The sequence below is a fragment of the Serinus canaria genome, chromosome 6, assembly GCF_022539315.1.
Source record: "Serinus canaria isolate serCan28SL12 chromosome 6, serCan2020, whole genome shotgun sequence".
NCBI classification, from domain to species: Eukaryota; Metazoa; Chordata; class Aves; order Passeriformes; family Fringillidae; genus Serinus; species Serinus canaria.
In genome coordinates, this window is record NC_066320.1 from 22,587,006 (window position 1) to 22,827,105 (window position 240,100).

General features: G+C 45.6%; 7 protein-coding genes across 23 annotated transcripts; 5 read left to right on the plus strand and 2 right to left on the minus strand.

Annotated features, from left to right (window-relative positions):
• Window positions 1-3,415: 3,415 nt before the first annotated feature.
• ARL3 (ADP ribosylation factor like GTPase 3) lies at window positions 3,416-33,818 on the minus strand. The gene is made up of 6 exons (XM_050976219.1): window positions 33,695-33,818; window positions 23,484-23,627; window positions 22,253-22,369; window positions 18,114-18,164; window positions 15,974-16,159; window positions 3,416-7,471 (listed from the first exon to the last, which is right to left on the minus strand). Exons 1-6 carry the CDS (start codon window positions 33,695-33,697, stop codon window positions 7,424-7,426), a joined length of 549 nt encoding a protein of 182 aa, XP_050832176.1. The 5' UTR covers window positions 33,698-33,818; the 3' UTR covers window positions 3,416-7,423.
• Window positions 33,819-33,821: 3 nt separating this feature from the next.
• SFXN2 (sideroflexin 2) lies at window positions 33,822-41,000 on the plus strand. Of its 9 annotated transcripts, none has more exons than XM_030240920.2 (12): window positions 33,822-33,942; window positions 35,023-35,249; window positions 35,538-35,708; window positions 36,596-36,694; window positions 36,843-36,918; window positions 36,996-37,081; window positions 37,763-37,823; window positions 37,895-37,961; window positions 38,495-38,544; window positions 38,838-38,887; window positions 39,128-39,175; window positions 39,564-41,000. In XM_030240920.2, exons 2-12 carry the CDS (start codon window positions 35,089-35,091, stop codon window positions 39,661-39,663), a joined length of 969 nt encoding a protein of 322 aa, XP_030096780.1. In that variant the 5' UTR covers window positions 33,822-33,942; window positions 35,023-35,088; the 3' UTR covers window positions 39,664-41,000. The 9 variants fall into 9 exon arrangements, with proteins under 9 accessions (XP_030096780.1, XP_030096783.1, XP_018766197.1 ...); XM_030240923.2 differs by having other exon boundaries at window positions 33,878-33,942; window positions 35,083-35,249; XM_018910652.3 differs by lacking the exon at window positions 33,822-33,942 and adding an exon at window positions 33,943-34,062.
• A 3,078-nt stretch (window positions 41,001-44,078) lies between these two features.
• WBP1L (WW domain binding protein 1 like) lies at window positions 44,079-103,256 on the plus strand. 8 transcript variants are annotated; one of them, XM_030241362.2, is made up of 5 exons: window positions 44,089-44,217; window positions 51,056-51,171; window positions 88,533-88,635; window positions 99,372-99,533; window positions 100,927-103,256. In XM_030241362.2, the coding sequence occupies exons 2-5, from the start codon at window positions 51,145-51,147 to the stop codon at window positions 101,664-101,666; spliced, it is 1,032 nt and encodes a 343-aa protein (XP_030097222.1). In that variant the 5' UTR covers window positions 44,089-44,217; window positions 51,056-51,144; the 3' UTR covers window positions 101,667-103,256. The 8 variants fall into 8 exon arrangements, with proteins under 8 accessions (XP_018766193.1, XP_030097222.1, XP_050832190.1 ...); XM_050976233.1 differs by lacking the exon at window positions 51,056-51,171 and adding an exon at window positions 76,288-76,393 and having other exon boundaries at window positions 44,109-44,217; XM_018910650.3 differs by lacking the exons at window positions 44,089-44,217; window positions 51,056-51,171 and adding exons at window positions 78,527-78,789; window positions 80,585-80,823.
• Window positions 103,257-107,811: 4,555 nt separating this feature from the next.
• Window positions 107,812-112,032, minus strand: LOC103813852 (steroid 17-alpha-hydroxylase/17,20 lyase). Its single transcript, XM_030241251.2, has 8 exons — window positions 111,035-112,032; window positions 110,409-110,547; window positions 109,703-109,932; window positions 109,377-109,463; window positions 109,078-109,287; window positions 108,667-108,836; window positions 108,492-108,595; window positions 107,812-108,254 (listed from the first exon to the last, which is right to left on the minus strand). The coding sequence occupies exons 1-8, from the start codon at window positions 111,356-111,358 to the stop codon at window positions 107,986-107,988; spliced, it is 1,533 nt and encodes a 510-aa protein (XP_030097111.1). The 5' UTR covers window positions 111,359-112,032; the 3' UTR covers window positions 107,812-107,985.
• A 99-nt stretch (window positions 112,033-112,131) lies between these two features.
• BORCS7 (BLOC-1 related complex subunit 7) lies at window positions 112,132-115,364 on the plus strand. 2 transcript variants are annotated; one of them, XM_009087221.4, is made up of 5 exons: window positions 112,135-112,318; window positions 112,696-112,758; window positions 113,199-113,242; window positions 113,660-113,680; window positions 114,140-115,364. In XM_009087221.4, the coding sequence occupies exons 1-5, from the start codon at window positions 112,178-112,180 to the stop codon at window positions 114,189-114,191; spliced, it is 321 nt and encodes a 106-aa protein (XP_009085469.1). In that variant the 5' UTR covers window positions 112,135-112,177; the 3' UTR covers window positions 114,192-115,364. The 2 variants fall into 2 exon arrangements, with proteins under 2 accessions (XP_050832372.1, XP_009085469.1); XM_050976415.1 differs by lacking the exon at window positions 113,199-113,242 and having other exon boundaries at window positions 112,132-112,318; window positions 112,696-112,814.
• A 364-nt stretch (window positions 115,365-115,728) lies between these two features.
• On the plus strand, window positions 115,729-120,068 carry AS3MT (arsenite methyltransferase). Its single transcript, XM_018910644.3, has 11 exons — window positions 115,729-115,972; window positions 116,311-116,351; window positions 116,859-116,986; window positions 117,093-117,243; window positions 117,317-117,453; window positions 117,714-117,783; window positions 118,015-118,096; window positions 118,183-118,314; window positions 118,410-118,552; window positions 118,925-119,059; window positions 119,863-120,068. Exons 1-11 carry the CDS (start codon window positions 115,756-115,758, stop codon window positions 119,959-119,961), a joined length of 1,335 nt encoding a protein of 444 aa, XP_018766189.1. The 5' UTR covers window positions 115,729-115,755; the 3' UTR covers window positions 119,962-120,068.
• Window positions 120,069-123,123: 3,055 nt separating this feature from the next.
• Window positions 123,124-237,969, plus strand: CNNM2 (cyclin and CBS domain divalent metal cation transport mediator 2). Its single transcript, XM_009087216.4, has 8 exons — window positions 123,124-124,711; window positions 210,665-210,808; window positions 216,119-216,256; window positions 218,358-218,527; window positions 221,358-221,451; window positions 223,887-223,952; window positions 227,590-227,774; window positions 229,978-237,969. The coding sequence occupies exons 1-8, from the start codon at window positions 123,139-123,141 to the stop codon at window positions 230,185-230,187; spliced, it is 2,580 nt and encodes an 859-aa protein (XP_009085464.3). The 5' UTR covers window positions 123,124-123,138; the 3' UTR covers window positions 230,188-237,969.
• Window positions 237,970-240,100: the final 2,131 nt, after the last annotated feature.

Consider the following 240,100-nt stretch of genomic DNA (forward strand, 5'->3'; position numbering starts at 1 on the left):
GCCGCTTTTCCTTGCCAGGATGTTGTGGCTTTGAGGCCCTTCTTTGGGGCACCCTGTGTGGACAGGGAGGGCTGTAGGGACACGGGAGGCTCCCTTGCAGCCCAGAAAGTTCGTGTTAAGCAGTGAGCAGAGGCTGGGGGTCACTGGAGACTGCACTTCAAAGGTGTCCATCACCCATCAGATGCTGCACTGCCATCACTGGAGTTTTGACATTCCTGCCAGCTCTGGCAACATCTCCCCCTCTGGTCTTACAGCTAAGACACTCCTGGGACCCCAAGGGGCATCACCACCATGATTTGCAAGATTTTGGGATGGTGGAGCAGTTTCCAGCTGGCAGGAAGAGGCTCAGGGCTGAGAAGGGGACAGCCAGGCAAAGGATGGGGACACCAGCACAAGCCTCAAGGTCGAGGTTGCATGGCCTGGATGGTGGGCCAGGTGGCAGAGCCATGTCCTGTGGGCACAGGGTTGTGGCATCAGAGGAGCTGGATCGGGATGGACCAGCCAGCAGGCGCTGCAGGCCGGGGCCATGCTGGGCCCCCCCGGCGCGTGGCGGCTGGCGGGGCCGGGGCGGCGCGTGGGTGCGGGGCGCTGCCGGCTGCCGGAGCTGCCATTGTTTGCCTTCAATCAAGATGTTTCAGGCAGAATCAAAAGCACCAACTGGGGAAATCATCATCACAAAAAATCTTGCGCCTGCAAAATAGGTCAAGTAAGACTCCAAAGAGAGAGAGCGTCTGATCTGCATTGCAAGGAAGAATAGCAACAGCTGTGATCTCCAGTATATATGGATGGGCTGGGGGGGGATAAATATATATATCCATGCATATGTATAACCGCTTACAGCTGTTGGGCCGTATGTTCATTAGGGCCAACTGTTTTGGAGGCAGAGGGATCAGCGCTAATCGGGAAAGGGAGTTTATCATCACATTCAGAGGCAAAAGTGTCAGGAGCAACTGCAGCCCCCCCGCCCTGCAGCCCACACCAGCTGTGCCACGCTGAATGCACCCAATTCAGGGCCCCTCCCAACCCCCCGGGCTGTGAGAGCTGCAGCTCCTGCCCCAGCTCCAAAAGCAGCCGCCAGCCAGGCCCAGCTCTCGGCCCAGTCCCAGACCCAAGCACTGTCCCCAGGTGCAGAGAGGCTGCCACGCCCATCTCCCCATACCCCAGAGCAGCTCTCCATGCCCCTGCCACTATCACAGCCCCTCAGAGTAAGGCCTCTTCGCTTATCCCTTCCTGGCTTTAGCCTCACAGGTGCCAGCTATAAAAATGCACCCAAAATACATATAAATCCTCCTGTCTGACATCAGGGAGGGTGATGGAGCCAGGGCAGGACAGCTGGCTCAGCCACCCCAAGACGCTGGGCTTTGTCTTTGTCAGTTGGGACCCAGCTGTCTCAGGCTGGGGACAGTGCAGTGTCCCAGCCCACAATGATGCTCTCGGCAGGGTAGACTCGCTGTCCCCAAGAGTGTCCCCCTTGGCACCCCAAGCTCCTGCCAGACAGAGAAGCATTAAAGCATGCAGGCTGTGGATCCCATTGGTAGCACAAATGTTGCAAAGCCAGGCAGCAAGGACAACTTCTATTTAAAAATATCTCTCATCCAGGTGATTTACTTGCAGGGCATTCCTGCCAGCTCAGACTAGGGGCCTAACCCACCTGCCAGTTCCCCTTCCTCGGGGGGTTATTTACCTGGGGCTGCGTTTGGCTGGCTGACTGTGCTGCCCAGAAGGCTGCAGCTCAGAGGCAGGAGGTCATGGGATGTTGCAAGCAGAGAGGATCCTTTCAACCCTTCCTCTTCTGAATGTGATTTTTTTTTTTTTCCTTTTCCCATTAAAAATGATACAGATACTCATCTCGGTCAGACAGCTACATAGGAAATGCAGAGGAGGCACCCCCCCACCCCGTGCTGTTTCTAGCAAGCCTTTGACAGCATCCCCCAGCACGGGCACAGCCTGATCACAGCTTTAGAAGTTTTGCTTCCAATCAGTGCTGGGAAGGGAAATAAGTGAACAGATTGCAATAAAAAATCCAACAAGCCCAAATTCAGCCAACTGAGCCCGAAGCTGCCATTTCGGCAGAAGCCAATCACGAGGCTGCGGTGAGAGCTTGTTTCCACTTAAACAAAACAAAATAAAATGAAAAAAGCTTCAGCCAGCGCCTGGGTGGGTGCCCAGCTGGGTGGGCTGGAGCACGGCCGTGGCCATCAGTCCAGCTGCCCCGCTCCAACGCGTCCCAGCAGAGCACGGCCGGGCTGGGGAATGCCAACGCGGCGAGAACACGGAGGCTGAAATATCCGGCTCTGCGGCCACAGACCACTTCTCTGCTCTGATAAAGGCAGGCGTCTGGGGGTGCGAGGCCATAAACAGGGAAATACTGGCCAAAGAGGAACAAAAATCTCAGTGTTTTTTTCTCCTGCAGGCTGCAGATTATTATTTTCTTTTTTTTCTCCTCCCCACACCCAATCCGCTCGGTTCCTTGTCCTTTCGGGAGCACTAAATTCATCATGTGGATGTAAAGCGGGGCTTGTGCAGGGAAGGGACCCGCGGCTCGCTCCAGCAGACGCACGCAAGGTCACATGCAGCCTCCCCATAAATTACCACATCCCACCGTAAACAGCAGCAGGAGAGGGGAAGCGCAGCCGATTCGGGGGCCGGGGGCCGCAGGGGCCGATACATAACGTTGTGACAAGTCAAACAACTCTCAGGGTGTTCACTTGCCAGAGAAATATTTTTCACATCCAATCCATTAGGCAAACAAGATGAAAAAGTATTTCCTACTTTGCTGAAAAAATACCAGGACTGAGTATAAAGCGTGCCTTAAAAAAATGAGAAAAGAAGTGTGACCATCTATAATGTTTTTTTTCCAGTGGCTCTGACAGCCTTCCAGGCATCCTGACTGTGACTGTGCAGGGAGGGACCTGATACTTTAAAGAGTTCTAACAGTTTCTTGCTTTTTGGCCCATCTGGGTGTTGCAGGAACAGTAATGAGTCAGATTAGCGGGAAAGCAATAGATTTGCTTCCCTCCCTCCTAACCCCCTTCCAAACCCATTTCACTGAACCAAACCTAAATAGTTTGCTGCTTTTCTTTTTCCCCTTCCCTTTTCCTGCCAGGTCAGTAGAGAACGTGTTTCATGACATGTTTTTTTTAACCTACAGCATGATTTTTGAACTAAGAAGATCCTCCCAGAGTTTCCCTTTCTCTCTGGCTGACTTCTCTGATAGTTTTGGAATACTGAAAATCCAAAGGAAAAAGGCTTCTTCAACAGTTTTGATCACTTCTAGTACCAGCAACCACTTCTGGTGGGGTGACAGGAGCAATGGAAGAGCAGCCTTGCGACCTGACTGGAAGCTCTTTGGGAAGAGACAATCCTGGCAGAAGATGAACCTGCTGAAGAAAAAAGGATCACCCCCAAACACCAGTTGTCTACTAAATTTTAATTTATTTCCTTTTTTTTTTTTGTTGACAAAGACATCTAAATTATACACTGAGTAACAACATGACCAGATATTGCAAATATCCCTTTCTGGTGAAATACAAAAAGGGAACATAAAAGAAAGAGCTTGCGTGAACCTGGCCGGCCCAGGGAATGCAACAGCCGCCATCTTTTGCTTTTGGAGAAGAGTGACCATGTTGGAGTGGGCTGGTCTCATCCCAGTACACTTTATAAAAAGAGTCTGGTGACCAGATATAGTTTTGACAGAGAGAGAAGTCATTAATGTGCAAGAAACATCATAGGTAGTGGGAAAATGGGAGAAGGTTGCAAGAGGCTTTGGCAAGCATTCTCCAAGGGCAGGAGAGACATTCTCCAGCGAAGCTGCAGTGGAGGACACGGCCACAGCTGGGGGAGGACGTGAGTCCCCACACCCCACTCACGGTCAGAGCAGGGGCTTGGACTCAGGTTTTCTGACATGGCCTTGGAGAATTTCACTTCTCCCGCACCTCTCCCCTCCAGAGAATGAATGGGGCAGGAGCAGGAGAGGCTTCTTTCATCTATCGCAAAGGTAGAACCAGATTTAATGATGTGAAAGTGAAGCACGGGAAGGGAATTAACCCCTGTGACAATCATCCCGAGGTCTGCCTGTCACTTGGAGCCTTTAACTCATGGCTGGGCTTCTTCCTTCCACAGGGGCTCTGGCTCAGCCGTGAGTCACCACGGCGGGGTGGGGTTTAACGGGCTGTGTAACGCGGGAGGTCAGGAAACAGGAACACAACGGTCCCTCCTGGCTAAAAAATCCAGGAATTGATGCGACGTGTGGCAGAGCTCCACCCATACCAATGAGCCGCTTGGTTCCCCCAGCATCACTTTAAAGGAGAGCGAAGCTGACAGCGCTGGAAGGACGGAGCCCTGCGTGTGCCATAAACCAGGGAGGGGCTGAAGGGCTGGCAGAGGGGCAGCGGCTGCACTGGTGGGGGGCAGGCGTTTCTGGCTGGCACCGGACAGTTGTCCAGGTGGTTTTCAAGCCAGGTGCTGAACAGGGCAGAGAGCCCTGCAGAGGCCATAGCAGATATAAATACATTCAGATAAGGAGTAACAAGTGAACAGAACCTCAAATTCTTATACATTTTCACCAGGTTGCACAGAAAAACGTTTACAATACAATGAACATTTACAGCCATCTTGTAGGATGATATATTTAAGACATGGTCATTTTAACCCCCCACCTCCATCCTCCCAGCACAGCTCACTCTATCACAGTCTTCCTCTCTTACCACCTGGCATGGGAAAACCAAATTAACTACTGGGTTACAAGGGACACTCTGGCAGGTACAGATGCAAGCAACCAATACGTGTGGCTACGAGTAAACATAATGAATGAGCCAGCAAATTTTTGTGGATCCTGAGTTCAATAAGGCAATTTTTCCTTCCCAGCTAAAGTGATAGAAAAATTACTACATATTTATTTTACACACATTTCCAAGTTTAACCAACAGGAGACTTTAAAAAACCACATTACCCTCCTGGATTCTTTTCAGCCCCAGGAAGCCAACTGTGGCACTGGTGGGGTGTCACAGACTAAGTCTGCCACTGCTAAAAGAGTAGGGAGCAGAAAAGCACCAACTCAAGTCCCATGCAAGTGTGAAAGATCAATGCCTGAGCTCCAAAAGGTGCTCTGCCCTGCCCTGCCTGGACCAGAGGAGCAATACCTGAGTATTTCTCTCTGCATCTGGTAAGCAACATGGGCAAATCCAAAGCTTGGGGACTATCTGTCACAAAGCTCTGCCACTCAGCCAGCACAAGCCTGCCCACAGGAAAGGGCTGTAATTCTTTACATTGCTCGCATCAGGCAAATGCATTATTTGCAAGGAAAAGGTGATCCTGGGATGAATTTCTCCTCCTTGGACTGACCCAGGAACATGCCATACTCAAATTTGCAGCGTTCCTGATAAGCCTGCGCAGCTGGGGAGTTACCGAGCAAGCTGCATTTAAATGAACATCTCATCTTATGACTCCTTACTCAATCCATGCAAAGCCGGAGCTGTGTCACTTTGTCATTAGCGATTGCTTAACAGCTCACTTGAGCCCGCTCTTCCCCCCCACCCCGCTCCCCAGTCGTCTGGTTTTTAAAGCAAGGCTCTGCTACTCCAGCATGCGTGTCCTGCCTCCCTGCTGGAGACAGATGCACTAGGACGGTGCTGACTCACGGACACAGGCAGATTAAAGTTGGATTGCTAAAGCAGTTGCTGTCCCAGCTGTCCCAGTGCCCCCAGCCACAGCAAAGACAGCTGAACTACACAGAGATCATCCCTAAACTGCTACTGTACATCCTGATGTATGGGGGGACCCGGAATGAGCCCCAGATGATTTTATTATGCCAAGCTGTAACACACAGACAGCCAGGGGCTGCTTCACGTACAGTGCAGATGTTTGTGCCGTGAGGTGGAGATGTCCAGGGGAAGGGAGGAAAAAAGAGCTGAGAGCTCCAGGGGTGTCAGCCGCCTGCCTGGGTCCATGAGTCAACTCGCTGACGCGTGGTAAAGCCACATGCTTTAGTACATGCAGCTTTCCCATCCTGCGCCACCGTCCGTCTCCAGGAGGTGGAAGGGGTAATGCAGTCCCAAGTCATTCTCTGGCCTTTTGCAGGCAGGCAGCAAACAAAGCTGGCAAGCAGGGCAGTGGGATTATTTTACCATCTGTGCATTAAGAACTGGCCCAGGAGTCACCAAGCTCGCTTCATGCAGGACATGGCTACTTTGGCGTGCTAATCGCTCCCGCTCCCTTGTCAGTCTGGGGCTAGATTTGAATTGGGGAGGAGGAGGTGGAAATCACATTCTCTTTCCTATTTCAGCAACTGTGTCCTTTTAAAGAGAAGCTGGCCCAGGGAAGAATGAATGCTCGTTTTACAGAGCACTTCCCATCTGCCGTTCACCAGGATCCTCACCCTCCACCCGGGCAATCCACAGCCAGCACCAGGCTGGGGGACCTCAGGCATTGGACAGCCAGCCTGCTGTGGGGCAGTCCCCCAGGTCTCTGGAAGAGCCAGGCAAGGCATGCTGAGGTGGTGAGGTAGGAGAATACATTTTGCACATTTCAAAGAAGGAAACCTGGGACCTGATATCTCATTCTAGAAAGTAATCATGGACTTAATTGCATTTTCCTGCAGAGTTGCCTTAACATCAAGGGAAAATCAACAGGGATTGTTCAACATCAAGACTAATCTCACATATGGAACTTATTGAACAGAGGAACAACATTTTTGCTGGCTCAAGGTGAAATGCTGGGCTAAATTCTCCTTCAGCTGTGAGAAAAGCCCTAGGCACGCTCATCCTGCATTATTCCAACTGTAAAGAGCTTCATTTATACACATATAACCCTTCTCTCCCTTCTACAGCGGTGTCACAATGCAACAGTGCCTCGTTATCATCAAACTCCTCTTTTATGGCTAAAGGAATATGTGGAATATTCCATGGCTAAAGGAATATGTTACACAAATGACTCCTTAGCAGCTTTATTTTAAGAAACTACCCACAATTGGTAACACAACTGCATTTTATCTGTCACTGAGGGGAAGCTGTGACTGATGCCCAAGCGTGTCCTCAGCAACCGCGCCTATTAGGGCAGCTCCTATGCATCTAAGCCACTACAGTAACTCACCACTCCCTCTGCTCCACACTGAATCAGTCTTGCTTCTCCTTACAAACTTGCTTGCTAATCAGACATTTAATACTACTTATGCATAGGGAGGAAATATGTAATTCCTTTATTGGGATAAAAAAAAATATACTAAAGAGCAGGTCAAGTTCCAAATCCAGCAGTAGGTTTAAACCAATGTTGCTCCCTTTTTTTCTCTCGTTTTTTTTTTTTTTTCTTTTAACAGCTGTAGCTGTGCACAGATGGAAAAACATTTGGTCAGAAAGCGGCAAATTAGTGTTTTCAGGCTAGAATTCTGCTCCCACCGCTCCTCCATTTCCATGCAGCTCAGAACGCTTTACTTCTTCTTAGTACTGACATTTTTGCACACCCAGTTCATGCCGTCCTTCAGACAGAGAAAGGTAACGTTAGTCAAGCGACAGGAGGAGGAATCCCCCAAGCCCACCCCACCACCATTCTGCAAGCATCATGTTCTGCCTCCTCACTGATCCCCTGCCTGCCCTTCTGTCCCCAAAACCACTGTGGGTTAAAAAAATAAGTGCTTCCTTGCTTGGTAGATGTTGTCACACAGAGGTTATTAAATCTTTCATCTGACCATAAAAAAGTAGCATCATCTCATCACATCACTATGTGTAGGTCCTACAAGGAAGGATCACTTTGCAGTCAAGGTATGCCAGTGGTAGATGACAGCCCAGTTCCAGGTTCAACTACAGATGATTTGTGTAATCTTGGGCAAGTCATCTCATCTTTGAGACTGTATTTTAGGATACTGTTTGTTATACAGTCACCCCCCTGTTAAGAAAACAGGTCTAATTCTCTGTTCATCTGCAAGCCTTGAAATCCAGATCCATGAAAGTCACTGCAATAACCAGACCTGGACCCTGCTCCCTGTTCCTCAGGGCCCCCACAGAAAATGGGCCCTCAGGGATCCCACAGGGGTTCAGTGAGAAGCTATGTGGTTATGTTTTAAGAGGCTGATATACTCCTTAAGGTCTCTCTGTAAAAATGTGTGGGTGACCTCTCTGGCCAGTGCAAGCAGGATGGCAACACTTGTGCTGTGAATACCCGATTTGTGAGCTTATTGCTGAGATCCCAGAATGGGATATGCTATTGAAAGCCAAAGCTTCATCTGCTTCTGTCACTTATCCATTAGGAGACGTGCACAATGGAGTGCAAGATGCACAGTCTCCTCATATTTGTGTCCCATCAAATCCCTTACCTCTGTCCTGTCTACAAGGTATCTCTGTGGATAGGGAGGTAGAAGGCAAAAGGCAGGGTTTGGGGATGAGAGAGGAGCAGCACATCTCTGTGTTTGGAAGTCAGGCAAATATCATCTAAGAGTTCAGAGTGGACGGATTTCACTGTATTATGTTCAGTGGTCATTTTTGTATCATTACCACAACAACCTTAGTTGGACCCTAAGAAAGGTCAGAGCTTTTTGGCAAACGTCACTGGTAGCCCCACGGTAGCAGTGTTGCTGATTCCTATTCCCTTGTTCCCAGACTGCCAAAAGGCTGCCAAGGACCTCAGCTTCTCCAAGGACAGGTAGCCCAAGGCAGAGTAGAGCAGGCCCTTCGGGTGAGTTGACACTCACTGCTGTGCCTCTATGTTGTCCCTCAGCCACAAAGGTGGTGGTCATGTCAGAGGGGAGCTAAAGAGTTAAGAGAGAAGAGAGGGAGTCCTCAGGGCTTAATCAGAAGCAGAGAGGTTCTCACTTGAAAATACCAATTCACCTTGATAACTGCGCTATGTGACACTTCTTATCTGAAGGGGAGCAGCAACTTTTGAAATCAGCCCTTGTTGCTGTGTTAAATAAAGAATAAGTGAGCCCAGTTTGTGCTGGGGTGCACATGAGGCCCTACACTAATAACACTTCTAACTCTAACCTTGGGGAGGGTTAGTGTCTCCAGTTTCATTTATTTATCTCCCCAGCAGAGATCAGTGTATAACAAATTGTCTGAAATCCTCTGAGCAAATGGGAAAAGATGAGAGGTAGATTCATTTTAAGGCCCGGTAGCTTTGTGTCTTCCCCTTTCAATAACACTGATAACCTAGGTGTAAAACATGTAATGCCTTAAGCAATCAATAGCATGGTTTAAAGCTTATCACTTTAGAGAGAGAGAGGGAGCGAGTGATTCCTAGCATGAGGAATGACAGGGCTTAACAATGGGGCTGGAAGGAGAGGTGTCAAGCCTTTGACTTGATTGTGTGCTTTAGAAATCTGCATGATTGCCTGCAAAGACTAAAAATAAATAAATAACTAAAAATGCTCCCACAATGATTTCAGCTTCCCCTGCCTTGGAAGCAATAATCACATTTGCACACATCATGGCATACAAGGCAAGCAGAGCTCCTCATTCATTTTGAATGTAGGTTTATTTGCTGAACCAGAACAGCTGAGACAGCTTAAGGTAATAAATATCAGCTGACACCCTCTGCTATTCAGCGCAGTAATCCCAGAAACAATACATCACTGCAAAACAACAAACACGCATCCTATCTTCTACCTAATCTAACCACAACCTGAATTCACAGTGATTAAAACACTGCCTGCTGCCATTGGGGAGCTGGGCAAGGAGAAAGGCAGACCATTGCAGCACCAGCGCAGCGAGGGTCATAAAGCAGAGTTTATGATGGGATTTACCATGGCTGGAAGCCTGGCTGCATGAAGCATTTAACGAGGGCAAGAGAATGACATAGCAAAATGCAAGAGGAAAGGTGAACTCCAAACACGCTCGAAATACGTAAGTAGGTCATCAAACTTTTAAAGCAGGAATAGATTTTAAAGACTCTTCTGGCATGAGTTAATTGACAGGAAAAAATCACATTTAATTGTAAATATCCCCCTGCCTGACAGTGATAAAGGGAAAATTAACATGTTCAGCTGTATCAGAAAGGTGAATGTGAGATGCCTTCCTCAGCTACATCTGCAGCTTCTGGTGCAACTTTTTTTTTGAGGGGGGTTGTTGTTCTGCAGTGTCCCTAGATGCTTTGGAGAATACCAAATGCAATGGAAAGCAAAAAAACCTAAAAGGTACATTTGCAGTTTTTCTACCTATGGCGTGAAGCAGGATGGAGCATTGGTAAGATAAAGAAATCCAGGGAAGCTGCTACAAACACAAAGAGCTGCTACAGGAAAGGCACATGGGAAGGAGGAAACAGTGCTTGAAAGAATCAAGTCCTCAAGGAGTCAACTGTTGTCATTCTTTGTCCCTGCACACTCTGTCCCTATATCTGCATGTTTAAAAGATGGTTCTGTGAAGGAAGTATAATCCCTACAGTAACATTTAGATCTTGATAGATGTCCTTGTGCTCCTTTGTTGAGACACAGAAACATTGGCAGGTACTCTGAGGACTGAGGCGGATACAATATTAGTATTCCAGCCTCAAGTCAACCCTGGGAAAACTTAGTCAGGGAAAGATTTCAGATCTTTCAGCTTTGCCTCTCTTAGCTCCTTAACAAGCAGCTAGTAAACTTTACCAAAGCAAAGAGAGAGAACCCCAGGGAAGAGGATAACGCTCCTTGCAGAGAAATGCTGCTCACACAACCCCGCCTTGCTGCAGTCCCATCTGCTATTGTGCCAAGGGAGTTGTACTCCAACGCCCTTTGGGAAAGTACTGGTAGAGCCTTTCCTGGGAGAAATAAAAAGTCCTGTTTAAGATTAGCCCACTGCTTGCTTATTCTCTGCATTATCAGCTTTGCGGCTATGGGAGTGAAGTAATCTGACTTCAAACACAGCGAACGAGTCCTTTCCACCCCATAAAAAGCTTCGTGATTTCTGCTCCCCTGCAAGCCCGGGATCAGGCAAGGCCACAAACTTGTGACCCCTAATGTGACCTTAAGGACAGAAAAGCTTAATCCTTTCATGTAATCCTCTATCTGCCATAACAAATTGGGTCAGGCAAGTGCAAAATTCTCAATCTCTAGCATTTTTGGTATGCGTTATTTTAACTGTCACTTTCTTCTCCCTCTGCACAGCCAGGACTGTGCCTTCATTATCTGTCATTTCCTTGCACCTCTAGTGATCATACAGGCTGGCTCTTACAGGCTCCTGCCAGTACATTATCCAGTGGGTTTTGCCTGGGTGAAAGCCTATTTTCTTGTCCTCTGAGACCTTGTATCCCTGTAGACTCCCTCCTTACCCTACTTAAAAATCAGAAGACACTGCCCTGTAATCTGGAAACATGGCTGCTTTTCCTCAGCATGCACAGGCTCTGCCTGCCCCAGGAGAGCTGCAGTCATCAAAACTGCATCATATTTACAAATAGCTCCAGAACCTTGTTAAGATGTGGGAGATCCCCATCCAGCCTTTCCTGGCTAAGACTAAACCTAAGCTCTGCAGATACCACACTGCTATGTGGTATCCACCAGGGATGGTCCTGCTCTGAATCTTGATCTTATGAAAGTGTTGAATTGCAGCACAGACATAACTTAGGTCTTGGGCTTCATTCTCAACTAGGTTGAAACAGCCAGGGAAGAGACAGAGGCTCAGCCTTTCCCACAATCCTTTGGGCCAGATGGACTCTCGCATAAATTGGAAAAGTTTAGTGGCTACTCTCAGTTTCACTGGCTTTTAATGGTCTCCAGAGGGTCATTATGTTTGGGAGACTCTGGACACAATATGCTGCATCATCATTCTGGAGGACAGTTCCTCAGGGCAGGCTGAACTCCTGCTGCCTTGATTGGAGAATCTTGCTTCAGACAAGAAACAAGCTGCAGAGCACACATCGGTCCCAAGCCTTGAGTCATATTTAATATCACACTCTGGCTCCTAAATAACACCTCAGCAAGAGAGGAGGCAGCAAAACAGAGGGGACCTGTTTGCTTTCACTCCATCCCTGGCTGGCCAGGGTGGAATGTACACAGCTTTTGCACACCAAGGGCTACAATTTGAGATCTGATCACAAACACCCCACGAGAGCCTGCATGGCACCAGAGAGTCACTGTAAGGCAATAGTTCCCTTATGTTCCTCTGCTGTCGTCAGTAATCACCTCCCTCACTTGCTGAGGTCTCAATGTAGGCGGGTCAGTACCCTGTTCCAGAAGCAGAGCCCAGATGGTTGTGGCAAGGAGAAAAGACTTTCCTGCTTTTTAACTGGGGCTGAGAATAAGATCAGATCCAAGCAGACATTTTGCTTGAAAAAGCCTCGATGGCACCATGAAGTCTGATTAATAGGACAAGTGCTGCCCACAGTTACAGTCAGGAGGTAATGAAGTCTTCAGCTGGCATAACAGGGGCTGCCAGCTGGCATCCAGAGACACTACATTGAGTTTCCAGTTAACCCAGTCACCTCTCTTCTGAGCCTTCTCAGGACACTGCTAGGCCCCTTTTCCAGAGTCCCTAATGGTTAATTTTAAAAGAGAAGATGACTATATGGATTCCCCCCTTAATTAACAGTTTTATTAAATAACCCATTTCAAATAATAGTTAAAATCTCTAAATTTATATCATTCTATTAACCATAATCTAATCTCATTAACCTTGAAATCCCCAGTCTTAACTACCCAGTTCTATACACGATGGTGCTAGCTGCTAAACTAATTAAATGACCTTCAAACTATTTCTCCTTCATGTAGCAGCATTATTTATCTTTGCCCATTGCTCTTCTTTCAAGCTATCATAAACATCATCCCATATGAACTCTGTTCCTGCATGTGCTCAGCATAAGATATGCCACCACTCTTCCTTGCAAGATCTGTCAGTAATGTCTCCAATTCTACTCCAGCTAATCCATTCCATCACCTGCGATGGTTGGTGTGCTCATTCCTTGGCTTTCATTCTGAACACCTGATGCTTCCCCAACTCCATTTATTTTGCTGCCACTCATTGTCATTTCTCAACTAAGTCCTTAAAGTCTCAACTAAGTCCTTAAATCTCAGGTCACCTTAAAGGTGACCTGAGATTTAACCATACATGGAGAGCTCCTGTTCTGATCCCTGGTACCTGTGGCCCTGGTGTACCACAATCCTCAAAAACATCTCTCCTAATCTCACTCTTTAAACAAGTTCTTTGATTCTCCTAAAGTCTGACCTCTCCTTAACGTCCCAAGACTGAAGACACCATTTTTTCCTAGGCTGATCTGGGTTTAGTTTAAAAGCCATCTCCCCAAACATTTTGTTCCATTTGCAAGGAAAAAGAGTGCTTGACATTCCTGCTGTCTGATTTGACAGAGCTGAAGTTATGGCTGAAGAGAAATATAGGGGATCTTCTTCTATAAGCTATAGAGAGTTTGCGACTTTCCTGACTTTTCTGCAATAATCACGTATGGAATAAGTTGCAGTATTTAGGGCAATGAAACTGATTACAACAAAGTGGGATGTTATCTGGCCTGCATCTAAACTAATTTGTCTAGATAAGCACGATGAACAAAATACATAGGCCCGCAAATACTTTTATTTAGTTCTGTCTTCTACTTTCTGGAAGTGAATGCAGAAGCAGATTTCATTTCCCTGGCAGAGGGTATTAGGCTGAGTATTTTGCCCTACTGGATGATTAGGGATGTGCTGTGCTTCAGGGAGGAGGCATAGTAAGAAGGTGCTGTCAGTGTGTAGCCCACTCCAGAGAGCCCACAAATCTGCCTGAGAAGGAAGCACATTTCAAAGCTCAAGAACAGAAAGTGACACTTTGTATCATTTACTTCTTCCACATCCAACACACATCTCTAAATTTCATCTGTCTCTTTAGTGCCCCTTTGCAGCTGGAGAGCTCCCTTGGACTTCCATAACCTAGAGAAGGGCCTGAAGGGGGCATGAAGGTGACCTATGTTTGCCTGAAACCCTGTCAACTGCAGCCTTGTTTTCCTGGTCAGATTTCTTTGGACTGGAAATTGCAGAGCAGAGATTAGAGTCGAAGCCCTTTACAACACTGGCTACAACATAGCTGAATTTGTAGCTTAGCTAACTACAGGCCCTGTAGAGAACACCATCCACTACACTCAGGTCTAAAAATTAGGTTGAGAATTTAAAATCAGAACTGCTGTACTGGGTCAGAACAATGGTTCCTCCAGGCCAGCATCCTCTTTCTGGATGCCAGGGGAAAGACCATGTAGGAACAGGATCTGCCTTACTCTGTTCTTCGCTCCTACTTCATGGCCCAAGCTGTTCCTCAGTCAAAAGCTGCCTCCAGATCTTACTGGTCAGTGATTGCCAGCAGATCCCTTCTTCAGAAATTCATTCAAGTATTTTTCTGATATCTTTGGTCTCCCCAACATCCTGTGCCAATAAGATCTAGAATTTAATTAAGCCACTTGCAAAGAAGCACTTATTTTCATTTCTTTTAAACCATTTTCTGATTATTTCATTAGGAACGCTCTTCCTCTAGCAATGTAAAAATAGCATACAGTCTGACATTTTTATACCTTATTTTATAAATCCTGAAGATGTTCCCATTCTCTGTCCTCTCTCTTACAAACTGCTAGTCCTAATTTATTTATTATCCCTGTATACAGATGCCACTTTGTGCTGCTGATCATTTCTGACAGGATCCTCAAATTTTTCCTAATTCTAAGCAGATATTCGGACTGTATTTTTTTCTGATTAGGCCAGTTAAGAGCCTAGAAGAGGTTACCTAGAGAGGATATGGAATTTACATGCTTAGAGATACTTCTAACTTGACTGGACAAGACTCTCAGCAACCTCCTCTAAACTCACAGCTATCCCTGCTTTAAACATGAAGTTGGTCTGAAGATCTTCTGAAGACCCTTCTACCTAATTTTTTGTTGGACTTTACGATTCTAGTATTACTACTAAAACATTTTTAAATATGACAGAGACAGAAATTGAGGTCATGTTCAGGGTATGGGCTCACAATGACTTTAACCTGCTAGAAAAGATGTTTTTTCTTTGCTTTCTTGTAATTGTCCAGTGTTTGAACTTTCCTCTCTGGCCTTTGATGAGCTCTGTTCCCAAGGATCTGCTTCTGAGTAATGGCAGCTAATTTTGAGTCCATCGTCATATAATTGGGATGGTTGTTTCTCATGTCTATTATTTTGCACTTGTCAACACTGAATTTCATCTGCCATTTTACTGCCCACTCAGCATGGAGAGCTGCTTCTGTGTCTCTTCATACTCAACTTGAGATTTGACTATCCTGAACTGCTCTGTAGCATCTGCAAATAAGGTTTTACTGAAGCTGCAGTGAAGATAAATGTCTTCACCATTCTGTTTCTTTAAATATCAGTGAAAGGAGTACTCAGATTTTGAGCTCTGCAAATACCTCATTAATTCAGGAAAACCTAAGAGTGAAATAAACAAACCTAGGTCCCATTTACATTACAAAGAGCTACTATACTGCAGGAACTGACTACAGCACAGAAGCCCAAGACACAACTACTACAGTTCAGCACAAGGACACAGTGCAAGCCCCTGGGTGTGTTTCTGCTGCCCCACATGCTGACATTAGAAGTGGTTGTTGCTCCATGTGCAACTCTTGCATTCCTCTGGATCAGAAAAATTGATCAGTTTTTCTCCCTGGTGCCTGGGTTTAGTAAAATGTCAAATGACATCAGTAGCAAAGGTAAATCAGATTTCTGGAGTGCACACTCGTACCAGTCAAAGGGTTAATAGTAAAAGACAATTTGTTTTGTGAGAATGATTAACCTGACAGCAGTCTCTTTAAAAGAAATCAATGTCTTCATCTGGGCCAGCTAAGGGCTCCTGGGTGGGGAGGAAACTGCTCTCCCCTTTACCAGGGATGAAGAGAGCCCAAGGGCCCCCAGCTCTCCCTTCCCTTTGCACAGGACCTAAGACACGCGTCCCCCGCATTCTGCACTGCAAGGCTTTGGCTGTGCTGACCCTCATCGGTGAGGCTGGTCCAGCCCCACCCTGCAGAACAACAATCTCTTGCAGATGGCCTGCTGGCACAGCAAGCCTTCTGCAGAGCCTCACCTGTACTCCCTCTCCCGAAAGAGCTGAACAAGACTGGATCTGCCAGACTCTGTCCCGGATTGTGTGCAGGTTCAGTCCCTCGGCAATCTCCGAAGCAGGGGCAGCCGTCAGCAAATCCTGCTTGTTAGCGAATATGAGCACGGGGACTCCACTAAGCTTTTCTTCATCCAAAAGCTCAGCCAGCTCCTGTATCATTTACAAGGGAGTGGGGTGGGGGAAAGATGGTGAGAGGGAAGGGAAGAAAACCTTCAACCACCAATGCTTGCCTCTAATTAGAAATATATTTAGGGCAAATGCTAGAAGAGTGTGTTCCAGTGAAACCTAGATCTTATTATAAGAGAGCAAAAATGTATACAATCATCTCTGCCCAAGGTTCAAAAGCTATTTCTTCCAATTACAGGTTAGAAAAATCTTAATTTTGGTCTGAAATTAGCAGTTGCCTTAAAGGCTACAACTCTGTGTTTTACCAGTCTCTGATCCCAGGAGACCAAAACTGATGAAACAGCAAAAAACAACATGTAAATTGGCAGTATGAGGAATCTATCCTAAGTTATTGCCTAACTGACCTGATTTGTACCTGAGCAACCATTGACACTGGCCCTCATATCTTTGCTAATCATGAGTTTCAAGGGGTTGTTGGAAGTCTTAATCACTGCAATTTAAATAGGAGAGGACTTCCCCATCACCACCACCCTGCCCACCCCCCCCCAAATGGAAATCTCTCTCCCATAGGAAAGTGCTGATACTTTTGAAGGCATTGGTTAGCTAGATGAGCCTCAATAGCTGATTTTTGGCTCCATAGATGGCATCTTAAAAAAAGGATTTGTTCATTCAAAACTGGTTGACTCAAAAATATTTTTTTAATAGCTCAAATCAGAATCTGCAGTGGATCAATGGTAGCAGAAATACTTCATGTCTACGTTGTGCAATGGTCTCATGTGAAACCAGCACTCAGTCTCAAGTCACTTCCCTATGGGAACATATGACAAACTCAGCAGAACATGAACCTGTAGGGACTGCTGGCACTGCAGACAGATGAGTATAGGAGATTTTTGTGGCTTCCTTATTTAGCTGGAAAGGTCTCATGCTCTCAGATAACGTTCTAACATCTTTTATCCACTGAATAGAAACTTCTGGATTAAACAAGTGCAGTCGAGGAGATGCTAAACTGCAGTGGAAATACAACTCCGTCCCCCCCAAGAGCAATGTTTGGTTTGGAAGCCAGGATGAGAGGATGGAGTTATAAACAGAACTGGCAGGGAAATTTTCAACAATTTAGGTCTTTCATCTGACACGGCTGATTTATTGAAACCAAAAGTGTTTGCGGAAATATGAGGAGGGGTTTAGGTTGGTTCCGCCTGACTCAGGCAAGCGATCTAAGCTGCTGCTTCCTTTCCATCTCTTTTGCCCAATGAATATTTAATTACTGATATAAAATGAAATAGCTCCAGCAGGGGAAAGATTCCCCCACCCCTAGAACAACCAACAGTTCTGCTGTTGGGGTGTGCCCATGAGACTTGAGAGGCAAAAAATCAAGTTATCTCCTTCAAATCAGACAGAACAGAAGGCTTTAATCTACATCTCCCATTTCTGTGGGGGAGATTGCTAGCTATTTTGGGACACCGTCACTTTCAGAATTTTACACAATGAAGTTTAAAAGTCCTATGTTTGTTCCAACCTAAAACAAAAAATGTTACAAAACATCAGAACTTTGTAAAATGGAAATCTTATTTTCTGGCCAGTATTAGTTAGATAGTTCTTAGCTTTTTTACAATTACATCCAAAAGACAATCAAGTCAATATGATTTCCATTTCGGCTTCGTAAATAAGAAAATAGGATTCCTCAGGGTCTTGGTTTGGCAAGGTTTAAAGGACTTAGAGAAGTTTGTGCTTTCAGTATTAGGCTCCATTTGTTATTATTGTATAACTTTAATGAATACTGTTCTATTTAAACAGAATTAGGCTACCTATTTTCCTTGTTTCACATCTACCAAAATAATCTGTATTGATGTTGAAAGGCAAGTCTCTTGAAATGCAAATTTCCTTCATAAACAACAAAATCTTCTTCCTAACTTTTGTGAGCAAGGGGCACTCAGAAGCACTGAGTTACTTCAAAGGAAGCTGGGCTTAAGTAACTTACCTGACCTGTTTCTTCAAACCTCTTCCTATCTGCACTGTCAATGACATAGATCTGTAAAAAGAAATGACAGGAAAAGTTACTCTTCCCAGAAGACACTCTTCCACAGCAGCACGTGCTTAAGTGAGTTGAACCTAATAATTACACTTTTGGGCACAAAGATCCTTGCTATTATTTGCAGCAAATGTTGACAAAACTTCATGAAGTTCTGAAAGGAGAGGAACGGAACCACCTCTTTTAATGCCGGGGGAGTGGACAACCATGTGGGTAGAATCAGAAAGGAGCTGGCAGCAGTACTGGAGATGCTGTCACCATCATCATAGCATATATTACCTGAAGAGATCAGGAGACTGCTGGCATTGTTTCAAACTTATTGTTACAAGCTGAAGCTGAGCATAGGAGGGCAAAACCTGGGGAGACAGACATGGCCTTTCACCCCAGCAAAGTGTACAAATGCTGGCCTGGTGTGACTGTGCCGTGCTTCTCTCTAGCATCACCTCCTCAATAAGCCACCAAGGCACACAATGGCACTCTGGGGACACATGAATGTGCTGGGGACATTGAGTTTGTCTCCATCAGGCAATCCTACTGTAGCCTCTTGGAAAGGGTGGTTGGGTATGAGGGCTGGATTCAGCCTGCAAGACTCCATCTAAAAAAGTGGGGAACCTCAGTACAATATGCAGGCAAGAATAGACTGGTATCCCTTTTTCATTGCTTGATATGTGAAGGTTTTTGAAGAAGGATGCTGGGATAGCAGACAGGGAAGGGACTGGTGACAAACACTGAGCATTTTGCTTCCAGTTGCTGCCATTCCCTATAAGTAGTGATTGAAGCTGCTAGCATGTCATCTGCATGCTCTTTGGTGGCTTACAGGGAGCAAGTGTCAGCCTGCTTTTCAGGGAATAGATGAGCACAGCACCCTGCCATCAAGATAAATGGCATCCTTGCAGGCTGTCTCAGCATAAGACTCCATGCTTCTAAGATAATTTCGATCAAATAGTAGGAGGAGGGAAGATCTCTAGCAGCAATATCTATTAAACTTAGGCACTCTCTTAATGAGCAGCATTTGAGTTGTTTGAAATGGGACAAAACACGCAGCAGGAAAATCTGTATGCGAAGCTTGAGGAGGTAACCCAGCAACCTCCCAGCTGCTCTGCAGATCACTTGGGGGCTGATGTGCACTGACAGAGGCTGGGGGACACGCAGCAGGGCTGGACGCAGCTGAGTGGGGACGCGTCAGCAGAGCACGCACCCGCTGCCACGTGATGGGGACCAGCCCGTGGGCATGACACACGGGCCTCTCCCTGCAATGTGATCCCAAGCACGTGCACCAATACTGGATCAGCTACACACATCCTCCCCGCCCCTACCAAGCATCCACCCCTGTGCATCCCATTTAGGATAGGAAACACAGAGCAAAAGAAGGAAGAAGCTGCAGGGCTGGCAGTTGTGTTCTGGGGTGAGACTGGATCTGTCCTCCCTCGGGACATATCTGGGGAAGTCCACAACACATGAATGCAGTGGTCGAGTGCTGCTTCTGAACTGAAAGGCGGCACCTTCTATATTACAGTGCTTCTCTAACTGGGAAGAAATGGCTCTGGGTCCCATCCAACCAGGCTTTCTCTGGCACCGCTCATTCCTCACTAGGGAGCTGTTTTGCAAGATGAGAACTAGATACAACAGTGCTTGGGGCAAAAGCCACAAAAGCACAGCACAGAGAAAGCAAAGTATGTGCCGAGTGCCTACTTCCAAACCAGCAAGCACTGTGCCAAATAGCTGCAGGTGCCTGTCTGAATATGCAATCAGCCAGATATCCACACCTTATTTGCCTGCGTTAAGCTTCCAAATATCACAGGTGTGTGATGCAAGACCAAGCTCTCATTCAAAGGCACCTGCATGGATTTGAATTTGTAATTACTTCCTGCTTTTTAATACTCTTTAGAGGGTCTTTTCTGTTTTATGCAACGCAGTTTAGGGGAAGAGAGAAGCAGGGGGTCCTGGGAACTGTAGTGTATCTCATGTCCAACCTCTTTTTATGGCCAAGGCCACACAAGAGCCTGTTTTTGCCTGTGGCGCTTGGTAACATAGTTTACCAATTGGAACACCGTGTTGGAGAATGGAGATTTGAGAAAGAAATTCCTGTAAAGCTGGGTACCTCCTTTGAGAAACAAGCCAAAACACAACCTGGAATAAATGGGTTGGGCAGAAATCGCAAGTGGTGGGACTAGATGAAGAAATAGCATGAGGAATAAATTGGCTCAATTTATAAATGCACAATCTGCACCAGGTTTGTCAGAGGGTAAAAATACTGGCTAAAACAGGGGTAAGGACTGGCAGAAGACAGAGCTAGCCATCAGCATACACGTGATCCCTGTTTTGGTGTGTATGGAAATAGCAAAGCACTGCCCCAACATGCCAACATCTCCCAGTTTGGGACTGGGTGTTAGCATGAAGTGCAGCTAGGGGAACTGAAGTCCATTGGTGCATCAGCTATTTCTCTGAATTCACACTGCTGCTTCCCCCAGACTGATTCTGTTTCTACCCACCCATTTTCTTAGTCATATGAAAAGAAGGTTTTTTTTCTGTACATTGCTTTAACTGGGCTGAGAGAGGGGCAGGGAAAACAACTGTTTTCATCTCCTTCAGTCTTCAAATTCATCTTTATTTCTGCACCTCCCGTGCAGCACACACTAGGAAGGGTGGAAGCCCACAGGCCAGTGTAGTTTATTGTCTTTGCCAGCAGTCTTCCAGATATTATTTTGTGGTTGCACAGCCTCTGCATTCTGAGCACCTGCCACAGCAGGCAGAGATCCCAACGCTGCTGCTTTGCAGGGCTGACCTTGATCTGCACACTTACTGCCTCCCCACCACCCATAGCGCTAGAGCCTGGGCTCAGTGGGCACAGTCACCTCACAGCCACACCATCTTTGTCAACAGCCACAGAGGAGCACAGTGTGTGTCCTGCTCACTTCTCAAACCCAGATCATACCCCATGAAAAATCTCACAGTTCCTCTTTGCAAAAGCAATCAACTGCGTTTATGCAGTGGTGGCTGTCCTTGAACTTTAGATTCCAAATTAAGGCTCAAAAACGAAGATTGGCAAAAGAGAGTATCAAGGGTTTATTAGTCATATTTAAATAACAGTTTCTTTTGGACAATGTTTTCTAAGCCTGCAGGCACAGCCAGACCTTTCAGCAACTGGACACGAGCCTTGGTGAACAGAGTCCTATTCCTAGTTGCACTGATCCTTCCTTGCAAGTGCACTGAACTCCTGACACATTACTAAGTATGTGTGTGACAGGAGGGAGGAATGGTGTAGTTCTGAGAGCGCTTCCTACTTTCCCATGGGAGCCCACAGACCTTTGTTTTCCTCTGTTCCCACAGGCAATAGTGCTTGGGGCAGAGAGAGGCCTCCAGCCCCCAGTCTGCCTTCATCCTGGCATATGTGGCTGCATGCTAGAGGTGATCTTTGAAACTAGCCAAGACAGCACCTGGAGGGTCCCAGGGCAATGTGCTCTGGCATGGAAAAACAAAGGTCCTGCACTGTAAATGTAATTGTGGTCATCTGTAGCTAATTGTAAGGTAATTACAGCTAAGTTGTTGAAACCATTAAAAGACAGTCTTACGATTAAAGGAGAAAAAGAAAAGACAAGGGGTCTCTCTGTGTCCCTCACTCAGAAGCTTTCCTATCTGATGCCAGACAGAGCATTTAATTCTTAGGCCTCAGTTTCCCCACCTATAAAACAAGGGCACCACACCGACCAACCTCTACACATGATGCCTAAGTCACTAATGCCCATGACAGGCTTCAGAGTCTCCAGTGAAAGGAGCTATAGATGGGCAAAGTACACGTTATTAATGTTCTTTCATTTGAAAGAGGCTGAGATGAGAGGAAAGGAACTGGCTATAAACAGCACCATCCTGTGAAAGTAAAAACATGCAACTGAATGATTTCTACAAACATAACTGTATTTTTCTTACTGCACTCAACCAATCTTGCCATTTAGCTCAGAATAACTCCTGTTACAATGGCAATGGTGTTGCTGAGGGCTGGGACATTACATTACTTGTTTCTGAATTTCTGGCTGAGTCCTTGGAAAGCCATTGCATGAACACAGCATTCAGCTGTAGCCAATACTCACAAGGATATCAGTGTTTTCAAAATAGTTCCTCCAGTATGGTCTGATCTTCCTCTGTCCGCCTATGTCCCATACGTTCAGTTTGAAGCCTTGTGACTGTACACTTTTGATGTTGAAGCCCTGGAAAGAGCAGAAACAAAGCCACATAGACCATAAACCTGAATGGCTGGAGCATATTCGTAGCCAGACATTAACACCTTATATATCCCATGCCTGCAATGTGCATTGAGATGGGCTGGGCAGCCACAAAGATGGATCAGCTGTGGGACAGGCACCAGCAAAAGCAGCTGCTAAACCATCAGTTTTTCAGTGTTCTTGGGTCAAGGGTTGGTGCTGTCATGCCTATGGAGACATATGATGCAGTTAGTGCCCTGAGAGAGCTCAGCAGGGTGGGTGCAGGAAGAGGTGGGAGAGCTGCAGATAAGGAGAAAACAAGGGCACTGTGAGAAGCAAGACTGAGCTTGTGAAAGCTGAGTAGACAGTCACAACTAATATGAAGCCAGAGGTCTCATCTCAATTCGACACGACACAGCTAATGCTGGGCTTAAAAGAGCAACAGCTGCACGTCTGAAGGGTCCATTTCATCAATTAGAGCACCAACTGAAAGTGCATTCAAGTAGAAAAACAGGATGTGGTGTGGGCTGGCAACGCGCTGCCACACCACCCAGGGGACCAAGGCTTGGAATTAGGGTGCCAGGGCTGGGAGCTTTGGGAGGCAGCTACAGGGTGGGGGGAAGCATCTCCCATAGCTCTCTAGCAACCTCCTCTGGAGCAATGCTGCAGTGCCTCTGATGGGAACCATCCCTCTCCTCCAACCCCAAAGCTCAACAAAAGGGCATGAGAGACATTAGAGAGGAGCACCGGTATATGAAGAACCCTTGGAGCTAGTTGGGTGAGAGATGTAAACAGACAAGGGTTCTTCCAGTGCTGCAGAATCCACTCTACATGTCTGCTGTTGGCAAGGACAACAGGAACAAAGTCTCATCCATGCAATCGTAGCATGACTCAAAAGCCTTTTGCAGAACTCCACAGCACTCATCCACTTTTGCACTACCTGACCAATGTGGTCTGAAGCTCTCTGGCTCCTTCAGGAAGCCTCCTCTTAGGCAGAAAAGACACAAACTTAATGGTGCACCAGGCTCCAGTTGCTCCCCCTTTCAGAATCATGAGCACTTTGTATAACGTGGCAGGTGGAACAACAGTAACTCCCTCAAGATGGATAGGCCTTCCTTACCTGTGTTGGGGTGATGTGGCTGATGTCCTCTGATGCCAGCTGTTTCAGGAGTGTGGTCTTGCCTGCATTATCCAGTCCCAAGAGGAGGATTCTCACCTCCTGGTCTGGGGTGCTTTTTAGTTTCCGCAAGATTGACAGTAAACCCTAAATGCACAAGAGAGACCATAGCTGTTATTTCCCCACCCCAACTCTCGTCCCCCACAATGTTATACCCTCCTCCCTTGAAATGGATTCTGTCTGGTGGTGGGTCCCAAGACACCCTGAATACCTTTCTGCACTCCCTATATTCCCATTTCATTTCCTACTCCTCCCTTTGCCCCTATTTTCTTCCATCTCAGAATACCAGCAAGGTCTCAGCACAAATGTCATGCAGTAGGGTGCCCTGCTGGCTGCACTGCTCTTGTCACACAGTTGTTTGGCATTCCCTGTGCCAGGGAGACAGTGCCTATGAATACCCTGTGCAGAAGCTTGCAGACCACGTCCTTGCAAGCTCTTCATTACCTTTATCAGAGGGAAAACCCCATTAATTTCATCTGCCTCCTAGGTAACTGCAGGTTATGATGTACCTGACATTAGTTCTTATAGGAGCTAACCTGGTCATCTCAAACCCTATTTATCTGTCTAAAACATGCTGAACCCATGGGGCATGTGCAGTTCTGATTCTCAGGATGTAGCACTTAACAAGTACCTCAGATTACCACACATCCTCACTAAGAAAAGCACAGTGGATTCCAGTCATTACCCAGGCTCAGCTCTCTGAGCTGACAGTATCACTCAGGATTAGGAAACAGAATATGCAGGTCAGCTCATTTACAAACATGCACCTTTATAGCAGCACACCCAAGCTTTTGTCAGTGCCACAAGTCAGAGACCAGCACCTCTCTAAAATGGCTGGAAAAATATTCTGGATCCTGGCATGTAACCAAGAGATGCGAATCACTCCACTTCCACCTGCCTCTCACTGCCCAGCCCACCCCAAAGGAGGGGGACAGTTGCAGCTAAGGGCACAGGAGCAGGCTGTGACACCAGGAATGCCTCGGTGTCTTTGGCACGCTGCCACACTACTCTGCAGCCCCTGCATGTCAGGGACTCTTCCTCAGAGCCCAAGAAGCACATACCACAGTGAGACCCTGCCTGTGGACACAGGTACTCTTGCTACTAATTTGCCTGAGAAAATCCAGGCAACACCTACAGCCCCTTCTGAAGCCCTCAGCATTCCTATTCCATCTCTCCCAGACAATTCTCTTGTTGAAGCCCACTAAAACCAAGAGCCAGGAAAAAAGTTCAAATATCAGCAGAAACCAGAGCCCATGGGGCCCACATCTCAGGCCTTCTTGTTCTCCCAATAGCAAAATGGAGATAATACTTCTTGTTGAACTGCAAGGGTGTAATCAGTTAAATGTCTTGAAGTGCTTTGTTGCTATGAGGAACTAAACCCTCTAAATATTCCTGCTGAGAGCCAAGGACTATTTGAGCCTTGAAGGTTGCTCCCGATCCCCTCCAGACCGTGGCAATCAGAAACTTGTCCTCGGGATAAAGAGCTGCACGTTGCAGTACAACTGTCACCACTGCAACGCATCCCCTGTCTCCAGCAGTGTCCTTCTGCCCACTCCCAACCGCAGCCATTCTGCAAATGCTGCTTCTGACTGCTCACCTCCCTGCTCCCAGGTGGGAGTGCTTTGGGAAGGACTCGGCACTACAGGTCGTGATGCTAAAGCTTTTAGTAACGCTCAGATTCAAATGCATGTGACATCTGATCCACCCCTGCAAGCATTTTCAATTTCAGAGTAATTTAATGGGTTTCTGTTAAATTACCAGCTACAGCTCAAAAAACGTGTGTGATGTGTAAGAAACACATCTCTAAGGGAGGAGAGAAGGAACTTAGTAAAACTGGGTTTGAAAGGTATGTGTAGAAAGCTGCAGGAAAAAAAAGCACTCTGGAAAGCTGAGGTTCAGAAATTCAGAGCTTGTGCAAGCAATACCAAAACTGCAATCTTACTGCCCAATAAGCAGGCTCAAGGTATCACCTATTTTGTAGGTGACAGGCAGGTAAAAAACTGGGAATCCAGGCCCTGCTCAAGAGCTGAGAATTAGAAATGGGCTCTGCTTGGTAGAGAGTGCTATGCCTGCTCAGTACAGGCACCAGCACAGGCACAGTAAATCCCCAAAACAGCTTGTAGTTGAAGTGTACAGGCCTGTAACACCACGTGCAGGGCCCTGAGGGCCAGATGCTCACAGCTGGCTCTCACCCACGGGCCCATGGCTAATGAATTTGAAGGGCTGTGTTCAGTACAGCCAGTCACTGCAAGCCCTGCCAGCCCAACAGCTCATCTCCCTGGCCACAGTGCCCAACCCATATTCTGCCCTGATGATGGCTTGCACTTCCACACGTCTGAGGAAAGAGAAAAGGAACAGCAGCAAAAATACCTCTAGTGGTTACTTGTTTATATGCATGTCCTAAGTGCCCTTGACATCATTAAAAAGCACAAGTTTTAACTGCATGACTAGCAACACATTTTCTTTTCACCTGCCGTCAAATTTACAGTTGTGTTTGTTGGCTTGTAAATCTGTGGATTTCAGCTCAGTGTGGACAGACTCCACAGTAGCAGGAACTCTAAAATTCACACATTCTCCTTCCTTTCTAGGGAAACACTGAATTTCCCATTCTTATGGGCCTGACCCAAAGCCAATGTACATCAGCCAAAGCACTACTGCCGACTTTGGAGAGCTCTGAATCAGGCCCTATTATTTTAGTTTATTGCTCACAGTTAAAAAAAGAAGCTGTTGAAATGCTAATCCTATTCACAGCTCCACTTGCTAAGAGCAGAGCAGTGTATCCCAGAGCAGATCAGGATTAGGTGCCTTTATATTTCAGAATTCAACTCCAAAATACTGAGCGCAAGGAAATGTATTACAAAGTACTGCTTATCTACCACGGAGCAATTCTCAAGGGTTGGGAAGAGGAACAGTTGTAAATGTTAATAGAGCTTCTCCCATTGTAGATGGATGCTATTTCTGGGCTAGTATGACAGCCTATGAGAAAACGATCAGCATCGTTCCATATTCTACTCAAGTGACACTGCTGCATGGCTGATCACAGGATTATCAGGGGTAGCCAATAGAAGAGAAGATATATATAGAAATAAAAGTATTCTCCAAGGTATAAAGTAAGCTGATTTAAAAGGCTGGAAGACAAGCAAGCCAACATAGAGAAGCAGACTTTATTTCAGTAGCTGCCAGCATGGTCTGTATATACAACTTAAATCAAGGGCCAAATAATAGTATTGGTTCCTGTGACTGTTACTGTTTTGTAAATAGTATTTAAAATGTGAATCCAGCATTCTCCCTGTAGTTAGCAAAGATTTAAAACTGAAGAAAGCCATGTCCAGATGCATTTCTCTTTTTTATCTTTTTAATTTTCTTTAATTGATCTTGCGAGCACACTGGCTAGAAAGACAGAAGGCATTTCCTGACAGCTTAGTAGACTGGAAAAAATAACTCAGCAGAATACCCTGCTGCATGCCACCACGATGTGGGACAAGCAGCCCCTGTTGCACACACACTGATGGACAAGCACTCCTCTGCTGGCAAACACAATGCTGAAACTAATGGGCTGAGGAGAGTCAGAAAGCAATGCCTTGTTATTGATGGGAGCTGTCAGGTAGAAAGCCATGAAATGGGAAGATCTGGCGCAAAGAAGATGCACAGAAACAACAGAGGAGGAGCAGATTTTTGAAGCAGGGGAGGTAAGAAATGTCTCATGCTGGGACTTAGCCAGTAGTGAGAAGGGAAGATTCCCAGGATGCTGCATAGCAGCCAGGCCAGTGGCACTTGCTCACTGGAGTGTCCAGGGTGAGAAGCAGAACAAGTCTTGAGCAGGCCAGAGTAGATGTGAGCTGGCTGAGGAGCCAAAGAGACACCTCACAGGAGTGTAAGGGCAGCGTGTCAGCTGCACAAAACTAAGCAGATTGCGGCATCTGTAACAGAGAAGGGAACTGCAGATGCTGCTCAGATAATGAACAGCACAGCATGGCAGCGTGTGCAGCCTTTGGAGAAGGGCAGCCAGACAGAGCAACTCAAGGCTGGGCACAGTCAGCCAGCATGTGCTTCTTGGTCACCTCTGGGTTAAGCAAACTATGTCTGATATCAGATTGGCTTGTTTAAAAACATCTTTGTCCTTGGTGGAGAGGGTTTTCTTTACAAGCACCGTGAGGAGACAGACTGATGGGGTCAGCAATGAGGAGACTGTATTTTCCAGACAGTGAGCGGGGACATACAATAAAGAAAAAGAGACTCCTGACAATTGCTATGAAATCAGAGTGGGGCATTAAATTCGAAGATGCAACTAAATGGGTAAGAGCCCTCATAAACACATTGAGCATGAAAGCAAAGCTAACCATCTTATTAACATCCTTCAGAAAACAGGGATGTGTGGTTTTATGAAAGTATATCATTGCTAGGTTTAAAATACCCATCAAATTATCAAAGGACTTTCAATTATAGCTGCATGCAGTAATCCTATTCTCTCTCTCAAAAAAAAATCCTACATATATAAAAATACAGTGATATTTATAGTCCTAGCTAAGGGTTTTGTGGGTTTATTCATGCTGTATATGGGTCTCTTGAACTAGTTGATGCATGTAACTACATCCTGTACCACAGAAGCCACTGAAAGGAAGATTCACTTTACAGGCCAAAACAAAAATTGGTTTGGGACAAACAGAGCATTGAGATAATCGGTTTAAATATCGTATCAGATTGGCAATATAAAGCCATAATGGAAAGAAAAATTCTCCCTTTTACTGAGGGCTGGATACACAGGGCATGGATAAAAAGAGTGGCCCACAAACTGCTGCAAAGCATGGTTGATTCTTATTAGGAAAGAGAAGTAAATGTATTCTGTTTAACTTTATTAGCCAAAAGGCTCATATAATGAATTTAAAATAAAGCCACCCTCAGTCACCACCAATTGCTTATCCACTAGAGGTGGACATTTAGGTAGAATCAATTCACTTCACCAAGATGCAATAGAGCCACAAAGCTCAGCAGGTCAGCCTGCCATTATGATCACATCTTCCCCATCTCTACACCCCTACAGAGATGCCCCCTTCCCCACTACTGCAACCACAAGTCACTATCCTCAAGACTCATCTCAGCCAAGCACATTTGCCATCAAGATGACAACTCCTGACTCCCCACAGCTCCCCAGCACTGCTGAGGTCTATTCTCAAACTTCTGTGACTTTCCTACAAGCGTGGGAGAAACTTCACAAAATATCCATAAAACCAGCCCATGATTCTTCTGCTAATTCCTTCTCTGCCACACCTACAATCCTTGATGAGGCTTAGGCAGCAAATGTGTCAAGTTCAAACCTGTCTTGGATTCTACTTATTTGTATCAGTTGGTTATCTCTCACCCCAGACAGACCATGTATTTCCATGGCATGGGAGCACCTTGGTGCTCTGTCAGCACTGCACCTAGCACAGCTTTGGGCACCAATTTATTTATTTACTTTCTATTAAGCAATATGGTAGCAGTTCACCAATTTTAAAGTGTAAGTTAAAGACAGAGGGTACACGTGATGATTTCAGAAAGTCACACAGGAGAAGCTGACACAGGGAAGGACGAGGGGCTTAGCTGAGCCAAATATCTTGCCTTGCACAGTGGATATATGAGGCTACATTTGTCATCCAGGGTGCAATCCTGCACACAGAGCTGGAGGAGGGGAGTCCTTCCTGACAACTGCACTGATTAGCTGGTGCCCTGAAGAATGACGTCTGATTACCTTTATCTTCGGCTGCAGAGCTGCAAATGTCACTAATGGTCATAAAATCATCCAGTCTCTTTCAAAATACAACCGAAGTAAATTAATCTATTGAGCACAGTTTATTCAATACTTCTTACTCTGGCAAAACTCCCAAAAAATCATTTGCTTACTGCATGTCTCCACCATATGGTGTCATTCAATGCAGACTTTCTTTCCTGCATTGAAATCCAAAATTTAATGGAGTCAAGTCACCTACAGAGTTTTTCCAGCTCAAACCTACTAATGTAGTTTTCTGTCAAAGAGGTCACACAGCAGTTTCCAGTTTGATACATAAACCAATACCAGCATGAATCCTCTTTTCATAATTAAAATCAAACTCCTCTGGTTTCAGCAGGTTTGAAAGAAGTATTTTGCCCTGTGCAGAGAAGAGCCAATGCCCAGCACTGGACAATGTCAGCAGTCTCTCTCTGGTTTCAGAACTTCAAAGTCTTGGCCAGTGACGGTATACTCTCCTATCTGCAGGTGATTTCTCATATCAGCCTCTCAGCAATCAGTAAAATAAACCAAAAAACATGACATTGAACTGTACTGAAAACTAAAGTAGCGAGACATTTATAATACTTGAAAGCATTTTCAATAGGGCCATTTTAAAGAGAGCCTTACTGCCGAGGAACAAAAGCCAAAATAAAGAATTTCTAAGTATGAGGTACACCTAGAGCAGGCAAGACATAGATGTTGGTTTTCCAAGAAACATGAGCTCAAGATCAGAATAAAGATGCCTGACTATGCATTAAGCTATGCTGTTTTTTTACCCTCTTCACCAGATGTGCCTTATGTCAGCTACGCACTCTGTGACTCAGTTTCCTCAGCTATAAAACAGGGCCACACTTTGACAAATCTGGTTTTGACACAATGATGTCATCTTCAATCAATGGTTTTAGAAAAACACTGGCCATCCTCTGGCCCCAGCATCTATCAATAATATACCACGTCTCTTGGTAAAGATTGTTATTACAGTGACAATGGGAAGCATTACTGTGACGAGGAAGCCACAAGCTCTGCTTTACACAGCATTTCCCAAACTTTGGAAAGCAGCATATCCTTTCATGTAGCAGCCTCCCTTCGCCCTTGCCATGCGCCCACTGCAGATGCTGCTTAACGGTGCCAAAGACTTTCAGCTCTACACATCTCTCATGCTTTGCAGTTTTATGGCTCATCCTTCCCTCCATGCTCCAACTATGACCTTCCACCACCCCTGCCCCACAGCTGTGAGAAATCCTAGTATGCTGTGCAGAAGAAGGCACTGCCCCTCTGTACTTATTCACTTGGATGAACACTGAAATAATTTAAACCTCAGCATTAACCCTTTTATCACTGGTTATTGGAGCAAGCAGTTGTTGAGGGGAGTTTTAGTGCTTCCCAGTGTCATCAGGGCATGGCAGGAACATGCTCACAGGCAGCTATCACGGCTTAGATGACAAGCAGCAAATTGTTACATCAAGCTATCTGGATGATTTCTGACTGCTGACCCATACCCCCAGGCTGCCATAGCTGCTTTGGATGTATTTGCTGCTGTTTCAAAGTTTCTACCACAAATGATTATTCTGTTTTAATGAAAGTTGAGAATCTAGAGAGAGAGTGCATTGCTCTCCAGTCCTCTGTCCAGTCTACCCAGCCCATCAGGCACCCCGAAGTGCCACCCACCCTGCCTGAGAGGTTATTAATTCAAAAAACAACAACTCCAAGAAGTGGAAAATAGACAAAGAGGCAGTAAAACGTTGTATCAAATAACATGAACACTGGCGAACACCCAGTCACCCTCTCTGCACACAAAGCACCTGGATAAGAGCAGCCAGATCCCAGACTACACCAGCTTATCAGGACATCATAAGGCAGAAGAGCAGATCTGGCAGCTGCAAGCCAAATGTGTCCCACAAAGCACTGCACTGCTGGAGGCAGCTGCCCTCATCTTTACAGCAGATGTCCATCCTGTGATGGCTTTGGTGCCTGGTGTGACATTCCCCATCACCAATTCATCTGAAATAGAGCAGATCCCACAGGCTTTATCTCAATCTTCTTCTCTGTGACCCAGCAGGTAGGGATGCAGCCAGAATTAACCCAGTGAAGATGAGAAGCTGCCATTGGTGTTCTTGCTTATACCTCCTCCCATGCATGAATCCCTCTACTTGCATGAATCCAACTTATGTCCAGAGGGCTCCTGGACAAAACAAGGCTTTATCCTTGGGAAAGCTCCTTCCCCATTGCTATTGCCTTCTGCTTGTGCTCTCTCTTCATGCAGTACCCTCATGAGTGGCTCTACATCCATGGCAGCTCTCTGTCACCATCCCTCACCATAGTTCCAACTCCTCCTTCTGGTCCTCACTGCACTTTGCCAGCATCCCACTTGTCCCACCCCAACTACTTTGGCATCTAAACCCAAATTGTTTTCAACACCTGGATGACCCTAGTCCATCATCCAACCTCAATTTAGACTGCACTACACCCTCACCATCTCACCAGTCTCCCAGCATTGCCCTCCACCCAAAACACCCAGTTTTTCCTTTCAATCCCTGCTACTACCTCTCAAACAATTTACTTCTCTCTTCCAACACTTCTTTTCTCCCTGGGATCTTTCTTTCTCTCATCAACATCAAAATTCCACTTCCAGTCTTTCCCACAGTTTATTCTTATTTCTTCTTTTGAACCCAGACTGTCCCTCATCTTGCCAGCCCATGGCAGAAAACCCCAGAGCACACAACAGCAGACTGTTCTAGCCAGCCAAACACTGACTGGGTTTCCCCACTGACTCACCAGACTGTTCATCCCACCCAACTGGCAGTTTTCTTTCAGCCCCTGAGCACTCTGTCCTGGACATCTCTGGACACCTAACCCTTTCATCCAGTCTCTCTCTGCCATGATTGGTACACAGTCCCTTCTCAGGCTGTGTATCAAAAATTAGCCCTTCCACCTCAGCAAGTTCTCTTCTAGCTCTCTCAGTTTCTATAGACAGGATCCAAGTCCCACGGTGGCCTCTTCCCACCTTGGCTGGGTTGTCCAGTGCACCTTTAGAGTCACAGCTGCTCCTAGACTCTTCACAGGCAATCTTTGAGCACTGCCTTCCTTGCCCGGCTCTTCCATTGCTCCTTCCCTCCTCAGGCCACTGCCATCCTGGTCCCCAGCCCTCCCAAGCACCCACCCCTCCATCGCACCTTTCACACCTTGACTGAATCAACTCCAGGCATGCTGATTCCATCCCAACAAAGACCCCCCCATAGCATCCTTGAGCCTCCCAGCCCCTGTCTAGACCTGATTCACAGAATCACAAAATCAATTAGATTGGAAAAGACCTCTGAGATCACCAAGTCCAACCTATGACCGAACACTTACATGTCAACTAGAGCGTGGCACCAAGTGCCATGTACAATCTCTCCAATCTTTCCCTAAACACCTCCAGGGATGGTGACTACACCAACTCCCTGGCCAGTCCTTTGCAATGTCCAATCACTCTTTATGTGAAGAAATTCTTCCTAATGTCCAGTCTGAGCCTCCCCTAGCACAGCTTGAGGCTATTTCCTCCTGTCCTGTCACTTGGGTCACTTCTAGCAAGGAGAATAGGCTGATCCTCACCTGTCTACAACCTCCTTTCATGTAGCTAGAGAGTGATAAGGTCACCCCTGAGTTTCCTCCTCTTCAGACTATGCAATCCCAGCTCCTTCAGCCATTCCTCACAGGACTTGTGCTTCAGGCCCTTCACGAGTTCTGCTGCCTTTTTTAGGACTCAACCGCATTTTTTGTGTCCCCCATAACATCTGTGTTCTCATTCCTTTGTATGGGCACATGAACCTGCCCAGCCCCAGGCCCCCATGCCTGACTGGACGCTCCCGGAGGGCACTCAGACCCCAGGCCAGCCAGACTCCCTGGGTGGGTGTCACACAGTCACAGGATGGGTCAGGCTGCAAGGGACCACAGTCGGTCATCTGCTCCAACATCCAGCCCAGGCAGGGTCATCCTTGAGCACATGGCACAGGATCGTGTCCAGATGGTTCTGGAATATCTCCAGAGGGAGACTCCACAAGCGTTCTGAGCAATCTGTTCCAGTGTGTGGTCACCCGCACGGCAAAGTTCTTTCTCATATTCAGGTGGAATTTCCTGTGCATCAATTTCTGCCCGTTGCCTTTTATCCTACTGCCCGACAGCACCAAGCAGAGCCTGGCTGGGTCCCCCTGGTTCCACTGCCTTGCCACCCCTTCCCATGGCCCAAGGCCTGCCCGTGCCTGCCACGAGCCCGGCCGGGCCCGACAGACCCTCCGGCCCCCATCACCCCAAGCTCCGCGGGGTGAATCATCCGCGGCTTCAGGCGCCCCCGGCCGCGCTGGCCCCGTCCCTCAGCCCGCCCCGCCGGCCCCGGCCCCGGCCCCGGCCCCGCTCCCCCCGCCCCGCTCACCATCCTCGGCGCGGCCCGGGGTTACCATGGGCAACTGCGTCACACCCACCCCTCGCGCCGACGTGCCCGCGCCGGGGGAGGGGCCAGCGATGGGCCCGCCCACGAGCGGTGCATGCGTACTAGGGCGGCCCTGCCGGGGGAGGTGGGCGCGGCCGCTCGGAGCTCTATGATTGGCTGAGGGCGGCCACGCGTCGGAGCGCGGGGGCGAGTGAGCGACTCGTGGGCGGGAGCGGGGCCCGGGAGCGCAGGTGGGGACACGTGGGGACGCGACGGGGCTGGGCTGGGCTGGGGCTGGGGCGTGCCGGGCTGCGCCGAGCCGCGCCGAGCCGTGCCGAGCCGACATTAGCCGTGACCGAGCCGCGCTGGAGGTGTGTCGGGGCTGTGCCATGCCGGGCCGAGTCTGGGGTGTGCCGAGCCGAGCTGTGCTGTGCCTTACAGAGAAGGGCAAGGAAACTGGTGAAGGGCCTGGAGCTCAAGTCTTAAGAGGAGTGGCTGAGGGAGCTGGGAGCGGTTAACCTGGAGAAAAGGCTCAGGGAGAGCCTTATCGCTGTCTACAACTACCTTTGTAGCTAGGTGGGAGTGGGTCCCTTCTCCCAGCCAGTCAGTGACAGGACTAGCGGATATAGTCTGAAGCTGTGCTAGGGGAGGTTCAGGTTGGACATTAGTAAGTGTTTCTTTACAGAAGGGTGGTTAGATACAGGAAAGGACTGCCGAGGGACATGGTGGAGTCACAGTCCGTCGGAGGTGTCAAAGGAAAGACTGAACATGGCACTTGGCTAGGGTTAAGCACTAGGTTAGCCATGCTGTATTTGACGTGGTGGTGTTTGGTCATAGGTTGATCTCAGAAGTATTTTCCTGCGTAATTCATTCTGTGATTCTCTGCTGTGAACCGTGGGCATGTGGTGCAACACCCCAGGGAGCATGCAGGGCCATGCCATGGCAGTGCAGAGCAGCATTAGAGGTCTGTGCAGGATGGTGCCATAGGGGGCACAGCACAGTGTAGGGGTGCTGTGCTCGGCACACTCGGGGGCTGCAGAGTAGTGCCCCTGTAGGAGCACCTGCAGGGCAGCCTTGTGGAAGGTTGAGCTGGGTCCTACAGTGCTGTGCAGCACCATGCCACCCCAAGGAGGGGGTGTGGGGTGGAGCACAAGTGGGGCGACCCCAGTCAAGCAGGGTGATGTGTGAAGGAGCGGCCTGACTGCAGTGTTCTGCTGACAGCAGGAGTGCAGGGGCCTCCTGGGCTCAGGGCTGCTGAAAGTCCAATTGTCCTGTTAAATATAAACCTGCCATGGCTCTCACCCAGCTGACTGCTTCTGTGGCCGTGGCAGGTGTGCACTCAGTGAGCAAGCAAGGCCGGATCCTACTGAGTGGCCTTTTCCCCTGACCAGACCAAGATGGCCACAGTTTCCCTTAGCTTCAACATCGACTCCCCACGCTGGGACCAGAGCACCTTTGTGGGGCGCCTGAAGCACTTCCTCAACATCACCGACCCTCGGACAGTGCTGGTGCCTGAGGAGGAGCTGGACCAGGCCAAGGCCCTGGTGGAGAGCTGCAGGTGAGGGGCAGGGGTACGAATGGGGCAGGTGCTGTCCCAGTGTTCATGGCCATCCCAACCACTGTGCAGTGTTGAAGGGGATGGAGGCAGTCATTCTCAGGCAGGTATGCTGTGATGTAACATCTGTAGGAGGTAGTTTTGAGGGGGTTTCCCAGGCTTCTCCCAGGAGCCTCAAGCTGTGACATGCATCCTTCTCTGCCTTTCATGTGGTGCCCAGAGCTCTGTGCCTCGGCAGTGCTGGGTGCTGGTGGGTCTGTGCAGCTTTCCCTGATGGGCTTGGGTTTGCAGGGCCGGGCTGGTGCCGCCAGGAAGCAGCCAGGAGCAGCTGCTCTATGCCAAGAAGCTGTACGACTCGGCCTTCCACCCTGACAGCGGTGAGAAGATGAACTTCATTGGCAGGATGTCCTTCCAGGTGCCGGGGGGCATGGCCATCACTGGCTGCATGCTCCAGTTCTATCGGTGAGCTCCTGGTACACCAGGTTGGGGACACAACCCTGAGAGCCCCCAGCCCCTCTCGAGGTCTCTGAAGGCCAGAGCACGGCCAGCCTGCCTCCTATGGGGTTGGGTGCTGCCCAGGGCATGCCCCTGGCTGCTGTGCTTGCCTCTGTCCTGTGGTCAAACCTAATGTCTCTGGGCTCTGTCCCCAGCACCCAACCTGGTAGAAGCATCACAGATCCCCGTGGCATGGCTGAGAATGGTCTCAGCTCACCCTGAGCTCAGCTGAACTCTTCCCATAGCCCCTGTAATGATTATTACAACCACATCCTGCTTGGCTGCTGTCTTGGTCTGTAGCTCATAGCAGTCTTTGGAACTGAGTACCATATGTGCCCCTAGGCCAGGCTGCTTCAGCATCCCCAGCCCCTGCTGACAGCTCCCTGCATTTCCCTTCTCCACCCCCTGCATTCCAAAGCGTGCTCCCTGTGTCCCTTCCTGCCCCACATCAGTGTCCCTAAGACACCAGTAGAAACCCAGGCACCCTCATTCCCCAGAGCCACTTCTGTCCCCATGTGTCCCCTCCTTGCTGCTTGCTTTGACAAAGGCTTATCTCAGTCCGGCAGAGGATGGCTGCCACCCTGCTGAGAGCTGTGTCTCCCACCCCTGCCCAAGTGCCTTGCAGGACTGGGCCCTCCCTTCCTATGCTCCCCAGGGCAACCAGAACTCCTGGGATCATTTCCCAGCTCTGCCACTGGCTTGTCACTTTGCCACAGTTCCTCAGTTTCCCTTTGGAGACACCATGATGAGTGGCTTACAGGCATCTTGGCTGTCTCCCTGCCAAGCCTGGCCACAGGCAGAGGCCAGGTGTCCCTGACAGCCCTTGGGTGCTCTCCCATCCCTTCCCTCCACAGGACAGTGCCTGCAGTGGTTTTCTGGCAGTGGGTGAACCAGTCCTTCAATGCCTTTGTCAACTACACCAACCGCAACGCTGCCTCCCCCATCTCTCTGAGGTGAGCAGGCCCCACAGGATGGAGTGTGCCTATTTGATGCACCCCTGGATGCCCTGTAAAGACCCTCTATGCCATGTCTAGGGCACAAAGGAACAGGGCTGAGTCAGAGTTGGTGATTCTGTTGTCTCCCTTTGAAATCGCTGTCCAGGCAAATCGGGGTGGCTTATGTCACGGCCACCAGTGCAGCCCTGGCCACTGCAGTGGGACTCAACTTCTACACCAAGGTATGCCAGGCTAGGGCCAGGTGGGGCAGCTGGGCACATCCTGCTTTCCCATGCTGATGCCAACCTGTTTCTCACAGCGAGCCCCCCCTTTGCTGGCCCGCTGGGTCCCCTTTGCAGCTGTGGCTGCTGCCAACTGTGTCAATATCCCCATGATGCGGCAACAGTAAGTGTCACATGTGGCTGGGGCGCTTGAGGAACCCAGCTCCCCCCAAAGGCAAGCTGGTGGCAGCCAGGCTTTTGGGCTGCCTGGCCTCCCTGCCTTGGGTTCCCCTCCTGGGAGCTGGAGAGAGGTGAACTGGAGTCTGTGCATTAGCAGTGCTGTGTCTTTGGTGGAGGGTGCTGGGTGGGATAGCTCAGCCTCCACCTAGAGCAGGAGGGGGATTTTTGGCTGAGGATAGCTGCTCTGGAATCTGTGCTGGAAGATCCCTCTAGCCCAAATATCTCCTGCATGGCTATGGGAGAACCCTAGTCCATGATTATCCTGATACTGAGACACCCCAGTTAGGGTCCTTGTGGTGACCTGTGTCTGCTGCTCAGGGTTCCCCACAAGTCACGGCACAAGGAGCTCGGGTACTGTGAAAGGGACTGTGCCCCGGCTCAGCTGTGTATCCAGGCAGTGTCTGTCCCTAGCACGGCCAGGTCCTGCTCGCAGCTGTGCCCTGAAGATGGCAGCATCGGCTGGGCTGGGGACCGTGGTGCCCCAGGGTGCTGGAGCCCCGTGCCCTAGGGGCATCTGGGTCTGCTGTGTATAGAGGACTCCCCTGGCACCCCCTCACCCCGTTGCTGTGTCCTTATGCTTTCCCGGCCATCCCATCCTCCACTCACGACTGCCTGTCCCCTTCAGGGAGATCATCAACGGGATCACAGTGACAGATGAGAACAACAACGAGCTCGGCCGCTCCAGGGTGAGTCTGGGGATGGGGATGCGGGTTGGGGCACGGCGCTGCCGGGGCTCACCTGCTGGTTCTGCTTGCAGAGGGCAGCAGTGAAGGGCATCGCGCAGGTTGTGCTCTCCAGGATCACCATGGCAGCACCGGGCATGAGTGAGTGCGGGGCACGGGGCTGTGCAGCTGAACTGGGGACTCTCCAGAACCTACCACCGTGCCCTCCCCTGCTTCAGTTTCCCTCACAAAAAAGAGGGAGGGTGGCCCTGCATCCCAGATGGCATTTGCTCTCCTCATCCAGCCATTCCCATCAGAGGTCCCCCAGCCCCCGCCATGCCAAACCACAGCCTGGAAGACAGGGGGCATTTTGGCCCCATAAGGATGCTCTCATGCTCTCTGGCCCTAGCCCCTCACCGTGCAGCTCAGCACCCCCTCTGCTCGTGAGACCCTTGACATGCTGCAAGCCCAGAAGGAGGGACAGGAGCATGAGGAGCACAGACCATGCTGCCCGAGTGATGGGTGTGTGGGGGTCTCGTGTCAGGTCCTTGCTGTCCGCAAACACCCAGTAGCTCCCAGCATAACTAGCTGCTTCCATGGCCTCCAGGTGGATGGTCTTGCTGGGTCAGCCCTGCAGGCTGGCTAGCAGGATAGCTGTTCTCGCATCTGGGCTGACCTTTGCTCTCTGTGCCTAGTTATTTTGCCCGTCATCATGGAGCGGCTGGAGAAATTCACCTTCATGCAGGTGAGTGCATGTTTCTCCTGCCAGGGTTTTGTGGTGCTCCAGCACATATCTGCTGCTGATATGCTGGGGATCAAATGGGGATTTGCAGAGCCTGGCTTGCTTTGCTCCCTACTTCAGTCATTGATACACCAATGGCCTCTCAGGTGACATGGGGAGGCTGTGGGAGGGTGGCAGGGTTTGGTGCACACCAGAGGTGTTGGGCATTCAGTCCTATCATGGGGAGAAGTCTGCCCACCCTGTGAGTGGGTCTTGTGGTGAGGGCCAGGGACTCAGTCCTGGCTCTTCTCTTGCAGCGGATCCGGGTTCTTCACGCGCCTCTGCAGGTGCTGCTCTGCGGGGGCTTGTAAGTATCTCACTGCTCAATCACCTGTGAGTGCCTGGAGTATGGCTCCAAAGAGATGCTTGAAAAAATACTTCTTTCCCAGAAGAAATTGCAAAGCTGCTTACCTTTCAGCTTGGACTTTCCCCAGTTATTTGGAGTCTAGGGGTGTAAGCAGCACTTCTTGGGCTGAAATCCCTATGGCTGGAGGGCAAACAGGCTGGGATCCCCAAGACTAATGCTCTGCTTTCCTCTGTCCCACAGCCTCCTGTTCATGGTGCCAGCAGCCTGTGCTCTCTTCCCCCAGCGATGGTATTTCTTCCACTGCTTCCCCCTCCTGCATAGGATCTCAGGAGCCTTCCTCCTTCCCTAGTTCCTCTCTGCCCATGCCAGGAGAAGCAGGATGGGCACCCACCCTTCAACTCAATGCAGTGCCTGCCTGCACACACTGGTGCCCAGGGCAGTAGGAGAACACATGCCTCCCCTGCTCTGTGAGCTGTGCTGGGAGCAGCAGGACACCCAGCTCCACGGGCAGCTCTCTGCCTTCCAGCACTGGGAGGGAGGGGTGGTGGGTCTTGCCATGAGCCTGCAAGATCCCAGGGACTGCAGAGGCCTCAAATGGCAATGGGAAGGGAGGGTGGTTTGACTGGTGGTTGGGGAGGAGGATCGTGGCTCTCAGTGTGTATCTCCCGCTCCACAGCTCCCTTGCACTGGCTGACCTTGAGGTGGAGCTGCGTGACAGTATCATGGCCAAGCACGGGGACAAAGTGCCATACGTCTATTTTAACAAAGGACTGTGAATGGAGACTACCTCAGGAGCCATCACACCCCTCTGTCCTCCTGCCACTACCATTTCCACATCCCCTGAGCAGGGTCAGAGGCACAGTCCAGCCCAGATCTGCGCTCCCACCCAGCACCTTCTATGCAGCCTTCTTCCACTGCAGAATCAGGATCTGACTCTGTGTCCAGCTTGCAGCACTTTGGCTTGTCCTGACCCATGCCCATCTGCTGCATGGCATGGACATGGGTCCATGATGTCTCAGCCTTCCCATGTCCCTCTTGCCCTGAGGGATGCCTGCGCTTCCTGTGCCTTCCTTCGGCCCAGCCTGTCTGGGCCTCAGTGGGTTTGGCCCCATGAGGCATGAGGCTCTCTCCCTTGGCTCAGAGCACAGTTCTACCTCTAAAAGCAGATATCCTGCCATTGTACCAGCAACCAAACCACATTCCTGCCTTAAACCACCACAGTAGCCTCTTCCCAAGAGATGGATCATGTCTTGGCAGGTGTGAAGGGACCTGTTCTCTCTGCACCATGAGAGTGACCATCCCAAAGTCCAGAGACCAATGCTTGGACTATACATTCCTTGCTCTCAGGTTCTATTCACTCTGTGTTTGCCACAAGCCATGAAAGGAATAGCTAATTGTTTGTAGCCCTTAATTTTTTTCATTCCTCTGAGCACTGTCACCCTTGTCCTACATCTCTGGTCCCCACAGTGAAACTACAAAACTGCAGCTTTAGAGAACAATTGTGTCTGTGCCCCCTTTGACATGGGGAAGAAGATACACAAATCATGGAATTGTTAGGGTTGGAAGGACCTCTGGAGGGCCTTCTATTCCAGCTCCCCTGCTGAGGCAGGGTTATTAAAGCAGGTCACACAGGAATTTATCCTGGTGAGTTTTGAGTATTTCCAGAGAGGGAAACTCCACAACCTGCCTGGGCAGCCTGTTCCAGTGCTTTGCTATCCTCAATGTAAAGAATTTCTTCCTCGTGTTGAGGTGGAACTTCTTGTGGTTTAGTTTATGGCCATTGTTCCTTGTCCTGTTGCTGGGCACCACTGAAAAGAGCCTGGCACCATGCCCTTGACACCTGCCTTTGAGATATTTATATGCACAGATGAGATCCCTCTCAGTCTTCTCTTTTTCCAGATTGACCAGACCTGACTCTCACCTTCTCTCCTCATAAGAGATGGTCCAAATCCCTCATCATCTTTGTGGCTCTCCACTGAACAGTCTATAATAGCTTCTCTCTTTCTTGTCACAGAGCTGTCAAGGCATTCACTCAGGCTCTGAATTCACTCAGTGCTGCTGCACTGCAGACAGCAGAGAAAGGTTGAAAAATAAATGTGATTTTTAAAAACCAGCTGTGGGTTGTGCTTCTGGCTGATCTCTGTTTCTGGTTCTCTGGGCTGGGCTGGTATGTGTGTCTCATGCTTGCCTTGGAAGGGAAAAGTGTGGGCTTTGTGACTGACCAAGCATCAGGGTGAGGGTGAGCAAAGGGGCCAGGAGGAGGAAGAGTGTAAGGCATAGCATGAGCTCTGAAACCTTTGGGCATTCAATGGCAGCCTTCCCCAAGAGGTTCTTGGGGCTGCAAAATCCCATGGCAAGTGACAAAGGTGATTGTGCTGTGCTCACAGTGACAGTCCTCCACTTCTGGGCCCTGGGAGGATAACACTGGGAGACCCTTCCTACACCCATGGGTGCTGTTTATCTTCATGGCCAGGCAGAGTTTCATGATGCTATCTTGGGTCTGCCATGAGGCCTGTCCCACCCCAAAGGACAGCAGCTTGAGTGTGCTGCAGCCCAGTTTGGGGGAGAAAGGAGCCCAAGTCCCGGAGTAAAGCCCCTGCTTTGAGAGTCCCATGGCCCAGTGGATGATCCATGCTCCTCCCTCCAGTCAGGGATTTGTGTTACATCTGTAGGGCAGCAGCACTCTCACATCAGCCACATGCCTGAGTAGAGACACATTACCCATTCTCCTCCTTCAGAGAGAGCAGCCAAATGCAAAAGGTACTTCTCTAAGTGCCAAGCTGTATCCACAGCAGGTTGGCTTCTGCCAAAGCTGCAACAGGCAAAGGATAATGTCTCCAACCACATGTAGCTACTCCTAGAAAGCTGTAAAAGAGCTCTGAAATAATTAACAGCAGAGCAGAAAGTAGGAAAACATGTTCAAACTTGTATATCTGTTTCCTGGGCATTATTAGATCTCTTGTTAAAGCACAATTAAAGTAATAGATAAGCACATGAAATGAAACAGATGTCACTCTTGCTGGGAGTGGAGAGGAGCCACAAGGAGACTGCCCTCTGCTTTTCTTAAGCTCCTTAGCTCACGCTGCTCTTGTCCTACACCCAAAACAGCCATGAGGGCTTTCAGAAAAGTACCTGTAGCAGTCTTTTGGGTCCAAGGTGCCTCTGGCATGCTTGGGAGCATGGCGATGTTTGTAAAATGATGTGCTGTAGCACCCAAAACCTGCCTTTTCCCTGTTCTTGCTGTTCACCCCTCCTGCCTTGGCAGTTTGGAGGGGTCCAGGCAGAGCAGGGAGCTCTTTGGGCAGTGATTCTGGGGCAACAGCCACACAAAGCCAAACTTGAGACCATGGCAGCAAAGCCTCAGCTGTTTGGCCACTCCTTTTTTCCTGCCCTCAGCCATTCTAGAGGGGCAGTGGAGCACAGAGACCCCCTGAAGTGCTATTGCCATCTCGCATCAGGTCTTTCCCTGCCCTGGGGAGTGGGATGTGGTGCAGTTTACTGCTTATGGACAGAGTAAGAGGTTTGCTCTGGGCTTATAGAATTGGCAAGCCATGCTCAAGACAGAGCTTCCTTCCCGCCTCCCTGAGCTTACAGCACTGGATTCCCTCTTCAGATCAACATGGATTTATGCCAGCTGACAGTTCAGCTCAGCAGGGTTTCTAGGTTTCTAGGTTATATCTGGAATCTTCCCCCGAGGATTCAAGTCATCTCAACAGCTCACATCACTCTGGACATGGCCACTGCAGCCAGTGTCTGCCAGCTCTCCGCAAAACCACAGTAAGTCTGCAGCCTGCCTTGGTCACACTGGGGAGCAGAGGAGTTGCTGACAAGCTGTGGCCAGTCTGGCCTTCATTTCCCATTGCAACAGGAAGGAAACCTCATTGCAAAGAGTCAGTCACAAATCCCTGCTTGGGAAGAGCAGCAAGTGTTAATTGCTTTCCAACAATGAGTCACACCTGATCTGGGCTTGTCCTGTGCTCCCGTGAACTTCATGCCTTCTCCCTGCTGTGCCTCTAATTTCAGGGCTAGCAGGGTACAGGAATAAAGCTCCTTCAATAACTGCGTGTGGCGGAAATGTCAGTATTCCAGCGTGTTTACGACCTCACTTCAAATGGCCACCACACCAAAGATGTCAGGTTGGTCTGCAGCAGAGCCTGAGCAGGGGCTGGGAGGCTGCTGGGCTCCCTCAAGCGCTGGCAATCCCAGCAGGAAGGGACAGTCTTCAGCCCCGAGGGCCGCTGGAGGCCGGGATCTGGCTGCCACAGGAAGAAGAGCGAGCATGGTGAAGATGTGACGGGTGAACCCTTGCCGGCCCACACTAGCAGCAGGCGAGAGAGCTGATCTGGATAGAAAAAAACCAGGGCAGGCGATAAGTTGCTAAACCAATTATTTTTTCTGGCCTTTCTTAACTTGTTATGTGAGTATCTGATGAACCTCATCATGGCAATCCAGCATGGAGGCTGTCTGGTATGCTGGGAGCAGCAGTGCAGAAACCCTCTGACACTGCCCAGGAGCAAGGGCTGTCTCTGCCGAGCTGTGAATCACTGCCAGGTGCTCAAGGTGCCCCCACTCCGGCTGGGAGTGTGCACGATCACTGTGTGGGGACACGCTGGGACACAGCTGCAGGGGGAGATCCCCTTCTCCATGCTGCTTATATCTGCCAGTGGTGCTGGCACCAACAGATTGCTACCCACCGGACGCCCTGAGCCCAGTGACATGCCGCTGATGCCATCCCAGCGCCCTCTCCGTGCCGCCCTTCCGGGCTGCCCCAGGTCCGGCCGGGCTGCTGGGGTTTGGGACAATGTGAGCGCACTGGGGAGGAGGCTGAGCACGGCTCATGCTGAGCAGGAGTGACCAGCTGAATGGAGGATGAGTGCCTGGCGGCCACAGGGAAGCTGTCGGTCTGTCTGTGCGTGCGCGTGTGTCTGTGTGTGCGCTTGTGTGTGCGCGCACAGACCCTGCGCCCCTCTCCAGACAGTTCCGCCACTCACAACATGGCGGCCCGAGTACGCCCTCAGGCTCCCTCCTCGCTGTGCCACACTCAAGATGGCAGCGCCCTGCACGCAGACCCCGCCCCTCCCGGTTTTGCCATAAGCGACATCGCGCTGAATCAATGGCAAGCGGAAAGCTGCGCCGGCCACCCAATAGAGGAGTGCCGAGGGCGGGTCCGGGCGCGGGGTGCCCCTGGGCTCCCGTCCCGGGCCGCAGTCGGGCCGGGGAGGCGGGAGCGGGGGGTGGGGGGCATGGCGAGGAGGCTCCGCGCCGCCATGGCCCTGCTGCTGCTCCAGGCCCTGCCCGAGGGGCTGCCCGCCGGCGCGGAGCCCGCCCAGGTAGGGGGGAGCCGCTCGGGGGGTCTGGGGTCGCGCCGTGCCGTGCCGGGGGGCTGCGTCCCGGGGAAAAGGGGCGGCTGTGAGTGCGGGGGGCTGCGCCGGCCCTTGGGGCAGGGGCACCGGCGGGGCTGGCCGGGTGTGCCAGGTGGAAGAGGCTTTTGGGGGCCCGCCTAAGGTTTGGGGAGCCCCATGACTTGAGTGAAGCTGGGGGGGATGCAGAGCCCCGGCTTTGGGGGTTCCTGTGTACCGTAGGGATTGAGAGGTGGTGTAGGGATCCAGGCACGGGTGGCAATGCCGCTTGCAGGGGCATTGTGCGGCAGAGTGGCTGCAGGACGAAGTAGAAAGGTGTTTGACTGGACACCAAGGGAAAGGTGGCTGGAGGGGAGGAGGGCAGGAGGCTGGAGCTGGCAGGTGCACGGGGCTTTGCGGATGGAGGTGCAGTTATATTTTAGAGGTGGTGACAGGGAGCAAGGTGACCTGTGAGGGGACAGGGCTGGAGGAGGTTTGGAGTGAGCTGGGGGGTGGCAATGGGGCAGAAGACATGGGTCAGCAGGAAAGTGGGACTTGTGTGGTGCTGCCCAGGACAGGTGAGCTGGTCTTCCTGTGGCAGGAACAGTGGAGAAGGAGCTTTGGCACACAGCTGTCGGCAGCGGGAAGGAAGAGGGAGCTGTTACAGCTGGGATGAGGGGAACCAGGCCTTGTCTTTGTAGGCTCTGACCACCCGGTAACTACTTTTGTCATGCCTGGGAAGGGTTTTAATGAAGTTGGCTCCCTCTTTTTCATCTCTTTACTCTGTCTCCTGACTATGCTACAATATGTACAGTTCACATCTCCAGTGGTGGTCTTCAGTCCAGCAGTGTACACACCTGTAACTTCTCCCACCTTGACGTGTATGTTTAGTGATGCTCAGTGAGGACAGCACTCTGCCAAGCAATCTGTGCATGACCTGGATCTTATGGTTCATGGAGTCATTATGCCTTTTTCACCTTGTGGAAAGCATGGATGGAATATGATGACTTCTGGTTTGATATGGTGTCTTCTGTATAAAGTACAAATTGCAGTTTGCATTTGTTGAAGGTCAGAGATATTGAGATGCTGATCTGTGACTGTGGGTCACAGGTGTCATGTGGTGCGTTGTGCTTAATGTCAAAAGGATGCAGATGGATGTGTCCTTCTGGAAGGTGTCCACTAAAACACTTCCCAATATTTCTGCAGGAGGAGGAGGCGAGGAGTTTGTCTACAATTACAGATGTTATGCCTCTTTGAATTCTGTTCTTTTCAATGTGTTGAGAGCACCAAATATACTTTAAAAGCTGTGTAATTCGCTGTTCCTAGAGCCATTCCAAATTCCCTTCAGCCACACTGAGGCTAAGGCTTGGCTGTTCCTGCCCTAGGTATCCAGATGCAGGATTGTGTTGAACTGTATGTTTTTCACATTGTCTCAACTGCCTTTAATAGACGGAAGTCCTGGTGCTTCCTCCGTTTCACCTGCAGGCTGAGGTACATAAACTAAACGTAAACAAGCACATCTCAGAACCGTTTTGCTGTCTGGTTGTTGTGGTACCCAGCTGTGAGCAGTGGTCAGGTGGTAGGATTATCTGTATGGTATCTGTGAATCTCTACTACCCTATACATGCTAATAAAAATGTCATACCTGCTTTGAAGAATGTGCAAGATGCTCCCTGCCTCAGACAGTTTATACATTAGTCAAACAAATAGGAAGTAGAAAAGGAAGACAGAAAAAAGGAGGAAGGCATGGAAGCAATTGTACATCTGGATTGCATGTGGAATAGTGGCATTTGTGACTTGTGGATATACTCTCTAGTCAGTACACCAGAAATAATCCTGAAATAATATGTCTTGAGTGGTACAATACATGAGAGTGGGGGAGAACAGGTTGGGCTGCCTACGTTTTCTTTAAGAGCACTTGGATAGGGATGCATCTTTTACTCATTTCTTTTCCATAGTCTGTCTATATAAAACTCTCACAGCTTTTTTTAGATCTTAAATGTATACTCTGTCTGTCAAAAGGCTGGAATTATCTCACTGCACGCTAGAGATTGACAGCTGCCCACTCAAAAACCAGCGTGGTAATGTAGGATCTTGAGAAATGAGCATGTAACAAAACTTCATCTGCTTTGGTGTTGCCTTAGAGCCTGATTTCATCAGAGTGAGCCAGTGAGTTCACAGAGAAGACCTGCAGTGGGGCAGTGCTGGACTTGGAAGATCTCTGCACCAAAGGTTCCTGTGTTTCTTCCTGAAACCCAGACAGCATTTGTCTCTTGTCCTCTCCAGAGTGCTGTTGCCCTTGCTGCCTCTGGTGACTGCTGCCTACTTCCATATACCTTACAGACATTTCTATGTCCTTATTGCTTCTGCTGTCAGGGAGAGCTTCTTGCTCAGGGTCTGTGTCCCCTTGCCTGGAAGAACTGTACCACAGACCTGGTGGTCTAAGGCTGGGCTGCAAGAAATGTGTCCTTTAAATAATTCAGGAGGTGGAGCTGTACTGCCTAGCACTGAACAAACATTCAGGAGAACACACTGTGCTCTGCAGGAGTGTCTGATTTTTCAGGTTAAAATAAGTCCAGACTGCCCAGGATCGTCAAAGACCTTTCTTTTAACTAAAGTGGATCACAGAGAAAATGATGGGCTGTTATATTATCTTCTATCCCAAATCCAGGTTTATCTGTCTCCATGACTATTCATTGCAGATTCACTTGTAATCAGAGCACGAAACTTAGTTAACTCGAGTGGAAGCATTTATTAGTAGATTACAGGCTGAAGTATTCCAATTATGTTGTAATAAAATCAGGATAAACATCACAGGAGGAAGAAATCTAGCTGTGTTCAGTAGCAGCTGTAGAAGTGGAGTCTTACCAGCACACCTTAGCTATGTGCTTCTTCTCAGTTTGTGGCAGAAGGAAATAAGGAATTAATATATTTCATAATGAAATTGATAAAGTTTGTAATGAAAAACTTCAAACATTAACCTTTTTTTATCGTAGTTTGTCTCTACAGGGCAGAATAAAGGTTATTTGACCGTCTCAACAATCTGTCTGCTTTCCATGCCTGCAACTTAATGATCACATAGTTTTCTCAACTGTTGTTGTCTTTAAAAACAAGAGATTTAAGTGAATGTTAACTATGTGACAAGTCTGTGGAATCTGTCTTTCTCTAATAAGGTGGTTTTGAGCCAAAATCTGGCAGAAGCATGTTCATAGAGACTGATTTAATCCCAAATTAAAGAATTTGCTTGAAGTATTGCGACTTGAGGCATGATTCATCATATGTGACAAAGAGGACAGATCCTTGCTTTAAGGAGCAACTCGGCAGGACTGTCACTGTGGCTAACACCCCTGTAACACAGAGTTTCTGTGACCACAGCTCTGACTGCACCAATGTAGCATTACCATGCTTCATCCAAGGCTTTGACTGGATTCACACCCTTTCAGAGCATCACTTCCGGTAGTCTGTGAACTGAACAGCAAAGTTACAATTCTCATGTAACAGGCTCCTCATCTGTAAGTTTAAAACAATGTTTTTGATTAAGGTAAAGATAATTAGTTACAATTGCACTTCTTTGTCTCCTGAAATGCATCAGGTTCCTTCAGGGGGAGAGCTGCTTGTGTAACCATGGGATGTATTTTGTCTGCCATATCTTTGTCTGAGACTCTTGGTTTTTTGGCTTGCTAATATCCACAATTTTGGCAGGAGGCAGCAGAGATCAAAGTACGTGATGCACTTGCTTAGAACAGGAACCTTTAAATAACTGCAGGCTGGGTTAAGGACTGCTCTTTCTGGGATGATTATACTACTGTGAACTCTGGTGTCTCATCTGTATAGCAAGCTTTCCTGCTGATTAAATTTTGTTTGTGAGTTGCACTCATAATTATGCAAAATGCTTTAAGACTTTCAACTTGCATCTCTGCAGCTGGGCAGCAGATGGAAAGTCAGGTCTGAAAATGCCCAGTGAATCCTGGAGAGGACAGTGGCAGATTTCTTCATAGAAGTCAGGCATCTCTGTGACTGGGACCTGTCATTGTCTTTCTGAGAGTTTCCCTGCCACCCTGCAAATATCAGTTAAGAAAAATATAGCTAGCACCTGTTTAAGGATGAACTTGGGCAACTGTTGCAGAGTTTTGTGTGAGAAGGGAACTTGGAAGGTTTCATCTGCCAGAGTTGTTTTGCTATGGTTGGGGATTTTTCCATCCTCCCAGCCTGTTGGGCCAGGTCAGCCACATCTGGCTAGTGGGAGTGTCCAGTACTGAGTGTCCTTGAGCAGTGGCCCTGCTGTATGAGGTGCTGCTCTGCTCTGAGGTCCTGTCTAAAGTGGTGATCTGCCATTGGCAGAGAGGCAGAGGATGGATGTGCTCAGTGTTTGGCCACATTTCAACAGCAGTTATTCAGACCTGGCTAAAACACCCACTGAACCCTCACTTTCATTCCCAGAAATGCTGCTTCTCTAAGCATCTTCCACAGCTGCTTTTCTGCTGGCAAAAATGGAAATTCTGCTCTTTTATATGGCTCTGTCAGCCTGTATTAATGTGGTGTTATGTTGATGTTCGCCTTTGTCTTTCTGTGGCATTTGAGGGGCACTAATGTTGGTAATAGTTTGTGTTTCTTTATGATCCCCCATATGGCCATCCTCTGAGGTAATGGGCAATATATTTAATAAATGCAAACTGCCCACCTTTTCTTTTTGCCTTTTTTTCCTCCCAATGTGACATAAAGGGGGGATTGGCAGGATTGAACAGACTTTTGCTTGTGGCAAAAAGCTATTGTTGGGCTAATGATCCTGTGGCCTACTTCTCCATGCAGTGCTGTCTCTGATGTGCCCTGTGGTTGTGGCTGTGCCTATGCAAAGGTCTCCTTGTCAGGCATGTCCAGCAGTTTCAGAATGCTGAGCTGCACGTGGCCTTTTGTTCTGTCTCCTGACAACATGTACTTGGTATCAGGTTTGGGGGTATTCCTCTGGTCTGAGCTGCCCTGCTTTACAGGGTAAGCATTTGCCCTTTCTGGATAGCTGCATAGGAATCCTCTGAGCTTATTAATGCATATAACCAATGACTTTATGTCTCTTACACAGTCTTTTCTTGCATTTGTTTCAGAATGAAACAATTGAATCCACAACAAGCAGGCAAGCTGTGCTGCTGTTTTTGCAATGTAGGGAAAAGGAGTCAGCATGTCAGAGATCTTGAAAGCAGTCTCTGAGGCAGGGCTGGTGACAGTCCTGGAAGGGCCATTAGTCATGGCAAGGCAGAGATGCTCATTGCACGTTGCAGGACAGCCTGATTATGCCAGGTTTCGGTTTGTGCTTCTGAGTCAGAGAGCTCAGGGTGACGGACAGTATTCTTGTAAGAGTTCCTTGAGAGATGCTGACAGGGAAGTTGGATCCCTCCTTCCCCCTGCTGTCGTGTGTGATTGGAAGGCCCACAGCTAAGAAGAGATGTTTTGAGATGCCAACCCCTGGATGCTGTGGCAATGGAGCTGTGACAGGTGATTGTGTGGCTGGGCCTGTGAAGAGTGCACGTAACAAATGTACCTGAAATAACAGCTGGCTGGAGAGGACAGGCTTGCCAAGCAGGAATTGCATGCCTTTAGCTCGCTTGTTAAAAGAAGTGTGTTGGTGTGGCAGTCACAAATGAAGTTTTTTCCATGATTTCAGCAGCAGATGCTGTTTGACTGCAGAGGAAGGCTCAAGGTGCTGCAGAGACCTGCTGTTTATCTGCTTGGACAAGGAAAAGCTTGATTCTTCTCTAATGATGTGATTATCAGTGGGATCACCACCTCCAGTATTATTTTTAGATGATAGCTGTGGTGTGTACAACTGTTTTTGGAACTGCAACAGAGCAGTTTGCATGCAGGGGTTTGCTAGGTGCAAAGTGAGGTAGATGATGGTGACAGACTGATGCAACAGGACAAACCATTTAATGCCAATGTAGCCAATGTTCCTTGGCATGCTCTTCCCTGAACAACACCTGCAAACAGAAGGGAGAGACTGTATTTTGTGTGAAGGCACCTTGTGGTGCTGCTTGTTTGCAGGCCTTCTCTGCTGAGCCAGTATCCATCCACCTGGCATCACCTGAGGTGGTCCAAACTGGTCAGAGGAAAAAGGACATGAGAACTGGGTTGTGTAGGAGATTCAGATGCAGGTTTCTGACAGTTCCTTCTTCCCAAGTACTTTTATACTGTCATATTGTAAACCAAATCCAAACACTGACAGTGCACAGGAAGCTTATGAGGAAGTGACTGAGAGGAGATTCCCAATGCAGATCCTGAGGGCACAGAGCTTTGGCCAGCAGCATTTTAAATTGCTTCTTGCTGACAATGGGTTGCAGAGGTGTAGGTGGGTATGGCAAGCAGCTGCCAGAACTGACAAGTTGCAGGGTGCTAGGTTTAGGGAATAAGAGACAACAGGGACCTTTCCTTTTTTTGTAGAGGAACAAGACCTTGTGTTCCTGACTGCAGTCTTTAGGACTAGCAGAGGAAAGAGTGAAACTCAAGAAAGGAAAGATCTGTTAGCAATAAAAAAGAGGATTCTCCCTTCTTTCCTCTTTAATCTTCTCCATTACTATGAGGTGGCAATATGTTACTTCTAATGGTGATGTGTTTTTATTTCATCTCTAGTTTTGGCATGTGCAAGGCAGTAATAAAAATTTCAGAGGCAATTCGAATGGAGGTCCATGGGGTTTGGTTTTTTGTGTTTGGGTTTGGGGGGTTTTTTTGTGTTTTGGTTTGGGGTTTTTTGTTTGTTTTGTTGCTTGTGGGGATTTATTTTTGAGATCTGGGAGGGAACATGGGAAAAGCAGAAACTAACCCTCTCTTGGCTCTACTTCAGGCTGAGGGAGCTTGTCAAGATACTGACATTTGTTGAAAGTCCTGGAGAAGGGAGAGAGAGTGACTTGAGCAGGAAAATGGATTTTATTAATGAAAGAAGATAGTTCACAGAAGAAGGTGAGCTTTATATAGTTATCAGTGTCCATCTCCCCATCCATTTTGAAGCTACTGACCAACTTGAATGAAATTTGATAGTAAGAGGCCTCAAAGATGCATAAAATTTCAACAGAATTCCTGAAAACAGATAAGCAGAGACACCTTATAAACCCAAACAAACAGGGGATCACTGAGTGAGAAACTACACTAGTGAGCTTATTAGCACTGGGAAATTTTTGAGTTGGGTTGACTGACATGATACATGCCCTGCCTCTTACCAGAGCCTCCACTGGAGCTCACAGTTTGTGAGCCTGCAAAGTCAGTCAGCCTTGTGGAAAACATTTATGGGAGGTCAGCTCCAGTGGTTACACAGCTACTTTTATTTTTCATTTTGTCTCCTGCTGGCTAAAGAGCAAATTGAAGGTGAAAAGGCTGATAAGCTGTAGCAACAGCTATGAAGAGTGTGTTTTGCCAGGAATCTCACCTGCCATGCTGAGCTTTCCCTGTGTAAAAGGTGTCAAGTGTTCCTTTGGAAGCAGGGAAGACACTTGACCATTTATGACTTGCCTACAGACAGTGCAAAGGCTTTTTAGTGAGCAGAACTGATTCACTCTTTTCTCTCATGTCCAGCACAAAGATATGACCAGCAGGTCAAGTACTGTTGTCCACAAGAGACCTTTTTTTTAACTTATTGTAGAATCAGAGCTGATAATCAAGAAAGACGGTCTCAGATAATACTTGCAGTCAAACAATGGTGTAATGGTGGTAGCCACACCAAAGGCCTGATATAGAAGGAATGCAAAATATTCAGAAGTCCTCTTCCTTCTAAGTTCTGTATTCCTTACTCTGTGTAATAAGATTTTTTATTTTTTTGTGCTGTATCAGGAGTCACTTGTTTGTTTTAAAAACCTCTTTCTCTGTTTGGGATCCTCATTAAATCCCAGGTGGTGGATGACTGCTGGCAGGAACCCATGGAAACTGCATGTCTTCTGTCTTCAGCAGAAGATCAGGCCATCCTGTTGCATAAATTATCCCCTGTGACAGCCATCCCACTGGTGATGGGCAGAAAATCTGTCCCACAGAAGTAGCAGTGGGTAAAAGCACATTTTAGAGCTGAGCTAAACAAGAATTCGGAGTGACTGGTGTGGAATGAAAGGGTTGAGTGGGGGCTGAGATCACAATGAGCCAGGAGGTAAGGGAAGGGCTGGAGGAGGTGGTGGGCTTAGTACAGGCGTGTTGTAAACACTGAACAAAACCTTTGAAGAAGGCAGTCTTCAAGGCCACAACACTGGGCTGACTTCATCCTGGGCTGACTTCATCACATCCTGTGTATCAAATGTAACTGTAAAATGACCAAACTTGCCTCTCTTCTTGGGGGAAGGAAAGAATTTTCTTCAGTTATGATCTGAAAGACCTTTACTCTGCTTGGAATGCATGTAACTACCTGAATACACGTGAAAGTCATGACTCATGTCTGGGTCTCCGGTGTGATGAATTCCTGTTTTTCTTAGTGGTTGCCTCATTTGTTTGCAGAGTGCTTTAACAGTGAATGCCGAAGAGGAGAAGGAGAAGGGTTATGCCTGTGTTGAGTTGTCTTCAAATTACCTTGTTGTTTTTTGACTTCTGTCTTTTTAGAAGATGCAAACTTCACAAACAGCTTGCATTTGACTCTCCAACCTCCTGTGATCTGCAGCTTAGATAAAACAGGCTTGCAGACATCTGTCATTGCTGATTGTCTCCATTTACTGACACTTAGCACTTGGACTCCAACAGAGCCTATCTTAAATCACTGTGTCAAAAATAAGAGCTCTTATTTCCCTCTACTTTTTTTCCTAGCTGTATTGTTTTCCTTTTGTCTCATTGTTTTGCTCATTTTTCCAACTCATCTCACTAGGAATTTTTGCATCTCACATGCTTGGTTATTCATATCACTCTCATGTTTGTGGCTCATTGTTTTTACTGAGTTTCTTGCTTTTCTGCTCTTTTTATTTCTACTTTCCAGAGTCTGTCTTCATACTAAAACAGTGGTTAGGTTGTCAAAACAAGAGTTAGGAGATTTTTCTCCTCAGACCTATTTTGTGCTCTTAGGCCCATCATTTGACTCCAAAGTCCAAGGATCATCCTGCCAAAGATGAATTCAGGAGCTCTGAAGCAATCATTTTCTCTTCTAAAACCTGCAGTCTGCTTTCTTTAGATGGACTAGCTGGAGAAGCAGTCCTCCTTTATTTTCAGCATGATATACATATTTTGAGAAGCATTGTGCCAGGAAAACTTTAGTTTAAGGGCCAAACAAATCTGTTGTTGCCTTGTTTCACCTTTGCTGGCATGTAACTTCAGGCTGGTGTGAAATATAAGGGGTTGCTGTGTTCCTGGTGTGCATGAGGCTCAGACTCATCTCCTTTTTTCACAGCCTTTTACAGAGCAGATAAACTTTGAGCAACACAAAGTGTGACAGTGATGGTTTCTTGTCTGTGTTATGTTATCTAACAGTATGTAACCAAAACTCTTCTTGCTGTAATCCTGCTCTAAAAGATTTTAGAAGTGCAACCAAAGGATTAAGTACATTCAGTGTGTCCTAATAAAACAGGACTAAATCTGTATGCAAGGCAGTGAACAGTTTGCTTCGGCTGGAAAATGTAGAAGTCTTCAGGGGAGGAAAGCAACACTAGATGAGATGTTTACAGTGACCTGGCTGGGTGGTGTGGGCCATCTTGATCTTTTGGAACCAAACAAATGGAGGGTTTATTTGTGTCTATGAAACTGTGTACCTTGCATGAGTGTTATCTGGAGGCTGGCTGAGTGCTGCTGTTGATGTAGCCTTTATCATTACACAGAAAAAGTTATTTTTACAGTTCTGGAAACCTTAAGTTCTAGTGGCACTTCACAAGCTGGGACAGACTCTGAAATGAATGATCCTAGATTTTGTTTATTTGTATTCTTTTGCTGAGAGCTCTTACTATCAGTGGCTCTTCTTGCACAGGCACTGCCTGCCAACCGTCCTTCTGAAGGCACTTTCCTTTAGGACAGGGTGCAAGGTAAAACTTGTTTATGATTTTAACTAGTCTCTAATTAAAGAAATGGTCTTTAAACATACTTCTTTTATCTGGTTCAACCTAATAACCTCTTCATTTACAAGTCTTGCACTGCTTCTGTGTTGGTCAGCTTTTTCCCTATCCTGGCAGCAGGCATCTTGCATCTGCTTGTTATGAGGGCTCTCGAGGCTGAAGTGCCTTGCTAGCTTACTTAACCCAAAAGATAGTGCAACAATGGGGAAAAATTAAAAAAAAAAAATGGGGCTTAGCTTTAGTTTTGGGTTTTTTTTAAGAGTGAATCTATAAATATTATTAAAAATATTTTTTAAACACCCCAATGTACTCCCTTTGATGAAGAAGTAGTTTTGCAAGAACTCTTCAGTTGTGATCCTGGCTTACCACATGATATTAAGAAAATAATTTCACATTTCTCATCTACAATTGGGACATTAAAATGGCAAATGTACTATGAACTGTATTTTTTGTATCAAAGTACTAGGGGATTGGGTGGTACTGGCTGTATAAATAGTGTGTAATTTTTCTCTTCAGCTGGATGTCTGACTAAAAGTCTTCAGGTCTAAATTATTAATTGTTAACTAAGAAGCACTTGCTTTTTTTCTGCAAGGTTTTGGTCCAAAGGTTTTTAATGCCCTCGAGTACTATGGTCAAACTTTACCTAATTGTCGAGATACAGTTTTATTGTTCTTGGCTTCTTCTGTACTTGAGTGGAGACTGTTCTTCTATTTATCTGGAAAGCATTACTGTAAATAATCAACATGTGAAGACACACGAGGATTGAGCTTTAGTGCCCCTCACAAATTGCATGTGCTCTGTTTGTGCATGGAAAACTATTCCTTCAAGTGAAAGCTTTTCCTTTTTTGCAGCTGAGTTAATTGGTTCTGTAGCAGAGTCAAAACATGGAGTTTCTTGTATCTTATTTCCCCTTGGAGACAACAGCACACAGAGATGGAGATTTGGAACCAAAGCAGCAGGTTCAGCAAGTGGAGCAGTGGAAGCTGGCTGAAGTGCAAATTCAGAATCTGAAAAGGGAGTGTAGAACCCAAACTGGCAGCACAAACTGTTTTTACAGCTGCATTTTGACTTCTGGATACTTCTTAGTACAGGGTAGTCTCTTTTCTAGGCTTTTGAACTGCATACCAAAATCTTCAGATGTCCATGAATCATAAGAGCATACCTTGGGAGTGAAAGGGAGAGGGAGCCTGGAGTAGGTTGCCAGCAGATCCTGATCCTTATGGGATGCTCTTGGGCTGTGCAGGCAGAGGAATGATTTCCAATTGCCCATGAGATGTCCTGGATGTCATCACAAAAGCTTGCCTTGCTTTCTTTGGCACCAGGAATTCTACTGCCCAGCTGCTGGGAAGGCTCAGACATCTGTGTTAAGTTCTTCACGGGATGAGATACCCAACCTTTCTGCAAAGAGTAAGATCATCTGATGGGTCTAAGGGGGACATTTTATATGTGCACTCTGAAATGACATCCTTAATTTCCAAACAAGCATGTGTCTTGCACTCTTGCTATTTTACATTTCACCTTTCATTTGGTGATGAAATGAGCATTCTGATTTAGCTTGCTAGCTCTTCAGTGCTAACCTGTCTTCTCCCCAAGTCTTTCAGATAATCCTTGTCCTTCCACAAAGAGGGAGCAGGCTATTTCTGCATGGGTGGTGGGTGTATGTTTTTGCATTTGTTGCTCTCGTTAAAGTGAGAGCTTGTTCTGTTTGTGCCAATAACACCTTTGATCCTCTTATATAAAGGGAACACTGGGTGTCCTGCAGAAAAGACCTCTTTAAAGTGCCTTGCAATGTTATGCTTCTACATCACGGTTAACAAAAGTTCATAAATCCATACTGGACTGGGGACCAAGTACAGTTCTCTATACTGCATTCCGCAGCACACACGATTTATTCTCAGCTTGACCTCATGATTGACCTCATGTGGACTTGTGCCCATGTAAGAAGCAGCTAAAATCAGTGGTCTGAGCACTAATCTGCAAGTTGCAGACAGTAGGTTATTTAGTGAGAATGCTCCACAAGTCTCTTGCTGCAGCATTTTCATTCAAAAAGGTCATTTCCATGAGTTCGTGCACAGCTGAATTTAATGTTCTTTCTCAGCAAGGCAGGCCACACTGGAGAGTGCATAATTATAATAAATACAACTTTGTTCTCAGCTGAAAAATCCATCTGAAATAAATTTTTCCAGCCCTTCCAAGAAATGCTTTTAGTAAGATAAATAAAAGCAATTCTTGCCGATTTCACATTCATTCAGCAGGAATGCTGGTGGGTGTAGGGTGCCTCCACTTAAGTCACTCATCACAGTGCCTTCTGGGCTCAGTCATATTCAATAGCTGGCTAAGGATAGCACTTGCAAATTGGGTTTCTCGCAAACCAATTAAACCCAAGTTCATTATTTCTTACTTGGTTTGAATCCTGGTTATTATTTTGAGTAAAATTGTTCTTAGCAACAAGTACAGAGAGTTCAGTTACACTCTCAACTCAGACAAACTTTAAACAATGCTTTGATAGGTGCATCTGGTTTTTGGGATATGCATGTATTTATACAAGCTTTTGTGGCTTATTTTCTGGTTGGCACTTCTGTGTAGTCAAAGAAGATTTGTTTTCTTCTGTGTTCTGTTTCGCAACAGTGGAAATACTGAAAAAGTCTCAGCCTAAATATGGAAGGAAAACTAGGGGTTGTTCTTTTCCTCCAAAACTTCTAAGCAAGTACTTTTTTAAAATCCCCTCTTTGCTTTCACCTTTCAAGAGACTGAGCAGAGTGTGAAATGTCCTATCTTGTCTTTTTTTTTTTTTTTTTTTTTTTTTTGTCTAGGTATAGTAAAGAGGCTCTGCTAGTTGATTGGGATACTGTTGCTGGTGGAAGCTGAATTTTCTCACACTTCTCTTGGGTTCATGTGCAGGTCTGGTTACCTTTGAGATTTCAGAGGGGCTCTGCAGAGTGGTGCCTAAATATCTTTTTGCTTTCCCTGCAGAGACTCTAGATAAGCAGTTTCCAAGCTCCTCCACTCAAAGCTACCACAGCTTTTGGTTTAGGAACTCCCTGGTTCCCATTGTTCCTACTATTGTACAGTTGGCTGTTGCTGCAGGGTCACTCTTCTGCAGGACTCTGCTGGGATCTATGAGACTGCAAGGGAGAAAAGACTCACATGGCAGTGTCAGTTGTAAATGAAAGGTAGCGCTGTGATTCTGCTCTTGCCCTGAATTTGGACAGCCCTGTGCTGTACTGCTTGGCATGAAGAACTAGCTGCATCTAAGCTGTCTTGTCCTGTTTTCACTTTGGAGAGAGGGAAGCATAGAGGCCGTTCTAAAGGAAAGAAGAGCCTGATACCTAGGAAAGAAGAGACAGTTGACTGTGAAGGGAGAAAGCAGAGGGAGATGACTGAAATCTGAGTGCTCTGACTTCATTAAATGCAAGTGATAGTCCTGGACCTGAAGATGTGGGGTGGAAACTCGTTTACTTTCATTCACCTTCTGTGTGCTAAATTAGATAGTCATCTCTCAATGGCTTGGTATCTCTTCAAGCCCCAGTGGATTTCCATTGACACCAGAGAGTGATCAAAGGGGAAATATACTCTTTCTTGCTAGACTGGACTCGTGCCTTATGGTCACATTCATTTAATACCGATTGGGAGCAGATTTAATTAGCACTTAGATCACGATGGTCTGCCTTTTTTTCAAGGTATTATTTTCTCTCCTTGCTTATCTACTTTATTCCACTGCCTTCCTTTTCCTGATGCAAGTCTTTGTGTTCTCTATTTTATCTGTTGAAGCCATCAGGACTTGAATACTTGGTACTTGCTAATGAAGCTTGCTTGGCAGTGAGAAGGCATGGGAAGCTCACTTCAACTAATTGTTTTAGGATCTCTTCATGCACCATGACCCTATGCACAGACATGGTTTACTTTAGAAAGATTGTCTTAAGTTAGAAAATCAGCTTTTGTTCAAAGAGGAAAACACACATTGATCAAAACTTGAATTTCATGTGGATCGTGTAAACATGTAATTTGGGTTAGATCTGGGCATTGGAAAATATGTAATGCTGTTGTCCAGGAAGTTCCAGTGCAAGAAACGTGGGGAACTTCAGAAAGTCACATTAACTCTCCTTGGGGAAGTGCCTCAGAAATCCTGACCTCTGCATTTCTGCCATGTGTGTGACGCTAGTGGAGATGATCACTTGAGCAGTTGCAACATTCTTGTATACATAAGTTTGAATGACACTATGAACTGTGGAAAGAATAAGGCTGTGCTTCCCATATTGCCCCCCAGAGACTCTCCCTCTGGCCCTGTACATGAGCAATCACTTTATTGTCAAAGCACTGTCTGCTTCCATCAATGCCATGCTTCCTATGGTCAAATCACAGAAACCTTTTTCTAGGGGTCTGTGCACTTGAATTTCTAGGGGTAATGGCTGTGGCTCTCGGACACCTCTGCTCTTTGCCAAGCCATCATCCAGTGTGTAAGGTTTTGGGCTGACACAGATATCCTGTTCCTATCGCCATCCGCTAAAAGTTTCCTGTCAAAGATGTTAGTTTTACTCTTTTTTATCAGCCCTGACAAAAGTTGTTATTTAAGTGTTGCTCAATATTTTCAACATGATTTTGGGATGACTGCTAATTCCTTCAATGCCATGTTTTGTTTTAGAATTTCTAATCCCATTTTCTATGACTAAGTTCAGTTGCGTGGTTTCCCCATAAAGGATTAGGGTTTACTGCTATAGGTACGTCATCCTGCCTTTGAAGCTGCTTGCTCATGCTTTCCTTGGCAAGCTCTGGCAGATGTGCTTGGGAACAACAGAGATGGTATCTTTTTGAAGCTGTGAAAGGGTTAATTGGAAGCATGTTTATGAAATCAGGTTGCTCACCCTTACAAGCTTTTACTGTGATATTTTGGAATGCTTTAGGAAGATTTATCACTTGCTTTTGTAATTTATATTACCTTTTTATTTTCTTTCTTGAAGCTATTTTAATGCTATATGTGATATTGTGAAAATTAGCTAGGATGAGTACCTTTTCTTGGCAAGTCCTTAATTGCACACCTCTTGGATGCCAACTGGAGAACGTGACTGTCTTCTTGTCGATGGCCTGGTATTTTTGGGATGGCTGAAGGAGTGTAGAGCAGCTGAAGCACATCTGTAGTTCCAAAGATGATTGATTCTTCTCAAGAGCCTTTTTGTAGGATTGGGGTCACACTTGTGGGTGAGTTTGCATATGTGATGGGGAGAGGGGCTGATGGCTGTTCGTGGGAGTGTTATATTTCATCAGGGGGATTAAAAATATTACTATTGATTAGGAGATGGCTTTAAGAGATTCTTCAGTGAAATGGAGCACCTGCACATATGCAGTACTTTTTGAAAAATGTTAAACAGCATCTACCCTCTGCTGGGAATTGTTAATTGTGCTTTTGGCTCTATCTGCTCGCTGGCACATGTACCATTGTGAAATTTTTACAACCAAACAAAATATCAGAGAATGGTTCTCTTCAAGATGAAGTGATAGCTGCCTTCAGCTGATGCCTCTTTGAAACCAGTTGAGGAGCATGTGCTTGCCTCATTGGGATCTGCACCTACCTGCACTGCTGTAGAATGTGGATATTGATGCAAGGCTCCTGGATTACAAAGAGCCTGGATAGTTCTGGTAGGGTAGATGCCATGATGCCAGGCTCTGCAGATGTTCATAATGCAGTTGAACAGAATGTGAAAACCTTAATTCCTAGTAAGTCATCTCAAAGTGGATCTGTTTGCGCATTTTCATAAAAAATGTCTTCATTTTAGTAAATTTCTAAAGCCATGACAGAGACTATTGGGACTTGCTGTGTTTGCCCCTGTCTAGTAGTGAATGCTGAGCTTTGCATCTACTGGCTTTTGGTACCAATTCATGTGTTGTGTACTTGTAAAACCAGGATCTTCTAGAAACCCATAGGAATCAAGTGTGACTGTTACTTGTATTTTCTTGCTTGTTAAAATGGCACAAATGTAGACTCTTACTTCTGAAGATCTCTTTTCTTCCCAAGGAAGTATCATCTCCTGGGATTTAAATATTTGCTGATGCAAATCTCTGTGATCACAGTTAAAGAACTACAGAGTGTCACATCATTAGGTCACCAGTTCAAATCTAGTCCAAAGAGGTAATGGGCATTTTTATACCCCTAATGCCTTTCATCAGATTTATGTTTACTTGCTTAAGCTAAAACTGGAGCATCTGCTATTCAAAATTATGGTTCAAGTGGAAAATAAACACTAGAAGTAGATCTTTCTATAGCAGAAAATCCTGTTTGACTTGTGTATCTGTATATGCTTGTAAGCACACATGGAGCTTTAGAAGGAATAACAGTTGCAGAGAAACGGATGCATTTAGTCAGGTCTGGTATTTTTGGTATGCTTTTCTATGACTTTTAAATTGCAAGAGCTTTTGAATTAAATATAGGAGGATACGGACTTTGAAGGCAAAGAGATTTTGAAATTGAAAATGCAATGGGAGAGTATTTTGAATGGCAACTGAAACACTTTTGTACAAAGTATTTTTGAAATTCTTCCAGGCAGCTGCTCTTCTAGAGAATGATGGTTGGTTGGCTTCTTTCTTCTTTCTTTCTTTCTTTCTTGTTTGCTGCTTCTAGTATTCATGTCAGAATCCTTGTACAAAGCTGCACTGCCAAATCTGACCTCTAAATTCAGGTTTCTGGTCAAGAAGTGTGCACTTCAGTGTAGAGTAACATCTGGTACTTGTGATAACACATTAGACTGTACCTTGCCCAAGCTGCAGAGAGCTTCAGGGGTTCAGTTCAGCAACACAGGCCTTTGCAGCTTCACAGTTCCTCTTTGTGTCCTCTTTGAGTTGTTATTCTGAAGTTGGGAAATCCTTGCAGTCTCTTTGAGATATGCTGTGATTTGGAAAGCCTTGCTAATCCCTGCAGTCAGGGGCTGATCTCTTGTGTGCTGGGATATGCCTGCAACCACCTCTTTCTTCCAGCCTTTTCCTGAATGTTTCCCGAGCGCTCTTTGGCTTGTTTCAGGGACCAGCCTGGCAACGTTATCAGGAATCAGTAGCTGGAGTCCTTCAGGAAAGAAGTTGAAGATGCTGAAGTATGAATTCTGGTGTCCTGGTTGTTAGAATCTGTTAGCAGAGACATCAAGATGTGAAGAAGAGAGATGTGAAAGCTGGTACAAGTGTTCTTTTCTTTGTGCTCCTGGTTGAGAAATTAAGATTTGAGCTGGCTTCCCCAGCCCAAAGGCTGTTGCATAGCTTCCCATGCATCTCTTGCCACGGGAGATCACTGGTAACTTGTGTCAGTATTTTGAGGTACAAAAGTGGGTTGTGAGGTGTGGAGAGAGAAAAATTAGATGTTAAATGGCATGGGAAAAAACGTTGCCCATAGAACTTGAGTCATCACTGTGGCACTTTGTCATGAGAGTTCCGGTCCTGTGAGTCTGGAATATATGTTTTCATATATTTCACATGTGGTTACTCTGTAAAGAGTCTTCGGTCAAGTGAATGTCTGAGTTCTTGGCACTTTGGGAGAAATTATGAGATCATTCCTTTTTAATCCTGATGCCACTTATTGCTACCATGTTGCTGCTTACCTCACAGGCTGTTGGCAATGTGTTTATGGCTTCCTACTTAGAATGTCCAGTTACAATGAAATGTTAGAAGCACCGAGTACATATTTCTGCATCTCTTTTGATGCTGATTTTATAAAGGCAGTATTGAAGTTCTGCATTAGCAAAGGAATACCAACCACTAAAGTATTTCTGCCAGTATTTTAAATCTCTGATTACTTTTTGGCTTGTAATTGATATCAGCCAGAAATGATGCATGGCTAGGAATCTTTCTAAATTATCATCCATCTTTTTGCTGGAGACCAAAAGAGGAAAGTTAATGAAGTGGAAAGAAAACGGTTTTTTTTTTAAGCTGAGTCAGAATATTGGCAAGTTGCAAGGGAAAATTTAAATCTGGTGTTTGCTCACTGTAGTTGACAATGAAATCCTCCTTTACAGGAAATTTTTATATTGAATTATGCTTTCAGTCTCCTTGATACTGTGGAAGAGTAAAAGAAAATAGAGTTGTCTTGGTTTTAAAATTTATTTTTAATATAGATATTTTGTATAGCACAGGGGTAAATGAAAGGAAGATGCTTCTTTTTACTGCCAGTTCTCCAAAGACTGACCCTAAAAAACCATGGTCATCATCAACAATTACTAGTTTTCATAAACAGTATGATTTTGTATTTGTTTTCTCTTATTACCTGCAAATAACTAAATCACAGAATGTCCTCTTCTGAAACCTATGAACTTTTAAGAATTCTCCTTGTTTTCAGTATATATCAAAAATATAAAATAAAAAATGAAATGTCAAATCTTTTGTGTAATGTAAAGTAATAGATGTTCTCTGTAAACATTAATGACTTCGTTTGTTTCTGATATAGTAAATTCTTTTCTTATTTGCTAGTAGAAAAGGAAAGAATAGAAAACAGTGACTTTGCCAGACATGAAGCCCAGTACAGTTTGAGAATGGATGGCTAGTTATTTGGAATCCCAGTTATGTTTTGTATAGAGGCCATAATTTGTCTTGCACAAGAAACCTGGCTAATGTAAAAAACCAAAAAGTGTTATCTGTCTTTTTTGGCTAAGATGAAATAGACTGCAGAAGAACATATTTGTCAACGGGAAGTAAATATAAACTTAGGAGCAGTGCAGGCACCGAGTATAGCTGAGCACGACTGCAGAGAGTAAAGACAGAACCTCTTGCCCCTCACTTCTCAGGCTGTAAGTAGGACCAGAGAACACCTTTCATGAGGGTGGAGCGGGCTTTTCCATCCCCTCTGTGTGTGCAGTTTCTTCATGTAAGTCTCGGTGCCAGGCTTTCATGACACAGACTGGGAGCCACATGGCGTGAACCTGCAGGTTGTCACCAGTCCACAGCCACAGCTCTTGCACTCCTGGAGACAGAGGAGTGTTTAGATATTAGTGGGATTTGATGTAGATTAAATCACACATGAGAATTTCAAGGTGTCCCTGTACAGATTTTTGTCATATTGCCACATGTGCTTTACTGAACTGTTGCATGTAATGAACAACCTTTAGTGATTGCATTGATCAAGATAGCACCTTGGGCGTGTTCCTCATGCAAGGGGAAAAGTGAGGTCAGTGGGAATGAATGTTGTGCTGCAGCTTAGACTAGAAAAGAGATACTTTGGTGTCCTGAGAAGAATAAGTCTTGGACTTCTGCTGTGGGGCATTTAGTCTAACATGGCATCTTAATGTTCTGTGGCAGATGACTTTTCTGCATTCCTTGTTGGGCTGCCCTACTTGTTCAAGTGATGACCAGCTCTGTACTTTGTCCTCTGCTTTTTCCTCTGGCAGGCAGTCCTTTCTCTTGTCCTGGTACATGTGCTCCAGCCTTGACTGCCCATCCCCTTTTGGCTCAGAATTAGCTGCTGTGTTGTTCCTTGTAGATGTGGTCACATGTCCCACCCTTCAGAAAACTGGAAGCCTGGTTTTGAGTCACCTCCACAAGCTTTTTTGATGTGATGCATAGCATGGAGAGCCATTTGGATGTTGGTTTTTCAGATATCTGGATATTGTGGTGGGAATGAAGGCAACCACAAAAGCAACAGGCAGGACAATCCTGTCAGCTACATCTGCCAGTAGCCCTAGATGAATAAAACTGAGATGTTCTCTTAGCTCCTCCACCTTTCAGGTGAGATCTGCTTGTTTGTTTAATGAGTAAAAAATATTATGTCTCAGAACATATGCAGAAGTAGGATGGCTGCATGTAGGGCTCTCAAAATCTCAGGGAAGCTGATGCTGGCATGCTTGTATTCTACACTGACACAGTGACATTCCTGTTAAATTGATGGCAAAACATAAAGTATTTTGTTCTCTTGCTTTTCTCCACGGTTAACTCTCCTTATGATATTTATCTCTGATCAGAGGATATTAACAAAATCTTTATCTTCTTGGTTTTACAAAATTGGCTTAAAAATTCTCTACTTGGCAAAACTTGGCAAACATTGCCTTAGTATGCAAACAGTGGGGATGGGATAGTGGAAATAACTTGGCTGTTGAAAAGCTGCATATGGGAAAGTCACATGGAGGTTTCAGTGTTTTATTTATAATTCTTTAAAGGCCTCTTCTTATTTGAAAAATAGGAGAGACCAGATAGTGGCTTCTGGAAAGCAAACAGCTAAATTCTTCCATGAGTATTTTGAACATAAATATTAACTTCACAGTTTGTGACAGCATTTTCTCCTTGAATACTTGTTTTTAGCGTTCAAGATGTATAACTGGTAAAGTAACATTGTGAAGAAAACTGTAACTCCTGTTGCATCTGGTTTTTTAAATTCTAATTGTGAAGCCATAAGAGATGCTTTTTTTCATTTAGTAAATACATACTGAGTTTCCAGGAAGGTAACTTGATTTGCAGTAAGCATACCCAGTGAGAACCATATGCTTTTCAGTTTGTCTTTTATTGAAGGATTAGAGTATTTATTTCAAAATCTTTTTCATGTGAACACTAGTTTTAACATTACCATTAAATAATACTTAAGTAAGAATCTTTTGCATTTTCAGATTTGGCTGTATATGTGAAGAGACATTTCCAAACACAAGTCCTTGGAAAGATTTTACTACTTAATAATGTAACTATGAGTTTTATGTCAGCTTGATTCTGAGCAGTGTTTTGCTGATACCAGTATAAGTTAACTGTATTATGTGAAACTGCTTGTACAGAGCTAAAGGAGCAATAAAAGTGATCTGCCCAAGAGGCTTTAGCATTTTCCCTCTGCTCAGATTGCTGAACATGACTAAGTCTTTGCAGAATGACATCTAAGGTTACACTTGGAGTCATTAGGTTATAAACAGTCCATAAAATGTTTTGCATACTCCATGTTACTATTCCTCAGACGATCAAGATTCCCTTGGGAGAAATGAGAATATGCACCAAAAAAACATTCTCAGTCTTGAGGTTTATCCACAACTTCCTTGATCACTTAAGATCAACTGTCTCATGAAGACATTCTTGCAGAACAAATTTTGATGCTGCTCTGAGTGTTTATATATTGGAGGAATCTACTGGGTAGTGCCCTTTCTTGTTTTTGCTGACTGGCTGAGTTGTAGATTGCATTTGAAAATCTTTCTGACTCTAATTTGGTAGATTTATATGAACCTTCATGCTCAAAAGTGTTTTTGAGCCCCAGGCTGTGTTAGGAAAAAACATGGTGAAAGTGTTCAGATCTTGACAGAATGTCTGAATTTTAATAGATAGAGGGTTTCTTTCATTTCTGTTCATTCTTAGTAAGGCTTAGAGGCGTTGGGGGTGAGTTCTTGACCTTTCTTGAAGATGCCAGAGTCTCTCAGAGAGATCTGATCCCCCCACTTTTTTTTTTTTTTTTTTTTTTCCCAAGAATAAATCTGTCTTTACTGTGAAAAAATGGTTGTTTCTAGACACAATCCAAGTAAAGCTGGGTCTGTGGGGGGACTGTTGAACTTGGGAAAATGGTCTTGTCTTTTGTTTAGCGTTGACTGCCGATACAGAATGCTTGGCATCTGCAGTGGTACAGCAGCAGCCTGTGCTCCTTGCCTGTATGGTCAGCTGACCTGACCTAGGGCAACACTCTGAATTAAAACAAAACCTCCAGACCACTAACTTGTCCTTCAGAAACTAACCTTATTTCAGATTCCACTGTTACTTTGTGAAATACTGGGATTTATAGACCTGGCAGGATGGCTCTGGCAGAGCTATCGCATTACACCAAGATCTGGGCTCTCAGTCAAACCTCAGACTTGGTGGCATTTCTCATACCTAAGGACACAACTCACAAGGGATGTCCTTGGCATCTGCATGCATCTAAATGCAAGCAAAGAGTGGAGGACTTGAACAAGAATCTGGTGAGAACTGCTGTAAGCTGCAGACACTCCCAAGGTAGCTGCAGTTCGGGGACTGTAGGAGCCACTGGTGCATCTTCCTCCTCTTGGGAGGTTTAGGAAGAAGCATTTTCCATGTGTGTGTTGAGTTTTTGGAGGCCTGGCTATTCCTGGGATTGTTCAAAAGCTGTCTGCATACAATTTGACAGCATCACTTCATGCTAATGAGGAAGCAGCAGGGTTGTGTTTCCTCCAGCCTGCCTTGAAAAGGGAAGTAGAGAGGCTCAGCTGTGCAGAGCTACAGGCTGCGGAGCACAAAACAGCTCAGAGACTTTCCTCTAACTGCACAGCTCAAGGATACATTAGTTGCATGTATGAGAATTCACCCTGGTCCAGCGTGCTTTGTCTGACAACATAGCTGCTTGATTTGTCTCTCTTATGGATCTGGTCTCCAGCCTGAATCCTTCAGGCATCTCTGAAGGTCTCTTTTGGTGCATGGTGGATGCACTGAATGCCACTGGTTCTGCTGGCTGGCTATGGCAGATAAAAGTTTCATTTCACTAATATGTTTTTACATTTACAAAAGATGGCTTTAGCTTTTTTGGTTTTGCTTGGCTTCGAATTTCCCAAGAATTTTGGAACATTTTTGAAGGTCATTTATTTTTCCTCATGGTGACCTCAAGTCAGTGTGAGCTCAGAGTGCAATAGACATTCTACTGTGTGTTGACACTTTTAAAAGATAAAGCCAAGCTGTCAGTTTATGCTGAATTCCTTCCAAAGATGGGGTATATGTGATAGAAAAATGTTAAAAATTTTTTTCTTATCCCAGACCTGTATTTGAAAAGGATTCTGAAATTTATTATCATCTTCATTATATTTTGCTGATGTTAAAACCATCTACTAAATCCAGCCATCTAAAACTGAAGGGACAGTAAAGATTTTACTGATTTTATCATTTACCTTTGGTGTAAAAATTATATTGCAGCTAGTAAGGAACACACAAAGGCTTAGGAAAAGGTTCTGCAAAACAGTGTTAGATATAAAAAAAGAAAAAGAAAGGTATTGATCTAAAATTTAATGAATGAAGTGAATGTACAATGACTCAGTAACTGATACAGACTGAAAGTGTTTGCAGCTCTTTGGTTCTGGAGGGAAAAGACCCCCAAACAGAAAGTGTACAAACTCCTAGTTGTAAATCTGCACATATGAAAAGAAATACTAAATGTATAGGGGGTCAGATTAAAGGGAGAAAATAAGAAAAAGTTAGAAAATTGTGAAGTGCTTCAGTCTCTATTGAAATACTAGAATAAATCCCTGAAGGTTTTATAAGCATCTCTAAGGCAACAGGAAATGAGCAGTGTGGATTTATCAGGAGCAACCTCATGGGAGGAAGCTGATGAATTTAATTTGGTTCATTCAATGCATGTTTTGCAGCCCAGCCTGAGTGAGGCAGCACATTGGTTATGGGATACTCAGTGAGGATCTGTGTTCAGGAGGGCCCATTAAGTGAGGAATATTTCCTGAGGAGTATCTCTGGTGGTGACTGGGATCCTGGAGGGGTTTGTTCTGGCACTGTGCCAACATTTTGGGAGACAAAAAGAAAACATTTGAGATGCAGATGGAGGTTTGTGTGTGTTTTATAAAACAGGAGAACAAGTTGAAGAAATAGCCTGAAGTCTATTTCACTTTTCCTCGAGTGAAAATGCAGAGTATTTAGCAATGGAAAAAGTGAAATAGTCTGGGATTTTAGACCAGAAATTGAAAGCAGTTCTTTCAGTACAAAACTCACCAAATCTTTAACAGTGTAGAATTGTCCTATACAGGTATTTTGTAATACTCCACGCTAGTAAGTGATATGCCCCATTCTGGATCCCACATTTTAAGATGGGTTTAAGTTTCAGACTGAAAAAACCAATAAAACCATTATTTAATCCTTGTAGTGTAGGAAATAAAGACTTCTTTTGTCTTCTGGAAGCAGCTTATAGAGGAATGGATCAGTTTTCCAGGTGAGCTAAGTTAAGATCCCTACGATCAGTTGTCTTGTTTTTAGTGGTGAAGAAAAAAATTATTGCCTTATCTTGCACTAAGGCCTGAATTAATGGTAATGTGAAAGAACAACCTTGTGTTTAAAGGGCATCAAGCACAGGAGTACATTCCCTGTTGAGGCAGTGGGTTCACTAGTGATTGCAGTTGCCTTAAGAATGAGTTAGAGAAATGTTGATGGTGCAGCCAATCGTTCCCAGAGCAGTTTGACAGCCTGGTGCCTCTGGGTTTGCCTCTCTGATTTTCAAACAGCCCTGACTTTTGAAGCCTGTGTTAAGAAGCAAGTGCTGAAAGGAGGACAAGTCTGATGGTCAGTCTGTAATTAAATCTGTAACTAAATCCTGCTCACAAATGTTGCTGTCTGTCCCTAAGTTCTTTATGTATTTTTACCTGGAAGATGTTTTTTCAATGATCTAATGACTTTGCAAGTTGCAGGCTGGGTCTCTGAAATTAAATTGTTTAGTTTTGTCAGTTGTTGACAGGAAATGAGGGTTGGTGTCCTGGTGTTCCAAAGGAGATGTTCAGAATTTCTACTCCCCAAACTACGACCTTCAGGGTTGAAAAATACTACTGTAGGAGCCTGTGATGTGTCAGAAGTGAGTATTTCTAAAAATTGAAAATATTTCCTTGTCTTAGAGTTTCTTCATTCAACAGTCACCCACAGGGCAGTGAGCTTTCTGAGTGCTGAGGGTGATATATATTGTTCACCCTTTGAATAAGAAAATATTTTGCTAGTTGGGGGCTTGTTTTGGTGTTTTTCTGGGCTTTTTTACATTTACTGTTTTACCGTAGTCACTCTAATTAGCACTAACTACTTTCCTGTAAAAAGGTAGGATGTCAATCAGGTTTTGATCTGGTTTGATTTTTTTAATACTGATTCATTCAACCATTTGGTTTATGCTATGGGAGAATTCCAAAGGAAGCAATGTTTGCAGTAGTAAAAGGTCACTGGTTTTATGATCTAGAGCACATGCATGTCTGGAGCCAGGCCTGAGCAAGGAGAAAGCAAGTGCTTGATCTTCTCTCTTTTCCTGCAGCCTTGCTATAGAGAAGTGCATGAAAGAACTAAAACTGTGTGGGTCCTCTGATCCTCCTTCTGCTCTGCACAGCCAGGGGAGTGTTCACTTTATCTTCCTGTGGAATAATAAGCATTACTGGACAATATAGCAGTTTGGATGGGATAATTCCCATAAAAGCAGATTATGGATATCAGTGTTTCTTCCCAAAATAAAACTGAGTTAAGTTTTTAATTACTGAACTCTCTGAAATAAGGCTATGCACACGTTGTGCAGCTAAGGGGAAAACCCTACAGATACCAGGAGTGAAGGTGAGTGAGACCACAGGGTGTTGGAGGTATCTGCCCTTGAAAGGGCAGAGCCTCCTGGCCAGCAGATTTGTCACTGAAATTTAGAAACTGGCTGTGATTCCAGGTGCCACCAGTGCCTTTAATGCTTCAGCAAAGTGCAAACTGCGTACTGCCAGGGCCAGTGCTGAAACGCAACACCGGGACATCGCTTCCTCCCAGCCGCCTGTTCCTTACATAACTCCGGGCTTCCCGGGTTGGCATCTGGCTGAGCCGAGCCCCAGGAATCCTTGGGCAGCCGGTGCAGCTCTGCTGGGCATACGAAGAACAGCAGTGAATTCATTCTGAGCCCAGTGGGTCTGGTACCTCAGGTGCTATCCCCATTCTGTGGTTAGGAGAAATGAAGCAGGATGGTGAAGATGGTGATGGGAGGCACTGGATTTTTTGCTCTGTATGCTTGGTTTGAACCAGCTTCGTCCGCACCTGGAAAGCTCCATCTGTCAGCTCTGGTTCATGTACACCATGTTTTCTGAGGGCCCCCTCAGAACATCTGCTCTCTGCTGGGCAGAGCAGCAAAGTGGGTGGCCTTTTGGGGGGCTTTTCTTTTTTTCTTGGTAAAGATGTCAGTCAAAACAGAACCTGTACTGTAACAGGAGAGAGATTAGACTTTAAGGTATTTTATATTTTATTCTCTTTCACAGATACCAATGAACTCAGCTTGAATCTGCCCTTAACCATACACAATGCTCATTTATTCCTTACTTTTGTTTACTCGTTAATTTCAAGTACTTGGAGAGATCATAAGCAATGCAGTAATTCAAGTTAGAAAAGACATTATTTTGTTTAAAATGAGGTTTTCTGAAGTGTTTTTTTTCCATAAAGTTGCATTTTAAAGGAAGTTTTTAGCAATGGAGTTTAAGACCGAATAGCTCTCATAGAGTTTTGTCTAGAGATTTAAAAGTGATGTTTTTAATACTGTTTTGCTGTGATCTTTTAAATGCTTGTGATATTGAGCTTTCTTAATGGTTAAACTTGTGTTTTCCTTTCATTCTCTGTTTTGGTTGTATGAAGAAATGTGATTTTCAATGCCCTTCATTTTGGAAGAGGAGAAGTCTGTCTTTCTGCTAGTCACACCACCACTGGTGGTGTGAGGGGTTTTCCTCGTGCTTCTGCCAAACTCTGAGCCTCAGCCTACTGGGGCTGTGAGAATGAGTTTGTGTTTCTGCTAGATAACAGAAATCCTGTAAAACTCAGATACTGCACAGCCCATTGGGTTAATTGAGAGACTTTTAATTTTGGGAATATCATATTGTTATACGCATGTATTTTCTAAGAGGAAGAAGATTCAGTTAAAGCAGTTGTTTGTAGTTTGAGTACTGCAAACACAGTCTCCTGCAAACCAGAATCCATTTATCAGTGGAGGTGTAGGTAGCATGGCAGGGCCTGGAAGGAAAAGTCATGGGATAATAGGAAAGTTCTTGAGGGTGTACATATCTAGAGAGCAATTTGGGGACATTTGCCTCAGCCTGTGCGATATTGCTCTGCAGTGTAACATTACCAAACCATAATATCCAGCAATGTGCTCAAAAAGAGGTGGCTGGTGATGCTTTTTTTTTTTTTTTTCTGAAGGATTTCCCAAAAAATCTGTTCCTCCAAAGAAGGGTTCAAACTATGTAGAAGTGGTGCTCTGCTGGAGAAATGTAATTCTCAGAACTTAATGAAAGAACCTCTTTCTTGTAAAACAAGCTACAGAAAACAAGACTGCTGAGATTTGAGGAGAGCTTTTCTAAACTTCTTCAAGATGTAAACTTGTGGTCAGGAAAGGCCAATAAACTTAAGAGAGATCTGACCAGACTAGATGCATAACAGATCCAGCAAAGTCTTACCTGATGACAAAGCCTTTTTAACCAGTTGTTTACCTCTGGTCAGGTTAACCAGTGCATGGTTCCTGAAGCAAGAGCTGAGTGTCTTTGGGCTATCAGGTGCCCATTTGACACCACTTTTTCTGAGTGAGGTTTTAAATTTTTAAGAAAAGCAGCAGAGGTTAACATCAAATTGCTTTGTAATTTGTAGGGATACCATCACTTAAAATCACAGGCATCTGCACGTGTGATTGCCTATCATGTCTGCTATCTGTTCCTATCTCTGTGGGTGTTTCCCATAACCACCACGCCTGTGCATCATGTGTGAGACTGGATTTTATTTGAATATTGGCTTTTCACACAGTGGCACTTTGTGAGAATGCAAAAGGGGCAAAGGGCAAATTAACTTGCTTGGATTTTATCTTCTTGCCCATGGTAATGTAATGCAATTTGGCTGATCCCTGACCTTCTTGTGCACTCCACACTTCTGTAGTAGGTATATCTTGGTAAATCATGTAGCCACCCTTATCTTCAAGAGATTGTCTGTTTTTGTGGTAGGTTCTTTACAAACACGTTTGCAGGCTCTGAGAGTTCATGCCCTGCCTTATCTGCAGCAGGCCTTGGCCTGTGTAGTTGGGCCCAGCAGCAGCAGTGCTGCATCCCAGATAATTGCTTCATGTATAAAAGTATCCTTCTCTTCGAGGATCTCTGAGTTAAGACTGTCTGCTGTATAATTGCCTATTGACTTAGCCGATGATGAAAAAATCCATCTTCTAGGACCCCAGAAGGTATTTAGAGTAGTGTTATCCCATGGAATCTAGAGGCAATAGAAGAGTAAGGAAGATGAAAACCTTGAAGTCAATTCTAGTCACCCCAGCACTAGTGTTGTTAGTTTTGGCAAATCCTGTCTCAACAATAAAGCCAGCTGCCATTTTGGCATCAACAGAGACAGACTTGGCATGATCCCTTCTGGCATCAAAAAAATGCTTCGTGGGAGCTGGCACCAAAGCTGTGAAACAAGGGTAAGTAAGGCCCAAGGGAAACGCTAAGCAGCCATGAGATGAGCACTAAAAATAGTGAGTTGCTGTCATTTGTAGAGAAATCAAATAGCACTTGTAAGAGTAGGGCATCCAAGTTCTCCATCAAGGTTGTGCTGGTAAGCATCTCTGGGACAATGCACGTCTGTGATGATGTGACCAAAGGGCACACACGGGCTGTATTTTTGGTACCCACATGGTGCAAGACTCTAAAACTAGAACAGACGCTTACCGTCTTAATTCTGTGCTTAGGGGATCCTGTTACTGTCTGCAGACTCTGCCTTCTTCCCTGTCTGGAGCAGATCGTCTCCTCTTGAGCCATTACCAAAGTCCTATTTGCATACATGGGCATCAGGAAGACAAGAGCTGGAGTGCCAAAAAGCAAGGAGCCAAGCTGGTGTCCCTGTACCACCCCGGATACACTGTGGCAGTCTCTTCAAATATTTAACAGCTGAACTCTCCACTCCCTCCTCCTTCTCCCCCTCCCAGCAGGCTTAGAAGAAAGCTGAGCAGGCTTTACCATGACTTCATTACCCACTCCACACTAAAAGCGAAGCCTGACATCTTCATTTGGGCATTTCAGGTGCCTGAAAACCTGGGAATGCTAAAGGGGCAGAACCAACCCAATCTCTTTTGAAGCACTTAGCATCACATCTCAATAGGGCACTTGCAAGCCTTTAGTCCCGCTGTGCCTCAATTATGAAGGACTTTGAAACCTTTTAACACCTCTGGGTTTGGATGGCAGGCGTGAGTGTTAGAGTGGTCACAGAAAAGTAGATGATTCACACAAACTTTGGCATTACAGTTGCATTGGTTTGGCTGCGGCTCTGTTGCTGTGAAGAAAAGCATGCCGGACCTGTGGCTATCATTTTCTGCTCCATGGGGAAACAGCAGTGGGAACAATGTCACTGAGGGCTAGAAACCTCAAGCTACACTTAGAAAAAACTATTTTGGTCTCAGAGAAGAGCCTGGACTTTTCATTGCTGCCACTCTCCCATCAGCTGAACAGCAGAGTGGGTAGGAGTGTCTGAACAGCCTGGATGTGGTTGCTTTTATCTCCTCTGTCAGACGGGTGTTGGAGAGGACTCCTCTTGGGTATGTCCTCTACAACCACCCCTTGTCTGATCCCTGCCCTTTCCTTGAGTGCCCTTAGAATAGTTTAATACAAAAGGCAGCTTCAGAGGAAGGACTGCTTGCTGTACAAAAGTGCAAAGGGAAGTGCTTTACTGTTGGCATTTCTTCACCCACAAAGGAGCAGTGAAGAGGAGGACAAGCTCTCACTGAAATAGCAGATCATGGAGTGGGTAGTGGCTTCCTCTGTGAGGCACAGTACTTGAGTTCAGGGCTTACACATCACTTTTGGGTGGAGATGTGGCACATATTTGTACTTGCCTCCTTGACTGGCAATTGCTGTTTGGGATTCAGTTGGAATTGAGAGTCAGCTGGAATCAAGGATGAGCTGTTGCTGTTAGGGCTCTCAGTAACACTGAGAATATTTTAAAGTGCAGAGTCTCATCCTCCCTGATCAACCAGTTATTCAGAGAGAAAGACAGGTAACAGCAGTGAGGTTGAAATGCACTGTCCCTGCAAGAGTTTTTTGAACTTCTGAATCACTGAGCTGACAGAAGTGATGGTCTGTGGGGAAGAGGCACAGCTTCTTACCACTGCAAGCCCTTGTGCTTTGTTGCACATTAAAATTAATTGATCCATCAGACTGGTTGCAGTGCTAACTCGCACACTGGTTCCAACAGATATGGTGTCTTTTCCTGAAATTATTACTTGCTTTCTCCAACAAAGATTAAGACAGTTAGGCCTGATAAACAGTAAATGCAATTACTCCAGTGTGCTTGTTTTGTAGTTGAATTGCCTGTGGGGACCGACTTTACCCCACTCCTAAACGATACAGTAGTACTAGACAGAGTGAAAGGTTTGTTTTGGGCCACTTGTCCTCTGAGCAAAAGAGTAGATATTCTAGGTCCTGCAGGTACTGAGAGGTTACCAGCCTGACCTCTTCTTCTTGGTCCTCTGGAATTTGTTGATGCCATTCTTGGTAGGCAGTGCCAATGCTGTATGTTACATGAACCCGGGACACCTGGCCCTCACACTGGAAAGTCATCATGTTCTTGTAGTGCCATCATTGGGGTGGGGAGGTTTGCCCTTCACTCTTCAGGGATCTACAAGTGCACAGGTGGGCAGACAGAAATGGTTTGTCGGCAGATTTAGCATTGCATTGCTGCTCCAGCACTGGTCATCTCCTAGTGTCTCCTGCTAGTTTTGCTAGCAAACTAGTCCCTTTAGAATTTCTGCTGTCAAGGCAGATGGAGCTTGTTGTTCCTGGATATTGTCTTATTCTAGAGAAACAGAGATCTGCTTTTACACCTTTCTGTAGGTTTCTTTCCTTTTTCTATTCTTTATTCCCCAGACTATCCCCAGGATAGGGAAAGGTAAAGTCACCTTCATTGAGGTTGCTGCTTTCACACTGTGTTTTGAGTGCATGCCAGATTTATGAAGTCTCAGCCCTAGCACCCAGGGCTCCAGGCTGACTAACAAAAATGGTGCTCCAGAAACACTCCTCTAATCAACATGAAAATAACAGTGCACTGGGGAAAATGGAAGAATAATTAGATAAAATTGTTCCAACTTTATGGTCAACCTGTATATGTAGCTACAGAACTGTGGTGTTAAAATTTAAATGGAGGATATTACACATCATCTGTATTTACTGTTCAAAACCTCTCTCTGCCTAAGACTGTAATAGTGGAGCAACTGAGAGCAGCCTCATGCTTCAAGCCTGACAGATTTAAGGTACACAACATCAATTTTTGTTGCAATTGTGTTAGCACAACTGGATCTCCTCAGGGTGTATCAAAATGAGTACTGTACCTTACTTGGTTACCAGACCTGTTTGCAAGCATCTCCCATCAAACATGGAAAGCAACTCTGAAATGGCCCAAACAACTTCCATCACGTGTTCCATTTGCATGTTATATCTGAAGCCATGAGGCACAGTGTGTTGGCCTGTGAAGGTACTGAGCAGCATCCTTTGCTGGACATCATATTTGGGGCAGATGGCATGTTCTGGAGCAGTATTACAGACTGGTAATGCCTAGAGGCCTTTACTCCCACTTTTCCAGTAGAAACTTGCTCATCATTTTTCTGTGGTGGGATCCATGCTGATGTGCCAAAAAAGGACGGTGGGTGGTTGCCTAAACAAGCAAATTTTGAAAGTAATGTGGATCCAATAATCTGTTCTGACATTAGTCCTGACTTTTCAGAGCCCTCAAGAGGGTCATCTACTGAGGAAGTGTGTGAACAAACACACAAAACTTGTGTTTGTTTTGTCATTTTACCTTGGATAGATGCACTCTTGTGTAGCCTTTGCAGATCTTAAATTCCAGGTTTGTATAAAGGTAGTGAACCCATGCTGAGCCTGCCTTAGAGCTGCTCTTGCTTTCATTAAAATAATTATTATTTCAGCTCTGGTTTCCCCCAAGCAGAGAGCAGTAGAAAATTAGAAGGGTTTTGGAAATGGACAATGAGCAGCTGAAGGCTTTGGGATAAGATTTTACATTAAGAGGATAGGGAAGATTGATATCTTTTATAAGAAGATCGCTAACAGGTACAAAGTAATGAGTGGGTGAGAAGATGGATGAGGACTTCTGTTTCCACCTGCTAATAATATGAAAGTCAAATTAGAAGGTGGTGAATTCATTCCTGATGAAAGAAACTATTTGTTCACAACCACTGTCTATGAAACTCACTGCCACCAGGCAGAGCTTTGGGGCAAGAATTTACAAACTTAAAAAAAGAGGAGGGGGTAAAAGGATATGAGTTGGTATATACAAAGCAATTGCAACAATTAGGAGTACCTAGGTGTTTTGCAGAGGTTCTAAGGGTGTTGATCAGTGTTTTATAAGGATATGAGCTACCTTGTCCAGCTCTTTTTTTTTTTTTTCTGTCCCTCCACAGGTTTTTTTTCCCTAGTCGCCTATAGCAGAGTTGCTGAGCATGTTACTGGCCGCTGTCACTCAGGGACTGCAAGAGAGGGTGGCTGCTCCTGCTGCAGTCCAATGTGGTAATGCCTGCTTGCAAGCCACCTTTTTTGTGTCAGTCTTTCCAGGATTGCTACATTCACACATAAATTAGGATGCTTTTGCTTTTCCACCAAGTTACTGCTTTTGATAGTCCTTCACAACTTGTCTTAGATCTGGAATGACGCTTTGCCTTTTGAGTGTGTGCTGGGGAAGAGGCGGGTGGTTAAAGTTAGATTTCTTCTGACAGTAGGGATTTAGAAACTGCTGCATTAGCTCAGCCCTAGGATCTGCCTGGTCCAGGCCTCTGGATAGCAACAGCCAAAATCGGATGTTTCAAAGGCCAGTGCGAGGCCACAGAACAGATTACTAAAACAGAAAGCTGCCCTTTTATATCACTGGTGTTTGTCCATAGAATTGGAAAAGCAAAGGTTGAGAGTTAGTTTGATCCAAGAGCACAAAAACTGGAAAATCCCATTGTCTGGCTGATGCTAGTTAACGCCGATGTTTTGTATCCTCCAGGAAATTGCTTCGTGTCTTGTTTTCTCTTAGGGAAATCAGGGATGTGCTTACCCTTAAACAGCATTTTTAAATGGTGCCTTGAAGTTGGTGTAAAAATAAGTAATGCTGTGTGTAGTCTCACAGCCCAGTTATGGAGAGGACACACAGAGTGAGGTTCTCATTTGGGAAACCACTCTGGGCTGCACTGAGAGGAGGCAGCAGTGGTGGTCACTGAGTGGTTCTGGCATGTACAAAATGGGTGTCTTTTTCTGACAGTGCTGAAAGCTGTCTAGCTGTTGGGTAGCAAGGGGTGTCTGTTCTGTTTTTTTTTTTTTTTTTAGTTTCCTCTTTAATTTTTTTCTCCTGTTTCTAATTAGCATTTGCAAGAATTTTATGTGATTTCTCTCTCTCTCTCCTGAAGTACTGAAATTACTAATAAAACTGCTACTAAAAAAGGCATTCAGTATACTCACTATACAAAAAAGTATATTCCTTTCCTTGTCATTTATTTTAATTTGTTGGGCTTCAAAGCCAAAGAGGTCAAAAGGCAGGGGAGTTTGTCCTCTGTCAAATATCCATGGAGCTGCTGCTGGGGCATATGGGAGTGGCAATGGTGTCCCAGCCCCCCCCTCCCCGACAGACGAGGACAGCTGCTGATTAAAGAGAAGCACAAAAAAAGAGGTTGCTGAACTTTCAAAGTGGAGGTAGAAAAGGAAGTTAAATTTAGATTACCTTCTGCAGTGTCATCTTCTGCACCACTGTGGAACTTGCTGTACTCCTTGCTTGGGGGAGGACAAACAAGACATGCCATCCTGGGCACTGGATGATAAATTTGTTTATAAGGTTTAATTGCCCCTTGGCATGAAAATGTGAAATGAACTCAAGTAGAATGAGAAACCTTTCGACAGGGCTAGTCAGATTTTCCTTGGGGAGAGGTGGATTTGAAACTCTTCCCATCACCTGTCTGATGCTGGAGGGGTCCAGTCCTAATCCTTCTAAAATCAGGGAAGTTGTTGCTGTTCTTTAGAGGGACAGCTGTTACCAGGGGCTGAGAGCTGAACGGTGCTATGAGTCAGAAAAAGTGAAACGGTGGTGGCAGGCAGAAGGTGGCAGGGAAGTGCTTTGGACCTGTGAAGACTACCCAGGTCCTCAGGGTCTGGAGGAACCGTGGTGGCGGCATCTAGGACTCCAGTGCTGTCCAGCAGGCAGCATCAAACTTATCTTTCTCCTCAGAAATAGATGAACTGTCTATTTTTGCTGAGCGAGATTTAATCATCACCACGCTGTTGGCTCATGACATTTTTAATAGACTGCCCTCCACTGCAGCATCCCCTTAGCAGGGAGGAGAGCACTTTTGCACTTCTGCTCCACCCGGGCTCCCTGACAGGTCCCGTTTGCACCTGCCTGGTGTCACCCAGCAGCTCAGCAGTCTAAAGGTTCAGGGCTGCCTTTTGGTGTGGGGTTCTCTTTTCTTTTGTGGGGGCGTGGGGTTTTTTTTTTGTTTATGTTGGGGGTTTCGTGTGTGTGTGTGTGTGTGTGTGTGTGTGTGTGTGTGTGTGTGTGGTTTTGTGTTGGGGGGTTGTTTTAGTTTTTTTTGTTTGGGGTGGGTTTTTTTGTTTTGTTTTTTGGGATTTTTTTTCAGAGCTGCCCGACCTGATGTCATTTCCCTCTTGCAAACACCCCGGCTGGGCTGCGTCTGAGATATGTCACAGGGAGTGGGAGGAGGAGGAGGGGGAGCCAGCGAGTGCGTGCAGTGTCCCAGGACCCTGTTTACTTAGCATTCCCAGCTGAGGAAGCCCTGGTTTAAATAGGATCGGAGGAGCGGGCTGCCCGCAGCAGATGAAGAAATGGTTGCTGTGGGGCTTTAAATTCCTGCCTTCCCATGTGCTGGCGTGGAGGATGAGCCTGCAGAATGCCTTTCCTCCTGGGTCTCAGACAGGTAACCAACCGGCTGAAGTGCGGTGGGAGCTGCTTGCTCAGGTGGAGGATGTGACCGATTAGTTTTATTTTTATTTCCCCCGCCTCTAAGGATATGATTTCTGACTTTCCCAAAACGGAACTGTACAATCAAGACTTCCCCACCCGTGGCGTGTGATCGGAGAGCACGGTTGTGCGAGAGACGCTTTTTATTAGCAAGGAAGGACCAAAACTGTGAGCCAGGGATAGAAACTTCCTTATTGTTGTTGGAGGCTTTGAGCAGGGAGGCTCTCTGTGTCGTTGGGTTTTAGGGTGCTTTCCACTGTCCTTAAAATGGAATTTCGTTTGCATTTCTTAAAAACATGCCAGACTTTGAACTGTTTTCTTGTACAGGCATTATTTCATATGTAAAGCTGTGGATTTAAAAAAAAAAAAAAAAAAAAAAAAAAAAAAAAAAAAAAAAAAAAAAGGTAGAGGTATATACGTGTGTGTGTGTGTTTCATCTCTAACAAAAGTCACCCAATGGAAAATGGCAACATGCTGTGACCCACAGCTTGGTGATTTTTTTAAATTGTTTTGCGAGAGTTTGAGCTTGAACAAGAAACTTGGGATAATTTAATAGCTGTTAATATCGAGTGGAATGAGAAATGGTAGCAACTGCCCAGCTGCTCTCTGCTGGAGGAGGTGCCAACTATGTGTTCCTAGGCTGGGGAGAGCAAACCCTTTTTTTGGTTTGGGAGGCACGTCTGTAGGAGAATCTGACTGTAAACTCTTTCCAGCACTGCTGTGATCTGTAACCCACAATAAAAAAATACTGAATTATATCAGAGTGCTGCTTGCAGTTTCTAATTTAGAATTAAGAAGTCGAGATTGGACCGTAACACGCTTTAAACTACCTACTTTCAGTTGTTTATCAGCGCTAAAAGGCTTCGACGCTCTGCTGAGTAAACAGTGCTGTCTCTTTTTCCTTATCAGTTCAGTTTTGGTGAAACGCAGCTCTCTCCCCACCCCCACAACTCCCCATCCGAAAAGAGTTTTACATAAGAAACTACCTCTAGCACAATGACCTTCTGTGATTGGTGCAATAGCTATAAATAATAGTTCACTTGTTAGCGCTCAGGGGTAAGAGACTTGCCTTAAAAACTAGAAACTGAACCAGAGGGGGAAATTCAGGCACAAAGGCTGACTGGCTTTAGGTAACTCTCAAATTGCAGTGAGATGTCGCTGCTGCAAATGCTGAGATTGCTTGAGACTCACAGATGTGTTTTTCTCTAAAGTTCCTCTTTAAATAATTAATTTTGTTTTAGAGATGTGTTCAGTGCAGCTGGGGTGCTGCATAAGGTGTAAAAGTAGAAGTTAGGTGTAATTTGGCTTTATTTGCTGAAACAGTGAACATCTGGTTGTCTCAGTGGCTGAATGGTAGTTTTTTCTCTGCTGGTAACTTTTCGGCATCAATAGAGGCATTTACAGGAAGCAGGAAGAAAAGGTGTTGCCTCAAGAACACAAGAGCAAAGTTGACTATTTTTATCTGCTGATAAAGGATATAGTGGGAAAGAGCTGCTTGAACTTTTCTTAGTTTTAATAATTTTTAGTCTTAAAAAAAGAATAAGTATTTGTGAGTGGGTCCTGCATGCAAATATTGTTCAGAAATTTCTTTTTCTAAGGGTTATTACTGAGCAGTGCTCTTTAATTGAAAGTAGGGGAGGAATTCAGGAACATCTCATCACCTCCACTGTGTCTTGGTTTTTACTTGGTATATTCAGACTGTAAACACTTGGCTGGCTGGAATGCCCTTTGTTGTTCTCACTCATCTCAAGGGATGCTGATCCTGGGCTGCAGTCTCAGGGAACAGGTGCTGAGTGAGGTGACCTCCCATGAGCTGTGTGATGAGGATGGAAGGATCACAGTGAGACCTTTGGCTCCCAGGACCAGCACCCCTTCCTCTGAACCCCTGGACTGCACTGAACAGCTGCTTTCCCTGGATCTGCCTTCATTTCTTCTTTGGGAGCCAGCAGCATTGTAGCATTGCAGATGGACTGCCAAACACCTGGTAAAAGTAAGGTGTCTGATTAATTTGGGGTTTTTTATTGTTGCAGTGGGATGATATTTAAATGCCTAAAAAGCTAGGTCAGCACTATCTGACATCAGTACAATGTGGGTGTTTAAAGCTCCCATCCAAGGAAACATGATTGTAGGGGATCTCTGCTTTTAGTTTTGAGTATTTCCTCCTAAAGCTGGAGGTGGTAGCTCGAACACATTCATCTAGTTCACTGCAGAAATGAAAAAGGAAAAAAAAGAAGTAGTTGGATTCTGAACACTTTCAGTTTTAATTTTAACTACTTGAGGCTTTCAGGATGGTCTTCTGTTTGGTAGTTTAGACCAACAAAATGCAAGATGACCTCCTCAAAGCTGTAATTTCCTAGATGTCTAGAAGTGTGTATCTTTAATATGAGAGGGCTGAGGACTGCAGCTGGGCTTCTAGCAAGGGGTGAGGAAGTAAACATATGGTGCTTAAAACACTAATGTGTAGTTGTTAGAATCTGAAATTGAAACTTGCAGTAAACAAAAATGAAACCAGCTCTTATTGAAATATATCAAAGTGTCCGTGATCTGTGAAAGAGTAGTGTTCCTTTAAAGATAGTTGGAATATTTCTCCAGGATAAACGGATGCAGCAAACCACTTTGTTCCTCAGATAAAGGTTAATAAAACCTTGGAGGTTCTGCATCTGCTGGGGATGAGGATGGGTCTGCTGTGGCTGATTAATCATGGTGATCTAAATATATTTCTCCTGATGCTGGCATTAGTGAAGCAATAAATGTTGTGGATTAGAATTCCATTTTTGGGGATCTTTATTGTGCCTGAGACAGCTCAGAGGCATCATTCCTCCCCAATTTATTATATTTCTAAAGTGTTTGCATATTTGCACTTACTACACTTTTTTCCCCCCAGATTCTGCAAAACAAAATTTGTGGTGGGTGACTTAAGAATAAGCATCCAGACTTGATTTATTTCCTGGCCTCAGCTGTCTGTCATAAGGCAGGCTTACAGGAATCTATCCCCTGTTGTGCTGGCAGGGCCTGGCACATGAGGTTCCAGTAACTCCCAGCAGTCAAAGCCACTTTCATCTGCGGCAGTCTTACGTGTTTTTGTTAAATTGAACCCACCAAAGGCATGACACTTGCTCACATGGTGGATTTTTGCTTTTATGTTCCGAAGGACTCACAGGTGTAATGTTTGTGAAGGCAGGAGATGTCTGGAGGCTTTGGTGCAGGCTCAGCCACACTGATGTCTGTGGGTCCTGAGCTGCCCTGATGATCCAGGGCTCCCCAGCAGTTCTGCCTGTCCTTGCTGTGATCCCACCTGCTGTCCTTCTCTGAAAGGATCTGCTGAGTTTCTGTTTAAGATTAACTTTTATTAGGAACTGGGGGACTGCCGGCAAACCAGGAATTGTAGTAAAACCTGTGGCAAGATTGGGCATTCCAGCCTAGTATTTTCAGTAGCAGTTTTAACTTACTACCACTTGAGTGCCTTATCAGACAAAGATCATTGTCTTTGGTAGTTCTGTGTTTGCATTCTCATGAGCTGTTGCTGATGCACTTCGCTAACCAACACTAGTGATAGTCTGATATGTGAGATTGAGTAACAGCCAAGTGGGAACTAGTAAATAGTGGATATCAAATAGTTGTTTCTGATATATTTAATATACTGACAAACTTCCATTCTGTTACTCAGAATGCTTAAAGAATATAGGTGGTTCAAATACTGACTGTGAGTTACTCAAAATACTTCAGTGCATTTTTCTGAGGATAGTGTCACTTGCTTAAATCCATCCTGCTTGTTATGGGTGTGGCTAGGTACTGAGAGCAAGGGACTGCTGCCTGCGATTAATGAGATTAGTGAAATAACTAGGTCAGGATTTTGATTTGTTATTAAATAGATGCTTATTACCAAAGTCCCTATGAGAGCTGTGAAACCAGAAGGTCTGGAGTGGTCACACGTTGAGTCCAAGTCCTGTTACAACCAGTTGTGTCTTGCCCTTCAGCAGATGCCATTTTGGCAGTCTCCGTTCATCCTGTTGCTGGGCTTTTCTCTGAGTCCCTCTGTCTGTATGCCTCTTATTCAGGCCTTTACTCACTCCTGTCATCCTGTTGTTATTCTCCATCTCTTCCTGTTAAAATAATAGTTTGCTGCATTGTGCAAACTATTGCAAACACACTTGACAAATGCTGTAGTGAAATTTGGAGAAATTAGGGAATTAGAATGGGTAAAAAAACCGTGGGTATACTAGGAGATAGGAATGGCCTATAAACTGCTGTACGTAAATGCAAGTCACATTTCCAAGTGTTTCCCAGGGTATTACCAAGGTTAGGATGAATGGATACTCTGCCAGTTTGAATGACACATTGAGGCTGTAGAAAGGCTCTCATATTTAGGGTAATGGAGTTTGGATTTCTGTGGAAAGAAGAGACAGAGCAAAAAGCTAAAATGATTATTAGATTTCGTGATACTGGCCACTGCTGGTTTTGGTTACCTGATTAATGTCAACTGAGGAGTCAACTTTTGTAGGTTGTTGGCTGCCAACTATGCACTTCTGAGTGTGGGCTGTGATGTTTGTTGCTGCAGTTGCACATATTAATTTTCAGCTTGGAAAAGAGCCACGCTAGCCTGGAATTTGCTCATCTTCATCTTTCTCCCTTCTGACTTAGCAACAGTATGTGCCCAGGTTAACTGCTGACTTTTGAGAGTAGAAAAGAGAGAAGTGCCTTGATCCTTTTATTGTGATGGAACTCCACTGTCAGTCAGTTATTTCCCTTCATTTCCAACATTGGCTTCAGATGCAGTAAATCCTAACAGATTTACAGCTATTAAAACCAACCATTTACTACTGAGAACCTTTACAAATGTAGGGTGAGGAGGTCTGTTCCATCTTTCCTTGCAGCTCAGTCAATCTTCAGACCTTCATGAATGCCTCTTGTCTTGATTGTGCCCCAGATTTTGACCTTTAATTTGTCACATAGACCTCCAGTAAAGGTCTAATAGTTAACTGGAAGGTGAAGAGAAGAATTGGCTTTTTTCCTTGGCACTGACGTTACTGTTTGCTGTGGCTTCAGATACATACAGCACTGCCTTGAGTTCTCTTATATCTACTGCTGCTGGATATTTTAAGGATTATTTGTAAAGGCACTTGACAGCAAAAGTGGACTACTGGCAGAGTTGCAGAGTTGCCAGTATGGTTGTAGGTTTATCACAAATGCCAAATATCAACAAGAAAATAAGTGAAAAAAATAATCTTATTCGCCGTTACTTTATAAAGTTTATGACATGACAACTAATCCAAAATGCCCCATCTTAATATGAAAAGACTCTAATGCACCAGGTAAGGTCTTCCCAGCTCAACCAATTTGATGACAAAGAGCCTGTACCACATATTACAGATTGTTTCTGTTGGACTGGACTGGGAGGGAACACAGGCTCCACATCTGCAGAGTGTTCTCCCAAATGCTCTGTCTTTTTGTGTGTCAGGAACTGAGTGATTCCATTTTCTCAGACCAGCTCTTAGGATGGTACCAGGAGGCAGTGATGCAACAGTGCAGCCTAGGGTACATGCTGATTTACAGGACAGAGTGAATCCCCTGAAACTAGCTGGGACTCTCTTAGGCTTTGCAGGTGGGAGATAATGGATGGCATGTTCTGGCTTCTTAGTTGTGAAACAAGACTATTCTGCTCTAATGGAGCTAAATCCTCTTTGAGGGCAGACCCATGTAGATCCTGCTTAGTAATCCTGCCTGGAGGCATCAGTTAGCTGAACAAAGGCTGGTGGGAAGGGATGTGCTTGCTTGCCTGGACAACAAGAAAAGGAGACTCTCCTTAGGCAGGGAAGCCCACTCTGGAATGTTATAGCCACTGGCTATTGGGGAATAAAGTGCTTTTGGAAAGAAACCCTCCCTCTTCCTTGTTTTCCTAAGGCTACATTCAAAATATTCCAAAACTCTTCTGTAAGAGTTCAGTAAAAACTCCATGCTGGTAAGAATGACTAAAAATTACCATTGCAAGTGCTGTTTGCAGTGGAAATTAAAAACAAAGGCAGGTCAATAAAATATGAGTGCTCCAACTTTGCTTCTGTGAGCGTTTTTTCCACCTTTTTTTTTTCCTTATCTATAAAATTACTCTTTCAGCTTTGTGCCTTGTCTCTGGCTCTTAGTGTGAAAAAGGGAATAGTACACTTTCATAGCACAAGCACTTGGGATATTGTTTCCAGGAGACATTTAGACTCTAGATAACTGTATTGCTGATATATCTTAAGTAGTTAGTTTGGCAGCCTATTGCACAAAGAATGCATGGGAGAAGGAACTAGAAATAATAAAATACTCTGGTATGAAAAGTGCAGCCTGAGATTTAAATAGAAAGTGAAGTCAGATCAAAGAGGTTGGAAGTAGGTAGAAATACCCTAACAAAGAGTGTCATGGTCTCTGTCATGGCCAGGGTGGCTCTATGTAACCTGTTCCTTGACTTGCAGAAAAGGAGCAAACTGTACAGTGGCTCAGCTTTTCACAGAAAAGAGGAAAGAGGAAAGGAGACTAAAACATTGTTCCAAAGGAGTCACCTGTAAAAAATCCCAAAGCAATGCTCTCGCTGTGCCAGAATCTTTCCCTAGTAGACTTCTATTTGTGAAGTTCTGTTGCCTTTACCTTCTATCTCTTTCCCCGTGCCAGGCTGTGTAAGCCAGTGTTAAGAGGTAGTCATGCTCTGAGCAGTAGTAGGACCATGTGACCTGCTGGGATCCTTTGCAAACCAAATTATTCCTTGATTTTGTGAAACTGCTTGGAGACATGGGTGGCAGTTCTGGGTCTGACATGCAGCCCCCAAGTCTGACAGGTCCATGTTCCCTAAAGCCTGTTGGTGGCAGGGCTATCAGAGAGCTGCAGAAAGGCTCCAAAATGAGCTGCTTGGACTTTGAGGAGCTAGTGGTCAGCACTGCAAGGACTTCAGAATCCTTGCTGTTCTGAACTGTGGGAGCTGAAAGCCAACTGTGGGATTATTTGAAGGTACAAGCACATGTGCATTAGCAGGGAAGAGCATTTGTCTTGGTCAGTGTATAAAGAAGCTCTGGACAGTAAGATTTAAACTCTGCTCTAGATGGGAAGCAGGATGTTGCCTGAGACTTGATCTCCAGGAAGGACCTGCAGAACACCATCCTAGCTGCTCAGGATCCTCTGTTGAAATGTACTAACACATGGTGGCCAGCTGGGCTAACAAGGAGCAGCCCTGCACATAAGCATGTGTGGAAAAGTAATTTGAAATATAATGAGGTTGGCAAGAGGGACTCAGTAAGTTCAAATAAAAGGACAGTGTGATGAAAGTCTCTGAAATCAGGAGTGCTGCAAGTTTTTAAGTGGGAAAAGTGTAGTTGAAGATGTTATGAGTGCTGCTGCCCAAAGACACTGATTTGTTCCTTATTGCTGCTCTTTGAAGCAGGCAGCACTGAATGGATGAAATTTTTGGGGAGTAAACCAGAAGTGGTCAAGGATGGATCAAGTGTGGTGATGCAGAGAAGATAATAAAATGGTGCTGTGAGGCTCTGCTTTTTCACCAGCTCCATGTGATTCATTTGCTGGTTCAACAGGTCACATTGATCTTCATGTGTCACAACCACAAACCTCAGCTAGTCATTCTCGGACTTGAGCATTATCAACAGGATTGTAATTTTGCAATGGCATCTTAGTTTCTCGATTCTCTTCATATGAGAGCCAAAATCTGTGCTGTTCATCACTTATATTAGCTCTGCAAAGCCAAGAAAAATGAGGAAAAATGTAAATAAATTAATAATGAGCAGATAATAGATGTATCCTAGTTCTAGTTCTTTTGCTGGCTAAAATTACTATTTTTGGAATGAATAGAGTGCGTGAAGCAGAAAATGTTGTGCTACATTTGTAATGTTGTGCAACTATTAGGAGACTTGTGCTCAGCAAAGTCTCCTAATAGTTGCCACCAGTTAGAGATGGAAACATGTCCTTACCATAGATGAAAATGGTGTTTCTACTGTTGACATGCCAACATCTCAAGGCACGCCAACACCTCAAGAACCAAATGTTTGCTTTAGCTGCCTGTAGTACTTGGACTGGTCTGTCCAGCAAAATGTTTGTCTCTTCCTGAAAAGTAGAGACAGGTACCCCTCCAACTTATTGCCTCTGTGGGTGAGTTTTAAAAGTGCTTTTTAGAGCCTTTTGTGGAAATAATGATATTCATGGAAGGTAGGAAGGCTTCATTGTATGTCGAGTTGTGTGTGCTGAATTGTGCCCTCACATGATCAAAACCCTTTCAAAAGTTTCTTAGGAGAAAAGAAGCCGCATGGGGCCTTTCCTCATGGGGCCTCAGATGGTAGGAGGTTGTTCTGCTTTTAGAAGTTATGTTGCGTCTGTAATTTGGATGCTTAGGTGAGAGACCTGTGCTGGGAAGGTGTGGCTCTGACAGGGGTGCTATGTGGTGGGGAAGTGCTAGTTCTCCTCCAGGTCTCCAAATACACTGAAAACTTAATGGAGGACTTTCCTGCATTAAAACTGCTGCCTCATGACTTGTTCAATGAGGTGGTTCAACATTTGAAATGCACTTGGTATTTTGCATGTGTGGTGGCTCCATAGAAGTTTGTGACAAGTGTGGCCATGGTGGACTCACATAAAAGAGAAGAACAGTGCAGTTCAGCCAGTGCTGGGATCCACAAATGTGCATCCCTGTCATTTACTTGTGGGGTTTTGTTGGGCTTTAGTGGGTTGATGTTTTCTTATTTGCAAGTTGGTGCTTCCAAAACTATTTTTTTCAACACAGCTTTCAGTATAAGCCTACCCACATTTCAGTTTCCTTAAAAAAATTTCAAGTGAAGGAAAGTGAAAATAAAAACTTTGTTACAGTAGATTTAATTAATATAAGAAACAAATTTTTTTGTTTCTTAAATTCCATAGTGTTCTTTGAACTCCCAGGTTGCTCCACAACCTATTAGAGGATGTACAAACCACAGCCTGTAGAATACTTTTGTTTTCTTGTGTTTTATACTTTTTCCCAGCCATGTTTTCAGACTATCAGGAAAACACAGACTTCTGAGAAGTGGTGTACCATGTGGGGAACTGAGACCTCACAGCCTAGACCTTTTCCATGTTAGGTGTCTTGAGGACCTGCTGGGTGATATGCTACAGCTGATTTGGCTCTGTTTCTGGACTACTTTCTATTCCAGGAAGAAGTTTTACAGGAATGCTGATCTTCCATAAAGCACATGGCTAATTATGAAGAAATCATTTTAGATAGGAATCTTGCAGGAACACATTGTAATTATCACTTTGATCTAAATGAATCCAAGCAGTCTTTTCTCAAATTATGATGTTCCCTTTATGAATGCTTTTCCTCCACTTGGCATTCAGCCCCAGTAATACAGTGATATTGTGTACAATGTGGGACAAATGTCATCTCTTCTTCTAAGAGAATGCCTGGCTCCCAAAATGTGGTAACTTTCAGTGAAAAAGGAGAGGGATAATGAGACAGCAGCACTGACTAGATGCTAAAAGAGTGTAACTCACGGGTTTGGAGTTATGGGGATTTTCTTCTGATTGGTCTTTTGTTTTTTGGTAGTCCATAGATGTCTTTTAACCTCCTTATGTATTTTAGAGTTTCCAAAGACCATAACTTGTACTTTTCAAATGCTTGCAGATCATCAAGTAAAACATTTACAAAAGATATTGACAAAGCATCTTAAAAGTGTGTCTGTTTAATTTTAGGACAAGGAAACCTGCATGGGTGTCAACAATCAAAGTTACATATGTGAAACGGGCCACTGTTGTGGACAATCCCAGTGTTGCAACTACTACTATGAACTCTGGTGTAAGTCCTTCCATTTTGTATGGCTTCCCTTCCTAATCTGCATGGCTCTTGTACCATACTACAGGTCTGGCTTGTGTCCCATGGGGTTTTGTATTCAGCCCTTATTGTGCATTGCCATTGCATTTCACTGCAGCATGATCCAGAGCTGATGTGATATGACAAGGAAATAGGGTTGTCACAGTGGGTGCTTTCTCAGGAGTAATGGGTCATCTTGCCACTGCTGTTTGCTCTTCTCACTGATTAGGGTACTCAAGACATTATACAGGAGTAAGGAAACCAGCTTGAGGGAGAAATGCCATACACACAACACTGGAGCTTGACACACTCAAACAGGGAATTAATTCAGTGTCTTTTATCTATTGGTTTTGTTCTTTGCAAGCACAAGAAGTTTAAATCTGGTATATCTTTTTAAAGATGTCCTTTCAAGGAGCATGGCCAGTGTTCTTATTCTCTTCAGGACTGTTCAGAGTCCTTGTGTAGAGAGAGTCTTGGGTAAATCCTGTGGGTTTGCAGTGGGGGAATGTCATACTGTGAGGATCACACATTGCCCATTGCAGCCCTTCTTATCTCCTTTTTCCCAAAATGTGAGATTTAAAAATAGCAAAGTTTCCTGCAAATGTTTGAGTGACTGTACCTGCCTAGTCCCCTTAGATGGCAGCAGGCAGGTCAAAGCAGGTGGTCAGCAAAACTTGATTAAGATATATGGAAAAATAGGAAGTTGAAAGCATAAGAAAGTGATAAATGCTGAATTTTAAAGGAAAACTTAAGCTTGTTCAGTCTGATGGTATCTTCTTTCTCTAGGAGGAACACAAAAGGTTGAACATTGATGTTGTGCTGTTGTACTGCCCTGAGCCTAGGCTGGGAGGGCATCTCTGCTCCTGGAATTTGGAAATGTGGTGCTCTGAACATTGTACCTCTACATTAGAGACTGGAGATACTTTCTTACCACACCCAATGGTATCTTCTAGTTTTTATGCAACTACAATTTTTACTTAATCCCTCTGTTGTGCCCACGGTTTCACTTTCTCAAAGTAGCTTGTGTGTGGAGATGTGTTATACATACAAAGACTGTCGCTTAACCTGGATCCAAGGACAGGAATAGCTGACACTTCATCCTTCAGTCTAGAAACATGCTTTTACTTCTCAAATTAGCTGGTGAAGTATGGGGGATGTGGTTATAAACTGAACAGGACTCTATAGTAAGCATCTTCAAGATACACTGTGCCCAGACTCCAGTGGCTGCTGTGTCGATACTGATGGCAGGATTTTAATGTATTGCAGACCTTTTACAGCAGACTTATTTTCCAAAATGTCCAAACAGCTCAAGAAACCATTCAGGATAGGGAGTCATGGGCAGCTCCAGGGACCATAGCAGGCTGAGTAACAGACATGACTATACTGGAGCCTTGGAGTGCCTGGGTCAGATAGTGGCAGTCAGAAGCACAGGCAGAACAGATGGCAGGATTTTTTTCAGGCTAGAGGGGGATGCATGGACAGAGCAGAGTGGGGAAGGTCAAACCCAGTTTTGCATTTGTGTGGGTGGGAATATAGAGGAAGATGCCTGTGTGCAAAGGCTTACAGGCTCCTTAGCAAGCAGGATCTAAACTGAGCAGCAGTGTGGAGTGCAGCTGCACAGTGGAGCTGGTGACACGGTCGCCATGTTTCTCCCATGGGCATCTTGAAAGAGAGGCTTAGCTGGATTGCATACAAACAGTCTGGTCCAAGCAATAGCCCCCTGCCATTTTAATGGGATGGTTTAGCTGTCTTTGTGCTCTCAGTATGGCACAGACTTTTATACTTGGCAGTTCCTGGCTGCATCATAAAAGTTCTTGGAAGACAAAACCAGATTTTGTTAGAAGGAGGCAGAATATTAAAGGCTTCTTTTTAGAGCAGACTCGCAGGTCACAGTGAGATCATGGAGTGAACATGTTGGTCACACACACTGCGTGATGGTTCCTCGGGGGAGATAGGTTTCTGTGTGTTCACATTCCTTCTTTCTCCCAGGAAGAGATAGGTTTCTATGTGTTCACATTCCTTCTTTCTCCCAGGAAGCTTTGTGTGCCACACCAATATGAGGGGAGTAATTCAAACATGAGACCTGTTTTCTAGGCTTTTTGCAAATTCAGGCAAACATCCAACACAGATATAAAATCAGTTAATGTTTTGAAAGCTTACTTTGCCATTATGAATGGTAGGAAAAAAGTTTCCTTTGGATGGGAAGGAGTCATAGAGGGAGCATGTCCTTTAAATGTAAACCCATATTCTAGGGCTTGTGAGCTTACCTGCTGCTCAGGAGTTGTGGACTGTCTTTGATAGGTATGTATGCTGAGGCACTCTGAAGGCCTTCAAGGTCAAAAGTGGTGATTGTAAATGTAAGTAGTCTTAATATGAGCCGTGGAGAGCAACAGCTTTACATGCTTGGGAATAGATCAGCTTTTTAAAAGTTAATAATAACTTCTGGTTAATGAGCAGTTAACATAGCAGCACCTTTAAGTATGGCTTCATGGATGTTCTGCTTTGATTTTAACCAGCATATGCATGTACTGAAGTAGCTTTTGAGAAGCTTTTGCTTCTCTTGACCTTCTCAGACCACCAGTGTGTGTTTCAGACTTTTGTGTGCCTGAAAATAGACCGTCTTGCTAGTCCTGTTGAATTAAATCCTGGATTTATCTACCACCACAGCTTTGTGGGAAGAAGAAGCAGAGGAGGGTGGCATTTGAAATGGAAAAGAAAACTAGTCAGTCTTTGCTGGACATGCGTTCTGAAACATGATCCTGTTTTGTGGCCACTTGGAATTTTTCCTGTAAAAAGGACCTTTTTCCCTGTTACAGAATTTGAGGGAAGTTTGTCTTTGAAAATGGCTGATCTCAGCAATTCTAGGCAGCAAGTGAGATTGTGGTAATTTTAAACCAGTCGTTGAGGGTAGTGGAATAGGATGTAAAATCAAGGTATTATTTTGTTAAGGGGTGGAGTGGAGGAATGGAGAATATGATATGCCAAGCAGGTGGACAGCCTATGTTTAAAATTAGATAACAGCCCAGTTCAGATTCCCCACCCACCTCTTATTAAAAAAAATAAATAAAAACAGTGCTGTGTTGCCAAATAATAAAACTATATTCAGATTTATAGATATAGGTCTAATAACTATGTAAAGGTCTAAGCTTGGTAGCTGGTAACCTGGTGAGGCAAAAGCTGTGTTTCATCTTTTTATTTTCTCGGAACATAATAATAAAAAATAAAATGGAAAAATGTACTTTACTGTTGTATTTCCTCACATGCAAAAAGATGTTTGAGTGGTGGATGAGCTGGGTCAGCATTTTCATTGAACAGTTTAATTGAACTCCCCAGAGAACTCATGGTCCCCAAGGGGGAGAATGGCAGCAGACACTGGATTTTGCTTCCTAGTAGTTTTTGTTCAGGTCTCTAGGATGTGTTTGTGATTTGCTGGAGTTTTCCAATGTTGGCCTTTTTCCAGGCCTGACAGGTGCCTTATTGCTTAGACATTCCAAAATACTTTTCAAAATACAGGAGAGAAGGTAATCGAGGAATGCAGTTCCTGCAGGCTAAGGAGTAAGGCTCCAAGGTTCTGGATTTTCCCTGGTTTGAGAGTATAATGTGGACTGAGCACTAAATCCACATCTGCTGACATCCATCCTTGTGTCTCTCCTTTGGAATCATTAAATGATTCCAGAGACTCTAAACACAGCAAGCAAAGCTGTGAAAGTACATTTCATTGTGTGGTTGGAAAAATAGTACACTGTGCTTCAGGAATCATGGAGCATGGAAACAGGCAGCTGCTCACTGCTTGCAGAAAGCCGTAGGATTTAGAAGTTGGAGGACTTAGCTGGTCTTGGGTCATGTAGGTACTGTACAGCAGCCCAGCACTGGTAATGAGTGAGCGTTCAGATATTGCCTGTGCCTGTTTTGTTTCTTTGTCTTTTTTAGCAGTGATACTGAGCCCCTCTATTTTTGAAAGAAAGAAAAGAAGAAAGATCTTGACTGTTTAGGTCCTAGTGGAAGGGTTGTACAGGAAAAAATGTTCTGTTTGCAAGCAGCACAGTCAATGTTTTTGCTGATTTTGAACATTCTGCTCATCTCTGCACGCTTCCCCTTGGAATCGCTAGACAGCTCTTTTCCCAAAAAGCACTCTGCCAGAAAATTCTGGCAAGGATCCGGTTAGTTGCTAAAACTAAAGCAACTGCTGTACCACGTACATATTCCAGGAGGTCAGCTTTATAATAGGAATTCACGTCCAAGAGTTTGCTGCAGTCTCCAAAACACTCAGTCAAACAATGCACCAGTCCCATGTTTTCGTCCTTGCCCCATGTTGTCTTATCCCACATCCTTTTTCAAAGAAGGATTTTTGCTGTTCCTTGCCTTTCACCCAGCCTTCTACGTGGTTGTACTTGCTTCTCTTTCCTAGGTGTCTCAAACTTCCCCTTGGGCTGTTCCTCCTCAGCTGTGCTGCAGCAATAGCCCTGCCATGACAAAGCCTCACCAACAGTATAGGGCAAACAACAGATGTCACAACCACACAGAAACTCTTTATAATAAATAAGGTCACTGAGGGAGTTATTTCCTGATTTACTTGGACTTCCTGTAGCCTAATCCAGACAGCCAAATCATCTTAAGTTTGTTTTGGTCTGGCTCAGTAAAATTCACAGATACAAAGCAGAAGGCAAGTTGTCTGGCATAGCTTGGCTATGCAGATACTGACTTTTGCCCTATGTGGCTGCTTCCACCTGTGCTGTGCTAAACAGCCTGGAAAAGCAAGAGAACTTCCTGGTGTTTTTTCACCCCCTGTCCTACATACCTCCAACCCAGCTTGTCACCAAGTACCTAGATCTCTTGTTCCCAGATGTTCAGGACATGGTCTCAGCTGGATGTTCCACTGTGGTCTTTGTTAGACTATTGTTCCACATTCATTTTACCGACATAGATCTCTTGGGAGGGACTGGACTTAAAAATATGTCAGCTGGAGCATGGGAGCAATTGCCCTTGGAAGGCTCCCTTCTAGGAGAGAGGCATAAAAGCAGTGTCTGCAGATTTACTGCCTCACTTTGACTCTCATTGCACGATGAGCAAAGGACTTTTCTGAAACTTGTGTATTTCCATCTTATCTCGTTGCAGTGGGGGTACCATATATGGTGGACACTATTCTGAAAACTAGAAACCAGTTGCAGTTAACGTGTGTCTCCTTTTGTTACCAGTTTGGGAGCAAGTGAGCAGGAGTTGGACATGTCTTCAGCTTTTTTCTTTTGCCATTGTACTCTACAAATATTCAGTAACTTTTTCCTGCAGTGAGGTCAGGCTGGGACTGCAGTTCCAATGACTTAGACTGTGACTTTCAGTGACAGTTTTATGTTAGTTTTTCTCTTGCTGCTGCTGCTGTGTTTGCCAAACAAGTTTCAACCTGCTCTGGTTCCCTCAAACCAGTTCAAACCACAGTTGCACACAACTTTGTGCCGGCACAAGAAGAGGTGGAGGAAGCAGCAGGAGGTATGGTTGAGACAGGCAGGAGAGAATCGCGTCATTCAGTGGCTTCTTTTATTCCTTCTTAAAATGTTTGTGGGCCTATGACCTGGATCCTTCATCTGGCATTCTTGAGCAGCAGTGTTGGCTCGTACAGGCTCGTGCCTGCAGTGGCAGGAGGTGATGTGACCCCTCTGCCAAAGGACACAACTCAAGTGCATCCAGGTTGTGGTACCAAGTAAATTTCTCTTACCTTTTTTGATTATAGTGTTGGCCCTGTGAAAGACAGTTTTTTTTCCAGCCATGACTGACTGTGAGGCCCCCATTTGGGACATTTATTAGTCAATGAAATTGTCCCACTTCTCCTTCTGTTCAGAACCAGCTCTCATGGAGCCAAAGCTATTACCCAGATGCTTGTCGGGCAGACACAAAGGCACTTTGCAGTATGTTTTGGCTTGCTTTTAGGGGATTTCCTGCCAACAGAGCCGTGGCATTTGCCCAAGTTTACCATGAACTTGAGGGCAAATTTCTCTGTTCATACCCTTGGAACGCTCCAGAAAACATTTTCCATTTTGCACAGGATAAAAGGAGCTTCCCTCAACGGCATTGCTGATGGCAACATCTCAGGCAGCAAATACAGTACAGCATCAAAGCAAACATTGCTCCCTCCTTTTTCATAAGGAGTGCTCTGGTTTTTTAATTATTAAACTGTTTTATTCTTACTTATTTTAAAGTTTGATCAAAACTGTGGTTAGTGTCCTAGAAGGGGTTTTCTTGAAGCATTAAGCATGTTCTTTCACTGCTGGTAGGAAACATCTCTGGTGTGTGATGTGATGGGGCTCCCTTTCGCAAGAATTCTGTAAACGTAGTGGCAGCCTTCTCTTTCTTCAGTATTTCCTCTGGTTCTGAGAGATGGTTTTCACAGGACCTAATTCCATTCCAAGGTCTTTTTGCAGCTTCCATTCTGACTTCCTGAGCTTCCTGCTCATGTCAGTCTTACAGCTCTGAGCTTACAGATTGGTGCTGATTCTTTTACTTTTGTTAAAGGTTTTGGTGCTCTGGCAGGGAAATCTTTTGACAATAATCAACTCTTTGCCTGTGTCTGTTTCACCTTTGCTTCCATCACTGTTCACCTGTAGGCATCACCAGTGAATTTAACAAAAAAATATAGCAGTGTTTCTCAAGACTCAGTTGTTTTTGGGCTGGAGAGTGTTGCAACTTCTGACTCTTCCATGAGCCAAGAGCAAGAATGAAATTGCCTTCAAGTCTAGTGGTCTCCTGGTGCCTGTTTCACTCCAGACTGGTACTTTACTTTTGCTCTGGCTGTCTATCAGAAGTTGTATTTCCAAAGTCACTGTTTGTTTATTGTCTGTCATGTTGTCCTAAGATTGCCACAAGCTTTTGTTCCCAGTGGTCACTGCCAGGTGGCTGTGGGAAATACTCTCAAATCAGACTTAATTTAATGGCAAATTTAGCTCAGAATGTGTCTCCCAGTCATTTTTGCTTTTCCAGTGAGTGCAGCAGTAGCTCAACACAGTGCTGGTGAAGACCAGCTCATATCCATTTGGGAAGAAAAAACATCTTGAAGAGCAAGAGGAGGGCATTTGGCAGTAGTGAAGGCTTCTGGGGACATTGAACACAACCAGAAGCTCAGTTTTACTTGGCTTTTAGAGACTTTTTGATACCAAACTTTAGTTGCCTCCATACATCTTACCCATTTTCAGTACAAGGCAGAATTGGTACCTGTTTTTACCCTGAAGGAGGTGTTAGTGTATGCTGCTGCTGTGCTTGGCCCCTGAGTTTCCTGCTCATGTTGTGTTGTCTTTGGGTGAATTTGCAGTTCCCCTCCTGCCAAATGAGCTGCTGGCTGCACGGGCCAATGGTCTGCTCGGCTTACCTCCCTGCTGTTGGTTTGAAGCCAAGCCTCACCAGGTGTACAAATGCACAGCTCAGTCATGAACATCTTCACTGTTCACTCTATACTTTTATACATAATATTTACAATTGCACTTGGCCTTGGAGCATAGCTTTATTCCAAATAAATGACCATACTATATCTTTTCTAGGCTTTTGCAATTTTCTGTTCTGCAGCCAAAACTGCAGCTGTGCCCAAACTCCTGGCAAGGGAGTGTTGTAGAGCCTTTTTTGGAGGCCCTGAACTCCCAGCATGGTACTGGGCTAGCAACCAGAGCTGCACCCAGTCCCTCTACGAGCACTGGCACCTCTGCCCAAGTGCCTCAGCTCCCATGGGTGTCCCATGCTATTGCCTCCCTTGCACTGGGGGCTTTCCAGCCCTGTGGTGCAGATGTGCTGTTGGGTGCCAGGGTGGGGACGCAGCCATTAGAGAGGATGCCAGAAGTCAGGCCAGCAACTGCTCTGGTGGGCTACTGATCTGCTGTGATCATCCAGGCAAGTCCTCCAGGCTCGTGCTGAGTCCTCCATCCAGGCTCATGCTGAGTCAGGGGTTGAGTAATTCCTAGAAGCTCTAGGAAGTGTCAGCAGTTAATGAAACCAGGCAATAATGTGGTATTAGTGGGTTCTTTTTCTGGAAGTTCTCATGAAAAACAAAAGATCTCATCTGCTCAGATTTGCAAGCATGCACAGACCCTTTGCAGGAGAATGAAGGTGTTGTTCCTGGCACCGAGGCCAAATTGCAATGCAATAAATTATGGTGTATTTACTTGAATGCCACCTGCGGTTTCAGTAGGCTCCAACATTAATTTATTATCCTAAGCTGTTGTATGTTGTTGCTGCGTGTTAACAGAATTGCCACACCTCTTCACAGGAATGGCTGAGCTTACTCTGACCCCTACTCTGAGCTTGTGCATCAGTTTGTGTGCAAAGCATTTGGGACTTTTGTTTGGAATGGGTAGAGAAGTTTTCTAAAGAAATACTTTTTTAATCTTCTGGATGCAGGCTTGGGTGGGAGCAGTTATTCCCTGCAGAAATATTTGGCTGCTGCAGCTGAGATTGCTTAACAGTGGCAGTTCTCCAGGACATCTTAACTAATTAAGTGCTGCTTGCTACCATTGTATCTAGACTCCTTGGGAAAGGACTTGATCAAATGTGTTAAAAAGCATCTGTTTTCATAACTGTAGCTAAAATCCCTGGATAGCTGGGTGTAATTTTCCATTGTTACTGAACTCATGATCATGGACTGCTCTTTGAAAATAAGGAGTACTTAGAAGATGAACTGCAGGCCTGCCTCAGTGCATGGTGGCATGCTGTGCCAATGACCTGGTTTTGATGAGTGTATTCTTGCTTCCTCAGCAAGCAAGAGCCAAGGGACCTTCTCTTGCTGAGAAATAAAGTGGATTTATTGGTGAGAGTCTTCAAACTGTGAGACAGTTGAAGTATTGCATTTGTGTACCAAGATTTTGGTAGTGATATAGGCTACAGAAATTGTTGGTGATGTTTGGCTTTGGAGTGAAGGGTGGACTGGATCAATCCTTTTAGTTTATATTAAAAGGCTTTTTTTAGAAACACGAGGGTATTCAGAGGTCAATGGCCACATTGTCATTTTGGTTTGGGAAGTGTAGAGAGCATCTTGAGTACTTTGTCCTTTGCTTCTCTGAAGTGAAGATCACAGTCTCTTCTCTGGTCAGTGTGGTACAGCTGAGCAGGCTGGCCAGAGAAACTACCCAGGAACCTTCATTACCAGCCAAGAAAAAAAAAGGGGGTGGGGGAATATGTAACACCTTCATTTGATGGCAGGTTTTGATAAGTTTGGTGGTAAAGCAGGTTCCAGTTGATTAGGGAAATAGATTGCACAAGGCAGGAGAGAGATTTCAGTTTGCTGTGCCAAAATACATGAAGAATTTGGGTTACGACACAGGGAGGTGAAAGTCCCCACTCAAAATGCTCAGAGACACGATATGGCACATCCAGTTCCCCTACAAACAGCCCAGTGCAGGTCTCTGAGATGGATGATACAATTGCCCTTTGTCCTGAGCCAGAGCAGTACTCCTTTCATTCTTCAAATTCTTAAACTGTTCACCTTTCCCCACCTAGCTCTTAGCAGAGAAAACACAGCAAACACAGCAGGGGATGCTGAAAACATCAAGGGATTGTAAAGGCATGACTAGAGATTTTTAGTGGAGAGAGAACAGCAGTTAGATACCACAGGATAGACTGGCCAACCTGAAAATGGTTTGTGGCATTAGGAATCTCCATTTTGACTGCTTGGGAATAGTGAAGAGTGGCAGAGGTGTTACAGAAAGGAAAACACTGCTGTGATTTCTAGTGAGAAGTGGCTGCCAAGCCTATGTGTTTCTAAAGGAAAAGTTCTCCCAGTATCTTTAGATGCAAAAACTGAGGTTAAAAAAGACAGAGCTTACAGACACTGGGGGTAGGTCAAGCTACAGGCTGCAGTTGCAGGAAACAAAAGCCTAATCTGGAGTGAATGTTCCAGTTTTTTGAAGTGTGTCTCGGAAACATTTTGTAGTGCATTCAAGTGAGAAATTTGTGGAAAGGGAGAGTTATTCCACATGTTGGAGGGCGTGGGTAAAATTCAGGAAGTGGTGTTTTAAAATTCCCTTTTAAGGAGCAGTGTACATACGGTACAGCAGTGCACAGAAACCGGCCATGACCACAAACAGAGCAGAAGTTGGGTTTCTTGAGGATTCAGAGAGGGAGGCTAGTTTAATTTAATTTTGGATAATTTAAGACATTGAATACAAAAATAAGTTTTAAAAATATTTTGAGACATTTATGAAAAAAGAGCATGTTTTTGTTAAACATAACAATGAAGGATTTGGGCTGGAAATTAAAGAGCAGTGCAAACAAAAGCAAAACATAGTGCTTGGGGTTTTTCTCTTCTTCTGTGGTCAATCTGCAGAGTGTCTTTTGTGTCTTGATTGTTATTTTCAAACCAGAGTGACTGTGGGAGGCATGCTCAATGCTATTCACGGCTCTGCTCATTTCTGGCTAGAAGAAATGGTAACCAAAGGGTAGGAGCAATGGAGAGCGGAGCCCTGTCTCCATATTTGGTTCTTCTCCAGGCTTGTACCTATTGAACACGATCCACATTCTACCAAAGTGGGTTCAGAGTTATCCATTTCTGGCGAGGCTGTTGGAGTCACTGTGTCCCACACAGGCAGGAAGGTCAGTGTTGAAGCCTCCTGACCTACACATATTTCTGCCTTTAGAACAGTGCAGGTTCAGATCCAGGCTTTCAGATGATCTTCCCCATTGGCTTCTTGGGGTTTCCTGCATTTGGATGCATCTCTCACACAATGGCTAACACTGACTCTCCTCTGCTGCAGGGTTTTGGCTGGTGTGGACCATCATCATCATCCTCAGCTGCTGCTGTGTTTGCCATCACCGCCGCACCAAGCACCGCCTGCAGGCACAGCAGCGGCAGCACGAGATCAACCTGATCGCGTACCGGGAGGCCCATAACTACTCAGCCCTGCCCTTCTATTTCCGTATGTACTCACACTGCCCTGCCTGGACACCTGGGGAGCGCGGCAGCAGCCAGGTCCCCGTGTTAGGTGGAGGGAGGGAGCAGCAGTTGGGCTCAGCAAGAGGCTGTGGGGGCTTTGCTGCCTGACATGGTGGGCAGAGAGGAGATGGTGGTGGTTGCATTTGAAACCCCTCGAGTCTGGAGTTGAACTGCACCAACTACAGCGCCTTCACACCCACTGCTGAGAGTGTAGTGATTCCCTGGGGGTTTTGCTGCAAAAGTTCTTTACATACCTCATTCAGGACTCCTTTCCAGCCTGGACTTGCTGCTGGTGGCACTGAGGTGTGGGAAGTGGCTTCACAAAATTTGGTCACACAGACTGGGAGAAAGGGGAGTCTCAGCAGAGACTCTCCTGGCTCCCACCCTGTGCTGTGGTTCCCAGGCCACACTGCTGGTGAGCAGCCCTAGGACTTTGTATGAAGGAGCTGTTGCCCACCTCTCAGGGAGAGTACAGTCACTTTGTGCTTTCCTTGTGTTCTGCTGTGCTGTGCTAGAACAGCAAGTCTCCTTCTGACTGGAGGTACCACAGCTGAGTTTCCTCTGACAGACTGTTGAATTGAATGTATGAACTTGCTTTTCTTGTTAAACTCTGGCAGTCACCTCAAAAATAATCCCCAGCAGCCTTTCCCTCCCCAGCCCCAGGGATATGCAATTGCACATGGAAAATTGCAGTGCTGCCCTTAAATGTTTCCAGTGTTTAAGTACATTCTGTCTATATAGACTATTTTGTTGCCTCTTAAGAAATAAACAAAATTTTTCATGGGTTTGAAAGGCTGTAAGTACCATAAGCCAAACTCTTTTGCCAGTACTGCCAATTTATTCTGACTGCACCAGAAGAATTGAATCCAGCATTAAAACAGCAACCAAAAGCCAGGATCTTCAAGATCCTTGTAACTGCCCATGTCTCTTCATATTTGCATAATGGTTTGTGAGATTAAATCCTTGCTCTTGAAAGTGGAAATTCAGCTGAGAAGGCTGTGTTGGAGAGGGCTGGGGAGGTGTTCCCACCAGCCAACACAGGCCATTTCCAGTGTGGTTTATGGGGCTGTATTGGGGTACACGGTCCAGGGAGGTTTGCCTGGTAAGTATAGAGAGAGCCAGGAGATCAGGCTGCTGTTCCCAGTTGTGTCCATCTCCTCCTGTAATGGTGCCCTCCTCTGCCATGTTTGCTGCTTCTCTAAAACATGACATACCTCATCTGGGACAAGTTCTGGCACCCCTTTGTAGAGCCTGTTGTGCTGTTCAGTGCGAAGGTGTTGGTAGATGATAAATGCCATACTGACCTGTATTAGTGACTCGTTTCCTGAGATAAACTGCTCCTGAAATAACTTCTCCTCCTTGCCTCCCACTTCTAGGGTTTTTGCCAAACTATTTGCTACCTCCCTATGAGGAAGTGGTGAACCGACCGCCGACCCCCCCGCCCCCATACAGTGCCTTACATCAGCAGTGTGTCCCAGCAGGCAGCAGTAGCACAATCCCGGACACACCCAGGACCCTGCAGCCAGCACAGAGCAGCTCTGCAGCACCCAGCAGCAATAACAGCAGTACTGACAGCACCGGGGCGCCCGGCCGCGGGGACCCCGAGCCCTCCGGCACCATGCTGGGAGAGAGAGCCTTCGCCAAAACGCAAAGCGTCGAGCCCGGCAGCACCAGCACGGGAGCCGAGCTAGTGGAGAGGGCCGGTCCTGATAAGGATACGGAGTGCAAGGAGGAACTGCTGAAAGGTTACAGCTCTGAGAGCTTAGAGCAGAGCAGCGCCATTCCCGACGCCAAGGACAAGACCCCGGGCAGGCAGCGCCGTTTCACCGGCGACTCGGGCATAGAAGTCTGCGTGTGCAACCGGGGCCATCACGATGACGACCTCAAGGAGTTTGACGGGCTCATCGACGACGCTCTGGACGGGCCCCTGGACTTCTGCGACAGCTGCAGTGGCCGTCCCCACGGGGACGAGGAGGAAGGGCTTTTCAGTGCCACGGAGGAGCAGCACCGCGAACACAGCCACCACCACCTGCCCCGGCAGCCGGTGTGTGTACTCTTGAACACAATAAATGAGCAGGACTCTCCAAACTCTTGTACCAATAACTCCCCCAGCTAAGGTGGCAGAGTGGAAGGGAGAATCGGGGGAAAAAAAACAAATAAAAATGGAATAAGAGGATTAAAACTTTAACAGGAGGAAAAGGTGATACAACCTTCTTTTTTTTGTTTATTTTTCTTTCTCCCCTCCAATATAATACGAGGACTAGACCTCGAAGGCCCAGCTTGTGGGGGATGGGTCACTCTGGGTTTTGTTAATCGTATCTGCCCTGCTCCGTGGAGTGGGGACTGATGTTTGTCAATGAGACCTTCTAAAGAATGGAATTTTTACAACGGTGATTTTGGTGATGGTTATTATGAGTTTGTTGGTTTTAGTTTTCCGAAACACTGCTTTATCTTGCAATCAGTAAAACTCAGCAAATCTCACCCTGGGAGGATACCGGATCACCATAAGGCTTCAACCTCCAGGTGTCTTCCCAGAAGCAAGCAGCTTCTGACAGTGCCGGCAGTCAGTAGCCCAAGAGTTCTGGTTTGATATAGTGCTCTTGAGGCATTGGGGATTTCTTTTCATCTTTTTTCCTTCTTTTTTTTTTTCTTTCCTGATGTTAAGTTTCCCTGAAGCTGGTGAATGCCCAAACACATCAGCCCTGTAACCTCTGGTGCTTCAGTGTTTAATACAGCAGGTAGGAAGTTTCCCACTTGAAGCTGGTGACTGAAGGACCAGTTTCTTCTAGAAGGAGTGTTAGTCTACCTTAGGCAGTTTGAAAAGAAAGGGTTTGCAGAAATTTGCCTTTATGTGTCATTTTTAAACACAAGTGTGTTCCTTCAATGCCTCCAAGAGCACAGTTAGCAGTAGAATCCAGGCAGCTGGGCTGCCTTCCAAGTACTGTGGTCTCCGAATGACCTTTTCCCGATGTGCTGCAAAAGGGCTTGGCTTTATTTTTGTCCTTTTTTTGCACCCCGATAGCAGCACACTGGAGTTCAGATGACAAAAGAACAGGGCTCTCCTTGGCCAGCGTGCCTTCAAGCTTTAGCGATGCATGTTGAACAAATGGAGACGAGAGCTCCGTCCATTGCGAAAGGGATGATTTACCTTGTAGATGTGGAAGACCTGTGCAGTATTTTTTTTTTAATCCAAAAATTTGGTGCGATTCTAATGATGACCACTTAAAGAAATGAATGTCTGTTTTCTTTCTTTTCGGTTTTTTTTATGGTGGCAACTGGCTACTGTATAATGTCTGTGAGCGTGTGTGTGTGACTGCAATCCATGCATGCGAGTCCTACTGGTAATATGAAAACCTGCTGTAAGACTGCAAGAAAATTTACTGTAGCTTTGCTTTAATAAACAGTAGAGATTTTGGTTAGTAACAACCTGAAGGAAGAAAAAATAAAAGAAAAAAAAAAAAGGAAAAACTGAAACTAACATTCCCTAGAGTGCTCATGTGGAATAGAGCACAGTTCAGACTATGTAACTTGTTCTTGGGATTTCTCCCCATCCCTTTTATAATTATGGTCGTCCAGATCATTACTGTTATGGGGAAAAAAAGCATTGAAACCTGAGCTTGGACATACTCAGATCTGATTGATTGAAAACCAAAATCAGTTTTAACTAAGGTGGAAACCAAAATATAATGCCTTTTCTGATAACTTGTCCATGTGTATGTGTATCATTTTGTGAGCTAAGAACAAGATCTGTCTTTAGTTTGTGGATTTGTTTTGTTATTCTACCTGGAGGTGTGTTGGCACTGGCTGGCTGCATTGCAAGGGAAGTGGTGCTTATGGCAGCATTTTACCTGCACATTTGAGGAGAGCACTCTTACCTTACAGGGTTTGGAAGAATCTCACTCCTTTGCCCATCACAGCCTTTCTCTTTCCTCAGAACAGCAGAGAAGGACAGCTCTTCAGTTTGGTTCTTAGGGTGCTCTTAAAAATGAAGGACTTCGATTTGGAGTCAAGAGACCTCATTCCTCAATGTCTGGAGCCTGGAGACTTGGATGAGTGGTGACAGAGAGGCTGCACGTGCCCCAGAGCCTGGTTGCATGGGGGCTGATCACTTCCAGTTGTGTACACTGACCACATGTATCTTTGGAGAAGATAATTAAAGATCCCCAGTGCCGCCCGCAGGAATTCTGTACGTATTGGCACCTGGTTTTGTTCCTCACACCACAGAGGAAGCTAAAAAATGGGATCAGTCTGTAAGGAATGGGGTTTACTGCTCTAAGTCCTGGGGATGGTCCTGTGCTAGTGGGGGACCCTTTGCCAACATGTATGTAGCATAAGGAATCTCCATATTTGCTTTCCAGCCATCCTGCTAATGGCAAGGGAATCCTCTGGACACTGAGGTAAGTACGAGTAAGCCAAGCTGATGTTTCTAGTTTTAAAAAGTGAGGAAGAAGCAGTGATGTGCCTCTTATAACTCCTGGAAGTTTTTTGGGCATTTAGAGACCCATAAAGAAATAAATGTGGCACAAACCATGTCTCTTCAGTTCCCAAGTGCCTGAGGAGCAGGATTGTTAATGGCTTTCAGTGCTTTAGGAATTTAGTCCTGCAGCCAAGGGGCAGCTGGTATGGGGAGGAGTGGTGCAGGGCAGGATATGGGGCACGTGAGCTCCTTGGACATACCCTGGCTGGTGCCTCTTCAGGCAGGCAGAGGACTCTCAAAGCTCCAGCTTTGGAGCTTTAGAAAGGTGCTTAACCCTCCCATGTATCCCTGTGTAGGAAGCCAGTGTGGCGCAGGGAGCTCTTCTCCAAATGCACACAGTGTAAAATGCTGGAGGTGTGAGGGCATGGGCAGATGTGCATCTCCAGCACTGGAGTACCAAACCCCATCCATTCCCAGCTATAAGGGGTGTTTTATTGGGAGTTGTGGATACATCATTTGCAAACTGAGTTGCAATAACGCAGCAGGTTTTACAGCAAATTAGTGTCAGTTTAGTGTTTGGTGTTATGCTTGCAATGTGCTCTAGGCGTGGCTGCCAATACTCCTTGAAGTCTGTTTTTGCTGGAGTCCATGGCCGTGTGGAGCTGCTTACACAGAATGTTTTTGGCCACTGAAGCTGGCTCTGAGGGCAAGGACCCAGCAGGTGTCCTGGTGGGCTGGGGTTGTGTTGCCTGGGGACAGGTGAAGAGCACAGTGTGGTGGCTCAGCAAGAGTGTCCCCTGGGCACAATGGGGGCTCCTGGGGTCAGTGGGTACTGCAGCATCTCCTCGGTTCCTGAGGGACTTTTCAGCTCTGCAATGATGCAAACTCATCATCTGGGAGCACTGGTGTGATCTTCCTGCCACATATCATTGCTTGTTTGTACAACCTTGTGGATGGGTGTTGGCTGACTATGGAGGAGGAGGGAACTGTGTCTTGATGCTTGTTGGCAGCCTGCTCTCAGAGCTTTGCCTGCTTAACTAGAGGCTAAGGAAAGCCGAGGTGCAGTTAAGCCTCTGTGTTACACAGTCATCAAAAGCTTCCTGGGGCAGAAAGCCTGGAGAGAAGCAGAATGAGGGCTCCACTGCCAGCATGAGGCTGTTCTGCCAAGCTATGGGAGATTGGGGCTCCCTGGGCACCCCTCGCCAGTTGGGGATGTGAGTCAGTGGTTCTGAGTTCTGGCTCTGCACAGCTAGGGCTCCCCAGCCATATCTCCTCTGGTTCTCTGCATGCCCTGACTGGGCTCATCCCAGCCTGACCTGCTCCCGGCAGAGTTTGGCAGCTCCAGTGAATAAACTCCTTTGCTGTCCTGAGTGAGTGGTTCTCCCCGAAGGCTGCTCCTTCCTGGCCCCCCAACACCACCCGTGCAGCACATCCCAGGGTGGCTTTTGCTGCTGTTTTCTTTTTTTTTCTTTAGTTTATATAGAAAAAGCCAGGCCGGGAGGGGGACAGACAGGCAGCCCCTGGCTCAGGCAAGCCCCACAGCATCCCACAGTGGGCAGCCTGGGAAGGCCAGGATGAGTTGCCTCTTCGTCAGAGCTGGTTCCCCCTATCCTTGCAGCACAGATCTGTTTTTATCAGATGGGACGGGTGCCCGCTGCGGGGCCGTCGCGACGGTGGTGCAAGCACTGCAGTCTCTGTGCCGGGGTGGGGGGGGGGGGGGAGGGTCACAGGCTGCCTGCTTCTTTCTCGATTTGTTTTCCACCGGCAAACAGCTGTGTCCTGAGGTCTGTGCTTACTCAGCTCTCCTGGCCTCACGCCCGGTGCAGAGCCCGCAGGTATTCCAAGCGTCTCCTGCTCCTCCTGGGCTGGCTGTCAGTCTCCAGCACAGTCCAGGGTCAGCTGGTGCCTGGTGCAAAGACAAATCTCTCAAACTTGGAGGGCTTCTGAGCTGAGCCCTGTGGCGCAGCTGGGTCAGCCAAGTGCTGTGAGGGTGGCTGTGTCCCCCAAAATGAGTGTGTGCAGTGGAAAGGCTCAGGCTTGCTCTGCCCAGTGCCCTCTGCAAGCTGCACATCTGCTTCATGGTGTACCCAAGAAACAGTGTGGGAATGAAAAACCTTCATTCTTTCCATTGTCACCAGTTCCTCCCTGAGGAACAGACCAGACCCCCTTTGCCTCGGGGAGCTGGAGCCAGTGGCCCAGGTGAAGCTTTCTGGTGGAGCCAGGGGTTTGGGTGCAGCAGCACAGCCCCAGAGCAGCTGTCAGGATAGAAATACCAGCCAGGTGATTCAGCAGTGCCTCTGCCCACTCCCAGAGCAGGGAGCAGCCGGGGGCTGTTTACCAGCTCACAGAGTGCCAGGCAGCTGGTTCTGGGCTCTGAATTTCCCCAGCAGCATCTTCTCCTGGTGGGGAGGAGGTGGGCTGGGTAGGGGGCAAGACACCCTGTAGCAGGGCCCAGCTGGGGCTGCTGCGATTTGCAGCACGTGCTCGTCTCCCAGCCTAGGACAGCACATGCCAGCCCTGGCAAATGGGAAAGGTGGATTGCAAGAGGCTGTGGCTGGAGGCATTCTCCAGGTTAGAAACATCCCTGGTTCAAAGGTCCCCATTTCTGCCCCAAGGTGCATTTAACACTTGGGTGGGTGCATTGGCAAACAGCAAGGTGTCAGCCCCTTGTTGATTCTGGCAAGGAGAAAATCCTTTCCCTTTCCAAGAGCAAAATGAAGTGCCTTGGCAAAGGGGTACAAATGTGCTGGAGGTCCTGTTGATGCTCCTGGAGGCATCACAATGTTACAGGAGACTGGAGTGGAGCCTCCCTGCCAGTGTGTGCTGCCAGTGACAGGATTTGGGGCAGGGGAAGGACAAGGCTGGCATGGAGGTGCCAATCCCTAGGGAAGCCCAGGGGATCATGTTTAGCCAAGTTTTCCCAAAGCCTGTTCTGAGTGCTGTCCCCCTTCACCCATCCAGTGTAGCAGAAGTAGACGGATTGGAAACCCAGTGGCACCCCTAGTGTGATGGAAACAGGCAGGAAAGCAGGAGGGTATGTGGAGCTCAGCCCTTAGAAGCCATCAGAGACTCTGTGCAGCAGCAGTGGGGCTGGGCTCCTGCTGTGCTCCCTCTGCCCAGCTTCTGGTGGGTCTGCTGCTCAAATCAGCCTGAGGATTGCCCTTGGGACAGGTATGAGCATGGCAGTTCTTCCTCCAGCTCTTCCCTACCACCCTGAGCCCCCAGGAAAATGGACTGGGAGGAGGGAGGATGCTCCCAGTGCTGTGCCAGGCTGCAAATGCATTGCCTTCCTCATCACCCTCATTCCACAGGCTGACAGGACACATTTGGCATTGGATGGTGGTGTTGTAAGGGGCTGCATAAAAGCCGAGTGCTGGGGGTTTGAAAGAACTCATACACATTGAGCAGGAGGTCCAGTGGTGGGGAAGTTTATGTCTGTCTTCCTGCCTGCTAGCAAGAGAGAGGGCAGGGGGAAAATGAGGGGGCATGCAGGGCTGGGGTGTTACATTGTGCTGGGGCTCTGTGGGGCTTTCCCCTCTGCCTTGGCCGCTTTCCCTCCAGGGGCCCAGAGCCATAGTTATGTAGCTATTTAGTTAAATATTAAGAGGTCAAGTAATAGAGAACCAGAAACCTAATTACACGCTGCCCTCCATGGCACAGTAGTTTTTGGCAAAAGCAAAGCAAACACGGCCCCTTGCGTTACAGGAAGGTTGTGCTGCTGCTGCTGGAGCGATGGCCAAAATCCAGCCAGACAGTGAGTGCTCAGGATAGTGAGCAGGCAGGAGCTGCCACGCTGCTGCAGAGAGGCCACAGCCTCCCAGCTGAGCCCAGTGCTCCCAGCAAGTTGTGGGGCTACCACACATCTCACACTTAACCCTGTCCTCCATCTCCTGCCCAAAAAATAGCCAGAGCCAAGCTGTGTTGGGAATAGCTTTATCGGGATAACACCCCATCCATGGGGCAGCCTCTGTGGTCCCACCCCCCACCCCCCCTGCCTGGGATCCAGGGCTCCTCCCCATCATGAAGCCACTCTCCAGGCCTCCCTCAGCCTGGCCTTCACCTGAAACTTCTGCACCTGCAGCACGACACCAAACTTGCCCTCCAGTGAGGGCAGGGGCTGGTCCTCAGGGCACTCCAGTGTGAACCTCTGCAGCACCCAGGCCAGGAAGAGGAAGAGCTCCATCTTGGCCAGGACTTTTCCCAGGCAGACACGGATCCCGGCTCCGAAGGGGAGGTAGCTGGGTGAGGGCGAATGGATGTGTTGGCCCCGCTCATCCAGGAAGCGGCCTGCAAAGGAAAGGGCACCATTGGCATCAGCAGGCTGAGCCTTCTGCCTGAGACCCGCCCGAGTTCATCACGTCTGTCCCTCCTGGGAGCTGCAGGAGCAAGAGATGCGAATGCTCCAGGCGGGCAGAAGCAGGATCCAACCCCCCAGCACCAAGCCTCCCCCAGGGCTCCGCCTTTCCTGCTGCACCCACCCGGCCATCCCCTGGCCCAGGAGGGGATGAGGATCACACAACCCACCAGGATTGAACTCCTCCGGCTTGTCCCACTCCTTCTCGTCGTGATGCACAGACCAGAGGTTGATGATGACCCTGGCACCCTTGGGGATAGAGTATTCCCCAATGCTGCAAAGCGGACACAGAATGAGGCAGTCGCTCCCTCCTCACAGTCTCTGCCCATGACCTGGGGGTCTCACCTGGTGTCAGCAAGGGACACGTGCGGGATGAGCAGGGGGGACACGGGCCGGATGCGCAGCACCTCACTGATGGTGGCCTCCAGGTAGGGCAGCAGCGGGCGGTCGCTGAGGTGGGGGTGACGCATCAGGCCGATCTTGTGGTCCATTTCCTCCTGGATCTTCCTCTGGATCTGGGAGGAAAGCAAAGACCATTGTGGGAGCCCAGGGAGCAAGGTACCCTGTGCACAGTGGAGTACACCCAGCATCATCAGCATGTCCTGTCAGCACGTGTGGAGCAGAAGTGCCCACAGCCTGATCCCACTTATCTGCAGAGCCTGACTTCTCTTCTGGCACCTGCCTTCCCCAAAACTCCCCATGACATCCCTGGTGCTGGGGGGAACCCAAACCCCCATTGTAGGGTGCAGACCCTACCTCAGGGTAGTGGAGCAGGTAGAGCACAGCCCATTTGAGCACAGTCGTGGTGGTCTCCACACCGGCCCCAAAGATGTCCCCCACCGTCATGAGGAGGTGGTCATCAGTCAGCTCCAGCCCTGGCTCCAGAGGCCTGCTGTTCCCAGCACTGAGCCTCACTTGCAGGAGGGCATCCATGAGGTCCTTCACGGTGTCTCCGCAGAAAGCTTCCTGCCGAGGGAGATGCATGACCCAGACAGTCCTGGGAACAGTGCCCACCACCCAGCTCCAGCATCATCCTGTCCTAGCCCTGCTGGCACCTTGTGTTCAGTGAATTTCTGCTGGAGCAGCTGGTCCCGGACCTGGAGGCATTTCTTCAGCAGGGTCAGGTCCTTGTTGGGAAATATCTGAGGGAGAAAAGCACATTACAACAGTCTACAGCTCAGCCCAGCCCAGCCCCTGCAGGCCCCCAGGCAGTCACTCTATGCCCACCAGTGTACTGGCTCGCTAGGACAGGGACAGTGCCCAGCAGGGGGTCACTGGGAGAGGGATGCTCCTAACTGAGTGGGGCACCAACAGGATACATCCCAGCTCCTTCCTCCCATCTGAGGTGAGAGTAATGGGCAGTGCCCATGTTCCTGCTCACCTGGAGCCAGGGGAAGATGTCCACCAAGCTCTCCTTGGCCACGGTGTCCACGATACCCTGGCTGTACTCCAGCATGGCCTCGAACTCGGGGTCCCCACGGCGGTATGAGGAGTTGAAGCAGAGGGAGCAGACCACGTTGGTGACGGCCCGTGTGAGCTCGGGGGCCATGTCCAGGGCTGTGTCCTGCGCAGCACTCAGCGTCTCACACAGGGATGCAGCCTCCCGGCAGACTGGGGTGGAGGAGAGCCACGCCAGGGGGTGATGAGGGAGTGATGATTAAGCCAAGGGGTGAAAGGGGCAGCTGGGGGCTGGAACGAGGGGTCCCCTGCTTATTCAGGGTGTGCAGCCTGCAGAGGGCACCCCCAGACAGGGCTGGGTCCTGAGGGGCTGGGATGGGCAGAAGGGACAATGCTGAGTGCTGGGGGGGAGCAGAGAATGGAGATGTGCAAAGATGTCCTCCTGGGCAGAGTGGGGAGATGGCTCCATGCCTCAATCTCCCCATCTGTGAGTGAGGGGAACTAATGTTCAGGGTAGAAATATCCCCTGTACTTTACCAACACATGGAGAGGTGTTGGTAAAGTACAGGGGATATAAGGAGAGCCAGGGGACACGGGCTGAGCCACTGTCTTTCCTTCGTTCCCAGGGAATGAGGGCACTTAAGAAGTACAGCGTGGGAAGGAGCCTGGGGCTGGAGGGAGGCACTTACTGATACTCTCGAGGGCGAGCGAGCCCTCCCCGAACATGGAGAGGGCAGTGTGCACCAGCTTGCGCTGGAACTTCCAGAGGGGCCCGTAGCTGGCGAAGGCGATGTCCTTGCCCCCCCGGGACAGCAGGTCCGTGGTCACCTGAGGGACAGGCAGTCCCAGGGTCATCCCGCTGCAGGGCAGCCCCGCGGGGTGATGATCATCTCACCCCATCCCAGAAATGGTGCGGGGGGATAGAGGTTAATGCAGGCAGGCAAAGCACAGAATATGAGGTTTGCTTTCTCCCTGCCAAGGACTGATAAAAAGATTTGGGGACGGATGCGAAGGTTAGGGCTCTAGGATGCCGGGGGAAATCATGGGTCACAGGGAGCCTGGTAGTACCTGAACCCACATCCCCGAGCCCAGGGATGCAGCCAGCTGCATGAAAAACAGGCACCCTTGGGATGGAGGATGACAGGGCTCGCCCTGGGGAACAGGGTATGGAGGGGCCGCCCTGCCCCCGGCTTGCTGCAGGCAGGATGGGGAGGGGACACCGACCCTGCTGCGTGTCAGTGCCCTCCTGGGGATCGTCCCCCTCCTCACCCCACGCCACAGTGGGAAGGGGTCCCAAGACCTGCTGGCGACTCACGGTGCGGGGCCGTCCGGCGAAGTCTTTGCCCTTCTTCAGCAGCACCTCCCTGGCGTGCCGATAGCTGTTCACCACCACCACGTAGTGGGAGCCCATCCAGAGGGCGTACAGGCTGCCGTAGTGGCCCTGCAGGCGCCACAGCCGCAGGTGGAGCTGGGGGTGCCCGGCCAGCTGCAGCAGGCTCCCAACCAGCGGCAGGGCCGGCAGACTCCGCGGGCGCCCCAGACCTGTCGCCGCGGCCATCGCCAGGGTGTCCCTGCGTCGCGCCAGCCGCCAGGTGCAGAGCAGGGCCAGGGCCAGCAGCAGGGCGCCCAGCAGCGCCATGGCGGGGCCGGCTGCGCGGCTGCGGCGCGCGGGGGGCCCTTATAGCGGCTGCGGGGTCGTCTCCTTGACTCTGAGGCGGGCTCGGCTCCTTATCGGGGGGACAAGGAGGGGGGAGCCGAGCGCTGGGCCCGTGGCCAGCTCTGCAGCTGTGGGCGCATGGCGGGGGGCGAGGGCAGCGGGGCCACGGCCGCCCTGGGTGGCCATGGGGGAGCTGCTTCCAGCGCGCTGGGGGCCAGGGATGCCCAGGGTCGGATCCGTCCTTGGGGTTCCATCCCCAGGGCCCTGTGGTGGGCCAGGGGTGTGGGGACAGCTCGAGGTCTGACCTGGGTGCTGGGAGCACAACTGGGGCGGTCTGGCCGGGCACTGGAATCCATCCCCAGCCGGGGAGCGCCTCGATAGATCCCGGAGGGAATGGCCAGCACTAGAAATTTTGATAAGCGCGGAGCATCCCTCATCATCAGCTCTTGTCAATGCTGGGGAGACACGGATAGCACTGGACACTGCTGGGCAGCGCTCGGCAATGCTGGTGAGCGCCGGTCAGCGTCTGGTACCATTGGTCAACCCTGGTCAGTAGCCGCAAGTACTGGCTAGGGCTGAGAAACCCTGGTCAGTGCTGGTCAGCCTTGTCTGTGCTTGTCAGTGCTGGGCAGCCTGTGGGTGCCCGAGGCGATGAAGTGTCCTGGGGGAGAGCTTTGGAAACTGAAGTCGTTCCCTGTAGTATCCCCGACAGCGGACTCTGCGCCTTCTAGAGCCTTCAGGCCCCCGGCGCTCGCCGTAGCGGCTCCCGGGGTAGGCGGGGCTGGGTGCGGGCGGGGTAAGATGGCGGCGGGGGGCGCGGCGGATGCCCAGGCGCGCTTTGGCCACTCGGTGAAGGGGCTCCTGACCGAGAAGGTGACGAGCTGCGGCACCGACGTGATCGCTCTCACTAAGCAGGTGCTGAAGGGCTCCCGTAGCGCCGAGGTGAGCGGCGGGTGCCGGCCGGCGGCCGAGTATAGGGCCGAAGCGGAGCTGGGAGGGTGGCGCAATGCCTGCTGGGAGCTGTAGTCCGAGGAGGGGACAAATCCTTGTGTCTGGGCAGGGACGGGGACGGCGGGAGCGGAATGCGGGCACGGCTGGGCAGCACCTCGAGACTCCGGCCGTGGCCGGCGGGAGGGTGACCGCTTTCCAGGGTGACAGGTGGGAGCGGTGCCTCAGGCGCTCCCGATGGATGTGCCGTCACGGCACCTCGGTGGTCCCCGCACGATGTCACCCCGAATGTCACCCTGCCAGCCGTCACATGGGTCTCAGGAGATGCAAAGCTGCAGCGTCTCAGCCTGGTCTGTACGTTTGTCTTGCAGCTCCTGGGTCAAGCTGCGAGAAACATGGTGATGCAAGAAGATGCCATTTTGCACTCGGAAGATGTAAGCTGTGTTCTTGTGTGGAGCAGCAGCATTTCTAGGGACGGGAGGAGAGAAGGGTGGTAAGAACAGTTTGCAGCCGTGCTACCGGAGCCCTGGAGTCAAATACATGACTTCAGGCAGCAGGGCTAGTGGCTAGAATAATTTAGTGCTTCCTTAGACCCAGTGCTGCTGGACTCTTGGTGTCCTGCAGGCCAGCCAGCCCTCAAGCTGTGCCCTCTCTGACAGAAAGCTTGAGGGACTGTGGGCTGAAATAAAGCACTTGTGTCCCTGCCTGTCACTGGGAAAGCAGAAGGAAGTGTACCACTGCTGACAGATACCAGCGAGGGGTTTTTGCAGTCAGTGCAGCAACAGTGGTGGCTGTGCTGGAGGAACCCCCAGGGCATTAGGACAGCTGCACTGTGATTTCTGTAGGCATTCATTCTTTGTTTTGTTCTCCACAGAGTTTAAGAAAAATGGCCATAATAACTACTCATCTACAGTACCAGTAAGTAGGGGTCACCAGTAAGTAGGGCGTTCTCTCTTGGGGGCTGAGTGGATTCCTCAGTCCTTCTCTGTTCTCCTTAAAGACTTTGCATGAAGCTGCCAGCTCAGACTGATCCCTCTTTTGTAGTTCTTCAAAGCTCAGCAGGCCTTGGAGCTGGAATTTTCCAGCCCTCTTCAGGCTGTTTTGGGGTGGGAGCTGAAATTTTTGTCTCCTGTGTGCCATGCACTATGTCTCCCATGAGTGAGTATGATGCACCTGGGACTAAGAAGGAGAAGTCAGTGCTGCTTCTGTCCCCCAGAACTTAATCCAGAAACACTCTGGAGTTTTGGCCTCTTGAGCTCTTGCTTGATGTAACATAAACTGTGACTGAGATTTTGTTTTTCTAATGCTCTTTTTGTCCTTCCTTTTCTCATCCAGGCAAGAAGCAATTCAAAAGAAGTGAGTTCTGGGAGGACCTGGGGAGCACATGTGTGGGGGTGGAAAGGGGAAGGTGATGGAGTAGGATGGGGGAAAGCAGAATGGAAAGGTTTTTGCCACTGCCTTTGAGGCAGATGCTGGCCCAGCAGGATAACACTTCAGCACTTCAGCGAAGAGATGGGAATTTGAAGAGATGGGATTCATACCCAAGCTTCCTTTGATTCCTTTCTATCCACTGATGTGATAGAGCATGTGAGGTTGCTTGTGAGAGGAGATGAGGGTGGTAGGAGCAGAGCTGTGTACAGCAGGGTACACAAAGTGAGGTTTCCTTTGGGGGGACACAGAGGGGGGTTGGGGGACCCCAGGGTTTCTCTTTGTTCTGTTGTCAGCTCTAGAGCTGCTCTGGTGCCTTGGGCACAGGCAGCACAGCACAGTCTGGGAGCAGATCTTACCATGAGTCTTCTCTTGCTTGGTGCCCAGCGTGGAGCGCTCATCAAACCTTCAGGACCAGCTGAGTCACTTGCTGAAATGAAGGGCAGCTGAAGCTCGAGGAAATCTGGACCAGCACTGAGGGAGTGAAGTGTTCTCCCCCCTCCAGCTCCTGGGGCTCAGAACTATGTCTGGATAATGCTGGATGTCAGCTGGGATATGTGCAGAGTCTGTGCTTCTGGGCACCTGGCCCCCTCTCGTGTGCCTGCATCCACACCTCTGCTCCCGAATACTCACCTGTACACCTGCACCTGGCTGAAACAAACTTCCCTGAAACTTTGCTCTTCCCAATAATTCCTGTGTCTGCTTACTTCCCATGTAGTATGAAGTGCTCAGCCCACTCCAGCACCCTTGGCAAGAAATGCAGAGTTGAGGCATGGCATTTAAATGCAGGTGCCTGCAGTTTGCCACTGGTCTGTATTTAGCCACAGAGGTGGCACAGAGTGCAGTTTATGTAGAGCATTTTAATTGGTGTGAGCTGCAAGTGCCTGGGCGGGGGGGAGGTGCTTCAGTGCCAGCACAGAATTTCTGAAACCAGGAACCTAAGCACACATATCTGCCAGTGGCCTAGCTGGACGTGGTTTGGCCATCATCCTCCTCAGAGGTTATCTTATTTTCCTCTCTGCCAGAGTTTGGAACATCATCCCTTTGCCAGCCCATATGTGCTGCATTTGGCCTTCAAGTGCATTCCTTCTCCTGGGCTGCTTCTCCAGCTTTTGATGAAGCAGCCTTGGCTGTGGTGTATGTTTGTATCTGGTTGGGAAGGTATCCAAAGGCCCGTCTGGGAGGAAGGGCAAGAGAGCATCAGGAGCTGGTGTACTCAGTTCTATGCTGGTCTGTTGAAGACTGGTGAGCTGTTCACATCCAGGACCAGCTATAAATACTGTGTCTTTTTTTTTTTTTTTTTTTGGTAAGTCACTTATCTGGAGCACTTGGAGTGCACGGGAAGCACTTATTTCCCTGTGAGTGAGCTTTTCACAAGCTGATAGGAGCAGGCAGGCTGAGAGCTGACACGGGCCTGCCACATTCCTGTTGGAGTGCTGCTGGAGTCTGGCTCCTGTGCTGCAGAGCCTTCTCAGACTAGATTTCACCATCCCTGCCTGTATTTTTGTCTTGGGTGACATTCTGACCTCAGCTTTGCAGGTGCACTTTGGGAATGAGAGTTTTCCCTGCGACTCTCTTGCTGGGAATAAAAGCTGTCCTGAACACGACCAAACTGCAGCAGTCTGTATTGGGTTCTGTTGCTAGCTGTCCCTGTGCACTAGGGAGACTGTTTGGGATGGTGGGTCTCTGCCCCACAGGATCGCCCATTCTGCTTCGGCTTGGAGGGCTTTGCAGAGGCAGTGTGACCTTGCTGCAGGTGGCTTGTGCCTTCCAGAGTACTGTCCTCTGCAGGGCGGAAGCCAGGCTGGGCAGCGTGGGCTGCCGGGACAGCACAGGATATTGGGGAGGAGCGTGGGACAGCACAGCACGCTGTGCAGTCCCGTGGCATTAAATTTGTGTCTCCGTGCCTTTGGAACAAGCAGGGACAGCGCAGCACTGTGGAGATGCAGAGCTGTTGGGGAGCAGGGTGGGTTTTGGGGCTGTGGGTGCAGCAAGAACCGTGAATGATGGCAGCGTGCTCAGCACGGGAGCGGGGCCGGCAGCCTCGCTGTGCCCGTGTCCCGCAGGGCCGTGTGCCAGGAGCCTGGGCAGGCGGAAGCCAGGCAGGGCAGCGCGGGCTGCCGGGACAGCACAGGATACTGGAGAGCAGCTTGGGCCGGGCCGGGCACAGTCCGACTGCGCGCTGGGCAGAGTGCGGCTGGGTCCCTGCAGCTGGAGGCAGTAAGATAGCTCAGGGCCTCTGCCGAGGATGCTGGGGCTGCCCTTGGGGCCAAGGGCTCTGCAAAGCAGGGGAGTGGGATTTACCCTACCGGGATGCTTTGGAGCCTAATCTCTCCTGGGTAGCTGGGACTGGATTTTTGGGGTGGAGGGATGTTGTCAGGTGCCTCCTGGAGCATCCTATTAGACCGCAAGTTTTGGGGAATTCTCAGGGTTCTGCTGGGGGAGAGCAAAAAGTGCTGCTGTATCTTGGGAAAGAGGGGGATTCCGAAATGTTGGGAGGAACTGGTGTAGTACCCATCTCTGTGGTGTCAGCCACCGGCCCCGCATTCCTGTTGCAGTGGCAGCTCTCATCGGAGAGCAGATCCACCAAGAGGTGCAGGTGAGGAGTGTGGATGGGAACTGTGGAGGGATGGGGCAGTTGGGCAGGGGTGCATGCCTGGGCTGTGCTACAGTTCCTGTTGCCATTGGAGGATTAAGCTTGTTTCTGGGCCCAGATGAAAATGCCAGGTACATTTGGCAGCTTTGCTCCTGTTTCACACAGGAATGGGGGATGGAGCAACCTGACATTGCCCTGCCCTTGTTCTTTGTGCCTTCTCAGCCAGGGAAATGATGGCTGCAGCCTGCAAAGTTACTGAAAATGGGAATTAAATTCCCTCCTGCACAAACACATCAGTGCGTGTGAGCAAAGGGAGCTGGGGAGGATGGGGGCAAAGGGATGCCTGATCTTACCATAGTTTTTGGCTAGGTGGAAATGAGAGTGCCAGTGCCAGAAGACGTGTGCACATGTACAGGCTGAGTACAGGCATGGCCCCCATGTTTTAGAGCATAGGGAGCTACCAGGGCTCAACTTGGCACAGTTTAGTGGCCTCTGTCCTTCCCATCTCAGGACTACTATGGGAAAGAACTGCAGAAGTCAGAGGACCTCAAAACTAATGCGTGCATCACCTCAGCCAGGCCTTTTTCCAAGCTGGTGAGAAGTGCTCTGGAGCACATCCATGAGGAGGTGGTGGCCAGGTAAACCCTAGGGTCTCTCCCCGACTGCCGCATCCCTGTGGGCTGCAGCCCCTTCTTGGCTGTGCCATGGAGCACCTCCACCCAGCTCAGCTCAGCATCCACCCAGGTACTACGGCTGCGGTCTGGTGATCCCTGAGTGCCTGAGGTCATGCCGGATTCTGGACCTGGGCAGCGGCAGCGGCAGGGACTGCTACCTCCTGAGCCAGCTGGTCGGGGAGCAGGGCCACGTCACTGGGATAGATATGACCGAAGGCCAAGTACGGCACGGATCTGGGGCTCCCCGTCATCCTTCCAGCTGTATCCCCCACATCATTCCCTTCCCTCCGCCAGGTTGAGTTGGCAAAGAAACACATCGCCTACCACATGGATAAGTTTGGCTACCGAAAGCCGAATGTGGAGTTCTTCCATGGTTACATGGAGAAGCTGCGTGATGCCGGACTGGCTGATGAGAGCTACGATATTGTCATGTAGGTGCCATGCAGGGCAGTCACCCCCAGTCCTGCTGCTCCCCGGGGATATGGGCTGGGTCTGCATCCCAATGGGTCACTGCTTCAGAAGCACATGTTAGAAAAAGGGAAATCCTAAGCCTGATTCTGGGCTAGAGTCTGGGAATATAAACTGCCCTTTTCATGGTCATATTGGTGTTTCCAAATCCTGTATGAAGCAATGGGACACACAGCTACATGTGCAAGAGGGTGCAAATAAGCCTTGGTCTCCTCTCCCACAGCTCCAACTGCGTGATCAACCTTGCCCCTGACAAGAAGGTTGTGCTGCAGGAGGCCTTTCGTGTGCTGAAGGTGATGGTGGGCTCATTCCTGTGGCAGCAAAGCAGGCTTGGGGTGGCCCTGTTGTTGGAGTGCCACTGAGAAGCAGCAAATGGGATCTGACAAGGTGCAGATACAGGATGGGGTCAGGGGAGAGCATTTCTGTGGAGGGTCCCAGGCAGGACCCAGGGGGTTCCCAATTCTCCTTGCCCCTTTTGTCTCTTTGCTTCTTGAGGCCTCCCTTCACTCCTTTTTGCCCTCCAGCCTGGGGGAGAGATGTACTTCAGTGATGTCTACGCCAGCCAGCGCCTGAGCGAGACCATCCGGAAGGACCGGGTGTTGTGGGGTGCGTAGGGCTGTGGGATGGGGGTGTTATGGCATAGGGGGACTGGACCTTTGCCTCCATCCCCCATGTCTGTGGTCTCGTACCAGGAGAATGCCTGGCAGGAGCCCTGTACTGGAGAGACCTGTACAGCATTGCTGAGGAGGTGGGGTTCAGCCCCCCATGCCTGGTCACCGCCAGCCCCATCACCATTGGCAACAAGGAGCTGGAGGGCATTGTTGGTGAGGATCCAGCCAGGGAGTGCCAGCAGTGGGAAGCTCTGCTGGGATCCCAGCCCAGGTGTTCAGTGCCCAAGCCACCAACCTCTCCCTTGCAGGCGACTGCCGCTTTGTTTCTGCGACTTACCGCCTGTTCAAGTTGCCGGGTGGCAGCCGGACCGGGCCAGCACAGGCCACCTACAATGGTGGCATTGTGGGGCACGAGCGAGAGCTGGTGTTTGATGCCAACTTCACCTTCAAGGTTTGGGGACACATGCTGGGGGTCTGTCAGGAAGAGTTAAAGCTGATGAAGCTCAGCAGCATCCTCTGTGATCTGGGGGGCAAGCTTTGGTGGAGAGGGAGCCGAGGGGCTGTGTAAACCCAGGGGAGTGCAAATGTCCTGGAAAGGGAGGAAGATGCATGCATTGCTTTGTGGTAAAGGTGGAAGTAGGACATCCGTGGTGGCTTCCCAGAATGGTTTGAAGCCCGATGCTTAAGTTTTGTGCTTTTTCTTCAGGTTTTGGGCCATGATGTGCTCCTGCTTTCATTCTCCCCCATTATCTAACTGGGTGGCTGGAGTCCCCTGGGACACATATCCAGGACTCCAGACCTGTGACCATTCCTCTGTCCCCAGGAAGGAGAGGCGGTGGACGTGGATGCTGAGATGGCTGCGATCTTGCGGAGCTCCAGGTTTGCAGACAAGTTCCTGATCCGAGCTGGTGGAGCCAATGCTGCAGCACCGCAGGGCTGCTGTGGCAAGGGAGTGAAGGTTGGTACAGGGCAGCTCTGTGGCTGGGTTAAGGAATTGGGACATAGGTGTCCCGTGCCATCAGAGTTGCTATGGGGTATCAGAAGGGCTGTCACATGATACCAAGACACCTGACTCCTTCTGGGCTGGGCAGGAGCTTGTGGGACACCAGGATTGGTGCCTGGTTCCTGAGTCAGGACAAGCTGTACCCCTACCCAAGCTGGAGCCCTCCAAAGGGACATCTGCTCTAACCACCCCAGCATGTCCCTGAGAACTGGTGAGGCTGACAGCTGGACTTCTCTGAGATCTCCCAACGGGAGTCATCCTTCCCCTGAGGGGATTGCTGTACACAGTCTGCCCCAGGGAGATGATGGACCATTCCCACGGTTTCTTCCTCCCCACTGCTCTCCCAGCTGCTGATGTAAGAGCAGTTTGGCCCTGGCTACCAACCCTGACCCTGCAGCACAAAGCATTCTATCTGCTGGAAGCCTATCTCTTCTCCTTGGTGGTCCCTGCAGCCTGTAGATGGGCCAGGAGATACAAGGGAGATAACACCCTGCAGCTGTGTATCCCTGAAATACAGCCTCATGCTTAGGAAGGGGAGATTTTCTCATGACTCTGTCCAAGCAGGAGGCATTTCTCAGATAAAAGCAGAGCCAAAGTCCCAGACAAGCTCTTGAATTCTTCTTTGCTGCAGGAAAAAGCAGCTGGAGTGACTCAGGCTGCCCCCCATGATAGTTAAGGAAGTGCCAAGTGCCACTTTCTCAGGTGCCTCTTGCTTCCCACTGGCCTGATCCTGCCCTGTGTTTTTCTCTGTCTTTCAGGAGAAGATCTGTGATCCCTTCCAGCTGCTGGAGCAGCTGAGAGCCCCAGGTCCTGCCAGCCGTCCTGGTGGCAGCTGTGGTCCCTCAGGGTGCTGCTGAGTGGCAAGTGGTGTCCCCACACCCCTGTTCAAAGTCAGTGGGGCAAGAGGACATGGCCCCAGTGACGTCTTCCACAGAGAGGAAATAAACACGTCTGAGCTCAAAGATTGTGTGTTTTATGGCTGCCACAGGGCAATGGGTGCTGTGCTTCCCTGGCAGGGCTGGTGGGGCGGGTTGTGCCTGGTTGCAGCAAGGACCTGTCCTGTGAGTCCCCTCACTGTGGGGCTGACAGTAGCTGTGTGGCTTGGGCACACAGGCAGGGACAGTCTCTGTCTCACTTGCAGCCCTGCAGCCTTTTCCAGGAGATGGTTGCTCATTCATTCCCTGTGCAGCACCACTGAGGTTTCTGTTTTTCCTGGACTCCATCTAGCTGGAAAACCCCAAGTCCCCTGCAGGCATCTCATCTGCAGAGTTTTGCAGGGAAATTCAGCAGTTCTGGACAAGCAGAAATGCATCCAGTGTATCCTGCAGCAGGCAAAGAGCAAGATAGGAGGGCTTTTAGGGTGTGGTGGGAGGTGATGGACTGCATTCCTGCTGCCCAGCATGAATCCCACAGGACCTGGCCCACAGAAGGTGCTTGGGAAAGGCAGGGGGCTGCTGAACAGCTAAACTTATAAATAAGGGACCATTTCCACCCCTCCTCACTCAGTAATTTTACAGGAGGGGCCAAATTTCCCATCTCTGCCATTTAAGCATCATCTTGCTGTGGCATGGGGGAAGTTAGGAAGCAAAACCCAGTAAAATTTGGGTTCAAAAAGAAACAGGCCAGTGCCAAGGGTGCTCTGCCATAGCAGTAGCAGTGGCTGAGGAGGGTCCAGGTGTTCAGGACACCTGAAATTGTTCTGAAATTGTGTGGAATGACCTCACTGATGGGACCTTGGGAGGAAGGAGCTGTTTAATACACACACCCCACCCCCAGCCCTCTTCCTACATTACTTACAAAGGCTTCATCCAAGTCCCCAAACAGCTCATCCTGGGAGGTTTGCAGCAATTAACTCCTATCAAAGACAGCCTTCCCAGTGGGAAGGGAAGAGCAAGTGGGGTGAGGGGGGGGGTCATACCTGCAAATCCCTTCATTAAAAAGACATGAGTTCTTGGCATGGCCTTTCAACTTGGCTGGGAAGAGCTGCACCCGCAGTGAGATCCACAGTGAGATCCCCACTCTGTGCATACAGAAAAAGGCCACAGCTCAAATGCCACTGTATTTGCATTGCACTGTGTTTTTCCCAAATTCTCAGCATGTCAGGAAGGAAGCAGCTAAGAGAACTTTGATGTGGAGCATTAGAGGGCCTCACCAGGCTGTGGGTGCAGTGGTATCCTCTTTTCTTGGCTTTGTGCATGCACAGCCTTGGGGTTTTTAGCCCGCAGTGTATGAAAAGAGGAGGTCCTGCAGCCCTGTCCCATGTGAGGAACCCTGGCATAATCTGTCCAACACCCCAGTCTGTGTTTTGGTGACTGTAGAGATGGCCCAAATCCTGTTCTCCTGGTGTGAAGCTCTGCAGCATTGGTGTCCTCCCTCGGCAGGCAGAGAGGGTGTTGTGATGGCAGTAACCGGAGGTTGTGATGGTCTGATTCACTCTGAGGGGAAAGGGAAGGGATTCCTGAGTCCCTGCTAACCCTGTGGTTAGCAGGGTGTCGCTGTGGTTCAGGGACACCCGTCACCTCCTTAGGGGAGCAGAACTCCCTCAGGATAAGCTGAATGAGGTTTGGGACCAGGAAAGATTTGTGGCTACAGCCCCCAGAGGACTGTGCTCTTCTTCACATCTTATTGGGTTGCCCTACACAATTTATTCTTCCATTTTCCAAGCACTTAAACAGCAGGGAGAGTGTTTTACCGCCTCTAAAGGGTGTCAGCCACCACAAGCCACACTGGTTGCCCCCACGGCTGTTTGTCTTTGGCTCTCCAGGGTGCTGAGCTGTTTCCGGGCTCCTTCATAAGTGATGGACACGGAGCGATGACGGCTGGGCGTGAGGTGTGTATTGCCCCAGCGGGGATTGCGGCACAGCAGCCGAGGCCTGGGGAACAGCCGGGCTCTCAGGGCCGTGGGACAAGGCACAGGGAATTTGCCGGTGCTTTCATGAATCGGGGCTCTCGGCCCTCCGTGCATCCATGAACTGAGGATGAGCAGAGCGGGACAGCTGGGGCGACTTTGTTTGTCCCCAACGGGAGCTCCAAAGCCCGGCCCCGCTCGCCCCACGGGGCGGCGGAGCAGAGCAGAGGTGAGGGAGGAAGGCGGCCCGGCCGTATTTGGTATTTAATGGTTAATTCCGCTCTCAGGCGCGACACAACCGAGAGGATGTCGGGGCGGAGGGTGCCCGGAGGCCGCGGTGCGACAGCTCGATTTCTTGAACGTCGCACGGTACTGCACCGGCGGCGGCTCGGGGCCGACTGCAGAACGGGCACGGCTAAGAGAGCCGCCTCCGCCGCAGTAGATCCCGGCGGGAGGCACCGGGGTGCGCCCCGTCGGGCCGGGCCTACGAAGCGCGGCGGGACCGCCAGGGGGCACTGCGTGACCGCCGACCGCTGCGGCGCGCGGACGCGGGGCGGCGCTCCTGGGCCACTGAAGGGGGCGAGCGGCGCGGTAGGTCCGAGGGGAGCGGCGGTCGCCGTGGGCCGGGCGGGAGCGGCGGGGGAAGCGGGATCGCCGGGCCCGTTCGGCCGCCCTGTGACCCGGCTCGGGTGCTCCCGGAGCCGCTCCTGCCGAGCGCAGCGCGCGCCGGCCGCACCGCGGCCCCATTGGTCGCGCCCCTCCTAAGCCTCCGCCCCCTTCGGCCCCCAGCGCCGTCGCCATTGGCCACGGCCGGCCCGCCGGCCCCGCCCCCGCGCGCCCGGCGTACACACCGGAGTCACGCGCCTCCGGGCCTGGGGAGGGGGCGGGGCGCAGAGAAGGCGTGGCCTGGCGCAGATTGGCGAGCGGGCGGGCGCTGATTGGCGGCGCCTGGCGAAGGCCCCTCCCCCGAGCGGCGGGCGGGGCGGGGCGGGGCGGGCACGGGTAGAGGCGGCGCTGGTCAGCCCGGCCCGGCAGTCGCCGCCCGTCTGGTCCCGCGGTTAACAGAGCCCGCGCCTCGCCCGCCGCCGCCGTGCCCGCCGCCACCGCCGCCGCCGGGGAAGCCGGGGCACGCCGCAGGCGCTGCGCGGTGATGTGGGGCCGCGGCGGCGCCGAGCCCTGACTAAAGATGGCCGCGCTGCCCGGTGGGAATATGGCGGGGGGCGGCCGGGGGGCGCGGGTGCTGCTCTTGCTGCTGCTCGGCGGCTGCCTGGGCCGGCGGCCCCCGGCCGCCTCCGCTGCCGCGCCGCCCGCCGCCGTCGTGCCCCCGCCGGCGGCGGAGGAGACGGTGATCATCGGCCTGCGGCTGGAGGACACGGACGACGTCTCCTTCATGGAGGGGGGCGCGCTGCGGGTGAGCGAACGAACGCGGGTGAAGCTGCGGGTCTACGGGCAGAACATCAACAACGAGACGTGGTCTCGCATCGCCTTCACGGAGCACGAGCGGCGGCGGGGCGGGCGGGCGGCGGCGGGGCTGGCGGGGCGCGGCGGTGGCGGGGGCGGCGGCGGGTCGGCGGGCAGCGGTGGGGCCCCGCAGCGCTGCGGCATCCGCACCTCGGACATCATCATCCTGCCGCACATCGTGCTCAACCGCCGCACCTCGGGCATCATCGAGATCGAGATCAAGCCCCTGCGCAAAACGGAAAAGAGCAAGTCCTACTACCTGTGCACCTCCGTCTCGGCCCCCGCCGCCGCCGCCGCCCTGGGGCCCGGGGCTCCCGGAGGGCTGGCGGGTGCCGAGGGGCCGGCGGGACCCCCGCCCTGGGGTGAGACCACTTGGATCTACCATGACGGCGAGGACACCAAGATGATCGTGGGCGAGGAGAAGAAGTTCCTGCTGCCCTTCTGGTTGCAGGTCATCTTCATCTCGCTCCTCCTGTGCCTCTCGGGCATGTTCAGTGGCCTCAACCTGGGCCTGATGGCCCTGGACCCCATGGAACTGCGCATCGTGCAGAACTGTGGCACAGACAAAGAGAAGAACTACGCCAAGCGCATCGAGCCCGTGCGGCGTCAGGGCAACTACCTGCTGTGCTCCCTCCTGCTGGGCAATGTCCTGGTCAACACCACGCTTACCATCCTGCTGGACGACATTGCCGGCTCTGGGCTGGTGGCCGTGGTGGTCTCCACCATCGGTATCGTCATCTTCGGCGAGATCGTGCCGCAGGCTATTTGCTCTCGGCACGGCCTGGCCGTGGGCGCCAACACCATCTTCCTCACCAAGTTTTTCATGATGATGACCTTCCCGGCCTCCTATCCCGTCAGCAAGTTGCTGGACTGTGTCCTGGGCCAGGAGATCGGCACGGTCTATAACCGTGAGAAGTTGTTGGAGATGCTGCGGGTCACCGACCCTTATAACGATCTAGTCAAGGAGGAGCTGAACATTATCCAAGGAGCCCTGGAATTGCGCACCAAGACTGTGGAGGATGTGATGACTCCCCTCCGAGACTGCTTTATGATCGCTGCCGAGGCTGTGCTCGACTTCAACACAATGTCCGAGATCATGGAGAGCGGTTATACCCGCATCCCTGTTTTCGAGGGTGACCGCTCCAACATCGTAGACTTGCTCTTCGTTAAGGACCTGGCTTTTGTGGACCCCGATGACTGCACGCCACTCAAGACCATCACCCGCTTCTACAACCACCCGCTGCACTTTGTCTTCAATGACACCAAGCTCGATGCCATGCTGGAGGAGTTCAAGAAAGGTGGGCTCGTGCCTGCGGTGGGGGCGCGGTGGCGAGGTGCTCCTTGGTGGTGCTCAGCATCCACCTGCTTGCAGCAAGGGAGCTCCCCAGCAGGGCCTCGGGTTCCTGCTCACGGGAAGGTGCTTTCTGGACTGTGTGTGACCAGTATTTAGACATCTGCCAGATCTGCTCGTTCCCTGGGCCAGAAAGCTGATCCACGGCTGGGATGTGCCCCTAGCCTTTTTCCCCCACTGCACTGGGATGTGTGTGTGGGCATGGTGCCAAGCAAGTTTGTTTTCCTTCTTGCCTTTTCCACTAATCTGTCCGTTATAGTGAGAACCACTGACGGGAATCCGCACCCATTCCTTGGCTGTGTCTTCTCTGTGCTTTTTCAGCTGGCCTGACTGGGAGGAGTGGGTGGGCTGCTCGGTGCCTTTCAGGCTCAGTGCACACACGTGCTGAGATAAACAAGGCATTTTAGCTCCATTCATAGGCTCAGCCAGCCGACCTCAGCTCTCTGCTCGTGTTCCAGTTGCTTTGATTGACACTTTGATCTTGTAACTCCTAAATCATTTCAATGTCTTAAAATATATTCCAAAGCACCTGTTGGTGCTGCACTTCACAGTTACAGCTCTTTTTCCCCAGGCTACCCTGTGCTTCAGGACCACAGGCTCAGCAGAGACATGATCCTTTCTAATTCTTTGGTGTAGCTTGTGTAGTAGTTGCATCAGAATGGGACTGAGGCTTTACGCCTTTCTTTTAATTGTAGGCGGTGCTGACTTGACAAATGCCACTTAATTCTTGTTAGAAGGTCTTGCCTGTGAGTAAGGAAAAAACGTCCTTGCTTATGAGTAAGGAAGAAACATCTTTTCATTTTCTTTTTAAAATCTGTTCCTCTCTGCAAGCCGAGTAATAATACTCTGTGGCTTGTGCAGGACAGAGCTTTCAAAGTAGTTGTTAAGTGAAATTTCAGACAGTTTGGATGTGTGGACTCCTGTGCTAGAAAAAGGCTATTTGGAGTGCCACCAGACTCCTGGGTTCATACCCAGGGGGATCTGATCTCAAGCAAATCATCCTGGGGGATGATTTGCTTGAGAGGGGAAATTTAATGAGGAATATTTGAGCTCACCTTTTATTAACTGCATAAATTACCTTGAAAAAAAACTTTGTTAATTGGTGAATGTTCTTTCCAGATAAGTTTAAATTACAACTTAAGTTTCAGTTGCTGTTTTGTCCACAGGCTAAGCTCTTGTGTCATGGCATTGGATTGTCTTCATCCTGTTTAACTCAGTTTTGGGGGTTTGGAGGGTTACCAAATGTTTATTTCATCTTTGTGTGTAGAAGATGAACATACTCCTGCTTTTTACTGACCAGTGCAGTGGTGGTGATCTCTTTCAGCCTGTGTGTAGTGATGGGGAAGTCTTACTTGGTTTTGGAGGTGTTGAAGGAGAGATGAGGGAGGGCCTCCCTTGGCTGTGGTTTCTACACTGCAGGATCTGCAGCTTGGATGTGGGAAACTCAATGATGTCACTTAACTGTTGGCTGGTTAAGGTGGATTGTGCTGCATGTGCGAGTGAAGTGTGCTTCTTTTTCCTCTCTGTCCCTGTCGTTCAGACTCCAGATAGCACAACAGGGTTCTTAGCTTGTAGAGAGACTTGTGAGTGTGTTCTAGTTCTGTATGCACCAATGTGTCTGAAGAAATGCATGTTATGTTGGTAGTTTATTTCCCAGGTCTGAAAGGATGGAATGCGCTCCTGTGTGTTAGCACAGTCCTTTCATTTAACAGCTGGGAGAATGAGGTGAGCGCTTTAATCCTGTGAGAGTGGCTGAGCCAAATACCTCCTTAGAGTTCCTGAAACTGGTGCTTAAAATAGGATTCTTAAAAATTCTCCTGGGTGGCTTGGAAGGTGCAGATTAGAGATCCCTTTCCCTGGTAGCCAGTCTCTTGCCTGTACTAGGAAACATCGCAGTAGCACAAGTTCAGGATGGCTGTTAAGGTGTGTGTTCCCTCCTGCCAATGCTGAGCCCTGGAATAGTCTCTGTAGTTGGGAATTAATTCAGGCTTGTTTGAGCATACTTAAATGTTTACTCCAGAGTCACTATGCTGGTTGGTCTGTATGGGCAAGCCCTGTGTTAGGATCAGCTTTGTCCTAACTGGTTTCTCTTTAAAAAGTGCAGATATAGTGGAAATAAGTGGCTTCCTTTGTGTCCTTTGAAATGAATGTAAATAACTGATAGCTGGCTTGATCTGGCATAGCACTGTGTCTTTTGCAAGAGCTCTTCCAACTTTCTTCTTCAGAGCAACCTTGCCAAATTCCCATGAGAATGTACAAATTAAGGGTGAGAATCAAATTGCATGTTACTCTCCAGCAGAGTGTTGGAAATAAATAAGCTTACAGTTTTTAATTATTCCCTTCCCATCACATTGATCTTCTGCCACAGCCAGCTCGCTTCAAAACTCATAAGTGTGTCTTTTTTGATACCAAGGCCCCTGCTACCACTGTTGGGTGCAAAAGGCTGTTCATGTGATAGTGGCTGCCAGTTAAAACTTTTAATTGATTTGAGGAGAGAGGATGGTTTTTTTTTCTAATAAGTTTGATAATTAGCTGGGTAGGTGAGGTTTTGAAACTCACATTTTGGGCAGAAGCAAAACCTTCTTAACCTAAATGTGGAATGGAGGCTTACAAGGAGGTGATTAAAATCCAAACACAGCAGGATATACATCCTTGTACTGTTGCAGAAGATGAAATGGGTAGTTCTGTAGTTGTTCTAGTGCTTAGGCTGAACAGCTGGAGGATTTGGTGGTGGGCCTATTGTTAACATTCTTTGACTATAATTGCAAAATAAGTATCTGTTTCACTTCCATGCTGCCAGGCAAGAAACTTAATTTTAAGAGAGCTTCAGCACGTTCCCACCCCCTTGCTGGTCTAATCTCCTAAAGTGTGAATAAACATGATTCCTGAAGCAGTCCACAAACAAGCTTCTCCTCTAAAAAGCATGGTTTATTTGCAAATAAATAAATAATTAAGTAGCTTTTGAAATAGATGTGATTTTTCTGTTCTAAAAACAGACCTTAAACTTCTACTAGAGCTGTCGAATCCACTTGTCGACAGGTTAAGCAGACTGAGTGCTTAACTTGAATTCAGTCATTCAAATTTAATGTAAGGGAGTCTAAAGTACCTTTTGTACCGGCCTGGGAAAGGATCTGCCTGACTTTGCTCAGAGCAAAGAGGTATTTCATTTGAAATGAGTTCACTCCCAGCTTATCTAATGTTGGCCATTGCAGTAAAGGGGAGCAAGGTGTTACCTGTTTCAGGATTGATTTGTGTCGTGGTTCCTAATCTGCAGCAGGGATTGAATGAGCCACAGAATCATTTTTGGAAAGAAGCTGGTGAGCTGTCTCCACTGATCTTCTTCTTTTTCTTGTCAATGTGTGTGTGGACCTGCTTTTTCTTGTTCTTTTTTTTTTTTTCTTGTTTTCTGTTCCTTTTTGACAGTCTCTCTAGGTCTCTGCTTAAATGCTCTCTGGCACTTGCTCTTGATGTTTTTCACAGGCAGATCTCTGCATGTGTGATCCTAAATCCAAAGCATTCTATTTCTAGCTCCATGTTTGCTGGAGCTACAAAAATTCAGGTTGAAAAGCCTCATGTTGTAATACTAATATTTCAAGATTGGCCCACTTTCTGCAAGCCATTCTACAGCTTTGTTCCTGGTGGCCTGGATGGCTTTGGAGGGCAGCAGTTTCTCAGTTGGAGTCCTCCTTATCTGGGGACTTTGAGTCATATGTTTTGATCTTATTTATATCTGTTTCCACTATTTTTTATACTACAGATCAGAACTTAATAACCTGTTGCGAAGAAGCCACAAGAACTGTGCAGCAGCTCTGAGCTCTCATTTTCTTAATCACGGCAGCCTTGAGAAAACTTCTAGATTCCTTATTAAAATAATTGCCAACTGAACTTTAAAAGGTTTTTTTTTTTCCTAAAATCATTGTCAGATTCAGCTTGATGATACTTTCTTCAGGCTCTGCTGGTCTTGCATTGTCTGGTTTTAGTAGCATGTTTGTTTGGTGGTTGATTTAGAGTGGACATTGGGGAAAAAATTTGTTAATTTCTTTTCTAGTCCCTCCTCCCCCTTGAAAGAAAACCAAGTCCTAGCAGCCTGAAAAATAAACCTCTGACTTCTGAGTGCAGTGAAGAATACCTAGACCTACTTCTCTTTTGATCACATAGATCCTCTTTTTGGAAACAGGTATGGTAGCAAGTAATTCATAGCCCAGGGATCCAAAGTTCTGCATTACTATTGTTGGTCTGTTTTTTTTTTTTTTTTTTTTTTCTGTTATTAGGCCACTTGGTCTGAGGGGCTTTTTTGTTATTAGGTCACTTATCTTTCTGGTGCAGTTCTAATCCAGGTTTGTAGGTGGCTTCTTTCCTGGTTCCTTTCAAGTTTTATGACCTGCTCAATCTGAGTCCAGTTTTCCCTTGAGTAACTTTGATTTAGTAGGTCTGAATGCTCACTTTCTAGTTTATCTAGCAGGTTGTCTGTCTCCTGGGTACTTTTTCTGTGTAACCCTGTGACTGCAGCATTACGAGAAACTGGAAGAAACTACAGAAATCCTTTCTGGGATTATGAAAGGCACGTAAAACTTCTTGGAAAACAATATCGTTTTCAAGGCTGCTTAGCTAATAAAAGGCACCTCTTCTGATCCTTTTTGGGAAATTCATGTAACAGAGAGAGTGTTGAGGAGGTCCAGTGTGGAGACTTCTGTGTGAAGAGAGTAGGGGAGTGGTAGGTGGGAAGGAATTTGCCACCAAGAAACAGAAGTCTTAGCATGCTATGCCTGCAGATTTATTCCTTGAACAAAAATTGCATGTGGGGGTGGGGGTTGCCTCGTGACAAACTGTTCCTTGGCTGTCTGACAGCGCGGCACCCGCAGGTACTGCACTGCCAAGGGCTTTGCTGGCCTTGCAGAGCTCCTGGGGGATGCGTGCTCGTTCCACTGGAGAGCAGCGGATGTGGGTTACTGCAGGCAGCCCTCCTGCTGGTATGCTGAGGGAGAGGCTCCAAGGGGAATGCATCAGGGAGCAGCTCCAGTTTTTCCTGAGCTCCCTACTGGGAACATTTTATAGGGACCAGGAGAAGACAGGCTACTAGAAGAGCAGCTTTGTTGAGGAGCCTAGCTGAAGAGTCCTTCTAATGCTGAGAGTAGGAAGAAACATGGGTTTCAGGTGGCTGGCAGGGAGAGGAGTAAGTGAATTAAATGGCTCGAGCAGTAGAGGTTTGAGTTTGATGCCTGTGTTGGATATGGTTCTTTGATTGCATTTTAACCAATTGTTCACAATTCTTGTCATTTGACAAACACAAGAAGTTGCTTTTTCCTCCCCTCAGCTGTTTGCTCAGTTAGCAAATGCTTTCCTGTGCTGAAGCTGATGGGAGTGAATTCCACCACAAGTGAACCATGCTCCTGTCTGCTTTCTCTGTGTCTGTAGAGGTTATCTAATAAGCACAGATGTAAACTTCAGGTCAGTCTGTGCAGCCAACAGCATTTCACAGCCTATTTTGGAGCAGGATAGAAGGAGACAGAATATCAACTGCTGAGCGATTTCATTAGTGTAGGAAACTGATCGAGTACTTCAACTGTCACAGTGTCCTTCCAGTTCTGAGATTTTTTGAGTTTTGTTTTTTTCTCTGCTAACATGAGGTTCTGAGGAGCAGAACATTTTCTCAGTGAACTTCAGTTGACTCTGAGGGCATAAGAACAATAACAGCGAATCCTCTGCAGTAGGTAATTTCTGACAATGGCTGGGGCTGCTTAGAGAAAGTATCAGAAAAGAGCCAACTTATTTTGTTCCCCACGGAAACTTACTGATCTCATCAGGCTGTGATTCAGGAAGTTCTGGGACTAAAGATACTGTCTTTATTAAACAGCCCTAGATGCTTATTTCTCTCTGTGAGCATGTCTAATCAACACTGAACCTTTGTCAGCAGTTGCACAGAAACAAACAGCAGTAGTGGGTGTCTCCTGTCTGTAGCTGTGTAGTGCTAGTGGCAGAGAGAGGTGGGTCTGGAAGTACATTTCTAGTTGTCAGTTCTTTATGAAGCCAGCCAAAGGTAGGTTTTGTTTTGTCAGGCTGTGGTATCACTCTAGCTAGTAATTTAGGAAATGAGGATGTGAGGCACCTCACACTTCATCCATGTTATGAGCCTGAGTCTCCCCCCGTTTATTGAAAAAAACCATTTTATTGGGGGGAAGTATTGTGGTGGTTATTAGGCTGCTTAACTTGGAGCACCAGTGCCATTAGACTATGACAAGATCTACTCATATTCCTGGTGTTGTCTGGTGTCATATTTTGTCTTGCTCCCTTGGAGGGCACACATCCTAGTGCACAGGAATTAAGACCTGGAGGATTCAAAGTCTCACCACTTCATCTCCTTTAAACATTTAATGTCTGCTCAATATTAAGAGTCCTAAGTCAGTCAACCAGCAACTTAGTCAGGATCAAGTAGGATGAGAAGGAAAGCAGTGGCCAAGTTGTGTTGAGTGAATCTATAGACCACCAAGCTGTGCTCTTTTCATTAATGCTTAGCGTGAGCTCACTTTTGCATTTACTTATGTGCCTCTACAGACATGTGGTGCAATTGCCAGTCTAGGGAGGCCAATGGCACTTCTACTGTTGAGTCCCTTCCAATTTCACTAATGGAGCTTGTAAAACTAGCCCTCAGCACAGAGTACTCTGAACCATACCCTAGTGAGTGCGACCTGGCACTCTGTTAATTTGACAAGGTCCTGAATTACAGCCTACCAGCTACAAATAGGAGTGTAAATACTTGATGCTAATGAGCTACTGCCCACAGCACATGGCTAACAGTCCATTCCAGGTGGTTAATCCAGTCTGGCTCCTGCCAAGGTCACTGAGTCATTTCAGGACTATCAAGATGGGGTTTTGTTTCACTCTTCACTAATATATAATAATAGAAAACAAGATGCATAAATCTGTCATTAACCTTCTTCTGGAGGAATGCACCTTTTCCCTTGGCCAGGAAATGTGCATGGCCCAATAGTTGGTAGAATAACCTGTGCTGGGAATAAACTAGGGCTAAGTGTGATGTTATACAGAACTTGTGTGAGAAGAGCATGTCTCCCTTAACTCTTTCCCTTTTTTTGGTCCTCCTTTACTCAGAAGTGTTCTCTTCCCTGTTGATGGCTTTGTCTGTAGTAACTTGCCACTCTGAAGGGTCACAGGTAGGTGCTCCTGGGAATCTTTGAGCCATTGTTGTCGTGTTAAAATTGTCTGGGAGCCTTCCAGAGTTTTGGTAGGCAGACAGTTTTCACTGAAGTGAAGAATAGCTTCCAGGATTTTCCACACTTCCATGTTGTCTATGGGGCATCATGTAGGTTGTTTGCCTTTGAGGATTGGGTTGCTGTAGTACACAACCTGTAATGCCAAAGGTGTTTCTTTGTCTGGGTTGGCTGGCATGTTGAAATTGGGATTTTTACATGGGTGTTTGTGGTTATTTTTGTGATTTAAAAACATTACTCAGACTTGCTCTTCACCTACTGGTGATGATATCTGCTTGAAAGGACTAGTGAAAGAATACTAGAAAAACAACTTGTCTTGTAACCAGCTTGTCTTAAAATATCCAAGGCCTAGATTAAACAAACTTCAAAGCAAAGAAAGCTTGTGTGGTTGGGACTTACTTGTGTTTCTCTATATTGAAGCATTTCACTTATGAATTGTTTGGTATAATATTTTCAGTGTTTATGAAACAACAGCCCTGCTCATCCAGGAATCCTCTTTTGAAGGACAGAGTGTGATGCCTGTCATTCTGGGAGCTGAAACCTGATGATTGTGTGGAGGCCTCAGGAGTTTACAAGTTAACAGGACTCAGCTGCAGTTATTAATTAACCACGCAAGAGCATAAGGCACTGGGGCTGGGAGATGAATGCATACATTCACCACAAAAGATCTGTCTAGTTATGTTTTCTGTAATGCTTTCTTTTGGGAATACACCATTCTTTTGCTGGCAGTCCCAAAAGGAGCTGCTCTTCAGTTGAGAGTGATGTGGTAACATTGCTCTCTGCAGGGTGAACTGTGCCCTCAGACTGGCTCCTACTTCCTTGAGGTTCTTTCCCACAGCAGGTGTGAATGAAAGTTGGGGTTTTCTTTACAATAAGTTTTTTTTTGGTTTTTTTTTTTGTTTGTTTGTTTGTTTTTTGTTTTTGTTTTTTTTTTATGGTGGTAAAATCTCTTACAGTGATGTGACAGAGCCTTTTGTGACAGCTGATCTTTGTGGAGGTGAACAAGGCTTTATTTTCCCCATTTGTCCCTGGATAATGAGGGCAGCAAAAATGCTGATTCTGCCTTGGTTGGATACTGTGCTGCCAGCAAACGATTTTAGGAAGGATCTTGCCATTTCTGTTTTTTTTTCAGCTCTCCACCTCCAGCTTTCAGGAGATTGTCCTGCCTACCCTTTGCGCTGGGGGGTTCAAAGTGCAGCCTGCAGGACCCCTTTCCATGCAGCAATTACGTGAGGACAAGGATGATCAGTTGCCTGCTTTTATTGCTTGTGAATTGCTTGTCAGCAATTTCTAGATTCCTACAAATAGGAAGAAAATCTGCCAGTGTGAACTTGTTCTTGATAAAAATTTACAATCTGGCATAGAAAGTAGGTGTGGCTGTCAGTTTTAGGCAAGCTACAGGTTTAGTTCTTCCTATCTTGCTTGGGACATCTTTCCATTGGAAGGAAGAACAGCTCTTACAGTTACAATTCCCATACACAGCGAGTGCAGACAGGGACCTTCTGCTGATATTAAAAGGCATCTAGTAAAGAGGCTTCAGGTCAATTTTTTACTCATTAGAGTAGGCCAGAATTGTGAATTAGGGTTACTCAGTAGCTCTAACTTGAACTCCAAGGGACATCACTAAGATTTTGATGTGAGGTGGATAAATTAGTGTAATATATTTTGCTCTGTGAATTTGTGTGGGTTTTTTACCCCTGCTGTGTTACTAAGGTATTTGTATAGATAAAGGTTTTTGGCTTTCTGACTTTCAGCTTTTATTTAAATATCTTTATGCAGTGTGTGGGGATTGGGTGAGGAAGAATCTCTCAAAGTACCTTGAAGACTCACTGCTTTAGGTCTTCCTTTTCCTCCAGGAGAATAGAGGAATAAGAGATACCTCACTGGAAGTTGGGCCAGTGGACCTGTGAGTAGCTCACCACATGGACTACATGGTTGTAAAGGTTTGGGATTTATCCTGTTTTTCAGATGTGATCTAGTCTTGTTGTGTGCTGGCTCCCTACCCTCGTGGGGAATAACTTTTATCTTCTTGTTGATGTTCTAATTTGCCTGGAGCCTTTTGGAGTGGTTAGGTTTGAAAACACTAATTTCAAAACAGTGAATTTCAAGAACTTCACTCTGCTCATGGGGAGTATTTTTTTTTCCTTCTCCTAGTGTTGAAGAATTGCTTATACTGTGTGGATGGGATTTCTCCTGGAGAAATCAAGATCCCTGTCCAAATCATTATCTCTCTTAATAAAAATGCTGTACAGTGTACTTCAGACTCAACCCTTGCTCCTAAAGGTTTGAATGCTCACTTGCAAGAGGAATGGGAGACTGCCTTGTGTGTCTTGTAGAGGAAAGCCAGTTTCTAGTGTGTTTGTGTTTTCCTGTGACCCTTACAGGGATCACAGCATGCTTAAAGCTCTGATCCCAAATGATGGAGCCAGCCTCTCCATCATAATCAGGACTGACAGTTTTCTGTGTCTTTGTTTGTTTGACAAAAGCCTAAAGGGGATTTGTGATCACTAGTACGAAGCTGCTTTACCAGCAGTGTGCTAGTTTAATTCAGCTTGTGTTGTATGGGAGTCTGAAGGCTCCCAAGGAGAACCTGGAAATGGAGAAGTTGCACAGTTCACCCTGTAGGCAGTCGTGGTGGGGGGTGAAGCTTCCCAGCGTGGGAATCCCCTGAGGTTAGAGCTTGAGGAAGGCAGCTGTGGCAGTGAAAAAACTTAATTACCTACTGGATGAAGGCTCCAAGAACTACAGCAATCTGTTGCTTGATGCCAGTCATAGAGTTGAACCTGTGAATGCAGTTGGAGTGTGGTGCAGTCAATGAGCAAGCAAATAGAGTAGCTTTCTTTTTTTCCTGCTTTCTTCAATGCCCCTGGGGTCAGGGTGGGGATGAAGGTTTCCCTGTGCTGTGTGATGCACTGTGGGTGGGAATCCCAGTGTCTGCTCCTCCTCTCTGCATGGGAACACTTGCTGTGCATGGGATGAGAGGTCTACCAGGAGAGCTCTGATGTCAATGGCTCTATTCTATTAATGTTTTTTTTTTTTCTTTCCAGAGCAGCTGTTTTGAATTTTCCAGTCTTTGCTGTAATCTTTGAACAAGCCTTGTTTTATTATGAGAGAGACACTGCAGAAGCCTGTGGGGTAGAGTGAAGACATGCATGCATTTTAGTGTTGAGGACATTTTCATTTCTGATTCCTGGCCTGGAAAGTGGGTTAAAACTTGTTGCTTGCCTGCTGTTTTAACATGGTCCAGTGGTAAGAGGCTTTAATACATTTCTTCTTTGCAAATCATCAACCTCACATCTTCCAGTAAAGGAAAGAATTTGGGAGTATAGCTTCCAAGAGTAATAGCCTCCTAAGCCCTATGCAATGCACAGGCTCCAACCAAAAAGTTCCAAGGAAAATATTCAGAAAGGGGGAAGTTGTCTAGCTGTAATTCCTGATGGTTTTGTATTTAAATTATTTGGCTTTCCAGAGAGATCAGTGCATGCCTTTTTTTTTTTTTTTTTTTTTTTTTTTCCCAGACAGGCATGCAGCCATCCTGGAACTAATAACTATGTGGACTGCCTTAATCCAAGCATGGGTTAGAGAAATTAAGAAAATGTCTCTTACCAAGTTTGTATTGATGATGATCTGTTTGCCATTGTTCCCATTACCTGATTAATCTCTACCTGGAAACACACTTAAAAGTGTTGAAAGCTGTTTCTGGGACCTTGTTTTCTACTTGAATCCACCTCTTGATAGAAAGAGTTGGGTGCCTTGAGCAGTCCTTGAAAGGTTTAAGGGAGGATGCTGAGCAAAGAGTCACCATGAAGAAGCTGGTAGGCTTGGGGATTTTAGGGGTGTCTGGATCTATTTCCTTTGAAAATCACTGGGACAGCAGTGTCCTGTTTTTAGAGTGATCATTTGGGAGGGAATGAAATGCTTTAAACTCCAAAGATTATTTTAAGAAATGAGATTATCTTAACCATCCTGTCCAGTGCTGCAGTTAGTAGTTGTGACAAGGAATGAAAGTGTGCTGTGATTAAACATGTACTCTCACAGTTAGAGACAGCATGCAGTTCCTGGGAGGAAAAACTCTTGCTGTGAACAATTCTCCTAACAAAAGGAATTCTCATCTCAGTGTTTTTTGTGACTTTGAGGATGACTGAGACATTAGAAAAAACCCTCAAGATAAGACCAGATGCAAAAGTTCTTACAAGTAGGAACAAACTTGTTTTGGGTTTTTTTTTTTTTTTTAAATCCTTGCAGAACTGAGACTTTATTTTCCTATTCCTGTATTTTTTCCTTCAAAATGGAAAAATGACCCAAGGAAATCAAGGGCATACCTGCTTCAAGTAAGTTGAGAGCTGGGCAAGGATTAAGTGGTGGTTTTATCTTTTAGACTTCCTAGCACTGTCCAAAGTTGTAGTTGATTGTGATGCCTTCTCCTTGTGCTTCAATTACTTTGCTGTAGAACGAGGACTCATTTTTAGCCCTTTCCCTTACATCAACTGAATTGGTTTAGTGGGAGCCAGTATGTTTCAGCTTGTCTACTGTAATTTAGGTTCTATAAATAGGAGTTTGGTTTAATGTTCATGTAATAGTTTCAATCATCATGCAGTGAAGCTTTCTTTAGACTGACAGCCCCTCCAGTGACTCAGATCTTGTTTCTCTTGCCCTGAGCACCTTGGCTGTCAGTGTCTCCAGTGTTTTCACTCTCCTTTTTCAGATCAATGTGTAGTTCTCCTGGCACTATTTGTTGGCAGTAGTGAGGAAAAACAGAGAGAGACTAGGTAATAGATGAGATGAGGCCATCCACTAGGCAAGTGTGTAGAGACAATTAAGGTGAATGTCCCATGGTTAGTGCTCTGCTCTGTGCAGCTTCATGGCTACTAAAATTGCTGCTGTAGAGGTAATTTTTGAGTTAATTGTTGGTTTCTTAGCTCTTACTGTTATAGAGTGGTTTGATAGGTTGTTTTTCCTTTACTGAGTCAGAGATGCCATTTATCCTGTGCTGCTTAACTTTTGTTTTCAGACAGTTTTAAACTAATGTCCAGTTTAGGATTAATTATGTACTAAATACTTTCCTGTTTTTCTGGCTGAAAACCTAGTAGGCAAATCTTTAAGAATCAACCTGTTAGTGCTTAAATTCCCAGAGTTGAGGGACATGCAGGTAACTGTCCTTTTTTCTTGTTGGTGACAAGATGGTAACCCAAGTATGAATAAATATGTTGGCTTCCTCATGAACCAGAAAGTTGTGAGCCCTTAATGCTGGTGCTGCTGGAAAGTTGTTCTTGCACCATGGACAGGTCAGTTATACCAGAGGGTAGCACTGCACTCTTCCTCATTGCCACCCACCCATTCCAAGGAATCTTCAGTAAGCTGGCTGAGAGGGATGCAGTGACACAGACCCAAGTCTGTTCTCACTGCTGGTGAATCCTATTCGTTAGAGATAAAAAGGATGGCTTGGTTGGACTCTTCCCTTTTTCCATGTGGGGTGATGTGATGTGGAGAAGGTGCAGTTCACCAGGTTTTTTTCAACAATTAAGGGGGTGTGCAAGACTTCTCCTTGTCATGGTCTAACCCTGCCCTAGGGTGGTGCAGGCAGCCTCCTCCACACGGCACTCAGTGTGTCCTGCTTTTTCTGAGGGTGTTGACAGACTGTGCTCTGTCACTGCTCTGGTGGTTGCTCCCTAGGGTGGACTTTACTCTGGGACACAGAATTGGAAGAACCTGTGTCCTGATGATACCATGATCACTGTGTCTGTTTATGCTTCCACTAGTGACTGATGTCTGATTAAAGTGTCTGTTAGCTTGGTGTTGACTCATAATCCAGGCACCATTTTTCTGGCATGAAGAGATGTGTGTGATCATAATGACCTGGCTCTTTACTGTTTTCATTGACATAGGAGAAAGGAACAGGAGGGAGGAGCTGAGGATTTTCCTGCTTGTCCCATTCAGAAAATGGATGTGACTGGGACAGTGAAGGTGTGATCTCTGTGTTTTCTCATCCCTGTCCCAGGAGTTTGGCTTGTGCAGGGAAGGAGGGGACAGGGATTAATTAATTCTTCCTTTGACTCACTAAATGGAGAGGTAAGTGAATGGTAACCTTCAGTAAAGTGTGAATTCAGAAGTGTCATAGAAAAAGTTACTACCAAAAGTAACAGAAGTAGATTTCTAGGTTTAGATACAATTATTTTTCCTTAATTTTTAATCCCTTTGTGTTGGAACAGGGAGCCAAAGGGAGTGATGGTGGGACTAGGTAGGGCAGCCTTTGCAGGCAAGGAGATGGGAGTGTTGCAACCTTTGAGTTGTTAACCTTTTGAAGTGGCATGGGGTAGATGTCTCATTACCCTCAACACAGGCACGTTTTATCTGTGACATACCAAGCAAATTGCCTTTTGCCTCAGAGATGGTGCAGGGCTGTTAAACCTGTTTGGCTTCGAGGCAGTCATTCTGTGGATTCTCTTTATCTGTCCCTGTGAGCGTCAGGAAGCCTGCAGAGGCCACCCTGCTCTTCCAGGTCTGATGTCTGCTCTGCAGGACCAGCACTTAAGGCAAAAGCTCCTGTGTTGGCTGAGGACTTTTTTAGTAAGTGCTTTCAAAAATAGCAGTAGATGGTCCCTCCAGGGTCAGGTGAGGGAGCTGCAGTACTTGGGGGAGATCTGCAGCCTCAGTTAGACAAACCAGGGGCTGCTTTGCCCAAGTGCAATGTTTGAAGATCTAATTAGAAAAAATTGAGTGTTAAATTAGGTTTGCAGTTTGATTTTAAATTTAATGCTAAATTTTGGTAGCCAGTTGTCATGTTTTTTTTATTTTTCTATCAGAATAAGCTGTTTTTAACATAAATGACTAACTGCATTAGTGTCAGTCAAAATGTTAACTTCAGCATGAAGAAACAATTGATCTGCTTCATCATCACTGCCAAAATGCATCTGTGGGTACATGTTTCTTGGTATGTCACATGTCTGTAGCAGGTGGCAATAATACTGAACAAAGCTGTGAGCATTTCTGTTTGCTTTTTTTTTTTTCTCCCAGCCATTGCAAACTCCTGTGAGATTGCTGAGACAAGCCTGTATATAGGGGTGGTTGAGGAGAATCCAGAAGCCCTGGGAAGAGAGGGGAAGTAAGAAAACTGCAATTGTTCAGAGCATAGGAGAAGTTTAAAGCATAAAATGCAGAAAATGAAAAATATCCTAAAAAGAGTTAAACCTATTGATGAGAGTAGTCATTAAAGTGTCTGACCTCCCTCTGCTGCACTTGTCACAGCTAACACATTCCTGCCTTGCTCTTTGTGCTTGCCTGTGTTTCTGGCACATCTCTGTGATGCATTGAGTGTTACCAAAACAGGTGCCTCATAGACACAAGCAAAAGAGCTTTCTTCTTACTGTTCCACCAAAGGATATGACTCATTGCTGAAGGGATGGTTCATTTAGCAGAGCAACTAAACTAAAAGTATGGGAACTTTCAGGGTTTCCACTGATAACTCTTCCTTTTGGATATTTTCTATGCTATGGATGCAACTTTTGACTGTGGGCATTGGTCTATTAGGATCTGACTTGTGCTAAGTTCAATGTATGTGAATCTCATCATGCCGGTGACTACTTGTTAGTGGAAGTTGAGCTAGATTTCAACCTGTGCAGGGTTATTGACTTGATTTTTTAATCTGTCAGCTCATTCTTCACTCCTCTTCTCTGTTTGGATGTTGTAGTTTTGAGATGTTTTTGGAAAGAGTGCTGGGAAAACTTGCAAACATTTTTCAAACAAAAGATGGTTTGTCTTCATGGCTGGGAGGGTTCATTTGGACACTTGCTCTGAATAATTTTTTTTTTTTGTTTGGAAAACTGAAGTTCTTAGAAGTTAGATGGCCTTGGCTTTCTTTGTTCTTTCCTCTGTCTCAGACATCTGTATCTGCTCTCTCACCGAGCTCTTTATCTTACTTGGCTTTTCAGTGGATGCCTGGAGGCCTTGGCTCACATTCTCAAGAGTGTCCACTGGTTCAAGAAGCCATTGCTGCTATCAAATTACCTTGACAGCTGTTGTCCCATTTCATATTTGCCATCCCCTCCCCCTGGCTCCCTTGTGATTTTTGGCAGAAGCTCTGGCTATTGAGCAATAAAACTTGGATCTGAGAATCATGTTGCTGGTGGGAAAATGAGATGAGAGCATACTAGTTAATGCCTTGCAACTTGACTTCTTGCTGATGTAGAATCAGTAGCATCTTTATTTGAAAACAAAACCTACCACTAGCTACTCTCTTTGTGGACTGAGCGGATGGTTCACTTACTGCTCATCTGGAGTTGAGCCATAGGTGCTGGTCTCTTAAAATAACACACTCTATACCAAGATGTTTATGACCAGACAAGCTCTTGATTTGGAGCCCTTGACAAGTGCTATGCCTAAAGACTGCAGAACTTGGATGTTGGTGTTGATGAAAGTAATCCATAAGGGCACATCATCTCCATCTCCGTTTTATCAGTGATCCTCTGTGAAACCTGGAACAGAACTCCTGTGGTGCTATTAAGTACGTATTAAGAGATGACCCTATATGGTCTTGCTTGGATTTGAATTAATAAAATATAGGTATAACATTAGTGGGCTCTCCTCTTGTGTGTGTTTGGGGATTTAATTGCCATTTTTAAAATGCAACACAACACTTTTGACAACTGACAGAAACGGTGATGATCTTGGGGCCAACCATAATAAGAGAGCTGTCGTCTCTGTAAACCTCTCCTTTCAAGATATTTTGTGTTTAGTTTGTCAGTTGTTTGAAAAGTTGGCTGATGCATGGCATGCTTTAATCTCCACAGATCATTCCTCTTGTCCCTGTTGGAACATGTTAGCAACTAAATTTTGTGTAACATACTGGCAAAATTAGGAAGGAAGGAAGAAGCAGATCTTAATTGGAAAGATGACTGTCAGAAAACAATTAATGTATCCGGAACACTCAGTTGAGAGGAATGCATATAGCAAAAACATATGAAAAATTCTTTTGCTTGCAATGTGTTTGATTTACTTGCTGATAACATCACTGTGAAATGTAAAGCCTGTAAAAGGCTGGATCAGACCAGCCTTAGTGCTTGTCTTACAGCTCCTAAATTGCTGTGCCAAAGTAGGAAGACTCAACTCCTACTGAAACACGTGCTACCCTGTTTTGTTTGTGTCTGGGGAGAAGGGTACTTTATGTATGAGTGAAATCCTGAGTTTGGAGTGGCTGTAGGTTTGAGGGCTGGGCCTTGGTGCTCCATCATGGTCAGAGCTGGTGGATTGTGGCACGTGGTATGGTCTCAGCATCTCACATGCTGTGGAGTCCTCTTGGGCCTGAAGAATGGCTGGGGTTGTAGTGGCTTCAGCTGTGAAGCTGGGAGGAAGCTCAGAAAGCAAGGGGTCAAAGAAGATGTCCTAGACTGGGATGATCGCAGTTACATCATAACATCAATTACGTCCTGGAAAAGGAGCAGAAGTAAAATAGAGAATGGATTACACCTAGATGAAAAAAAGCATGAAGCTGTAATGTTTGAGTTGCAGGGTGGGATGCATGGGTTTTCTGGTGACGTGGGGAAATAACATTTTACTGACTATCCTTTTCCCCCCCCCGAGCGAAAACAAACACTCATAACGCCTCAGTTTGGTACAAAACGCGATTCAAGCAGGGTTGTTTTTCTTTGGGCTTTTTGGTTTTTGGTTTTGTTTTTTTTTTAAGGAAAACGGTGGCAATTTATCCTCCCTGCCCCGCATTCCTTGCTATCCTGGCATTTAGCATAGGTTTAAACAAGGTGCTCCTTGGCCTGATCTCCCCATGGAGATTTCAGAAAGTGCTGGAAGGCTTGAGCTTCCTGCGATCCCTGGCATGTCTTCCGTTACGCAGCTACGGTTATTGTAGCAGTAGGGGACTTGTTAGTTTTCCAAGTGCAGCTCCCAGCCAACGTGTCCGCTCTGTGGTGTGGACTCCTGCATGTTCAGTGTTAAAATACTTCTATAGCTTTCAGGCATCTTGCATTTCAAATATGGGTGGAGAAGCAAGTGTTGGCTTTTAAGGCAGGGGTTTCAAAGCTTTCTGATATCAAAGGCCATGTTGACAACTTGGCAAGCGCTTATGGGCCCAAGTGTGTTAGATCTTTAGGATAGGAGCTGACTTGCTGCAGGCATTGAGAAGGATGTTTTACATTGTTTAAATGTATTGTCAGGTGTATTATGTCCTTTCTCCTCAGTGTGGCTGCTGAAATGTCTCCTCCTTTTGTGCTAGGCACAGCTCACTTTCCCAGCAGCCAGGGAAGGGTTAATTTGCTGTTACAGTTCACTCCAGCTTATCTCTTGCTGTCCAGTGTCTTTTCCCTAAAACTGCTGCTGTGGGGAATCCCATCTCAGGAGCCCTGAGCTGTAGCAGCTCCCGTGGTGGCTGGGGAGGGTGGAAGGGGGTGTTTGGGGAAAGCGTTCAGCTGGCAGGTTACAGGGTGGGAGGGTGCATCGCAGCTCTGAGCCCTTCGCAGCCCTCTCCTGGGTGTGGGAAGGTAGGGTCCTGCAAAGCTGGGAAGGCAGCTGGTTCTGGCAGGGCAGAGCTTGTCTGTCCTGGTCAGGGTCTCAGAGGTCTCACCAGGTTACTTGCTGCTTGTTGACTGTTTGAAATACCGGCATGTGTCGCTTCCGCTCTGCTCTTGTGCTTTCCAGCCTCGCTGAACTGCAGCTCTGCCTCCTTGCGTTGGGTGCATTAGCTGCCGTGGTTTGCTGTGGGATTTGAGCATCTCTGGGTGCTAGACAGACTCTCTGCCAGTGCTTAATGCACCGTGTTCCCATCTATAAGAAGCTTAATTTTTGCTTCCTGTGTGAGGCAAGTGAAGTGCAGAGGACAGTGCAACAGCGCATTGCAGAAAGATAAATGCAGTGCACAGGGACATACCAAAACTTTTCTTAGCTCAGCCCTATTGCAGCCAGTGTAGCTTTGAGGTGTGGAGTGCAAGCAGGCTGATGGCTGGAATCTTGTCTGGCTCACGGATAGAGCTGCGTCCCACCCTGAGCTCTGGCCGCATGGCCGGCTGGAAGGAGCAAAGCTGGCACCGATGTTTCAGCTTTTAAATGCAGTCACAGGTTTTGGTCTGAGGTGGAAAGGTACTTTAAGAGCTACATTGTTTTGCATGAAAGACTAAACAACAAATCTGTAGCAGTGTGCAGGAGAAGCCAGTTTTCCTAACTCCTGGTCATGTGCTTTCACTACAAAGACCCCGTTTCTTCTTTTACTTAACTGAAGAATTCCATTAGATCAAAAGCTAGTTAAGGAAAATAGAGCCCCATGTGGTCCTGTGTGGTTACTTAGGCAAGTGCTATTTTTAGGAATCCCAATTGAGTAAGCCCTGGCTCTTACTGCTGTTAAAATCCAGGGAAGTAAAATTAAAACTTCTACCTTCATCTCAGCCGCATGTGGGCCACTAGGCCCCAGCCATCCGGGCCTTTTTCCCTCCCTTGTGCCTCCCCAGCACATTCCCTGCCTTGCGGGGATTTGAGTCTTTCCAAGCGAGAGTTAATCAGTTCTTTGGGCGTGGGAGATTTGGAATAAGGCAGGTAGGAGTTGTTCCCCTCATTAATGAGCGCTTGCCCTCCAGTCCAAGGGTTCAGCCTAGCTCTGCTCAGCTTCTCCTCATGTCAGTTTTGTGTCCCAGTTTCACTGATCTGCAGATGCTGCTCGCCCTTACCAAGAGTAAAGAGCCCAGCTTCACAAAATGTGACTTGTTTGCAGTTCTTTCCTTGTGCTGCTTCTGAAGAATACTTTGTGCTCACAGAGTTTTGTACACAGACCTGCTAGACTTGCCCAATAACATTTGGGATGGTGGACATTGACAGAAGTAATACAGTTTGTTCTTGAATAAAAACATAAGAATACAGTTTATTTTCTGGAAACAGTTGCCTGATGGTGACCAGATACCTCTCCATGACTTCATGCCCCAGCTTGCAACATGCAGAGGTTTCATTGGTTATTTTTGTGAGTATCTTTCTGAGCAGAAAAGTATCAGATAGGTAAGGCAGAAAAAGAAGCTAAATGCTGAGGAAGCTTTGGGTGTGTGGCACAGGAGAAGCCTTCTGAATCTCTTTGAGCTGGCTGAAAACTGCAAGCAGTACTTTGTTTGATCAATGCTGCTTGCACAGATTGCTTTTCCATAATTGTCTTTATTTAAAAAATGTGAGGAAAACACTCTGTCACAATTTTAAGGCCCTTTTTAGGAGCCTGGAGATTTAATTAAAGGACCTCATTTAGAAGTGAGAGTGCAAAGTGTTTTGAGTTTGAGAAGACCCTGTGTTGGCTGATAATTTTCTCCAGGTTGCAAGGTCTCTGTTTGGAGAATCCTTTGTTTCAAGACAACAGCAAGAGCAACAAAAAAAAAACTTCTGAAATCTTGTGTCAGAGCTGAATGCACTGCGTTACTGGTCTATATGGAGAAGACATAGCAATATTCTCTTAAAAATTTGGGATACTTTTAAATGCTAAGCAAGTAACTGCTGACCTTTTAAGCTTGATTGATATTAACTACTTGTTAGTGTTTCATGTCAGGATGGGAGATCAATCAGGGGTGATATTTGGCTGTGTTGGTATAAATGCAGTTATATGGGCAGGCAATGTTTTCATAATGTTTCAGTTTTCTCCATTTAGGGTTTGGCCAGCAAGAGTGATTTTACTGACACAAATTGCATGTTCCCTTGGGAGCCCCAGGTATATGTGATGTGGTAGTTTGAACCAGTTGGTTTGAACTGAAGCCATGCCCTGAAACAGCACCAGGAAAGTGTTAGTCTCAGAATAGTGGTGGATCAAAACATCCTTGATTGTGCTTAGAGTATGGCATGTACAGAGCTACACTGCTGTGTCCTGGGTAGTATGGATGTGACTGTGTCAATGGATAAGGCTCAGGGATATTTAGCAGATAGATAAATATCTGTTGGCTAAATTATTCCCTTTCCACGGGTGTCATCAGCTCTTTTCTATAGCTGTGACAGTCAATCACTTCCAGAGAGCAAGAGGGTCTTCAGATCAGCATGTGAAATCCTCACATGCAGAAGAGTGGTTCTTGTGACTTTTGGGATTATACTTGTGACCCCCTTTCACACTGGGAGCCTCAAGTCTGTTCCAGGACATCAGCTTCCCCCTGTTTCCTTCATGTCCTGTAATGCATATTATAATACTCTAATCTTTAAAATTGTTCTACCTAAACTTAACTTTTTGCTGAGTATTTGTTCACAAAAACCCTCAAAAGGAGGATGTGGTTGACTGTTCCTCAGGGCTAGAGTTGTTTTCTGTCTGGACAATTTGGGGGCTTTATGGCTTCCCATCAAAGAATGGAAACACAAGTAAATAATCCTCAATTCTTTGAAAATGTGGAATAGTTAAAGCTTAACTGCCCTTCACATGGTCTGGGGATCAGAAGCAGCATCAGTATGTGAACTGCTGCAGAGATCAGCTGTACAAAGCTATGGGACTGTGAGCCAGGAATTTTCATCATAAAATATTGATTGCTTCCCTTGCAGAAAAGGAAATTGAGGTAATGTGTTGTTATACTGCAGAGTCTCCTTGCTGCAGCTTAGCAAAAGAACAGACCACTGCCACACCACAGAATGGAACTAAGGGATGATGTCCTGTGGTGACAGCCACTGATGTGACACGAGTAAAGCGAACATGCATAACATTTCTCACTTTTGTCCTTGTAACTGGAGATGAAAACGTGTTCTGATGTTTTCAGTCTGTCAAACAAACTAGTTTTGCAAATGTGCCTCTACCCCTGCCCCCAACCTCACACTTTCTGGGTGGCACTGCAATGGATGACCCTGCTGGCTAGCCTACAAGTCAGTTTTGTTGTGTGTTTTGCTTCCCTTCCCAGTGCTGTTTCCCTAATTGTATTTTCCAGTGATTCAGTGGGTTTTTTTTCCTTAATTATTCTTTGATACCTAAACTCTGTATTTTGTGTGTTAACCCTGAGTGTGTTTTTACCTGAAAATCCTATTGGGAAATGGGATTATCTAGGTGTGCCTTGTAGGGTGTCTACTTTTAAGAAAGATCCTATTTTAAGGACTTGTCTCTTGCAAGAGGTAAGTGAGAACTGCCTTTTCAGAGCAGTTAAATCCCAATGGTGTTTTTACTTGTTTTCTTTTGGCAGAAGTTTGTTTTGGTTGCCTTTTTTTGCCTTTTTTTTTTTTTAAGAAACAGCTGTGGAGTATTAGCATGTTGTGTTTCAGAGCATTCAAAGCAGAATGAATGCAAAAGGTGACTGAATACAGATGTGAGGGAGCAGTGGTGTTCATTCTGGGTTGTATTTGACTCCAGCCAAAGTGAGTGGAGAGGGTTAGTCCCCCAAAAATTGCCTTTGAATGGTTGATAGCTTGGTTAATCTTACTTTGCTGTTGTCCTGTGTTGCCCTGCTACAGGAAGGGAGTGACTGTGCTGCTTCTGAGAGTTCCACGTGTGTGAGAAGGTGTGCTGCAAAAGGGCTCTGCAAGAAGCTGGCAAAGAGCAGTTCAGCGGCAAGGGTCTAGCTCTTACACAGCCACCTATCAAGTAAAGCACCTGCAGGTCTTATTCCCCAGCAGAAGAAATAGTGAGTGTTAAGCAGAGAAGACCGTGTTGAGAATTACAACATTAAAAAAGATCACTGTGCTTTGCTGTGTGCAGGGAGAGCTGACTCACACCAACCTGTGTTACAGCTTTGGGGAGAGCAGTTGGAAAACTGTGTCACTTCAGCCCAAGAGAACTGTAAGAACAGAAGTGTGGCAATATATTAAAATTACATCAAAGGCTCTGGGAGATTTTAATGAGATCAGCCCCATATTTATTTTCATGGCTAGGAACAGAAATAACTGAATCATGTCATGGAAATATTCTGGAATGAGGAGATGTAACAGCCAAGACTGTCTCTAAGCTGGTCAAAGGATTTGTTAACTCCAGGCAGGCTGCTTCACTTTAGGGTTGTGAGAACTAGCAGACAGAGGATTTAGGCAGAACAGAGACTTGTTGAAGGTCCCAAAATGTGAAAATCAGGTGAGCATGGCAAAGTTCTCTTTGCATCAGCAGCAGGGCTCTATCCTCTCTTTACCACTATGTCTCTCTATTAGTCTGGACTTCCAGGATGGATGAATGCAGTGGGCTGGAGCTCATTGTGGAGGTGGTTGGGCCAGGCTGCTGCAGCAGTAGCTCACCTCAGCAGGACTCCACTTCTCCTAGGGCAGCTCTCAGCTCAGGTTTTCCTTTGTAGGAACCCAAGGTACTGCAGTGGTGTAGCACTGCCAGCTGCTTCAAGGCTTACATTTTCAAGGGTGCTTTGTATTGCAGAGGGGTTGGTGCTTTTATTGCAGCCCCCAGAGGGTGTCAGGGACCGCTGCCAGCTTACCATCTTCTCCTGTCTGTCTTCCCCTGCTTTGGCTCTGGGCCTGTTGGTACTGCTGTGCCTGTGGCACGTTCAGGGTGCTGCAGGACGTCTGTCACTGAGCTGAGGGTGTAGAGCTTTATGTGCATGTGTCAGCAAACCTTTCCTAATGGTTGGGTTTGAGAAGGTTTTGCACATTCCTTTGCTTTTCTCTGCTCTCCTGGGGCTATGTATGTCACTGCTAGTGCTGCATGCACTGTGTACTTGAGCAAGTAGGAACCTAAATGTTTTCTCCAGGCTCTGCTGAAGGAAGGAGTTTTTTTAATGGCATGGGTTTGGTTTTTTTTTTGCCTAAAACGAAGGGAAATGTTACTCTGCTGGTCTGAGGTTTGTTGGAAGCAGGGCTGCTGCCTGTGTGTGGCTGTGATAGGGATGAACATACCTGCTCTGGCACTTGGCTCCAGCTGTAAGGTTACTCTGCAGCTTGTGGGAATTATGTTTGTATGGTATTTCAGCAGCAGCAAAGGCTTTAGGCACTGGAGCTTGGGTCCCACCTGTGTGGTTTTGGGGAAATACATCACCTCCCATTGGACTGGGTTGTGGATGAATCCCAGAAAGAGCAGGGAAGCCGCAGACAGAATCAGCAGTGAATGCATTTGGCCATACGTTTGCACCTCCCAAATTAGCGTTGAGACACTGGTGGCTTGCAAAGAGGTAGATGTTAGGCTGGAGCAGTCTAGTATTCCCATTTTTAATCCAGGCTAGAGTATGAGAAATAGAGACCTTGTAAAGTGGAAACCACTTCTGTTTTTGGGTGACTAAGCTAGGAAGCCTTCAGGAAGATTACTACTTACAAAGAATTTTTAAAGTCCTATTAAGGTCCTATTTTTAAGGAGAAGAAAAAGGTTCAGTTCTTTCTCTAGTGTCATATTATTGCCATTCCACTGACTTTAGAGTTGAGCCTCCATGGTATCTGAAAAACTGTCTCTCTTTGCAGTAGCTAACAGTATTCTCAGAAGATTTCCTTGGTTTTCCTGTCTCAGTGTGAAATGCTCTTCCTCTTGCCTTCAGCCATATAACATCTAACATCTGCCATACTAGTATTGTATTTTCTCCAGAGTGAACTATATCCTGAAACTCAGTAAAGGCACAGGGGAGTTGTGTGTAGTGAAAAGTCCTTTTTAAATAAATAGAGAAGTTGCATTTAAATAGTCCTTTAGAACTTTGATTTTTTTAGATGTCAAGAAGATGCATATAATTTAATGTAGGGGGGCAGAGGTCAACATAGCCTTTCAACAAGTAGATAGCTAAAGAGAATGCAAAAATTTGTGTTTAGCCTTGGTTAAGTAAATGGAGAAAGTCTAAATATTTTACTCCCCCCCCTTTTTTCTTTTTAATCTTCTTTCTCTTCTGGGCAGATATCACCTCAGGTGAATTCTAAAAGGAAAGCTAAAAATTTCTGTCTCTGAAGAAACTGCTCATGGCATAATGCTTCTATTCTTCCAAAAGGCAAATTGCTTAGAAAACTTAGTCAACCAAATATTAAAAATCAGCATTATTCTATGATGCTTCATAGTGTAATCTTGATTGTCTGCATCCACCATGAACTTATGGTTCAGTCACTTTTAAGGTCTCAGTGGACTTAATCTTGTGTGTCTGATAGTGGTACTTCCCTGTCTTTGTGCATATGACATGTTAGGAAGGCTTGAGACAATTCTCCAATCTCTTTCTCATGCCAGAAGTGATACCTGATGTTGGTCCTGCTGTGCTTTGTAATGCTAACATTATACACTGGATTATACTGAGCTCTGTGATACCTGTCTGCTGCCTATGGTGAAGCATTTAGGTCAGTGTAAAAAGAACAAACCACAGACACTGCCAGAGAATGAGTAAATATGGGGAGAGAGGAAGGAAGCTTTTTGAAATGTGACTTGGCTCCAAGTGCTACTCATCTTTAGGTACCCATTGCCTGTGGACTTTGAAGGGAGCAGTGCATCCTAAAGTGGGTTTGATACTAACATGTTTTTGTGGAGCAGTGTTAGCCCAGGTCCTGGTCTTGTACAAAGCCACAGAAGAGAATTCCCCCTGGGGACTGGATTATCTTTCCTTTTCCTTCTTCTGATGCAGACACTTAGACATCCTAGTCTGACCCTGAAAGATTAAAGTAATCTGCCTTACGTCCGCGAGGAGATGCTTTTTAATTCCAAAAATGCTTTAATTGCCTTCCATATTGTACTTTTTTGGCTGAAATTGAACATTTAAACATATGACTGCCAAAGATTGAGTCTCTGGGCTCTTTAAAGTAGAGCATGAAGGTTTTCTTCATGCTGAAAATGCTGTGTTACACTTTGACAGAGCATAATAAAATGTGACTGCCTGAGATGAGCAGTTGCTTCATTGTGCATGACAGAGCAAATCAATTTTCCTCCCATTGCTTTTTCTCTTGGGAGATAACATGCCAAAATAGTACCCTGTACTATGACTGTTCAGGGATAGACAAATTGTTCACTGAAGTTAGTGGGTTTTTTCCTTTCTATTTTTTTTCTCTCCTCCAATAATAGCTTAAATAATTTTGCCTTTGAAAGTCTTAGCATGGAATTTCAGATATCATAAAAATATGTTATGAGTTTATTCCTTCCATAAAAAAAAATTTATTGGCTTTTTTCTCCTGTCATCTCAAATGTTTTCTTGAATTTGGGAATCAAATAGAAAGAGTGTCTGCTCTAAAAGATTTAAGGTTGTTGTGGAGAAGATTTGGCACAGCTATGTATGTTCTGTCTATGAAGAATATCTTCTGGAAAACACAGGTCTTCCTCATTTTCTAACTTTACAGGATTATACTGTGATATGGATTATTAAAAGTGGTGAACAGGCAAACATAATGTTCCTCAAGGAGAGAGAAATGAGATGCAAATCTTTTCAATCTGTCAGTTTTTGCACTGTAGAAAGAGCAATGCCATCTAACATGAGTCATGAGTTGTAAACAGAGGCAATGTGAGTGTGGAAGCCATCAGTGCAAACTGAAGGAAATGTTCTGGGCTGTGTGGATGTGCAGGGCCATGCAGAGCAGCATTTCTGCAAGTGCTGCTGTTTGGTTTTCTCTGTAGTCCAGTGTGCCTGGGAAGGTATCAGGTTTTCAGGAAGGGTTGAGTGCTTGGTACTTGGAAGACTGGCTCTCTGTGAGGGGTTGATTTGAACAACCAAGATAGCGCCTGAAAAATATGAGCCATAGAATGAAATCTGAGAAGTTCACTTGGCCAGTGGTGCAGCTACCTGCCTGTGTAACTCTGGTTGGCTGGGTTTTGGGTGTTGTTTATTTTGTTTTGTGTTTTTTTTCTTCCCTTCCTAAAATAGCCCTGCTTCTGCTATGGAAAAAGGATGAAATAACAAATCTTCCTCACAAACAATTTCTTGCTTTTCCTGTGGTAGACAACAGTTTGACTGCAGCACAAAGTTAGGGAAATGTCCTGAAATTCTCAGAGTAAAAAAGAAAAAAGCATGATCAAGAATATTATTGAATAAAACTTTGAGTTATGAGAAGGTAAAACCTAAAATCTGACAGTTTGCGTAACTATTACATAGCTACACATAAAAGCTCCTATTTAGCAGTAACTTTTCTTGATGGCCAAAATGCCACTATTTATGTCTGCAGATTTGTAATAATGAAATTAGAACCAGATGTGTCACAGATGTTGGCACCTTAAAGTAACACATTCAGGGCTTTGTCTTGGATTCCTCTGTAAGACATTTTGCATAACTGAAAGTGAAAATGGTGCATAGGAGATGATGGACAAAGGGATCTTTTTTGATGTGTAGATCACTCAGGGTTTTGATGTGTGTTTGTAACAGATCTGCAGCTGAAGGCAGAGCCACTGGTGAGCTGCAAGCACAAGAGAGCCTGGTGGTTAAGATATGTGTAATCTGTGCTGGCTCTCTGGGCCTTGTAGGCTACAGGATGCTGTTGGCTCTCTGATGAAGCTGAATTTCAGAGTAATCTCAGAGGTTCTGTGAAGGCTTCAGCCTGAAATGATGCATGCTTTACAAAGAAATTAAAACCTGGACTTCAAGGACTAGAATCTGGTGTGTTATCATGATGCTGCATATTGTGGTATTATTAGATCTGCTGAAAAGGGGCAAAGTGAATCATGCAGGAGTTGGAGTTTGAAGTGTCATGGTAAAAATGTCTCTTGAACACTGTCTTGTTGGTCTTTTGGTAGTTGACTTGCTAAATGTGTTAAATGACCATTTCAGTCACACTGTTTTTATTAGATTGGGGTAAGAGGGGAGGCATCACTTGGTTTTCTTGGTGTATCAGGTTTCATACACACTCTTTTTAGATGAAAATGAAAACATGACTAAACGTGGAAAGATGTTACAGAATGTGGCATCTTTTTAGTGATGCCTTGGTGGTCAAAATAGCAACAGCCAGTGGTGCAGCAAAGGACAATGTCTGCTACCTCCACAAAACCGAAAAACTGAAACATCAGTCAAGTGACTTATCTCAAAGCTTACTTAAAAAACTTCCACTTTGCCAGGTTATTGCCAAGTGTCTGTTTTGAGACATCTGAAGCCAGAAAAACTGCTGGAATGGGCTATGGACTAATTAGTCCAAAGTGAAGGCAATGTGTGCATGTGCATTGTCCAGTCAGGCTGATGGTGTTCTGGTCTCCCTTTGTGGTGCTTGGTCCTTGTAACCCAGCTGGAAGATTTCTGGTGCACTGAGATGCTAGTGTGGCTCCCAGTACCCTGCCTGGTCAGTTAGCTTATCAATGGAATCTTTTAATGTTGCCTTCACCCGAGGGGGACCAACAGAGCATGAGGATAAAAGCTGCTCTCCATTTGTTTTATCTGTAGCCATTAATTAGAAACTGATGAAAGAAACAGACTTTGTTACAAGGCTGATTCATTCTTCTTCGTAATTCAGGCATCCTGAATACAGAAACACTGCTGCTCTATAGCCAAATAGAGCACACAGCTGAAACTCAGATAGCTGGGTTTGTTCACACAGTGGCTGAGGATTTATACAAATTATTTAGATGCTGTGTTTCTGGTTACTTGTAAACAAAAGCTCTTGCCGGCATTTTGAAAGTTCATACTTTTTGTGTTTGCATGCTTTAATCCTCCAAATGGCTGGTGGTAAAACCATGTGCTTAGAGCTTTGGGGTTTCTAAGTGACTTTTACCATTTATTGCAAATGACTTTTCCTAAGTCAAAAGAATTTTGAGTCATAAGGGTGAGGAGATTAATACATTATTGCAATGTGTTTTGCATCTTATTGAGATGTGTTGATAAGACTTCTGCTGAGCTCTCTGGTGTGTCAGGAAGGGATTGAGTATGTGTCTTTCCCCACTGGTACTCCTTGTCTAAGAGTAGCAGTTGTTATATTGAAAGTCTGCTTTGTGTGTGTCCACAGATCAGTCACAGTGAAGGTAACTCCATCATGTGCTCTCTAATTACAGTGATGCATTCAATATTTTCCATCCCTTCGTAGCCCTATGGGGTGGAAGTAGACAGTCTGTCTGGACAATAAAGGAAACTCAGGCTTGGAAACTCAACATGGCATTATGTTCCTCTGTGGTTCATCTGCTTTCTGCCCTGACTTCTCTCACCATCTGCCTGCTACCATTGCACCCTGGATTTACTTAATGAAAAGTATTTGTAGTGGAATGTGGCAGAAGTGTGAAATTACCTTCTGAATTTCTGGGCTGTATTTTCTTCCTGCAGCCTCTCCGGTCTGCAGAGACATTTTTCTGTTTCTTCAGGTATTTACCAGTGTGGGGCCTCTGGACTTCTGAGTTCAACCAGTCTGGAAGGATGTGTTTTAACTTCTGAGTGTCAGAATTCTTCTGGAGTTGAAGTTAGATTGAGAGAGATCAGAGGATATCCTATGAGGATGCAGACACAATCTAGTTTGATAAAACATTATCTGAAAGAGACATAACCTGTTATCCTGGAGAGCCTGTCTGTTTTTGCAGGCTAGAAAATGGGTGCAGCTATTGTAAATGTGGGTTTTAAAGATAAATGACTAGACTTGATACTTGCATGGGCTGTATATTGGTTTTATTTCAGTTTCCTCACAGAGATACCCTTAACCTAGTGCTTCTTCCAGTTCTGGTCCCCTTCACAGCAATTCTTCATGTCTATGAAAAATATAAAAGCAAAGCCAGGAAAGATATGGTTTCTTTAAATTGAGGATAGTCCCCCAAGCAACCAAACCATTACTCTGAGAAGTCATGGTCTCACTCCTGCTTCTTGACCAGAGCAGAAGCAAATACTGATCTCTGTTAGACTAGCACACTACCTGCACAACACTCAGCAGTTCCCAATACACCCTTGCAACAATGCCTGCTTCTGCCAGATTGCTGAATCCTGTCAAAAGCTAAATGTGATCAATCCCATTGGGTATTTCCTAGTGGAAGACTTTGACTCAGATGGGGGTTCTTCAAGATGCCTGAAGGCATCTCTGCTTATATTTCCTCTAATTTTTTAAAGCAACATTAAGAGGCTTTTGGAATATGATTCTAATCTAGTTAACTTCTGTGCTTCTAAGACTAGATAAGGGAGCACAGAAACTGGCACACTGTCATAGAATAGTTTGGGTTGGAATATTTGGTAACCAATAGTTTTGGTTAAAGATTGTCTAGTCCAACCACTCTGTAATGAGCAGGGACATCTTTTTACCTTTGTTTAGCTGTGCTGATACATTTTTGTAGGTATGGATTGAACTTTACTTTTCATAGCCATTAAATCTGTCCTTTCTAAGGGCATCCATTGGGCTACTTGGTGGTCTCAGACATCCATGTGTGCTCCTCCTAGGGCAGGGATGCAGCCAGAGGGGACCATGGCCTGCAGAACCACTTGCTGATTCAGGCAGAAATCCAACTCATTTTGTTGTCCTTCAGGGTACTTTCATAAAGGTGCTTTGCTGGGTAAGCAAAATGTTTCTGAATAGGCACATATCCGTAAGCACCCAAAGACACGATGCAGGGAATACTGAGCTGTGGCAAACAGTCCTGGGGGTCAAGGATGCTCTTTGGGTGGTCACATTCACTGCTCTGAGCCTGCAGATTCAGCAAGTCCAGTGAATTCAAGTGGTCACCATAATGTGGCAGGAAAACTAAGCACAAAACACAAACAAAACTTTTCTTGGGCTAGCATAAAACAGCAATGTGATTTAAGGTGACACAGTGCCTTTTCCTCTCTGCTGTTATTTTGTCTGTGTGGTCTCAGTAGTGCAAAAATCGACTGAGGATTAGAGAAACTGTGCACCAATGATTCCTTCTTAGGCCAGTGAGGAGCAGCTAAATCCTTCTAGGGTTTAAGAGCAAAGCAGCAACACTTTGAGCAGTGTCCTCATCTTATTTCATGCTGGTGACTAGTGTTAAGTTTAGCTGGCCTGCCAGGGTAGATGGGAGATGTCACCTAGTGTACAATTTTGGGTCTCTGAGTTGACAACCCCATGGGAACTGGAGCTTGTTACAACTCAGGAAGACGAATGGGAAGCTTTATTGGATGCTGTTGATGTCACTGAGAGGGCAGGGTCTCTTTCTTGGCAGGAAGCATGTGTTTGACCTTTCACAAAGCTGTGGTCTTCATGTTGGTGGTCATTAATTCCATTCCTTTTAAGGCAGTGGTGAGATTATCTTGATGTCTGAACCTTCCTTGGCTCCTGCTGGATAGCACTGACCTGGGTGTAGTCTGGAGCCTGTTAGTCTGACTGTAACTATCTTCTCCTGGCAGAACAGGAGACCTGCTGTCTGCTCTTGTATTGTTTGCTCTGGTCAGCTGTCTCTGTAGCTGTCAGGGTGTGTTGACACACCTTTCCTCTTCTCTTAGGTGATCCCCACAGACCAGTGTTGAGTAACCTTCTGCCCTGAGACTGCCTGACGCCATGGTACTGTCAATACCTGAAATTGAAAGAGGTGCATAAGCTAGACCTGTCACTGAACTGTTCCCTCTCCTCTGTTTTGTACAGGTGTGCCCTAAAATTCATCCCCATAAACTCTGAAAACTCCTCTGTGTTAGATGTGGTGTATTCCTTGGTGTACTTGGCTAGTTGGCCATCTAGGGAGGCTTACTGTGCTTCTCCTGTCCTGTATTGGAATGAGTCTTCCTTGGAAACAAATCGAGTCAGTTGTACATGTTGAGTAGATGGAAATTGGTTTAAAGCCTATTGTCAGGGAAAACCATTTTATCTTTTCCTCTGAGCCATTGGCATTCAGCTGTCCCTTTTCCAGCAGCAATGTCTGCACAGTTCTGCCATGATCCCTTTCCCCCCACATGTGGACAAAATGAGAGGAGGTCAGGCCTCAGGGTTGGCTTGACAGAGGTGACAAAACCTGTCACCAAGACAAGCCTGTTTTGTTTAGATGACATGAAACAGTCAATTGAAATGACCATGGTACTGTGGTGTCCCTTGCTGTGAGGGGAATTTTTTTTTTTTTCCCCATTTGAAAGATTGTCTCTTGGTATTTGGATCTTTCCCAGCCCTTCAGTTTATTGTGTTCTGTGTATAATTATGTGATAACAGTATCAGTTAACACTGCTTCCTCAGAAATTGACCTCTGCAGGGTCTGAGTGAGGGTGAAAGTGTATTTTGCATTTTTGCATCCTGTACAGTGCAAGTAGCTTCTTGTATGACTTGAACAGCCCAGTGGCAGAGTGGAGGTTCAGAGTACAGCTTGCCTCTTTCACAGCAAGTGATGTGTGTAGGAAGTGTTCAGAAATTTGAACTTGAGCAAAAAGCTCCTGATGTGGAAAAAGGTACTTGCCCCTCTGTGATGGCAAATACTTGGAATCTTGTTCCTTTGGGGCAACAATTCTCTGACTAGAGAATCTCTAGTCATTGCTAGAAAATTTTGGTGACTATAAAATGGTGTAACACTGCAGGTGACACTATGCAGGTGTCATAGCTAGAATTAGGAAGAAGCACACCTATTAAATGGTTACTGTTCTGGAAAGCAGCTCAGCAACCTGCTTTGCAAATTCTGACCCTACTGACTCCAACATCCTTTTTCTGCAAGTTCAAAGCTGCTAACATGGATGCTGACTCTGAGTTCCACAGAGATTACTCGACCTGACTTCTATAAATCATCAGATAAAATTGATATAGTGGTTATAAATAAACACAAATACATTCTACTTAAAACAGGAATTCAGAGTTTGAATCCAATTGCTTATCTTGGAGCTTTTCCAATATCCTAGGTAAGTCTAAACAGAAATGTTAATAAATATTGCAGGTATAAATTGACTTTAATCCTGGGTACAAGAGGCAATATGGAATGGGTAAATAAAGCAGGTTGCAGGAACTTGGAGGTTACTTAGAAGACAATTGCTTACTGCAGAGCTGGAAAATTACTGTGATATATAAATACAGCTTGGGTGCTGTAAGCTGCATGCACTGAATTTGGGGCAGGTTAGTAGGGAACAATCATGTGCTCAAGGGTTTTCATGGAATTACATGTGCAAATAATAAACCTATCCATGGAAATGATGGGCCTTAATCCTGCCCCCAGACTTGCACAGTCAGGCCTCTCATAGGAATAAAAAAGGTGCTCTTGCTCTGCAGGCTTCATGATCTTCAGCTGAAGCTGTCTGAAGTATCTCACTGCTATAGGATTTGTAGTCAGTTAACTCCCACTTTATTTTAAAACAATAGCAAGTAAGTAACTCACCTTTTCTCTTTGATTTGGAAACGAAGTGCAGTGTGTAACCAGTGTGTAACTTGTGCCTTGTATAGCATGTAACCATGTGTCTTAATTTTTGGGGAGTATTGTTTAAAATCAGGCCTTTACCAAGCAGTTACAAACTTTTTTCCTGTCAAAACCACTGAACTCCATAGATAGCCTTCAAGCAGCTTGTCAACCACTGACTCTTCCTGTTATAAAATATGTTGACTAATGAAGCTAAGCTGAGGAAAAAATAAACTTTTAACTGAAATTAAGAATTCTACTGGAATTCTACAGTTAAGAATAAGAAGGGATTTTTTTCCATTTGTCTTATCTGTGTTGTGTTATACTGGAACAGTATCAAATCCATAGCAATGTCACCAGTTTGCCAGACTTGATCATCTACTTCACATGATCTGCTGCAAGCAGAGCAAGAAGTCACTCAAAAGCAAAGCAGTCTTAAGTGATGACTTCTGCATAGTATCTTTGATGTTAATGAATGAATTCTTGTAATAGTTACATTAGAGTTCAGAATGGAAAAGGTCTGGCAGTCAGCTCTGCAGGTTAAGGATGCATCTCCTTAGCTTACAGCTTGACTATTGATAAGGAATGACCAGGGAAAACTGACCCTCTTTAACTATTTATTCCTGCTCTTTATCCTATAAGATTTCTTTGTGGCTTCACTCTGGACCCATTGCTCAGTGAAACACTGTCTGCAGGCTTGTGTTGTGTAAGGAGGTAGGGGAGGGGAAAAACCTGGTGTATTCCACTCTCTAAGACATTCTCCAGATGATTTAACAGCTTGTCTTCAGCAGCTTTGCCAAATTGCCCTGGTGCTTCAGTGGTAGGGTCAGTACTGAGGACAGGAAAAGTGCTGACGAACATTTTAAGATTTGCATCTATTCTAAGCCCTTTGGAATAAGGGAAGCTTCTCTCTGCTTCCAGTTTTCTGCTCTTGCAAACCACTTGGAGGGAGTTATGTCAGTCATGCACATGTTTACAAGTAGGCTAGGGTCATGTTCATGGTCATACTCTGTTGGGGCAGCTTGCAAATTACCCCTGCTTTGATATCCACATCAAATAGGAAGTTATATTTCATGCCTTTCTGAGCACAAGTACAGCAAAGCTCCTTGCCTTCTTTTTCAATAGGGCTGAAAATCTGCTGTGACAGAAGCCTGTCCCATAGCAAGGTTGTGTTGTGTTTCTGGCTCTTTTGGTCTCTCTTTCTTAAGAGTCTGGAGATGGTCTAAACTTTTGTCTGACTTGAAAGAAAGATCAATGCTGTTAATGTTTGAAGATTGTGCACAAGAGGAAGGAGTTGATGCATCTTCACCCTGATGCTTCTGGACTGATTTCACATCAGACATGTGGGTTCTGAGTGCAGCTGGTGTGGGAGCTGTGTTAGAATGCTCTGTAGCCTTGCTGAAAAGGAGCTGTTAATTTTACACTTGTGAAATTCTCATGTGCCTGAGAAGTAAAAACAGCACTTTTTTTTTTTACTGGATAATGACCAACAGACTTGTGTGGATATTAAATATTAAGCCTTACTCTGAAGGGAGCATAGCAATGCCGTGTCTTAAGGAAGAGTTACCACCTGCTCTTTTCCCTCCATTCCTACAAATTCCTCCTGTGGCAGAGAATTAGGTCTGGTCACAGCGTGTGGAGGCCTTTTAGTCATAACTAAAGTGCTGCACTGGCAATTTCTGTTGTGGCTGTCCAAGCTTATGCTATTTTGACCACCCAACTCTCAAAACACTTACATGTGAATCCTCCAAAACAGAGCAGTTCATCTTCACGAAGCAATTGCTATTGGTTAAAAGAAAACAAACAGAGTCTGAATGCACTAGTGAACAAAACTAACTTTTTAAATGTCAGAAATGGTTATTCTTTCAAAGGCGGGGGGGAATTTATTAGAGTCAGTCAACTTACATTGTGCTTAAGGACCTATTTTTAAACAGAAATAGCTACATGAATATTCACTACTCACATCTGGTCTGTTGTCCCTCTTTTATGCCCAAACATAGCAGCTTATTCTTGTGAATTGCTTGAATTTTGCAAGAGCTATGGCTGACTTTTTTTTTCCTGACTCCTTTTCTTCATCCACCAAACACTCAGCAGCAGCACCAAAGTATAAATCAGACCCCTCGGAAAGTGCTGCTGCTTTACAGCTTGGCAGCAGTCATACACAAGCCAGCAGGAAAATAAAGATGACCTTTGAGATTTGATGCTAATAGAGCATTGTCCTGACCTTGTAATCCCAAATTTCAGAACAAATACCTCTAGTCAGCCTCATTGTTAATTGACACAATTGCTGCTGGTGTGATCTAGCAGTAATAATCATCTCATGATGGGTTGGAACATCTCTGCTACCCTCCCTGCTAATTGGGGCTGGGTGAGCAGAGCCTGTGCTGCTCAGCAGAGCGTGGCCGGCACTGACAGCCACTCCTGGGTGATAAGAACACTTCACTTCCCTTGGTACCAAATTGCTTAAAGGCTCAGCCCAAGGGCTAGATCATCCTGACACTGTTGAATTTTCTCTTTGTAGATTGACTGCCTAGTAACAGAAACACAACAGCTATTACTGTCTGCAAACAGTGTGTTGAAACTTCTATGCATACTGGTTTTTGTAAACCAAATTATGTTCTAGTTATGTGTGCTGAGCTTCCAACAAGGCATGCCATGCATCTGCTTGGCTTACTGATCCCAATCACAGCCTGATGGGACTGGACTTTCCTAGTGTACAGGCAGCAGCTAGATTTGTGCCACATACCTGGGTGATGCAGTTTCTAACTTTGTCAGATCTCTTATGGAGAAGTCTCAGGTCATTAGACAAAGTTCTGCCTGGTTGCTGATTTAAGAGCCATGTTGGCACATCTATTTGTAAATCTGAAAGATTTCAAACAGAGGAAAACTCACTTTACTATCTGCTGGGCCTGTTAAGAAACTTGAAGTGTGTGAGAGGAACTGAGGAAAAATGTCTGGAAGTCTGTTACACTTGTGGTGCAGTAGTTGCATCTGGCCTTTCTGCCCCTGGAAAATGAAATTTAGGAGTCCTTCAAAAAAAAAAAAAAAGAAATCAGTGGCTCTCAGACCGGCTTTTTAGTTCTTCCTGGAAAAAGCAACATTTAGGTCCAGTATGTATGTCACACAGCACCTCTTGGCTGGTGTATTGCAGCCAAGTGGTTTCTTTAGTTATTGTTTTGCACTGGGTGGTCTTGTTATTTTGCACTGAACAGTTCACATGGTTTGGTGTCCTGTTGCTGCTGCCAGCCTGACCACAGGCACTGCCTGTGCTGAAGCTCCCCAGTTTTCCATGAGACACCTGGCTGTGGGGTTTTTGTGTTCTATTTTGTTCCATTTTTCCTGCTTTGGCTGTCTTGTCTCTTCATCTTCCATTGTGTTGTACTGGGAGCAAGATATTTTATTTTTTATGGGAAAGGGAAGGGGAAGGGGCAGAACTGAGACTGGTTTATCAAAAAGTAGCCTGAGTGTCCAAGCTTTGCCACCATTGAAGTATTTGCTGTGCCTGGTTGCATTCCCACAGCTTAACTGAGACTGTGGAGCTTTTATTAGTAATTAGCTCGTTGTGGCTTTAGGGCTTTCAGACACGAGTAGTTGTTTTCAGTGGGGGTATTAATTATGAATCACAAACCTGTAAACAGCTATAGCCAAGAATGTGCATGTTTGCAGATATGACTGTATTGCTGTTCAGCCCTGGGTTAGCTCTGTACTGCCCTCATTGTTCTTGCAGAGAAGTGTATGGAAAACATGTTTTTAACCTCCTAGATGCTATTGAATTCCTGCATAGCAGTCTCTAAAACTGTGGGAAAAATGGCCTGCTCGTTTGTTTTCTAAACAATCTGATTTAAATCTGACGGTTTGAATGGGTTGAAGCAAGAACTTTGAGAGCCCACTTCTCCAAAGGCCTTGTTTTAAGATCTTCTTATAAATACACTTAAAATTATGTGATTTTAATCTTCTGGGGGAGGAGGGAAAAAGAGAGTGTTTACACTTGACAGTCTTACCAGCTTGGCATTACTGATTCTGACTTTATTTCCAGCATCGTTTTCCTGATTTTCTGCAGGCAGTTCTTGACTAAGAAATCAAATTAAATGATCTATCAAACTTAATAGCAGATTTTCCTTTTAATTCAGTGTAGCTTAGTTCCTCCTCTTGATTGTGGGATGAACTTGCTCAGCACTCAGAGGTAGGATCCACATATACCAGGAATCTTGGATGGTTCCTGTGGGTGGTCAGACCTAGAGAGACAGAGTGGATACCAGGGGTAGGAGTGGGAGTTCTAGTAGAGATGAAGACATACCTGCATTTCTGCAGTGGAAACGTGACCCTACATGGTCAGAGACCATTTCCACTGCATCTCAAACAACCCTAGCCACAGTAACTGCTTTTTATAATTCTCTGGTCATTAATTATGAGGAAGCAAGAACTATTTCAATGCATGTTTGAGTTACTGATGTCTGGCAAATACTGCTGCTGTCCTGGGAATAACAGTACTGTCCTTTGCTAGCTCTTCTTTCATCATGAGAAAAGCTGCATCTTCCTCTGTTAGATCCAGCTTCTTGTGCAGTCCATGAGAAAGTCTGTACTAGATTTAGGTTTTGAGGGACACTAGAATTGGTGGTGTGCGGTTTGCACTTTTCCCAACAGATTCCCTTCTCCCCTCCACTTGGTCTTCTCTTGAATTTTACTAAGAGCTCTCCCATACCTATCTAAGGAAAGAAACCCCAAACTAAAACACATCTGACCTTGACACATTTTGTAGAGGTAAAAAACCCTGATTTATAAGCTGGCTTTTGAAAAATAATTTCCTTGGGTAGATTCTTGAGGTGCTTTCATTACAGCTTATTTCCTTTCTTTAAATATATTTCATAATGGGATTAGGAGGAAACACAATGTATGCTAGCTAATTTGGGGTTTATTGCAAAGTATTTCTCTGCTTTACATTTCTGTAAAAGGCCAGGATAAGGTGTTTTTATCTGGTTTTCTCTCCTCCCCTTCCAAGTCAAGAAACAGATGGCCTGACCTGTGTAATGCTTTAAGTGTTGGAATTGGCATCAGTGTCTTAAGGATTATTTTTAAAAAAACAAAACCCAGGAAGCATAGTGTCTCTGCTCAGTGGGAAAGCTGGTCTGCACAAAAATAGCAGGCTCACAATATGTGACTGAGCTGATTCCCCTGACCTAAATAAGGAAAATGATTACCTGATATTTGGAATGTGGCTTTGCTTCTAGCGTTTCCTCCTGCTGTCAGGCAGTGCTTGTACCTGCCTTCTCTTCCCCTGCCCATCAGCACACACTTCTCAACAGTGTTCCTGCTTCAAATATCTCTGCATGCTTGGATGGACAAGTCTAAGTACATCTAAGTCCTGGCTATTATGGAATGGCAAGGCTTTTGTTGGAAGTGGGGCTGGTGTGATAGGTACACATGCCCCAGGAAGGAAACTGATAGTTGTTGGTGATGGAAGGTAATCTAGGTATAGGGGGTCAACCACAATTTTTAATTAGGCCTAAAGATTTGTTTCCTTTTTAAGTTAATATTTCCTGAGTATAAAGGTAAGGTTATTGCTCTTCTTAAACAGGGGGAGTTGATAAATAGTTCTTCACAAAGTGATGGAGCCCAAGCCCAGCAGAGCATAGATTTGTATTGTTTTCTGGAATGCGTGTATTGATGTCCAAGAGGGATATTGTTGGTGAAGAAGAAATTATCAAAACTGAAATCTGTTGAACGCCTGTTAGGTTTTACTGGTGTTGTCTTTTCAGTTAATGAGATTCTAGATTGGCTCTCAGAATCAAATCCAGCTTTCTCTGTGCAGGGTAGCTAAGGAAGAATTTCTGTTATAAAACAGGCATCATTACTGTGGTGAAGAGAAAGGAGTCGATGATAACAGATCCTAAAACAGTGTACTCTGATAAAAAATGAAGATAATGAGTAAATCCTGGTGAAATATCTTGGGAGTGGTCCTTGTTTGCATTTGTGATTATAATTCTTGGTAGTCTTTATGGATGTGCTTATTGCTTTTATCGAGTGAAATTGCTGTCACACTTCTAATTTTTACCGAATTTTTTAAACCTTGCTTTGCTATTGTGGTATGGAAATGTTTGGCCCGAGTTGGCCAGTGACTAACCAGCAACATACATTTCAACTCTTCATTTGCTCTTACCATTTGCAGTACTCTATAAAAAGAGCAGGAAAATTCTGTGGGCTAATTTCTGCTAATAGTGAAATATCACCAACAGCCTATGAACTGAATTGCTGGGGGCTGGAGGAACATCCTTTGGAAGTCTGCTGACTGCTTGCTGTGTGCTTCTGTTCCCTTGGCATCTGCTGTTGCCCCTGGGGAGAAAAGAGTTTCTTGGCTGGGGTGGTCTTTGATCACGCTTCCTACAGCTATTTCTACAGAAAACCCATCCAGCTCTGCTGAAGCTGTGGGCATAACTGTTCTGTTACTTGGTTTAAAAGTGATGCTATGTGCTTGTTAAACAAGGCTTCAGTGGTGGAGAAGAGGGATAGTTTGTTCATCATTGCATTGCTGCCTTTCTCAGGGAGAATATGGGAAGATTACTACTGGAGCAGTTTTAGCTGCTTTCCTGTCTTTCAGGATGAGTCTTTAGCCTCCTGTAACCACCATGCCCTGTTCTGAATAGAGCCTGTCAGGTCACTTTTCAGGTCCTGCAGGCATTGCCATCTGTGGACAGCTGTCTGGCTGCAGCTCCATCATCTGTTGGCATTTCCTTAAACAAGGAGCTCTGTGGAAAAGTGTTCATTTTGTTACTGCCTCCTGTAAAGAAGGGATGTTTGGCACATTTCTAACCAAAGCCGAGCAGTTGTTGAACAGAGTGAAAGTTGTTTGATCTTGCTTCTGTTAGGAGATGTGGTACCCTGAGCTGTTACACTAAGAGCAACACTGGCTTTTGTGTCCTGTGGCAGGCCTGCACAGGCAGCTCACTAGGGATAAATAAATAACATGCTAATTGCAACAGAGCTTGACCCTGGGCAGAAGTGGAGCTGGCTGCCTTGTGTCACTGCGAGGGAAGAGTTTCCATATAGGCACTTACCCAGGGAGTTAATGAGCTGTGAACACACACCTCCCCTGATTGCAGTTCACTGCTTGTGTCACCACAGCTCTGCCGCTCTTGTGTGCATCCCAGCTTCCTCAACCCTCTGATCTTTGGGATCACATCTGTGCCAGTATGCTGCTTATGTGACTCTCTATGTGATCACACTTATTTGCAAGAAACAGAGATTTTGGTGTGACTTAAAGTCAATTGTAATAATTTTTTTAGTTTATATATGAGAAGTCCCTCTTAGGCAAGCAAACTTCTACCCGAGTTTCAGACATTCTGTAGGTCTAATTTGTCCCACTCACCTTAGGATAGTAAGTCTTGCTGAAACTTAAAATAACTTTGCTAAAGATAGCTAATGCAGATGTTTATCTGCTATTTCAGTTCAGGCCTGGTGGTGGTGTTCATTCCCAGTGATGTGTGATTGCAAATGTGGAGGCTTTGAAATGATCATCAGATCTCTGGTATTTCAAAGGCCTTTTTGTCCAGTTTTACAGACCATGTTCCTGTGTGGTGTTCTGCATGGGAATTTCTGTCTTTGGGGGCATAAGGCTTTTGCATAGTTTTTGGGGGTTTTTTGCAAGTAGGTTGTTAATGAGCAGACACTTAGGGGGCCAGGGAATAGCTTTCCCAGTGGAGCTAGTCTGTTCTAAGAAATCTTGTTCATGGGGTGTACTTTAATCTCATCAGGCATAGCTAGCAGGTCTGGTTTGGCAAAATTAACTATTCTGCCAGGGCTTTGAAGTCACTAATGTTTTTTTCCCTTCTCTTAACAAACCACATTACACTTTCCATAGTCTGATTGTGTGTTTGGCCAGGCTGCAGTGCCAGTGGGAACAGGGAAATAAATCAGCGGGACCCAGAGTCATCTAGGATCCAGGGAAGCCATGACTGAAACCAAGAATACTTAGGAAAAGATGAAGATTTTAGAAGCAAGTCCTCTCTGAAGGCTCACAGGGAGATAGAGCATTTTTTGTCTGTGTCCTGAATTAAGTATGTGACATGCTGAAATTGAGAGGTCTTTCAATTTACAGTCAATGTGAGCTTTTCACTGAGTCTGTTGGAGTGGGCCAAGGATGAACCATGAAATTCTTTAGCAGGACAGGCTCAGCTTTTCTTCTGTTTTAACGGAGTAATGGTTCTTGTGTGAAGGCTTTTGCTGTGGAAGTTCATAAAACTTCCCTGTTGGAAAGGAGCTAAGAGTGTCTCTGTCTAATTAGCCATAACACTTTAATCCTCCTGCCAGACTACCTGCAGATAAGGCTTCAAGCAAAGTACGTGTTGAATTTCAGCTGGGAGTAGGTGTTTGGAAAAATTAAGAAGATAAAGCAAATATGATACATTGTTCTAATATACCGAAAACTTCGTCCCTTCCTCCTCTCCAGACCTTCAGTTTGGCTCTCACTTACTGTTTGGGTTATGGTATGTTATTACAGAATTGCTGATTAATTCTCTAGTTGAATTTACACCACTGTGACTCTTAAGTACTTCAATGGGAGCTACTGTTATTTCTCCAACAGAGGAAGGATTCTTTCCCCCCCAGCCCACCCAAATATTTGAGTTCTTTTAGGAGGGCATCACAACTGTTCAAATTTCAGTGGGAAGGTGCAGTACTACAACAGTTTCTACTTAATTTCCATAGGAGCTACTTTCTAATGCTAATTTCACGCTTGATAAATACAGTCCCTTGTTGCCTAGGCAGCAAGTTACGGCACAAATGTTCATTACTTCACTACTGGTTAATGAGTCTCTAGTGTTCTAGAAAGAAATTAGAGCCAGAATTAAGTGGGTTTGCTCACCATAATCTTAAGTCACCCCCAGCCTAAGAAACCAACCTGCAAAATGTTTCCAGTCAGACATGGTGCCCAAGTGCAATAGTGACTGAGTAAGCAGAAGAACTTTCAGAAGCCTTTGCTACAGCACCACCAGAGTAAATGCACACTTCTGCCATGATTGTTCTTTGAAAGGTCTGCTGCTTTACAAGGATGTCTTTGCTATGAACAGCAAAATACGTAAAATTCTACAGCTGAGATACCTAGAAATTCTCTTCTTGTCAGTATTTGTAGTCTTTCTTAGCGTTGCCTAGCTTGGCCAAGTGAGCCTGACAGTCTCTAAGCAATTTCAGAGTCATGTTTTTGTGTGCTGACAGAGCTTTGTGTCCTGTCATTCCCAAATTTACTGTAAAACAAATTAGGGCATATTTGATTTGATGTCTTGAGGCAACAGTAATATTTTTTGTTATGAGTGTGTCAAGGTAGCTTTTGCCAGTGGCTGGTTTTGCACCAAATTCTCCATTTCCTTTTTTTTATAGAAGGTCTCATTTGTAAAGATTTTTTCAAGTTGGTTCAGTTCACATGTAATTAAGGCAAGAATTCCTTGCTGTTCAGTTGGTTGAGAGTGGGCTCTGCTTGTTGACCTTTTCTTTGGTGGCTCAGCATGGAGAACTTAACACTTCCCTGCCAGGCAGAGACCATTGCTAATTTCTATCCCATTATTATTTTTCATTTAAAAGCTAATTTGCTCTTTTGCCTTCAATCCCTGTCATACACATTATTCCAACAGTTAAATAATATGAAAGCTTGTCTTTGGCAGGCTGCACATGTCATCTTGCCTTGGGAAATCAAAGGGGAAGATTACATAACAGCTGACAGTGAATTTGGCTCCAGAATGTCATTAAACTAATGAACTTTGAGTTTTCTTTCCCAGCCACAATATTCTTGAGTTCAAAACTAAAGTCTTTTAATGTGTTACCTAGAGTGCATGTAGGTGAATTGCAAAACTTCAGGAGCATTCTGATCCTACACTGTAAATCAGAGCATAATCCTTGGTTTAAAAACTGGAAGTACAATCCAGACAAATGGGAGTTAGTTATTCCCAAGTGAATTTAGAAGAATTTAATTTTGATTTTTATATCTCTTAAGTTACAGGTTCCTAAATTTGATGTGGGCTAGTGCTTGCTCTCTGAAGGACTCCCATACTGCCTATTTGAATGCAAGAAAACACTGCTTCTCCTTATTTGTGCAAAGCTTTTAAAAAAATGTAGGAAGAGGAAAGGCCTGGTACAACTACTTATTTATTACATGCTTTTAAAAACTCTTAAAGACCTTACAATGAAATTCTGCTGCTGGCATATGTGTATTAATTGAAGCACAAAGCTTTGGCCTAGAATTGCTAAATGTACCTTTTTATCATCGGAGATCCTTAATGCTTCTGTAAAATGAGAAGGGAGACAATCACTTTCATTCAGTTTAAAAGCATAGTTATGTGAGAAGCAGCAGTTTACCACATCTTAGAACTTTTTAATTTATATTTATTAAAAGAATATATTTGACTGCACACAGTGCTGGCTTTGTGCTGGGGCTGCAGCATCACAGCTCTGGTGTTTGTGTGCTGTGTTAGAAGCACTGTAACTGCTGTAACATCAATACAAGTAGAATGCATTTTTGTACCAAAAGAAAATTTCTTGCAGTGCTCTGTTGACTCTTCACATGTTTGGAAAGTCTGCAGTGGGCAGGAATTTCCAAATCAGAAGAGGATATAATATCGTGCATGGGTGTGGACTGCTCTGTTCAGGATGCTGTTTGCTATAACACTCTTGATTATTCCTGCTTAAGAGAAGACACTTGTTAAACTCATAAGCCATGTTGTATTTTTTGTCGCCATCTGTTAAGAAAGAGAATACTCACTGCATTTAGAGACAGTTTCTCTTTTTGAATATACAAGAACAAAATGGAGATTCTGGTACTTAAAATGAGCCTGTTCTGAAGCAAGCCTCATGCCTGATACGAGTAGTGATGGTGCCATGGAACAGGGCCATTAACCCACAAGTTTGAGTAGTCTCTAGTGTAAGAGATTTGGATCTTCATGTCTGTGCATTTCTACAACCCTCATATGAACAGAGTAACTTTGTTTGAAGTGGGGCCCTTGTTACTTAGCTCAGACTTCAGACTTTCTTACACAGCAGGGAAGTCTATTTTGCAAACTAATTAGGATCCCAGGGCAGATGAGATGTTTGAAACTTGCAGACACATGTGTTCTGGCTAGTGCAGCCCAGACATCAAGTGCAAATAATGGAAAGTACCAAATAAAATAGTGACATTGAGGATAACCAGATTCAATAAAAATAACTGGACATTTTAATATATTGGCTTGGGTAAGAACCCTGCTGCAAAAATGTAGCTTATATGTGAGTCACAAGTGTTGTAAGAAGGTGTGTATTTATTTTTTGATGATAGGGTAATTTTCTTAAAAATGTACCATTTTTTTCTCTTGAAGTTGTGGCGAACTTTTCAGGGTTCCTGTAGCCATGCCTGTTTGTTGATCTCATGGTACCTTCAAATTTGGATTGAGTTTCTTTCCACAGAACTTGTCCCCATTCCTCCATCAAGAAACTGTTGTTTTGTGCAGGATCAGGGCAAGTGACTAATGTTCTCTGAAAATCTGTTCAGATTCAGAATCTGCTTAAAATTAAGAGCAAAATAAGCAGCACATGCTCCTTTTGGATAACTTGGTGCTTGCAATCTTGTGCTTGTGCTGCAAAGGCAGAGTGGGTCAAGCTGGAAATTGGAATTACAAATGAAAAATATATGGTCCTATTTACTCAGTATTTAAACCTGTAGTAAATCTTATTTACTGTTCTGCTTGCTTTGTATGCATAGCCTACCCTGCTCAGTATTCAGAGGCAAAAAGTGTATTAACATTTAATATTAAATACTTCAATCTGGACATAGTGTTCAAGGTGCTTGCTAAGTGTACAAAATGTTTTGTTAAATGTTCAGGGCCACTGAACAGGGAAAACTATTCCAAGTGTACTAAAGCAGTGTGGTAAGCTGTGATGGGTTCCTCTGCCACCACCAGCACCAGGTTAGTGAGTCTGGGTGGCTGGGTGAAGTTGAGTGAAGTCAAAGTCACATCTTTGCTTTGCTGACCTGTTCCCAGGTCACTCTGTGTGTACAGTCATGCATCCCACTGCGCCTTGTGTGCCTCCAGGCTTTCCAGAAGCAGCATCCTTGTATTTAGCAGCATTCAACGGACTTATTTCCTTGATTACACTCAGTTTATTCTTCTAACTCATTTAAATTTGTCTCCACAGTATCCTGGGATGCTCTCATCCATGGCTTTAGTGTACGTGGCCTACCTCCTTGATTGTTTTGACCTTGCTATCATGCTTTATTTTAAAAACATGGGAGGAATAGAGGTACATTTGGAAAAGCATTTAGGAAGGCAGGATTTGAAGGTAATCTAAAGTGCTATCTTGGCTCAAGATAGGTTCAGCCTGCAGCTAGTACAGTGCCTGCTTCTTTAGACTTGTGTACTGGCCAGCTAGAATACCTTGTTAATCTGCTCTATTACCATCAGATGTGGGGAAAATAATATTTTAGAAATAATTGGAAGCTGTGCTTTAAACAAATATCCAAATGTGGGTACTTTCAGTGTCTTAGGTAAATAGTGACCATCATTGTCCTCATTCAGTCCATGTGTAGTATGTGATCATCCTCGACTTCTCTGGCTGAATTCCTGTTTACCTCCCCACTTACTAAATGAACATTTGTTTTCAAAAAAGAAGATAAGCAGTACCTCCCTTTCTATTTATTTCCTTCCCCTCTTTTTCCCTCATCTTTTAATATCAGTGTTAGTTAATGGTGTGCATTAATTTAAAAATTCTTCTCCCTGCTTAGTCATGGCTTTTCATTGCCTTCCTCGAGGACTTCGTGACTTGTCTTCAGAAATGCAGACCAGGGGCATAAGACCATAGTTGAAGGGAGTATGACACAACCTATAACAAAGTTTAGCTATGCATTGTTTGACAGGAGATGGGTTATTTGTATACCAGCAGTTAAAGAGAGAGCTGAGCTGACTTTCCTTGGGCTAATCTTAAAAAGCCGAAATGCAGGAGATCCCCGTGCTGAGATTTTCCTGACTGCCATGGGCCTGAAGCTATCACATCCTGTCTACTTGTGCTAATCTGCTGCTCTGCTTAGGCTAACAAGCTGCAGGGTCTTGCAGATCTGTCCTGGGCTGAGTTGTCACTGTGGCCTGTTTTCTGCCTTAGACACGCTCTTTGCATGTGCCTGATGGCTCCTTCCAGTCCTGTCTGGGATCTGCAGCTGGGAGTATGGTGTTGTAGGGCTTGTCTCTTGGCTGGAAGCAGATAGTGATGATAATTTTTTAGTCTCTTTCTCCCAAGACTTTGTGTCTTGGTGTAGTTTTCTGATGAACTTCAAAGTGATGAGTTTAATAATTTTAAAAGTTTAATAATTTAGGGTTGTTTTCAGTCTCCAAAGGACCCTCCTCTACTTCCCATCATGTAGAGCTAAGAGTAAACTTTCTGTGGCTGTTATCAAGTTCATTTGTCTCTTGCTTTGCCTGGCACCATTCTACATTTTTTAGGTAATGCTTGGTTGCTTTGAAACCAGAGCAAGCTCTTGCTGACCATTTGTGCTGTGGTTTTTTGTTTGTTTGTTTTTTTTTTTTTTTTGGTTTTTTTTTTGGTTTTTTTTTTTTTGGTTTGTTTGGTTTTTTTTTAACCCAAGATATATTATAGTCAGGGCAACTCAAATGATGTCTCATTTTGCTATCTAGAAATACTGTTCTGGTGAAAGTTGATGCTGGCTGTTTTATCTAGCTTTTCTGAAGAAACATATTCTATCCATTATGAATGTCAACTTTTTTTTTTTTTAATATACTGTGCTCTTTGTGCTTTTATTGCTCACCTTCTCTAGTGTTGTCCCTAAGTGATGTGGGCAATCCAAGGGTACTTTGACCTCTCAGCAACCTTTGCCTTCTCTGAGGATTTTGAATGTGTTCTTTGTAGTAATTCTGCTGTCAGGATGTTATTTCATCCTCTGGCAGCTACTGCAACATTAAGTATGTAAACTTCTTTTAGTGTCAGAGGCACATGGGCACTGAAAGCAGAAAGGAGAGGTCTCAGGTGCATGTAAGGGAAAGGTGATGCTTGGCCTCTGCCTAAGCCAGGTTATGTTTCAGTAGGAAAACTTGCCTTGGACCAGATAAGTTCTGTTGTCTCTTGAGCCATTTCTGAGGCAGCATCAGACCACAGTACCTCTGCAGGTGCATGTTGTTTTCAGGCAATTGAGAGCTCCCCTGATTTGATGTGTGTACTTGTTCTGCTGCTGCTGGGTTCACTACCTGACATCTGAGAGCCACTCTGGAGGGATTGGTAAAGTTAAACCATTCCACCTTTGTGTTTATTACAGCAGCAAGGGTTGGTTACCCTAGAATATAAAGTATTGTGCTGTAAAGGTACAGGATGCAGGGGATTGCCTGCCTTGACTCCTCAGGACGCAGTCTCAGTGGTCTGGGGAAATGTCAGGAATATTTGACACCATAGCTACAAGGAGACTTTTTGGGAGCAGTGGTTTTCAAAATTAGGGATGATGGAGAGCCATGAAGATGGGTCCTGTGAGAAAAGAGCAGACAAGCAAAGATGAGGACACTGCATTCAGTTAAAGTAGAAGAAAACAAGAAAACATAAAGTAGAAGAGAACATGTGAATTGCTCAGCTGCTTTCTGGCTCTGTTAAGCTTCTCTCTGCAGTCTCCTGTGGCTGGGAGGAGAGGAAGTGCCAGGACAGCCTGATGCCTTGTATGGAGCTGTAAGGTGGTCTCACTTGTCTCATTCAGAGTCCAGTGATAGCTGGAGTGAGATGCACAGCAAGCCTCCTTCTCTTCTGTGCTCCAATGCAGGGACTCCCAGGTCTGTGGTCTGTCTGGGCTGAGTGTGCAGTGCAGGGGACACATTTCAGTGTCAGCAAACATCTGATCTCATTTTGCCAAAGGGTCCTGTACATACAACCCAAGTAGGCTCTGAGCTTCCTCATGTGGCATCTAGCCTGGCTTCACTGTGCCTCTGATTTTGCAAGCATGATTTTTTGGTGATAAAACTAGGCTTGAAAGATGTCTGGAGCAGACTCTCTTTAATGACTACTTTTGCAAAAAAATGCAGACTGGACTATGACCAACCTTCTCATTCTGGTCATTCCATTGCCAGAAGCAGGTTAGAAGTAGGCTGGGATAAATGTGTGCCTTGTCCACTTCCTCCCCTCTTCTGCAGGGAGGAACTCTGTTTGAGGGGGAAGGCATGGGATTGCTGGAGCTTGTTAACTTCATGGGGGGAGGATCTGACCTCATTGCTATCTCATCATGGGGAAAAAAACTATAGCAAATTTGGTGACCCTCTAGAAGGAAATTAAATTTTTCTGTCTAGAACTGTGCTGAGGTTGTGGCTCTGTCTTGCTTCTGCCAAATAAGCTCAAGATAACTAAGGAACTTGAGCAGAAACCTGCCTGCAAGAGTTGCAGCAGCACTTCTTGCATTTTACTGTTAATATCAGATTGCTTTTTGCAGTTTTTCCCTTTCAGGGGTCTTGTTCCCATTTCTATTCTGCCTTCTCCACCTTCCATTTTTCTTTGCATTTTCTGTTCTCTAACCCTTCCCTTTATACACTCCTTTTTGGTGGTTTTCAGTTAGCCAGTGCCTCATTTCTGTCTTGTGAACTTGTTCCTTTCTGCATGTTGCACCTGCCTTTGTGCTGTGCAGTGCTGGTAACAGTGGGACAGGCAGAAAAAGCAACTCTGGAGCTGGAACTGTGGTGGTTAAAAATCTGAGATCTCAGGTTCTCCTAACATAACAGCCAGGTGGGGATCCCTCCCTCCTTTTTCCTGGTCCAAGACATCCCCTTCACTCCCCCTCTGACCAGGGCAGCTGTGATCCAGTGGGTGACAGGGCTGGGTGATGCTGCAGGAGTTCCTCTGGCAACTGTTGTGTGCCCAAATGCACAGAAATCTGGGCTTGGTGGAGGAGTAAAACCTGGACATCTTAGAAGGATCACAGTCCCAGTTTAGGGGCTGCAGGTATGTTCTGTAGCTCAAGAATTTGACAGTAATGACTAGAAATCTGTGAAATATGCAGTTTTGGCTATAATTGCTTGTGGTTCCTCTAGCTTTTGTGGAGAACTGCCATTTGACAGCAGCTGTTTTCCATGGATGTGCATTGAGCAGAGAGCATCTCCTGGTGCCGGCTCTCTACTGGTTTGAATCACCTGAATCACCCAGGATTTCAGTGGGAAAAGTCTCCAAGAGTGTTTGTGCTGTCTGTAAGTGATCTTAAGAGCTGAGATACCTTGGGAGATGGGGGAAGCATGGCAAGGGCAGCAGAGCTGTCTCAGGAGGCTGCTCCCTCCTCTTCCCTGCTGCCTTGGGGCCACTGCAGTGACACGTGCTGACACAGAACTGGTGGCCAAATGCTTCCTTCCCTTGCTCCAGTATTAATGGGCTGTAATTGTGGCTGCAGACTACTGCCTGCTCCAGCTTGATCAGTGCACAGCTTTCAGGGAGGGACTGCTAGAAGAGAGATGAGAACAGAGTTACAGGGAAGAGGCATGGAGAGAAATTCCTGTGCTTTCCTGTTTCCTCAAGGTTTGTGGCTGTCTGGACCCACAAGCCACCAAATGCAAATGTCCCCAGTCTGCTGAATCCCTTTAGTGAAGAAGAGATGGCTTCTTTCCATGGTGAGTGGTTACACATGGCTTGGAAGTGCTGCTGTGACAGAGGATGCAAACCTGAGCAGTGCCTATCCAGTTTGCCTTCCTGCTGCCTGTGAGAAAGGATTCTGGCCTGTGAATAATAGCATTAGAGTTACTTTATTGAAAAAAATCAGTGGTTTTTTAAATGCCAGTTGTCTGTTAGTTTTCAGCTAATTGCTTTCTCTATAGTATTATGGTTGTTAGCTGGGAAAGGTTGGAAGAAAACGTCCTGACTTCCTCCTCTAAGCATCTTGGTCTGGAATTACCTAAGTGGTTTTGGTGCTACAGTTTCCAAAGTGCAAAATTAGGTTTATCTTCATTGTTATGAGTCCTCTGTTTTATCAAATGCCACTTGTTTTTGTCATGCAAAAATCAAATCACTGTTCTGTTAAAATGAAATACTGGAGATAAACAGCACAGATGGTGGCATAAGTCAGGTCTAGGACAAGCTGAATTTTAAATGTTACAGAGATACAATTTGAGAAGTTTTCATAATAAATAGAAATCCCACTCACCAATGACTTATTGCATCTGATCAAATACTGCTGATCAGAGGGTGAAAATGGTGAATATCCAAAGGACCTGCTGAAGTTGTGTGAGCCATTCTGGCTGCTCTATCATCCTCTTTACTCTGGCATGTTGGGTGCCACATCTGGGCCCCATGTCCTGTAGGGGAGACACTGCACTCTCTGGAGCTGCGATTTTGCCAGTGGGGAAAGGTGTGCTGGAAGGACAGGTGAGGGTTTGTGTGTTTGCTGGCATTTTGCCTTCACAATATGCATTTGAATGAGTGCTTAGAAGTGTCCTAAAAGGCACAGAGGACCATCAATGGCAGTTGCATGGGATGGATGTGAAGTGGAGAGCATTGAAGGCGAGATCTGGTGAGTATTCTAATGAAACTGCCATCTTGAACCTCCCTGGAATAAATATTTGATGTGAACACCACCTTATACTTTAAGGTTAGCAGTTTCCATTTCTCTGTGGTGTTAAGTGGCTGTCCTGTGACAGTCTCTGTAACCATTTAACAGGATAATTCCTAACTCCTTAGGCTTGCTGTGTGCAAGAGGGAGTGTTTGAGTGGGCTCTCTGGTTGTGCCCAGGGCTGGATTTGACTGGCCTCTGGAGGAACAGCACGACCTGGTGCTTACACCCCTGTCAGGGGGAATAGGAGCTGTGGGATGAGGTGCTAAGGCAGAGACTTGAACTTCAGTGCTGCCATCCTCATGTCTGTGAACCTTGTCCCTAATTATAACCTGAAAACCATAGTGTGGAAAGGCTGTGTAATCAGCCTTTTTGTCCTGGTCTGTGCCTGATAGATTGAAGTTAAGGTAAATGGGAAACAATCTCTGCAGCTGGGTTCTGACCCTGTCAGACATGCTTACACTCACTGTGTTTTTTTAATCAGAGTTTCCAGTAAGTCTATATTGGAGGCTTCTTTAAGCCTCAAAATAAAACCTTGACTTAAGGGAAAAAGTTTGCATCTTAATTGCATTTTCTGATATGTCTCAGCAATAAATATGTCAGAGACTGCTCTCCTGGTGTTCAGGGCACACAGCAGCCCCTAACTGCCTCCTTCAGCCTGGGTGACTCATACAGAGAGGCCAATTCCCAAGATTTCAGTCTCTTGATGTCCTTAGAAAGCCCCTTAGGTCAGTGGCCACCCACGCAATCCAGTAGCCAAATGAAAATTGAATGCATTATGAAAAGATTCTGTTGTTGAAAGGCCAACAACAGAACTAGGGTTTCTTGGAAATGTGTTTCATACCTGTTCCATTAGTAGCCTGTCTTTTTAGCCTTCTCAGGACTCTGACATTCAGGCCAAAAAAGGAGCACAGTGTTCCAAGAAAATTAAGGAAATTTGGCAATGCTGATTGCTGGTATATGCTACTGTCTCTCTGCAGATCTTTTTGATCATGTTAAAGAGGTAGGAATTTTTTAATCAGCTTTATTTCTTTGTAAATCTTCAGACTTAATTCTTTTTCCTCTGCCAGTCTAATTGCAAAAATAATAACAGCTATTTTGATGGATCCTTCATGATTCTTCTGCTTCAGGTAGTCTGAGGCTCTCTGATATTTTGAAAATACTCTGTTTATAATTGCAGAATTGAAGAAAATTCAGTACACAAAATGAATATGAAAATGGGTCTATAGTTTGATAACTGGTGGTTCATTTGAGAGGTAATGGAGAGCTGGCAGTTACCCACAGGAATTATGGGCTTGGGTGGAATCTAAAAAGATTCTAAACTTTTCCTGTCAGGAAAGTGTTGGTGGCAGAGGAGTGACACGTGTTGGCATATGGAGCTTAGTGCAGTAATGTTGGGATTTTGATAAGGGCTGGAGGAGCAGCCTGCAGGTGTTCTTGGTAGCTGTTTTGGCTCATAACTTTTTACTGGTTCACTGATCATGTAACCATTCACTCTTCTTCCCCATCTCGGAAACATACTCCTATGTTTGTAAAATATTTCTGCATCCCTGCATTGATGCCATCCTACTGTTCTTCACATTTTGGGGTTTGTCTTATCTGCCTACTGCAATGCCATAACACAGAATTACTCTGCACAGCTTGCTGCTCTAAGTGATACTTCTTCATTTCATTCTTTGATGGCTGCAACAAGTTTTTGTCAGTACCCATCCTTATTTGGCTTGTTTTGTTCGTTTTACCCCCTTTTTTTTTTCAAGGAACCTTTAAACATGTGTTCCTGACAGCTTTTCTTAGAATTATAGAATGCCCTGGGTTGGAAGGGACCTAAAGATAATCTAGTTCCTATGCCTCTCTTATGGACAAGGATACTTTTCACTAGACCAGGTTGCTCAGAGCTCTATCCAGCCTTGAACACTTCCAGGAATGGGGCATCCACAGCTTTTCTGGGCAACCTGTTCCAGTGTCACCACCCTCACAGCAAAGTCTTCTTTCCTAATGTCTAATCTAAACCTACTCTCTTTGAGTTTGAAGTCATTTCCCCTTGTCCTGTTAGCTCAGGCCCTTATAAATAGTTGCTCTCCATCTTTCTTTTGGGCACCCTTCAGGTCCCGGAAGGTTGCAGTTAAGTCACTCTGAAGCCTTCTCTTTTCCAGGCTGAACAATCCCAATTCTCTCAGCCTTTCCTCCTAGAAGAGGTGCTTCATGGCTCTGATCATTTCAGTGGCCTCCTCTAGACGTGCTCTAACATGGCCCATGTCCTTCCTGTGTTGGGACCCCAAGCTGGATGCAGCACTGCAGGTGGGCTCTCACCAGAGCGAGTGGAGGGGCAGAATCCCCTGCATGGTGCTTTGCATGCAGCCCAGGACATGGTTTCTGGGCTGTGAGTGCACATGGCTGGCTCACATCCAGCCTCTTACCCACAGCACCCTCAAGTCCTTCTGGGCAGGGCTGCTCTCCATCTGCTCATGCCCCAGCCTGGAGTGATGCCAGGGCTTGCCCTGACTCAGGTGCAGCACCTTGCAGTTGATCTTGTCAAACTTCCTGAGGTTGCCATGGGCCCAGTTCTCGAGCATGTGTCCCTGTGGATGGCATCCTGTCCTTCAGGTGTGTCAACTGCACCTCTCAGCTTGGTGCCATCTGCAGATTTGCTGAGGGTGCACCTGATCCCTTCATCTGTGCCAATAATGAAGATACTAAATAGCACTGGTAAGAGCACAATAGAGACACCACTGCCACTGATGTCCATTGGGACTCTCAGCTGTTGATCGCTGTCCTCTTTTCTAATGTTCCTTTATGGACAGTCTCCCCTCTCAACAGCAACCTGTTCTGGTTAGTTTTGACAGGTCAGAGGCAAAACCTTGCTGTTTTTCTGGTCAGTCTCCTGATAGGGTGAGGCTGTTTTCTAGTGAACAGCCTAGCTGGACATAGGCTCTGCAGGCAGGAATTAAAGGTGTTCATTTAACAGTGTTAAAGATCACTTTCCTTTACTGAGTATCTCATGCTGCTTCTGACTCTTGCATCTTTCAGGAGGAGGATGAAACCCATTCTGCTCTGAAGGGCTAATAGGTTTGATCTGTGAATAGTAAATTCTGGGGATTAGTGGATGGGTTAAATCCCACTACTCAGCCCAATCACCTCTAATCTTATTACAGTGCTCAACTGATTAAAATCAGTGGTGATTCTAATGGGGATACAGCTTTACCTAACCCATTTGCAAGTCTTCATGGACACAGTTTTGGAAGCTGCCCTGTCCTGTGTGATTCACTTTGTTGCCCTGTACCTTACACAGTTGAACCTTTCAAGAACTTAGTGTGTATGCATCACTAATAATAGTATTTAATTGACTGGAACAGTGCTTGGATTTTACCCTCCTACTTTCCTGTAATAAAATCCTTGTTAATCGGGAATATGTTCCCATGGTTTCTCTTGTATGTTTAAAATCCTTGAAAAAAAGAAAGAGGAAGTGAGTTTTTTATGGGGTAGAAACTTGCAGACTTGCCCAAAATCAATGCATCTAGAAGATTAATACATTTAAATAGCAAAAGAAGCACTGCCTGTGTTTACTATCTCTTCTATTACTAATGACCCTGGGATATGACTGATCTGATTGGTGCCATGTCCATCAGGAGGAAATCCCAGTGCTGAACAGTGCAGGGGATGTGACAGCCTGTCAGTGCTACCTGTGCCATCGTTAGTGGGGTGCAAATGTCCCTTGGATAGGCTGGAAGCTTTCAAGCACCTGTGTGGCCTTGAGGATTTTCTTGGTTTTGTTATTTCTGCAAGCCTTTGAATGCTGCTCAGTGAAGGTCTGTGCTCAGATAAATTGGCATTGGTGCACTGAGGAGACAGAAACATGGGTCTGGAGGAGACTTATGCAGGATCAGGGAAGCACAGAAAGATTTGGATTGGAAGGGACCTTAAAGATCATTCCTTTCCAACCCCTTTATGTGGGCAGGGTCACCTTCCACTACACCAGGTTGCTTCTGGCCCCATTCAGCCTGGTCTTAAACACTTCCAGGGATGGGCCATCCATAACTTCTCTGGGCAGCCTGTTCCAGTGCCTTGTTCCAGCAAAGAATTTCTTCCTAACATCTCAACTAAATCTCTCCTCTTTTAGTTTTAAACCATTCCCCCTTATCCTGTCTGCTTATGTGGAAAGCCTCCCTCTCCTTTTTTTATAAGCCCACTCTAAGTACTGGAAAGCCTCAATGAGGTTTCCCTGGAGCTTTCTATTCTCCATGCTGAACAAGCCCAGTGATGATGAGTCAGCTGCAGAGTGGAGAGTTAGGATCCCCTGACTCCTGTGCTTCATTCCAATTGCTGAAGCATCCACTCATTTATGGTTCAAGGCTGGGGTCATACATGCAGTAACTTTAATGCTGTAGAGCTCATCTGTATGGGAATTTTAACTGTGGCTGATACCCACCTCCCACTTAAATTCCAAAAAAGCTCATGGAATTACACATTCCAGTCTTAGTAGCCAGAGCTTGGTTTCCTGCAAGCTGCCTGGCTGCTGGGAACAGGGGTCTGTGTGCTACCCAGGAGTGGGAAAGGACTCTTTGCTGAGTCAGAGCTTCTCTGGGGTGGTGTAAAAATTAAATTCTCTGATTTGTAGGGACCATTACTCATGATGCAGGGAAAAAACTACATTTTTCAACTAAAAGGCCCTGAAAATCGCTCAAGGGTCAGTACCAAATCTTAGTATTGGTTATTGCTGCTGCAATCATATTCCTGGAATGCTCTGCCACCTTTTGGCCCCACTAAGACTCTTCATTTCAGTGTGGAGGGATGAGGGTAACAGAAGAGATATTAAACACATTTTCAAGGTGGGTGAAACTAAAATAGAACCTTTTCTGCTCTTTTTCACCCTGAGAAACTCAGTCCTCTTTGAGAGGTCAGACAAGTCAATGTCTGGCATCAGCCTGTGTGTAGCTGTGCTTCATATCCCTCCTGCAGCAGAACTGAATGGGGCATGTTAGGATTTTGAGGGTTTTTATAACCTTTAACTTGTCTCAATTCAGATGGATGCTGAGCCTTACCAGTCACTGTGTGTGCCCAGCAGTTGTGTCCGTGTGTGTGTGTATGTCTATATGTTGTATGTGATCTTACATATACACTAAATGTGTTCACATGGAAGGTTAAACATTTCTTTGTGAAGTTAAAAATTAATTCAGTGCAAGAATTACTGCTGTCTTCCCCCTCTGTATAGCCTAAATTCGCCAGGCCTTGAGGAGCAAGTAGCTTTCTTCTGGCTGATGAAGAAGAATCAGTTTTCCAGTGATATAGCTAACTCATGCCTTGCTCTGTGCAGTGATAAGTGTTGTGGAGAAACTGCTGGTGAAGCGAGTTTTAGGGCACTGCAGCCAAGATGATGACAGTCAGGTGTAAAAATGACCCTTCCCATACAACTAAGTTGTGTTTGAACTTGGATTTCTCAATTCCAAGGAGACGTCTGTTTCAAACCTTAGAGGAGGATCCTGGACAACTTCACTATTTCCCTTGTACCTTAGAAGATTATATTAATCAAAGGATTTGGTGCCAGAACTCATTTTCTTGCCAACTGCTAATTGCTGGGCACTTTGGAGCAGCGATTGCAGGGAGCTGTTGCCCACTGGGGTTTCTCCATTGTTTCTCCCAGAAGTTGACGTAAAATTAACCAAGGGATTGAGAATGAGGGCAGCATACTTGGGAGAGAGGGGGAATTATGCAAAAACCTGGCAGATTTTCTAGAGAAGAGGGATCAAACTAAGGAGCTTTACCAACACGAAGCAGTGTTGGGGTCACTGACCTCTGCCAAGATATATGCCAAGTCTGTGGCTGGCTGCCTGCCTGTGGTATTGTTCTGATGGATTTTTCTATATAAAGCACTTTTTCATTAAAGAATATTTGTATTGCATTCAGAGCAGACTGCATAAATATCTATTATTAAAAAAAAACTTAAATCTTTCCTGTTGTACTTAGTAAGATTTTTTGAGTGTGATCCAACCTATTCAAATAATGGTAGCTGTCTTAATGAGACCTACACTCATTAAACAGTCTGTGTATCCTGCTGAAGTTTTAAAGTCATCAACTAAATTTGTAGAGGTCACTGGCTGAACACTCAGAAACAGAACACAAAATTTTGTGCGCATATTTGCTGCAGAACTGATAAGTCTGAAGTTTAGTGATGATTTTTTTTTTCCATTTCACAGAAAAATCTTATTTTCCAGCAAATCTTCCCAACAATTCTTGAACATTCCTGAGATCTATGAAAATGACAGATCCCATCAGTTGAATGAAAACATTAGCTAATAAAATCAGATTAGAGTTGGTTTAAAACAGGACCCTGCAATTCAGAAATTCTTGCAAAGTTGTGTGAACTTGTCATTGTAACATCCTCAGGCTACAAGCAGGGTTTGACAGCCCTGCTGGGACAGAGTTTGAAGTTGTTAAGCTTAACTAAACACTTGTTTTTATGACAGCTCAAATTACATGCATAAAAGGCAGCATGTAAAGACAGATATTGTGGACCCTCCATGTCTGATTGTGGTCTGCTTGGCACTGGTTTTTTGATCACCTGTTATGTAATCCCTGTTTGAAGCTCATTCTCCTCTGGGGATGGAAGGAAGTGAAGGTCACTGCTTTTGTATTCCAAGGTACCCTTTTGCTGCCAAGGAGACAAACTATTCATGGAGTAAAGCCACCTGTCAGTTGGGAAGTACTGCTAGGCTACTGCTCAGTGTCTTTCTCTAGATGGAATTAAAAGGATATCAAAGGAAAAGTCAGGAGATGCAAACATCTATTTTCATAAACCTATTGCTGCTGAAATTAGAATGTAGTCACCCATAGGTACTCTTAGCAGACATAGTGCCATTAATTTATTCCTCCTTTCAATATTAAGAGTTCTTCCAAAGGAAATAAAAAGGCCAAGGTTAGTAATGACAAGTTCTTAATTCAAAAAAGGCATAAGAAAAGAAACCTCAGTGACGTAAAATTCTTTCAGAGCTGAGGTAGAGCCCCCACTGTTAAAATGAAGGTCTTAATGCAGCTTTAACAGAGCAGAAAGCATTCTTTAAGAGTGGTTTCAAGTAAGAAGATCAATGCCAAATGCATTATTGGACTTTATGAGCTGCTTGAATTTTTAAGGTGCTCTGGAAGGGGAAAGCATGATACAAGGTCAGTCAAGATTACCTTAGAAAGTGCTGCCTTGCTGAAATATGTTCATTATGTTCCTCAGCCTCCCTTTAAAATTCATGGTGCTTTACATTCCAAGGTATGCAATGGCTTGGTTTGGGTTTCTTTTCATGGGCTGTGGGAAGGTGTGTTGAAAGTTACATCATGATTTATTTTGGATGTCCGTACAAGGGTCTATCCTGTAGTGTCAGCTCTTGGCACAGCAGGTCAGGGCTTGGGGCTGATGGGCACAGTCAAACTGCAAATAACAGCAGTGGGAATGGACTGGAGAGAACACAGTGATAGCCCCAGTGAGCTCCCTCTGTCGACCCTCTTGTGGGAAACCAAAATGCTGTTTTCAGTCTATTGCATGATGCAAGTCTTAAGCTTGGACTCAACAGATCCCAGCACCATCTGTTGTCAAGACACCTCTCAGTGGCAAGAGTGAGAGGACACATCTGCCCCAGTAGACTGTATTTCTGTCAGCTTGATTGTACCAATATCACTGTCTGGAGGCTGTAAACTGAGTCAGGGAATAGAACTGGATTTAAAACAATTATCCCCCTCTAATGGTTATTTTTGTGTTGTGCATTCCCCATCCCCCCCAGCCCCTGGTACAGGAGCAGCAAGGGGACAACGACACTCCTCTTGCCAGCAACACTGATATGCAGAGCACTTCTGTCTCATTAAATGACATAGCCTCTGTTGATGCCTGTCACTCACTGCACAGTTCTTCACTTTTGAATTTTAAAGCACAAATCCTTTCTGTCACAGCTAGAGGATGAGGGATGAAAGACAGAAGCAAACTCTTAGAGCTTCTGCAGTGATGCAGCCCTGTGGGAGGCAGTCAGGCTGTCAGTGTATGTCGCAGTGGGTCTTCTCTACTGGGTCACATCACCCTTAGGCATCTGGAAAGAGCTGGGCTGGTGCAGAAGGTGGTAGTGGCTCATGCTGTTCCCTGATCCAGGCTCCTGGAAGTGATGATTTCTTCATCATTAGCTCCTTTTCCTTAGATAACTTTCTCAGGGGGAAAACTGCAGTGTAAGAGTTACCTCAGAGGCAGTTGTGAAAGTGGCTGTGATGTGCTGAGGGAGGTGGAAGAAGCAGCAAGGGCAGGGCACACAGGAATAACAGATTTGTCTCTCTGGTAACTAAATGGGGTGGGGAAGATGCTGTACCAGGGTGTGATTCTGAACACTGTAAAACCCCTGGCAGATAAGGAAGTAGGGGCTGCACTGTTTAGAGCCAGTGATGGACAGTGTGTGCTAAGCCAGCTTCACAGAGCTTTTGTGAAGGCAAGATGGGTCTTACAAGCAACAAATTATTAGTAGTAAGCAGCAGCAAGATAAAAGAGATTGCTTATGTGGCTCTGTAACTAGTTAAAGCGTCAGAGGTAAAGATGAAATGATTGGTTTTCTTAATGAAGAGGAGGTGTTAGTGCAGTTTCCTGTTTGTCTGAGCTGAGAATTTTAATTTTATCAAGTGCAGTAAAAACCAGAATCTGACAGAAGTACAGAAGGGCTTTGTGATGGTGAGTGTTAAACTGTAAGGTTATGTACCTTGAGGGGAAACATAGAGTCAGAAACAAATAAATGTGGGATCAGTGATGTATTGGAGCTGAGAGAGTTGAACTCTGAAGTTACTAGAAAGGTAGGTATGGCCTCTGGAGAGGGGGAATTGGTCTTGCAACACAGTAGGTACTTAGAGAAATCTTGGAAATGGCCCAGTTTCTGAGGAGAGTTTAGGCTTAAACCTGGGGTGGTGCTGCTATTCAGCAAATCCCACTGCCAGTGGGGAATAGAGGGGCCTGTACTGAGTCTGTAGTCTGTGCACAGACACTGACAAGCACACAGGGAAAGTGAACCCTTTGAATAAACTGGTCTGCAAGCTTGGTATCTTCCCCAGGGTTTATTCAAGAAACTGCTCTCTGCAGCTTTGCATTCAGTTGTTAATTACATGAGGTCATCCTCTACCCACTCAGGGCCTCGAGAATGCACTTTCCATTAAAGAGACCCCGTTTTTTTAATATAAGCTGAAATAACAGCTTTGGGATTTGGTGGTTTCTGAGAAGCACTGGGTGGGGGGGAATCCAGAGTGCTTCTAGCTCCATCACTCCAAGAATGTTATTCCTCTATGGCTCTCAGACAGCTGTAGCTGGTGATCTGCCTGCCTGCCTCCTTTGGATTACCAGTGTGATTGAGGGGATGGAGAAATGAAGAGATTTTAAGGCTGCCTTGTTTAGCCTAGCTAAACAAAGGACAAAAATCAATATATTTGTCCTCTGTGATGAATAAGGAGGCTAGACCTGAGAAAAGAGAGGAGCTGAGTAAAAAACAATATTAGAGCAAGAATGAGTTGGCCTAAAGTGGCTATGGATGTATTTCTGCTGGAGATGGGGTGAAGGTCCTTTCACCCTTACAGCAGTCAGCTCTGGAATGGCATGGCAATCCGTCATGGGAACAAGATCACAGCAAGATGGTGCTTATAAAAGGGGCTGTAAAACAATTTGTCTATAGCAAATGCCACATAACAACTCATCCAGTCCTGCTACTGTGTGAAAAGGCAAGATAAAAGTTGTAAATAAATTAGTGTTTAGACCAATGTTATCGCCTTGAAAAATTGGGAGTAGAAAATTGTTTTTATTGAGGGGGTGAGCTGCATACCCAGTTAAACCTCCCAGACAAGCACAGCCTCATTAGAGCTATGCTTAGCTGCTTATTCATTTGTGGCATTTGTGATTAAATGCTTAGGAAGACAAGACTCATTTGCTATTCCCTGGTGAGCATTTGGTTCAGGCATTATGATTTTGATGGAAAAGCAGCTGTTGACCAACAATGAATTTAGCTGTATTGTGAAAGAAAGAGCTGATCACAAGCAGTGGATAAAAAGCTGAAAGAAGAGGATAAGCTCCTATCACTCCTACCAAGGAGGAGCTGGGAAATGTTCTCACTTCCTCCTCCTTTACTACCTGCTCATAAGCTCCTGGTTGGGAGCAAACTTACATTTTTAGCTGCAGCTCAGGATCCTGCCTAGGTAAATAGCCTGTCATGTCTAATTACTCTTTAAGAATTGGGCAAACTGAAGGTGATGAGACAAAACTATGCAGGATAGCCTGCTGCTGTGAAGCATTCAGTTACAATGCCTTTTGGATTTTGATTGGAATGGATTTTTGTATTTTATAATATAAGTGTGGTATTGCTTAATTAAGTGCAGCTGTTACTTGGCCGCTGGCCAGCATTGCTAAAGCCTCTTGAAAGAAGTGGTAGGCTGTGATGCTACTGCCAGGAGGTCTATGGATGTAAGTAACTTCATACCATGTCTTTAGATTTTTTTTAACTGATCAGGGTTATTCCTGATCAAGAGTAATCTCAGAGCAGTGAAGGTAGGATGAGCATTCCCCCTCGTTTTACTCTGAGTACAGGATCACAAGTTTAGCCAGTGCTGATGTTGCAGACACAATGCTGATAGAATTCTTTTCTAGTGATTGAAACTGATGTTCTGATTGCAATTTGTAGTCATTCAGCAAATCCTGACCATATACTCTTCTCATTTTTATCATAATTTTCTTTTGTAGTTTCAGTGGATGATAATCTTATTTTCACTTCATTATAATGTGGTACACAGCTTAGACAGATGCATTCAAGACACTTCTACTTTTGATGTACATATGGATAAAAATATTGTCAGCAGGAGTATTTAAATGCCTGTGATGCCCTGATATTCAACAAGGTAGGGATATCTCTAAGGGTCCCTCTAGTACTTTCTGAATTTAATTTTCTTTTCAGGGTCTTGAACTCAACACTCAAAGGCCTTAGCCATAATTAATCTCTTTGGAAAGTTGCAGAAATTCTGTATGTGCATCTAAGGGCAAAGTTTCACCCTTCACTAAGGAGAATCAAAAAGAAAAGGATTTCAGTAGTTATGGTAGGCTGTGATGAAATACTTATCATGTTAATCTGTGCAGCTCAGAAGCAATAAAATTAAGAGGCAGCTGGTGAAATATGCTATAGATTGAATTTGTTGCTAATAATCATGAGCTTGTTTGAGCCAAGTGCTTTTTCCCTTCATGCATGCCTTGGGAAGTGCCAAACCAATGAGTTATTCTTCTTACCAAGAGCAAAGGGTAACATCTACTGCTGTATTTTCTAGTCAGTGTGTTTTTATTGGAAGTAAAACAGTTGCAGAGAAAGTAATAGAAATACCACATGACTGAGAAAAAGGGTTCTGCAGATTTTATTGCATTCATCCAATTACTGACATTGCAGCCCTAACTGTAAATCTTTGGTCACAGACTGGCTTCTTGTGAGGTTTCTCAGTTGCCTCCCATAGGAATTGCCAGACAAGGTCATAACCAAGGTCTGATCAACCCAGCATCCCATCTTCAACACTGGTAGGGACCAAATGCTTCAGGGACACATGGAGCAGGGATTTCTATGCGTTAGGACTCATTTTCCTACTAGATCCTATCCTGGTCTACATTAGAGAACATTGGATGTACGAAGTATTGTGATCTCTCAATGTTTGATGCTGCTGGTCCTCCTCAAAAGACCTTCTGGAAGAGAAAGCAGGAACCTTGGAGGACACTCAGCTCCTCTTTGGTGACTCAGCATGAATCCAAGTTGTTTTCAGCTTGTTTTTCCCTGAAGGGCTATTTTGGATAGTGGTACAGTGCCATCTGTAGGGAAGTAGTTAAAGAAGCACAGAACGACAAGCTGGACTGACTGTGTAGGAATACAGATGGTGAGGGGTATGTCCAGCTGCTTCCCATTCAGCCACTGTACACTGTTTTACACACACCTGGATTTTAGTGGGATGGGAATGAGCTGCAGCTGTGTGCCCATTGGGCTCTGTGCTGCTTGTTGGCCCAGGACAGCCCATGTGTGAAAGTCTGACAGCCAACCTGACCTGAACCAAAAAGTTATCAGGAGCTGAAGAGTTTATAAATGGGGCTGAAAGTTCGAAGGTACCTGGAGATTCAGTAACATCTTTTTGTGTAGATGATTTCAGTGAAATGCTAGTGTAGCAAAGATGTAACTTCTCTGCCTGGGTTCTGGTGTGAATTCAGCAAAAAGCACGTAAGTCCTCAGGGAAATCCATATATGTTCTTGACATAGACTGGCAGAAAAACAGGATTATGGTTTAAATGTCCCTCACATGGCCATGCAATGCTGGTAGTACAGACTGTGACATCAGCTCTGTAGTTGAGCCTGAGCACAGCCCACACATTCCTTTGATTCTCTTTGTAGGTCTGTGCTGAGTGGGCACCTGAGTGCTGTTTCTAAGAATTTGGGGATAAAATAACCCAGAGGAGAAAGTTTCCACTTGGTGCTGCTGGGACAAATATAGATGATACTAAATAAAGAGGAATGCAGGCTGAGATCATCTGCAACATGGGAAATGAAAACTGCTTTGCAATCATGAGTGACAAATGGAGTTTCTCTTTCAAGAGTATCAGCATCTCTTTCGAGAATATCAGCCATCTAAAGAACTTCTCTTCACCTTTCACCTCAAATATATATATACATAGAAAGGTTAAGATGGTACTTCCCAGACAACATGCCTCATTTTTTCATTTGCCCAGATGACAGCTTTCTGTCTTTTCCAGTTTATTGTCTGTTTGTGTGAGGGTCTGAAAACACATGTCAGGTATATCTCTTATATCTCACAGATTTGTTCTAGCAAGAATTATACGGCTTTTCAGGCAAGCCCTCCAGACTCATGGCTGGGAGCATATAAAGTGTTGGTATAGAGACTGTCTGCCATTTGAAGAGTTCTCTTGGTCCTAAAAAGAGAACAAAGCAGTGTGTTAAATGCTAAATGCCCTCATCGCTTTGAGAGAGGGCTCTTAACAAGGGCTGGAAAATGATGGTTTCATTTGCAGTCTTTGTCTTAGAGGGAACTTGTCATCTTCATTTGGGTGCTCTGTGTAGCTGTAAAGAGGCTGCAGGGCAGACTCTGTGGTCTGCAGCAGAACCAAGGCATTTCATGCTGTGTGCCTGCCTGATTAAATGCAATTGCTCTTCGTGCTGAAAGGGCCTTTCCCATGCTGAGGATGGAGTTAAGTACCTGGGCAGGTGCTGTCTGGACCTCAGGTTTTCTTGCTCTCCAATGTTTGTGTTCAAGAAAGCAGTGCTTCCCCCTTGCTTGGCTCCTGCACTCTGTACTCCAGACCCACACTGACCTGGCATATTTTGTCATCACTGAATAACCTGTTCTCATGCCTGACACTCCTGGAGAATTGGAGGTGGCTTTGGACAAGTTCCTTTCAGAGCTTGTAAAGACTTTCTCCTGGATCCTGTGAGGTAGTTGAATGTTTGTTTTTCCAGACCTCTACAGGACGAGCTAAAGGCAATAGCTCTGCTTTTCCTTTTCAACTATCCTAAGGTCCCTGATAGTGGATTCTCCCAAGGGAGGAGTTTTGCACCTTGTGTACGTGCAGAATTGTGTTCTGAAGGAAGCAACTGGGTGAAATCCTCTCCCAAGGAGAAGGGACAAAACCTTAGGTAGGAGCTATTTGGATGGGAATGGAGGGCTCTTTCTGTTGACAGAAGTCTGCTTATGCTTTGAGTCAGTTTCTTCAGGAGAAATAGGAAAACTGTCAGCTTCCAGGAAAGTAAAAGGAATTTTCCAGCTATTCTTTTGATGCTTGAGATTACCCTTAAGTCACTTCTCTGACAAGGATGCCTGTAATATTGTTAATGCAAAACTGCATTTTAGTGAAATCTTGATATTGAGCAGTTGGGGATATGCAAGCCATGCTGAATGATTTTGTCTTTCATCTTACTTAAAAAGCAGCTTAGAAATTCTAGCTTAAAGCATGGATGATTCTGTGTTTTAATGACAAATCCCACAAAGTTAGATCCAAACCCACAAGTAGATATTTGAGTAGACAGCCTCTATTTTTTAAAAGCCAGCTTTCAAGTTAACTTGGGATCTGCATGGGAAAGGGGTTTTTCTTCTCCGTTACCGAGTCAGACCTACCAATTTTCTTGTTGATGGGATGTTTTATAAATCAGTGCATTTTGCAAGAGAGGGTCAGGAAAGTGTCAGCTTAAAGTTTATGATGGAAACCCAGTGATGGCTTGGCTCTGGAGGGACTGCTGTTCCTTCACAGTGAGATTCCAGGAGTGCTAATTCCCTGGTGGGTCAGGGAGTTTGGGCTTCAGCCTCCCTCACCTGAGTGTCAGCACATGGGGGGCTGCAGAGGGAGGGTGCACAGGCAGATGTGGAGTCCTCTGGCTGGAAGGTCACTGACTTCTTTGGGAAGGCTGCATGACCGCTGGGAGCAGAACGGCCGCAAGCTCCGATGCCCCTGGAGACGGGGAAAAAGTCGTGCGCCTTGACGCCAGCAGTGCAAGACGAAATGGCTGTGAATGGAACAACTCACTGGCAACATTTTCCATTTGCAGCTCCACGTTGAGGTAATTAGCCCAAATGAACTCAAACTGCTGGAAAACTGCAAGAGCAATGGAAAATGAAAAGGTCACTATGTGTTGCAGGGGTTAAACAGCTGGACTTGAGTACCTGCAGTGCTCTCTGCGTTAAAGGGAAAACTGCAGTCATTCAGTAGGTCTAATAACTCACAGAAGAACTTCTGAGATGCTTATAACTTTTGCTTGCCTCTCTTAATTTCATTGCTTGAATCAAATTGTTTATGCTTCTCCTCAAGTTTGCCTTTAGCTTCATGGTTGGTGAAAATTCGTCAGGGAAGAGTTCAGTCTACCCCATAATTATGCATGTTAGGGCCTGGTTTCAACGACCATGCCAAAAGTAACAAACAGCACAGTGGCCCCTCTTCAGCACCCTCTTCCCACCAGCCTCATGGCAAATAACTTCATTTTTTAAATAGCTTAAAATATTTTTTAAAAAAGAGGACAAAGCAGTATGTGTAAGTTGACATTTTCCATTAGTTTTTTACTCAAAGTTTACTTCTTTAAAAGGCCAAAATGGTGAATTTTTGCTTTGAAATTTTGTTTTGGTGTAGTTAGAAATCTAGTATTTAGCACTGGTAAGCTGAACAGGGGAGCTGGTGTAGATGGGTATGTCCTGAGTGTGTTTTTCTGCTTTGAACTCTCTAGATTGTTTCCCCTGAGGGAGACTAAGCTCACAGGTATCAGTTGATGCTGTTGCTTTCTGAAACTAAGAAGAGGATTAGAGTAAAGAGGCTTTCAGTAACTGAGCATAATTGCACTAGAGCCCTTCCTAGCAGAAATAGAAAAGTGCTGATGAGAAGTTATGAGGGGATAGGAAGGGATATTGGATTTGGAAAGCCAGTTTACATGCACACATACTCTTGGTTGAAATCTGTTACTCTCTTAACTCTACTAAAGGGAAAGTGTGAACATTTGTATCGCTTGACCTACTGTGCTGTTGCTCTCACACAGACTGGAGGCTTTGCTTTGCTCTCTCTGTTTACCTGGGGTGTGTTATTTTTAGAGAAGTGGAGCTAGCAAAGAGAGCTCCTGGTTTTTCCCATTTGACAATTTTTTCCTTTTGTTTAATGTCTGTTTCTGGTTTTTAATGCAGTGTAACTGTTTTTACCACGGTAGATGTGTTCTTTACCATTTACTACAGTTTTCAGCCTGAGTGCTCAAGACATGGAAAGTAAAGAAGTGATCCACAAGCCCTCAAGTAGAGCCCTTCCTTCCTTTGTCTGCTCTCACCCCTCTTCTGTTCACATTAGTTGCTAGGAGGCGGAGTTTGCACCTTGTCTGTGCCTTGGTTTTTTCCCCCCATGTGAGAGGCTTGTGACAAGCAGTTCTGATCATTTCCAGTGAGGGATTATAAGGAGAGGAAATTCATATGCAGCTCAAATTCCTGGAAACATGGAGAAAAAAAAAATCAGGGACTGTATCTACAATCCTGTTAGAGACAAGTGAGCCATGACAGATTTCTCATCAGCTCTTGGGTGTTCTTACAGCCCCAACTGGAGATTGTTTCTCCCTGAAAATTTACCAGAAAAATAGAGCCAGAGTCAATGGTGGTGGTTTGAACTGTGTTTCCAAGGGACTCTGTCTCAATAGTGTGGGTTTTCTCTCAGAAGGTCTTGCTCTAAATTATTTCTGGCAGCTGCAGAGAGTCCTTAACATGCCCTAGCTGATCTTTCAGCTTGGTAGAGAACAAGGACTTGTATCTTACTGCATGCAACAGAGCAACTGATAACTACCTCATACATGTCTGGTGCTCCCAGATACTAATATAATACAGAAAATTCTTGGTACTGGTTAATTGCAAGCTTACTACATGTCCTTCTTTGAAGGAACAGTAATAAAAATAATAGCATTCTGTTCTGGTATGTGTAAAGAAAAATCATCCATTTGAAATATGGTTAGTTGTATTTGTATGTGTACTTCTACCCTTGGGTCCTCCTCATATTTTTGTGATTTAAATATCAAATTCCTATTTTTGTGTGTTGTTGTGTCAGTCCCACCATGGCCACCCCAGTACTTTTCCATACCTATTTTGGTGGTGAGTCAAAACGATGATCTTTTTTTCCCCAGATGATGCAGAACCCAAGACTTCTTCTGTTTTGCTTTTTTCCCAACACTTTGAGAATTGTCATTTGTTGAGGTGGGGAAAATTATTTTGTGTCTACTAACAAATAAGATGTGAGACTGAGTGAGTGAAAGTTCTTTTAGGACAACAGCTGAATCTTATACTGTCTTAGGCCTGATAAGAAAGCTTATCTCTGCACACCTGAGAAGCCACAGCAGGTCTAGTGACTTCTCTTACCACACATTTGCATTGGTAAGGGGCTGTTCCATCACTCTGTAAGCTAAACCACCAGCCTCTCTTGCAAGAGACCAACTCTTCTTGCAAGAGTTATCTGTACACCCCTGCCTTTGAGTTCATGCCCATACTGGTACAAGTTGGGATGGTGAATGAGCAGTCCTGCAGGGCACATGCCACCCATGCTGTCCCTTTACCCCCATGAATCTGCATCTGGGCAGGGAGTGAGACATCTCTATTCAGGGACCTCAGTGTGCCTTCAGTGCAGGGTGTCATATCCCTGCATTCAAACCTTCTCTGCCTAGAGAGCTGCAAAGAGAAATGTTGGAAAACTTAAAAACCAAAAAGTGTCTGTCTGCATAATTTTGGGTAAGCTGTCTAGTGCTGCTACATAGGACTTGCTCTTCATAGAATAAAGCTGAACAGAGGGATTAATGAGCTGGGAGGATCCCAGGACTGGCCAGCTATCAGTGACACATTTGTAATTCCCTCTCTCTCTTTGCCTGAAAATCCTAGAATGGGCTATGACTCCATGTACGAGCAATGTCCAGGAATATGTTGAAACAGGGTCCAAAGCAGAAGTCTTTTGTCTTTCATTTTAGGCTGCTGAGTTCCCTTCTGTGTTGTCCTCCTCAGAACTAGCTAAACCCTTATACTTGGGATGATATTTGTCAAAACCCCCATATACAATCCCTTCTTCCTGCATATCCAACTCTTCTGAGAGATAGTCCCTTATAGAATGGTTTGGCTTGGGACATTTAAAGGTCATCTAGTCCATATGTCTAAAGAGCACAGCAAGCACCAAATTCCCTGCCTGCCCAATGTCCTTCTGGCTAAGCAATGATCTTGCCCTGGAGTGGAGCAGGGACAGTTCACTGGAGAACCCCCTGTACTGAGGCTTGGGCAGCTTTCAGTCTGATACTCTGTGTGCTGGGGCCTTCTCCCATCAGGAGCCACAGGTCACATTCCTCCCCAGCTCTTACTCTAAAGCAGGGGGCTTTGTTGCCAAATAAGTGTTTTCAGTCAAGAAGGAATGTTTTGTGGAGGGGATTTACCTGTTAGTGGATTAGGCTATCCCAGAGTCAGTGGCCTTGCCAACTCCAAAGAATCTGCCCACTGCTGCATACTTTGAAAGCAGTCTGTTGCCTCCCTTGGAACCATGCTCTGCAGGACTCTGCTGCTGCTGGGAAATTTGTTTGTTTCCCCAAAGTCTTGAGCAGGTAAGCCTAGGAAGGCTGTTGATCAGGACTGCTGTTTTCAGGGATATTGTTATGTCTTCCGGATGGGAGACCAGAGCCCAACTTCAACAAGTCTTTACAGCACATTGTTGATTGTTAAGTTGTCCCAGGACCTCTGAATGACCAACTATCAATTAACTCTGACCTCTTGTGGTTTCAAAATCTGCCTCCAAATGCTGTGGTTGGACTCTGTCTCAAACCCCTGACCACAGTTGCTATTTTTAAGCAGGGATGGAAGGCTGTGATCTTCTGGAACTCATTAGCTTTCCCCACTGCCGCTGTGCCAGCTCCTTGCCCATCCATCAAAGACATTGTTTTGTTAGGATGGATGACTCATCCTGTTCATCGCTGTTGTGGCACAGTGGGGCTGCAGCTTGAGATACCTGTGCTGCCTTTGTGTGGTGCTAAAGCCTCTCCTAGTGGCCCCATTGACTTAGGAAGCAACATCCAAGCCCAAACTGCCAGGTCTTGGCATTCTCTTCCTTCACCGTGGCTTACCCTTCCTCTTCTTTTCATGTTTTTGTTTTTCTTGGGGACATCCAGTCGTGTTTGACCCCCTCTGGGTCAGGGTAGAGCTACAGGCGTTCCTGTAGCTCCTTGCTCAGCTCTCTGGCTGCCCACACCACGCTTATTTTCCCATGGCAGCTGATCACCTGCTGATGTCCAGCTCAACCTCTCCACTGTCCGGCGGCTCGGCAGAAACCCCAGGGGCTTTAGCTCTCCTTACAAAGTGCTAACTTGATTATTGGACTTGGGATTAAAGTAAAGGCTCTGGGAACACAGCACAGATCACAGTGTTAGTCCTCTGAGACGTGTGCCTAGCAGCAGGGGTGTGTTTCCTTTGGGTTTCATATTGGATTAGAAATGCTTTCTGTTGGGGGCCAAATTGTCATTCTCAGACATCCTAGTCAGTCTTACTATCAGCCCCATGAAGACTAAATGTCTAAAGGAAGTGACAGAAATAGATACGTTTGTTTCCAAAACAAAACCTTTTGGTCCAGAGAAAAGATACCTGCCTCTTGGGAAAGAGGAGAAAGCTCCCATCTCTCCTACTTGTCTGAGCTCAAGGTCTCTTGTCCTTTGTCTTTGCCTTGTTTCCCATCTCTTATCATTTACTAGAAAAACATTCCAGCATCTGTGCAATGCTAGACCACCAAAAAAGATGAAGATGGGATGGATGCACTGCAGCTTCTCTATTTATAGGAAGAGAGAGATGAACCAAAAATGAGATGGGAAAATTCAAATCTTTAAATACTCTGGGAAAAATGGATGGAAAAAGGGCTGCTTTCATTGTTCACATGGTCCAGAGACTTTCTTGTGAATAGCTTGGCGTAATGCCATGGGCAGCTCACTCATATGACCAGGGGGTGTCTGTGTACAAACCCCCCCCTCTTGTTTTGATGGATCTTATTTTCTTCAGCAAGTAACTGCTACAGCAGTTGTACCTGCTTGTCCTAGCACGTTCTTAACTTCCATCTTGGTGCTTTGTATGCTCATCCTCCAGAGTAGCTCCCATACCACTGTTAGCACTTCTGATGATTTCACTTGTATTCATGCTCTTCTTTCTACACATTTTCCTTCCAGTCGCCATTTCATAACCCCTTAAACATTGAAGATATTCCCTGTCTCCTTTGAGAACAGCAGGCTTCTCTAAGACATCTTTTTCTACTGTCAGATCAGAGAAATCTCTCTCAAGCTACTTTCCTGCTGTGTTTCCCTTTGCCATTTTTGAAACTGTTTCCAGGAGCACCACAACCTTCTCTCAGACCTCCTCTGCTAATCAAGTTTTACTAGCCCTGGTGTTTGGAAAAACACATCTCCTATATTTGATGGAGTCACTGCTGTAGTGTTTGCTTGCAGATCAGTGGTTATTCTAGATAAAAGATTTGGAGTCATGCTCTCTGCTCTGCCATCAGAGATTGGCTCAGTCCCATTGCAAGGCAAGAAGAAACTGTTTTCGGTCTGGGCTTTTGAAAGGGTATTTCATGGCAAGGTGTTAAAGTGGGAGGTGTAAGGGGTAGAGTGTTGCCTTGAATGCAGTGAGGAATTTAAGGCACATGAAGGAGGGTGGGAACCAAGGGTTTGTCATTGCAGGTGAGTGCAGGGTGGCCAAGAGCTTCCCATTTGTTCTTGTACCATTTTACATGTCTCGACCCTGCACATCTACAGCAGGATGCAACCTCTGCAGTGCTCTCTGCCACAAGCTCTTTCACACTGGTCCTTTTGCTTATAAAATGTTTCCTAGCATTAGCTGCAAAGCCTTCTCTCAGATCTCATCTCTTGTGATCCTGGGAGGAAGCTGCCATTTCACAATGGCCACGCCATCAGGCCAACTTGCTGATATTTATATCTACTGGAATGGTGCATGTGATGAAACACATCAGTGCTTGAAACAATCATATTCTTCCTGCCATAATCTTCCTGCTCCTTCCACCGACTGCTCCCTTGCCCCCAGTGAGACTGGGGAACACTGGCCTCTCTCCTTCTTGCACTGCCATGGCTCCCATGTGGATTACTGTACAGGAGCGGGCAAATTACTAGGTACTCTAATGAGCTGGGGCAGAGATGGTGGTTTGAGCACTGATTCAAATGCTCCCACAGTGGAAATAACATCAATCTAATTTGCAATTCTCAGAGTTCTTCCCTTTCCTTCTCTTCCCCCTCTGTGATATTTTGTTTCTGTTGATAATTCTCTAAATGCTGCCTTTAACAAAACCACTGTCTCCAGTCCTTAATTTCAGCTTCAGCTTTCCTTAGAAATATACCCGTGTGGGATCCAGCACTCAGTGTCCCTCTCAGGGTTGTGTTAGCTCTCCCTTTCTGCCCAGGGCTCTCTGGTGGCCAGCCCTCCATGCTGTCTCTGGCCTGCATCTCTTCTACTGTTGAGTTCCATCATTTGACCACTCTGTGTGGTGACTGTTTCCATGCTCGTCATGTAACCTCAAGCTAAAGTCACTAGGAAAAATATCTTTATTGTGCAGGGACCTATAACAATTTGATTTCAGGCTTTTATGTCTTGGTTATTGTATACTGTAAGGAAGATTGCTTAATATTTTCCAGAAAATTATGCAGTGTGGTGAATTTACTTTTTTTAAGCTTGCGTCCAAGGACTATTTCAGATGTCTCAATAAAAGGTATGTTAAAAACAATAAGCCTTTTGTCAGTAGAGAGCTCAGTATTACAGGGTTCTGCATTCCCACTGAGCACTTTCAGCAGTCCATAAATTGAAAAAGGTTGAAGACCATTGTTGCAGTCAATTTGGCAAGTCCTTTTCTTTGAGTTGTTGCGCTGCATAAATATTTTACTGTCCTGCCAAGAGCTGTTGTTCTGCCAGACATGTCATCATCTCAATGAATAATAGATCTGAGCTCCTGATCACTTTTGGTCTTAAAAGAACTTGGCGTTCCTGTGAAGCTGGGTAGATGTGCAGATCCTGGTCCCAGGATCTAGAACTATTCTTGTTCTGTGGTCACTACAGTGACCTAGTCTTGCTCTAGGTTAGAGAGTGGTACCCTTGCCTTGTGCCCTGAATAGCTGAATCTGTTATATAATTAATAATTCCCAGCCATCAGGAAGGTGATAATGCTGTGAAGTGGCATAGAGATCTGTCAAGTTTTGGTAAGAAAACCCCAACATGTTACTGTTTCAGTTGCACAATTGAGTTTATTCCTCCTCGGTCCCATTCGCTTTTACAATTATTTGATGCAACAGCAGTTACAGAGGAAGAGAGGAGACAACTTAGAATCAACAGCTTTTTGGTAAGAAGGGAATCCAGTTGTCATGGAAATAAGCAGGTGAGATGCCACCAGCCTTTAAAAATGGTAACAAATATTGTGATTTCTGTAAAGCCATCTGCCACTCCTGTTACACTCAGCTATTGCCTGAGTCCCTCCACTAAGCTCCATGAATAGTGCTTTACATTACTTTAATTTAGAAAAAAACCTTGATCTGCTTATTGCTCAGGTTATGCAAGTGGTTTTTTAATTGATGGCAGTTGTTGTGGAACTGCTACAAAAGTGTGTGGCCTTTATTGGTGAACACTCTCCTTCTCATGAAAGCCAGGGTTTTGTACTCATCAAGGAGGGCGTTCAAGCAGGGGGTTTGGGCTGTGTTAAAACAGGCTCCTGTGGCAGTTTCAAGTACTGAAGTGGATAGGATAGTGCTTGAGCAGATGTGAAGAGATGGGTTTGAGAACTGGGGTATTCTTCATACATTTAACTAATTCCCCTGGGGGCATGGAAAAAGTGTTTAGATTTTATCTCTTTAAAAAATGTCTCTCATATTTTCTGCTGGTTTTGTTTCCCTCAGCTTAAACATTGAAATGGGTTAGTCAATTTTACATTCATCTTCTGGTTAAGTGCAAGAAATGTGGTGTTGGGGACACCAAACCATGGAGGAATAATTAGAGAGTAAAAGTCAAACCTTTCAGACTTGTGTAAATAAGTCTTGAAGGACTTTAGTCACTTTCATGTAACTGCCCAAGTACATTTTTTTCATACAGATGGGGCATTGCAGTATGGAGCACTCTCAACAAGGCAATGCTTGTGGTAGTCATTTGAAATGCTTTGCCTTAGGGAAGCAGATGGTCTTCTGTTCCCCAGGAGATGAGCTTTGGAAGAGGACCCCAGGAAGACCTGTTTGTGCCTCTCTCATGGTTCATGACAGATTTTGTTGGAATGCAGGAGGAGAAAAAAAAAAAAGGGAAAGAGTGAACTAGATGTCTCTTCAGTGAGAGCCTCTTGGACTTGTCTCCTCCTTTGTTTATTTTGTCGTGTATTTCTTGTGTCAGAGAAGTTCTCAAGGGAATTTACCATTCAGCATTTCATGCAGAGATTATCATAAATCCAAGAAGTTTTTTCTGCTTTGTGTACTTTATGGCAAAGCTCCCTGGAACTTTAATTCTTTTTGTTGTTGTTGTTGTGTGTGACTTCAGTTCCATGAACTAATATTAGTTATACAGTGAGGAGACATCTATATATAAACACAGAGTTTTGTATGTTTCCATATATACTCATGTTTCTATATATAAGCAAAATCCTTTCATAGGAATATTTAAAAATATGTGTCACATTTTGTTGTGTGTTTTATGGTGGGAAAGTGTAATCGGAAAAAATGCATTTAGATCTTGTGGGACAGTAAGGTAAAATAGCTACTTGTGTGAACTGGGTCTTTTTTTAGATGCAGGCACTACAGAAATAGCCAAGTGATAGCCCCTCTGTGAACTCCAAATGCATTTCCTTTTGCCAGGGCTCATGGTCTGTTTGTCTAACCCTTGTAAGGACAGGGATGCAGTGACTGTGGCCAGGCTCCTGGAAGGACGGAGACCTTCACCAATGAACCTGCTGAATGTTGAGATGCAGAGCAGTTGCATAGTCCACAATATTTAGACTAAATGTGTATTTGAGCTCCACTCAGAAACACATGGTGTTTCAACTAAATGGTGCATGGTCTAAAGTTGGGGTTTATAGAATCATTTTTATTCATGGCTTTCTAGTAAATTTGTTCGGGTTTTGTTCTTTACTATTGTGAAGGAATGAAAACCTCTTCCTGCAACATTTTGAAGTTTTTTGTCTTCTGTCATTTGAAGGCTGGCATAGGGTCTGCACTGCTACTGCTGTGAAGGAGACTGCTTGGGGAGATAAGTGGAGGTTTTTTTGTCTGGTTGTTTTTATTTGGATTGGTTGGGATTTTGTGTAGTTTATTTTTTATCAGTTGCTTGGGGTTTTTTTTTCCCCTTACCTGCCTTAGTCCTCCATAGCTTTAAAAGTAATTGATCTACAAAAGTCAGAAATACCATGTTTCTGTAAGTTTCATGAAAATGTGGTTTGTGGGTAAGAGAGATTTTTCCTATTGCTCCCTCTGAGGTAGAGAGGAGAGCTCAGGCCTGACCTGTTCTGTGCAGGCAACATCACCTGGTTCTGGTTGCATTTGTGGAGGGATCTTTCTTGAACAAACAGAAGATGCAGGAAGAAGCTCAGGAGTTGCAGACCCCAAGAACGGGTCTGGCTGGGAATCTTCAGTTTTCCAAACTCTCGTGCCCCAGTCTGTGGGTATTCTCCTGTGAACCACATACAGTGACAGACATTGGTTCTGCTGTAGTTAATGGCTAGATAAATACTGTTGTTTATACTATAGATTTAATTGCAAGTCCTCAGAGCCTAGTAGTCTGGTTTTCTGGTTGGAGTTTGTGCTGCTGTGGTGTACTCAGAATGTTTGGATTTGCAAGCAGTCAGGGAAAATAACAGTGAAGCATGTGTCTTGTATGTTGCGTGACCTAGTTGTCCATGACTCTTCTAGCAGAAGTTTGAGCTGTTTTACTTTAGGGTTTATTGGGATGTAGAAGAATTCAGCCTAATCCTAGCTAAAAATAAACAAATGCAAGGCAGAAGTCACAGCAGTAGGACACTGTTTCTCTGAGGCCATTTCCATGGCCAGAGTGTTTTAGGGATGCTGGTATTGCATTCTTAGTGTGGGTACAGTTTTATGGGCAGAACTGTACAGATTGCTTGAGTTTTAATTCACCCTCTGCTTTCACAAGGGATGCTGAACTGCCCTGTGCCAGTGGGTTCAACCATGGTAATTGGGGTTGTATCCAAACCTAGTGGAGTTACGCTACACTGTAACTCTTGTGAGTGTTGCAGGAGTTGAGTGCATCACATGAATGGATTGAAGCTGTGTGTACCAAATGATTCAGACAGACACTTGTGAGCCCTTGCTGTCCTGAGATACCTGGATGCAATGCTATTACATGCTGTTAGTAACAGAGTGGAAGAGCTTAGACAGCTCTAAGTATTCGGCTTAGGCAAAATCAAAGAAATGCTCTAACACACACATTTACAAACAAAGGTGAACAGTCTTAAAAAGACAGGAGATCTGTCCCTTGCCAGAGGAGATTAAATGGCAAAGTGTTCTGCTTAGATCAATAACCCTATTCCCTATGAGACATTATGCCACAAAGCTTGTTCTGGAGTAAAATTGTCAAACAGTCTCAGAAGTCAGGGATATTAAAGCTGGTATTTAGGTTATTTGTGAGCAAATGCATTCAGATTAGGTTTTGATGGGGCTAAAGTAATGATAAAGACTTCTGCAGAATAATAAAGAAAACAGGACGATCTCTACTACATCTTCCCTGAGCTAAGCATCATGAAAGCAGTACTATTCTCACAGAATTCCTGTTATGTCACTAAAATATTACAGCCCTTCACTTCATGTAAATACTTGACAAGGAGAATTTGAGTAATATTGTCATGTAGGTGTGAGTCTCATGTCATCCCGTGTCATACCCAGCAGTTGGAAAAGTGTTGAGAAGTCCTGATTTAGTCTTCTGGAGCAAAAGAACTCTTCATCACAGCAAAACCAGCAAGTGGCAAGTTCACAAATTCAATCTCTTAAGACTCCTTTTTCTCCTATTCATTTATCTCCAGTGTCTTCTTGCTCAGGGGCAAGGCTCTCACTTCACCTTTCTCCAGTTCTCTGCAGTGGCTGTTGCTGATGGAGCAGGGCTTTAGTGTCTTATCTGAGGTTTCCTTCCTCCTCTAAGAGCTCTGGACAAACTCAGCCTACCAGAGGGCTATGCAGGATGGCCCAAAAAATCCACTAATTAGATGGTTGTTCACAAATGGAAACTTTGAGAAGTTTTGGTATCAAGTCAGTAATTAAAAATATTAATAGCATAATTGCAATGGAGATTGATCTTTGAAGTTCCCATTTCTAAAATATGACCCAGTAGTACCATTTTTCAGAAAATTAGTCTTGTCTTGTGAGGCTGAAAAGATAATGTTGTATTACTAATTCACTGGAAAATCTTACATTTATGAGTAATTGATAACTCCTAGGAACAAAGCCAAGCAATTTATGCTTGTACTTGGAAAAGAATAAGAATGCATTCAAATGTACCATCAGAATTGTCCTTCTTTCAAACAAGGCAGTTTTCTATAATCTTTCCTTTTCCTGGGGATGTTGAGTCAGCATTTGAACCAATTCTTTTGGCTTCTTTGCGTGATGAGCTTTAAGAGTAACACAAGATCTACTTAAATCCTTAGCAAAATGCAAAATTAGGGGGTTTCTCCTTCTCTGTATATTATTGTATTATTATTTTGCAAAAAACCTGCAGTTTGCAGGCATTTAGATATCTGTGATGCCCAGTTCTGAAATCACAGGTGCTCTTCTGTCCTTCTGCTTTGGTGTCAGACAATTCCAGGATGTCTTTGGGTGGTTTGAATTACATCCCCACTCCCTCATATCCACGACAGTTGCTGTGTGTGTGTTCTTGATGAAGAGGCATGGGTCTGAATCCAGCTGTGATCTGTGTCATTAGCTAAAATTGCACCAAAGCAAAGTGAAAATGTAACCTATGAAAATTTAAATCAGTTGCTCCTGTGAAGTTCTTGGTTCTGTAACTTTGGGTGTGTCTTGGCACTTCTCTGCACTTAGGTGTGCCACACCTTTAGTTTTTAAAAGAGTCACTTTCCAGCCAGAGGATATTTCCCTTGAATTTGCTGGCAGTGTGAAGTGCAGTTTTGGGGCAGCTCTTCCTGCAGCTCTACTCCCCATGGGACCTGACCCAAACCAAAAGGCAGTGGGAGAAGGTGGCTGTGTTTCTTGTGCCTGCAGGTTGCTGCAGTGTCCTTGGTGTTGTGCTGCATGGCTCAGGAGCTGCTCTGTAATGGCACTGTGTGAATCCAGAGAAACAAATGTGCAGTGTCAGAGCTCACGTGGCCCCAATCCTGCGCTTGTGCAGAGTCAAGGTCATGGCACTGGTTGTGTTCCAGGGGTGTGTTTATCCCACAGCTTTGGGCACTGTGGCAGTGCACACACCTAACTGCTCTTGGGCTTGTACAGACCCACCTGGATGAAGGTGGTGTCACCAATTTAGAAAGTTAACAAGGTAGCTTTTTGTTAATTTTCCTCTGCCTTCTGCCACAGTATAAATTTGAAAGTTGAAAAATCTCATGGCGCCATCGACCAGGCTGGGTTTGGAGCTGCTGGAATTGCAAACTGCATGTGATATAAATGGCCTGAAGTAAAACAAGTCATTAAAACAGAATATTAATGAACTAAGATGCTGGTAACACAAGAACCCTTTAAAATATATAGCCTAAATAGTGAACTAAAAGTAAACTCTAACAGCTGTTGATGGTGATGATAATAATAATAATTTTTAAAAAGAGTATATCCAGATCCCAATTCCTTTCAGGACCCACAGTCTCAAGATAGTGCTCTTCCTTTGCAGCTCATGCTCTTTGCTCTCAGCACAGTTTAGGTCCTTATGTAAGCATGCTGGCCTCAGCTAACCTTCTCCTAATGTCCAAACATGTTTCTGTTGTGCCTTCTAGTACTTTACCTTTGTCGGATTTAAAATCCCATGGTGTAGATGCCAAAATCTAGAAGCTCCCTGAATTAAACCCAGTCTGTTCTAGGAATTGAGGGAGGCAAGATTAAAGGACCGATTAGATCAGCAGGATTTTTGGCTGCAGTGATACAGAACAAGGCTGTTGTTTCTGTTGGTGTTGTGTTTTGGTTACCTGAACATCAAAGTCATCCCAGTTCATTATTGTTTTGGATTGACTTCTATTTTTGTTGCTCGTAAACATACCTCTCTTGATGCTCTTGTGTTCCTTTAGTGGACTAACTCTTGGTTTGTGGTAGCAGCCTGTTGGACTGGAGGAGACTATAAGGAGGTGACAGTTTCTCTCCAGAGCCCTTACAAAGGGCTCAAGAATTTGTCCCCCCTAGGGCAGGGAAGGCAAAGGAAGTTGAGTGGGACAAGTCATAGCAGCAATGCAAAGCTGCAGGAGGAGATGCTGAACAGGCCATGGCAGACAGGGGATTGCTGTGGATCCCAGGCTGGAGGGCACATCTCTCAAAGGATTCAGCATCCAGCCAGCAGCCAGGGCCTCTTCTCTCCATCGGCTGGGCTGAGGTCTGGGGAGGACCTGGAGCTGGAGCTCAGCAAACCCAAGGTTTTGCACTCCCTCTGCTGGCAGCACTACTGCCGGCCAGTGCCTGCTCTTCATCCCTGAAGGAATGCTGAAATCAGTGGGACAATCTTGAACAAACAGGGAAGTAATAAAATTAGTATGGCTCCTTTTTAGGGTCTTGAACACTAAAAACATTCCTTTTTGATCATGCTGTGGAGGTGCGAGTCAGTGAGGAGATGCATTTCTTACTCTTCTTTCCAAAAGGTCATTACTTGCCTTGGGAAGTGAGGGCACGGGGGAAATCACATCAGCATAAGTCACACTTCAGTATCTTTTCAATCCGATGTGGAAGACTTGAACCATGACCAAGAATGACTTCAATATTCTGTTTGCTTGCCTTAAATTTTATCTGAACTTTTTTGTTCTATGTCAGTCCAAATAGTCCTAGGCCTCTCTCCAGATTCAGTATTTTCTCGTTGCCACATCTTCTCTCAGCTTTAGTTTGCTGCACTTCTGAAGTGGTTCCTTAATTTTTTTTTAACTACCACCCTTGTGATGTTTCTCATCTCAAGCCACCAGTGTCCTGTTGTCACAACCTTTTACTCAGGTTAGAGCCTCAGACAGGTGTCCAAAAATACTCTGGTTTTGGGAAAGATTTCTTTCTCAAGTATTAGGATTTCTTTCTCTTCCTCTCCTATTTCAGATCCAGTGGATAGTTCTCTAAGACAGAAAAATGCTTCCAGTTCTGGTAAGCAGCTTGTGTTTGTTCATTTGCTAGGCTGAACTCAGAGTTCTGGCCAGCACTGAGAGCAGCCGAGCTAGTGGTGTGCATTTTACACCTCATGGACCCTGGCTATTGCTAACCCCAGCCCTATTCAGCACAAATTCCCTACTGCAAAAGCACGGCCTGACTGGAAAGCATTGCCGTGCTGTTCATGGCAAGGGAGTCTTTTGCAATGTTCAAGGAATTTCTGAAACTCTTTCTCTCCGCTTTTCAATTTCATTCATGAGGCCTGCCTACACCTTTTAATAGTGTTCCCTAAGTATTCTCACATTTGATTCTTCCCTAAGATTTTTGCTTAGATAGCAGAGGTCTGAGTTGAAATTCCCTTTTTTTCTTACACTCAAGTTATTTCTGGTTCCCAGCTAATTTCTTTCACTGGTGTACCTATGGAGACTTCCCAGCTTCTGATCCGAGTTGGTGGCCAGGTTCAGTTCAGTTGCAGGTAAAGCTGCAGCTTTCTGGAGCTGTGCTCTCACATTTAGAAGCAGCAGCAAGGTAAATTCAGTTTGTCAGTGTGTGTCTCACCAAGGTCCTAGCAGAAGGGATTGAAGGGAAGGCAGCAGCAGTTGAGTTGGAGTGCCTACACTGACTGGTAGGCTGTTGAGGATGGAAAATGTTAGCTCATCGCTTCTCTTCCATCTGCCACAGGGCACTGGAGAATTATTGAGTCCTTTCTAGGAGCTTTGTCCAGTCAAGTTTTCAAAGTTGCAAGTAACTGAGCTTCTGTGGTTTCCCTTGGGAAAGTATTCCTTACAAATACAATTCACTGTCAGGAAGTCATTCTGAAACTCTCCCTGATTTTTGCTTTTTTTGGTGTCCTCCCACTAAATGGACTTTAACACAAAGGCTCTATTTAAAGTGCTACTTTTTTATTTTCCTGTGAAGGCTGCTGTGGTTTCTGGTTAATGTTTGTATGAGACTGAGCTCTGTGGTTTAAAGGAGAATCGCTGTATTCCCAATGGTTGTGCTGATACTTTCACTCATTTCCTTTGAGGGTCTGGATGATTTTCATGTGGCTATATTAAATGAATGCTAGTTATCAAATTCCCTTCCCAAGTATATATTAAAAATTATATGTTTTGCTGCTGAAAAGAGCACCATCTAAAAAGTCTAGTTTCAACCTAGATTATGTTTTTACAGAAGTTTTGGGTTTCTCTTGATTCTGTGAATGGTGTTGTGTTAGGAACCCAAAAACAGTGTGTACCAGTTTGTGTGTGTGTGTTTGCAGAAAATACCAGTCTGATTGCCCCATTGAAAATAATCAAAATGAAAAAGCAAATTTCTGCTAATAGAAGGGAGATTAAATGTCCTTGAACTGTGGTGCAGAAAAGAAATTTAGGAAAACACTTTTTACTTTGGTATAATTGCTTGCAAGCCAGGGCTACTCCAGGGGGAGTTATTTGAATCAATGGATAAATTATACAACAAGTTTTAAAATCGATTGTTTGCAATAATGTGTTGTTGAAGCTGTGAATCTCAGTGACAGACCAGTGTTTACCTTTGTACAAATCAGTAGAAACAAAAACAGTCCCATAAGTTTAAACAGGGAGAAATTTCAGAAGCACAGATTATTAGTTAGCAAATTCAAGGGCAGCCAAACACTGCATGGGATTTTTCTCCATGTCATTGAAGGCATATCAAACAGGCTATGGCTTAATGTTCCAGGGCACTAACCCACAGCAAACAGACTCAGATTACTGGTTTTAACAAAAATGGAATAGCCTGATTCTTGCTTTACCACAAACTGACTTAACAAGAATCTTCTGTTTTATAAATGTCAAGCACAGCTTTGATTTTTTTTTAATTTTTTTTTTTTTTTTAAGGAAACCAGGGGCCTTTAGTAAGATCTGTTGCTTGCAGGGGGGAAATAACACCTACAAATCTTTCCAGTTACTGAGTTCCAAAACCTCCTTTGGCAGAAATAGAGGCACTTCAAGTTGCTTTCTCATAGTGTAAGCTTATGCATATCACTGCAGGTTGTAGCTCACTGCTCAGAGCCCCTAAATTGCACCTTGGCCATTGGATCACTCATTCCTGGGAACCTGTGTTTGCTCTAAAGCTATGGCAGCAGTAGTATAATTTTCTGAAGCATAGTCTGGCTGGTAGTATCATTTTGTTACTACATTTGGTCACATACAAGGCCAGATTGTGGCATTCCAGATCAGTAAAACTTGCTGTCTTTCTATATCCTTATGTACCGAAAGTTTTGCAGTTTAAGAAATTTGGGATTGAAAATTCAGCAATGAAGTTTGGCCTGGGATTTCAGTCAGACCTCCCTTCAAAGTCTCTTAAAATCACTGGGTAATTTAGGAAGGGACTTCTGGAGGGCATCTGGTCCAAGCCCCTCTTTGGAGTGGCCACCTTTGAAGCTGGCTCAAGTCACTGAGTTTTGAATCCCTCCAAAGCTGGAGATTTTGCCACCCCTCTGGGCCTGTCCCAGTGTTTGACCACCCTTATGAGGAACAAGATTTCATTATTTAAAGAGAGTCTCCATGTTTGAAATTTGTGTTTATTGTCTCTTGTCCCATCAGGATCTAGCTCAAAGGACTCTAGTTTTGTGTTCTCTGTAGTCTTCTGTGAGGTACAGAAAGACTTTCAAGTCCTTTCTTTCAGCCTTTTCTCTGCGAGACTCCACCAATGCAGTGCCCTCTGCTTTTCCTCGTGCGTCGTGGGCTCCAGCCCGGCCCTTCTTAGGATCCATCCACCAAAACTGTTTCAGTTTCTTGATGTCTTTGTTGTACTGGAGAGCCCCAAACTGAACCCAGTGCTGCAGGTGTGGTTTCACAGGTGTCAAATAGAGAGGAGTATCTGGTCCCTTGACCTGCCAGCTGCACATGTGCTGATGTGAGCACACAGTTCCTTTCCATTGCTGCAGGGACATGCTGCTGACTCCTGTAGTGTGTTCACCCAGCCAGCCAGTCCCCAGTGCCAGCACATGGGGTTGTTTTGTACCAGGTTTATGACGTGCATTTGCATTTATTGAACTCGCCAATGTGTCTGTCTTTCTGTTTCTTTTGCATGTGTGTCTATGGGGAAGTGACATGTGAGAGTGGGGTGGGTACAGCTCCATCCAAATGCCAAAACTCTTCATGGGGTCAAGATCCTGTGGGTAGCCAGAGCAGATCTTGAAGAGATGTTTTCATCTCTGGTTTGAACTGCATGACAGTATTCTCAAGGTCCTTGCTCTAGATGTATAAATACCTCAGGATCAAAGGGAGAATTTTCCACCACTATGTATTTCCCAAGAAATTGTCATGGTACAGTAAGAGAATGAGTATTTCAGGCATTTCTTTCTTCCAGTTCTGTTCTGTGTGGTCAGTAAATCACATGAACTCCCAGGAGCTCATTCTAGGTTCACTTACTCATTTGGGTTTAACTAAGCATCTTCATGTTTCCTAATTAGCTTAATAAATTAATCAGAAGTTCTACAGAGCAAAATCTAAGCTGAACAGCAGTTTTAAGCAATGGGAAGAGACTATGTTTATGTTTACCAAAACTGCTCGGTGCTTTAGTTGCCTGTGAAGGTAACAGAGAGGTTAACATTTGTCACAACTGGTGCCTTGGGCCATGTTCAGGTATCAGCCTCACACAGGCCCTTGGTGGTGTCACTGACTGTTGCTGTACAGGGAGAAACTGAGGCAGAAAGCAAACACTGCCCACCTGTGCCCACAGAGGAGCTGTGGGTCACACATCATTTCTGCCTTTTTTGTCAGAACTGGCAGTTTTGCAGAGCTGCCCACTTGCAAATCTCTTTGTATCAACACTTAAAGCAAGGGATTAAAGAAGCATTAATGTCATCTACAAAGTGTGGTTAGAGACTGTGGCCAGAAAATCAGTGAAGTGCAGAACTTTCCATACACCTGTTCTCTCTGTGTAATTTGTCTTGTGCTCTCAAAGCCCTAGGAATATTATATGCAGTCCAGATTTTTGTACCTGCTGGATGTTTACTTTATTCAGCTCCTTACTGGTTATGTACTGCAGTCTTTAGCAATGGAAAATACAAGCTGAAACAGCTCTTCTTCAATTGGATAAAATAGTTAGGCAATTGTCAGTGGCCTGATAAAGTCTTTGAATAAAGCTGTAGCCAATTTCTGTTTCAAACACTCAGAGGAGTCATTATTTTACTTACAGGCCACTTTTACAGTTGAGCACATGCTGTGTGCTGCTCTTTTACTATGTATAAAGAGGTCTTTGCGCTCCTGGCTTTTCCTTCAGCCTTTTATGTCTTGATTACTTCCATACGTGCAGGGTATTTTGCAGCCTTCTGTGGTGAGAGGGCAGGCAGTCTGGGAATGCATCGTCATAACATCTCCGTCACCACCTCTCATGTGTGTTCCACTGGCTGGTGATTTCTTGCAAATTATTGAATCTGGGTCAAAATTATCTTGCAAAGACACAAGAAATGTAATTTTCAGATCTGGTCTGTCTCATCAAATAATTTCATGAGCATTGGAGCTAATAGAAAGGAAGGAGAAAACTTGGGAGAAAAAAGCAGCCTTAGGGGCAGCTTATTAGATTGGCTTAAATTCATCTGACCCTAGCTAAGTGCTGGGTTGATGAAAGCCTGGAACAGGAAAACTTGACAATCAGGAGGGAAGAAAGGTTAGTGTCACCGTGTGTGTGGAGAATTTATCTCTTCTCAGCAGGTAAATTCTCTGTAACATGTAGTTTATTTAATAATGAGGGTAGAACTGAATATCAATGCTACCCACCAAAATCCAGTGATGATGACAAGTTTCAATGGTCTTGATAATTTGGGTGAAAAGTAAAAAATCCTTAAAATTGGAGATTATGGCAAGGCCAGAAAAAAAGTATTTCTAGCCTTCTTTTTCCTCTCAGAGAGTGCAAAATGCCTGATACCTCTCCATAACTCCTGTCTTACCAGCTCACTTTGCTTAAGAGAGCAGCATCTGGTACAGGCTTTGGTCACTCATCTCACATTAGGTGCTGTTACTTGGATCAGAGTCCTGCAGCTGCTCAGATGGGGAGAACATAACATGTTTTAGTGATGCTGAATTCTTGGTGAGGAGCACTCTGGTGGGAAGGGCATGCAACTTGTTTTGTGCATGAAACTTGTGCACAACTTCCTATTGTATTCCAGCCCTTCAGGTCCTTCCCCGATCCCATTTTCATAAATCTCTGACATTGCTTGTAGATGTGTTTAGGACTCCATTGTTGGAAAGACTGTTCTTTTCAAAATTTCAAATTTCATCACCTAGTTCAGCATTATCATAGGCAGTGCAGGAGTGGAGGAAAAGGCTGATGGTTTTTATCAAAGCTGAATACGAGTTGATAGCATTGTCTTTTGGTGGTTTTGTTTGGCTGGTTTGGTTTGTTTTTTCAATTTAACCCACTTGAACACACCTTACCATTTACTAATATGTGAGAACACATATCAGGAATTAGCACCTGAATAAGCATGTGATGATGAGCTGCTGTGGTCTGTGATAGAAACAGTTCTTGAAGGAACCATGTCTTTTGACTTAAAAGCAAATATACTAATATCTGAGCAAGCACTGGGAAATAAATTAGAACATTTGTTTTGTCTGTGCAAGTTTTTTTTTTAGGCTGCAGTTCTTGTTTAACATTGTTACATTGAAAGGATATAATAGGAGTAATATATTATGGGGAATTGCAGCAATAATAGTGCTCAAATCTTTCATGTTTTTATGAAGTCACTTTAATGCTGATCATTGAGCAGTAGAAAGAGCTGGAAGTCTTGCCAGGAATGCAGAGAAATAAAACCTGTAAAATCTGGCACAGTGAAAGACTTTCAGTACAATATGAATGTTGATACTTTAAAAATCACAAATCATCTTTCTACTAATTTGCTGTAGAGTAAGGTCTCCTCAAGATAAGACTCAGCAGTGCAGTGTAGTTGGCATTTAAAGTATGTCCATCTGCATCTAAACGAGTAGCTCCAAGACAATCAGATTATGCAGTAGTTACTTTGGTGAGAATATCGCCTAAGTGGAATGGAAACTTCATTTTGAGTCTAATATTAGACCCTGCTTTGGAAAATTCCTTTTAAATGATCACAAGCTGGGAATAGCAAAAGAATTTAACTTTCGACAGACAGCATTCACCAAGAATTTGTTTTTAACTGCTTATGTTGGGTCCCTGGGAAAGCAGATGTGAAAAACTTACCAAAGTGAATTGACTTGACCTGATGCAATGTTTATATCAGTAGTTGATAAGTTTTCCTCCCTCGTCTAATTTGTTCAGGATATTTTCATTCTTTAAGCATGAGTAAGTCTGGGTTGAAATAGTTTGAATGCTTGTTAGTCTAATAATCTGAATCTTAAAACAGGCAGACATTATTGCCTATAAAGGGGTCTAAGCAAAGTTGAACTATTTTGGTTGTTTCCACAGTTGGGGATAAGGCTAATTTTTGAGACCAGCAAAGGAGAGTGTGAGACACTGTTTCTTACCTCTTGATAGTTCAGAAAGCATATTGATGTCTGTGTACTTGTACTGCAAAATACCACTTACATTTGGTGGACCCTTTGAATGAATGCTATTATTTATGCAGCTTTACAAAGGACTGGTTTTCAGTGGCAGCTGGGGAAACTGGCAACCAGAGGTATCAAGGCCAGTTTGAAGGGTCATGATGATGATATTCTTACCATCATCATTGCTGTGGCAGAAAGGACTTTAAGAATTCACTGTGAATGATGCACAGCTCAGGAATCTTTAGAACTACTGTTAAATCTCTTCTTTGATTTTTCTCTTTGTTGATCAGACAGTTGCTTTGAACATTTTAATTAATTAAATCCTAAATAACATGCCATCACTCCATATGGGGAATATATAAATAAATTCTTTTTGAGGAAGAGAGGGGAAAATGAGGAGCTGACGGATGGGGCTGACTTCTCCCTAGCTCTATCCTGTCCCTGTGCTTCTGTGGTTTGGTCATTGTTGCTGTTTTTTCCAGGCTTGAGGAAAACATCCATGGGATCTCACTGCAAAGGAGGGCTCCAGCCTGGTCTTCCTCTGCCAATGCATGAGACATGAAGCAGAGCAGCAAGTTAATATGATGAATTCAATGCTAGGGTGACAGTTTTTCTGGGAAAGACATTAGAACAAGCACACTAATCTCTTCAGCTGTCCTTTAGGGCATAAGGTGGATTTATGTGATACAGGAATGTGTATCTCGGACAGAAATCAGATTATGATTTTAAGCATCTGTTAAACTTTGCTCCTTTTTTCATAAAGCCTGACACCAACCTTTTTGTCTTTTTATTTATACCTGTATGTCTCTAGTTCTGCTATAATTTCTGATAATTCAGAAGTTTCTAAAATTGCTGATCTGTCTCCTTGCAGGCAAATCTCACCTGGCTATAGTGCAAAGAGTAAACAATGAAGGAGAAGGGGACCCTTTTTATGAAGTCCTGGGAATTGTCACTTTAGAAGATGTGATTGAAGAGATCATCAAGTCTGAAATTCTGGATGAAACAGATCTATACAGTGAGTAGAAATATTTGCAGTTTGTTTATAGATGAGAAAAAAGACTCCATCCAGTAGCAATTGTATTTATAGCTGTTTTTTGAGAGATGCTATGTTGCTAATTTAAAATCTCAGTAGTCAAATTGTTGAGGAAGTTTTCTTAACAAAATGACCTGCAGATCCCTCAGATGGTGCAAGTAATTTTTGGTTTTGCAGCATGGGAACCTCAGTCCTTTAGGCTTTGTTAATTCAGAAGCAGGACAAGTTTCTTTATTTGATCCTTTTACCAGGAAGGTTTACATCTGCAACAATGACCTCCCACATTTTCCCCTGTTGTCACTCTGCCTCAAGGGCCAGTAGTCCCTGTACTACCATAGTTCAGCAAGAGGCTGGCAAATACCATGCCTCAAGGCAGAGGAATGGAGTCTCTTTAGAATATCTGTCACTCATTGAGAGATGTTGAGAATGGAAAGTCTTCCTCAGGGCTGAAAACCAGCCTGTCCTAAATGCCTTCTCTTTTCATCACTCAGCACAGCTCCTTCCTTCTTTGTGGTAATGTCTGTTGAGAGAGATGATGCTGCAGGTCAACCATTACCTGCAACTTGAGAGATCTGGACCCTTTTCTTTCCCAGATTAAAGCTTGGCCAGTTACCTAAAGTGTCTGCTTCTCCCCCCATCTGCACAATCTGGCCTGTGCATACATGACTTCCTTTCAGTCATTCTTCATCTGTCTGTCTGTGCTTTGATCACTTGATGGCAGATGCTGTTTTTCACTATGTGTTTTTGTGCAGCACAAGGATGTCTCCAGATTCTGTTATAGTAGAAATAATAATTTTAAGTATCTTTAACACTGTTCAACTGTCCTTTGCTTTCTTTCTCTTTCCTCACAGAAGGAATGTTTCTGCAGCATTTGTTCAGGCCAACCCAAGCATCTTCTATCCTCCCTCCAAGCCAAATGCTCAGTGAGCACTTTATACTGTGGGATAGACTTGTTTTTGCCTGAAATGCTTTCTGTACCTAGTCAATATTTTATCAGTGTTTATGTACCCAAGTGATCATGTAAATCACAGTTGTGTTTCACCGTGTGCTGAACAGTCTAATTACTGTATAAATCACAGAAGTCCAGTTATATTGATTTCTTTTCATATCTTCACAAATGAATTGTTGGGCTAATCAGTTACAGCATTATGCTTTTGCAGGCTGAATACAAACTTCTTTTTATACTCCAAAAAGATCCTATCTTTATCTACCTTTGAAATATTTGCATGTATGTATGAGGGAAGACACTGCTTATGCTTTCAATTTCACCCTCTGCCTTGTTTGTTAAGAGAAAACACATAGTCCATGCTATGTTGTTCTTCAGGACAAAAAAAGCTTTGCCCATTAATAGGATGTTAGAGGGCAAGGAAATGAGAATTTAATTTTAATTGTACTGAAGGCTTCCTATATTAACAAAATAGAGCTGGTGAACATTGAGTTTACTTGAAACTGTCATTCCTGGGATAATTTTTTGCTATCAAAAATTCCTCGTTCAGAACAGGAAGAAAACTTCCTAGGCTTCCTGGAAGATGCTGGAAATTTTAGAGGGTGATTCCTGCTAAGTACCATGAGGAACTTATAATTTCTTTATGAAGCACTGGAGATCATTCCACTGTTTAGACTGAAGGATACTATAGCACTAAGGGAGAGAGCAGAAATCCCAAGAAGCTGTGAGTATCACAGGAATGTGAGAGGGTTTGGACTTGGGCAGCCAACCTCCATTTGGTTTGATGATGAGAACATGTATGAGAACATGAGTTTACTGAAAGTACTTTATTGTCCATTATATGTTAAGGCAGGTTATTTTTGGTGTTGATATCACAGTGTCACTGTTAGTAGCCCCACCTCTAATTCTGTTCATTATTATTATGCAGTCTGGCTTGCTCAGCTCAGAGCAAGTCAGCTTGAAACCCTTGGACTGATTTGCTCTGTACTAGGTGTTTACTTTAAAAAAGAGCTTTTGAAAAATTCTGGTAGCATTGTTACACTTTGTTCTGAAGTTTTAAAATTGTTTTGTTTTGCTTTGATGGAAACTTGAAATTTGATGAAATGGCTGACCTTGGGGTTGGAGCTGTGCCTTTCTGTTGTTTCCATGAAAAAACATTTGAACTGTGTTAAGGTGGAAGCAATAGTATATTTACAGTTTCTGCTGAAAGCTGCTTTCACTGCTGAACTCCACAGCTGAATTTCTGCTGGGGTCCAAATAAATGTGTGGTATGTCTTCATATGGTTCTATTGTGCTGTGGCTTGCAGAGATGCTGGGAGCAGGAAAAGTTATTAAATATGTCTGACCCGTCAAGATCTGGGTAGACTGAGTACTTCTGAGAATGAAACTTTGTGCTGGGGGTGCTGAAGGGGTGGAGAGATGATATTTCTGTCATGACACATTTCAGCCCATGTCATGATAAAGAGCTGCCAGTGTGTTTGGCTCTTAGTACTGGAAAGTTGTAGCATTTTTTCATGGTTGGCACACTACAGGAATCTGTCCTGTGCTGCCATGGTCTAGCCATGGTGGGAGAGCATTTCTCAACTTCCTCAGAGGCCCAAGGGAGAAAGCTGTATGTTCTGTGTTAGACTGCACAGACTGCTTGTTCATGTTATGCATCAGGCATCAATGTTTAGCATTGTTACAAGAGGTATCACAACCTAAATTTCATTTTGGCCACTCATCCTCTGGAGTTCTGTGCCTCAGCCCAGAGCTCCTGGTCAGGCTTGTTGCCTAAGAAGGTGAAAGTTAAATATTCCCAGAACCTACTGAAGACGTTTGCAGTATTTGTTGATTTCTCACCAGAAGTTGTAGTGAGAGTATCCCTTGTGCATCTCATTGTTCATGTTGCAGAACCAAACAGCAGCTCAGCCCTCTGTGAGCAGAGATCACTTCAGCATGCCAAGATAACTTCAGTGCCCGCATCTCCATCTCACTTACCGGAGAAAGGACAAGACAGGAAATACCTGGTTCAGATTCAATTATGTTGGTCATGATCCAGTCCTTGGTTCTTCTGTCTTAAAAGAAGCTCAAAAGTTGTTTGGATAGCAAAGAACAATTTAAGACCATCCCTTGCAAAAATAAGCCAAGATAATGCTAGTGCCAATAATGCTTAAGCCATGTGGCTCTGCTATAACCGAATAACATTTTTATTGAGGGAAGATTTTTGAATAAGCTGCCAAGGAAAAAAAATAGGAGGATTTGAAATTGCCCATCGTTTGAGTTAGAGCCTGGGTCTCTTACCTTGATGACCATTATGGACAGAAAGATTTAAGGCATCTTCCCATTGTGTGATGCTGGTCTTATTTTCAGGCACCAGTAGTGCAGTGTAAAGCCTGCAGTGTTACAGCTCTTTAAAAGGAAACGCACAGAGATGTTTCCCTGTCCCAGGGCAAACACTTGTACTTGTGATTTCTGCCTCCCTGAAGAGAACAATGATGAAGCTCCTTGTGAGAAAACACCTCAGATACAGTGCTTTAAAAATAACATTCTCTGAGCATTTCAGAAAAAAACCAGTTTCTATTCTTCTTATCTCTTTCAAGAGGAAGGACCCTAGTGAGAGCTTCTAGGCAACTTTTTTTGCTAATAATTTTCCATTGCTTTGGTATGCATCTTTCCTTTAACTGCAAGTACAGATAAGGTCTGTCTCAAACTATATTCCTAAGGCAGGGATTGTTTTTAGTCTGTAGCCACTCCCTTCAGTGGTTTCTATTCCTGCTTTTGGAAGAGAAACTGCAGTCCCTGATGTAGTCCAAGTCTTGTGTAAAGTACTACTAGGGTAAGAGGCTTCTGCTTTCAAAGAAGAAAAGGACATGGGTCATCATTGTTCTCCATGTCCCTGGGAACAAGTATCTCAAACTTTCTGATTTGCACTGCTCACAGAATACACTTGAGATATCTCAAATAGGCAAATTTCTGTCAGCACAGTATAGCTTTTGAGTCCGTGATAGTTCTGTATTGAAGTGTAGTCCTGGAGCTTCCTGGGAAGCTGAGAATCTGGATGTACTCATGTCTAAAAGACTGAGGGACTTGGGAAAATCTAGAAGCCTGTAAGTTACCAGTATTGTCCATTTCCAAGCCTCAAACTCAACCAGTTTCTGAGCCTTATGTAGTCTGTAGCATTTATTTGATTTGTAAAAAGCTCCAGATCTCAGTGGCTTCCAGTGCATCACTTTAATCATCTCTGCATGTATAACTCAAAATCTGAACAAGCACATGGGAGTAAGTACAGTTTCACAGTGTCAACTTCACCTGCAGCTCTTTGTGTGCCTGCCCAATCCAGTGCCATGAATCAACGTGCCAGAGCTGCCTGCAGTCCCTCAGAAATCCAGTCATTTTGCACCAATTGACAGAGGGGCTGATAGACAAGTAGCTGCAGGTGGTGTCACCAGAGAGGAGCAGCATCTGGCCATCTGAGCAGACACCTCTTCTCCCTGGAACTGATGTATACCATACCTCAGCATACCCAAAGCTGTCCACTTACCTGGTTTCCTAAACATTTTGGGGTATCAGCTCAGGGGGTGGATGGAAATCCCTGTGTTGTTTGTGTCTCTTCTGTGTTGTTTTTCACAAATGGAGATTCCTCACCACAGAGCCTGTTTTAAGACACAGGGGTCCAGGAAGCCAGGATCACTAGCAGGCAAAAATCCATATCTGAATTTCTGAAGCCATTCCTTTACTTTATTCTGGCTTCAGTGCTTGGAAAGTGGCCAGAGATTCCCACTGCCAGCTTTTGCTGAAGTTTGGACAGGACGAAAGAAACTGCATATACCAGGACATTGGGAATACTTCAGCCAAAGGCATGTAGATTTTTCCACAGCTATGCAGAGTCACTGAAGCCAATGGTACAGCAAAAGAAATAAGTTATTGTCTATTTCCTCTCTGTACATGCTGGGAATTTCTAAGGAATGTATATGTAAAAAACAGCTATCCCAGCTATGCTTGTCAAACAACACCTTTTGATGTTCAGTAGTACTGAGCAGGACTTCTTCTCACCGGAAGTGTAACATGCAGAGCTGCTCTGCAGTCAGGTGTTTGCAGGCAGAGACTTTCCCCTGACCAGGATGACAGAGGTGTGACAGAGGCTGGGGTGCCTGGTTGTACAGGGCAGGGCTCCAGGGCTGCACAGCTCCTGATGGTCTGTGCTTTGGGCTGTGTGATGTTGAGCTGGGCTTTGCAGAGGGTTCTGCCTGCACCTCGTGCTCTGTGTGGCCACCCTGGCTGACCACGGCCGGCGCGGTTCATGTTGGACCCCGTTCTAACAGAAATCGCTTCCTTCCTTTCTTCTCCCACCCTCCCTTCCCCAGCTGATAACAAGACGAAAAAGAAAGTAGCTCATCGGGACAGGAAGCAGGACTTCTCTGCCTTCAAGCAGACAGACAGCGAGATGAAGGTTAAAATATCACCGCAGCTCCTCCTGGCAATGCACCGGTTCCTGGCAACAGGCAAGTGCGGGTTATCTCCTTCTGCGTGCCAGAGCCTCGAGGCAGTCTGTCAGCAAAGGCCGGTGAGGTGGGTGGGACAGTACAGGCGGGAAGGGAGGCTGGATTGTGGGGTGACAAATAATGCCACTGTTGTGTTTTTCTTTTTAAATTCTCTCCTCTCCTGTGTTCAGTGTCGGCATGAACCCTCTGAGACATATGCCAGGGGTGGACCAGTAACTTTAAATTGGTCTGAAAGGTAAGGATGAATGCCAAGTGCCGCACTGCATGTCTAGAGTCCGTCAGATTAACGACTAGCAAGTACACCCCATTAGGAAGAGCTCAGGGAACAAAGCAAAGAGGACTCGATACCACTGGCCAGCTGGCTGTAATTGCACTCTGGCGCCTTCTCCAGAAAGAGATGCTGGACTTTTTGCAGGAAGGTCTAAACCTGTTCCATGAGACTTTATGACTCCAAGTGAAAAACTCTCCTGACACATTTAATGCAGACTGCACAGGTGGTTGAACTGTACTCTTTAAAATGGATTTCTGTCTGGCTTGTGTGACCTCCGTTGATGACTTCAGAGGTTTCAGAGGACAGTTGTCTCCATCTCAGAACACCTTGATGTTTTAGCCCTTGGGTGGGCAGTCTGGCAGAAAGACCAGGGCCTTGAATGGTTTCTTGCAGCTGGTATTATCTTTCGTCGTAAACTTGGTCCTTTCACCTCAGAGATGAGGCCTTTAAACAGGAGAGCTTGTGGAAAAATACCTTCCTATTGCTTGTGCTGTCTCTCTTTGACATATAAAGACGTGCCACATGCAGGCCTTTCAGACGGTCATCTTTGCTGCCATGTTCAACATACATTTATGGGTGGAAAATTATAAAGTTGCTTTGTCTGAAGTTTGCCAGCTCCACTTGGAAGTTAGTACTTCCCCTCCTCTAAGATGCAGTAACTGCCTGCCTAGATGCTCCTAGTCTGTCTTCATGCTTTATTTTGCCTCTGTGACTTGAAAGAAATATGTACATGATCGGTTATCACATCTCAGCTGAGGGGCAGTAATTCCTTAGACGGCTCGGACTCCTACAGCTCATGTGCACATGAGCGTGTCCTTGGTGAAAGGAAGCAGTTCAACAGGAAGAAGTGGATTTAACAGCAAGCAAGGCGTTGTTCATGTAGTGTACAAGATTCGGTGGAGTTCCATAAGCACCTGCTCAACAGACATAGTCTTACAGTGCTGCTTCTCTACTTGTTTTGTGGATGAAAGGATTGTGTAGCTTAAACACAGGTCTGTCGGTGAAGCCACTGCTAAAAAAGATGAAAGCTACAGTTCTGGTTTCTCTGTTCTAAATTGAGAATAGTATCTTTAGCAGATGATGGGCTGTCAATGGTCCTGTTCTGAAATGAGGTGTTGAGAAAGTTGATCAATTTGCATGTGTCATTCTCGTCGTCCCTGGCTTACCTCTCCCACACAAGGATGAGCTTTGCTGCTTCAAACAGCTCCTGTTGGAAACACTGAAGATCAAGTGGATAGGGATTGTGTTCTGTGTGTCGGGCATTAATCCCACATGGCTTGAACTGACCTGTACTTTCTCACTTTGAGTAACTCTTCCCATATGAACCATGGCAGCCCCAGTTGTGTCTTATTTGTGTAGAGCATCTCTCTAGAGCAACTTTATAAGCCCCAAGCAGTAATTAATTGATTAATTAATTTTATTTTAATAAAGTGCAATGACTTCAATAAAAATGCAGTGACTTCCATAGCTTTTAGGGAAGGAAAAAACAAATACAGAGGTTCTCTGTGCCCCAACTTTGAAGCTTTTCCATTTATACAACTCCGTGACTCAGAACTCTCAAGAGGGGAAGACCATCTTTTTCTTTTCCCTTTCAGATGAAGACATGATTTTTGGTTGTTTTGAAAAATGCTTCAGTAATGGAAGTTGGGGTGTTACTCTTTTTCCCCCCCTTTTACAAATCTAACAGTCTCAAAAGACAGGAAACCTGCAGTTCCATAATGGACCTCTCTGCATCTGTGTGTCTTTCATAGGCAAATGCTTATTAACGAGTATTGCTAACTTCTTGCCAGGCATATGAGGTGTAATGCCAAGTTGTATCTTGTGTTATAGAAGTAGAAGCATTTGGTCCATCCCAGATGTCAGAGAAGATCCTTCTCAGGCTGCTAAAACATCCCAACGTGATCCAGGAGCTGAAATATGATGAGAAGAACAAGAAAGCCCCAGAACACTACCTCTACCAGCGAAACAAGCCCGTCGACTACTTTGTTCTCATTTTACAGGTCAGACATGTGCTTGTGTAGATATGTGCAAAACCTTTTATCTCCTCATATATCCCCTTCTATACCTCTTCCAGGTGTTGAAGTTTGTCTTCTTTCAAACATGGGAGGGGAACTATGGCTCCTGGGAACTGCTCCTGCCTCCGTTATGACCTTGGCAGCCTTGAAGAGCTCACTCAGCTGCTTTCACCCTCAGTTAAAGCAGTTGTGAAGGATAGAAAGCACTTCTCACTTTGTCATCTGCCCAAAGTTACTTATGCCTTCACTATCCCAAGGGTAGACAGTGCAAAGGGATCCCCATTGGCATTACTTGGAAAATAAGGGTGCAGAAAATGCCACGTCATAGGAATTTTGCCAGCATACTTTATCTGTTGTGCCTTTTCCTTTTGCAAAAGGAGGCATGGGGGTTTGATGGTTTAGAGAAATGACATTTTTCTGTGCAGTTTTGAAGTCTGTACCTGAGGTGTAGTGAGAAGCACAAGTTTCAGTGGGGGCCTTGTGCCGTCTGAACTGATGTCACCTCCAGCTACAGCCCAGCAGAATGCAGACCCTGGGAACCCTCCCATCCACGCCTTTATCCTGTCCTGAGATCCCTGTGCTTGTGTAGCTTTTAGATTGGAGCCCTGGGTGGTGTGGGAGGACTGCTGGCATCTCCCAGGTTTTGTTACTAGTCAGCAATGGTTGAATGGCTAAAGTAAAGCTTTCCACAGAAATTTAGTTTCTATCTACCACCATTTAAATGGGAATAGTCCTTTCAGAGAGATTTTGCTGGAAAGGTTCTTCTCTGTCCTGCACAACTGAAAATCAGTTTTGGTTGTAAAAGCACAGGCATTGTAGCTGAAACTATAACACAGGGCATGAAATCCTAACATGGCCTTTAAGATAGAAAAGGGAAGTGCACGAGTTTAAACACTCTGTGCTAAACAGCTATGAGAGCCCTGGGATATTATATTGTGGATGCACCATAATTCTGATATTAAAAAAATTCTTTTTTCAAGAGTTTGAAGTGGTAGCACTTTAACTGCTCTTGCTTACATGCTGAATTGTTACAATCTGACATATTCCAGAGGCAAGATAATCCTCCTGATGTAATGCTGCAAAGATGTAAATGGAGGACATGGGAATGAACAATCAGTTCTTCCTGTCCTATTTTGCAATCAATAAATATTTAGCAAACACAACATGCCGGGTCTATAATGCATTCAGAAAAGTGAGTGTTGCAGTAAATACATACCACAAAAATGGCAACGAGGTTGATTCTGCCAGGATCAGGAGGGGATAAATGCTCTGCTTTTGTTATTTAAATGGACTTGGACTTATTCTCTCACACTGAGGGACCAAGAATGCCTTCACAGTAAATGCATGCCAGTAAACAATTAAATGTATATTCTTCTTGTGTGTACCCAGTCTTTGCCTGGGTGACAAAATTGTACCTTTTGGAAGGCTTATAATGAAGAAATAAGCTACTTTTGTTTCATAGAGTGAAATTGGTTTTAAAAGGGATTTATATGAAGCTGTTGCTTGTGATAACAGGAAAGTGGATTTGTGAGGGCACTCTTTTCCTGCTAGGCAGATTTTGTTTTTTTTCTCATCTGGGACAGTTAGATAAACTGAATTGGTATTGAGGCTCATGCAGGTTGAGATCACTATTACCTTTCTGTGCCCTTGTCCAGTACTGTAAACTTATAGGCATGATTATTTGTTTTAAGAGGGCCTTAATGAAATAAACACTTGGAAATAAATTCTACTTTTTGGCCTCATTTTCACCCAGTTGTGTTCAGATTATGTTTAGTCTTCTTAGTACACCTAGGATGCACAGTCTGTCTCCCCTTCCCAGCTTAGCCAGAGGAAAAGCATTGCAGGTAATTATGTTGTTTGCCTGAAATTCCAAATTTTTTGTGGTTCAGCCTGAAAGCTGGATGAGATCTCTTCTGTCTGCAGTGGTGTGCTGCAGACAGAAGAGATCACTCATCCTTACTGCTCAGTGCAGTAAGGATGGGTGAACATGAAAAACAGGCCCCACTGAAAAGACAATTATTTTTGGCTACTTGTGTACCAAAATGACTGGGATGTTTTACAGCTATGTTTGATGTGGTGGGTTCTGTTCTGGAGTCCTGTGTAGGACATAATGTTATACATTTGGTTGAGCCTACATCAGAAACAGGTGTGCTTGCATGGTAGTGTAGTTTTGTACAGCTTGGGAAGCACTGAGGGTCTTTTGTAGGCAAGACTCTGCAAAAGGGCAGGATCTTAAGGGTGCTGGGATCTGTAGAACTGCTAGAAATTGAGAAGGCCAAAATAGCTCCAAGGCTACTCCTTCAGGAATAATGGCCTTATTTCTGTGGGAATCTCATCAGTGTAGGCAGCCAGCCTCCTCACACCTTATCTCCCATCTCCCTTTCTGTGTTTGTCTTAGTAGGAATTCTGTGTGGATGTTAGCTGTGCCCCAAAATGTCTAGGTGCTTCAAGATCCCGGATGACTGTGCTACATTTAAGCTTGTTGTGCTACTGGGGGAATATTTTTTCACTTTACAGTAAAGGAGAACAGTCTGATAACTTGGAGCAGAGCAATAGTACCAACCAAAGCTGTGTGGTGATCCTGATCCTGCTCCTCTGCAGAGGCTTCTGCTGGCCACAAGGCATCAAAGAGCAGGACAGCTCAGGGCACAAATGCCTGTTGCCCTTTGGGGTCTATCCACTGTTACAAACTGCAGGGACCATGACACTGCTTAGAGGTGTCAGGCAACACTATCTTTCCGGGCTCAGGTCTGATCTTGTGCCTTGAGACCCATGGTCCCTTTCAATTGAAGCTCTCTCTCCTTTTCCTTAACAGGGGAAAGTAGAAGTGGAGGCTGGGAAAGAGGGGATGAAGTTTGAAGCTGGTGCTTTTTCCTACTATGGGGTGATGGCCCTCACAGCATCACCAGGTATGTCCTCTTATCTTCTGCTTCTGGAACAGTCTAAACTCCTGCACAGCCCTGCCCTGCTGTGTCTGTGGGACTGATGGGACTGGCACCTCCTTGCCAGCACAGCCTGCCTCAGGGTCCCTGGGGGGACTGGCCGGTGGCAACGCTAGCATTGACTCCAGGACCCATCAGCTTGGGTTTGCCAGCTCCCAGAGGATGTGAGTGTTGGCTTTAGCAAGGGATAAAGTGCTGGTACTGGTGGAAAGCCTTACAGTTTTGCTTGTGCCAGGGTAACAGGGAGTGAATTACTGGGAATAAATAATTAGTGGCAGAGGGACATCTAGTGGTGTGAGGAGCAGCCGCCCGGTTAGCTTGGGGACAGAAATGGGTTCTGTTTACCAGTCTTGTGCCTAAAGCTGTCTGGAGAGAAAGGATGGAGCAATGCCAGAAAAGCAATTGCTCCTGTCAGCTTGTGTGGAAATGTACCTGAGAAATCAGTGAGGGGGAAGAGGTGGTGTCTGAGGGTGAGTGTGAGCCACCTCCCAGCACACAAGTGGTAGCTGCACGAGCCACCACATAACTGGCAAAGGCCAGGGAATTCTCATGTAATTCACCAATTATTTCAGCTACATTTCAGCATTTGGTGATGTATTTGATTGCCAGCAGTGTCACCACATAGGTCTTGCCCTCAGCTGGAAATGTACAGCCCTGCTGGGTGAGCTGGGGCACTGGAGCTGGTGTTGGCCTTCTGCTGACACAGAGCCACTTGTTCAGCTCCAGAGAGAGATGTTTCTCATGCTGAAATTGTGTCCTGTCACAGCAGGGTTTACATTCCACTTGAGAGGCAGCTTGTTTTAATTGTACACTCAGGAGTGCTCCTTTACATCTGTGTAACTGTGTGTATGTACACTATCAAATTGTGGTGGAATGGAGATGGTTTTGTGAGTTATGAGTGTAACCTTTAGACTCTACAACCAGCAGCAGTTCTCTGGACCTCTGTGAGCTCACTTTTCCTTATTTATGTGCACCTTAATTTAGTCAGTAGCTTATACTTTTTGAGATTTGAGGGATTTTAAAGCATGCAGAGCACTGGTTGGATTTTATCTCAGTAATAGCAGCCATGTTCATGAGGAATTGTAAAACATGTACAACTGCATCATACCCTCAGCTTTTGCAATATGGGCCAGGCATGGAGCCTGGGTGGTCAGGCATGGTCATGTCTACCAGGCTTACACTTGGAAATCACCTGTGGCATCTCTGTTTTGCCAGTGTTGTTCAGTTTGAATGTTTTCATGTGTTGTTGGGTTTTGGGTTGTTTGTTTTTTGTTTTTTTTTCCTGTTCCTAACCCTCCCCACAACCACTCCAGTTGCCCCAAGTTCTATCAGGTCAAATGGTGTCCTCTTTATATCCCCTGAAATCCATCTTTAATTTCTCCATGTGGTACTTAGGAATATGCACTATTGTAAAGTAATCTTGGCCAATCTTGAAATTACCTTCAACTGGTTGGCTTTGGATTTTTTTGTTTTGTTTTGTTTTTGGGTTGGTTTTTTTTTTACCTGTAACAAATCCCTCATTTTGTTGCATTTGCCTCCAGGTTCAGGGAATTTGTTATGTGATGTCTTGTGGCATCCTGAGATTTCTGTTGAGATCAGCTCATAAAAATAAGTTCCTGTTGCTGTGTGTAGACAGTAAAGTTCAGGGAAAGTATAAGTTATTGTGGAATGAAAGAAAACTCCTTCTCTTCTGTAGGCCCTAAATAAATTACACATGCTTGCGCTCCTCACCTAGAAGATTAATCCACTAACAGTGGAGTAAAACACTAAAATCAAAAACAAAAAACCAAAATAATCCCACAAACAAACAAAACCAACGAAAATAAACAAACAAAAAAACTAAAAAAAGAATTAAGCTTTTTTTCTTTAACTGCAGCTGGGGAGGGATTTGCTGTAATGGTGAGCAGTACAGTACCATCCCAACAGGGATAAACTTGGAGAATCACAGCCTTACATTATATTCTACTGGAAACTTGAAGAACTATGAAGTATCTTATGGCTTTATTTTTGTTATTTGGCTTCCATAAGGAAGAGCACCCCTGAATGTTTTCTGGCTTATTTTAATCCTTACCTTCCAGGCTGCAGTGGGCACCACTGCTCCTTTTGAACTATTTCAAAACATGAGCCTACCTTGATGGACTGTTTGGTGCTGGATAGTCATTTAAAACAGCAAGTGAAAATTATTCACTTCATTCCAATTCCTTGGTCTTGTTTTTTAGTTCATTTCTAAATTTGATTGCGTTTTTTGGTTTTGCTTTTGTTTTAACCCTTTGCTTTTTCAGAGTTGATTTGCACTTCTGGTTTTAGTTCGTCAGTTTGTCAGCTGGCTCCTTCCCCTGTCGAGTGTGGATAGCTGCCGCCTTTCTGGCCGTGATCTCATCCTTTTTCTCTCCCTCTTCTAGTTCCCTTGTCCCTGTCTCGTACCTTTGTTGTCAGCAGAACAGAGTTGTTAGCAGCAGGTTCTCCAGGTAAATCTGCATGCTTCTATTTTCACCATTCTTGTGACTGCCCTGATGCCATAAAAAGTCAGCTGCAGTCTGTATTTGTCTGACCCCTTTGCTCATTAGGGAGAAGTCCAGCACAGAGTTGTGCCTCACAGGTAGGTATCCTGAAGTTTTGTTTATGGGGACTGGTCAATCATCAAAATGGGAAGAACTAAAAACACTTTTAAGAAAATGTGCTTGGTAATGTGTGCTTGTTCTTTTTTCTCATATGGATGCTGGTGGAAAATTAGGAGGGGAGATTTTTTAGAAGAATGTATTCTCCCCTAAGCTGAGGCATAAAAAATTCCAAAGAGAATGCATTTGACAGAGGAGAATGAATGCTGCTAAACTGCCATAAAAGGAAAACTTATTTAATGAAAGTATTTTATATTCTCATATGGGGAAATTCTATGGTTTGTGTACAGTCTGGCCATTTCAATTCCTGGAAAGCTTTGAGCTTTCTCTCAGGGAGGTTAATGCCAGGGACCAGCACAGTGATCTGCCGAGTGGATGGATTTGCAGTGGAATGCACAAGAAGGTTGTGGGAGGACTTTCTGGTTCCTGTTGTGCTTTCCTTGCTGTATCACCAAGCTGACTGGCACAGAAATTCCTTGGGAGAGCAGAGATCAGCAAGAGAACAAACTGGGCCAAAAAGAGCTCTGAGATGTGGTTGAGAAATTGTAAATTGAGAAGCATCAAGAACTGAGCTTAGCAGACACTGTATGCATGGAATGGTTGGGAAAAATGGAAACCCATCAAGAAAGTCTGTAGGAAAGCAGAATCTTAAAATAGTTTGAGCCACAGTGAGCATATGTCTTCCTTTTAAAGTTTTTTCATTTTTTTTTCAATCTTTCCCCAGAACTAAAAGCAAACAAGATAATGATATGCATATTTAAGTGAAACATCTCTTAAACATTAATACATATCATGCATTTTATACACTTTCACCATCTGCTTCCTGCATTTCACCCTCTTTCTTTAACTTTAGAAAATGTATTTCATCGTTGGTCCCTAAATTATCTTCATGCACATTCTGAACAAACTACAGGTTGTTTCCTTGCAGAGGATTTTTTTTTCCCTGCCCTGTTAGTTTCCTGCTGCAAAACACCAAAGAAGGGGGAGAAATTTATTCTTTCTTTGATGGAAGTACCTTATGGCTCTCCTTTAGGCTTGGCAACTTTGATCATCTTTCTTCACTTGGTTCTTTTGTTTTGCCTAGTCTTCTTTTTTACTTTTATTTTTCCTTTTCCATTCTACAAATAAATATGTACTTTGCCCAGGTTGTTTCCAGTATAAATGCCGTGCATACTTTCATAGCTTTTCCCCCAGTTAAATAAAAAAAAGTTACAAAAAATAAACAAGGGAAAATAATAGTGTGAAGAATCTCCTTTGTAAGGAATTGATAGTGTAAGCCTGGTCACTGTGGCAATGTGGTACCAGTTTTGATGAAACTCAGACCTTTTGTGGGGTGCTTATGAAAATAATCCTGTTGTTTAAACACAAATTCATAATACACTTGTACTGATGTCCATCTTGTGGCTTGTGCTCTTTATCCTCTGTATAGAAAGGTGAGGAGTGTGGGAAAGCCTGAGTAGAGAAGCTCTAACGTGAACCTGCCTGGTATTTGTCGTCTGTTCTTTCTGTACCCTTTCCTCTTCATGATCTTCTCTTCTCTCTCCCTGAACTGAATGCAATCCAGAAATCTTGTTGTTTCCCTCACATTTTTAGAAATCATATCTTTTTGTTCTATCCTTTTGTCTCACCTCTCCCTTATTTTTTTTCTTCTTATAATGCTTTGCTGTGTTGCTCTATATCCTTTGTTTATTAGTAATGTACTATAAGATCCCTGGTGGAAAGAAAAGGCAGATGCAAGTCACACTAGTATAAAGTTGCTCCAGATGGAAGCCTTTATCCCAAGCAGCAGCAATGCTGTTCTTGTCACACACAGCCAAATTTTGTGTGTACAGGTGGGAAGGAGGACAAATTCATCCAACCTTCCCAGTTCCTTGTTCTGCAGTGGGAATTTCAGCATCAAGCCCTGTGTGCAGGTAGGGTTTTGGCTCCTGGCAGCAGTTATTGCAGCCTGCTGTGGCTTTCAAGCTGGCAAGTTGGCACAGAGGAAAACCTTGCAAGGCTCTGAGTGCTTCCCCCCAAGCCTGCACTTGTTGTTGCCATAGGGACCTGCACTAATTCCATAGTGCAGAAATGGTGGGGAAATTATCAAGCTGTCAGAACCTGTATTTTTTTTTGTGCCTCTTTTTAAAATGGCCAAGAAGGACAACATCAGAAGGATTGTGAGTGGGAATAAGAATCAGGGCAATTCTGCATTCCAAAGTGTTAGGTATAGGAAAGGCTGGATTCAGGCTGTGGAACAGGCTGTGTCATTTGGACAAGGAGATATTATATTTTTAGTGATTAGGTGGCAGAGGTAGGGTTAAATTTAAGGGAGGTTTTTCGATTTTTTTTAAGAAATAAAATTATATGTAGAAAAGTCTTCAAAAAAGAATTTGAAAGCTTTTTAAGGGTATTTTTGTTGATTTGCTCAAAGAGACTTTGTATCCTAAGATTATATGAAAATGATCTTTCAGCTTGAGAATGGGGATCGTGTAGTGAGTAGAATAGTTTACATCAAGTTTGAGTTTGGGCTGGCTGAATGAGTTTTAAGTGCATTAAGATACAAAAATTCTCTGGTCCCAAAGATAGTTCTTTGATCAGTATGTACTGTGTGTGTGCCCAGGGAGCAGCCCTTCTGCAGGAGGGAGTCTCTCTTAGGATAGAGAGTCCTTCTATCTTCTGGGTCACTGTGTGGGTGGAAGCCGTGGATGCAGAATGTCTCTGGTGTCCCAAAAGCACGTTTGCTTTGGATAGACCATGTCCAGTCACACTCACAGGGGACAGTTGCAAGGTCTTCAAGTGAAACCCTGCGGGACTTAAAGGCCAGTGGTGGAAAATGATGTCTGTAGGGTTCTCTTTTCCTGGACACAGATTTTTCTCTGTAGTGTGGACTATTTTGTCTGTGTCACCGGCTGGCATGGAGTTTGCTTTCCTTCACTGAGGTTTTGCCACTTCAAGCACTGAGAGGAAATGCTGAAGTAATTGTCATGTGCACTGCACTCTGGTCCACTGAAGACTGTTACTCCTACTGAAAATGTCTGCTCTAGCTGAAAGAGCAAGGCATATGTAGGTTTCAGATGAAATAAAAGGGGGTAAGGTTCGGCTGGGACTGACTGTGGATGAAAGTAACAATGATTAAGAAAGCAAATACATTAAGCGTGATCTGACTATCAAGAGCTCCTGTAAGGGAGCCTTGGGAAGTTACCTTTCTAGTGGTAGTTTCTGCTCATCAGATGAAGCACTGTGTTCTCAGGGCATGTCTGTTGCAGTATAAACAACTACAGGTTTGTTTAGGGCATACTCAGTGATGCTGCCTACCAGCTCTGGACTGAAAATGTACCATTTTCCACGGTAATTTGGTTGTTTAGCCACATATCTACTTATGAATGGATTAAGCATTTGCAGTTTAGTTATGTTACATCACAATTTATTATGTCCCTTTGAAGCTGGTGACTTTAAAAGTTTTCTATGTGATTTAAGAAATCTCTTGCTCTTGCCTGTTTCTTAGCTGAAAACAAGTCTCCACCTCGGCCCTGTGGCTTGAATCACTCAGACTCTTTAAACCGGAGCGATCGCATCGACGCCGTGACCCCGACGTTAGGGAGCAGCAACAACCAGCTGAACGCCTCCTTCCTCCAAGTGTATGTTCCAGACTACTCAGTGAAAGCCCTCACAGACATTCAGTTTGTCAAGGTAGGAAAAAAGCTAGAAAGACCCCGCTGGAAAGTCGGGCTTGTCTAGTAGGATGGAGAGCCTGGGGAAGGGAATTCTCTCTAAATTCTTCTGTGAGTAAATAGCATTGTGAAAGCAGCTGTTTAAAGTTACTTTAAACTACTTTTTTTCCAATATCTGCTGTCCACTGATTTGTCTTCACCGTTCTTCTCATTTGGACTTGTAAGTAGGCTGGTCACATAATTTTCTGGATTTCAGGTCCTTTGAGGAAATACTATAAAAATAACCTCTCTGCTTTTAGTCAAACCTATCCTCGTGAAGCTTTTGGACCCATCTGAAATGGAGACCCTTCGTTATCAGACTGTCCTTTTCTAAAGGATGAGACCTTTACTGTTGGTTGCAGTTTTTATTCACTTCTGATTTTGGTTTCAGTTTGCGGTTCTTGATCTTACTTTCCGACTTGCCATCCTTCTTCTGCTTGGAGAAGTCTTGGACATTTCTCTTTATCTTAACTTCACATGTGTTAGGCTCATGTCTCATACTACCAGTGAGTTGCTGCATGAAATACAGCTCTGTCCCCCAGCATGGAGCATCCCACGCTGAAATGTGTGCGAGTCCTGTGGGAGAGGAGATCTAGCTGAGCTGAGGAACAGCTAATGCTGGCAGCAATTCCAGCCCAGCTGGGAGTCCAGGGAAGCTGATGTCCCGTGGCCAGAAGTTGACATTGATGCTTTTCTTAAATTAAGTGCATGTTCACAGTTTGTTTGTATGCAACTCAAGCGATTTGTGAACTTAACTTCTGTTAGTTAATTCAATGTTAAGAATGTGGAATAGCATAAACTTACCAGAATGCTAAACTGAGTACTCTGTAGCTAAATTTTAAAAGGAGAGTAAAGTCTTGCTGTCAAAACTTTGAGATGCAAGCACACTGGTCAATGGTTCAATCCTTCAAGGGTTACATCAGTAGATGTTTATCACTGGGCAGTTGATTCTCACTACAGATTTCAATGGCTAATCTGCTGTACAGAGCAGCTGCTCACCCTATGCTGGTTTATGGGAAGTCCTTCCAAATCTCACTGTGTTCATACTGAGGCTAATGAATGGTAAACTGTCCTGGTATCTCTGCAGACAGACTTGCACACCTCTTCTTGCATCACTCTGCTTTACACATAGGTCAGAGTACTCAACATTAGTGTTTTCACTGTGCCACATGGTCATTCATTCAATTACTACCTTGTAAAACTGGGATTGTGACCTGCTTATGCATGTTTGAATTTTGCTTTTGGAGTTCTGACCTGGTCCATCTGACTCTGTCCATTTCTAGTCGCTTTCTTGTGTTACTACTGAAATTTACAGTTTTCTAAAAGTAATTTCATCTCTTCCACCTTCCTGCCTGCCAAGATCACCCACTGCTGTGGGCTCATGGGGCTGCCAGTGCACATGCATCCTGCTGCCTGTCCTGGCTGAGAAGGTTGGCCTGGAGGAGTTCACAGAGCTGGTTGCTTGTGGGTCCAAGCAACAAGGAGGAATTCTGCCCTCCACCACCACGTGCAGGGGTTATGGGCTTTCCTGCCCCTGGGGCACCGTGGGCAGTGACACTCTGTGCTCTAGGCCAGCTCTTGTCATCACTGCTCTGCTGAGTGCAGGCAGCTCTTGCAGAGACCAGTGGAAAACTTCATCGGTTGCTGATTTGGACTCATCTCTAGGGACATCCCAGTGTTTCCTAGACTCAAATGTCCTTATGTATAAGGCCGTAGCTCCTGCTGTGTTTCCTGGCCTAGACAAGAGCAGGAATGCTGCTGTACTCTATACTTGTACTATAGAGCTTGGCTCTATAGGGACACTTAGAGCCTCACCAGGAGCTCACTGAAGTTGGGAGAAAGACTTCATTGATCTCTGGTTCTGGTCCTAAAGGTGTGCATGGTTGGAGGGAAACGGAGGTCTGATTTAAAAATCTCTGCATAGGAATAAATCCCTGCCTTTGAACGGCATGGTGATTGCACAGCACTGTTCTTCCACCCTCCCTGGAAATGTCACCATGCTGTGGGTGTTGAGCTGGGATGCTCTAGGCTTGCAAAGCACAGGGATGTTTTATGGAAACAGGTAAAGAGGGGTTGAAATGTGGTGATCTGGAAAGGGAGGAAGCTTTATCTTCTCAGTGTGCTCCACAGGAGGCATAGAAGTGTGACAGACTTCTTTTGTTTCTTCCCTGTTCTTGGAGCAGATCTCAAGACAGCAGTACCAAAATGCCCTGATGGCATCCCGGATGGACAAAACACCTCAGTCCTCGGACAGTGAAAACACTAAAATCGAACTGACTCTTACGGAGCTGCACGATGGTTTGCCAGACGAGACAGCAAACCTGCTGAACGAACAGAACTGTGTGACTCACAACAAGCCCAACCACAGTATGCACAGTGAAGGAGCCATCTAGGAGCTGACTCCCCACAACCCACCCATCCCATCTCCTCAGCAGGACCAGCCCTCGCTCCTTCCTGCCTCCTCCCTGAGTGTGAACGCCGTTAGTGTGTGCTTACAACACTGCTGCATCCAGTGTTCTGAGACCAAAGACTTTTGCGTCCGTTCTGGGAGCAGAAGAGGAAGAAACAGGAAGAAAGGAGCAAAGAGCAAGAGAGACTAAAGACCCAAACGTAATTTGGGAATGGTGAGCCACCCTTGAGAACGATGAGAATTCTTCTTGCAAAGTAGAATTATGTTTATTTTTTATCTGTACTTTTGATCTTTGTTGGGTTTTTCCTCCTCAAACACATATGGGGAAGTTTAAAAGCTCCTCCATTATTTTTTCAAGAGAGATCATGTTTTTAAGAAGTATTTTGCAGAGTTTTAAATTGTTTCTGTCCCTCATGAACCTCAAATGGGCTCTGTCATGGTTTTGTGAATTGGCTCCTATGTCCTTAGGCCTCTTCTCACCCCTCTGTGGTCCTTTTTGTTACCCTGTTGAAAAAGTTAGTAACTGGTACTTGTATGTTATTTGTGTCCGAAGAAGGAGCAAGCTTCAAGGAACCTCTGGCTTCAGCCGCCTGGAGGACCAAGAGATGAGGATTATTACATTCTTGCAGTTAATTTTCAGGGAAGGAGTGGTTACTTTGGTATTTAATAATGTTTCAAATTTCAGAAGGTTTCTTTGTTAAACAGGCAAAAGCATTGTTACAGTTTTGTAACCTCCAAAACCTTTGTGTATGTTGAAGATGATTCTGGGGGGAAGGAATTAATTAGCAACACTACAGTCATGTGAAATGAAAGCCGGGTGTGATATTCCATAGTGAAGTAACTGGGTGGTTTTTCATTGATGTTCCTGCTGATTGCATGGTGAAGTAATCTGTGAGCCCTGAGACACCAAGTCTTTAAACACTCCCGTGCTGTAGCAGTGTGTGCACCGTTACCTTGGCCAGAGCAGATGGTGCAGCCTTTGCTGAGTATCAGACATTAACATCAGTCCCTGTCCCCCCTGTAATCTCTAATATTAACACAGAAGATGCTGCTACAATTACAGCCAAAGTACACGCTCCAGGTGACAGTAAACTTCTGCCAGTGCAAGGATGGGCACTGCTGAGGAGCCAGAACCATTCTCTCCTCTCCAAGAGCTGACAAAACTTTCCAGACGCGAGTGTATTGCACTTCAGGGATTCAGAGAGGTTCATTTCCAGGCTGTTCCCAGCCACATTCATTCCTTTGAGTGGATTCAGTGCATTTCCTTCTCTCTTGCCCCTTTTAACAGCCATTGTAGGGATTACCAAGGTAACAGAGCAGAGAGCCTCCCACCCAGCTGCCACCAGTGCAGGGCAACACCTGCCTTGGGCAGCAGAAACCAATTCATCCACCCCAAAAACCTGGATGCTGATTGGGTGCCAGCAAAAGGCAGCCTATGGCAGTTTGGCAGTTGTGCATCACCCATTTCCACAGATGGAGTCTAAGTCCTCAAACAAATTAAAGAAGAAAGTCGTCCCCCCAGTCCTCTCCCTTTCCAATGCTGTCTCAAACAAAATGTGAGCATTAGTATCTGGACTGATAAAACAGGTTTTGTGGTTTCTCCGCTTCAAGACCCCGCTATGGCCCCTGGCTATGTAGCATTTCCCTTTCTTTACACATGGATTATCTATTTGGGGACATCCAAAGAATGTCCCCAAAGAGATAATCAGCCCAATAGATAATTCAGCCCCAAATGCAACTGCCAGAGCTCTCTGTGCCTGCAGGCCTGCCCCGTCTCTCCTGCTCGCGGGCTGTGGAAGGCACTCGCTGCAAGTTCCCGTGGTCCGTCTGTGTGACTGGTGGCTGGAAAGGTGCAATATTCCATTGCAGGATCTCCCCGTGGGAATTGCAGTGTGTGGTGTCAGAGCCAATTGGGTTTGCCTGTCTCCCTCCTCCTCCTCTCTTCCATCTTCACAAAGCAGCCCTAATTTTTGCTGTCCACCCTGATGGCAGCCACCCATGAGGATGAAGTCCCTGCAAGGGGCATAGAAGTTGCACAGTATCCAACTTGTGCACCCAGTGAGGAGGAAACAGGCCCTCCAAAGCCTTGCTCTCACATGTAGCTTTTTGACTTTTTCCATCCAAATGTGTTTCTTTAGCCTCCATCCCACCCTTGCTCTGATGTGCACCAGTGCTGCTGAGAACACACGGCTTGACAGCAGCATGGCTGGCCTAAGCCTTGCGCCTTCCCAGAGAGCTGCCACTATTGCACCTTTCTCACAGAGCAAAATGTCCAGGTGTTACAGCGTTTGTCCTTGGTGAGGGACTCATCTCGCCAGTTTTTATCTAGTGTTGCTGAATGTAAAAGTTTGTTGGAAGTGTTTGACACGGTGGTGAACTTGAGATGCAGTATCCGTTTTGTCAAACCTGCCAAAGGAGGGAAGGGTCAAGTCAAGGCAGCTCTCTCCAGGATGAGGTTGCTCACTGGATCTGACTTCTGCTTCTTATGGCAGGTTAAGGATTTGTTTCAATGTCTGTTTCTCTTAAAAAAAAAAAAAAAAGAAAAAGGCAAAAAAAAAGAAGTGCAAATTTTTCCAACCAAAGCCATGTGATCCCAAAGCAAATACCTCCTGCTTCTGCCCATGCTGCACTGTTCCAAAATTTGCAGGCAATTTTTTGCATGACTGTTTTTCATCATTTGTATAGATCAAATAATGGAAAGTGAAGTAATTTCACTTAATTTCCATAAAAATAGTTGATTATAAATGCATTTCATATGGAAAATACATACCTGGCCCAGAGGGGTTAGGAGCTGCTACTACTAATTAGCTTGAAGAACAAAGCATGGTCCTCTCCCTGGAGGGGAAGAAATCCCGTCTCCCTGTTCTCAGGGTATTTACAGTTTTACTGTTTAACAAATGCGAGGGGTTCCCAGCCCTCCTGGTGGGAACCATTGCAGCAGAGGAGCCCCGTGCCCAGCTCAGGATCCCTCTGAGCGCTGGGACGGCGTTTGCCGATGCCAGGGCTTGGCTCTGCTGGCTGCAGGGGCGATGCCACGGCACCCACTCTGCGCCCTTGCGGGATTCCCTGCCCGAGCAGATCTGCCCCCTCTGCCTTGCGGGGCACGTGGATGCCGTGCTGCAGGGCCATGAGGACACACGGCCCGTCACCACAGCGCAGGGCACCGGCTGGTGGCTTTGGGAATCCTTGGACTTGACCTCAGACCTTGGCCAGGCTTTGACTTGGAGAAAGGATACTGCATCTTCCTATGTCAACTCCTGCTGCTGCCTATGTTCCCCTCGCCCGTCTGCCTCTGGGTGCAGGCAGCAGGGTGAATGATGGCCTGTTGGCTTGGGGAGGCTGGGAGGGCATCTAGCCATGGTTTCTACTGTCAATACAATTTTGCACAAGAATTCTTTGAAGTGAGGTTTTCAACACTAATATCTTAAATGCACAACTGTGAATTATATCTTTTACACTCCTGTTGGTTGAATTTCCTTTAAATGAAATGAACCTGAATCTGTTGTAACTATGATTTATTTTTTTAAATTCTGTGTATTGCCAAATCTTTGTTAAGAGTGAAGGAATGTTCTTGCTTTACAGTGAGAATCTTTCTCCAAATGAGACGGACTCTGGTGATGTGGAGATCATATGAAGCACATTAGTTCTGAGAGGAGAGGGACTCAGTGGGAGCAAACCAGCCTCCGCCACTCTGTGCCGCAAGCTCAGACCCTTTGGAGTTTACAAAGTGCTTGTTGTTTTATTCCCAGCTTGTCCACTCCCTGAAATCCAGTGCGGCTGGAGACTGCTGCCCTGGAGGAGCTCTGGATGGGTTATCCCACAGTGGGATGAGGAATGCTGGCAGGGTGTTTGGACTGGCTGGTGGGCAGGGACCCCAAGGCTGGTGTGGCAGGAAAAGGTGCTTCTCCCATCCAGATGCACCAGGAGAGGAATCTCCTTAAGGCAGATCCCTCTGCTCACTACTTCTGCTTCAAACCTGTGTCATGTCTAGTTGCCTCTCACGTTTCTTTTTGCCCCTGTAAGCTCCTGCTCCAGACTAAGCAGGAATGCGTTGATGGTTGAGACCTATACGGGGGCAGTGGAGCTGGCTGCTGAAGGTGTGTAGTTCTTGGGCCTGTTGGAAGAAGGGTTAGCCACTCATTCACATTGTGCTTGCTTTTCTGTTCCTCCTCTCTTCTCCTGGACTTCCTTTTTCCTCACCACTGGGGGCTTTTTTTGTTTGTTTTTCTTCTTTTCTTTTTAAGTGCCTTTTTGTGTGGGTGGAGCTAGCAGGAGTAGGAGTTTCAGGATATGGCCCTTTGCCCTCAGACCTGGAGGAAACTCAGGGGTAGCAGGGAGAGTTGCCCCAATGGCCCACACACATCACCCATTGCTGCTTCTCAGCCTTCAGGGCCCAGCTTGGATGAGGATGAGATTTGGCACTGGTGGTGTCAGGCTTTGGTTCAAATCAGCTCAAAGAAACCCAAAGAGGTAGCTTTGTGTTAGGGGCTGCTTGGGCAGCAGTGGTGCTTCCTGTGATCTCTGCAGAGCTCAGCCAAGGGGTGTGGGGGTGCCAATGGCAAAGAGCAGCCCTTTCCTCCTCACAAGCATCCTGTGTAAGTATCCTGCGTGATGGAGAACACAGCCACATTGTCCAGGACCCCTTGGAACATGCATCTTCCTTGTGCAGAATTATGTTATCTATAGAAATCATTCCCACATGAAAGATGTACCATATTTTATACAATGTCTAATACACACATCTGTGGTTTTAAATCTAGTATCTGTGTACCAGTTGTCAAGTTATCCAGTGTCTGGATTACCAGTTGAAAACGGGCTGGGGGTGGGGAAGGATGCTGCAGAATACCTCTTGTGATGCTGACTTGAGGCTTCATCCCAAAGGTGCCCACCCAGCATTGAGGGGTCCCTGTGTCCACACTGTGCCCTGTCCCAAGGCAAGAACCCTGGCTGGGGTGTGGTACAGCCCCAGATGTGCTGCCTGTCCCACCACCTGGCTCTGCGCTGGGGCTCTACATAGACCCAAAGAAGTACCTGTTCCCTGGATACTGAGGGTTGGTTTGGCCCAGCTGTGAAATCATGAGCTTAACCAACACCACCAGGCATCTTCCCATGGCATGGATGGGAGAGCAGCCTTCATCTGATTTAGCCAGCAGGGGCACAGGCTCTGCACCACAGGCTGGGCTGGGCAGCCACCCTCGTCCCTGCTTTGGTCCATCAGCTGCAGGTCTCTTGTTGGTGTGATGTCTATGGTGATTCTGGCCTCACTCCCACATGTGAGCAGCACAGGGGACCTGGACATCCATGGCTTCATGCAGAGCCCCCTCAGCAATCCTGCTTGGTGTCTTGCTCTTGTCCTGGAGCCTGGCTTCATGCTGGGTTGTGTTCCTCTGGGGCCAGTCTCAGGGCTGCACCCAGATGAGATGTTGCTGTGGGTCCAAGGCGGTACAGTTGAGCTTTTCCATCTGCTGTGTGCAGATTGTCCTGAGCTTCAGGGATGGAAAAGGATTGCTGGAAAGCTCTCTCCAGTCAGTGGCACAGTACAGGTGGCAGATGGAGTTGTTTTGTAGGTTGGTAGCACTGAATTCAAAGTGATGTTTTCTTCTTGTTATCTGAGGTCAGACTTTTAGCAGTTCTTCACGCTGGAAATACGGTACTCAAAGCTGCTGGTCTTCAGTCTCCAGCTGAAAAACATCTTTCTCCTCTCAGGTTTTGCCTTGGGCTCTGTTTTATTCTGAGCAGGGCGGATCACTAGGATCCTGCAGTGCTTGGTGCCCTGGCTGCTCTTGATCCTTCAGTGCAGATTTCTGGCCAAGGAAGTGTTTGGTGTTTGATCCTTCCCCAGAAGCAGAGGTTTGGCTGGACTCGGTACAAGTGGCCTGGAACCAGGCTAGAGGTTTTTCAGCTGTTGGGAGCCTGAAACATGCAAAGGCTGCAGGTGGCTCCAATGCTCCAGGAGTGGATTTGATTTCTTTATCTTCTCCAGAAAGCAGCGTGGCAGTTGGTTGGTAGCAGGATTTGTTGGGGAAGAAGGGCTTGTCCCAGCATTCGCTGCTTGGTGTAGCAGTCTAGCATCCCCTCTCAACTGTTTGCTGATCACAGAGCTTTATAATAGAAGATGGTGTTTTATCCTCTGGGCATCACTGTTGAACCAAATGCTTCCAAATACAAGTGAAAAACTAGTTGGTGTCAGATGCCTTTAGGTGGAATGGAATGCATGTCCCAAAGATTGCTGTGGGAGAGTGAGGGTTCCTGATGAGCTCCTCTTCTCAGAAGTGACAGCCTGGCTGGGCCTAGATCAGCTCTAGTGTCATTCCTGCTTTAAAGTCTCAGCTCCCGTGGGCTGGGCTGGGCCGGCTGGGCTGGCAGGTTTCCACCCAGGGTACATGTGCATTGTGCTGGCTTGGATTCAGCAGTGTGGCTGCTGTGACAGCTGTGTTCACAGCTCAGCTGCTCCTCTGCTTCACTCGCCGGGCTTTAATCGAGTGCTCAGGAAGGCGAGAAGGCAGCAGTCAGGAGCGGGCCATGCTACAGCCATTCTGTCTTCATTTCTCACACTGAGTGCTGCTCAAGGAACTCTGCCTTCCTCGGAGATCACATGGAATTTGGAGCATTGAATCCCCCCAGGACCCCAGCAGCAGTGCTGTGGTCCCATTTGATCCATGTTCTGAGCACAAACGTGGCTCACCAGTAGTTCAGAGTCAGGCCCTGCTGAGGGACCTCAGAGCTCTTGGCATTTTTTTTCTCCAGCAGAGCCAGCCTTGACACCTGAATCACCTGGGCAGGTGCCTGGATGCCAAACACAGTGAATCTGAAACCCCAAATACTTGAGATGTGTTCCTGGAAGCCATGAGCAGCTGGTGCTCAGCAGCCAGAGATCTCAAACCAAATCTTTCTCCTTCCTGGCTGCCCTGAGCCCTGCCCTGGCTGCTGCTGGCTCGGCCTTGGTCCCCCCCTTCCAGAGAATGGTGGCCCTCCCTTTGCAGTGCATTTTCATGGCTGTCTGATCCCACTCCAGCCAGCTCTTCCCTGTGTCTTATTTGCCATGGTGTGTGGTCTTTGCGAATTGTATCATATTGTACATGACTTCGGGTTTCCAGAGTTGTAGTGTTCTGACTACAGTAATTCCGTGTGTGTACATAAACCTGAATAAGCACAACTGAAATCCTGAATGAAGTGTATACGTTTCATATACTGATTGTCATACAAATTAATTTTATAATTATTCCAATTTTGTTGTAGATTTCCAATCTTTCCTATTTATTTTGTACCAGATTTATTTGTATATTTTGTGATTTTGTTTTAAAGCATTTTGTTTATTTCTATTCTTTTTAGATAAATGATGATTTTTTTTTTCTGTTGAACATTCCAGTTTATGCATTTTTCCCTCCTCTATGCTCTCCCCTCATTTCCAAGGGATAGATTTTGGCATGTGGGTGGTGGGGCTGATGTCTGTGATCCTGTACCCAGATCTCTCCTACTGGCACATTTAACAGTCTTTAATCTCCACTTCAGCTGCCAAGAGCCTCAGAGAGGCTGGATCTTGTTCCCTTAGAGGCAGGTGTTGCTCTTTGCTTTGGTGGGTCTGGGCCTCAAGACCAGAGGACTTACCTCAGTCCTCAAGCTGGGGAGGGCTGTGCTGGTGGCTTTGCTGGTCAGGGGCTGGCTGGGAAGCTGGTGGCAATGGCAAGCAGCTGACTTTTTGAAGTTCCCTCAAGGGTGAGGATCTTTTTCTTTCAGTAATAAAACCTCCTTATTTACAACCTGCTCTCCGTAGGTGGTGTTTGTCTCTGGGCACAGATGCCGTCTGTCTGTCCGTCTGTCCGTAGCGCGTTCCTGCCCGCGGGCCGTGACCCGGGCTCTCCAGTGAGGGATGTGCCTGGGCACGACAGCGGCTCCGTGGGACGGGAGAGTTCAGTGGAGTGAGTCCGTCCATCCCCCTGCACGTGGGTGCTGCTGCCTCCTCCCCTCCTGCTGGGGTTTTGGCAGTGGGGCTGTGTGGAGCCTGCAGCAACAGAGACATTTCTGAGCAGGAGAGCAAGCCTGTGCTTCAACCCTTGCTCACCATCACTTCAGCTCACACTGGTGGAGGAGCAGCCCCTGTCCTGTGTGTCACATACAGCCCTGCCATCTGCCCATATTGGGCTTCTGCCATCCCTCAGCCCCCTCTCCTCTTCCTCCAGCTGCTCTCCCTGGCCCCAGCTTTTGTCATGCTCAGCTTTTGAACTGCCAGACCCCGGGTTGGCAAAATGGGAAGCAGCTGCTCAAACCTTGTGGGGATTTTTGCTGCACCCAGTGAGTGCAGCCTCTGTCCCTGTTTCTGTGCTGCAGGATGGCCCCATCCCCCTGGACTTCCCTCACCACAAGGCGAGGTATCAGCAGGACAGAGAGAGTGGCAGGTCCTTGAGGACTCCTGCTCCCCTGTGGGTGCCTGTCTCTGGCAGCTGGTGGAGGGTGGTGGGATGCTACAACACGATGGAAGTAGAATTAATGTGGAGGCCAACTTTAGGCTGGCTCTGGTGGTAATGAGCAGCAGGAAGGAGGAGCAGGACAGAGAGAGCCCAGGATGGAAGGGTATAAGAGGCCAGGTCCCTTCAGGGAGGTGGGATGGGTTTTGGCTGCTAGGTCCAGGCCGCTGTGGCAGCAGGGCAGGAGCAGTGCCCAAAGCTGTACCCAGGGCTCTGATGTCCTCAAGGCTCCAGCAGTGCCTCCTGCCATGGCCAGGCTCTGCAAGCAGTGGCCCACAGGGCTGGTCTCCTGGAGGGAAAGCACCCTTGTGCAGGGCCAGGGTGGAGTGGTGGCTCTGCAGTTACAGAATTTCTTTATCCATGTTTGCCGTGCTGGGGCTTCAGGCCAGAGGTTGGAATGGCTGCTGCTCTGGGACTGGCACAGGGCTTTGCACCCTCCATCATGGGCAGGCATATCCTGATACAGAGTGCAGCTGGGCCTTGCTCCGCTGAGCAAGGAGGTGGCGTAAAGGAGGAGGAGCTGGGAGCAGCTCTGATGGCTGGGACCTGGTCAGAAGTGGCAGTGCCCAACACACAGTGTCTGAGGGCTGTGGCGAAGGGCAGTGAGCCCTGAGTTCTGTCTCTGGTAGGGTTTGGTTTGTGCAGCCCCTGTGAGCCCCCTCTGGCTCCACAGAGCAGGGGAGGTGGATGTGAGGTGGTGGGGAAAGTGGGAGAAACCAGAAATCAGGTCAGGGAGAGCTCGGGACAGGGGCTGAGGCCTTCCCCTCATGCTCGCCTTGCTTCCACCAGGCCTTTGCTACAGGAGACAATCTGCTGGTGGGCAAACACAAAGCGTGTCTGTCCCTGGGCTGGGGCACAGATTGCAGGAAGAGCAGCAGGAGCTTTCCCTGAGGCTCTGCAGAGTGATTGGAGATACAGGTGATGCCAGGCCACCAGCTTCTGGGAATTGGCAGCTGGTGCAGATCAACCATGGGCAGCTGCCTGAGGGAGGTGTGGGATGGCAACTTGGGCTGTGACCGTGTCCCCAGTGCCAGCCAGGGCAAGAAGCTTCACCCTGGCTCTTGGTCCATGGTTACCACAACTTCATGGTGGAGCCAGCACGGGATGGATAGGGTGGTACAAGGCCAGGCAGTGCCTGTGCATCTGGCAGGCTCTGCCTCACACTTTCCCACCATGAATTGAGGGTCAAATACTTTCCATTGCTCCGGCCTCAAAGACTCTTTTCCCCATCTCAGTCAGAAATAGCCCTGGGCTGGGAGTGAGCTATTTGTGGTGACCGATTGGGAAGGAGGAATGTATGGAGCTCCCCAGACCTCCCTTTCTGCAGCCACATGCCTCCCCCAGCTGCTGAGCTAAAGCTTAAAAAATTCAAGTAGCTATACTTGGAGAAACAAAGTTTAAACATAGCAGAGCCCAGCATGGCCTTTGGTG

What these genes read in the sequence shown, in the direction of transcription:
- ARL3 (XM_050976219.1), bottom strand. An exon ending in GCCACATCACCCCAACACAG is followed by an intron (nt 22,370 to 23,483) that starts GTAAGGAAGGCC and finishes TGCTCTTTCCAG; the next exon opens with GGCTTCAACATCAAAAGTGT. An exon ending in GGTTTGAAGAAACAGGTCAG is followed by an intron (nt 16,160 to 18,113) that starts GTAAGTTACTTA and finishes TAAATGATACAG; the next exon opens with GAGCTGGCTGAGCTTTTGGA.
- SFXN2 (XM_030240920.2), top strand. Translation starts at nt 35,089, where the DNA reads ATGGCCACAGTTTCCCTTAGCTTCAACATCGACTCCCCACGCTGGGAC. An exon ending in ACGAGCTCGGCCGCTCCAGG is followed by an intron (nt 37,824 to 37,894) that starts GTGAGTCTGGGG and finishes TTCTGCTTGCAG; the next exon opens with AGGGCAGCAGTGAAGGGCAT. An exon ending in GCTCTCTTCCCCCAGCGATG is followed by an intron (nt 39,176 to 39,563) that starts GTATTTCTTCCA and finishes CCCGCTCCACAG; the next exon opens with CTCCCTTGCACTGGCTGACC.
- WBP1L (XM_018910648.3), top strand. Translation starts at nt 44,131, where the DNA reads ATGGCGAGGAGGCTCCGCGCCGCCATGGCCCTGCTGCTGCTCCAGGCC. An exon ending in CCGGCGCGGAGCCCGCCCAG is followed by an intron (nt 44,218 to 88,532) that starts GTAGGGGGGAGC and finishes GTTTAATTTTAG; the next exon opens with GACAAGGAAACCTGCATGGG. An exon ending in CTACTACTATGAACTCTGGT is followed by an intron (nt 88,636 to 99,371) that starts GTAAGTCCTTCC and finishes CCTCTGCTGCAG; the next exon opens with GGTTTTGGCTGGTGTGGACC.
- LOC103813852 (XM_030241251.2), bottom strand. Translation starts at nt 111,358, where the DNA reads ATGGCGCTGCTGGGCGCCCTGCTGCTGGCCCTGGCCCTGCTCTGCACC. An exon ending in GTGTCCCTTGCTGACACCAG is followed by an intron (nt 108,596 to 108,666) that starts GTGAGACCCCCA and finishes TCCGCTTTGCAG; the next exon opens with CATTGGGGAATACTCTATCC. An exon ending in GCCGGAGGAGTTCAATCCTG is followed by an intron (nt 108,255 to 108,491) that starts GTGGGTTGTGTG and finishes TTTCCTTTGCAG; the next exon opens with GCCGCTTCCTGGATGAGCGG.
- BORCS7 (XM_050976415.1), top strand. Translation starts at nt 112,178, where the DNA reads ATGGCGGCGGGGGGCGCGGCGGATGCCCAGGCGCGCTTTGGCCACTCG. An exon ending in AGGGCTCCCGTAGCGCCGAG is followed by an intron (nt 112,319 to 112,695) that starts GTGAGCGGCGGG and finishes TTTGTCTTGCAG; the next exon opens with CTCCTGGGTCAAGCTGCGAG. An exon ending in CAAGAAGCAATTCAAAAGAA is followed by an intron (nt 113,681 to 114,139) that starts GTGAGTTCTGGG and finishes CTTGGTGCCCAG; the next exon opens with CGTGGAGCGCTCATCAAACC.
- AS3MT (XM_018910644.3), top strand. Translation starts at nt 115,756, where the DNA reads ATGATGGCAGCGTGCTCAGCACGGGAGCGGGGCCGGCAGCCTCGCTGT. An exon ending in CATGAGGAGGTGGTGGCCAG is followed by an intron (nt 116,987 to 117,092) that starts GTAAACCCTAGG and finishes GCATCCACCCAG; the next exon opens with GTACTACGGCTGCGGTCTGG. An exon ending in GCTGTGGCAAGGGAGTGAAG is followed by an intron (nt 119,060 to 119,862) that starts GTTGGTACAGGG and finishes TCTGTCTTTCAG; the next exon opens with GAGAAGATCTGTGATCCCTT.
- CNNM2 (XM_009087216.4), top strand. Translation starts at nt 123,139, where the DNA reads ATGGCCGCGCTGCCCGGTGGGAATATGGCGGGGGGCGGCCGGGGGGCG. An exon ending in GCTGGAGGAGTTCAAGAAAG is followed by an intron (nt 124,712 to 210,664) that starts GTGGGCTCGTGC and finishes GTCTCCTTGCAG; the next exon opens with GCAAATCTCACCTGGCTATA. An exon ending in GGCCCTCACAGCATCACCAG is followed by an intron (nt 221,452 to 223,886) that starts GTATGTCCTCTT and finishes TCCCTCTTCTAG; the next exon opens with TTCCCTTGTCCCTGTCTCGT.